We start from the raw sequence: 288,358 nt of genomic DNA, 5'->3' as shown, positions 1-288,358 counted from the left end.
TTTGGTAAATAAAGTACTTTATGTCAACAAAATATTTTACAACGCTGGTCAACGTTCTCCTTCCTGTTTGATGGACAGTACTCCTTTCTAACTACAGCACCCCTTCTAAATACAGTGCCAAAGTAAAGTTGTAAATAGTCATTTATTGGTGGTCAGGACAAGCAGATACAATGAAATGCAAGTGCCAGAGGCATATCTAGGGTATGACACTTATGGCTCCTGCCATAGGCGCCATTTGGAGGGGGCACCAGTGAGCGGCTTTCAAACGCCGTCTTTTTTTTTTTTTTTTTTGATGCGGAGGAGAGGGGGCCTCCACGAGGCCTCTACCTCCATCCCGGTGCCGGTAATATGATGTCATATTTCAGCGCTCAGCAGTGAATCAGCGGGCACCAGTGAGCGGCTTTTAAACGCTGTCTTTTTTTTTTTGAGGAGGAGGAGAGAAAAAAAAAAAAGTTTTAAAAGCCGCCCGCTGCTTCACTGCTGAGCACTGAAATACAATGTCATATTACGGCGCTCAGCCGCAGTGAAGCAGCGGGCAGTGCAGGAAGACAGAAGCCTCGTGCTCCTGTCGCTGGACCTCAAGGTGAGAGAACTACAAAGGGGGAGAGGGGTTAGACAGTGACAAGGGAGGGAGAGGGGTTAGAAAGTGATAAGGGAAGGAGAGGGGGTATATATAAGTAAAAAGTGTGAAATAATGTGTGGATGAGGGAGAGCATTAGTTAATATGTGGATGAGTTATCTGAATGAGGGAGAGCATGAGTTGTCTGAATGAGGGAGAGCATGAGTTAATGTGTGGATGAGTTGTGTGAATTGGTGAGTGACTGTAAAAGTGTTTGTGTATCCTGCACTAGCAGGAGGTTTGAGCCTCGGGGACCAAGATGGCACGGGCAGGGTGTATATGGGACAAGGATGGCACAGGCCGGACTGTTTGGGGACAAAGTTGACTTGTGCTGGGCTATTTGGGGACAAAGATTGCAAATCTTATGTGTGTTATCTGGGTGCTGGTCAGGTTCTATGTGGGCAATGTGGATGCCAGGGCTGACTTTGGGGTGTGCAACCTGTGATCTATGCCTGTAATTTAGGGGCTTTTAAATATACCTTTAATGCCGTGTTTTTATGTGAATTCCAATTGATCTTTACCTGCAAAGCTGGGTTTTTGTGTTATTCTGTAGATCCATATGTGCTATGCTATGTTTCCATACATGCAAATACAGGGTTAATATGTCTTATTCAGTTGATTAATACCTGCAATGCTGTTTCCATGTATGTATTTGATCTATTATATTATTATATACCTGCAAATACAGGATTTGTATGTCTGATTGTGTTTATTTGATATATACCTTCAGTGCCGAGATAACAAGTCAATTTCAGTTGTATCTGGGTTTGTATGTTCTATACCTGCTATCGGCAGCAGTGACTAATATTTATATATATATGGGCAGCAGGGGCTAGTAAATGATTTAGATATTTGGACAAGGGCGCAATTTCAGTGCTTGCCATAGGCGCTATTTTCAGTAGATACGCCTCTCGCGAGTGCTGGAACTATTCTGTTGTGGGCTATTGCAGGTGTCCTGGAGGGTGATAGAGTTCGATGCCCTTGGCATGGTGCCTGCTTCAATATCAAGACAGGAGACATTGAAGAATATCCCGGACTTGATAGTCTACCCTGTTTCAAGGTAACAGTCTATTTCTTGGCCAAAGCCAACCCATGCCACATAATATATAATAATGAAATACTCGTTAATTATGCGAGGCAGTATTGTGTTCTGCATGAAGAACGATGCACGTATCATTTCTTTTAATTATGGCGTATTCTACTAATGAGCTCAAGATAGAATCGTTTTACGTATGAGTCTGCACCTGAAGCACAGCCCAAGGGAGATTTATGCTAAAGACAGATGAGGATTACAGTTAATACGCTTAGTTTAGCATCTTGTCTCCCATAATTGGCTGCTTGAAATTGTTTCCAATAAATAAATATACAAAATAGAGGAGCGCACAACCCAAAACATATAACAGGCATACGCATTCAGATCCATGGGTTGCTGCTAGACTAGTAATGAGCAAGTACACAAAACAAGAATTCACTGGGTATGCACTGAACACCATTCTAAAAACACATATCTAAGGCATAAATGGGATGGGAAGCCCTGTACCCCGACTGGCTACTCCCGCCAAACGTTGCTTCCTCCTGCCGGGGCACCAAGAATTAACCCCTTCAGCGCCAGACAGAACCAGCGTTTTAGAGAGAAGGGGCGACGTCGCTGCACCGGAGCCGCGCTGGCACTTTGGGAAGCGTAAGGTTAGCTACACAGCGTGGTTATTGTCCTGAAAAGGGAAATAAAGAATCATAGCAGCCCACCCCAAGCATCAGACATCACTCATCTTAAGGTGAAAACACAGGGGTATTTAAACAGTACAAGGGGGGTAATTTACATACAATAGACACAGCAAGCCACACAAAGTTCTCCATCAGGTCCTCCTATGCACACGGGTCAGTATTTGCACTCAGCCCACCTCAGCCCAGTAGGGGGTCGCTATTGTAGTCTGGGGAGGATGGTAAACACGAGAGGTTCCCTGTCTTCTGGCTGAAACCTGCTGGATATCAGATCCAGGTACATATACTGGCCATGGAGGTCTCTGTCCTGTAAGTCCTGACCCGATGGAGAGTACCACCACCCATAAAACCCTTCCCAAAATGCGGGTGCCACAAATCTGTGTCCAAGCTCCAGTCTTTAGAGTCTCTTGTACTTGGGAAAACCTGGCACTCTACACCAGGGCCCATAGTCTGTAGGAATGAGGCTGGCACTCAGTCCCCTCGAGGAGCCCATGGCACAGAGGCTTCTGTGACCATAAATATTGGAGATTCCGTCACACACATATGGCCATATATTGCCCAGCCCGTCGCTATGGCAAAGTACTTTCACATAGTGGCAGGCTGAGCGACATATGGCCATATAGTGTGACACAGTGTTCACCGAGCCAGCGGCAGAGCTGACTGATGGTAATTGTATTGCGAGATATGTTTAGCTGAACACATACCCTACATAGAACATAGCTGAGAGGCAGGGGAAGAATAGCCCCATGCATTTGCTAAAAGAACACCACGGAAAGGGACCTTCTCAGTTACTATATACATCGAGGTGCATATAAAAGCTGGAGTGTCCCTTTAAAACTGGCAGAAATAGATCATTATGTTTTATTTGGGGGAAATTTCACTGGAATATCATTACATTACATTACATTTATAAAGCGCCGACAGATTCCACAGCCCTGTTACAGTCAGTAGAACAATTTAGAATCACACACACAATAACAAACTGGTGCAAAGGAGAAGAGGGATCTGCTCTTGCGAGCTTACAATCTAGTCGGAGGTTGAGGGGGAAGTGAGACAATATGGGAGGACTGCTTGGATATCCACCTTGTTTATGATTTGAAGCAGACATGGTATGTAAAGATGGCAGACAGAGGATGCATAGATCAAAGTAATAATAGCAAACATTTACAAAAGCATTTTGAATCATCTCAAACACTATAACATAATCCCAGTCATTGCACGCTTTGAAATCGGCAGTGTGCAAACTGTGTAAGGTGTTGGAAATTAAGAAATGGGAAGTTTCTTAACCTTGCCATTAAAAAAATGTGATGTACATACAGACAAAACTAAGCATTCATTAAGTCACCATTGGGAACTCCCCACCGCAGTCTGTTCAGATTTTGATGTTGTTTTTTGATACTTAACTATTATAAAAAAAACGGCAATGCACCCTAAACTGAAAAAAATGAAGATTTTATCATATGATGAAGAGAAGTGCGCACTTAAATAACCATATATACGTTTTCTTGTCATCTAGCTGTTTAGCACACAATATTATTGGGCTACCAGGCTTGAGTTCCCATTTGGGCTAGAAGTTACCTACCCTTCTCCTATAAGTACATGAATAGGGTCACAAGTACATGTGATTTTAGTGCACTGGGCCACAGGAAACGTGTTTAAGGCATACTACGTTATATCATTATAATGTTTTAACAAACTGGCTTTTATCTCTCTCTCCACAGGTGACGGTGGAGAAAGGCGCAGTGTGCATTGTCACTAGCGAGCAGGTAAAGCCTGCAGCCTATTACTGTTCTGGAGGTGTCAGTGAATCGTAGTATTGCATTATATTTATTTATTATAGCGCCAGCGGATTCTGTATCATTGTTACTTCAGAGAAAAGAGTTGGTGAAATAATTTTAAGAGGGGCCCTGCTCTTGTGAGCTTACAGTCTAGTCGATGGCTGAGGGGGATGAGTCGATTGAGTCAGGATGGTCTGCAGAGGTTGTTGGTTGTGATGGTTTGATGCGGATGCCGGCTGAGTATTTATTAGGAAGAAAGGTTGTATGCTTCTCGAGGGGGGGGGGGCCTTTCAAAGAGCTTTTGAAATTTGCATACGAGGAAGAACATCTGACGGAACAGGGAAGGAAGTTCAAGAAAAGGGGTACAGCACTAGTGAAATCCTGAATACGGGAGTGAGAAGAGGTAACGAGAGAAATGAAGAGGGCGGTTAGGGGTGTATTTGGATAAGAAGGTAGAACTGTAGAGTGTGATCCACGTCTAGTTTTCTTTTGTCACATCAAAGCATTTGCCTCAAGGCTTCCATATAAATAAATTAGAATCCTCTGTCATTGGAGCTCCGTGTTCCCTGTTTAGAGCTTGGTTTGTGTCTTGCAATTCCAGGCACTGCAGACCGTGAAAAGGGTGAAAAGCATGAGCAGGCTCTCCGCTGGGGATAGAAGCACTGCCGCTCTTATTGGAACAGGTAAAAAATAAGTTACAAGGGATAAACATAAGGCCAAATGCTGCAGCTGAGCTGGGTTAAATGTTTCCATAGTGAATCCACAGCATTTAGATTTCGAATACTTGTTCTTCTAGTTCTGTTGCTGTGAATTCAGGGAATGTGGATTGTGCCAATTCTTTTTACTCATGGCTGTTATGTATCTGCAGGCCCCGCTGCGCTGGTGTGTGCTGAAACTCTCCGGCAGGAAGGGTACACGGGCAGGATTGTAATGGTGACAAGAGAGAACCACGTCCCCTATGACAGGACAAAGCTCAGCAAGGTCTGCGTTCGAGGAAATGACCAAGATGGCTTCAATGGGGCTTCACCATCTAATATATATATATATATATATATATATATATATATATATATATATATATATATATATATATATATATATATTAGTAAAATAATGGGAGCTATTCACAAAAAGGGGGGTTGTCAGCAGAGTTGAAGATTTCCCAGTGTCGTATCTATTGCCTTCCATGCCACCATTCCATCCATTCTGCATCTTGAGGATGAGCTCTGCCAGATGCAAACTATCTATTGAGGCAGTGTTGATCTCCCCTTTAACCACCCCATAGAGCAGTGGCCCTCCAGCCTGATCTCCAGGTGGCCCATTGGCTCCTTGTGAGGCTGAGGGGCCCCTGGACATGGCTCCCTAGGCCTAGTTGACCTAGTGTAGAATACACCACTATCATGCATCACAAGAAAGGCTGAGCGGGCTCAGGGGAAGGTATTTGTATTTACATAAAAAAATATTTTACACAACCTTCTAGTGCACTCACACTGGAGTAGCGCGGGGCTCCAACCTCGCTTGCCAGTGCATGTACAGGAAAAGAAATCCGGAGCACAAACGTTCTCTCCCTCGCCAGCATGTCCACCAAATGATTTGCATTGTTTAATCTCAAGACATCACAAAAAGGGGGTAAACAGAAAACATATTTTGTTTGGCAGAATGTGATGGGAGTAGTAGTCTCTCAGTAGTTGCATTGCTATCCTCCACTGCATCTTATTACAGGAATATACTGATTATTTTTAGCAACCGTGGAAAGAGAGTTTAATAGGATTACTTTTAATTAGCCACGCTATGAAATCGCCTAGAAACAGATGCATGAATACGTTACATTGAATGCATGTTTTGCCTTCTTGTCTTAGAACGAATTATATATAAATGAGCTTTAAATTTCAGAATTATTTCCAGCAGCGCCATCTGATGGAGATTCAAGGAACTTCTCTGTATTTTAACAAACCTTAAGCCAAAAATCATGAGCACAATGTTTTTATTTATTTTCAAATCTGGTGCCTTGCTATTACGTAGTTAATTATTATTGACATATAGCGCCATCATAAAAAAAAAAAAAAGCATACAGAGAATCACAGAACCCTGCAAAAAGCATAGGTCTATTCTTGTTTAGATGACCAGGAGATGCTCAACCCGGAAAACTGATTGGACATGTGAGATGTCTAGATCATTAATATAATTAACATACATCCAGTCCTTCTTAACGTGGGAAGGGACATACAGCACCTTTGCACAAACACCATATACTTGTATGCATTATAGTGCTACATGTATAAAGAATTCCTCTTTGAAAATTAGGTCTTAAACAATTAGGAGTTCATACTTTTGTACTTTGTATTACTTGCAGGTAATGAATGCAAAAGCCACAGATCTTTACCTTCGGCCACCAGAATTTTTTCGGGAGCATGGCATCGAAGTCTGGACAGAGAAAGAGGTATTTTTTTTTTTGTTTAATACTCAGGAACGCGGAGAACATTTACTTGTCAAACAAGTAAAAAAACATATGTAAGGAACAAAAGGTTATTTATTTATTTTTTGTTGACATCTAAACACAGTGTCGCCTTCCATTTTGGGTTATGAAGGTGACTTGTTGGTAAACTCAGCAAAATAAGGCCATAAGATCAGACAGCTTGGGTTTTATAACTGGTCAGTATAGATCTGTTGTACCCCTGCGTCCCTGGTATTCTATTCGGTTTAACATTGAGGATCCCACAAAAAAAACTTTTGTTTCTAACTTGAAATATCTCTGAATTTACTTTTTATCCGTGAAAAGAAAAAAAAAAACTTTCTTCTACCACAGTCTTAATCAAAGGCTAAAGTGTATTCTTGATGCCCTCAATATCTTTGTTGTGTTAAATATACACACATACTTAGTTTTACTCACCGTGATTGAGAGTTGCAATTTCAACTGAGCGGTGTCATCATGCATTATGAAAGGCCATCCAGAAGGCCTGAGCTGGCCCTGCATAATGCATAATGAAGTCAGCGAGGTGACTCCAGTGATTTACATATGTGAACAGGGCCAAGCAAGCTCTTGCAGCAGAAGCTCACAGGGTTGACCCTCCATAATGCATAGTGAAATTGGTGAGTCTTAACTGCAACTCCCTTTATAGTAAAACGCCCCGTTTAGTGAACTCTAACTATTAAGTGTTTTCAGTTCTACAATCATTTTCTTTTTCCAAGGCTGAGAAGCAGTTGCTGTATACAATCTTTGCTTTTATTACTGATTACTTATTTATTCATTACTTTGCAGGTGGTTTCTATCAATACAGATGAAGCTAAGATCAAGTTTAGAGATGGGTCTTTTCTTCTGTACAGTCAGCTTCTGATAGCTACTGGAAGCAGGTAACCTATCCAACCTGCCATAATTATCCAGAGGTGGTGGGTTTCTAGGTATACAATATTCTAAACCATAAACTGTACAGGTCAAATTTCTAGTGAATGACTGAAATCACTGAAATTTCCTGATGAGCCACCCACAGTGGTCCTTGAATGCACACGACAAATTTGTTTGGAATTGTTTGTGTGTTGTTGGGTGCCCCGATTACAGAGCCATTCAGTTGTTAGAAATTGTATTGCTGGGAGGTTAATTTAAGGTAACAAGACACCGAAGCAGTATTGAATGCAAAAAGTACTCATTAAATTAGCAAAATGAACTTCAAATGCAATACATTTTTTGCAATATTTGTTTGCCGAGAAAGAAAATCCTCATTAAAAATGCAGTGTTTGTTGTTTTTGTTTCCTATTGAAGCCCAAGCTGCTTTTGATGTGAATAGGTAGGGGGTGATCCAAAAGGGCTTATTAAGAGCCACACTGGAAAACAGGCCCCCTAAATCTTCTGAGGAGGCACTCCTCAAAGGGATTTGCCTCTCCTTCCTTGCCTCCTTCCAAAGAAACAAAGAAAAAACTCAAAAGTATTTAAGGTGGCGTAATTACATTTCTTCTTCATCGCCATCCAACCACCAAAGTTTCCATTATCACCCCATATTGCTTTGCAATCATCTCCCTCCATCTTAATGCCCCCTAACATAACTTCCCATCATCTTTATACAGCTCCCTTACCACAATCCCCTTCATATTCTTAAAAACATATTGTTCCCCATTCTTGGCAGTCTGTGGTGCGGCGTTCCTCTGCATGTCACACCGGATATGATGATAGAAACCTTTTTGTGCACACCTAAATTTTACTCTGCCATCTACTTACTTTTCTGTTGATTTAGACCAAGGGGACTGTGTTGCCCTGGCTCCAATTTAAAAAATGTTTTCCTGCTGCGTACCACAGAAGATGCCAACGCAATCAGTGAAACGGCCATGAATCGAAATGTGGTGATCATGGGCTCCTCATTTATTGGTGAGTAATGAGAAATGTATAGTCTGACAAGCTAATTTTATAACAGAAGATTACAAGGGAATTACAAGATAATGCCTGATTATTTATGGATTGCTAAAACCATGAGTGGATCTGTCACCAATCCCAAATAAAAGCTCAATACACTAAATAATATTCCAATGCGATATTCTGTAGTTTGGGGTAGCCGTATTAGTCCAGTGTATAAGAATGCAAAAAAACAGAATGTTGCAGAATCTTGTAATACCTTTTTTATTGGACTAACAGTATTTAAAATAATAGACGAGCTTTCGGGAGTCCTCCCTTTATCAAGTCAAAAGCATTTCTGACCAAGCAAGTGAAAAACACAGTTTAAAACTGACCAGTACATGTTCTGATACAGGGTTAAAACAGGGGTTAAAACAACACGGTAGAGAATTTGCAGACAAAAAACTAAGAGGGTCGTAAATAGTAAATAGTGGCATATACTGCACAGATAAGGCTAGAGGGGGAGCAGGGGTAAGTGTGTAGGAGAGAGAGAAGAAGAGAAAGAAAAAAAAAAAAAGCACAGGTTATAGGAAGTTTTGATAGTGTGCTAAGAAGCTCAAATCCACATTAAGTCCTCTGTTTTTACAATCATAAAAATGTATCATTTTGGCTTCAAATGTCTTTCTTTCTTGGGTGTTTTTGAAATGACCTCTCAGTGTTTTGATTTTAAGGTCATGTATGGAGTGACCGGTTTGGGTGAAGTGGTGCCCAACTGGAGTGCAAAGGTTTTCTTCATCATGATGATTGATGGAGTATCTGTGCAGATTCATCCTTTTATTGAGTTGCTGGCAGGTTTCACCGATGTAACACCCTATAGTACATTTGGTGCATTGAATCATGTATACAACATTTTGTGAAGTGCATGAGTATGATCCTTTAATAGTGTATGTCTTGTTGTTGTGGGTGGCTGTGTTGCTGGTACAGATGTGTTGGCAAAGTTTGCATCTGGCTTTGTCGCATGGTTTGCTTCCATTATCTGTGTGTGTAGTTTCAGTATGTAGTTTGCTACTCACCAGCTTTTGTTTGAGATTAGCTGGTTGTCTGAAGGCCAAGATGGGGGGTTCAGGGAAAATTTCTTTTAACACCACATCCTCTGCTAGCATTGGCTGCAGATCCTTGATGATTTTTCGTATTTCTTCTAGGGCAGGATTGTATGTGGCTACTAGAGGTATGCGTGAAGGATGTTTGTTTGTCTGTGTATTGCAACAGGTGTTCACGTGGTGTTTGTAGAGCAGAGTAAATTTTCTTATTGATGATCCTAGGTTTGTATCCCTTTTGTTTGAGTGTCTCAGACAGTGTTTTTAGATGCATGTCTCTGTCATCAGTGTTGGAGCAGATGCGGTGGTACCTGGTGGCTTGGCTATGGATGATGCCTTGCTTTGTGTGGGATGGATGGAAGCTGGATTTGTGCAGGTAGTTGGATCGGTCTGTAGGTTTTCTGTATAGGGATGTATGTAGTGTGTCCTTGTTTGTTGTGACAGTTGAAATCTATTAAATGCGTTATGGAACTCTCTGAGGTTTTCTTTTCCGTCCGTCCAGACAATGAAAATATCATCAATGTAGCGATAATATTTGTAGGGTTTGTGAAGTTGTGTTTCCAAGAATCGTTGTTCCAGGTCAGCCATAAATAGATTGGCATATTGTGGTGCCATTCTCGTCCCCATGGCAGTGCCCATGGTTTGCAGATATATATTGTTGTTGAAACTGAAGTAGTTGTGTGTGTGAGGATGAATTCTATGAGTTTAGTAATGGTTTGAGGACTGTATTTCTGGTTATGAGTATGTTCTGAGAGGAACAGAGAGCAGGCCTCAATTCCATCTACGTGTGGGATGTTGGTGTATAGAGATTCCACATCCATGGTTACAAGTATAGAATTGTCAGGCAAGTTTATAATTTGACTGAGTTTGTTAAGGAAGTCAGTGGTGTCTTGTATGAAGCTCCTAGTGTTTTTAACAAAGGGTTTTAAAATATTTTCCACTAAGCCTGAAATTGGTTCGGTTAGTGTGTGTGTTCTTTCACAATAAAGAGAAAACAACCACAACGCCGGATTACAATATCAAGAAAAAGAACTCTCAATTCACTCCAGCACCAGGACGCAACAGCAAATTGGACAGTTACATTGAAAGTTTCCGGCTAAGAACTGCATCCTTAGTCACAAAGCAGCACCATAATAAAATCAGAGCTAATCTTTCACCAATAGAAAGAGATGCAATCAAGGATTTAAGGAATAATCAAACCATCACAATCAAACCAGCGGACAAGGGAGGAGCAGTCATTATTATGAACACCCAAGATTATATAGAAGAGGGAAACAGACAATTATCAGACAGCACATACTATAAGAAACTGATTAAAGACCCCACCAAGGAATACACTGCCAAACTGAGGAAGCTGATCAGATCTGTCCCAGAGGAACAGCAAAAAGGATTGGAAACGTTCATACCCACCAATCCCAACATAGGGACATTCTACATGCTTCCGAAAATCCACAAACCAGGGAACCCAGGCAGACCTATAATAACAGGTATGGACACACTAACCGAACCAATTTCAGGCTTAGTGGAAAATATTTTAAAACCCTTTGTTAAAAACACTAGGAGCTTTATACAAGACACCACTGACTTCCTTAACAAACTCAGTCAAATTACAAACTTGCCTGCCAATTCTATACTTGTAACCATGGATGTGGATACAACTGTCACAATAAACAAGGACACACTACATACATCCCTATACAGAAAACCTACAGACCGATCCAACTACCTGCACAAATCCAGCTTCCATCCATCCCACACAAAGCAAGGCATCATCCATAGCCAAGCCACCAGGTACCACCGCATCTGCTCCAACACTGATGACAGAGACATGCATCTAAAAACACTGTCTGAGACACTCAAACAAAGGGGATACAAACCTAGGATCATCAATAAGAAAATTTACTCTGCTCTACAAACACCACGTGAACACCTGTTGCAATACACAGACAAACAAACATCCTTCACGCATACCTCTAGTAGCCACATACAATCCTGCCCTAGAAGAAATACGAAAACCTTTGCACTCCAGTTGGGCACCACTTCACCCAAACCGGTCACTCCATACATGACCTTAAAATCAAAACACTGAGAGGTCATTTCAAAAACACCCAAGAAAGAAAGACATTTGAAGCCAAAATGATAAATTTTTATGATTGTAAAAACAGAGGACTTAATGTGGATTTGAGCTTCTTAGCACACTATCAAAACTTCCTATAACCTGTGCTTTTTTTTTTTCTTTCTCTTCTTCTCTCTCTCCTACACGCTCACCCCTGCTCCCCCTCTAGCCTTATCTGTGCAGTATATGCCACTATTTACTATTTACGACCCTCTTAGTTTTTTGTCTGCAGATTCTCTACCGTGTTGTTTTAACCCCTGTTTTAACCCTGTATCAGAACATGTACTGGTCAGTTTTAAACTGTGTTTTTCACTTGCTTGGTCAGAAATGCTTTTGACTTGATAAAGGGAGGACTCCCGAAAGCTCGTCTATTATTTTAAATACTGTTAGTCCAATAAAAAAGGTATTACAAGATTCTGCAACATTCTGTATTTTTGCAATGCGATATTCCAATTTGAGCACATGACATACCAATTAAAATTTAATTAAATGACTGATTGTAGTACTGGTGTTGTGCTACCCTGCTCTAAATGAACCTATGTAACTATATATATATATATATATATATATATATATATATATATATATATATATATATATATATATATAATTATATTCAAAAATTCACGTAATGTGTATACCATGAAAGCCTCCATCTCAACTTCCTGTTCGAAATCTTCAAAACTCCCCATTAAGTTATTGCTTCACTTCTGTCGATTGGTTAAGGCAGCCGTTGCAAGGATGGAGTGAGGTGCAGAGTGAAAACTGTATGACCGGAAGCTAATCAATATGCTATTTGTTTCACCTTCTGGTAAAGATATCAGCTTGTCCCATATAAAAATGTCACTTACTTTTATACTAAAACCTCAAAACAGTTTATGGTGACAAAATTCCCCTTTTTGGAGCTGATCCTAATGTAGAATTCTAGTAAAGTTAGACTTGTGTTATACTGTCTGTTTCACATAACAGTTTCTGGTCACTTTCTTTCCTGTTAAATAAAGATTAATACAATGTGCTGTTACTGGCATTCTCTGTAAAATGGTACATTGCCTTTGAACTGTTAACTGGATTTTATCTGCGGAGTACCGTTTCCTTTTGGAGCACCTTGAAAGCTTTCTGTATGGGGTGTCAATACAGCCAAGAAAACAACAGAAATAGAACAGTTGTTTTGTACACACATCAATACCACCTACTCGGACTCTGCCTAAAGGTGTCGCTCTTAAAAACTTACTGTTCCGTTTTGTCTGCCAGCATAAATTTAAAGTTACTTGCAGGTTTCTTCTTTAGAAAACAAAACAGAGCACACCTTTTTGTTTTCAAAAATATGGAACGCTTCACGAATTTGCGTGTCATCCTTGCGCAGGGGCCATGCTAATCTTCTCTGTATCGTTCCAATTTTAGTATATGTGCTGCCGAAGCAAGCACAAAGCAACTGTGTGTTCACCGAGTATATATATCCCGCTAGGACCCAGGCTTTTCAAGTTAAGGAGAGAAAGATAGAAGTCCAAAATGCTTCTCTGAAGGAACCTTCATGGCAAAAATCATGAATATGCCACCTGTTGCTTTTTCACATAAAATTCTATACAAGAACCAAAAATATTTGGAAATGGTCACCGCTTTGCATCGAGAAGAGAGCAATAGGTCTGATTTGCATATGCAAATCTACTCATGGTGTAGAAGTGCTCTGTGGAGTATAGAGGGCGCTCTCTATGAAACGTTCCTTTTCCTAGAACAAAATTAGAACATTTACACACGGCTAATGTACCGCACCTGGACATTACTTGAAAATGGTTCTTTCTTTAGATACCATTATTTTTATCATATCATCTAATTTACTACAAAAAAAAAAAAAATATATGGTGATTTTTTGTAAAAAAATTACTTTTTCTCCCTTTTTAAACAAAAAACTTTTACTCATCTGCAAAAATTAATGAAAAAACCTGCTAAATAGATTTTACTATTTGTCCTAATGTTAGAATATTCTTTGTCTTGAATATCTAAGCTTCTCCAGTGATCAAACAGCAATCAAGACCACAGCTTCTATGTCTTATTAATAAGGTTTATTCGATAACAAATTATCAATTCATACAATACCAATGCTGGAACAAATGTTGATAAAAGGCACTGTAGGCTAAGTATCTTGGTGAGATGAAGATGAGAGCGTGGAAAGAGCGTGGAAAGAGACCTTGTCTTTGTAGTCATGCCAATTTATACCCCTTTACATTTGGTTAGGGTATACGTAAAGGAATCCTATTGGAACAGTAATAGGATACACCGGCATTCCACAGAAGACCCTCTAAACTACGTCACTTAATTGATACCATATGTTCCTAGCACTCAAGTTGCATTCAGGCCTAGAATGTGCAGAACAAAATAAAAGTATAAAAATGATTTCTTACACCTAAGTTTAGAAATATTTATTTAGAAATGTTTTTTTGCTTTTTTCTGCATGTTATGCGGCAATAAATACAGCGGCCGGTAGCGTTTTGCTATTTCAAAACAATTTTTTTTCCCCAAAGCTGGTCATTCTGCCCCATGTGCTATTTCGGGTATCTTTGAAGCCGCCCAATGCAATTTACCCCATCAAACCTTATATTTTTATATACTAGACACCCCAAGCATGGGTTTGTTAGGTTCGGGGACTAAAAGGCCATTTTTGAGAGGTGTGCATTTTTCAAATTGGAATTTCGACATGTCAAAAAGTCTGCCCACATATCTTATTTCGGGTATCTTTGAAGCCGGCCAATACAATTTACCCCATCAAACCAAATATTTTTCACAACTAGACATCCCAAGGTATTTGAAATGCTGGTATTCCCTTTCCATGCACTAATTTTACCACCAGCCTTTGTCAAACTTTATGGTAGTACATTTTTTTTTGTGTTTTTTTTCACACGTTGTATAAATTTACCGCTCCTGGTATATTTCCGTGTCAAACAACACCCCAATATGTGTTCAGCGGGAATTTTTGTGAAGATAAAAGATAAAAAATTGTAGGAATTGCTCATTAAAAACGTATTTTTATTTTTTGTGACAGTGGGGATTTTTACGTTACCATATTTTTTAACATTTTTTTTTAACATATTTATTTTTGTTTTTACTAATCACACTGATTAGTGAGCTGGGCTCCATTGACCTTGCATGGTTGGATGCAGTAGCTGCATTCAACCTGCAGGAGGATCGCGAGAGTTCTCACGAACGTTGCCGTCATTCACAAGATGGCATCAACAATAGATATGAGTTCACAGACGGTCTGTCCAGACCCTCTGTGAACTCATATCTATTGTTGATGCCATCTTGTGAATGACGGCAACATCGTTTACAGGATGGCACCTGTGGTTGCTCTTCGGAGCAATCAGTAGGCTATTGGGGTAGGGGGGATGTGTTGCTACATGCCTCGATATCGAGGCATGTCAGCAACACAGTTTACGCTTAGGAAGCGATTCCGATTGCTTCCTAAACTGTTTTAGCCCGCCGCGATCTTTGATGATCGGTGCGGCGTCAGCCATTTTTCTTCTGGGGAGGGCTTTCCTCCCCGGATCCACGGTCAGCCTCACTTGCGAGGCTTCAGTGGATGCTGCAAAGCCGCCGATCGCGGTGATGCAGCTATTTAACGGCAGCCCGTACATGTACAGGCATTGTCGTTAAAGGGTTTATTAACACTAATGTTTTGTATTGGATAGCCCATACTCGACGCTAAGCAACATCTCTTTGCTCTGTCGTGAAAAAGACTTTAATTAGCCTAAGATGTCAGCTTTTGTTTTCCCCAGGAAAATATGGAACACTTCACGAATTTGCGTGTCATCCTTGCGCAGGGGCCATGCTAATCTTCTCTGTATCTTTCCAATTTTAGTATATGTGCTGCCGAAGCAAGCACAAAGCAACTGTGTTTTCACCAGGTGTATATATCCTGCTAGGACCCAGGCTTTTCAAGTTAAGGAAAGAAAGATAGAAGTCCAAAATGCTTCTCTGAAGGAACCTTCATGGCAAAAATCACAAACAGGAATATGCCACCTGTTGCTTTTTCACATAAAATTCTATACAAGAACCAAAAATATTTGGAAATGGTCACCGCTTCGCATCAAGAAGAGAGCAATAGGTCTGATTTACATATGCAAATCTACTCATGGTATAGAAATGCTCTGTGGAGTATAGAGGTCGCTCTCTATGAAACATTCCTTTTACTAGAACAAAATTAGAACATTTACACACGGCTAATGTTCCCACCCTGGACATTACTCGAAAATAGAAGTACAAAATGCTTCTTTGAAGGAACTTTCATGGCAAACTTCACAGAAAATAGTATGCTACCTGTTGCTTTGTCACATAAAAAGCTATGCAATAAACAAAAAAGAGCAACACGTCCGATTTCCATATGCAAATCTACTCATGGTGTAGTAGTGCTCTTTGGAGTATAGAGGGCACACTCTGAAACAATACTTTTCCTAGAAGAAAAGCAACAATGCAGAGTGAGTGTTTTATTGGAGAAAGTGGAAAACAGCTTTTTTTTTTTTTGCTGGAGTTTGCTAAGGTCAGACAGTCAACGTTTTCCACGTTACAGGTTTTGATTAACACTAATGTTTGCGTTGGATAGCCCATACTCGACGCTAAGGAACATCTCTTTGCTCTGTCGTGAAAAAGACTTTAATTAGCCTAAGACAGGCATGTCCAAAGTCCGGCCCGAGTGCCAATTGCGGCCCGTGTTCCGGACTGATAAGGCCCCACAGATAAGTTGCCCAAATATAGATCAGTTTTTTTCATATTAAATGCAGAGTGATTTAACACCTGTTTAGATTTGTCATCCAAGTCACAAAATGAAAAGTATGCCGTTTATTGAAAACTTTGCATGAATTAGTTAATTTGCATTTGATTTTAATGGTTCAAAGAATGTCAGGCAAAAAGGTCGGCCCTCGCACATGTTCATCAAATCTAGCACTCTTCGAAAAAAGTTTGGACATGCCTGGCCTAAGATGTCAGCTTTTGTTTTCACCAGGAAAATATGGAACGCTTCACGAATTTGCGTGTCATCCTTGCGCAGGGGCCATGCTAATCTTCTCTGTATCGTTCCAATTTTAGTATATGTGCTGCCGAAGCAAGCACAAAGCTACCCTGTTTTCAGCAGGTATATATATCCCACTAGGACCCAGGCTTTTCAAGTTAAGGAGAGAAAGTTAGAGGGCTAAAATGCTTCTCTGAAGGAACCTTCATGGCAAAAAGCACAAACAGGAATATGCCTGTTGCTTTTTCACATAAAATTCTATACAAGAACAAAAAATATTTGGAAATGGTCACCGCTTTGCATCAAGAAGAGAGTAAAATGGGTCTGATTTGCATGTGCAAATTTACTCATGGTGTAGAAGTGCTTTGTGGAGTATAGAGGGCGCTATCTATGAAACATTCCTTTTCCTAGAACAAAATTATAACATTTACACACGGCTAATGTTCCACACCTGGACATTACTCGAAAATAGAAGTCCAAAATGCTTCTTTAAAGGAACTTTCATGGCAAACTTCACAGAAAATAGTATGCCACCTGTTGCTTTTTGACATAAAATTCTATACAAAAACTCTGATTGACCTGAGATGTTGGCTTTTGTTTTCCCAAGAAAACTATGGAACGATTCACGAATTTGCGTGTCATCCTTGCACTGGGGCCATGCTAATCTTCTCTGTATCGTTCCAATTTTAGTATATGTGCTGCCGAAGCTAGTACACACCAACTGTTTTTTCGCCAGTTATATATATATATATATATATATCATCCTGATAGGAGCCATGCTTTTCAACTTATGGAGGGATAGATAGAAGTCCATTCTTTTTAAGGAACCTTCATGGCAAACTTCATCTATTGCTTTTCCATGTAAAAATTCTGTGTGTTCTTGAGAATTAGTCATATCTTATACTCTGCTTGTTTACTTTGGAAAGGAGAATAAGGTTTTTTTTCAGTAGTCGATGGGGTTTATAGTAAAGGTGTGTAGGTACATGTCCTATTTGCTTCAAGTAAGAACAGTGTGGCTAATGTTTTTTTTTGTTTGTTTTTTTTTTTTATTTTTTTTTAGGGATGGAGGTGGCAGCATTCCTTTCTGACAAAGCTATCTCTGTGTCTATAATTGGCAAGTCTGCTTTCCCGTTCCAGGCAGTTTTGGGACCTCAAGTAGGAGAGGTGGCCATGAAGGTAAGAAAATCATAATGTACATTTTCTCACTTCTTGTATACTGTTCAGTTTGTAGATAAAAAGTGCGTATTTCGACATTTTAGTCTATTAAATATGATATAGTCCAATAATAATTGTTTAACCCCTTAATGACCAGTGACTTGCCAGGCTTGTCATGCAGAAACCATCAGTTAAGGACCAATGGTGTGCCTGGCATGCCATGGCATTAAAGAAGCTTAGAAAGCGATCTAAGATCGCCTTTTTCACTTAAACAGTGTTGCTGTAATGCCTCAATGTCAAGACATATAGCAACACCAATATCGGCGGTAATCATAGTAATACTATGAAATCATTGGTGGGGGGCCCTAAAACAATGTTTAATGTTTTAAATTTTAATCCCCATGTGTTTGAATGCTTACCTTCTTATCCATTTTAGTTGCTGCAGGAACGAGGTGTAAAATTTTATATGAGTACAGAGGCCAAAGAGATCAGGGGAGACGATACACAGGTACATTTCTCTCTTATGCCTTTCATATAATTTTCAATGAACCTTTCGACTCCACCTTGTGATTAATTTTAATATATTTACCTTTAGACGCACCCTATGCACAGGCACTCTCATTACATAGTAAATCAAGCATGTTCTATGAAATTTCTAATTATTCTAATGATACAACAGTCTAATTTGAATCAAACAAGGCTTCTCATTAAAAAAGGACACTCCAGCCATCATATCCGCTTTAATGCATATGACAGCTGCATGGTCCCTTTTAAGTTTTTGTGTTATTTAAATCACAAATGAATAATTACTGCATTATTTAAAAAAAAATAAATATATATATATATATATATCTTAATCACCTAAACTTAAATATTTATCTTTTAAATAAATTAAATATTTTTGAGAATCAGCTGTAAAAAAATCTATGTTTGACTTTATCCTTTTTTCAGGATTTAATAGAATCTTTATAGACTAAAACGGTATCCTGTAATACAGAAAATAAATATATTTTAATGTTAAAGGCTTGCTAAACATCATGTTCAGTGTTTTATTCTAATTCTCCTACGTTTTGGTTTTCCAGGTGAAAGAGGTGATTTTGAAGAATGGATCCAAGATTCCTGCCGATGTCGTCGTTGCTGGAATAGGTATGTACAGAAGAGCTTGCCATCGTTGGTAGGAGAGAGCAAAGTATTACACGTCGCCATACTGTGGGCCGCGCACTGTAAACTGGTAAAGAGGAACAAGCAGAAGAGAGGGACTTAAAAGTAATCAGGCAATACAACAAAGCACTACAAAAAACAAGCAGGTTGCTGGGTTGTGTAGCTACTTTGCAGATCTCTGGTCAGATATCACCAGAAGTGGTAGACATGCAAGGGAAAGACATAAAGCTATCCTGAATCTGAGATAAAACCAAGGACTGATTAAGGTCTGAGTCTCTACATCAAGAAAAACAGGCAGACTACACGGTCCGAATGGTTCTTATGTGTCTAGCTAATCATGCGGGGGTAAGACTAGCCTCACACTTAGTGGGACGAGAATAGGACATGAAGTGATTGTGACCAAACACAGTCTTAGTGGGACGAGAATAGGACATGAAGTGATTGTGACCAAACACAGCTCCCCCTACTGGAGGAAGAGGAGAGTGACTGAGAAACTAGAGACCCCAGGTCAAACCCAGCTATGGAGATAATCACACATTGCTTGGCTATATGTTATGCCTCATACTTATTATCATCAACCCGCCCAACATTCTTTTGTGGCAGAATCATCTTTAGGAATCATTAGTCAGTCTTTATCCATAAGTTTCTGTTACATATATATCAACACAGGGGTGTACTTGTATTCCATATTTAAGTAGAAGTTTTAATTAATGACGTACTAGAAAGAAAAAACTTTTTTTTCATGAGATTAACCCTTTTTGCAGTCCAGTAACATGTTTTATCGCCTGCTTGCAGGTGTCACTCCTGTATCTAATTTCCTGAAAGGCAGTAGAGTTGCTATGGATACTAGAGGAGCCATCTACGTAGATCAGGTACTGTATGTGTACCCAACAAATAACATGAGAACTGCATATTATGTTCCCAAAATGTATGGGGATTTTTTTACAAAGTGAGATGGGTGGAGCACAATAAAATAATGTCTACAAAGTATAAACTGAAAAGCATAAAAAGTAAGTATGCTTGTAAAAACAGTAGTGTTTGCCAAGCAAAATACAGCATTGTCTCCCTGAGGTCACACAGGGGCGGAATTACTAAATAATGAAGCTCCAGTCCTATTATCTGTGCAGCTCTATTGAGAATGTATTTTTATTTTGCAGTATATGCAGACCAGTGTCCCCAATGTCTTTGCAGCCGGGGATGTTGTATCATTTCCGCTGCCCATGCTAGGAGGACACAGAGCCAACATTGGTCACTGGCAGATGGCGCACTCTCATGGTATGAACTAAAAAACGCTGGCCATAACTACTTTGAAGACCGTATTCATCGTTATGTATTTTATATACGAGTTATGTGTCACAATATGTAAAAAATATTGCCATCTGCACATCTTCCGTTTATTGGTGACGGATTCCCTTTAAATGAAACTGATAAGAAGGCTTCCTGGTTTTCCCAGTTGAGGTGTGCTTATGGTCAGCAGTGTGTTAATATTTTGCACGAGCCTAGGCCTGACACGGTTCACCCAACCGTCTTCTCTGAAGCAGCCTTCCCACTGAACATCATGAAATGATGCCGCTACAGCGCAGGCAGCGCCGGGTACAACGTGATGTGGAGGCTGCGCATGCGAGACACAGATCTTCATAGTGCACATAAGAGATCCTCATTGTGCAGAGCTGCACAAAGTAGCCTGATCATCCTCTGGTGTAATTTGCCCCTGGATTTGCAGCAAACCCCCCTCTCCCCCAGCCGTACAGCACTGCATATGGTGTGTGTTGACCCAACATTATGCTTGGATTGCGTTTTTATTATGGCTGTGGAGTTACCAGCTGGTTTAGCCCTTCTGCTGTGACTCTTAAGCGTTTGTCCTCTTTCTAAGTAGCAGCCTACATATGATAAGTGCATTTGCGGTATACCATTTCCCAGTGTGGAGTCAGTCATATTGAACTTGTATTGTAGTTTAACCCTTGAGAAGCTCACAAGTAATGGAAATTCATTAGTCAGGCGTCATAACTTTTCACAAGGTGAGAAAGCTCCAATTAAAATCATTATTCTCTTACTCCCTTACTCATCCCCCTTAATATGAATTTATTAATATTTAGGTAATATTTTATTTAGGAAGGAATTCTCTTTACAGTATAACTGTTGTTAGTGCATAAGCAGTACTCATACATGGCATATCATGGGTTATTAACAGGGAAAAAAATGCCTTTATGTTGGTGATTAGTTGTGTTTGTCAAAGACAGGGTCAAAATATAGTATGAGATAACGGCAGGGGAGATATAAACACCTTATTTCAAAGTCAGGCACTCCTGAGACCCGTGACGTGACAGGAAGACGATAGGGGGGTGATCTCTGGAAACTTTGCCACTAGGTGGCGGTACAGAAGCCCACGTAGCTGTTCCTCCCCTCAATTACCACCAAAGCATACAGTATTGAGTGTGTATGGTACATTGTGTGTGCAAAAAAGTATCAATAATATTATATTGGCGGACTTCCTACATATAAATAATATGACATCACACATGACCAAAACATCTGATTTCTTTATGAAAATAGGAAATTTACTAACTTTTTTATATTTAATTGCATTTATATCTAATCTGTACATTGTGTTGAATCAACAACAATGCAGCTTTTTTACAAATCAGTGATAAAATGTGAGCATTAAAAGAGCACATTAATCTGTTCCCAAAATTAGGCTTCACATTTTAGCTTCCCTGCCTTTGATGTACAAACTGATGATCTGACATTGTGAGCCTCTCCTCCTCCAGGTTGTGCCAAGCTGAACCTGCATAATGTATAGTAAGATCATTGATATGACTGTAAAGAAAGCACTTCTTACAGGAGACGCTTACTGAGGTTGGCCCTTCATAAATCATAGTGAAATCATTGAGTTAAGTGTTCAACTCGGTCTAAACTAAAGGTTTAGTGGCTTCATCCCAGAGTGAAGACTTAACCCTAATTCTCATGGCCCCCTTTCAACCCCCCCGTTTGTACCGAAATCCACACAGCGATGATGCCAAGGTATAGAAAAACTAATACAATACAAACTTGTAAGGATCATAAACTACATGAATGGTACGTGACCTAACATCACCTACTTGAGGGATGTCCCCATGTAGACAACCTACCCCATACCTGCTTCACGGAGTGTCAGAATGCTAATTTCCTGCAGGCTATATGAAAATAAATTATCCATATAATCTGATAATGTCATAATGTGATATAGTCACTGTCACGGTCAGGACTACTTGCCAAGCCGTGACTGTGTGGAGGGCGTGGGCATGAAGGGGTTAATAGCACCAGGCCTCTGGATTTACTAACTTGACCCCTTAACAAGGCATAAGCTATACCAAATTAACCCCCAAATCCTGCCTGTATCCCCCCAGGTAGTCTGCCACCACTCACGATTTTGATACCGGATTCGTGAGAAATCCGAATTAGAACCTTTATCTCTATATATATATATCAACCCACCCCGGGCAACTAACATATATATATATATATATATATCCTGTAAAACTTAATAACAATATGGTAACGTGTTATCCTCTCTTAGGGTTTGTGGATATCGATACTAGAGCCCAAAGACAGACTTGGATTATGAATATTTTAATAACAAAAAGACAAAGATTACACAGTGCCAGAATTACAAAAAACAAGACATACAAAATAAAAGTAAAACAGCAAACGTTCTTAAAAACAATAGGACTTAAACACAGGACCCTCACTCACGAGTTTCTCCAATAAGTAGGCCTGTGGGAACTCCTTAAGTCCAGATGGATTCTTACGATGTTGTTCAGATCAGAGTATATCATGGAGTTCTGCTTTGAGGTCGCTGCTTTGTCCCTAAATCAGACTTTTGCAAGCAAACGCCCCTCTGACCACATGACTGATTATATGACACCATCCCCAAGAATCGGGTCCCATCTTTGATGTGCCAATAAGTTATGGTGGGGTAAAGGTGATGGAAACCCCCCACTTAAGATAGGAATGGAATTCCTATAACTCAGGGTCCTTATCTGTTAGGCCATGAATCACCACAGGGGTCCTTTGGGAAGATGACACCTCTAGCCAGAACAGATACAGAGGGCATTCACAAAGAAACACATTAAATCAACCTCAGATTAACTCATTGAATGCTTAAACAAAGAAACTAACCACCTCTGCTGGGTTACCCTTCCATGCATCCACTACGTTATATGAGTTCATCATGACACCTCCCCCTTTAAGATGGTGGACAGAGGAGGTCAGCACACGCTGATCTACTATGTCTGCCTAAATCCTAGTCTCCCCCTGACAAGACAAACTGTCAGAACGCTGATCTACTATGTCTGCCTAAATCCTAGTCTCCCCCTGACAAGACAAACTGTCAGAACGGGACTCCATCTGAGCAACTTGCTAAACTTCCCATCTACTCTATCTGCCTGAAGAGAAGGGTTGTGATAGATTATAACAGTGAAGTCACAACCATACAAGCATGGCTGTAACTCCTGCAAAGCACACACCATAGCTAAGCACTCTTTGCCAACCCTTGAATAATCCTCTTCTTTTGGCGATAACTTACTCGGATGTTTTAAGGCCTCATCCATTTGTTTCTCTGCCCTGCTTAGGATAGCTAAACGCTGCCCATTCCCAAGCAAGACAGCAAACGGGTGTCCATTGTCCTGGGCTTCCTGTGTGGATCCCAGGCTCTGCGCTTCACCTACACTCACAGGGCTAAGGGTTTCTTGCTGACTGGTCAATGTAGCTGTCTTTTCATCAACCTTTACTATATTATCCTCTGTAGCTGTTGCCCCAGCATCTTGCTGGTATGCCACTACAGCTACAGGGGAAATATTCTGCCCCTCACACTGCCCACTCAGTGAACACACAAAAGGCATATCAAGATGTGAATTTTCCTCCCCCTCCTCCTTATCTCCAGACTGTACAGCTTTAGGGGTCTTAGGCACCGTGGAGAAACTACCCCCTTCCTGCTTCTTAACCTCCAGCACTTTAAGAGTTAAATGAAGCATTTCCTCTGGAGCATGAAAGCAGGGTTTTGGCTGTTGACACACAGATACATCACATTCCATATATCTCTTGTTTTCCCTTTGAGGAAAGTCAGTAACATGAATATCCGCAGACACCCCTATATCATGTATACTTTCTCCTGCACCCAAACCTAAATACTCAGGTGCTGTAGGCACGGTTGGCCACACATACCCAGTCCCCTTTAGTTTTTCAGGGATAATACCTTCTGGGCATACAACTTCTGAAGACACTTTGGCCGAAGTATCCCCAGCATGCCCGAATCCCTTGGCTACCTGATCACCCATAGTAACACTATGCTTTTCCGTATCAGGGGGCATTGAACCAGAAGAGCCACTACAGACTCCCTGTTCCTGAAACTCTGCCCCTCCAAAGGTCAAACCACACTTTTCCCCTAGAGCTTGCTCGCTAGGTGTGGTCCCTTGGTGCACATCCCCCTTCATCCCTTCAGGAGACAGGATCCTGGGTGCTGGTTCAGACAGGCATACCTCTACCTTCTGGGCTCCCTCCCAGCTACCCACTACTCCCAAAGTTTCAGACAGTACCTTAGGTTGGACAGGGCTCTCTACCAGCCCTCCAGGTTTGCAGGTTTCCTCAACTGGTGCATACTGGCAAACAAGTCGACCCAGATCCTTGCCCAGCAAAACATTAACAGGAATATCCTCGGATATCCCCACCTCCCGCAAACCCTTGCCCACACCCCAATCAAGGTACACACGTGCCACTGGCACTGCAGGGCGCACCCCGCCAATTCCATGGATGGACATGGTCTTCCCAGGGATATGATCCTCCAATTTTACCATCTCAGGCCGCACCAGAGTGCAAGCAGCCCCCGTATCCCTGAGTCCCATAGTCACACAGTCACCTACAGTCACTCTTTGTAGGTTCTCATCTTCATTCCCCTGAAACCTGGAAACAAACAAGACAGCTGGGTGTTCCCCAACTGTTACACACTGCAAATTGTCTCCTTGTGCCTCCCTTGGTCTAGCCACAAATAAAACAGGTGCAGCTCCCCCAGCTGTACCTCCATTTCCATTTGTCCATGGAGATGGTCTCTTAGAAGGGCAGGTGGCACTCAAGTGCCCAATCTGGTTACACCGATAACACCGGCGGGTATCCCCCTGGCCCGATGTGGCCCCTGCTCTGTTGGCTAGAAAAGGCGTGGGTGATGGTCTCCCTGCTGGCTTAGGAGTTGGTGGCTGGTAGGCTGCTCCTTTCCAGGTAGATGGTCCTTGTGATGCTTGTACCCGCTTGGTTGTTGGAGTACGGTTGTTGGCATAATCGTTAGCCAGATCTGCCGCCTCTGCCGTGGTCTTAGGTTTTCTGTCCAGAATCCACTCTCGGGCCTCCGGACTTCGTGTCCTCAGGAACTGCTCCAAAATCATCAGATCCTCCAGGGCCTCATATGTAGTAACTTGTAGGCCTCCAGTCCATTGCCGGAAAATAGTCCGAAGCTGTCCCGCATATTCGGTGCAACTGTCCGATGTAGCTTGCTGCATCTCTCGAAACTTTTTTCTGTAGAATTCAGGGGTGAGGTTAAAACTTTTTAACAAGGCAGATTTTATGGCCTCATAGTCCTGATCAACTTCCATTGGTAAGGAAGCAAACACATCCAGGGCTTTCCCCTTCAGACGTGGGGTTAAATACTTTCCCCACTCTTCCTTGGGCAGCTGGTACTGCCGGCACACTTTCTCAAATCCTCTCAAAAACACATCCAAGTCAGTGTCCTTTTCCAGCATTGGAAAGTGTTCCAGGCGAGGTCGGTTAGCATATCCATCTCCGTTAACTATGCTTTGGGGAGACGGACTATATTGCTTTAACCGTAGAAGTTCCAGCTGGTACCTCCGCTCAGCTTCTCGTTCAGCAGCTGCCCGCTCCGCAGCTCTCTCAGCAGCCTCCCTCTCTCTCTCTCTTTCCGCAGCCTCCCTCTCTCTCTCTCTTTCCGCAGCCTCCCTCTCTCTCTCTCTTTCCGCAGCCTCCCTCTCTCTCTCCTTGTACTGCAGAATCAGGTTGAACTTTAGCTGAGGATCCACGCTCCCCAGATCTTTTAGTGCCACTTGTAACTCAGAGTCCATTACACTCAAGGCGTTAACTTTATCAGGAAAACATCCTTGATCCACAGGCTCTTCCAAAATCACATCTGCTCCAATGGCCTGCTCTGCACAGAGTTTATCATATTCCAGGAGATCCAAAATCAGCTGCTCTTTGCTTTTGCCAAAAATTTGTATATTCCTTTCTTGACAAACCAGCTCCAAAGATTCTTTTGGCTGTCGTCGATATGCCTCCATAATGCAGTATGGTAGAGAAAAATAAAAGGGAGAGGAACGAACTGTTTTGCACTGTATGTCTGTAATTAGGCACTGAGTAATGTCTTTGGGAAATTACACAAAACCCATGTAATTTCTTCTAGTACTAAAATCACCAAACCGGGCAATATAAATAGCACTAAAAAACTCTAGATATCCCACCTAGCTGCCGCCAAGTTTGTCACGGTCAGGACTACTTGCCAAGCCGTGACTGTGTGGAGGGCGTGGGCATGAAGGGGTTAATAGCACCAGGCCTCTGGATTTACTAACTTGACCCCTTAACAAGGCATAAGCTATACCAAATTAACCCCCAAATCCTGCCTGTATCCCCCCAGGTAGTCTGCCACCACTCACGATTTTGATACCGGATTCGTGAGAAATCCGAATTAGAACCTTTATCTCTATATATATATCAACCCACCCCGGGCAACTAACATATATATATATATATATCCTGTAAAACTTAATAACAATATGGTAACGTGTTATCCTCTCTTAGGGTTTGTGGATATCGATACTAGAGCCCAAAGACAGACTTGGATTATGAATATTTTAATAACAAAAAGACAAAGATTACACAGTGCCAGAATTACAAAAAACAAGACATACAAAATAAAAGTAAAACAGCAAACGTTCTTAAAAACAATAGGACTTAAACACAGGACCCTCACTCACGAGTTTCTCCAATAAGTAGGCCTGTGGGAACTCCTTAAGTCCAGATGGATTCTTACGATGTTGTTCAGATCAGAGTATATCATGGAGTTCTGCTTTGAGGTCGCTGCTTTGTCCCTAAATCAGACTTTTGCAAGCAAACGCCCCTCTGACCACATGACTGATTATATGACACCATCCCCAAGAATCGGGTCCCATCTTTGATGTGCCAATAAGTTATGGTGGGGTAAAGGTGATGGAAACCCCCCACTTAAGATAGGAATGGAATTCCTATAACTCAGGGTCCTTATCTGTTAGGCCATGAATCACCACAGGGGTCCTTTGGGAAGATGACACCTCTAGCCAGAACAGATACAGAGGGCATTCACAAAGAAACACATTAAATCAACCTCAGATTAACTCATTGAATGCTTAAACAAAGAAACTAACCACCTCTGCTGGGTTACCCTTCCATGCATCCACTACGTTATATGAGTTAATCATGACAGTCACCACTGCCCTATACGTCTACACACATGCTTCTTTGATGGCAGCCTGGGACAAACCTTACAGTACCTGCATTCTTTTGATACTTCCTCAAGCATGGGTACATGGGAAATTTAACGAGACATGCCTTCAAGGCATCCTGGCAGATCATCTTGGAAGTGTTTTACCTCGGTGTTGCTGTACCACCAGTTTCGAGAAAACCTTTACTATTTGTCATTTCTACAGCCTAGCAACTACCAGCCCTTCTCACAAATCTATGTTTCTAAAAAACGATTATATGTGTAATTTGGATAAAATGTCAGCACAGGCTATTTCTATTATGATTTATACAAGGATGTGTAAATAATAATTTGGGCCATATTGGCAACCAGCGTTCAGGTGGAACATTGTATTAGTTGCTATGGCTATTGTACTATAACTTCTCTTTATAAAAAAAGTACAAATATTATTTAAGATCTAATGAGTGCAGAAAGGCCCCCTGGCCTTACTTGCTAAATAGATGAAATAGTAGCAAGGATATTCTGAAGACAGGAAAACACTAGAAGACACTATCCCAACTGACCAGTGACTTCTCTTCACTGGTAGTAGCTCCTCTGGAGTGTTCGGCTCATTAATGCTTGCCGAAAAAAAATCTGTTTTTGCCCCTTTAAGAAAATTTTATATGAGAAACTATTCATGGAGAACACAGAACAAAGTTTATGAACTGGGCCACTGGGCCAAATCTCTGTGGTTACTAGGTTTGGAATCCCTTGGCAGGAGGTGAAGTTCTACTCGATAGAAACCCTCTTTTAGGGTTCAGACAGATAGCAGCATGAGTTTGGGAAAGCAGTCAGTGTGACAGTAAACCAAATAATAAGCTAAGACCAATGAGGAGTGAATTAACGTCCACTCTAGTGCGCCAGACAGCCTATTGCACATTAAAGCACTTTTTTGGCAGGTTTGGCAAATTACAACTACTTGCCTTAAGGAGAAGCTGCAGCTCCAGGGCCGTAGATGAGCACCATCTCAGCATTTCTCAGTTAATGCTCAGTGGAAGCACTTTCTGCACATGTGTTTATGGGGGATCTAGTTTAGACCTCCCCTGGAGCACAGTTCGAGCCAGTGATGGAGGTACCAGCTGTAAGTGTATTATGTTGCAGGTGATGTGCTTGACCGGACACATTTCCAGCATGCTAAATTGCTGGTGGGAGTGACAGGAAAATTCATATGGGTGATTCTGCAGAATCCAGCCATGCTTTTGCGATGGGGACCACATGAAAATGTAAAGGTACCACTCGGCTGTCATATGCATTAAAGTGCTTAGGATGGCTGGTGGGACTCTTTATTTCAAAGGACAATGTCTTTCTTAATAGGCATAGGAAGCTAACCTACACATTTACATTACTCATTGTGCTTCTGTACAATGGCAACATTTACTGTCCAAAGTCTACAATTAGTTATTAAACACTCATGTATTAAGTGCTAGGCTACTTTGTTCCCAAAGATATTCAAATGTCTTCCTGAAAAAGATATCAAGGGCTGATGAGGGCTTAGGGGAATGCAGAGGGGCTCTGATTTTAAGATTTTGTCCCCAGCTGTTTTACTTGCTATTCCACATATTGCCATGGGGTGGGGGCATAGAGTCATAAATTGGCCTGACTTTAGCCAATGTTTCCACCTCAGTTGGTTCCTTTCTTTTGGGCTCTCTCCACAGCCCCCTTTGGTGAGGTTGCCTTGGAATATCAGTCTGTGAGCCAAAATCGATTTTTGGGTTGTCTTTGTACAGGCTGTCTGGCTAGGCGTACTCGCTAAATTTGGAAAGTAAACAAATATTACTCTTAATTTTATTACTTTTGTACCAAGTCTGTACCTGTTAGTCATGTGGTTTTCTTTTTAGTAAATCAACTTAATTGCTTAGTCTTAATTGCCTGTGTTAATAAAATGAAGTAAGATGAACCAAACGAGTTACATTTAGGCAAACAATTAACATTTTTACATTTTAAGTTGGAAGGTATTTAGGAATTATTTACCATGGGTTATCTATACCCCACTATGCTTATAAAAGCACATCCTAAAAAATATATTATGTAAAACTGTTTGGCATTAAAGTGATTTAGAAAATAAGCTAGACCAGCTGTATGATTCTGCTTTCTCTAACGATTAATGACTTATGCAAGAACGAGTTCCAAGAATGTCATTGTTGAATTATGCCAAAGGTACAGAATGTAACACAGCAAGTATAATAATAATAATGACAAAATTAAAAAAGTTTTGTTATAGCTGTAGAGTAGCCAGCATCTTAGGGAAGCACTGCACAGTGCACACAGGGTTGACCTTGCCTATTAATATGGTATCTGACAGGGATCAATGGTGGGGTAGGATGGGGTTATTGAATTTTTTATTGTCTGCATGTATTGGACAGACTGAATATTGTATGGTTACAGGGGTTGTCGCGGAGTTTTGTAGGAATATATTTGCAGTGAGTGATACTATGAACTGATGTCATATTCATGACACTGGGAAATTTTTCATGCACAGAGAATCACCACCATGAAATGTGAGCTGCATATTAGTCATGTATGCGTGTTCTAGTTCTATTATCCAAGCCCAGTCTACTAGGCAAACACCCTGACTCCTTATCGCACTTCCTTGTGGTAAACAATAAAAGTCTTAATCACCCTGACACTGGGACTAATGAAAGTGTGGAGGAAAGGATTTTATTTTACAAGTAAGCTTGGGAGCAGGGCCCTCTCCACCTAATGTATCGGTTTGTCTTAGTCTGCCAATTCTAGTCTTGTCATACCCCTTGAATATATGTATTATATTAAGTGTGTAAATTGTTGGAACTATATAAATAAAAGATAATAATGCTTCATTTGTATTGCCATGAAGAATCAGTTTAGTGTGGTGCTTGAGAGAAAGTCACCCAAAATACACTATATGACCAAATGTATGTAGACCATCACACCTTTTATAAGCTTGTTGGACTTCCCATTCCAAAAACATTAATATAGAGATTCCTAGCCCTCTTTTGTGGGAGTGTGTCTGTGGGAACTTGTGCCCATTCAGCCAAAAGAGCAGTTGTGAAGTCAGGCACTGATGTTGGACAAGAGGGCCTGGCTTGCTCTCGAGTTTCTCCACACCAAACTTGCCAAACCATGATTTTATGGATCTCACAGGGGCACAGTCATACTAGAACAGGAAACAGTCTTCCCCAAACTGGTGCCAAAAAGTTGGAAGCATATAATTGTCTAAAATATCTTTTGTATTCTGTAGCATTAAAATTAGCCTTCACTGGAACTAAGGAGCCCTAGCCCCGAAAAACAGCCCCAGACATTCTCTCCTCCACTAAACTTCACATTAGGCACTATGTATTCCGGTAGGTAGCGTTCTCCTCGCATCTGTCCAACCCAGACCATCCGGCTTCCAGATAGTGAAGCTTGATTCATCACTCCAGAGAACACGTTTCCACTGCTCCAGAGTCCAGTACTCGATGTGCTTTACACCACTGCAGCAGACGCTGGACATTGTACATGGTGATCTTCGGTTTTGTGTAGCTGCTCGGCCATGGAAACCCATTTCATGAAGCACACTGTGCTTGTGTTGATGGAACTGCCTCTGGAAGCATGTAGTGAATTAGCAACGTACAAGAGGAAAAGTAAATATTCAAAGGGGAGAAATATTCAGACAAGAGGTCATAGTCTAAAACTAGAGGGTCAGAAGCTTAGATGCCGCATACGGGAACTTTTGCTTCACTGACAGGGTGGTAGATAGAGAAAGGAGGGGTGCAGTCATTCACTAATTGTTTTACTTGATGTATTTTGCAGGTATATAGACAGTTCTAAGGTTTTTTATTGTGTTAATTAAACAAGCTGCTAAATAAAAGGCCCGACCTAGTTCAATCATTGACATTGCAAATAGTTTGTAGTTTAGATTTTTGTTGTAATGTTTCTTCTGCAGGTGTCGCTTGACTTCTCTGCACCACTGAGTTTTTCTTTCTTCCGTTTCTTAAATAATATACATATTTATATTGCTCATCAAGCAGGAACTCCTCAGGTAGCAGGTTTCCTTTGGACGCAATCATTTCTTGTGAATTATTTATAGGCTGTATCACGAACATCACATTACTGCTATCGCTAGACATTATGGGAGGAAATGGATGAAATAAACAGGCACTTTGTATTGTTTACAGGCCGGATAGCTGCTCTCAACATGCTGAATAAACAGACCCCTGTGAATTCTGTTCCCTTTTTTTGGACATCTCTGCTGGGCAAGAGCATCCGATATGCAGGTGTGTTCATCATCCATCACCTTTCTTCATATGTTCCTAAAGAAATGGGCAGAATGCCTGCCATCAAATTCTATGTGGCGATATCAAGTTGAAAATTACAATTGCCAGGCGGTCAGGACCAGCCATATTGCATCCATGGCAAATGACTAGTAGGCCACTAGGACTTGGCCTACAGTTAAACCTCCGAGAACACATAACCGCACGGCAGGGCCTATGTTTGGTGCTAGTCCAACTCCACTCCCAAGAATTTCCACAAGCTAAAACAGATCTACGACTGTTGTAGCCCTTAATGACCAAATTCTGTCACCATTTAGTATTTGCTTCTCTGCAACTGTTTTCACAATGTCGGTAATGGAGCTATAATGAGGAGATGGATTGTGTTTTTAAAGATGAACAATTAAACTGGAAGGTGATTGTTGTTAATATATATATATATATATATATTATTAGCACAAAACTGGCCAGCCGGATCTGAATTGTATATGTGATGTGATGTAAAATATTCACAAGATCCTACCCAAGCATAAAATACCACGTTAGGTAAGAGTACTATTGATACTAAACCTTTTTTTTTTTTTAAATAGTAAATACCTTTCTGTTAAAATTAGGAAAACGTATTAATATATTTTTTGTGTTCCTATAAAGGTTTTGGGGAAGGATACACTGAAATTATAATGAAGGGAAAACCACAAGATTTGAAATTTTTGGCCTTTTATATCAAGTGAGTATATTGTTGTATACTTCTGGTAGCTGGGTCATCACAAGCATTATTAGCTATTAATTTATTCTTCTTTCAGGAATGATCTCGTTGTTGCTGTGTCAAGTATGAACTTTGACCCAAAGGTTTCACGTGTGGCAGAAGACCTTCTTTCTGGTAGGCAGATCACTAAGGAGGAGGCGCAGTAAGTATCTTTATGACAATGAAGAATGTATAATACAACTAACTTCTATCATGAAAGTTTTTGTTCTTTGCCATAAGTTCTGATTGTAGGATGACATGATATTATACATAAAACAAACCTTTACAAATTAAAAGACAAATTACCTGAGCTCCTTGAAGAGCATATACAGTGGATATAAAAACAAGCGGAAATCTTTGAGGGGGGGTCTACAAGTTTTTTCGTCTACTAATCTCTCCGGTCCCTTCCCCATCTAGCCTACCTTATCTCCACAGCATGGCAGGGGTTGATGGAAGCAGAAATCCGTAGGTTCAGCGTCAGGGGTTAAGGGGCCGTGCAAACCACTCTATTGGTCGCCTGCAGGGTCCTCCCCTGGCATCAACCATTTGGTTGATGCCAGAGGAGGACCCTGCAGGCGACCAATAGGCTCATTCGCATGGCCTTTTTAACGCCTGACGGGGAACCTATGGATTTCTCCTCCCGGTTAGCCCCTGCGAGGCTGTGGAGATAACGGGAGGGGAAATCCGCAGGTTCACCGCCAGGGGTTAACTTGGCCGACAGCGACCACTGGTCTCCCTGCTATATCAGTTAAAGGTCTGTACAAGCAACTTTAGTGGCCGTTGGTACGGAGTTTTAACTGTTGCAGCAGGGAGACCAGTGGTCTCTTCGGGGCAAGTTGCTGGGAAAGGATTTTAAAAGTCTTTACGAGCGACCCTATTGGTCGCCAGCAGGGGCTTGTCTGCCATCAACCAATGAAGTACAGGTGTTCTTCATTGGATGATGGCAGAGGAGGCCCCTGCAGGTGACCAATAGAGTTGTTGTGAATTCCCAAGTTTATCAGGATAATGTCAGGGTGGCCGTACGCCAGCTGAAACTCAGTAGAAGTTGTGTAATGCAGCGGGACAATGACCCTAAACATCAAAGTAAATCTACTACAGAATGTTGTCTAAAAAAAGAAAATCGGCCTTTTGGAGTGGCCCAGTCAGAGCATAGACCTGAACCCATTAGAGATTCTATGGAATGACCTCAAGAGAGCCGTTCACACCAGACCTCCTAGGAATAGGGCTGAGTTTAAGCATTTGAAGTTATTGCTGCCAAATGAGGTGTGACTGGTTGTTAAATCCAGGGGTTCACTTATTGTTTTCCACAAGCACTGTGTTTAATGTGTGCGCTTAATAAACACATGAAAGATTATCATAGTTTGCGTTATTAGCTTAAGCATATTGTGTTTGTTTATACTTGTGACTTTGTAGATCAGATCACATTTTATGAACAATCAATGCAGGAAACCAGGTAATTCCAAAAAGTTCACATACTCTTTGTTGCCACAGTATATACTCATACTCGCCAAACATTCAGAACTTTTTAGGTCCTGAAGAGAGACTGCCGTTTGTAAAGTGGGACTGTTGGGAGGTATGTCATACAGATCCTAGTGCATATATTATATCTTCAACAATTTATGTAGCACATATTGCTTATTTTGATAAGGAAACATCATGTATGTTCATTTAGGGTATGGGACTATAAAATGTGGCAATTGTATTTGTTTAAAGCTCTTGACATATCTATTCTATGATTAAAACATTAATCCCTAATGACCATAAGGACAACCTAGAACATACACCTCTAAATATTGCAGTGCTGAATGAACCTAGTGCAGGTCACAAACATGACAGACCTTTGAAAAGCCAACAGGAACATCGGTGACGTGATGTTGTTATTGAGAATAACAGCACTCACTCCGTTCTGCTAAAGAGTCAATGTGGAAAGGTTGACTATGTTCAGCTCTGCCTTACTCTGATTGAGAAGCAGAGAGATCAAGTTGTCAGACACATTGTAGCACATCTAAAGAAATCAAAGGCATTTAATCATTTCACCTTTGATATAATCCCTGTGATCCATTAGACCACTGCAGTTGCTGTACCAACCAAATGTATGCGGACACTCATCTTAACTATTGAGTTTACGTGTTTCTGCCACATTCATTTCTAACAGTTGTATAAAATCAAGAACATAAGCAGCAGTCTCTATAGACCAACATTGGCAGTAGAATGGGTCGTACTGAAGAGCTCAGTGACTTTAAACATGGTGCTGTCATAGGATGGCAACTTCACAAGCCATTTTATGAAGTTTCTGCCCTGCTAAATTTGCCCCGGTCCCGTGTTATTATTGTGAAGTATAAGCATCTAGGAGTAACAGCAGCTTAGCCAGAAAGCGGTCGCTCTTGTCCACTCAGAGCAGGGCGCTGCAGTGCATAGTACGTAAAAGTCACCTGTCCTCTAGGATTACTCAGCACAGAGTTGCAAACTACTTCTGGAAATATCAGCACACGGGAGCTTCACAAAATTGATTTCCATAGTTGAGCCGCTTCACACAAGCCAAAGGTCACTATGAGCAATACTACGACTTGTCATACTGTGACTGGACATGATGATGAATCACGCTTCACTATCTGGAAATCTGATGTACAAATCTGGGTTTGGTGGGTGCCAGGAGAACACTACCCACCGGAACGTATAATACATTCTATATAGTTTGATGGAGGAGGAATAGTAGTCTGGGGCTGTTTGCTGTTGGACCCCTTCTTTCCGGTAAAGGGGAATATTAATGCTACAGCATAGACATTTAAGACATTGGTATACTTCCAATTTTGTGGCACAATATGACTGTACCACCGTACACAAAGCAAGGTCCGTAAAAACACGGTTTGACAAGATTGATACAGAAGAACCTTAACCTCACCAACCACCTTTTGGTTGAATTGGAATGTCAAGTGCGAGCCAGACCTTCTCACCCCACATCAGAAAGAGAATCTTATGGTACATAACTTGCCTAAATTTCTTCTATTGCATAGTGAAGCAGGCCCAAGGTCTTTTTGTAGGAACCACCTGCTTGTCCATGATCCTGTGGTACCGTTTCCTTACCTAGTCACAGTAGCTAGAATAGTTGATGGCAAAACGGAATATGGGGGAGTGAATACTCACTTTTAATGATTGACTCCTGCCCTCAATAGCTAACAGAATTCAGAATATCCAGCTCTCTGAAGCTTCTAACATAATCAAAGCCTTTGTACTGTAATCCAACTTCCACCAAAGCTTTACTGGGCCTCAGTGGTGGTCAAGAGGAATTAAAACAATGTGGGGATTTGTACCAGTCAACAGCTTCATATTTTTTAACCCCTTCAGGCACAACCAAATCAAATATCAGGTGGTATTTAATTTATTAGTAAGCTAATTGATATAGAATTTAAAATACCGAGTGACATTGCAGAAAAATATTTAAAAATATTGTTCATTGATCCGTTATCAAAAACCTAAAGAGATTTGATTTTTGTGAGTTACCCTGCCATGTAAATATTAAAGTTTAACTTCTCTATTCATGTAGACATAGCCAATGTATTGGAGGATGATTAATATCTAGACAAGATCCATACTGTACATGTAGTGACAACAGGGAAACATCCTACCAATTGTGTCCTTGTTGAATCACCCTTAATGTCCTTATACATTTACATTCTAGAATAACTAGAAGCAGGTGGCTTTAATATATATTAAAAGTTCGCCTTCAACACTACACTAGCTATTTTCCATACATAGAAACAAGCAATTCTGGTACAAAGTGTCTCTATAGTAACTGGTTAATAGTTGCACTCATGACAATTTCTCATTGGCGTTTTTATATATGGTGTAAAATCTAAGTGGGGTTATTTTAGCGACCAATGAAATGGTCAAGTTCATTGAGCCTTTCCATTGTTTGCATTTAGTGGATAAACCTTTTCCTTACTGCGTACAAACACCCATGCAGTACAAGCAATTTTTTGAGCACTCGTATTTTTCTTTGCAGCTCAGAGAACTTCATGAACTTAGGACCCTCTGCATAGATGGTTGCGAACAACAAGAAAGTGCCTCTTAAGTCGTGTTATTGGATAACCAAATGTGTTTATTAGGGGCAACTGCCAGATAGCCCTTTATGTGGAATTACAACTCTGATAATGCTGTGCAATAGAGAAGGAGTTTGTTGCTGGCTGCGCGTCATGGAAGTCTTCGTCCTGCAGCAGCTAGATATCGCCCTGCTGGCTATCATTGACACCCCCAAGCAGTCGTAATGATGTACACAATACTTCAGTGAGTAAACCTGCAACAAACATATGTAAAGCCCCATTTCTGTAAACCAAGTTTGGGACCAGCAATCAATTTGGTGAGAGATCCTGTTTCATCAGTTCTATAAATACTGTATTTAATAAAGAGACATACATCATATTCAAATATAGACTATTTAATTACACATACAGTATTGTATCAAATTATAAAAAGCCTAGTTACAGATTGCAAAAAGTTCGATAACACGGGTCAGCAATTCTTATAGTCAAATCATTAGAGAAATTCTGTGGAGAATGTTTAGATGTACAGCCGAACACCTATGGACAATTTTATTATTAAAGTGTTTATTCGCCAACACAGATTTGCAGAAGAGATGATGTTCCAAGTCGCTGACCTCATTACGAACTGCCAAAACCTGCCGACCTCATTCTCCCGCAATGAAGCCCTGTGTAATGTACTGTTAAATCAGTGAGGCAACAAGAAGTTATATTATACATGGCCAACCAAGCTCCAAACTCCAAACACATTCAATGGACTGTAGCTGAAACTTCCTTGGCGGAAGAGTTCATCAGCAAGGGATACTAAGCTTACAGAGAGCTGAACACGCATAAGCTTAATCTAAAAAATGGATTATAATAATTAAAAAAACTAAAAACTCACAAGACAGTATGGTGTCAGACATACAAAGCATATGTGTTCCCCACATATTGCTTCCAATGAGAAATGACTGGGTATTATGCACCCCACCTCCCCAAAAAAAGTTTGTGAATAACTTGATTATGAGTATGGTAAGGCCAGGGTATGCAGGTGGTATTAAAAATATATATTGTACATGTTTAGCACAGATGTGTGAAGAATCAATATTACACATACTGCTTTGGCAAATTTCAATTTCATATTAACGCTCTTATTTTGGTCCCTAAACAAGCTTTAGGATGAAAGTGAGGGGGAGAAGTTATTTTTTATGCAGGTTTTATTATATTACATTGACATGGTAGCATCAGGCAATTGTACTATATTTGCAATATAAAAAACAAAAACTACTAACATTAAGTTTAGAGGGTCCAGACATTGCAAACAATGTAAGCCAGGCCCCTCCTTTCCTTGGTTTGGAACAATAGGCTTAATGTTCCCACAAGTAGACAGGAAAGCTTGAAATAAATAGAGATTCAGCACAAACGTCTACTATGGGATCAATGATGCCAATACTCACCAGAAATGCAGCTTCTGCCACGATGCACTGTTCCTCAAGACATGCTGATCAATAGCCAACTTCAACAGTTCTTCAACTGGCAGCTTTAGCATATTGCATGACCATAAAGCTTGCCACTGAAGAACTGCTGCTGGTGAGCCACAAGAGATGCGACCAGGATCAGCTGCAATGGAAGAAATGAAAAGGTCATGGTGGGCATTTGGATGAATAGTAAGATAGTCTACATAGTTAAGTTGTGAAATGGTAAGAAAAGCTTTAACTAGAGCTCTTCAGAGGATGAAGCAGCGAGATTGCATCAAAGCCCTAGAGAACCAACAGCAGCTCACTGGGCCCTCTTCGGTCAACTCCATACTAATATCATTAACGCATCTAATGGATATGAGTAAGAACTTCTGCCCAATGGCTACCTCTATATTATAAATACCACCTAGAACATTTGGAAAGATTTATCACAGCATATTGTCCCTCCTTGCTTTTAGTTCTTGTGTGCTATTTTAGCTTAGTGCCATGTTAACCTTAAGTAAAGAGGTACTTCGTATTGCTATTGTAATATGGCGTACTGATTAGATTAGGGGGATTCATTGAGAGATACAGAAGACCTGGGTGGACAAACTCAACTTTCCTTGATAAGCACTATTGTGGTACACAAGTGTCTTGACTTCTTGTCAAGCTAGCCACTACTACAAGGCCATTTGGTGGATATTTAGACTATAGGACAAAAGGTTAGACAGATCTATTGCATTTATAGGAAAATGCTTAAGCAGACATGTTAGCAGCCTCTGTCAACACTCTTCACATAGAGAAGATGCGCCCTAATTTAAGGAATATTGAGAAATTTGAAAGCAATGACTCAACCCCCGTGCAACCTTAAAAAAAAAATTGGTATTTCCAGTGCCTTTGGGTATTTTAGTGGGGTGGACAGATAATGTTGCTGGGAAGATTACCTTCAGGAGCTTGGAAGAACAAATATCACACAAATTTCTTCCATTCAGTGGAAGTTGATTAAACACGGCATCTACTTGTGGGTGTGATCTGCTCTAAACGTTAACTATGTATAGAACGCACAACTACAAATGATTGGCAATGACATGTTTTATACACCCCTATACGTTCTAACCGATTCCAACTAAGAAAAACAATTGAGGCCCATACAAGGATATTAAATGCTTAATACATGGCTCCTCCGTTACCGTGTGAAGTTAGACGCAAAAAAATTATACGCTTTAACTTAAAGGATTCCGCTGTGACTCTGCACGAGTTAAGATCTTACTGTGTGAGTCACAGCAAAAAAATCTAGAAGCAAATATTTAAGTTAACCCAGTACAGGCCATTCAGTGACAGTCTAAAATAAACTGTAGATATTAAAAGCGAGGCACCACATTACCAAGCTGTGATTAAACCCAACACACTACCTATAGGCAAAAAGGCCTGTGTTGCCATATATCAAATACATCTAAAAAGCACAAAGATGTTGTAATGATGCATTAACCCTTTCACCTGGAACTCAAGCAATTATATGGCTCGTTCTAGCCGGGTCCTGCTGCAAATAGTGTGTTTGACACCTCTTACCTTGCTAAGAGAAGCATCTGCTAAAATGCTGATCAGAAAGCCAGACCACATTCCCAGTTACGTGCGCTGCTCAGACAGGGACTGGAATGCCAAACATTCCACACATGCCTAGTACATATGATATAAATTCCAGCCTGGCCAACGGCCCCTTGGTGTCGTATATACTTTGTTCTAAGCTAACAGCTCCACCTCTGTAATCTTTTCCATGGCTGAATCCCCCACCAGCTCCCCAAACCCATTTTCTGCTGAACTGGCCAGCTCTGTGCAATGGAGAAAAGCCATTCATATATGCCATTTGGTCCTAGAAAAGATCTGGATCAACAGAAGCTTAAAGGGCCAGTCAGATACTGCAAGGAAGGAGACTTCGTGATTCGGGGAGCACTTTCCATTTCTCTTCCATTTTAAAGCTTTGTCTGGCTCTAAAGTTATAGACTTTTAGAAACATTGACAGTGGACATTTACCTGCAGTACAGAAATTGCTTCCCCTCTGACTTAATCATCCTGTTACAACTTCTTACAGTCCTGTTTTAATTTCTGCATAAAAGTGTAGAATGTAACAGGTTACTTTGGTAGACAAAACAATCCAGTGTATTCACACCATTAGATAAGAGGCAACTGTCAATTCCCCCTCTGACTCAATTTAACCATGCAAGCCATTATGAGTTAGTCCAAGAATTATATGGAGAACATTGACCACAACCCACATTTCGCCTAGAAAACCCAAGCAAGCCATGCACAGGGAATGTCTTGGAGACAATCTAGCAAGCAGTTATGAGACTTCAGCCAAAAACACTACCTTATATGAAGCCTAGCTTAATGAGCATCTATAAGGACATGGTTATGTTTTTGGCTTGTTAGAGCATTTCCAGGACAAGTAAACAGCAAAACCAAGTTTGCCACCTTCAATAAAACCTCCAAAATGTGCACCTTTTCTATTTTAATTCTATGCTTGAAAGAAACCATATACCTGGAGCTGATGTCTATGCTCACTTTATGAAATTGTTCTTTTATGCACATTGTATTCAAGGAGCTCAGCACGTCCCTAAGGAGACCTCTGGGTTCCTGTCCTCTTTTGTAAGAGCTCAAAAGGTCAATTTAAAAAAAAAAAAACATTAGAAAAAACCTACCCATGATAGGGGACCATCGATGTTTACCCAACATACTTTAGAATGGCTGTAAACATGAATTTCAAAATTTTAAGGAAGTGCTAAAGAGCATGCGCAGCTATGTGTACTTAAGTATGCTTCCTGTAGACACTTCCTGGTTTCAATTGAGGCAACCAGCTGAATGTGGAAAACCAGACAAATTTCCCCAATTCTAATAACTACAGCATACACCAGTACCTGCTTACAGTAAAAGGCATTGGATTTCAGGTAAAAGACTCAAATATACATTAAAATACAATTTTGGAGACTAAACCTCTAGGAATACTTCACATGTAGCCAATAGAATGTAAGACATCCAACTCTAAATACAGAATGTGTAAATACTTTGACTAGAATAAAACATTGTTGCCGTTCCAAACGTGGTGTGTTAATTTATACAATGTATCTGCCCAAACCTGTGAGATTACTCAAATCTCATTATTGCTATTCTAAAGCCCCCTTCCCCCCCTTATTTTTATTATGTCCATTTCCAATCAAATCCAATTGCTGCCATGTTCAGGGATAGATACAGGGTTCGGGAGTCAGACCAATTCAAATATACCAATTTAATTATACACAAAATTTGGAATCACGTGCCATACATACATTATATCAGAAGCTACTTTATCACTGGGGCTTTAAGCAGCTGCACAAGCGGAATAATCAATAGAGTAACCTCAGAGTATGTTTTACTAATCCAGAACCTGACACAGGCTACCGGACCGAGCCAGAACTGGTAGAGTATGGCCAGTATATTCATGACAGAGTACACCGGGGCACACATTATATGTTAAAGTGGATCCATTAGCGCAAGAAAAAGGGAGGGACCTGCAGACTCATTAAAAAGTATGAAGAAAAGTACTTTATTATTAGATAGAGGACTTTGTTAGCATTGCCACACGATTCAGCTCAGTATGGTGTTTGGGCAGAGAAAGTCACCTAAATTATTATACGACAGTGACAAAAAGGTCTGCAGGCCATTTATAGGACTGAAAGGGGGAGAAAAAATAAAATGCTCAACTACACTACAGTACTCTGCTCTGATTTTGATATTTATCCGTGGGACCGTCTTTAATCACTGCAGCATAAAACCTGGATCAAACACTGGACAGTTAGTGATCCATATTCAAGTCTTGCTTCATCTCATCTTCCGTAGGACACGCAGGGCAGAGTACATTGCACAGTCAGCTAGAACAATGTATTTCAACACCTGAAAACCGTACAAGGAGCTTACATACCAACCAGAAAACCTCCCAATAGGGTCTGCCAATGGCCGGCTTGTTCTAAAATGTCAAAATTATCAACCTTTAACCCGTTTGCATCACATAAAGTTTGCTAAAAATCCGACAATATAAGACAATTTACACCTAAATAGGCACAATACTATGACTTGATAGCAATCAAATAGTGAAAATTATGTTTAACCCCTTAATGACAAAGCCCATACATGTACGGGCACAAAATGCATTGTTTTCAATGGGTTTTGGGACCACCCATTGCCCTTAAGGGGTTAAAAAGTCAAACCAAGGTTAAAAACATAGACTAAGTTTTTAGATCATTCTTCTTTAGAAAAGGCGCTGTTGGCAGGTATGCAACACAGATTAGAGTAGGACCAACGTTTTAGTAAATCTAGCTTAAATTAAGGTTTCCTCATCTCTAAAACCTTAGTACAAGCTACTAGTGAAAAGGCAGAGCAAACAATGGAGGACAGCTGGCCTTTATGCAGCGTTAACATACCCCACTCCAGTAACACCAAACGGTGCTGATCATTACTGCAAATGCCGCAGTCTATGAGCTCATCGCGTATGATCCAGACACATTCCTGGTCTCACATCTCCCTAATGATGGCACTCTACATAGGTGTGTGGGATAAAAAAAAAAAAAAAAAAAAAAGTCCAGGGCACTGCCAATCGATCTAAAATTAAGTACGAGAGTAGAATAAACACTTTGGGTCTAGTCATGGCTTTACCTGAAATTTACTTTTGTAGACTGTAGAATGTTGGGGGGGGGGGACCATCTGTTGATGTCAACAGGCAAAGCAAGCCTGAATTTTTTCCCTTTGGGAATTATAGACTTCTGAACAAGATGTCCATGCACGCCACCCTTAATAAACCCTACATTCCCTATAAAATTATTTCAGAAATAACCGGTTAATGCATTGCACCAATCGGATTACCGAATTTTAAGATGCTCATGATACCACGTAGGTCAAGATCTGCTATACCAACAATAAAAGCTCACCATATCCATTCGTATTTTTGGTTCTTGTACAACAGCTTTAAGAATCTTAACCCCTTCGTGACAAAGGCTGATTTTACTATTGTACCCTTCGTAACAATGGGCGTTTTAACATTTCTGCGCTACTCATGTTTAGCTGTAATTTTCTTCTTTCCCCTTTACTGAACCCACACACATTAGATATTGTTTTTTTTCCAGGACAAGGGCTTTCTTTAGATGACATTGTTTTGATTGTATCATATTATTTACTATTAAAAAAGTATGAAATATGGTGAAAAATGTTGAGTTGAAAAATATTTTACTCATCTATAAAAAGGTAATGAAAAAACCTGCTAAGTAGATTCCACTATTTGTCCTGAATTTAGAAATACCCAATGTTTTTATGTTTTTTTCTACACATTATGGGGCAATAAGTACAGGTAGCGTTTTGCTATTTCAAAGCCATTTTTTCCCAAATCTGGTAATTCTTCCCCCCATGTGCCATTTCGGGTATCTTTGAAGCCGGCCAATGCAATTTACCCCATCAAGTCATATTTTTGAAAACTAGACAGCCCAGGGTATTCCAAATGCTAGTATTTTAACCCTTTCCAAGCACAAACTTTATGGTAGTAATTTTTTTTGCATTTGTTTTGTCACACACATTTTACTTCAAGTATGAATTAAAAGGTTCCTGTATATGTCACTATCACAAAACACTCCAATATGTGTTTAGCAACATCTGAGTACAGCGATACCTCACATGAATGATTTTGCCTGGCTGTTTGGGGGCAAAAGGGCCACATTTGGGGCATGCGCATTTTCAATGTTGAACTTTGGCTTTTGGCGATCAACTGCCCATGCCCTATTTGGTACATCTTTGAGCCGGGCCATTTCAGTATGCCCAATAAAGCCATATATTTTTGAGGACTAGACACCCCAGGGTATTTCAAATGGAAATTAACTCTTTCCATGCACCATATCTACCACCAGTCTGTCAAACTTTGTGGTAGTAATTTTTTTTGCATTTGTTTTGTCACACACACACATTTTACTTCAGGTATGAATTAAAAGGTTCTGGTATATGTCACTATCACAAAACACCCCAATATGTGTTCAGCAACATCTCCTGAGTACAGCAATACCTCACATGAATGACATTGCCTGGCTGTTTGGGGGCAAAAGGGCCACATTTGGGGCATGCGCATTTTTCAATGTTGAACTTAGGGCATGGGCAGTGGATCCCCAAATGCCAATTTGGTACATCTTTGAGGTGGGCCATTTCAGTGTGCCCAACAAAACCATATATTTTTGAAAACTAGACACCCCAGGGTATTTTAACTCTTTGCATGCCCACATTTTACCACCAGAATTTTTTCAAAGTCTGCAGTAGTATTCTTTTGTGTGTATTTTTCCCCCCACACACCTATGTTATGTATGAATTTACAGCTCCTGGTATATGTCGCTGTCACACAACACCCCAATATGTGTTCAGCAACATCTCCTGATTACAGTGATACTCCACATGCATGGGTTTGTCATTTTTTGGGGGGAACTAAAAGGCCACATTTGGTACGTGTGCATTTTTCTAATTGGAAATTAGATGTGTGTCCCGTGTTAATTGGGACATTGTTGAACCTGGCCAATTCAATTTACCCCATCAAATCATGCATTTTTTAAAAGTAGACACCCATGGGCATTTAATATGCCAGTATTTTAACTTTCCATGCGAGAATTGTTTTAAGCTAATATGCTAATTTTAGGACTTGCTCACAAAAATATATTTTTTATATATATGTATGTTATTTTTTTTGCCTTTTTAAAAATTTTTAAAAAAATTCTCAACATGAAGGTTCCCCTGATAGTGACATCACTGGGAAATTATTTTTACATTTTACTGTTTTTTTACTATTTTTTTCTAATTATTATTAATTTTTTTTAATTTATTTTTACTAATCACACTGATTAGAAAGCTGGGCTTCATTGACTTGCATGGTTGAATGCAGTACCTGTATTCAACCTGCAAGTGGAGCCAGAGTTCTCTAGAGGGTCTGGCGACCCTCTAGCGAACTTTTTCATCTTTATTGTTTTTTTTCCCAGGAGCGGTCACAGTCCATCCCGAGGTAAGTGTTTGGTGTCGCTGGATGCCTCCTGATCGAGGCATTCCAGCGACACAAAGTTTAGGAGGAGATCGTTGATCGCCTCCTAAACGCTTTTAAAACAGGCGTCCGCCGCCATACAATGTATGGCGGATGTTGACGCCCCGGGGAGGGGCGATCGTGGCGTTGCTGAATGCCTCGAGGTCGAGGCATTACAGCAACGGCATTTGGGTGCAGAAAGCGAAAGTAGATCGCTTTCTGCACCCGTTTAAAGGCATGCCGGTCCTGGCACGTCAATTGTAAACGACATGTTTTTCCGTGACGTGCCCGCACCGGCAATTGTCATCAAGGGGGTTAACAAAACGTTATTAAAAGAACTAAATACGGGCGTAAGGGGCTTCCAAACCCAATGACATGGGGTCAGACGGGACTTTACTGCAGACTTCAGGTCTAGGGATTGATGCTGGGACACTGACAATTCTCTCATGTCTTTGGTGACGCTAAGGCTATGACAAGTAGTTCCATCTCATGTAAGGTACACATCCGCCCGTGTGATAAAGAGCAGGGAATGTTACGGTAGGAAAACAGTACCCAAACATGAGAAAAAGTGTAATGAAACCATGGGTAACGCACCACGATACCATATTAACAGCCGACAAGTTGTACGCTTGTTACACAAACTAGGCAGTAACACTAAATGATAACCAGACTACTCAGCAAACCAGAGCATGATATGCGCAGGAACAGTCGGCTACCTTAACATTAGTATCAAAGATTTACGTAGTCTAGATAATATCACGGCTTGGTCCAGAAGTCACCCTGCCAGTGACTGACCCACTAGTGACTAATCCGTTTCAGCAGAGACTATATGCAGTTAGGACTGTTCCACTGGGACAAGGAGTTAGACGTACAGGAGACTGCTGTTCCTAGGATACTCCGTTCCGTCTTCCATTGAAGAGTGCCGCTGAATAGGACGGCGCTGTAAATTGTTCATATAGTATATTTGTGACACAAAGCGGAAGCCATATCTGAGATTACCCCAAAAAGCTGCTAGGGCGCCAGTACCAGAAGGCCATCCGTCTATAAACTAGATCCTCGGTACCGTTGCTCAGCCTTCAACCGAGGACTATATCAATTTATTCTAGTATACGTACTAGGAACTATTCACTAAACTAAGCGATATATCAGACCGAAATCTCACCGCAGTCATTTTACATTAGGAACAGGGATTAATTCCTGTAAAGTGAGCTGAGGTGGCCACTCATTTTCTTCATCCGCCGCGCTTTACACGGGGTACAATAAATAGACGCAAATGCCGCAATCTAATAATAAGCATTGTCAAGGTCTCCGAGCGGGACTGGAGTATAGAAAACATGCCGCTGGAGCTTGGGAAAGCAAATACTGGAAGATATCTGCTCCGCAGCTCGCTCCAGGGCATGACCCAGAGAGCACTCACTGCGTTTCTATCACCCCCAGTGTTTATGCGTGCAACAGCAGGTTGCATAAGCGTGAATCAGAGCTTCTGAAAGCAGGGGAAGCAAACAGGATCTAATGCCCAGGGAGGGGAGGCAGCATATGGAAGCAAAGAGTCAGGATGTGCCACAGTCAGGTGTGGGCATGAACAGGACCACCAGAAAAGAGCATGAATGAGGGGGGGGGGGGGGCGCAAGGGTCTTGTGAATGAGAACCAGGCTGCAAAGGGGAGACACTGAACACAATAGAATATATGTGAAAAGACAAGGATAAATCCTGTAACTCCACCCCTGTGATCAACAACTCCCATCACGCCCAGCAAGCAGAGGACCATATTGATAAATAAGTCTATATAAGAAGAGGAAAATACACTGGATGAAAGCAAGGGGCGGGGATGGGCTTTACAAGACGTGATGAGGAAGGAAAGCGGACAGTCACAGATAAAGGGCAGCACATCCTTACCGTTAACAGGGGCGAAGCTGATCACATCCAGGGTCCGCTGAAAAACGGGGAGTTGGGCGTGGCCCTTGTACCCTCACTAACTATAAAGGCTGGGTGTACTCACACCATAACCGGATCCGGAGAGGCATTCCCGGTCTACCAAAGTCCTGGGGCTACCAGCTGTCTGACTGTACACCGACACCACACCCACTTACATACACCGCTCTCCCCCAATAGTCACAAATTCCATGTCAGATCACCCAGTCCTACAATCCGCGCACCACACCCACCAGCATCCAAAGCCAGCAGCCACCCTGCCCCACCAGCCACCGATCACACATACACCGCTGCCCCGACTCCGGGATAGAACGCTGAACCACACCCAATGGTATGTTATAACCCAGCCAATGCATCAGCCCATTCAGCACCATATAGCGCACTAGAATAGTAGCTTATATACCACACCCTTCTGTACCCAAGATGCCGCCATGTCAACCATACACACACAATCCGAACCAGGCTAACGGCGACCCCAACACCGCAAGGCTAGCCACCCCAATTGGCCCGATCTATAGGACTCTCCTGCCCCACCCCCTATACACATTAGCACGTATGCCTGTTTGACTAATAACTTTCACTCTCGTCATAGCACTGCCCGCTAGTTTAAATAGCCCGAGCTCGCTCACATGCACTTACCTAATCCAGTCACTGAAGTCTGGGTGCCCACCGTCCTAAACATCATGCCCTTTCCAATACGAGCTTCCATGTAAGACAGTCTATGTACCCGACACCCACTCTGAGGAAGCAGCCCCCAGCGCACCCCACCCTACACACAGCACCCGATCACGTACACCCAGGACCGCTCACGGTACCCACTCACTGCCAGGCTTTAACTTGTCCACGCCAGAGGATCACCGCTCACGCCAGACCTGCACCCTATTTCAACTTCAGCAGCGCAGCGTCCAGAGCTTCTGAAGGGGACCGCTCCCTCCCGCTGACCTGTCCTATATCCCCGCAACTCCCAGCAAGCCGGCTCCAAACTCCGATCAGCTGGCAGCGTGATGACGCACACGGACTCCTGCCAGCCGCACCCAATCAGCAGCAGCGCGAGCCGCCCTCGTGAATAATTAATACCTCAGGGACCATGATTGGCCACACCTCCAGGAGCCTAACTCTCCTCTTATCGCATCGACACACGCCCCTTAACAGGTGATTGACGTTGGATCCTGTACTCTGACGTGTCAAGGTTCTTGGAAGTCTCCGCCCACCAATTCGCCACGCCTCCCTTGATTTGCTGGAAACGACATCTGGTACGTCAGCCAATTCTTAGTCTTTCGATGACGCAGTTTTCTCCGGTTGCATGACGGGAGATGTAGTCCAGTACGTCTCCCAGGGCTCCTGTGAGTTGGCAATTTTAAAGCAGGGGATTTAATACGATGGGTGTTACCGAGCGCCGCTGACGTCACTAAAGGCGGTGTTTCATTCCTCGATCAATGAATTGTAGAGCGAATTGTAGTCTAGTTAGTCCTGTTGAGAGGATTTAATCCAGTGCTGCGCTCATTGTTATAAAGTTCGAGAAAAAAATAAATAAAGGCTCCAGGCACTCAAGGGTTCCAGCTCAGGCAGATTTATTAAAGGAAGACAGCGACAATGTTTCGACCTCACAATGAGCTTTTTATCAAAGTTTGAGAAAGTCATAGAAAGTAAAGATGTTTCTAGAATACAATTAATTCTTATTTGCAAAAAGCATATAGTTAGTGTATTGAGATGGAATGTAAAGAGCCGCTAAACATCTGTCCTCTGATGGAAACCGACATCGTGGATGTTTGACAGCAGGCTTGATGATGTCAGAATGCAGTTTAGCCAATCAGCTGTGACTAAATCCTAACACAATCATCTCTTGCTGCTCATGCAGTGGGGGCTGTGGGGATTACACACTCCACCCCAGCTCTAATTTCACATTATGGACATATCAGTGCATACCCCCAACAGTCCTGTTTTCAAGGGACAGTCCCAAATGTTGTCCACTGTCCGGGATAGTCCGACTGGTCCAAGGATTTCACTTAAAAGATGGCTATTCAGGAAAGGTGGGTGGGTAGCCATTTCTCCTGTCCCGCCTACTACTGGGGCAGTCCTGCTAAACTCTGGGGCCACCCCACCCCTCCTGTGTCACACACCCCAACACTGGGGTCCCATTTTGCATGTGAAATGTTGGGTGGTATGCAATCCATGTTACCACATGTGAATTAGTGTATTTAGAGAGTTACTGAGCATGTGTAAGTATGCTAACATTTCCTGGTTGCTGTAAAGGCAGCTGGGGGAGGAGTTAAAAGAGGCTGAAGTCTTATTTACTAACTTACGAATGCCGGCACCAACTTACCGGTAGTTTAAAGGTGCACATTCCTGATTTTCAACCATAATGCTTTTGACTGATTATACAGCGTTGCTCTTGCTTTTTAGCTTTTTTTTTGCTAAGATCAAATGAGTACCTTTGAGAGAGGGAAAGTCTTAAGTCTGAGTTGGGTGCTGACAGAGCCCCCGGAATTGGTCCACCAGGGTGCTAGAGCATGTGAGGTGTAAGTCTCACTCTCCCAGCACCCAGACGCTTCAATTGCTCTTTTTTTTATTATCACTCCTCTCTTAAATTGCCCCAGCTTTTGGCTGGTGTGTGGAGCAGAATTTCTATGACACCAGCCATGGGCTGGGCCCAAAGACAGCACCTCACTTTTTCTTGTGCACGTGTGATTTTTGGTCGCTGAAAAACGTGGGGGGAGGGGGCTGTACATTCTGGTCATCCTTTCATGACTTCAGTCATGGTCTCTCCCCTAGATGTATCCATCCCTTGGTTTTGGCCGTGGAGGGAAGGAAGGGGCTACATATTTGCTTACGGGAAGTGTTGCCGCAGATGGAGAAGATTTGGGGCCTGATACCCACTACGGCCATACACTTTGGAGCACCTAGTTCACTAATTTGTATCGACGACCTGAAAGCACGAGGCACTTCAGGCTTACGGAAAAAAAATAAAAATTTATAGTGTTGTTCTTAATTTAACACAAAGGAAAAATCCCTGCTCATATGCAAATGAGAAGGTTAAGCCCAGCATACCTGACAGGGAAAAAGAAAACACTTTTTTTTTTTAGCTTACATGTATTCTGCATGAGTGAAGTATACACAATTTATTTCTTCCTGTTTTCATTAAAGTTTCTCTACCTGCTATCCTGAAACACTGTTTTGAAACTTATCGTTTTATATTTAGTTGCCCCCCCATGTCCGACAACCTGCACATTTCGGCTTGCACTGTACCAGCCAGATGGCCGTTCAGGGCCGACCGTAATACCAATTGTGCCTTAGCACTAGTATTCTTTAGTTCTCTGGGGCATCAACCAATCTAAGAATTTCCTTTTCTTTTATATATTTATATATATTTTTTTTCTACTAATGAAGAACTATTTTGACCGTCTGCTATGTCCTGTTGTACCTCCACATACCCTTTAAACCTAACTGTAATATTCCTTTTGTATTTCTCCTTCAACTGCATAAAGATTGTTACCCCTTTCAACTCATCATTTCCTACCATATAGCCTTTCTTGTTTAATTGTATGCATATTCATGTCATTTGAGGGAGTAGCTTATTAAGGCAGCAGAAACCCCGAATAACCGCCATCTTGGTTGGCCGAGAGTGACCCTATGTTATGTGACACACCACAGGAGATGAAAAAGTATATAGCGCCCAACAGTTACACACTTTCATGGACAGGCTCGACAACTGAGCCCAACAAGTGTTCTAAGTAGTAGGACTGCCAATACATGTGCATTACCTGGAAATGTGGGTGAAACATGATGTCATGATGGTGCCTGGGCAGATCTGCAAATGAGATCACTCATGTTTACAAAAACTGGGAACTTGATGCTCAAAAGTCAGTATTAAAGCCACTACACAGGGCATAGATATGTGTATTGTAAAGGCGGTTAAAGGTCTATGGAAACCCTAGATTGTGCGTAAGCCTTCCAATTACCCAAAGGCTTCCATAAAGTCTGTGTCATCCTGATTGCAATCACGTGCACATAACTTGCTGCTTTGCAGTTCATTTGCACATGAGGTGTGTTTGTGATGTCCTGGAGTGATAACATATTGCATAACTTTTATATACATTAGTGATATATAAAAATAACTATTTTCTTTTGTCTCTGTACTCTTTAACATTTTTAAAGTAGTTTTAAAGAGAAACAATTGCATTTGTAAAAATATAATGATAAAATAAAACTTGCCATTGTCAGAAAGAACATTTTTCCATTTGTCTCTGGCACCAGGCGAGTGGATAAAAATGCTCAGTACCAGGGGTGTACTTAGAGTATTTGGCACCTGGGGCAGATCCTATGTTTGACGAAAACCCCCTCTACCATTTAATGTAAAAACACCCATCAAAATGTGCTCTGCAGCATCAGCACAGGGTGGTCACAGACAGAGCTTAGCACTCTGCAGCAGATGCACACAGACCTGCGAGTCTGTGACGCAGCACCGGGACTGGCTGTCACTGTCCTGAGGCTGAAGGTCTGTGTGGCATACTCTCTTGATGAGTGGCACCCCTTGTCCCCCTCCCAAGTACGCCACTGTTAGTTGGAATGAGAAGCTACTGAAAATCAGTTTTTTGATGTGCCTATTGCCAGGGATCTTTGTGTTCCTCTTGATGTCATTTCACATACTTCAACAGTTTCAAACCTGAGTTCACGTAAGCCCATTCGCCAATTTGGAAAAAAAAATTGTAAAGAGCTTGAAAAACAAGTTGACTGCATTAACGCCAGAAAAAAGGAACGGTACAGCAGATCCTTCACAGGCTGCGTAACAAGGAGACTCAAACAATAACTACTGCCGTAATAGGGTTCTAGACTTATTCCACAACTATTCTATGAATCAGACGTCACAGTTCATTCAGATTAAACATAAATCCTGCCCAGTGTCTCCGAAAGCAAATAAAGATATACTGGCAAAATCACAGGTAAGTTTATGTCTGGCTACAAACTACTTAAGACCGTTAACCATTTTAATACCAGACCTGATCAGATCTATTACAACACATGCATTAAGAGCAAATGAGGGCTCTTGTGCAACGCATGCATATTCGCACCTCAAATAAGTGGGATGACAATGTAGAAAGATACATAAAGTCATGTAAGCTCTCAGTAACTCTTACATTGCCTCTGGGAAAGAGACCTCAGAGTTACTGAAAGCTTATGTTACTTTCTGATCCAATCACCTCTTGGGCCAATACAGCTTCACATAAAATATTAAAATAGAACTGACATTGTTCTACATTTGGTTTTACACTGATTCTTAGGGATTTGCCTTAAATGGGAACTCCTACCATTTTTTCACCCCTGGATGTGGCATATTCATATTGTCAGTGGGGTACCACCAAGTGGCTTTCAAGTAAGAAGAACTAGCTTTACAAATAGCAGAGGATCATGGGTACTTTCGTGAAACAGAAATAAATGATAGTTACTATTTATGAGGAAAATATTATTTGTTACAAACATTGGACAAAAACTAAAAGATGTAAAAGATGTAATAGTATGTTGGGCGTTCTCTTTGATGTGGAGCCTGGTCTGGCTTCTTACTAATACAGATTCAATGATCTCTGAAAAATTGGGCATTACTGCCCTTTTAAGAGGTGGATGACGCAAGCAGGACTTCTTCGAAGGCATCGCTACATATGTGTTCAAGGACCAAAATTCTGAGATGGAGATAACCCGTAAACAGGCTCCTCTCTGGATCATACCACCCAGTGCTTCACACTTCAGTAAAGTGAGTCAAGATGGGTACAATAGTAACAAATCTTGCTTTATCTGAAACAGTAGGAAGTACATTAGATAAAGCTGATTAGATTATGTTCAATTGAGGTTTAAAGCTAGATAGTACTCTGTAAAGTAAAGTAAGTACTTGGTGGGACTTTTTGTGCAGTGGACTAGTTGAAATTCAGAATGTAGATGATTGGGAGATGTTACATGTGGACGTAGCCAGGCCCGGACTGGGACAAAAAATAGGCCCGGGCATTTAAGCCCGAGCAGCCCATTTTTATTTATTTATTGTTAAAGCCCACCCTTCATGTACCATCTTTGCATTTACTCATTCACACAAATCATTAACACATTCATTAATGCAGTCTCACAAATCATTCAAGCAATTCATCCACACATGAATTCATTAATTGTCATACGCATTCACACAATTCATCCACACATTTATTCATTCATTCTCATATGCATTCACACTGCCCCTTCTCACTATGTACCCCCTCTCACTATCTATCCCCTCTCCCATTTCTCACTATCTAACCCCCCTCTGCCCCTTCTCACTGCACCCCCCTCCCTCACCCTACTTACCTTGTTGCCGGAGCAAGCAGCAACCGCAGCAGGACCGGACTGACTGGGCCTATGCGGCCTCTACGGCAGCATTAACGCAGGGCATAAGGGGCACCTGCCCCTTAAGCCCGCCGCAACTGCGACCGGGTCCGCCACTCTAAGGGGCCGGGAAGCCCCTCTTAGGGGTCTGCGACCGCACAGGGCTTACATTAAAACATTGGTGGGTTTTTTTTTACTTTATTTAACATCCTCCATGTTAAATAAAGTTAACAAAAACTTTATTTAACATGGAGGATGTTAAATAAAGTAAAAAAAAAACAACAAAAACCCCATGTTTTAATTTAAACCCTGTGCGGCCGCACACCCGTAAGGCCGGCCCTGGTGGGGGCTTCCCAGTCCTGACTGGGCCTATTTTAAGGTAGGGGCCTGGAGCTGCAGCTCCATCAGCCCCTAAGTCAATCCGGCCCTGCTGCGGCATGGCCCACCGGTGGCCAGTCCGGGCCTGGACGTAGCGTATGTAGGAACCCTAATACTTGGCCCAGTTGAATTTGGTTTATTTATAACTGAAGACAATTGAAAACCACCACTTGTTTTTCCTGATGAGATCTTGTCACCGGCTCTGTGGTACGGTATTTGAGATGATGCAGCATACAGATATTTAAAGCAAGAGGAAGCAATTGTTTAAGTTTAGCCAGTCCAGCCTTCATTCTCAGGTTTGCCTCATATGCAAATTAATTGACATTTACTGTAGCAGTTATTTGTATACCACTGTCATAATGAAAAAAGCCAACTATTTTTAGACATTTTTAACTTCACTAGAAGGATGTATAGATTGCTTCTTAAGGTCTACATGTATATGACATAGGGTTTTTTTTTTATTCTATTGTAACTTAAGAACAATATGCTGCCTCTTTCTGATGATATCTAGATAAGTTGTAGACAGTATATGGAACAGTTCAACACAGCAGGGCCGGCCCGACAATGGAGCCGAGTGGGGCAACCGCTCCAGGCGGCACTCTTGAAGGGGCGGCACTTCGCCGCCCCAAGCCTTTTTTTTTTTTTTTTTTTAAAGCGAAAGAGAGAGAAAGGGGCGCCGGTGTCAGTACCCGCTCGGCGCCCCTCGCTCTCTCCTCTGCGGCGAGTCTCCCTGTTCGGTCTCGGTGCTGGCTTGTAATGCTGAGTGCCGGAAGATTTCCGGCGCTCAGCATTACAAGCCGGCACCGAGACCGAACAGGGAGACTCGCCGCAGGACTGCTGAAAGGTGAGTACAAGGGGGGGGGGCGGCAGGGACGGAGGGAGAGGAAGGGTAGATAAGAGGGGGGCGGCAGGGACGGAGGGAGAGGAAGGGTACATAAGGGGGGGGGCGGCATTTTAAAATTCGCCCCAGGCGGCATTTTGCCTTGGGCCGGCCCTGCAACATAGTAATGCTGTAAAATAGGGTTAACAAGACATAGCATATAGTGCATCACCTAACAATCTGGATTCACAGACAAAAAATGGTTTACCTAATGCACCAAATTTGATTCAATGCTGGAGATAAATATATAACAAAAAAGGAGATTAAAAGTGTAGGTCACTATACCTGTATATATGCAAATTAATAATATTAATTTATCAATTTGATGTACATCATAATTGGACATGTTCAAATGAGTTTTTATATGTGGGACACTGTAAAAATTATCTTTTCATATGTGGAACACTGTAGAGACCAAAGTTGGTCAATGAAATATCCATGTGTGGGTAAGAAAGGTGTTCTCTGCAGCTGCACACTATATGGCGTGTTTAGTTTGGCTTAGTGGATGGACCATCACATAAATAAAACTTGAAATGCCTATTATAACTCTCCTTAAGACTTAAAGGTACTCTATTGCATGTATATGGCTCCTGGATCTCACTGTGTTTTCAAAATTAAGTATAAAGGTGGGAAGGGTGCTGTTTAAAATGCCAAGTGTTAAATCTATGCCCAATATTTTATAGCTTGTCACTGTCTGGAGAGGATTGGTGCATGGCTCTTCTGAAAGCAGATGGATCATACCATTAGCATATTAAGTGGATGTTGATGTTATATCCTGATATTTTGTCACACGTAACCGTCAGATGACTTCTTTTGCGTTAAGAGTTCATTGTGCCTGCCTTAACTGGAATGAGCTGATTAAAATGTTCCACAAATGTCTGCGTATTTTAATGTTTCCTTGTACAACCTGTCACTGTATGACTCTGATTGAGTCACACAGAGTCTGACTCACTAGAGTAAGCTGCAGCCATAAAGCACATAAAACAAAGCACCTCTGTCTCATGATTTTTAAATAGGTTTTCTTTTGTCTATATTTGCACATTGCACCATGTTTTCCTTCTGACTGTAGTGTAAGTAGTCCACTGAAATTAAAGGGATAATTTAGCTTCTAAATACCTGGAAGCCATGTGCGAACTGTATGTTATCCTCTATCCACATAGTACTTTGATCCCTACTTTTCACTCCAGAATCCCAACAGTAAATGAAAATGAAAGGCTGTATGCTTCTCAAATATGGAGGTGCCCTGCTGGTGGGAAGGGCTTAGTTTTCTTTGCTCAGCCCCCCCAAAACAGGGAACCAATGAGTGTAAAAATGTCCAGATCCTCCTAAGACCTCTGAGCACGACCCGCAGACTCATTACAGGTACTGCAATCAGCAAAACAAAGCAACAAAGTCCCTTGTGCCCCTTCCGCTAGAAATATACATTTAAAAAAAAAAATCTTGCCCCCCAATATACATAAACAAGAATAAATAGTGTAGAAAGTAAGAGGGGCATTTTACGCCTTTATAAAACAGCAACTGCGTTACTTGTGTGTATTGCCCTATAACTTGCAAAAACACATAAAAACGGAATGGAGTATTTCTGAACTCAGGGCAAATATTAGAATCTATTTAGCAGGTTTTTTTCATTAGCTTTTGTAGATGAATTAAATATTTTTCAAATACAAATCAGAATAAGTGTTTTTTTCCCAGTTTGCACCATATTTTATTATTTTATTTTTATAATACAGTATATGATACGATCAAAATAATGGTAACTAAAGAAGGCTCCTGTCCTGGAAAATGAGTAAATGCCACAGAAATGCCAAAACATTCTCACAAAGGGTACAAAATTGTCCTGATTCTTCACAAATTAAAAAAGAATGGGGTGTCCTTGTGGTCTGGTCCAATCTTGATACGATAAAGGTTTTGATTGCCAATGTTTTATTTTGTCATAAAAATATAAATCTATGCCTCATAGACAAGGGAGGGCTGGGACCTTTAAAGATTGTGATAGTTCCAGCTAGAAGACACCATAGAAGTTGACCTAAGAACACTTTGCAAAACAGACTTTGACCGTGTCTTTGGGTCACTACGAGGAAACTCAAGATCGCTGCAGCGCATTGTGGCGTGCCTCACTTTCCCTCCAAAAATAGCGTGTGTCTCGCAACATCACCAGGACCTCCCACCAGCATTCTGCAAGGGAATCTGGAGACAGAAAGTTCCCACACAATTAAGACCCATCAAAACATTATCATTAAATTTTATTTATAGAATGCCATCAGATTCTGCAGTGCCATTACAACAAAGGGGGGGATACGAAATTGACACTAACATTAAAATAAATAAGCAAAATCAACTATAACACAGACAAACATAAGAAATAATGGTACAGGAGAGAAGATTTGAGGTCAGACACTAATTATAGGCAGATTACAATGACAAAATTATGTTATCTGTCATCAAGCATATGCACTTTATTTGTGAACGTCGTAATTTATAAACCATAAAAGGTGCCATTTTGTCTTACAACATAAATCAGTCTGGATTTTTACTAAAACTTCCTTGTGAATTCATTTCATTGGCCCTTAAGCTTATTCAGCAGTCTTTATATGTCTCTTCAAGTCATGCAAAGATGATGTTAATGAATATTTTAAGCACAAGAACAGCCTAAATTAGCTCAAACAGAATCTATTTTTGACTGCTCGCAATCAATTTTAAAAGGAAGTGTTTACTGATGACAACTTCAGCACAATTATCTTTCATTTCTTAACCAAGTAAACTCTTGAAACATTAGGCATCTCCTGTATATCCTGTGATGTCACTGGAGTCTATGTGAATTTATGGGCATATTTCGAAGAGGTTGGTCAATGAACATAAAGGAAAGTTATTTTAGACAATAAAACAAAATATTACCATATCACTAAACCTTAGGAAAATCAAAAGGGTACTACACACTCAGCTACATGTTAGAGGCATTAACGCCATATTTATGTAATGATGTTAACACTTCTATCATTTTTACAGTTGTGTAAACGGACAATTAACAAACCTAAGCTGCACAGGCATGGAGCTGCCCAAAGACTATGGAAGCAAAATGTCTTGCAGCCTCTTGAAACATTTTTGCCACACCATTAGCCTAAAATCATTCATCTAAGTTCAGTGAACAAAATATACCTCTTTATTTTCTCAGAACCTCATGAGATTAGAGGACACCCCAGTGACATCATAATAAAGGAGATCATTCTGCTCCATTGGTTGAGATTTACTTTTAAGCAAAAGCAGCTGCAGCACTGATTTCCAAGTAAACATCTACCATGTCAACTTAGTATGCACTTTTTTGGTGAGTTTGCATGAGCTTATCATTACCACTGCATAAAAGCAAAAGGTGATATCGACATAGTATAACCCTACTTAAAATTATCACTGGGCGTCTCTTTATTTTTATGCCTTTTATAGTGAAAATATTAAAAGCATATAAAGTTGAATACACAGAAGCTAAATAAACCAATACATGTATTATTAAGAATAGCAAAAACAGAAGTGGGGTCTTAGAGTATTAAGTATTTAAAACTTTCTGGTGGCATAATTGGTAACACATTTAATAAAAGACCATTTCAATTCAAGTACCGTATATTCCCTTCAAACTGCATGACATCCCTTAGACAATTGGAGGACGTTATCAGCTACATAATCCACTTATAAGGTAGCACCACTCTTTCCCATTATACTGATTATAGCACATAATATACGTCAAAGATATATTAAAAATAGACATGTCAGTTTAATTAAACTTTTCCAAAGTATCCCTAACTGCTCAAACCAGTTTACCCAGAAGAGCAGGCAGATTGGATCAACCATATAACTTGTACAAGGCTAAACTCTCATCCTGTGATGAAGGACCTACACAGAGTTCTATAATGAGTTGCTACCAACAGTGTGTGTATATCATTACAGGTTTTAACCTCCTTGCTTTTAATCTTCTACCATTTCTATAAATAAAATGCAATAATAATATTTTGGCGACCTATATTTTAGTAACCAATATTGTGCCTTGAATGTACTAGACACCAGGGAAAGGGTTGAGTGCAGGTTCGCACTGGCCATTGAGTGCACTGTGGCGTAACATGGTCAGGATGTGACATGATGCCATGTATACAGCTGAACTGCTCATAGAATCAGCAAGTTATTTCTCATATAATCTATGGTAACTGAGATTTTTCCAGTGCAATTGTTTCTGGCACTTTGGGGTTAGAATATCCCTATGGGTTAGATTGATATACAGCGTTGAGTAGGGCAAGGTTACATATGCTGAGAAAAGGGCAGGATAGTGTTAAATGATGTAATGTAATAGAACCTACGGGTTTATCACACTGGCTGTGGGCTCTAGAAAATTATTGGATGGCTGCCACTTGGACGACAACATGGTAATAGAATACTTCTCCTCAAATCTAAAGTTTGATGAATTCTATATGTGTGTACTCGCTACTCTTATAGCCCAAGCATGAAAATCCAGCATTGCTCATTTTCAGATGAGTGTCTCTTAGACTGTGAATAGCTGTCTTTAAACGGTTATCGTATAGTTTTAACAATTGCTACTGCCAGCTAGAAGATAATGTTTGATTGCCTGAACTTAATTCCATCTGTGACAAGGTCTGCTAATAGACCTTGTTACAGATGGAATTAAGTTCAGGCAATCAAACATTATCAGATATCTGGTGTCAGAGAAAAGGGAGGGATTATGGAAACTCATCTGAACCCAGTGACTTGGCAAATCCAGTTTTTTACAAGATGACTTAACACATTCTTTGGGGCAAGTGGCTGATGAGCAACTGCATACCTTTACATGCTGGCACCTGTCCAGAACTTTAATACTGTCCTTTTATTGTTTAACTTTGCATATTTGTCATCCATCTATTGGCAACAAAAATATGGAGATACAACCTGATGGTTGGACTACTGCATTGGTTGCTACTTTTCATACATAACTCCCAATGATTAAAATGGAAACCATAAAATGTCTCAACTCTCAAGTACCCCAATTTTGTAAAATCAAGCACATAGGCAGCTATCTCCACAATTGAAATTCACTGACTTTAAACGTGGCACTCTCATAGGATGTCGCCTTTGCCATAAGTCAGTTTGTGAAATTTCAGCCTTGCTACATCTGCCCTGGTCCACTGTAAATGCTATTATTGTGAAGCATTGTCACTACAGAGTTCCAAACTGCGTCTGGAAGCAACATCAGCACAAGCATTGTGCGCCAGGAGTGGAAGTCTGATAGACAAATCTGAGTTTGGCGGATGCCAGGAAAACACTACCTACTGGAATGGATAGTGCCTACTGAAAAGTTTGGTGGAAGAGGGGTAATGGCCTGGGGCTATTTGTCAGGGTTTGAACCCCTTAGTTCCAATGAAGGGTCATGTTAATGCTACAAAGATATAGTGGCCCCTGTTTGGGGGAAGACCATTTTCTGTTCTAGCATGACTGTGCCCTTGTGCAAAACACAAGGACTCAAAAGACATGACTTGACAAGTTTGGTGTGGAACTCAAGTGGCCAGCACAGAGCCCTGAGCTCAACCCCACTGAACACCTTTGGGATTAATTGAAATCCCAAAAGCCAGGCCTCAAAAATGCCTTTTTGGCTGAATGGGCACAAATTCCCACAGACACACTACAAATTCATAGGAAGTTGCCTTGCGCAATGTGGATAACGTGTGCCACAATGCCTCATCAACGGTGCAGCCGTTCCTGGGGACGGAGTTCTTCATCTCTAACTTTTTAGAGGAATGGGGTGTGTCAGAGTTAAGACGCAAGGCTAGTCATCCATCAGTTTCTTATTTCTCTGGGCAAGGGAGTAGTGTTTGGTAACACCCATTCTCTGTCCACATCAGGCTACCCCCTTCTATACAACTGCTCGCACACACCGCTGTGTGCAGTGGGCCATGCCACCATATACAACCTTCCCCTTCACAAAGCTAAGAAAAGTGGGATCTCCAGCTAGTCTACCCTGGGAAGTTGCCAGGTATGGTGGGGATGCCCTAGGTATCGAAAAACTGGGCATTAAACAAACTGACTTGCAGGCCTGTTAATCAGCTCTGGTTTCCAGAGACTACAGGTGAAATCCAGAGAGCTCCATGGTATATGCAGGTACCCCACCAAAGAGTTAATAATTACAGTATAGAACAACATTATTATTATTCTAAATATTATTATTATTAATTTAACACCATTGTATTACAACCTAAATTAATCAAAATACTCCAGAGTAATGAATAAGATTATTTCCTTTTGAAAGCTGGTGTTCTCTCATCAAGTTAATCAGTAAAGTGATCAGCTGACCTCTGATTTCAGCAGCTAGTTTTTTTCCTTTGCTGATGACATTGAAAAGGTTGATTACGGAAGCCCTTAAAGTAATCCTGTTTACTTTGGGCAGTTTTAACTTTACCAGTGGAAAAGGATCTACCAGTTTCTGTTTGTCCATCCGCCTGGCTAACTCCTGTCCGTGTCTGACAGCAAGTGCTGCTACTGTGAGGACTGGGGCTTGGGCCAGTAGTTACTCATGTACTCAGAGGATGAGGAACTGGGCCTGACAACAGTCTATTTGAAGAGCATTATTTATATATGGATCTATTTTAGCTGACCTCATAGAAAGTTTATCCCTAAGAGCCGACAACCTGAAAATAGTACACAAAACAAAGCTAGAATTCAGCGCATACCCAGTGAAAACCATTCAAGAACACCTATCTAAAGCATAAATGTTCTGTCCCACTACATGGTTATATATTGACCAGCCTGTCACTATGTGAAATTTTAACCCAAATGAGACTCTCAAACAATTTAAAGTCTTCTCAGGACACAATTATTGAGGCACCTGTATGTCAGGTGGGGCTGCTCAACCCAAAGATTTGGTCAGAACATGCAAATACACTCAGCCAAAAATATATGAAAATATATTTATTTATCTTGCCATTTAGGCTTTTTAGGCTGTGCACGCCTCTATTATTGTATATTTTCTGAACCTGAAAATAGTGTATTGGAAAATATGTTGCTACAGCTTTTGATATTTTTAGGGATTTACAGTGGAAAGCTGATATTGTTTGGTATTTTATTTAGATACATATTTTTTCAGTGTTTCTGTTTATTTGATGGAAGGGGCTAGAACTGCATACAATATTACTAAAGCAGTATCAAGAATAATCCTTTAATACTATATACAGTGTATGTATAGGAATGCATAAGTATTGTATATACAAAGAGTAGAGACACATTGTGTATAATACCTCATCAACTTCAGTACGAAAGTACTGTTATTTAACCCTTTCAGTTCCCTTAAGAGGTACTGATAAATCCTTAAAAACCTGAGCCAAGAAGCCCATTAGGACATACCGGTACGTCCTGAATTTGTCTATCGGCCAATCATGTGTAGCAGCGACCCATTATGTGTCGCACAGACATATCAGGAGGAGGAGAGGCAGAAAAAAGTACCCCCCCTCCATAAAAATGAAATAACTAAAAAACAATTTAAAAAACCCAAACATTTATTCTTGTGCTTTTTTTTTGGCGGGGGGGCATTTTTTTTATCTGGATCCGGACCTTGGATCTGCCCCTGCAGTTTTGGCAGCCTGAAGCAGCCCATCACTAGCATCTCAATAGACCCTCTTGGAAATCTCATGTGAACTAGCACTGGAGCTGGCTGGCAGTATACTGCACCTGATCACTGGTTAGGGTGACCACATCAGCCATGTTTTCCAGGACACACATAATTTTTACATATTGCTGACCAGTCCAGATAAAATGCTATCCTGCAGTATATGGGAGGTATAGATCATGGAAAGGAACCAATTAGTCCGAAGTGGGAGGATGCACAGGGGCTGGCCACGTGGAGCCAGACAGAGGTGTCCCCTGCTGGTGCGGCACCGGGCCTGGCTGCTTGGAGCAGTATGCGGTCTCCCACACCGTAGTGGTACCGGGTAGGTGACACTTGGGGTGTATTATGGGAATTTAAGGAAAGTCTGCCTAAAATATAGAATTACAGAAATATAGGATTTGATAGACGATAAGAACCAGATTCAGCCTATCTAGTCTGCCCATTATGTCCTGCTGTAAATACTGCCAAACCTACTTGGTCCTAGGTCTTTATGTCCTAGACTATATGCTTGTTTGATTTAAGCCATCCTCGCTTTTTGTTTCTGTAAGTTCAAATTGTCATGTGATACACTACCCATTGTACAGCACTGCAGAATATGACGGCACTATATAAGTCAATAAATAATAATTTACTATCCTATGTATGTTTAAATTTCTATACCAGAACTCTTACTTTTTTCTACATTTAAACGTTAGCTTACCTATCAATAAAACATAGCTACTTTAAAGCATATAAAGGAAACATAGCTACTTTAAAGCATCTAAAGCAAATAATACAATTTAACGTTAATGATAACTTATTTAAAATTCACCACTTTTATCCATGCTATCCTTGCTCCAGCAGTTACTGCTCTTGTCTGAATGTTACGCAATACTGGCTTTATGGAGCTGTGCTTGTTACACTGGGATTTTGGCTCTTGCCTGCGCCATCTTTGTTTCTGGAATGTTCCTATAAGAGACAGCAGCACAGAACTTTCCATGGTGATACAGATGTCAGCCTAAACATTGATGGTTGGATAATGCTTTAAATAATAATTTGAGATCCTTTTTCAGGAACACATTGTTAAAAACTTGCAAACAAGCATTGGGAATCTTTTTCCTGTAGTGGAGACTCATTTGAGTTACATAATTGTGGTATTAACAGTTAAGTTCATGTTAGCGTTTAAAATAAAAATAAGAAATTACTATAGTTGCTTAAGATACCTCTTCATTGTAGAAGCCAAGCCAGTTTAATGAAATCTGTAATGCACTTTAGTAGAATAAGATGAAATCACACAAGATTTCAAGATGTCATGAGATGTAATATTTCAAGATTCTTTTTGTGCATTAAGTATGAAGCGGTTGGTATAAGGTATTATAAAAGAATAAAATATTAGTGCAACTGGTACTATAAACAATCCTTTGTATATAAACTTCCCCTATACCATACCTTCTAGAGTCTTATGTTTATCATTTTAAGGAAAAGTTATAGTAAGCTGACAATTTAAATAAACCAGACTCTCCTACTTCAAGTCTAATATGACTATTATTGGTGGTATATCTGTAATATTCTACTAGTCATAACGGTACAGTGCGTAGGAGAAGTAATCGCAATTACCTACTGCTACACAGAACTACAAAACATTAAAGCTCTGTGTATTTTAGCTGGACCACCTACAACACTAATCTTATATGGGTACCACCCTGCCTCATGGTTCACATTCAGAGATGACCCCCACTGCATTTTATGTGTAACTAACGGGTCAGGCAAAGCCACATGGGCACCCCGGTGTACAGCGTTGCACAGACATTCTGAGACCCTTCCTTGAGATCTCCAGCTATCCTATGTTGGCAGCAATAACAAGAATTGCAGTGGATGTAAATCACTAGTAAAGTGGGGTCTTTTCAGGTGACCAACCTGTTTTTACATAAATCATATGACAATGTGGGGTTGATTGGCCAGTGCCTGCTTGTTAGTCTGGTTCTGGAAGTGCCACAGGATCTTAGCCCTGCTATTCTCCACAACCTTCTGTGGAATCTTGGACTTGGGAGGGTTTAGCCCACACTCTGTGCAGATGTTCCCGTACACAATGCCAACTACTTGGTTGTGCTGTTCAGTGTACGCTGTTCCTGCGAGCATCTTACACTCTTCCACTATGTATTGGACTGTCTCAGAAGCCTCTCTACATAGCCTGCACCTTGAGTCCTGTCTGGTGTGGTAGATACCTGCCTCTATGGATCTGGTGCTTATTGCCTGCTCTTTATGGTACCCTCAGTGCTGTCTTTGAGTCCAGCCCTGTCCAGCAACTGGTAGTACTCCCCAATGTCAGCCACCCTAGCTATTTGTTGATGGTACATCCCATGCAGGGTCTAGGCTTTCCTCTACTTGATCTTCCTTCCATATCTGTTGCTGGTTCAGGCATTCTCTCAGAAGCTCATCTTTGAGTGCCACCTTACTCATGTACTCCCAGATGCTCTGGGTTTCATCTGGGACGGTAGCTTTGAGACTTACTTCCATGTCCTTCTTTGATCAGCTCACTATGCCTGCAGGGTATCTGATTACTGGCAGGGCGTATGTGTTCATGGCTCGGATCTTGTTCTTCCCATTGAGCTGGCTCTTTAGGATCTGCCTTATCCTTTGGTGGTTCCTGGATGTTGCTGCATTGTAGTTCCTATGTGACTGTTGGACACCAAGGTACTCGCTGCTACACGGGAGATCAGGCTGGACTCCCCCCTGCCAGCAGAAGCCAGCATCGCCTGTAACAGCTGTCGGCGCGAACACCGGAAAACTGTTACAGGTTTAAATGCCCGATCGTGCGATCGGGCATTCCCTTCTGGGTCGCGTCACTGCTGACATCACTCGGGACGTCATCGAAAGACAGGATATCCCAAACAGGGTCTGTCTAGACACTGTGATCTCCATGCAAGTCTATGGAGATCACAGTGTGATCGGTGCAGGGGGATCGCAGGGAGGAGAGTGAGAAACCATGTTTCTCACTTTTCTCACATACTGCAACACAAATCAGCAAAAAAAAAGAAAAAAAGGTTTTTTTTTTTAATAATACAATAAATAATAATCAAAAAACAATGAAGTACGCTAAGTCATTGTGACATCACATTAATAACATGTTCAAATGGTCCCTAAGAATGCAATAAAAAAAACAAACTACAAAAAGATAATAATAAAAAAAAAAGAAAAACCCTTACATCCCATTGCCCTAACACAAAATCTAAAAGGTATAATCCTCCTGTCTGTATATAAGGGATGGATATGGCCTTCTAGAAAGAAAAAAAACTAAGGATGCGGGGCATTTCTGTAATCAGGAGATGCAGCTAAACAATTTTGGCCGGGTTTCTCTGCCGTAACACATACCCTGTGCAAAAAAAATCTAAGCAACACAGAAGTGTTGGTGGAAAAAAAGCACAGGAAATAATTTGTGCAGCCACCTTTAACAGTGATTGGAGGCCAAATAGTTGCATGAAGAGTGCCCAAATACCCCTGATACGATAGTCTAGATTGCCTGCTTTACAGAAATATATATACTTTTGTGGGTATTTTTGGTTTATTTGTTTAAACCTAATGTAAAAAATCTACGAATAATGTACACCTTAGAGTATGTTCCCTGTAAGTGCTGGGAAAGTATGGAAATCCTATATAAATTAGGTATTTCTGAAATCAGGACACCTGAATTGATAAACTTTGAGGGGATTTTCCGTCACTTTACCTAATTTTGTGAGGATTCAGAGGTGAAAATCTATAAAACATAGTTTTTTTCTAATTTTCGCTAGTTTTTACTCAATTTCTCATCCTAAATTTTCAGCTAATTATCTAACTATGGTATCAAAACAAAACAATATATAGTTTATATAGGGATTAATATACTTGGCATGTTGTATGTTAACAGAACATACAGACAATTTTTATACTCTATTAATCAATGATTTTGGATGCTTCATTCTGTTAGTAGGTGGACCACACATTTAAAAAATAGGTAATATTGTCCTTATTTTGAGGTTTTTGGATAATGGTTTAGGCACAATTGTGTACAATTATAGTGGAAAACAATATTTTAATATTGATAAACTCTCACAGTTTTGGCAAATTAATTTATGACCATTTCTATTCTGTTCTGCCTATAGAAGTCTGTATGGTATGCATATGGGCAGAACCTTCATTGTTCATTATTGTAACAAGCCAATTACTAGCGAAAACCATGAGTCAACCCTGAAACTGTTCTGCATATTAACCATTGAATGGCCCAACACAAATATTCTGTTGAAGTAGCTTTCAAGTTCCTTCAAAGTTATTAAGGAGGTTAAGATATCCTGAATTAAGTCACTGGTATTTAAGCAGGGATTTAACAGAGGCGCAAAAAGGGTATCATACTTTTGAAAAAATCTGCATGGCCTTTGATATATAAATATTAGATAAATGTATAAGGAGGGAGGGGGCTTTTCAGAATATCACATAGTTTTTGTTAGTTTCATTATTTGCTTTGGCATACTTGGGGAAATAATATCGAAAATATTTTTCCTCTTTTTTGCATTGTTTACCATTATTTTATGTGACGTGATGCATGGTTTGCCTTAAATTAGTTATCTATGGGTAGTTTATCTTGTCCTTTAAAAAATATAAGTTAAGCTATTTGTAAGGTTGTCCTAAATATAATTAGACCCCCCAAAAAATGGCCTGACCATCCAGGGTGGTGAAAGGGTTAAGGCTTGGCTTGTGTTCGATGACTCCAGCTGATGCAGACGGGATTGGGTAAGGATATCAGAAACACACTTGTCTCCATGTCCTCACCATGGAAACATTAACTGCTCTTTGTGAATGAGGCTCCTTACAGGGACATTCCTCCTGCCCTGCTTACCTTGGGTTAGCATTCCCCAACACTGTAGCTGTCTGCTTTGGAGGGATGATTGCATAATAGTGGAATGAGAAACATTTCCTCTTCCTGCTGTCAGCAAGAAAGAATTCCACCCACTTTAAAGCGCCCCAGAAGAAGTGCGGAGGGAAGGAGGGTCTGGTGGAACAGAAAGGCTAGACTTTATTAACGAAAATAAGTCTGCGTTGAAGAAATAATACCAATCCCAATAAGTTACATCTTGGAAGAAGCTCGTCATGCTTTCCATCTGTTTAGAGATGTTAGACATAAATACTTAGCAGTTGATTTTGAGAAAATGAAAGAAAATATTACCATTTTTTAACCCTTAAGGACAATGGTTTGTCCTTAAACCAAATTAAAAACAATGCATTGTGAGACAGTACATGTACGGGCTTTGTCATGAAGGGGTTAATGGACTGTAAACATATTCAATTTACAAGGGGTACCCTAATGTTACCATTTTTAGGATATAGTCCCCTAATTGAGACTTTTGTTAATGTTTGTCCTTAAAACTGTCCCCATTATAAGTCAAAAGGTAAATAATATTGAAAAAGCAACTTGATCTTTCGGTTGTTGTTTTAAACACGATTAAATTACATAAAAAAAACCACTGGCCAATATATCTTATGGAATACTAACCTTAACAATAAGATTAGTGATACCAAGTGTGATAAAAATTTCCGATAAAATATGTAAATTTTTTCAGTGCAGTTCAGTTATTATGGATATATTTCTTCTCACTCATTTGCATAAAACATATTGGTATAAGATTAAATAGACAATAAAGAACGCTCCAAGATTTCACTTTAAGAATATGGTCAGCTTAAAGCGACACTCCAGACATCATAAGTACTTTAATGCAAATGATGGGTGCATGGTCCCTTTAAACTTCAGTGGCCTTCCTCTTGAAAATACATGGGGTGGGGGGTGTCTGCAGAATCCCCCCATATGCCTTTTGCCCCTATTCTTACCCTCCAGCTATTGGAAGTACATGAGATGAGTTTGGCTGATCTCTTTTGTACCTCCAATCTGCTTTAGCGCTAGCTCATCAAACACTGCAGTTGGGGTCTCAGACCCCCATATCCATTTGCAGAATGCACTAATTTCAAGAAGCCAATCAGTGGCACAAATAATTGGTCCATAGAGGAGGGCAGATGCAGAGCTGCCACTTCTACCCCATGTTAGTGCTTTCATATATTTATTTTTCTTTTTTGAAGAATGAATATTAAAGCACTCACAATGTACTTAAATATGTATTCTTCTTTAGTGGGACGGTCTCTGTCACTTTAATACATTTCATAGCTACGTGATCCCTTTATTTTTTTATAGCCCCTTTGCAAATATATGGTGGAGTCTGCAGAGTCCCCCATTTGCCTGCTTCAAGCATCCAATCAGTGGCACAAATCTTCAGCCCATGTGAAGTAGGGAAGCTGTAGCTCTGCAGCTGCAGATTTTCTCTAAGGGTTTTTCTTTTTTTAACTTTTCAATTTTTCCTAAGACACTACTGTATAGTGTCGCTTTACTTTTGTTCTGTTGGTGAATATAACCACGAAGCATGTAAACTCTCCCCTCTCAATTTTGGATACCATGTTTCTTCTTTGCCTTCCTCTTTCAATGAAAACCCCAGTTTATATTTCCCAATTGCCAGCTCTCTGTGCTACTGTTCTGCAGGGGTTGTAGAAAGCTTCAGTCCAATATCAACTTCAGACGAATCGTCACTGAGATTTTAATTGGGTTGGTTAAAAAGTTCAAATTTAATAAATTTAGTTTTACTTGACTATAATTATGTGTTAAATGAATCATACTTGAACCCTAAAACCTTCTTGTTTGTTATTGTAAATGGGGTAATGAGTGATCCACCTTATTAGCCATGGATCTACACCATACCCCTTACCTTATATGGTCATGTTTCATACAACCGGCTATTACCCCTTATGAGGCAAATCAGGGATGAAGTTAAAATTCTCTAAAAAGTGACTCTAAACACGCAACGCTTGGTCGATTACAAGACTCTAATGACTGACGGGGGAAGCATTGATGTTCAAACCTTTTTTTGTGAGTCACCGAATTCCCTAATCAGAGGTCAACACATTTCCACAGGATTACATACAAGATGTTGCAAAATATTCACTTATACAACCTTTCATTCTACAATTCTAAAACAAACTAATCATGTCTGACCTTTACTGGCAAAATTGTGGCTGTTTTGTTACAAATTAGAAATAATTTGTTACAGTGGGTGTAAACAATTTATGTTGGGTAAAAAAAACCAAAAAAAAAACCTTCAAGTACTAAGTGCTACATTTACAAAAAAATAACCTTAGAGTCATCTGAGTATTTGCCATCCTGAGACTATGTATAATGTTGGATTATATTTAGTTAAACAGGTCACCCCCTTTGAAGTGCACAAGTGATGCAAAAATCACAGTGCATTAAAGGAACAGAGAACTTGATCTGTGCACCGTTCTGTCCAAACACAATTACAAATCCTTATACCCCATTCCTAAAATGCCCTATAGTGTAAGGTTATGGGCACAGCTCTCTGTCTTCATGTTTGTCTCAATTCTGACTCAATTGAGTTAATTCATGGTGGACATGTGCAAATGGGCAAAAAATGATTTGGACACATTTGTTAGTTCCTTTTCACGTTTGTTTCTTTTCCTGCCCATTCAGTTAGGCTGAAAAGTCGGTGACATTTTTGACTCAGGAACTAAATTTGTTCCCCAGTGCCAACATTCACTGTGACTCTCTCACACTTTCATTCTTGTTCACTCTCTTTCTCACGCTCTCTAAATGTTTCCCTACCTTCTCTGCCGACCACTGCTGCATCTTCTTCATCTAACGTAGATTGGAGGATTGGGGAGAGGACGTCACTGCAAGTGCCAACATTTTGGCAGAGGCTGCCTTCGGGTTATGTCCACAAAGATTAGGGCTAAGTTAGCAGACTGAAGAGAGAAGCTAAGGTAGAAGGGAAAAGATGAAGAAGAAGATGCGGAAGTGGTCAGTGGAAGCGGTCAGCAGAGAAGGTAGGGAAACATTTAGAGAGGGTGAGAGAGAGAGAAAGTGAATGAGTGAGAGTGTGAGAGAGTGCAGACAAATTTTTGACGAAAATTCAGAGCTCTTTGCTTAGTTTTCTTCTGACTCATGGGTAGTGTGGCCTTGTTTTCGGGGCTTTGAATGAATTGCTGAATTTATCAACTTGTTTACAAATCTGAATGCACACCTACTACATGGTAGCTCTTCATGGGGGCAGGTCTAATTGCTTCATGTGAACCAATTCTGCGATATATTTTTGAAAAGAGCTACTCACCTTGGGTTTGTAACGTATTTAAAATATTTACATGGTCTGAGAGATACATTTCATTCCACAAAGGTCTGTTATTTATTATGTATTACTAACACATTTACTAAAATATCACTTCTTTGCAGACACATACTCTAAATCAGTGCTAAACAAAATCTTATCACATCATTAACTGCATGGGAATATGGGTCATCATGTTACAGCTGTTGATAATCCTATATTGGGTTTAAAAGTAATTCAGTTAATTCTGTAAACTTGGAAGGACCCTCTTTACCTAATGTATGGGTTTGCCTTCCTCTGTCCATTCTAGATTTGTCATTCCCCTTAAATATACTGTATGTTTTGTAAGAAGAGCTGTGTAAATTGTTGTCGCTATATAAATAAAGAAAAATTATGAGTTTGCCATATCTGCAAAGTAATGATCAAAGTTGGTTAGACTTTGTATCCCGTGGGGCAGTATCAGTATTGAGACAATTGTGCTCTATCAATGCAAGACAGATGACCCTGCCAATGCTGAAAGTGTGTAACAAGAACTAATGTGAGAAGAAATTAGTTACTGAGTTAAGAAAATCGCATTACTGTCTTATGTGGACCAGGGTTAAACCTAGAGATTTTAGTACCCTCTGGTTATATATGATACGGTTAGTCTTGATCTAGACCAACAGGTCTAATTACAATGACGTCAGTATAGATATATTATTATACATGTTCCCCATCAACCCATTGTATGCAATCTATGCTTAAGATCACAGAAAATCAAATAGAGTGTAATATAAACAAAACAAAGCCTTTTTTTTTTCTTTTAGAAGTCTTGACTATACAAGGGCCACAGGGGAACCCATTGTGTTCTAATACATTAAAATCTCTTGATAATGATCTTCTCCTACGTATTCTTGATCATAATCTTCTCCTACGTATTCTTGATAATGATCTTCTCTTACGTATTCCAAGAGCATTGCGAATCCATAAGGGCCACTGGATTGCACTAATTACACCTGTCTTTTCTCTCTATCACTGGTTTACTAAAATTAGAGTCCACGCTCACACATCAGTGGCTGGAGTAGGCAGTTCACAGCATACCAGCTAAATATAAGCACAACCCGAGGACACCTGACTCTGCTGTTCCAACGTAAGTTGCAACCTTATCAAGAATTAATATTCTTGGCAGAGGTTCATTGTCCAAGAAAAGTCTTCCTACCGAGACACGCCAAAGACATCTTTGTTCCCATTATATCTGCGTGAACATGAGCATTTGTTAAGATGTAACGTACAGTAGCCTTGAGTGCTATAAGCAAAGGGTTCCATGTTAACTCTTTCCATACCAAGGTTTTTTGTACCTTACGTAACGTAGGTTTTTTGCCATTTTTCAAGATTCGTTTTTTCTGTGAAACCATAGAAACGTGCAAGAAGATAACAATTGTGCTAGTATGTAAAACAAAAACTATACTTAAATAAAAAAACGCAATTTTGTGTAGAATTTTGTCTACACAGTGGATGCCACTCATGAACAATGACCCAATGTACCGTATGTTCAGCAACATCTCCTGATTACAGACATACCCCACATATATATTTTTTATGTTCTAGAGGGCCACATCCATTCCTATAGGGTATTAATCTTAGAAACTTCTGTCTTAAGGGTTTTGGGGTTAGTGAACAGAGAGGTGGGGGGTATAGTTTTTATTTTTTTTGCATATTGTCATCAGTGCAATATGCCTAGTTGACCTTTAGGGATCTCTCACACATCATATATACTAGTGATGTCACAATGACATGTTTTTTTCTCACTCGGGTTCCCTCCGATCTCCCCAGCACTGATGACACTGTGATCAGCAAGCAGGCCTCCATAGCCTAACATTGCTTATTGCAATGTGTGAGATCAGCCAGCAGGGGGAGATATTGGATAGCCTTGGACCCCTAGGCCTAGTTGGGCACTGGATTGGGCCCATACCAAGCTTTGTTGGTACCAAGCAGGTGACAGCTATGATAATCTATGCAATGTTCTATTAGTTCTCAGCTTTTTGTACCTCTCTGAATATATGCTGTAGTAACATTGTAGAATGTCCTGCTCATGTTATGTGGAGGTGTTGTGATATCATGCGCCTCCCTTAACGCGTCAGCTCTGTCTATTTAGTGCATGTGCAGTGCCTAATATAGGTTTGCAGTTGTCCTGGAGATTGGGACACTGATTAGAAAAGCAAATGGTGAGGACCAAAATTCCGCTATCCTGACAAACTGGGGTCTTTTGTGCATTACACATCCCACATAAGCACATTGTAACTTTTTTGTCCGATTTTGTTTCCCTGAAACGAAAAACTTGATTTTAGTGCAATGCCTGTGAGTCTGACGTGATGGCTCCATCATTTCTCTGCTTCTAATTTCATTTTGTAAATATAAAATATATAAATACATTTAAGATCATGCAAAGCAAGGGATTAACTAAACACCAGGTTAGGATCATCTAACCTAGTTAATATTTTAAATTCCCTGGTATGATGATGAATATTTCTGCTGTAAAACATAGGGCATAGATTGATTAATACAAGGTGTGTCTAATGTGCTGCATAATCCCAATCATTTCACGGAACATAATCTTTCACAAAATCTTTTTTTAATGCGTATACATTTTCTTCTGGGATTCAACAGTGCTTTTGCGGCTTGTGCCATCACCCCATTTAAGGGCTGGGTGCCTCTTCAGCCTGGATTGACGGATTTTAGCTGGCAGCCTTGTGTTCACTTGACGTCACTCTGACCTCAGCCGGGTTTGCCAAGTGATTGCAGCCTTCACAGCTCAGACACCGCTTCCTGAAATAGCTACAGCCTTTCCATGTACAGAAAGCTCTGCTCCCATATTCATTTAACATTCTATATAAATAACATTTACGGCTGGAAAACCAGCGCACTTTTATATAAAGTGTCTGAAGCCATCGTCACTTATTTGTATTACACTAAAAATAAATACATATTAACCCCTGGCTAGCTACAAACCATTTCCAGGTTTGTATATTTGGAGAAAGGAGCTCTGTTTTTGCTTACCCTGTGTTACGCAGAGAGTTAATGTGCAGATTAAAACTGCATCCTGTGAAGGAAGCTTGTTAAACAACTTTTCTATACCATATTTGAGGATCCAGGATCTAGGTAGCTGTCAGTAAATAGAAGAAAGGAATTATTCATAACTCCCAGTGCCTGCTACGTAATGCAGTGAAAAAGTTTAAAGAAACAGTAAGAAAAAGCCTTTTATCCAGTCAAACAAAAAACATTTTTTTGCAAAAAATAAAATATAAATCTTTGTTAGCTTTCCAAAATATATGGTTAAGTTGTAATAAATATTCATAAGCATCAATATTTGAAAGAAAAATTGTGAGTTTGTCCATAGGTACGAGACCGTACCTGGGAACTCTCAAGGATTGACTCCCAGCTTCAGTGTGAAAGAGCAGATTCTCAGGGTCACACCGTAGGGAACTGACTCCTTCCTATTCCTGCCATGATCATATATAAGACTCCCAACTGGTGCCTTTGCTACCAGTATGCTATATTTAACACCCCTGCTTGAAAGCAGGTGCCTCAATTAAGTATATATGTAAATAATGATAAGTCAAAATTTTCATGGGGAACGGTATTAGAGACATTTGATTAACACATTTGGTGCGTCATTACATAGTATCTTCATGATGTGCTCATTTAGAAAGTTCTCAGGTATGTATGGCACTTATGTCTTATATCACAGATAGTAGGTCTGTTGAGTAACAGGTACTGTTGGGTCCTTCTGTAAACCTTGTGTCCCACTTTCTTCGTATATGTATCCTGTTTCGGGGGAAGGATGAGGTAGGGCTGAGTTGGGCAGGTGTCTTCCATTGCGTTGGGCGCAAGATGGCACATATTTAGAAAAATAACTCACTACCTGCTATGCTGAAAGGCCCGCTTGTGGACCCAGAAGCCTTGGGGAACGTTGTAAGACTCTTGCACTATTATTTGCCACAGGGGTTGCAGGGGGCCAATATTATACATGTAGTTACGGTTAGTTTTAAACATCTATACTGGAATGAAGTTCTGTCATACTCTCCTATGTGTTAGTCTTATGTGTAAAGTTTTCCCCCTTTTTTAAACTTGAAACTCAAGACCAGCACAACTTAATAGTGTGGCTTGAGGTGAAACCTGTAATGAGTAATGAATCTGCCTAGTCCCAAACCTTGTGGTTATATAATAGCATTTATGAAAAATGAAACACTTCTGTATTGAATACTATGTTCCACAGAACAGCCAAAGTAATGTATGAGATTAACCAAGGTTGTGAACAAGATATTGATTGTGTTTGCACAATAATCAAGTGTAGTATTTGTCTAGCCAAGGTGTTGTATGTAAAAGGCACTGTGATGGAGAGTAGCTCCGCCACAAAGATCTTTCTTGCCGCTGAAAGCTCAATAGCTCAAGGGATTAACCCTTTGTAATCACTCAAGCACTAAGCTAAGTTTATTGAGAACAACACAGGTATTTATACATAAACACAATGAGATAAGCATCCATATAGTTCTCGTAGCCAACAATATCCACCTGGTAAACAGTCATTATTGTTTGATACCGGGGTACCAATGACGAGCCCAGGGTCCAAGGATGTTATGTTCCATAAAGCAACTTGATCCATCGTTGGGACCCTGAGTAACAGCGCCGGGAATGTCCCTGGGAACAGTCGGTCAAGTAGCCAGGCCAGAGTTCCAGAGCTGTGGCTGGGTAAACCCTGGTTCTAAAGATGGGTAGTAAAACCAAGTTTCCCAAATGAGCTCCCTCTCAGTAAACCCTTCACGACCCACCACAAGTACAACATAACCCCAAAAGTGTGACGTGGCAGGGCAACGGATGTCAATAGTTATTCAGTTCCAAATTTCGGTGGGCATTGCCGCGGTTCCTAGCCTATGTGCTTACTTATCCACATATCTCGATAACAATATTTGTGGGCAAATTTTGTTGCCTGATCCATGTGAACATCTTTACAAAGCACAAACAAGAGAGGGCTGGCAGGAAGGTAGAGGGGAAACTGTCCCTTATCTAGTCTGAAGTTTTAGTTCAGTTGCACACAGAACCACCAGGATGTCTAGCAGAAAGAACACTTTTGGTGGCATTTCCAGGATGATAAATTCTTTATCTGCATCTCTAAGGTCTCATTGTGCTTTCTGCTGGTGTCTTGTAACTTAAAATCTTGTTTGTGTTTTAGTAGCAAAGAACTAGGATGCAGACAACATATTAAATAAATTGCTGCTAAAACAGATCATCAAAAGCGAGACATTAAGCTGGTTTATAAAGTCAAGATAGGCAGGTCGCGTAAGCACAAAAAAATGTCTTCAGTCTGGGAAATGTTTTTAGAAGCGTTAAGTAAGACATGGAGGATGTTCCTTCAAATAGCTCGTAATTGCCTGATACAGCTATCACCAGAAGGGAGTTCTGATGTCTTATAATAAGCCTGTTGATTTATCTACAAATGCAGGCCAATTAAATCACGACAAACCCATAAAAAACACCCATGTCAGAATTCAAATTGTGACAAATTCTGCAAAATAATCTTGGATATAAGAATATTGAACTTGTGACTTAGAAGATCTATCTGTAATTGTAATTGTATTACTATTGGTGATATGCTAAAAAAGGTCAGAAATAACCCATAGGAACCCATTTCTTTGATATAGGTGTATGGAATCATAAGCTACATTTAATTGTGGCTTAAAGGATCATCCCCAATACAAATTTTAGATCATAAAATTAATTTATTACATTAACGACATACCTATAGTCCACATCATTTTGTTAATCATTGTGTCTTGGAGATTTCCCCAAGCAAGGGAACGAAATCTAACTCAATTAGTAGGTTATACGCTTCCTGGTGTGCTCTACAACTCTATTGTAAAATGATCTGCATATTGCACTCCCTCCAACAGTATAGACAACAGTTGGTTTTCTTCATTTTGTTTGCTGTTTACTTACCATGAAATGTGGTCTCCTGGTGTTAGTGTTCAGCTCGTGACAAAGCAAGTAAATTGGAAGAAAACAATGTATTTCTTTAGTGACTGCTTTATTTCTTGCGCATTTTCTTGTTTATACCCCCATGGTATAGTTATGTGCTGATACTGTGTAAACCCATAGTGTAAAAATATATATTAGAAACATTATACAGTAAAGATCATGGGCTATTCAACCAAACAGAAGCCATGGGTTATTTCCTTTCCTGCTGTTCTCTGCCATTCTTCCCATCCTACCGCTTATTTATTTATTTTTTTACAAAATTTATTTGCATAATTATGATGATAGACACATAAAAACTGGCTATAATTGATCATGTCATACCAAAAAAAGTAATAACCATCTTTAAAATACATAAGATTACAAAGAGGATGAGACCCATTTCTGTGGCTGACTAGACTAATCAACTGCTAGTAAATAGGAAGTTATGAAAATTGCTTCCATATTATACAGATAAAATATAATGCATAATGTGTGTGTGTATATATATATATATATATAATCTGTAAATACCATAACATGATTATTTACTGTACTGTCAAATTTAAAATTTGAAACATTTGGCACTACCCCTCCAATGATTATCTTGGATACTCTGCTAATAACACATTCTCCATGAAACAACAGAGGTTAAGATGTGAAATGCCTAGCATAGTTTCCCAAATAATAAAAAAACATCATCCCTGATAATAGGGCTTCTTTAGTTTCTGCTGTTACAGGATTGCCGGTTTGATCACCTACAGAATAGGATCCTATTTCTTTTTTTTGCCCCCTTGCTGTCTTGCTCAAAAGTCCTCATCCAACACCTTCCACAAGTCTGTTAACTGAAGGTTATTGTCTGATTTTTTTTTTATTTCCACAATTACTATAATTCTAAAGGTTACTAATCACTGATCAGTGTTGTATCAAAAAATGATATATTTCTTAGTTAATATGGGCTTTGTGTTTTTCTTTTCTTCTACCTTCCTTTTTATATCTTACAAATATACAGTTCTAGACAGAGATCCAATGCTTCTGCCTGTTCCATGATCCAACTCGCAAATTCTCTGTCCCACTTCACTTGCTATATAAACATAACATTTTTGTTAAATGAGTTGCTTTTCTGTATCTCATTTCCTTGTGTTCTGATTTCCTGTGTTCCTCTTCCCATTGATATTTCACAGACTACTACACCTGACCGAGTTTACAGGAGCATATCTGCTGCCTTTCCTGACCATTGAGTTTTTGCGAGATACACAAGTCTCCAGATGGTCTTTCCCACACTTGAACCCTCATAGCTGATCAGTACCCCAGGATGCCTTTTTTTGGACAAAACAATATAATCTTTACATAACATGTTGTTGAAAATGTTTCCTTAACAATGTTACAATATTAATATTATAGTCATCATCTTTTATATTTGTAGCACCATCAATTTCCATAGTGTTTCTTACAGTATGTACCTTCAAAGGGTATGAAAAAACTAGAACTGATAGACTAATACATACTGATACTAAGAAGGTCCTGCCTGTAAACCTAAACTTTGGAGGGTATAGGTTTAACTTTCCTTAACATTTAAGAAATACCATTACATAAGTTATGGTGGGTAAAAGGTGATGGAAACCCTTCCACCTAAATTTAAGGGTGATAATTGTTAACCTTATTTGCATGCGCCTACCCAGAATCCCTTGTGGTTGTCGAAGCACCATGAGATTACTGAGGGAAAAACAAGCCTTCTGGCTTGTCTGGTATCTGTAGATGAGTGTTTAATAATACTTCTACTACCCCTTAACATTTAAGTAAAGAGAAAAAAAGTAAAGTAGTATTTCATTCCTGCTGCAGAGTTCATTAACTTGAGGATTCATATGCAAACAAAGGACATTAAAGGTGGTTTAAAGATAAAAGATGCTTAAAAAAACCGAGGTCAAGGTACCTGTGATACAATATGTTTGTGCTGTGCAAAGCTGGCAGCCAGCATGTCTGTGTGGCAGAGTAATCTGCGCTGAGCCAGCATTAATACTGGAGAAAGGGTCACATGTGAAAGTGACAGGTCATGTTCCTTAAACAACACTTGCAGCAGCTGATTAAAAAGAATTGGCTGATCCACAGATTTGTTTTATAAGTGTATTTTTTGTTTCCTTTTCCATGAGAATGATATTGGAGCAAGGGAATTACCAGGTATTATTTTTAAGGCAATCATTTTGTGAACTTTAGTATTGGTGAAGCAAACTCCTCCCATGCCTGATAATACTGAAGCCAACAGCATACTTAAGTATGCTACCTGCGGATGTGCGTAGTGCATGTCAGCCCATCTCAAACATAAGCATATTAAACTCTCATTGAAATTCCTGGGTGGTCATGGACTGTATGTATATTACTGAGAACTTGTACTTTTCTTAAATATCAAGTATTCTGGTATAGACATTTTCTTGACCCTCTCCATATCTGGGCCTGGGAGACAGGCAGAAGCTGTACATGGGGTGTGGCTATTCTGTTCGGGCCCAAACACCACTACCCCTGCATGGAAGTCAAAGGATTACTTTTAGTAATCGCTTTTGATACCTGGAGCCTCTGAGTCACATCCAGAGAGTTATTAGGTTTACTAATGTGACCAAGACCTAAGCCCTAAAGGGATCTAGTTGCATGATTTCCAATATTGCCCCTGGTATGTAGCTGGAGGTAACACCATGGATTCTCTTTTAGAGTTATAAGACTTATTAACCCATATTCTAAAAATGCTTTTCCTTCCACCCAGACTTTTTGCTGCAAGTAAGATTGTTTTTGTCATACCACATGATGGTTACATCTTGATGCATTTGATGTTTTAGTAAGTAAATAAAGTCGTTGAGCACTTTGCATCAGCAGCTAACAAATATCCAGTTTCTGCAGGTTGACGTCAAAGAAAATTTGACTTTTTGCTTAGTGCCAATTGCTGTTTTTCCCCATCTATAATGGTATGTAAATCAGATGGTATGTCTACTATAGACATTTCCCTGTAAAAATAATTAGAGGAAATGTTTATCTTTTCAATCACCTTGATGAATTTTACTCTCAGAAAAAAAAGGTGTCTGTATCATACACTTTTGGTTCTCCTATACGCACATGACCTTTTGCGTATTCTCTCCTTACGATTCTTATGTAATTACCTATGATGAAATGAATATTACCAAGAAAACCTCTACTATCATGTTTCATTTTGAAGCTGGGGGACTGCAGTAAAAATATCCAAACACATTTGATGAGAATATGCTTATGTTTTTACAGTCACTTGGCAGCCAGACTCCTATGTGTTTTAGCAAAGTAAAAACACAACCCCAGAAAAATAACAACCCTGCCTCCTAAGGCTGACAGAGGAAAAGGTAAGTTAAGTCTTTTCCATGTAATTATTATTTATTTAATGTTACATGACAAATGTATTCCAAAGAGAGACAGGACAATTTTAGACATTAAAAAATACTGAAAAATAACTCTAGCCATATAAAGCATATTATCTCTTTAGAATCTGCATGGAGAGAGCTTCACCCTTCCCCCGCTTATTCAATAGGACAGAAATGTGGTATCCTGTGGACTGGAACTGGGATCCATGATATAACAGGATTGCTGGATGAATTGTAGCATTTCATAAGCAATAGCATAGCTAAGTATGTCATCATAATTGGAATGCTTCACTAAGTCACATCCCAATTCACATGGAACAGAATGGACCCAGCACACTTTATCATTTTACATACCGGTATTTACAGCTTATTTTGACAACCTTAAAAAGCAATAGGTTGGGAATGTATTGGAAAGAGAGGATGTACAAGAGAAAAGAAAAATACTTAGAGGGTTAGAAAACAGCAGGAGAGAAATGATAACTCAGCCATTAATGATAACTCAACGCATACCATTTGATGTACATGCCTCACTCCAATGCAAGTAGGTGCAGACACTTACAAACACCACGTCTCCTCAAGTAAAACATCTCTAAGCCAACATTGAAGCGCTTAGCTGCCCTGGTTGATTATTGTAGACAAAGGTGATATTCTGACCACACTTGGACTGCTTATTATATTTATAACCTGGTATTATTTATGAACAGGGGCGTAACTAGAAACCACTGGGCCCTGATGCGAAAATTCCCCCTGGGCCCCCCTAAGTTCAACATCTAGTCTGTGCCTTCTTTGCCCCTAGCCCCCTCCTTCCAACATAAAACATATTTAAACACACAAATTACACACACTTACTCATACTCACTAACACACACTCCATCTCACCCCACCTACACATCCATCTGTCAAGCCATACATCACCAATATTGAGGTTAAGATTCATATCCTAATCGTCTTCCTAGAAGCCCACCTGGGCAATCTGTCCTAGGCGACCAATTTCAGACGTGCCTACTTTTCAAATGGTTTAGGTTGTTTATCACAATGCACAACATATTGGCATAATTCATCCAAAAATCAGGCTAACAACCCTTTTCAAGGGAAGATGAAGAAGCAGCCAAGGTCTCAACTACAGTGATCTGCTGCTCTGGGACATGAGTTTATTTTTTTATCAGGTGCAGACTGATTTTTGTCAGTTTTTACCAAACAATCATTTTTTTTAAAGAGCGGATAGAAACTGAAAAAAATTATGCATTTCATGTGAGAAGTAATATAAAAAGAAAATCAAATAAATGTGATATTGGTGGAGATGTAATGCAATGTGGGGTGAAGGAGTGTTGGCTGTGTAGTTATATTTATTGCAAATTATTTGCTTTACATTTCTGACCTTGTTGTGTCTTCAGTGTCCTGTACTGGCCTCTCACCCACCCTTTTTGTTAAATCAAAGTTAACATGTTAAATAACCAAGGTCCATTGCACAAGAGATGTTGCATAATGCTAAACTTGGAACTAGGAAAGACCTTGTTGCTAGTACATTGCAATGATACATGAAACATACAATAAGTAATGAATACACAATATGTTTTCTTAAATAGCATTCATATAAGGTTCTGGGACTCTATTTTAATGATGTGTGTGATAAACACTGTCCTCAAGTTCTAGAACATTGTAGATAAAGTGTCTGTTTCCCAGAAATGTTTAGGGTAAGGTAAATCAGGAAATACATATATTTTGAAATGGACTATCACACAGGGTAAAGAAACATTATTTGATAATGGATTTAACAGATGGAATTTTACCAGGCCACTATATTTGTATTTTGATTTCTGGATATGTATGCGAGGGGATTCTTAGAACTCCCTACACCCCACAAAGCTTGCCCCATGTTCCGGTCTGACTGCTCCTCTCCCAGCCCTGATATACGTTGAGCTAGGAGAAGATCTGTAGGACACCATAATGAGATACTCTCCTCAAATTAATGAAGACCATCAATGTCTCAGGGTATATTCTATGAATTAAAAATCTGGTGACAAGCCAACTGTGAAATAATATTATTATGGCATATTGTTCTACCTAGCAGGCCAGCCACAGAATGACTGGCAAAGGAAGTATGAGAGCCGGTTCCCCCGACATGTACGTGTGCTTGTGTGCTGTAGATATATTATTTTCAGTGGTATTAAACCATCTGGCAGGTCTTAAAGTTGCCATAAACCCATACAAAAACATTTTCAGTACACCTTGAAAGTATTTCTTACACTGTTACACACCTTACACATCTTTCTACCAATTATATCCCCCACTTAATGCTTTAGCCATTCATCCTTTTATTTGACACAGATTCCGAATTAAGGTCAACGTCTCTTGCACTAAATGTTTTAGCTTTAGTGAGACTCATTATTTCCTTTGGTAAATCCTTGCTGTTTTTGTTTCAACTTTTGCTGCGAAATGGTTTTAATAATAAAAACAACCCCCTAAAGCTTTCCTGCACTTTGCACACCCAAGCAGAGAACTCCCTAATGATCCAAAGAATTTTACACATGTTACTCATTGCCCAAGACTGACGTTCTTCATCCAATATGATAATATCCTGTGTCCACCCTTTGAGGAATACAGCCTGCCTCCTTTTTTTACCAGACGCCTTGCTCATACTATCTCTATCTGTTACATGTGTATTTCCTAAGAAAAAAGTCAACTACTGAGAATGACAGAAATTCTGCAAAATTGTCCTTTGTACATTTAAATGTGACTTCAAATTACTTCCCCACGCACTCAAGCAGACATGCTTCTGGGCTGTAAAACACAATACTTGGCAAACCCTACGTACCCTGACACATTAAATTTACCCGGGAATTAAAAAGATACAGTGGGGCAATCCCTTCTTAATGCTGCTTACCAACCTACCAACCCAGTCTACCCTACAATGCCTATCCTATTATTCACTGATACAAGATTTATTGAAACCTACCTAGCGAGCTATACAGTAAAGTCTGCTGCCCTAAAACTAACAACTGGCTACATATATTTTAATGACCATTGCATGCTCCATCTTGTGGCCCCTACATCAATTCTAAAATGAAGGGTTGTTCTGGACTGCTGTTAATATGCTGCTATGTCTGCTGCTGTTTTATTTAACATTATCATGAAATTTTATATATGGTTTCTGAATATACCAAACCCTTACATCAATGGGCAGCTGCTTTTATGTGCTGAAAGTGGCTGGAAGGGTGCTGAGCCTGATGTCTATATGTTTAACGTGAGCAGACAAGACAGTGAGTCAGCACACATTGCCTGGGGAATGTAGCGGGAAGAAGCATGCGCTACTCAGTCACAAATACATTTAGCTGCTTTAGCCAATTTCACTAACCCACTCACATAGTGATTCTACACACTGTATGAAAATGACCTGGACAAGAAAAAACTAGCCCAGGTATAGAATGTGTTAAGAATTCCAGTACTGCTCAGATTGTGTAGATAGAGTGCATATAGCTTCTGTTTATTCTCCTGTCTCTAGATGAAGATTCCAAGAATCCGCAACTAGATGTTAGCTGAGGATCATGTAACTGGTGGAATACACTCTATTTAACTCTGATTCAATTATTTCATTGATATAAATTTAAAATTGTAGGTTTATTTTAATCTGATACATTTGGTCTGAATAGTTCAGATGTACATTTGTGTTGTGTGCTAACACAGTATTTGCCTCATACTTGGGAACATTCTAAATGAGCAGACCTTGGCCATCTTCAAGTATCTACTGACTGTCCTTAAAATATTTACATTTTGGAGAAGTCTGGTCAGAAGTGGTCTTCATGGAATGTCAACTCTAATTTCCCAGTGAGAAGCGCACCTGCTGCGACACTGATATATCATTAAATCAGAGTAAAATATGAAGTTGTCAACTCTGTTTGCCTAGAGACCTTTGAAAATCTTGCATCTGGAAGTGTTGGTGTTAATTGTTGAGGTATTTTTCTTTCCTTTCCTGTTTATTCAATCAGTGCCTGCTTTGTTTAAATAAATGGTGATCTAATTTTTGCTCAACCAACACTTTTTTAAATGTCTGCCACTAGGAGGCGCACAAGATTCAGTTTCAACGCAGCACAAATGATGCATTGTACAGCTGATGCCTGGTACCAATTCTAAAGGTAAAGTTGAGATGCAGCACAGTTGAGCATTTATATACTAAGAACAGAGACAGATGATGCACAAGGCAACCTTGGCACCTACCTTGGGGGTAGTTGGCTGTGTGTATATATATATATATATATATATATATATATTATTTGCTCGATAAAAAGACAAGGTTTTTTCTGTTCTGAAAAATACCCCTCGTCTCATATTCAAGGCGCTGCAGGGAACTTGATGCACGTAGACAACCTCCGCTGCTGCTAGCACTTCCTCTGGGGCTGGCATCACATGACCTTAAGGTGCTCCACCATAGAACCCCTGGCGGAAGTGCCGGCAGCAGTGGAGGTTGTCTGTGCGCATCCCGCAGACGTTCACCGGCTTCCAGAGAGGAGGATCCCCTGCAGCCGATGAACGCCCCGGCGGAACTAACTGAAAACAGCAGCGGAGGTTATCTGCACACATCACACAGACGTTCACCGGCTGCCCCCCACTAGACACCAGGTAGTCTGAAGCATGGAGGACAAGTCTAGGGATGCACTGGTAAGTTGGGGGGGGTAAGAGTGACATATAGGGGGTATAAGGAATTTCTGGAGGCAGAGTGGCATATAGGGGGTTAAAAGGCATATCTGGGAGGCAGAGTGGCCTATAGGGCGTTAAAAGGCATGTCAGGGAAGGAGAGTGGCATATAGGAGTTATAAGGCATATCTCTGGGGCAGATGTGCATAACTGGGGGCAGGTTGGCAAATAAAAGGAAATAAAAACAAGAAAATCATTTTTCTCAATCAGTTTCCATTAACGATTTAATGACAAGACTGTTTCTTACTCGTAGTACATTTTGGGACAATGGCTCTTTTAACATTTTTCAGTGTTGCTGTTTAGCTGTAATTTTCTTCTTTCTCATTTTGTGCGCCCACACATATTATATATTCTTTTTAGATACAATTCCAAATTATCATCTAATGTTCTATAAAAAATGATAAAACATGGTGGTTTTTGTAAAAAAATTACTTTTTCTCACTTAAAAAAAAAAATCTTTTACTCATCTACAAAAACTAATGAAAAAACCTGCTAAATAGATTCTACTATTTGTCCTGAGTTTAGAAATACCCAATATGTTTATGTGTTTTTGCTTTTTTGGGGCAATAAGTACCAGTAGCGTTTTGCTATTTCAAAACATTGACTTTTTCTTTTTTCAAAGTTGGTTAAAAAAATTTTCTGTACTCCAGTTCCTGTGTTTTCTTGAATAGTGCAGTCATTTAGCATTTCTTCCACGTCCAAGGTATGGCTTTTTGGCCACAAGTCTTCCATGAAGACCACTTCTGACCAGAGGTCTCCAAACAGTATATGGCTGTACAGGGATCCTTCTGTTTTCTGCCAATGCTGAGCTAAGGGCACTTTTGGACATCATCCGATTTAAAGGGAAGTAAGCATGATGTTGTCTTTCATCTGCTGAATAATGGAAAAAGTGCATACAAGTGCCCAGAATTTATCATATAAAACAAATTATCATAAATCTGGACATTAATTATTAGTGTAGTGTAGTTTGTAAACCAGCAAAAAAAATGGAACAGTGGCTTCCAATTATAACTAGCTCCTAAGTTATATCTTATTATTCTTCCAAAGTTCTTATACACTGATCTAAACAGTCCATTTGGGAAACCATAAAGTAAAATCTCTTTTTGAAATCAAAAGCCTTCAAATGTTCCCTACCTGGGACCTTGATGGGACCCCAGTAAATATTTATCCTGCGATAAAGAAAATATACTGCTATATTTCCAATTGGTAGTACAGAAAATATTAGATCTACTGTTGCCTTGTGGCAATGTGACACACGCAGGATGAAATTCCACTCTCCAGCTTCTGCTCCTATCACTCTCCGCAAGCCACCCCATGTCTGACATGGGGCCTATACATTCTTTTGCCACCTTTTTCTTTTTCTTACATATGCTGGTCAAACTCTGAGTCTCAACTATGTTTCCTAAAATGGTCTGTTCAGCTTTGTGTATAAGAACGTTGGAAGCGTAATAAGATTTGTAATTTAGGAGATAGCTACAGTTGGAAATCAGAATAGAGTCTGTGAAATGTGTTAACTGGTTCACCAATAGAATGGTATCGCAAAACAGCAAGTTAATAATAATGAATGATGTCAAAGTTTACTAATATTCATAGATACTGGAACAGAAAATAATTACTGCTCCATGTCAGCTGTTTCTTGCTCAGTTCTGCAAAGTCATTCTGCAGAGTTTGTGCCAAGTCTATGCTACCCAGTGGCTCCGAGAGCTGCAAGTGTTTAGCTAACATATTTATGATTAATAATGGCTTTAGCGTTTAACTGAAAATGTAACGAATGCCTTCAAAACAAACTTGTTGATAAATTTAAACATTCTAACAGTGGGAAATATTTCTGCTTTTGTATATACTCAGGAGTGGCTGTAGGGTTTTGGTAGTGCTATGCAAAAAGTTTTTTGGGGGCTCTATCTTAGTAACAAAAAATGTAAAAAAAAAAAAAAAAAGTAATACAAAATGATTATGTCCAAGTTAAGGAAAATTTATTATCATTTACATTGTTTTAAAGAAGAATACACTACAGTGAGTGACTATGTGTCACTCTTGTACAGATGTCCCCACTTCTTCCTCTAAAGGTTCCCCTTATCCAACGGGGGCCCTAATCAGCTGTTTATATGAAAGCACCAGCCCTGCTTAATCTACCTGCAACCTTTTCAACACAGTATGAAGTGAAAATAACATGGAAACATAGAATTTGATGGACAGCCCATCTAGTCTGCCCATTACATCCCCAATGTAAAGACTGAGACTTCAAAAGTACACTCCACCCATCTTTAATATGATAGTTGTGTTGTCCCTTTACATTTTCACGTGGTCTATTTTGCAAACGCAAGCGAGGATTCATAATAATTTAATATGCATTCTATCTACAGTGAGGATGTCAGAGATAATGTACTGTCCCTTTAATCAGTCATTGGATTTGTCATAGATTCAGGATAGCTTTATACCCATCTAAACCTCTGACATCTAGTTTAAGACTATGACCTCGAGACTGAGACTTATTCTAATATGTATCCTCAGTTGAAATAAACATCCCTCTTGTGCTTTATTAAAAAGTGTTTAAAAGTTTATATCATTTCCCTTTCTCTTTTTTTCATCCAACCTACTAACCCCCATAACCAAGCCAGTAAAACCAAGAAGCAATACAAAAAGCCACAGGTTAAAGCTTGACTCTTCTGCTGTCAGAGATTAAGCAGCTGATGATTTTACCTACAGAATTAACAAAAAGACAGTTTTAGTTGTGAAATATACCATATTTGTTATTGCCAGCTGTATTCAACCATGAACTTTGAATCAATCTTAAATAAATCAAATTATATAAAATGACAGTGGTTGGCATGAAAATTCACTTTGATTTATCTTTTCATTAGAAAGGTGCACCCACACTTAGTTTTGCACATATAAATATTTTTTCTGTCGACTATTAGATTTGTCTACTGGGGAAATCAAGATCTCCACCTAGAGGTAGGCAAGCTCCATTCTTTATGAGACCGACTGAAGCTACGTTGCCCAGACATACCTCCACTTCTTGATTTCACATGAAGTAGAAACACAGACTAGATTGTATTCTCTGAACTATAGGATGAAAAAATCTCACAAAAATGCCCATGCTGAAATACTTTTGTACAAATGTAAGAAGAAAAAAATGCAATAAACAAAGGATGATTTTTTTTTTTTCATGAAAGGTGGTGGGGTGGCCCATGATGACCATTTCCAGTTCTGTGGACAATTCTGGTCTAGAGCACAGCAGCTTTGACAGTTTCATAAATGTGTCCTAAGTTCTAAAACATGCATACAATAAGGAACCTTAAAGGCACCAATTTTCAAGGCAGAGTAAGCCTGGTTAAATAAGACTTTTTTTTCTGGTGGAAATGTATCTTTTTCCATAGCTAGCTTCTATTGGTACATCATGACCTCATTTATTTGCTAAAATGTGGTGAAAACTTAATTGGTTTGCTGAGAAAAACAAAATAAAATTAAAAGTGGAACTCTGGCCTTAAATCGTCTGTCATCTGTTTATTAGATTAATATTGCCTTAATAATCCATACACGCACACACAAAAATACTGATAGAAGTACAGGATGAGAAAATCAGAAAAAAATAGCCTCTGAAATGTTAAAGCTCTTCGATTCAGCACATACAAAAAATACTCTGCAAAATAAGTTCTATTTCATTTGATGTCAATCAGATCTGCATTTAATCTGTTTAACACGCCACTGTCCTTAGTTAACATTAGTCCAAGAGGAACTGCCCTTTTAAATTGCCAGGTGGGCAATCACTCCTTAGCTTTAGTAGTGCCAAAAATGCTTATGACAAATCCCAAGGAAGGTGTTAAAAAGGGGGGTGGAGGACAGTCAACCGGTTTTTAATGTTATTGGCTTATGGGTAATGTGAGATTTATGCCTTTGGCAATTAAATGGTTATAGAACATCCAGTTGAGTTCTAAATGTGTGCTGTATGGAATGTTTATTTGCATTAATTGCACAGGATGTGCAACATGGAACATATTTTTTCCCTAAGTATAGTTAAAAATATTATGAGTCAAAAAATTGTAAAAAAAAAATAATTATTTGAGTTAACGGGAAATTTCTTAAAAAAAAATAAAATAAGAATGCTTCAATTATTCCAAACAATGCATTTGTGATTGGAGATCCATTATGAAAGTCAGAGGTGTTACTGCCTCTGGATATATGTGGGGATGTTGCTGCCAGAAAGAACAGCAGCTTGTTAACTCTCTAGAGCCTGATTTTTATTTCTTCCTTCAGGGTTGCATTTTTTACAGCCAGGAAAAAAAGATATTGTCAATAGTATCTCTCCTTTCACGAGCAGCCAGATTAAGATGCTACCAGAACAGGATAAAAAATGTGCCCTTGCTTCTCCTGAGTTCAGGAAAGGGCCTAGGCTATAGGGGGGCCACAAAGCTTTTGGGCCCTTTAATGCTGGTATTAACAACATCTGTTTGCTTATGTAATTATTCATTTATTACAAGCTATCATAATGCCTGTCATCTTCCTCCCTTTGGAGCACAACTATAGTTGCCGCATCAATGAATTAAATGTGCTGCAGGACAATACATGGGTATACACAGAACAGCCATTAGAGAGAGCAAGTAAGGAAGATCTGCTCTGGAAAAGGTACATGCATTAAATGACCCAAAGTATGTGAACACCTGACAATCACACCTGTATGAGTTTGTTGGACCATAGGCATTAATATGGAGTTGGTCACTCCACTCTTCTAAGAAGGCTTTCCACAAGGTTTACAAGTGTATCTGTAGTAATTTTGACCATTCAGCCAAAAAAAGAGTATTTGTGAAGTCAGGCACTGATGTTTGACAAGAAGCCCAGGCTCGCTATCAGTGTTCCATTTCATCCCAAAGGTGTTCAATGGGTTAAGGTCAAGGATGTGTGTAGGCCACTTAAGGTCCTCCATATCAAACTTGTCAAACCATGGACCTTGCTTTGTGCACAGGGGCACAGTCATGTTGTAACAGGAAATGGTCTTTCCTAAATTGGAAAGTACAAAGTTGGAAGTATTCAATTGTCTAAAATATATTTGTATGCTGTAGCAGTAACATTATCATTCATTGGAACTAAGGGCCATAAATCCTAAAAAACAGCCACATGCCATTATCCTTCCTCTAGGCACTATACTTTCTGGTAGGTAGTGTTCTCCTGACATCCACCAAAACCAGATTCGTCCATCAAACTTCCAGATATTGGAGCATGATTTATCACGGTTCCATTGCTCCAAAGTCCAGTAGCCGTGTGCTTTACATCACTCCATCCGACGCTTGGCATTGCACATAATCATCTTTGGCTTGTGTGCAGCTGCTTGGCCATGGAAACCCATTTCCTGAAGCTCCCAGCGCACCGTGCTTGTGCCGATGTTGCTTCCAGGACAAGTGTTTTTTTCTCACAAGATGATTTAGCACTGGTCAGCCCCACTCTGTAAGTATGCGAGGTCTACTGCTTCATGGCTTAGCTTGTTACTCCTCATTTCAACTTCACAATAATAGCCCTTACAGTGGGCAGACTCCATGGGCTGCTCCCATGGATCACAAAACAAAGAATGGATATTGTCGTGCTACAAATGGCCTGCAGAAGAAATTAAACAATCCTTTGTTGCAAAATTTATTTTTTATATTTTTATTTTGGGGCACTGTACACATATAGACAAAAGCAGTTCTAGTTTTTTTTTACGGACCCTAAAAGAAACAAGAAAAAAAAGGGTTGCTCATATGCAATACAAGTGATAAAAGCAATAGTGCTAAGCAATGTTACGCCAATTTGTTTTTGTTTATCTCACCCTCACACATGATTTGGGGAGATCATTGAACAACAGGGATCCTAATCAGATACTTTATACATTTATCAGATAGTATCGGGTAGACTATGTTAACACAAAGGAATAATTGTCCAGATCATGAGAACAGCAAGCTGAAATTGTTGCTCCCATTATATACACTTAATAAACCTCTGTAAACCATAAACATCATTACATATGTTTTGCTTCTTCATTTAGCTGTAAAATGTAGGATTTCAGAAAGTGACAAATGTCTATTTTCCTATTATCCTTAGGAACTCTAGGTTTTAACCTGAGTCTCTGGGTGAAGCTCTGCTTCTGCACCCCCCAAGGGGATATGTAGACCCCTCTTCCCCACCCAGGCATAAGCCTTGGGTAGGCAGGATTTGCTATGGCCTCCCCTAGAGGAGACCAACTGAAATCTTCACATATACAAAACAGAAGTCCTCACGGGGGAGTGGGGGCCAGAAGGGACAATCCACTCCCCCAACCAATACCAGACAGAGTCTTCGGGACTCAGTTCCACTGTGACTTGAGGCAACCCAATGCTTAACTCATTCAAAGCTAAAAATCACACATGCACTGAAACCAAAAAAACTGAAAGGTGCAGGTGCCAATATCCACAGGCCCCTATCAATGGCTGGTAGGTTAAAAAAGAAATCCCCCCTCCACCACCAGCCATAGGCCAGGGAAACTTAAGGGTGGGTATAAAAAAAAGTCTATCACGAAGGGATCCGGGTGAATATAGTGTGCTTGAGCTCTCTGACGCAAGGAACCAAGCTTTCCTTCTCTCAGAGGTACTGTGATAAATGTATGTCGACACTAAACACTTCATATACCTTTATAGCCACTGGAGATACTTTTCATTTATTGGGTACTGTGCAACTCATGCAAGCTGCCTCGGATGGTACATAAAAACTAAAATTTGTATTCATACATTGTGGTACACCATCTAATTTACATTACAACTCCCATGATGCTTAGTCACCAAAGGTGACTCTGGTTGAGATCAGTGTATTTAAATGTTTATGTGGCATTTGTAATTGACATGTTTGTATATTACTGCAGTACTCATCTCTATCAATAGATGGCAGTGGAATCACAGTCTTGTCTTACATTTCACAGTCTGACTATTTTTAGGGTAACTAAAATACCCATTTAACCAGTGCTGGATGTGGGAAGGGATACTCCAAATGTACGATTTTCCTAGGGAAACATATATGGATATTTTGTAAGTTAAGGTAATCATATATATACCTATTTTAGACAAACTGTCCACCTGATCACGACATAAAGGTAAAAATGTAATCCCCTCCCAATATTAACCTAAACATGTAGTAATTAATAATAAATATTACATTTCTTAAAAGCCTTCACCCCTTAGTAAATTAATAATTTATGTAGTGCACATATATATTGGACTGTATATATTTAACACACAGCCAGAACATAATATGTTGCACTGCAGAGGCAAAATATAGGTAGAAAATACATGTTATGACAAGTATGGCAACCTTTTATGTACCTCTAAGGCACCTGTTTTCAAGGACTACACTTCTTATAATCATTTTACTCATTTTGGCTAATGGTGTTGGGAGTTGCAGCCCACAGAACACCATCACTCCATTGCTTAATTATTATTAATTAACTTTTTATAAAACGCCAACAAATTATGCAACGCTGTACAATTTAAACGGGCCGTTAACACACAAATTAACAAATATAAATGCATACATACCGAGACATCAGGAGATGAGAACCCTGCCCATGAGCTTGCCATCTAGCCTTATGGTATTATAATACAATATTCCACTCAGGAATGGTAGGCATGTGAGAGCCCGGATCAAGACCTTACAATCTAAAGGAATCGTATATGTAATTGAAATACATTTAAATATATACAAACATTGACATCAGATAAGAACCATTTTGTTCAAAACACTTGCCTGATTTTGCCTCAGGTAGTTTCAAACTGTCGCTGATGAATGCAGAAGCTGCATTGTATGTATATTCTATACTAAAATATTTCAATATTATGATACATATTTATATGTTATGTTGGTGGAATTCTGGTGGAATGGCCACATGTCTGGGGCAGTCCCTAAATCATTGGAGCTGTCACTTATAATGAAATAAATATAGTGCAGGCTGCCCTTTGTAACCTCTGTCTGGATTCAGCACAGTACCCCATGATAGTGGGACAGGACCTTTAGGCATATTTCTCCTCTGTCCCTCTGAAATTCTCTCCTGCCCTCTAGCTGCAGGTAACTTCCTTACCAAGTGACTTCTCCTGGGAAGCTATTTCTTTGAACAGCCCTCAGTTATGGCTTCAACCATCCATAACACCACGTCCCAGGCTGGCTAGTAGTTTCATTGATGTCATATCACTCTTGACCTTATGCCATCTCTCATTCCTAGTAGCTCTGCTGAGCTGATGTGTGCTTAAGAAAATGTGTGCATTGAGCTGATCAACCCAATCTTACTATGCATACAAATTGGTTTGTTATATTGCAGTCTGTTCTGTATCCATATATAGCGATCCATTTTGTATATACACTGTAATCTTTAATCCTGGGCAAAAGAGGCACCTGCCCTTGGCCCACACATTCCTTAGGTGCCCATTGTTGCTAACCCTTGAGCACCTTAACAGTTACCATATCCTGGAGGTCTCTACAACTGCAAGCATAAACCTTTTTAAAAGCACTTCCACCCTCCTGGCCAACAAAGAAACTTTTTCCTGGCAGTTGCACAGACCTCCACCTCACTCACTTTGCCTAAGGTGCCATTAAATATAAAGGGATCCATGCATATGTATGTATGTGTGTGTATGTAGTTTTAGGGGAAAAGGATTTGACAGGTATGTACATGCACCAAACCCACACACCCTCTCCCAGAATCACACTAATTACTTCGTGAGGTGTTATAATTGTGATTCAATATAAAACATTTGCAGAGAATGGTATGTAAACAGTCAAACTAGTACCGATATCTGCCAAGAAGATAAAGCATTTGAAGTTACTTCTCTTCATTAGACTTTTAAGGGAGTTATTTATCACACATTCATTGGTTGATCCCAGTTCACAGACTCTGTTCTCTGCCTGTGTGTTAATGCATAATGTAAATGTCAGATACACGTCAGTGTGTGAATAGTGAAAATGATGAAGAAACGCTGTTAAGACCTCATTTAAGCGACTACTGTCTGGAGACTGAAAATGAAGAAAATAAACCTCCAGCACTTGAGGGGGCCAATAATCCTGAGGAACTCTATCATTTAAAACATACACAGACAATATATATATATGTGAGAGAGAGCGAGATATATATATATATATATATATATATATATATATATATATATATATATATATATATATATATAGCGGTCAGGACACCCCAAACAGCTTACGCCCTAGGCAGGCACCTAGGTTGTGTTGTGCATAGTCCGCCGACTGCTCAGGAATGTGGAATATAACAGCTTAGCCAGCTATTTTGATATATATATTTTTAGTAACAGGATGACTGAGTTAAGTTATAGGTACTACACAACAGGAAAGGGGACTGACTGTGCATGCTCATTGTTTGTGCTTCTTCAGAGAAGTACCAAATGTACCCAGACCCAGTACATATTGTAGTGTAACAATACGCATGCTGAGTGAACGCTTCAGGTGGGCACAGCCTGAGACTCACAGTGCTGGCAAACAGTACGACCTGCAGGGTTTCTGCAGTGCTTGAGGATCACTTTCAACACACTTCTCCTTGAGAAATAGAGAAATATATTCATAGAAACAATGGGGCTATGAATGTAAGGTAAATACTAAACTTGGGCGCTGGCCAACTCTTCGTGTTCGTCCTAGTGGGGGGGAAAAAAATCTTCGTACTCCACGAATAATCGCCCGTTCCAGTGTTCGATTCGGGCGAATATTCATGTACATTCTTCATGTTTATTTTCTTAGTTTTTGGTAGAAGGGGTTAATGCGGTACGCAGCAGCTTTGGCGCCAGGATTCTAAAGGTCCGTACAAGCAACTCTATTGGTTGCCAGCAGGTGCCTCCTCTGCCATCAACCAATGAAGTGCAGGTGCACTTCATTGGTTGATGGCAGATGAGCCCCCTGTTGGCGACCAATAGAGTCGCTCGTACAGACTTTTAAAATCCTGGTGCCGCAACTTGGCCGGGGTCTCCCTGCTCCAAGAGTTAAAGGTCCGTACGAATGACCGATAGAGTAAACATGCCCATCCAACGTTACTTAAAAACAACTACTTGCAATATGCAACATTGACTAAAAGTTATTATTAACCAACTCTCTGATATTAAACACTACCATGTATATAATTATCAAGGTGGATAGGTCATAACATCTGTTACGGTCAGGGCAGATCATATACTGAAAATGTTTGATCCTGTGACTTTAAGGAGGACTGCCACCTGCAACCTGAATAATTTGTTAATATAAACGATCTGTTCTCCCCACCTTCCAGATCTCCCCCTTGCTACAATCAAATCATCCTCATACAAGCAGTCCCTCTCCTGTCTCAATTTCCTAATAAATTGTAAGCTTCCAAGAGCAGGGCTCTCTTCTTCTGCATCAGTATGTCTTACCTGGTGCTAATTCTATTGTCTATTGAAATGTTACTGTTAATGTTTCCTGCATCAGCGCTACAGAATATGTTGGTATAAGCAATATAGAATGTAACAAAAATATGCATTGCAGATAACCAGTTGTTTAACAACTCATTTCAGCACAATTGTCTTCAATGTATTGTTAAAAGAATGGCATCTTTCTAAACTGGAGTGTATGAAGCATATAATGATTTGGGGGAAATTCTGTTAAATGAAATTTATAATAAAAGTGGTGTGCATTTTTTCCCCGTGGATTCTTGATCATTTGTAGATTACAATATGGCTTATAGTCTTTTGTTATTGATAACATCACAGACAGTATAGTGAGCAATTAATGCAGTTTATATATTAGCACCCCACTCGTATCTATGTCTTTACAATCTTTAATGACAACACAGTTACAAAATACACATAAAATATACACAACCCAACTATTTTAAAGTCTGGGGGAAATCACCAGCTCCGAACCACGTATTTTTTTTGGCTCTGGCAACAGTCTGCTGATTGAGAAATAAAATATTTTATTTGTCATCACAATAAATTAAGAGGCGAGTCAATTTTGTTAGCTTGCAGCAGAGATGCCATTTGACCGTCAGTGATGCTGACCAAAGGTTGATATCCTTAAAATAATCGCCATATTAGATTCATGTGTTTGGAAAGGCAGATGCCTTACCACCTTGGCATAGAGTTTGGTCACTATAGCTTCTGTCATCTTGTATAAGATCTTTGCCAGTTATAAATTTCATGAATGTTATGAGGGCAGCTTTGCTCGTTCCTACAAGTTCTGTCTGGGGCCATTCTGTTCAGAGAGATGGAGACTTTTCTTTTCCTCCTGGACAGACCTTTCAACTTTTCTTCCATCACAAAGAAATCTACAGCAGACTTAAAAAAATCTAATAAAGCACTGTGACTCCATATAGTACTGGCCATGTCCTCTTTAATAAATCCACAGTGGCCACCATGGCGAGTAAGCAGCAGAAAGAAATGGGGGTTTGTCTCAAACAGCTCAATGGGAACAGTGTTGTTTGGGTCTCCACGTATTGGGTCATCTTGGCTGCAGATACAAAGCACTGGAATAGCAACTTCATCAATGTCTCTGAGAGGATCATTTTTCTCCCAGTAGGAATCCCATGACAGATTGCCAGAAACCTTAGTTTGGCAGAACAACACCTCTTCCAGCTCCTGCAAAGTTTTGCTCCCAAAAAGTTTGTCAGTATTTATTATTTGCCCCAAGGCAGTAACATACCTAAAATAAATAAAAATCATATTAGTTCTCCTTAAAGAAAGTTTTCTAAAGAAATATGTTTAGAAACACACACAAAATTGTTGTTGTATGCTGTTATAGGTATCAGACAGTAAGAAAATTACAGAACCCCCCCCCGAAAAAAATACAAGACATTGTAGCCATGTTGGTGAGCAAAAGATGTGGGTCTGAAGGATTTACAAACTATTTTTGGCATTGGTGATTACAAGACGATGGAAGCCTACATTGGAGGATTGAGGTGAGAGGAAACTAGTGAAAAAGACAACTTCTTAAAATTATTATTATTATTTTCTTTTATTTATATTGCGCCAACAATTTATGCAGCTCCTAATACAATACATATATTCAAGAGGTATGACAAGACGAGAATTGACAGACCAAGACAAACCGATACAGGTGGAGAGAGAAATCTATGAATGGTGTAACAAAACAAATAATAAAAATATATACACAAATAAAAACTCGGCATTTTGTTAAGTCACAGCTACCAGCAAAATTACTGTGTCTTTGCTGTAACAAAATTTGAAATGACAGCTTTAACTTACAAACAGAAAACTAATGCAACTCTTTTGAGATACATCTCACACAAGTCGACATCTACTAGCAGAGCAGAAATTGCCTTTCCTTTTTCACTTTTTGAGCACTGCTGGAGGCTAAAGTTATTAGACAAACTTGACGGAGGGATGTGGCAGCCTTATTTCACTTCTATAGAAGTACAGTTCATTTAGCTAGATACACAAATAGCTTTCTGGTTTATATGCTTATGTCCCCAACATCTTAATGTCTCATTTTGCACTGGAACCCCACTTTACACGTAATCCCAACAACTTTCTGCAGATGATACAAAAGTCTGCCAGAGACTTTCCTAGTGGAACAAGCCAAATTACTTCAGTAAATTAGAAAAATGGTCCAGAGTGTGGCAGCTGCAGTTTACAGTTGATAAATGTAAAATGAGGCATATGGGACATAAAAAAAAAAAGAACAAAACAAAAAGAATATAGCACTGGGGACACTGTTAAGTGGCAACAAAAAGAAAAGAAAAAAAAGGGATTTGGGAGTAATTATTTCTGGGGTATATATATATATATGTTTTTGTTTTTTGTTAAGATAATATTGGAAAAAAGCAAGCAGGGTGCTGAATGGTTAAGGTAGAGGGAATGGTAAGAGGAAGAGCGAGGTGGTTATGCCGCTTTACGGATTTTCAGTCAGACCTCATCCAAAGACAGTGACGTATCTACTTCTAGGCCGACCAGGCTTAGGCCAACAGGTCCAGGGGGCAGCAAACCAGGTGGCAGATTGCCCTCCTGGGTGTTCAAGACCTTATATTTTCCATCTAAACAATGGGCCAAATACAACTGGGATATCAGGTGTCTTGATCGACCAACCGGCCTACCTACACTGTGGAGGCTGTGCGGGCTCAGTACAGCCTCCATAGACTGCATTAGAACAGTGGCGTAACTACAGGGGTCACAGCTGTGCCGGGGCCTGTGCCTCTAATAGTTTATAAAAGGGCCCTTCCGACCTGGACCTCATCTGTAGAAGGATATTGATGTTCTGGAGATGGTTTGCAGAATAAAAATCAAATGGGAAGACTGAAAAGGTTCTCAGTAGGGCTGCAACTAACGATTATTTTAATAATCGATTAGTTGGCCGATTATTTTTTCGATTAATCGATTAATCGGATAAAAAAAAACAATATGCAAATTTTTAGTTTATTTAAAATAATTTAATGAACTGGATGTTAAAAAAACAACTTAAAATTTACATTAACATTCTTATTTTGTTATGATGTAATAAAAAAACAATATTTTCAAAGTACAAAAACCCAAACACAATATTTATGAAACAAAATAACCCCAAACATTCTGAAAAGAGGTGGACTATTACTGTTCAAGAAACTTTGCCCCAGCCCTGGTACTTTGCACCCAGCACTTTGCACTTTGCACCCGGCACTTTGCACCCGGCCCTGGCACTTTGCACCCGGCACTCAGCACTTTGCCCCACCCCTGGCACTTTGCACCCAGCACTTTGCACCCGGCACTTTGCACCCAGCCCTGGCACTTTGCACCCAGCACTTTGCCCCAGCCCTGGCACTTTGCACCCAGCACTTTGCACTCAGCACTTTGCACCCAGCCCTGGCACTTTGCACCCAGAACTTTGCACCCAGCCCTGGCACTTTGCACCCAGCACTTTGCACTCAGCACTTTGCACCCAGCCCTGGCACTTTGCACCCAGCCCTGGCACTTTGCACCCAGCACTTTGCACTGTGCCCCTGCACCCAGTCTCCAACTCTGCCCTGCACCCAGCCCTGCCCCCACATTCTGCCCTGCCCCCACACTCACACCCTGCCCCCACACTCACACCCTGCACCCACTCTGCCCTGCACCCACACCCTGCCCTGCATCCACACCCCCACTCTGCCCTGCACCCAGTCTCCCACTCTGCCCTGCACCCCCACCCCCACTCTGCCCTGCACCCAGTCTCCTGCCCTGCCCCCACACTCACACCCTGCCCTGCATCCCCACTCTGCCCTGCACCCCCACCCCCACTCTGCCCTGCACTCAGTCTCCTACCCTGGCCTGCCCCCCCACCCCCACTCTGCCCTGCATCCCCTGAAACCCCACCCCCACCCCCGCGAATCGCTCTGTGCGAACAGAGCCACTCGCACAGAGCGAACCGCTCTGTGCGAACGGAGCCACTCGCACAGAGCGATTCGCACAGACATGAAGAATACTTACCTCCGGAACGCGTCACATCCGTCACGCAGTGCAGAGCGTGTAGCGGAAGCAGGGAACGCTCCTAAGTAAAAGGAGCCAACAACGAATCGATCACTCGATTAATCGATAACGGAAATCGTCGACAACGATTTCCGTTATCGATTATTATCGATTTTATCGATTCGTTGTTTCAGCCCTAGTTCTCAGTATGTATGTGCCACAGGAAGTTCACAAATTGGTGGACTAATTATATACAAGATATATCCCAATGTTTCCTTATGGACCCCCAGTGACGGCAGATGTCTGTGTGCACTGTAATGCAACAGTAAATACCGTCAGAATTTGGCAAGAATTGGAATACAAATTTGTGCTCCAGTCCTCCTCCTAGGATACCTTTTTTTTGCTCAAGATGGCATTCCCCAGGGCCTGGTTCTGCAAAATGTGAAGGAGAACAGCCTCCAGCAGTGACACCTCCCTTACGAAAAATTACTGCAGTTTTTTCTGAAGTAATACTGCAGTTTTTTGGACATGAAAAAACTGCAATACTGCACTTTTACTGCACTTTTTTTTTTTTATATTGCAAACCTACAGTTGTACTTCAAAGTACTGCAGCTTTATTGCATTTGTACTTCCGTACAAAAATAACTGCAGTACAACTGCAGTACAGTGAACTACAAATGCAGTAAAAGTGCAGTAAATGTGAAGTAATACTGCAGTAAAAGTGCAGTATTGCAGTTTTTTCATGTCCAAAAAACTGCAGTATTACTTCAGAAAAACTGCAGTATTTTTTTTGTAAGGGCTATACCGTCAAAATCTCCTAGAGACTATTTAGATGCTTGCAGCTATGCAGAAACCTGAAATCAATAGGGGTATATTACTTCTACGCGTACACATTTTGAAATTCTTTGGTATGTAAAAGACAACCCCTCAGATCTAATCTATGCTAGCTATTTGGCTACTGTCCTCCTTTTATACAACGATGTTCTCTTATTTTACTAGATGGGATTTAGACATTGAAGAGGTGTATTGGGGGTCAATGAGTGTTTTTTTCGAATACTACATCCGCAAAACATTGCTCACTGTTGAGTTATGGACAGAGGTAAGCAGTCACATATATATATATATATATATATATATATATATATATATATATATATATATATACACACACACACACACACACATATATATATATATATATATATATTTTCATATGTGGTGTCCTACCCACTCACTTTGTATTTTTTTAACCAGTTCCTGAGACTCCTTTCAGAAGCCACTGGACTTAGACCTGAGGACGTCTCTGTTCTCCAATCAGTTAACCTCACAAAACATGAAAATACACCCTTACCTAAAAATGGCCTGCCTGTTAAAGGAGAACTGACTCTGGATGGACCCTGCAGACTACCTGAATATGAATTAATGGATAGCGCTGTTTCAGACATCTTCATCTTTCCACAAAGTATGGACGCTATGATTTTCTAATACCAGGCTGCATGTTTATCCTTCTTTCCGCTCCACTGTTTTTTCCCCCCACTCCTCCCCTCTACCCCCCTTTTGTCTTCTTTTTGCCTTCACATGTATTCCTTTGTAAAATGAAGCCACACAGTACAAGCTAATGTTTTTCTTTTGAATAACTGCTTTACTAAATAAAACGTTTTACCAATATTTGTTGCAGAATAGTCACCCCACTGGCTAATGCGGAGTTGTACTTAGAAATATGCCCAACACAGATATTGTACAAAAATTCCAGTAATCGCCATTATCTAGGTTATTTTTATTTATACAGAAAGCAAGGCATTCATAATAAGAGATAAGGATATTAGAGAGCATAGGAAAAACATATGTAGCACATAACAAGCACTTGGTATGGAATGGTTCTGAGCAGAGACGGTAGAAAGACACAAAGCCTTACAGAAACCAGAAAGATTCAGAATTCATAAAACAAGGTTGCTGCAAGACCCATATTTTGCAAATAGGCAAAAAAAAAGTATATATTTATTTTAGACGCGCAAATCGTTCGTTTTTGTAACAAATGTAATTCAGCAGTGTACGACAGAGAAAGTAATATTTTCTGAAGATGACCCCAAAAAAGATATAAAAAAAGAAACGTTTTTTAATTAAGTATCTCCTGCTTTTTAAAGGCATCAACTGTGGTGAAAAGGTTTCGATCGGTAATAAAAAAAAAAAAAAAATTCAAATGCCATTAAACATTTTACCCCTACACATTCTTGGTAGTAAATGAAAAATGAAGCAAATGCATTACATACCATATCTATTTTGTGCCAACTAAAATCCCTTAACTCAACTTAAAAACTAGGTGACATACCGATCAAAACATTTTTAGCAGAAAACACCCACATTAGCATTTTTGGGGGTATTGGGATTGATTAAATACCTTGATTTTCACATGATTCTGTACTATATCTCAATTTTCATAGTGCCATCCTAGACGACGAGTTAAAATAGCTTGTTAGACTTACATATTACATAAATAAGTTCTTCTACCTGAATAAAGTGAACCGAGTCATTACCAGTAAGCGTACTAGAATCTTAAAATAAATAGGAACATTGTAGTTACATTTGTCACCGTAGGTGGAATCTAGTAATAAAAATGCAGATTTTTTAAGCATTTATAAATGAAATAAAGTATATCTAGAGTATTATACTTTGCTGTTTGAAAGGACCAGCAGGTTATCACAAAAGGAATAAACCAGGTTTATTTTAACTTCTAACAATAAACACACTTGTGGACATCCACAAATTATATGTGGCTCTAGAAAATCTTAACTCATAGATGGAGGACATACAACAAAGTTGTTTTAATCAAAATAAAGTATACATTTCAATTGCGATTGGTGCCTTATCAGGATCTCATAAAAGTGCCACAGGACAAAAATATAAAAAAAGCCATTTACTTGCAATTACAGAGAGGTTTATACCTCTAAAGCATGACTTTGTAGGAGAGATAAACATTTGAGTTTGCTGACCTACTCTAGATTATGAATGTAAAACCCTAACGTGATCCATGTGTACAAACCTGCCCTGCGTTATATATAGTTAAATGGATAGGATGTTTCAGAAATCTTAATGCAAAGCCAATGAGATGTTGGTCTCTGGGGTTGGTCCTCCATAGTCCATAGAAACATACACATCAATCAAAAAAAAAAATCCTTATATTCCTAATTTTATATTTTTTGAAAATATATAAACATGCACATGCAGTGGCACCAGGAGATATGGACATCCATTTCAAAGTGCTTACAACAAACTTGAATTTACCTGCTTAGTTGGATCTTTTGATACAAGAGTATTAGGTTTCTCCACAGCCAAGGACAGCCAGCTTCAAACCAGTCCTGCATGCGAAACAGTGGAGAGATGCAGCCTGCTGCTGTGATGTAACTGGATGAGCCACATTCGCCCAGGTAGGACAGAAGTAGCCCAGCACCCGTTCCTTCCCCTGCTGCAAACAGCCGAGATGAGGGCTGACAGTGACGGATATAGCGTACAGCTTCTCGTAGGTCATTAGGGTCTCCGTAGGGCTGAAGCTTGATTGTGTTTAATGGACAACCATTTTGGCACCGACGATTAAAGATAACTGCCTGATACCCTTGAGTAAGGGCCAAGTGGCACATCTGTGAACAGAAACATTTTGTATGCAATTAATATATATATATATATATATTTATTTTTTACAGCCTGGCAGCATTAGTTATTTTTTTAGTTTCTGTTACAAAATGTCACCCGAGTCAGTTTAAAACTGTACATAAAATAAAATTCATACAAACTAAGACTTTAATGCAGAACATTGGGTCAGATGGTTAGTGGCCTATCAGTTTTTTTTAATTGCTTGATTTTTATGATATCAGTGCTAAGTGAAAAGCTTCCACTAACCAACCATTGCAAACGTTTATTACCAATCACATGGAGGCTGAAATGCATGCACAGATGAAGTGTTATGAGGATATACGAGTATGTTTTCTTTTAAGATCCACCAATAATGAAGTTCATGGTTGTAAAACTATTTGCCAGTAAAATTACAAAGCCCATTTATCTATTTACCACCAGTGTTGATAAGTTGCTAAATAACAAGGGTTGTAATTGTATGATGTCTTTCCTTGTAACCCAGCTAGAGGCTGATTTGCGTTCCTCAGCATATTTAAAACCTTACGGTTCATGGGATGCCAGCATATCTAGGAACTCTCCAAGTATGATTTAATATCTCCAGATGAAGCCCTGCTTACCTGGGTCTCTGTCACTTTTCTCCGTCTCTGAGCTGGAGAGTCGTGTTTGGCCATACCCATTCCACATCTACTCACGACTGGGGCAAGACTCAACCCTATGGGAATCTATCCCTGCTCCATGGATGGCTAGCCCTCCCTCTGGAAGTTCCCAGGTATGGACATCAATAGAACTCAAGTCTACCAAACAGAGAGGGACAACCCAACTTCAAGTGTCTTCATACCTATGTGTTGTAGAACATGATTATATTGTATTTGTATATCATCAAAGTATATAATTTAATGTTTTCAACATCAACCTGAAGACATTTCCCAACAGCACACAGAGAGCAGTCCTAGACCTTTGTAGAGTTACAGGTATTAGTACTAAAAACAGGTTGATTTTAAACACTTCAAATGTATTATTAACATTATAAAAAACAACTGGTACCTAGAAAAACATATGAATTCAGTTATTGATGAAGGAAATTTTAAAGATTTCAAAGATTGCATGTGGGGTCAAGCATGAACATCCTGGAATTTTAATTATTCTTTAAGCAATGACTTGCAATTTAATATTGTAGGAAAGTCATTGCATTTAAAGTATGATGTAAGAAGCTCAAATGTATTGAATACATACATACATACATACATACATACGGTACAAACAACAAGTACAAATATGGTATCTTATTCCTACATGGTGGCACTAAACAAACGTTACTAAAAAAACCAAAAGGTCAAGTTGTTCAAAGATATAGAACAAGAACAACTAGAGTATGTAACACTTCATATAAGGAAGAAGTCTCCTGATTTAAGAAAGTACAGGAGGGAAGTTTATTTAAAAAGAGGAGAAATCTGAGAACACAAAGTCATAATCTAAAACTAAAGGGTCATAGACTTTGATGTTATGTAAGGACGTTTTTCTTTACCGAGGGGAGAAGTCCTCTCCTATTGTTTTACTTCCCCCTCAACCACTGACTAGATTGTAAGCTCACAAGAGCAGGACCCTCTTCTCCTTTTGCACCAGTTTGTTATTGTGTGTGACTTTACATTATTCCACTGATTATAACAGCGCTATGGAATCTGCTGGTGCTATATAAATAAAAAGTAATGTAATAGAGTGGTAAAGGTTAATACAGTGAGGAAATGTATACATGCCCGTGAGAGGCATAAAGCCGTCCCGAACCTAAGACTGGACTGAGGGCTGATTAATGTCTGGAAAAAGGGGAAAAAGGGGGGGCAAACTAGATGGGCCGAAGTGTTGTCATCTGCAGTTAAATGTTTCTATGTTATTGTACACATCCTAATAATAGCAAAATAATTACATTAACAGAACCAGTTTGCTGTATACAAGAGGGGGTGGGGAATAGTTAAGACTGAACACATTTTTCTAGTAGGCCTGTAAAAAAACAAACAAAAAAAAAAACACACACACAAACACAATAACAACTCCAAGAAAAAAACAACACAGAGAGTATTTTTCCAGGAAAGGCCACAACCTCTGAATGCACTTAGTAACCCTCTACAGCCGATGTGCACAATAACAGAGGTCTTGCGGACTGCGAGGGGAGTTTGAAAACAGGATGCCTGATGCATAGGTTAAGCGACAAACAAAACTCACCTATTTACATTAGTATCATTATGTAAAATCCTATCCCGCACTGTTTTGTGTATAATAATACTCCAACTCTTCTGCTTCCACCTAACCTTTTGCAACAAAGTACTACATCATTGGGGTTATATATATAAAAGCTACTCTACTGCAAACTGTTGGAAATGGCGCAGTCGCCATAGAAACTGGTGGAATGCTCTATTTTTACATCTTTAGACCAGACTTGCTCTTTAAACATTACCCCAATGTTTTACCAAACTGACCTCAATTCCCTCCATCTTGAATGGTTTTAAACATATGACTTTCTATGGATTTGAGCCAGGTTATCTTCCCCATATACAGAAAGAAATATAATATAAGGGCACCTGGGAATACAAGTAAGGGTAACATTTTCAAAAAGACAAGATTCATGGATAGACCTCAGGACAGGATTATTAACGGATTAACCCAACACCACATTATCCATATTGATGATAACTGTAGGCAAACCGTCCCAGTAATCTGGTCTATTTAACATTTTCATTAGAAACCCATTTCTCTATCAGAAATTTCACAAATAATATGGAGTTGAACAAGGAGAGTATTACACAAGTACTTTACCTGTCTGTTTCTAAAACAAAACAATTTAACAAAATACAAATAATAAAAAGTGCTAAAAACTGACTAAAATGGTTAAATTTAAGTTACGTACACTGGAATTAGTCACATTCTACCAGTTTTGATGCTAACTGGTATGTATGTGAAGGTTCCAATTTTGAACTATCATCTCTACAATTTTTTCTTATCTCTAGCATCAATTCCTTAAACAGAACTTAAATATATGGTTTACATAATGGAAATTGCTTATATTAGGTTGGGGATAGAGTTAGCTAGAGATTGGCATATGAAAAAGTAGAAATAAATTTTTTCCACCATATCCCTAAATGATAAAAGATAGATAATAGGAGAAGGGAGGTTCAGATACTGGGTAGTTGGCCAAGTATGTACAAAATGTATTTTCCATGCACTTTTTTTATTAGGCTTTTCCCAAAGACATTTATATAAAAAAAAAAAGAGATAATATAGATAAAATAATTACTAAAGATTAAAAAAAATGAAATGATAAAAGAAAATTATGGATGGCAGAAGCCATAGTAATTGTTAAACCATCTTAAAAGGGTTTAGTAGGTAAGAATCAGCATTGCAGGAAGCCTAAAATTAAAGTGAGCCTCTTTCAGCTACATCCTGTACCAACCTGCTTGAGTGAAATAAGGGTGCAGCAAAATCCTCCCAGTTTATATCATATATTAATTTACTATAAAAATAGCAACACAAACTACTATTTACCAACTAATGAGCATAATTAAGCACCAATATTATAATCCCAACACAACATACAATTACTAATTACAACATATTCTATTTCCAAAGTGACTCCACCTGTATGAAGACTAAATCCAAAACAAAACAAATTAGAATAAAGTTTCTGTGATTGATGTTTCATTTTATTTATACTATATAACAGTCTTACTTCCAAACAAAACACGAATCTGAACCCTATCAGTGATATGAGTCTAGTCCAAAAAGTGATCAGTTTAATGCTGATAGGTTACCTTACTGGTGTTCCTAGTGATCTTGCCAATTGAGTTTGGGATGACCAGTAAAATAGGTACAGATGAGTTACTGGAGGCTCTCCTTCTCTTTTGCTGATGTCCAGGCTTCACTGCCCAGTCCAGTGCCACCAGCCCATCATCACAGAGCTGAAGATGCTCTCTGACAAAATGAACCCCTTTGTCCACTGGACCCAGGACCCCCACCAAGGTCTGCAGGTTTGGAAAGGTCCTCCATAGCCAATGAACTTTCGTAAAGCCACTGAAAGTCTTGCACTGTTTCACCAGGTAGTTTGCTAGAGCTGATGGCTTGTAGATCAATTTGTGATCATCCAGTCCTTCCAGGGGCTTTGAAGAGACGACTGTCCTTAAAGTGTTAATGCACCACGTCTTATAGGATAAGAAAAGCAGGAGTAGAAGTGTTCCTAACAGGGAGGCAGCCCATTCTAGCATTGCAGAAGAAGCCACTGCAAGGATCCGATCGCAGAACTAAAGAAGGTGAAAGAGCGTGATAGCAAAAAGTAGGCAGAAAGGTGCAGGTGCTTGAATCATTGCTGCATTAAGGAGGTACGAGGAGGAAGTGTTCTGAGCAGACCACACATCCTCCTGCGAGTGAGCGTGTTCTCTGCCACAGCACACTGTTTACCACTAGTGGGAGGGGACAGGCTCTTTACACAAATGTTGCACTGACTCCTCTGGAACACGCTAAGAAATCTTATCTGTTATTATTAGCCTTATCACTGTTAGGAACTCAGCTACAGCCGAAACGGATTACCTCCAGCACTAGCTGGCTGATTCTTTTGTGATGTGGCTTGGCTGAGCTTGTTGGGAGTCATTGTCTACCAGTAGCTGATGTGGCAAGACTATTATCAGGACATTCTGGGACCTGTCAACATAAGAATTTGGCCCACAATCTATCAGCACCCTCCATGTTAAAAGTGCATTTGCACATTCTGCCAGTGGTATTGAAGTTAGGGATTGGAGCAGGAGGGGTGTTACACTAGTGTTGGACTGTGGCAGCTCCATAGTTACATCCGTTCTCAAGAAACCTGCTTTTAATTACACTCACATACCTCACAACACCCCTTCCACTAGCCTTAAAGCATCTGACTTTGCATTTTTGGTCTCAATTACACTAATCTTTTCAGGTTGTCATCCGGCTGCTCTGATCTCAGAGTCAGTGTCTTCTTTTCTAGGGACTCTTCTCCACTTCCTCGCTCAATAAGGCTCAATTCCAGAGCCTCTTCTGTTCCCCTGCCTCTCTTGGCAAACTAATTTTGTCCTTTGGCTTACAGTACCACCTGCATGCTGAGGACACTTAGATCTACATTTCTTCCCCTGATTTATCTTTTTTGCCTCTTTGATTTTGTCTCTAATTGCTTTGCATCATCTCTTACATTCTATTTCCAAAAACTGTTCCCTTTCGGAACACAAGAAGCAACTAAAGCTCCTTATAGGAGCCTCTTGTCAGCTCTGTCTTATTTGGTGTTCCTCAAGCATGTCTTGTCCCCTTATAATGACGTTTGAAGGCTGTTCCCAGGCTTAACTTCCTTACCCATGACTCTTCTAACACCTCTCTCCTTTGTCAGTCTCTTTACAGGCTTACCGTACCCTTCAGAATTTAATTTTAGGTCCTCACTCTCACCTATAAAGTCCTTCACATGTTTCCTCTACTTATACATCCTCACTTATACCCAAATACCTACTTGCCCGGTCCCTCTGCCAATCTAATAATCTTCATCGGTCCTCGGCTCTAATCTTCTATGCTGAGAGGTCTAGTATGTGGGGCATACTAGACCCGACTGTCAGGCCCCATCCGGGCTGCGGAGCTGCATGTCTTTAGTTTCCCTATTTTGCTACAGTGTCCCTAGTTCTTGCTACAGTGTCCCTAGTCCTTGCTATAGTTCTCCCTTTGCAGTAATCCATTCCTGGATTTCTGTAAGCTCTGTCCTGTACCTCTGACTCCTTAATTTCAGTCTTGCTCTTTGCTTTAGCTCTGTTTCCTTTATAAGGTGTGCCCCACCTGTGCGTTCTGTTTGTCTCAGTCTGCAGTCTAAAGGTATGTCCTTGGTTTTGTGTTTAGATTCAATGTTTGGTTTCAGCTTATTAGTGATTCAGTAAGCAGGGTTTAGCGTTAAGACCCACCGAATATTGGAGTACTTTGGCGTAGTGGTGGGCTAAGCATACTATGGCCATATGATGTGACGGAATCTCCAATTGTTATCTTATAGTCCTAGGCTAGTCCTGTGTTTGTGTTTCGGTCTTTTGAGGAGTTTGGTTCCTCTCTCCTCTCCCCATGTCCCAGTTAATATGTCCTATCCTTGCTTAAAGGAGAAGCGTCCGAGGATTCTGGCTCCTCACTCCATCCCCTGTGTTCCTTGCCTTGTTCCTTGTCCTGTGTTGTGCCCTGTATCATGCATGTCTTGTCTGGTTATGTTTCTTGCTTGGTCTCCCGGCCCCTTGCTCCTCGCTCTGCCCCCCTTGCTTGCTATGTTTCTCCTGTATTCTGCTTAGCTTCCCTACTCCCAGCCTGCAGCATCCTGCCCATTTCTATGTTCTGTTATGTCTCATACCTGCTCCAGGGTGCCGGCAGGTTATTACTTTGTTTTGTACTGGACAACATCCGCTGCTATGTCAGGGTGCTGGTATGTGGCTGCACAACCCTGGGTACTCGGCTCCCTGGAGGGTGGGGTCGCCCTGCATCAGGCCCTGACCACTCCGCTACTGCGCAATAACCCCTGCACACCATCTTTGGGACGCTCTGGGTCATGGTAGCCATCTGACCACGGACCTGGGACCTTACACCGACCTGGACATTATATTCCGGCACTGTGCCTTAAAGAAGTGCAACACCTTTTAATGAGGCCAGTGGAGGCTTTGCTAAGTCACCACAGCCTCCATAGTGTAAGTAGGCCGGTTGGCTCATTGTGTAGAGAGACGGCAGGGTGCTTCATAGTCTGAGAGTGCGATCTGCCACCCCTGTTTTGTACCAGGGTGGCTGCCGCTCCCTTGGACCTGTTCGCATTGGCCAGGATATGTCACTGACTGAAAGAGATAATCAAGGAATATCACTCATTTAGATATACATTATGATGGGCCTAGTAAAATCAGTGACTTAAAATGTTTCAGCTGAATTGAACCCCTTCATATTTTGTACCCGCAGACCCCTAAATCAGGAATTTTGCTAGGTGAATGTTCAACCACAATTGTCTTCTCCCTTATTTAGTGTACATAAATAAATAATATATTGTAGTTTAAAGGACAAATATGACAATCTCCTAAGGTCATATTCATATACATAATTCATCATTTAGTGTTTATACCCAACCAAAGCAAGTTAAGGAATTCACCCCAATATATACCGTATTGGCTCGAGTATAGGCCGCATCCGAGTATAGGCCGCACCCTAAAAGTTAGGTGCTTTTTTAAAGAAAAAATTTAGTTTAAAGTGTAATTGATATGCTGCCACTCTCCCCCCCCCGAGACATGCTGCCACTCTGTGTGTCCCAACGAGACATGCTGCCACTCTGTGTGTCCCCCCCCCCGAGATATGCTGCCACTCTGTGTGCCCCCCCCCCTGAGATATGCTGCCACTCTGTGTGGGACAGACTCTCCTAGACTTACAAGTGCAGACTCCTGGAGTCCCCGGTGTCTTGTGGGGCCCGCGGGGGACATCTACTCTACACAGAACGGTATGCAATCCCCCGTGGGAATTCCCGGCAAGGGAGATTGTTAAAGCACACCGAGCAGACGTGCCGGCAGCGGAGGTTGTTTTCGCGCATCGCCGCTGCCGGTGAACGTCTGCGCGATGCGCTTATACAGCCTCCCGTGCCGGCAGGGGAGGCTGTCTGAGCGTATCGGAGAGTAGGATGCAGGTCTCTGCACCGCTGCGGGGGATCTGTATCCTAACCCTACTGCCTGCCCGGCGCCCGGAACTGCATGTCCCGGGCGTCGGGCGCTAGACCCCGAATATAGGCCGCACCCCCACTTTAAAGACTTAAGGTGGGGGGAAAAAGTGCGGCCTATATTCGGGCAAATACGGTATATATATATATATATATATATATATATAATGTATTTGGAAAGCACGTAATTTGAATAGGATTTTAATCTTTCAGCAATACAGGGTGTCACGGAGCTGGCTTGTCCGACCGACTACCTCCGCTGTCTTGTGCTCCCTTAGCCTGGGACAACACACTTTCCCCGGTTCCCCAGTCACTAGCCGAGACTCAGTGTAGGGTAAAACCAAACGAAGACTGATTTATTTTAGACACACAGAGCTGGATATATCCAGCAAAACACACATTAACATAAAACAAGATATTGGGACACAAACCGCCCCCTTAATCTGCCTCTCAGAGACAACAGGGGCAGTAACGGGATTAACAATACAATAGGCGGAGACTGATTTATACAACATTAAACATCAAAGAATGGTGGTCACTCCATGGTGGCAGATCCTGGCTGTCTGCCGGAGATAATCCTCTCAGCCAGTGATGAGATCATACTGCTGGGGGTAGCCACAGAAGTCTTTACAAACCCAGGGCCCATAGTCAATAGGGAGGAGGCTGGCAGTCAGGCTTCTCCAGTGGCCCCAGTGATGGAGGCTTCCGTCACACAGGGCAAATCTGAGAAGACACACAATGTTTTGTAAGATGCTAATTTTTTTTATTTACCCAGCACTAAATCTACAAATGACTTCTGATTCTTCAACTACGCTAACAATGACCACCATGCAAAACCTAAAATGCTTGAAACTAGATTTTAAAAAGTTTGTATTTTCGCTCTATACTAATCTACCACAATCCCCTGCAAAAATATATTAAAAATATATTTAAAAAACTATAATTTTCACTAATATTACACCCGCCCTAAAAATGCCCAGATTAATAAAAAAAAAGAGAAAAATGATATTGCAACTGGTGGCATGTGGCTCATCCCAAGATATTGTTCTGTCTGGGTACAAGGATGAAATGCTGCCCCCCAAACCATGCCCACCAAAATCACACCCACATTTACGCAGGCCAGAGCCTAACCTCCAACTGCGGGACATTTTTATTACATGATCAGGATGTCACCCTAAGACTCAGGTTTATCAGATGACTCACTTGCTTTGTGGTCTATTGGCTTTTATAATCAGTAAATGTTCTGAAAAGAGACCATATGCCATACACGGTGGATATAAAAAGTCTACACACCCCCGGTTAAAATGCCAGATTCTTGAAAGAATGAGACAAAGATAAATCATGGCAGAACTTTTTCCACCTTTAATGTGATGTGTAACGTGAACAAACTGAAATCTTTGAGGGGGATTTTCTTTTACAAAAACCTGTTTGCATAAGTGTGCACACCCTCTTATAACTGGGGCTGTGGCTGTGTTCAGAATTAACCAATCACATTCAAACTCATGTTAAATAGAAGTCATTACACACCTGCCATCATTTAAAGTTACTCTGATTAATCACAAATAAAGTTCAGCTGTTCTAGTAGGATTTACCTGACATTTGCTTAGTTGCATCTCAGAAGCCATGCTCCGCAGAGAGCTTCCAAAGCATCAGAAGGATCTCACTGTTGAAAGATATCAGTCAGGAGAAGGGTACAAAAGAATTTCCAAAGCATTAGATATACCATGGAACACAGTGAAGACAGTCAACATCAGGACTGGTGCAAGGATTTTTGCCACCCTAGGCAAAACAAAACTTTGCCGCCCCCTAGCTCTACCCCCACAAGCCCCCCCTAACTGGCCCTGACTCGCTCCCACTCCTCCCCATAGTGACAGCGAGCCGCGGCTGCTCTTCTAATGAATGACTGCGGCCGGCGGTTCGCGGCTGCAGGCTGCGCGGCTGCCGGCGCCCTGGTCATCATCAAGTGGAGAAAATATGGTACAACAGAGACATTACAAAGAACTGGGTGTGCTGCCAAAATTGATGAAAAGACGAGAAGAAAACTGGTCAGAGGGCCTTACAAGAGGCCTACTGCAACATTAAAGGAACTGCAGGAATTTCTGGCAAGTACTGGCTGTGTGCTACATGCGACAACAATCTCCTGTATTCTTCATATGAATGGGCCATGGGGTAGGGTGGCAAGACGGAAGCCTTTTCTTACAAAGAAAATCATCCAAGCCTGACTGAAGTTTGCAAAAACAAACATCAAGTCCCCCAAAAGCACGTCGGAAAATGTATTATGGTCTGATGAAAACAAGGTTGGAACTTTTTGGCCATAATTCCAAAAGGTATGTTTGGCACAAAAACAACACTGTACGTCCACAGTGTGGTATGGTGGTGGCAGCATCATGCTTTGGGGCTGTTTTTCTTCAGCAGGAACCGGGCCCTTAGTCAGGGTGGAGGGGATTATGAACAGTTCCAGATACCAGGCAATTTGGCACAAAACTTTCAGGCATCCGTTAGGAAGCTAAAGATGAAGAGGAAGTTCACCTTTCTGCACGACAACGACCCAAAGCACACATCCAAATCCACAAAAGCTTGGCTTCACCCAAAGAAGATTAACTTTTTGGAATGGCCCAGCAAGAGCCCGGACCTGAATCCAATTGAACATCTGTGGGGTGATCCGAAGAGGGCTGTGCACAGGAGATGTCCTCGCAATCTGACAGATTTGGAGCGCTTTTGCAAAGAAGAGTGGGCCTATATTGCTGCGTCAAGATGTGCCATGCTAATAGACTCCTACCCAAAAAGACTGATTGCTGTAATAAAATCAAAAGGTGATAATCAAAAAGTATTAGTGTATTCAACCAGGTTATTGTGAGTTTGTTTTGTTTTTTTCCCCCTCAAAGATTTCAGCTTGTTTTGCAATTGAATTGTTCATGTTATAGGTCACATTATAGGTCACATGTATATCTTTGTCTCATTCTTTAAAATCACAAGAACCTGGCATTTGAACAGGGGTGTGTAGACTTTTTATATCCACTGTATAGTAGGCACTGTATGAATAAAATACATTAAAGAAAGAATTGTGGAGTATTGCACCATGCACACACTTTCCAGGTAATTGCTATGTAACATTTACATGTTTTATGTGATTTAATAAAACCAGACTAGGACATAAGAATTGCATTGTTCAGTTCCTATAGCATGCCAGGGTTACACATTTAGAGCATTTCCCAACACATTTTGTGATTATTAGTTTAATATCTGATACATTTGCTATCTGGGAGCAATATATTAAAATTATTTTTAGAAAAAGAAGATGGAAGAAGAGCTTGTTCTGTCCACTTTGACCACTTTGACCACTTTTGTTAGTTGGATTCAGGATGGGTGAATGTTATTTGTATGCCACCCAGGGAGCCATGAGGTCACCTTACGATTGTCCAGTATGACCAAACTCTTTAATCTTCGCCCATACTAGTTGCCGGATGAGAGGATTCTAGAAAATCTTGATGATATGGGCATCTGGAATCTAAATATGACCCGGGCAGGGTTCCACTTCTAAATAGTCACTGTATACAAAGATAGAATACTCCAAGGGAAAAGGTTTATTTCGGTCCCTAGAAGATGAACTTAACAGGGTAATTCTGCGCTGTGCAAACTATAGGCATTCATACCCATATATAGTATTTTCTGCCATTCCCATCTATGATGAAAGAGTCGGTCATAGATTGTTACTTACCTAAGTTTAAATAATTTCCTAGGAAGCATAATGCGTTCATGGCGTGCAATATAATTTAATGCGTTTACATAACAGGGATATTGCTTGGAGCGTGATTTAGAATGGCTCACAGACAGGGCTCTTCCCTATTCGTATGGCTGGTGGCATGTAGCTTTATTGGCAATGCTTTCCTTTTGCTAATTGCCATAGTATTCAGCAATAGGCAATTGGCCGATTTTCGTGTTTTTCGATGTTCTTGCTTCTGTGACACTTTTATAAATCACTCTCTGTACTTTCTAACAGATAATATACTGTGTGCTGCTTAGAATGCTGTTGATTTATATTCTGATGAAAACAGTAGCACCAAAAGTGTAGAGTACAATATTTAGCTAGAGGCCTCAGAAATCAGGATTTATCTGGAAGCTATGGAATGAGATTACAAGGTCAATGTGCGACGGTTGTCCTTCAACTATTACACACAAGTAGTTATACATTACACAATTTTAAGCAAATACACAATGTCCTATATTCATCCAGTTATGATGCCTTAACAGATTGGCTATAAAAAGCTTTTGGATTTATCTTATAGATTTACTTTCTAGCTAGCATAATAAAGAACCTTGTAAATGAACTTTAAATATTAGCCCTTTAATAGCCCATCACAAAGATTCTATTGTCTTTAATGGTGATAACCAACAGGGCCCTATCACAGTCTCACTTGTTTCAATTTGTTTGGCTAGACAAATAGAGTAGAATAGACTTGCATTCAGATGTGTATGAATTGTAACAAATTTGCCAAATAAGCTTATGCAATGCTCAGAAACATGCCGGGTCCCAATTACATGATACCTTTCATTTAAAAAAATTGAATATTCTTTTTAACTTGACGAAGGGAGGTTGATTCTCTCAAAATCCTAATCTACAAAAACTGGTTTCATAGAACCACTTATGCAATTTTAAACCAATAAATAAGTCTCACTATCAATAAAACATTATCTGGGCACTTATTAGTGTATGAATGAGTAACTCCATGAGTATGGTCCATATAATTATTTAGTCATTCCTATATTTGTAATATGTTTTACCATTTTCCAGGTACTTTATCTAGAAATCCACATATTTAGATGTGCCCTTTGAAGCATGAGTGCCACTCCAGTGTACGCATTGGTGAAGTGAGCACTGTATGCTCATCTCAGCAATGCATGTTTCAACGTGATATCCCTAACATCAACATTTCTGGCTCAAGTATCCCATTAAATTGTTCTTAATGCTCATTCGTCATTAGCCTAGGAGATGTAAATAAAGCTGGATGGATGACCAAGCTGATCAAAATGATTAAGAGGGCATCAAAACAGGTCAACTGCTTTAGAATCAAACATATTGCAATGTATCATCTATAAAGTGGTATATGATGTGATTTAATTAACATGCTCTTGGCAGTTATATTTTGGCTTTGCCCAACGTTTCCAAGGATTCTTCCTTACAGGGAGATGAGAAATTTCACGACTGGTATCTGAGCCAAAACTCAGTCATCACTGTCTCCCTTTTTGACAGGAGAATGGATAAGGAGCCTGAGTTATAAATAAAGTTCAAAATCTAGGACCCTGGAGAGTCCAACGAGCACATTCCAACTCTCAAAATAAATAGTCTCCAAAAAATAACACGGCTGTCAGCATTCACATCACGCACACTAGGGATTCTGTCACTTCTGTTATCCATTCTTCTTCTTCAAAGAAATGCACTGTATACAGCTATATGACAATTAACAATGGTTGATTTGCCATAATTCAGACAAGTACATATCATCTGTGTAATTCTTATATTCTGAGATCTTTAAATTATGCTTTTTAAATGACCTATTGTCTACAGATGTTCTTGGGACATGTTGCATCTTGAAAAACAGTAAGCTTTTGAAACTCAAACAAAGGGACTGATACACAATAACTAAGCTGTCGAGACAACTTCCTGTGTCAGTTTGTCTTTATCTCTTGTGAATTACCTGTAGCATGTACATTTGAATTTAAATGTATGTGTATATGTGTATATGTGTGTATATATATATATGTTGTGAAAGCACCATGAGATTTCTGAGGGAAAAGCAAGCCTTCTGGCTTGTCTGGTGTCTGTAGATGAGTGTTTAATAATACTTCTACTACCCCTTATATATATATACACATATATATACAATTTATAGGTTTGGGCAAATTAGAAGGGGTTCAGACCTAAACTCATTTTTTGCATGGTGATTTACAGACAAATTTTTTTTCTGTATTTTATGTTAGAAGTAGAGTAATATACACATATATTTTGTTTTCATTAAAAAAAGAAGCTATTCATAGATGTCAAGTTTAAGGAAATTGTGTATCGCATCACATAATATATAAAATATATTTTCCCCAAATGTGCTTCTCTTTTGGCACTTTTGGTGCACCTGCTTCTTTCAGTTATAGCTCTGATGTCCTTCATCATCATCATCGTTTAATTAAGTAGTAGTGGATTTCTGAATTTCTTTTTGTTTATGGGCAGGGGTGACACCACACTGTCTGATTCTTGGATCTTGGAAGGCATAAGACATTTCATTTTCTTAGAATGCATACCTCCTCTGGCTAGGGGTGAGATTTTCTAACACTTTTTATGTGATCTGTGAAATATTATTGGCTACACTTGTAGCTCACTATGGCGTTTAGATAAATGTAGTTAATTTGCACTATTCAATTTATGATACATTGTCTGGTGTTATATTACTGTGACTTTTAAGGCTTTAGAACACTGTGATACACATATACCTAGTAAACATTCTGAGCTCCGATAAAATGAGGACAAGGGACAGGGTGATTTGGGTTACAAAGAGAGACTATCCCTCCTAACACACACATTTGAGAAGTACGTAGGATGCAATGAGCTCACTTATAATGAGGGCAATGGAAGTAACATGGACATTTTAAACAATTTTAAGGTGTGAGGGCACCAAATAAACTGGGTTTGTAATATGCTGCCTAGCTCATTGCCATAGTTGGTCAATAGACACCATTAACCGCTGCTACAGGGTCAGGTACATTAATTTGACTTCCTTTGGCTCAGGGTGTGCTACTCCAGATAATATCTCACCTTAAGATATTGGTATCACTAAAAGGGAAGATAACTATCAAGGTTATAGCTACTTCAGAACCTTTACTTCTGTGTCCACTTAAAGCTCCTAAACAAGGCAAACAAGCAGAAAAGTAGTGCCCTCTAATGGCATACATCTTATTAAAAGTGAGACTGGGTGGTGTGGTTACATTCTAATCCACATTCTATGGGCCTGGTTCAATGCTTTTAAAAAAAGAGGATGAGAAAAAGGAACAGGTGCTAAATTGTTACTCACTGTTTAGCGATTCATCTTCCAGGGCACATAGTACCAATTAAACCTTGTACACTGAGTGGTTGTCTAAGCAGATCAAAACAAACTCTCCAGATGCCAATTCAGATCAAAGTAATTGAAGGATGAGGTTTAATAAAGCTAAACTAGTTGTTTAGCTTTGTTGTTTAGTTGGTTAGGTTGGATTTATTTCAATTTCCCAAATTAAAAAAAGGTGCCAGCATTGCTATGTTTACTTTTAACCCCCCCCTTTTATTGTCAGAATATGTTTTTCAACTTTCTACCTCCATAAGGTTAGCCCAGTCTGTCTATCCTCATTGGTGAAAGCCAGATTTTTCATGTGGTTATTTAAGTGTACTTTTGCAGCAACGTTACACATGGAAAACAAACTAAGGAGATGGGAGACAGGGCAAATGCAAATGGGGGTTCTGATTAATACTTCAATGTATTTGCAAGAGACATTCTGCAATCTAATCTATTTAAGTACAGATGATGACTGGGGTGTCTGTTTAAGAAAACCAGAGAATGATTTCGGATTTTACTAGCCTTGGTGCAGTGATAATTAGACTTGGGCGCCGGCCAACTCTTTGTGTTCGTATTTGTGGGGGAAAGCTATTCGTATTCCGCAAATATTCGCCCGTTCCTGTGTTTGGTTCGTGCAAATATTTGTGTATATTCTTCGTGTTTGTTTTTTTTTTTCTTAGTTTTTAGCATCAACCAGAGGAGGCCCCTGCAGGCAACCAATAGAGTTGTTCGCACAGCCCTTTAACCCCTGACGGCGAAACCTACGGATTTCCACTTCCGTTAACCCCTGCGATGCTGCGTAGATAAGGTATGCTAGATGGGGAAGGGACCAGGGAGATCAGTAGACGAAGATTCTTTGTGTTATGTGTCTTCGTCTTCTATATTTTGCCGCTGCCATGTTCGTATGTTCAATATTTGGGATGAACAACGAAAACGCACCCTTCGTGTTTGTTTTCATGTTCGCCTGAATACAAATGCACAAGTCTAGTGATTATCTAAATTTTATTAGATAGGAGACTAATATTTGCATTGACTTTCTTTACTGTAACCTCCAGCAGCAAAGAAACAGTTAACATACAGTAAAAGAAATAGACAATCCAGGACCAGCAGCACATATACAACCCTGCATGCATTCTTTCTTCCTCTTTCTTTGGTGAGCCAAACCAGAGCTACAACAACATCAACTAAAAACTTTAGTTTAAAGTATATAATGTGAAGAAGAACAAAGTCCAACGTAGAAAATCAAACTAGAAAATGAACAGAAACATGAATGGAAACTGTGTATGAGGTAATGATAAAAGAACAAATGATCATCAAATGAACGCCGATCATGAAATAAACCCATCTTCAGGGATGGGATAAACATTAAAGGGGGTGGGAAAATATTCGCTTCCTGTCTTTAATAAAATTTAGATTATCACTGCACTGAGGCTAGTATAATGACAAATTTTACAGCAAGACAAATATTTGCACTTTTAACACTCTGAAAGTAAGGAAAAAGCAGTGTGAGGCAGAGGCCTGAAATAGAATGTCCAAAAGGTATATTCTCGAGACCAATCAGCCCCAGCCAAGATTTTAAACAGGGAACTGCCTGATTCTAAGGCAGCTGAGGTGGCTGCATCCTGAACCGAATGGGTCCCAAAGGTCCTATTGATCTCAGCAAGTCCAAGGATTTGTTTAATCCAACGGGCGAGGAAAAACCAAAACCCTATCCGGGGAGAATGAAAAGGAGGTCAGAGCATGAATGTCTGAAGTTTTTCTGAAGGACACAAGACACAGCAACAAAGCCACTTGCCGAGAGTTGCCTTAATGAAAGGGAGCAATTATTCAGTCAGTCTTCCAAGAAACGGAGAACTGTTGACACGTCCCAGAAGGACGTATAGTGCGTGGGGGTAGGATGAACCAGAAGAATACCCTGAAGAAGACAACACAGAAATGGATCCTTGCCAATGGCGGAGCCCTTTAAAGGAACATGGGCTGCCGAGATAGCTGAATCGCAATGTTAATAGACCGGTAAATTCGGGACTGAGACTACAAGGGCCATAAAACAGTCGAGGTGTCAGTCCACACACCAGCTATGCCAAACTCTCCAAGCTTGTAGGTAGGCAGTGGCGTCGCTACAGGGGGGCAATTGCCCCCCCTAGGTTAATCCTTGCCCCCCCTGTTGCCCCCTGCCGAATTTGGAATAAAGTCGCCATGCGACTTTAAATCCCGTCTTATTTATTTATTTATTTCTTTTTAATGCGGAGGAGAGAGAGGGTGCGGCCCGCGTAAGATCGGCAGCCAGGGCAACCGATCTTACGCGGGCCGCACCTTGAGCCCTGCTACTTACCTGTGGGAGGGTCTTCTGTACTGCATAGAGGAAGCGGAACCTAGCAGAGTTTACGTGACATCACATGACTCTGCTCCAGTCCTGCTTCCTCTGTGCAATACCAGAGAACGCAGAGGGAGGCCGCGCCCTCTGCTGAAGTCTGTGAGCGGCATCGAGGAGCTGCAGTGCAGGTAAGGGGGTGGGGAGGGTGTTTGAATGAGTATGCGTGATTGAGGGAATTAATCTGTGAATGAATGAGTATATGAATGAATGAGTGTGTGTGTGATAGCATGGCTGTGTAAGTGCTGGAACCTAGGCATGATGGGACTGTGATTGCTGTTAGCAATCACACTCCTATCATGCCAAGTCAGCCAGTACATGCTGAAACCTAGCTAGCTGCCCCCCTTGTGTATTGATGCTGCCAGCAGTATGGGGTCTACACATCACTTACAGCCACCCTGTACCAGCATGTACTGGCTGACTTGGCATGATAGGAGTGTGATTGCTAACACGAATCACAGTCCCATCATGCCCAGGTTCCAGCATTTACTGGTTGGATGTGTAAGTGCTGGAACCTAGGCATGATGGGACTTTGATTGCTGTTAGCAATCACACTCCTATCATGCCAAGTCAGCCAGTACATGCTGAAACCTAGCTAGCTGCCCCCCTTGTGTATTGATGCTGCCAGCAGTATGGGGTCTACACATCACTTACAGCCACCCTGTACCAGCATGTACTGGCTGACTTGGCATGATAGGAGTGTGATTGCTAACACGAATCACAGTCCCATCATGCCCAGGTTCCAGCATTTACTGGTTGGATGTGTAAGTGCTGGAACCTAGGCATGATGGGACTTTGATTGCTGTTAGCAATCACACTCCTATCATGCCAAGTCAGCCAGTACATGCTGAAACCTAGCTAGCTGCCCTCCTTGTGTATTGATGCTGCCAGCAGTATGGGGTCTACACATCACTTACAGCCACCTTGTACCAGCATGTACTGGCTGACCTGGCATGACAGGAGTGTGATTGCTAACAGAAATCACAGCAAGCACAGTCTCATAATGCCTAGGTACCAGCATTTACTGGTTGCCTCGGTATGATAGGAATGTGATTGCTGTGTGGGCAGTGTGGACGCCAAGGCTGGCTTTGGGGTGTGCAACCTGTGATCTATGCCTGTAATTAAGGGGGTTTTAAATATACCTTTTAATGACGTGTTTTAATATGAATTCCAATTGATCTATACCTGCAAGATCTGTAGATCTCTAGATCCATATCTATATATTTCCATACATTATTTATGTATAGCTGCAAATACAGTGTTTGTACGTCTTATTCAGTTGATTAATACCTGCAATGCTGTTTCCATGTATTTATTTGCTCTATACCTGCAATGCTACGTTTCATATAATATTGTATACCTGCAAATACAGGATTTGTATGTCTGATTCTGTTTATTTGATATATACCTTCAGTGCTGAGATCACAAGTGAATTTCAGTTGATCTATACATGCAAAGCTTGGTTTGTGTGTTAATGTGTTGATCTATACCTGCTATCGGCAACTGGGGCTAATATTAATATAAATAGGCAGCAGGGGCATCAATACACAAGGGGCAAAAACCCTAAGGGGGGTATAAACGACAATGCAGTGTGAAAAATCCATCCTGATGTAGACGTCTGTGACGTAGATTGTGTCCTGCTGCTTGTGTGTTTTTGGTTATCAGTGTAGCAGAGCCTGTCCTCGGGTGTGTGTGTATAGGTGTTGGTGTGGCAGAGCCTGTCCTGGTGTGTGTTTGGGTGTTGGTGTGGCAGAGCCTGTCCTGGTGTGTGTGTTCAGTTGTCAGCAGTGTTTCCTTTAAGCTGTGCGCACGCACATAGCAAGTTTTTCCCAATAAAAAAAAAATGTAAAAAAAATATTGTTTTTTTTTATACGTTATGCGGCGCGGATATTGTGCGCACAAAATTTTGGCTCTGGGAAAATTTTTGCACAAGATACATTTTCTGCGCACGCTACCTAAGAAAAATGAGATGGAACATTGGTTGTCAGTGTGGCAGAGCCTGTCCTAGGGTGTGTGTGTATAGGTGTTGGTGTGGCAGAGCCTGTCCTAGTGTGTGTGTCTGGTCATCTGTTTCCTGGCACTTAACTTACAGTAGGAATTATTTAATTTATATTTATCCAGAGATAAAATGCCCTCCTGAATTTGTAGTGACTTCAGGGGACAAAAAACGTTCAAGGCCCAGAAATCATTTAGTGGAAAAGTTATTTATTGTGTTATAATATTTATTTCAAGGATTAGTCGCACTCAATTGTGGCTTCAGGCTTCCCATGTTGAATGATCAAGTATTATTTTAGCCCAATAACAAAAGTATAATTCCATAGCACATTACTTTTGGAAATTATGAATGCCCCCCCAGTTTGACTGTGGTATCTTGTGTGCGCCCCCCCTATATATTGTTTCTAGAGTCGCCACTGTAGGTAGGATTTCCCAGGACCTTGGGCCCAAGAATCCCGAGCCTCCTCTAACAATCTCGACATGTTCCACGATCCCAAGAAGCAGTCCAAGCCACCAGACAGTCTGTCCTGAGGGATTAAGGGGTGAGGATTCCCCTCCGGGTCTAGGAGTAGGTCCTGTGAAGTGGGAAGACCAGAGGATCGGCACAAGACATTGCTAAGAAAAAAGGGAACCATGGCTCCAAAGACCTCCAAAGGGGTGTTATCAGCAATGCCTTGATCCATTGGAGCCGCACCAGGTGAAGAGACTTGACAATGATAAAAAACAGGGGAAACAAATAAGAAGGAAAAAGTCTGGTTGAAGTCTGAAAATCGCTAAACTTCACACGAATCTTTAATAAAGAGTTCCACAAGATTTTCACATAACAAAATATTTTGCGTAAATTGCCCTCAGACTTAGAGTTCCCCGAAAATGTCTGCCTCTGCCTGGGGACAGGAGGTCCGGTGTAACTGCAGTTAACCTGGCCTTGTGACAACCAGGCAACCTTATCTCTTTCACTCTCTACTATAAAGTGTCTCCATTTGTGAGTTATCTCTGGGCTATCTACACAATAACATATGACCAAAATACAGCAATGAGTGACACTGGACCAGAATATTTTGTTCTTAAAATGTATTAGCAAAATATTTTCAGTGTATAATGAGTTGTGTGAATATGTGAACATGTGGTGGACTCATGCTGCATATGCAATACCAATCCTCTTCCAACCTCCTCTACAGATGGTCCCACTCCTCACTTGAATAACTATAAAGAATAAACATACAAAGAACACCCAAAAATAATTATTTTTTTAAAAATTATTGCTGCATTTGTCTCCAAACGCACACATAACAAACACTATTTTTGTTGCTAGGTTACCTTCTATTCATTGAGAATACAGGGCATAAAACCTAGCAATGCGTGTTAAAATCTGTAAATGCCAACCAATGAGGACACTTATAAATGTTGTAACAGTGAGCACATAAGGTACAATAACAGAACATAAAATATGTTTTAAAAACAAATTATTTTATGCTAACCAGACAAACCTTGGGACACCATATTGTTTATGCCAAGTATTGTTCAGTAGCTCCAAAAGTGGATGTGTCAACGCAAAGCCATTTGCGACGTGAAATGTTTTTTATAATCTGACTTGTGTCTTTTGTTGATTGTGTGGTTATTTTGGAGATATTTAAATATAATGATCACAAATTTATGAACAAATGAGATGACTCTGGGACACTAAATATTAACTGTTCAATAGCCAATCACAAATATCTTGTTTTGGGACTGACTAATGGTGGCAATCATAGTCCTGAAAGCCATTACCTTTCAGGCAGTAATTATATTCTGAAATAATCCACAATAAAGTAAGGATTTTAGCTGTGATACTGTCACGTACCGGGCAAGGAGATCCTCCGGTTCTCCTAGCCGGCAACCACAGCCACCGCGAGGTAGGGGGAGACCCCCCGCTTCGGATCAGCAGCAGCAGCCGTCGCGACGAAGGGGGAGACCCCCCGCCTCAGCACGGCAGCCACTGCCGCTACTGGGGAGAGGACTCCCTGCCTCCACACAGCAACCGCAACCGCTGCGAAGAAGGGGGAGACCTCCCGCCTCCACACAACAGCCGCAGCCGCCGCGGAGAAGGGGGAGACCCCCCGCCTCTGCACAGCAGAAGCAGCTGCTGCCACGGCAAGGAAGACTTACCTCCGTCACGCTGCGTTCCCAGCAGCTTCAGGACAGGTCCTGTTCTGGTGTCCGGACACGTTCTTCTTCACGCCACCTAGTGGCGCCGGCAGTTACTACATCGACCTATATGGGGAGATTACGAAATCGCCAAACACAAGATGGCTGCGCAGGAAGTGACGTAACGGCACTTTGAATATTTGGCGGGAAATCTCTAATTAGTGCCTAAACTCCTGTGCCTATTTAAGAGACTTCCTGACTCAGAGACTTTGCCTTCTGATGGTCGTGCCTATCTTGATAGTGCCTATCTCAGTACGCGTTCCTGTTGTTTCTCTGTTATTGACCCCGGCTATTCCACGACATCTCTGCTCTCTGGTATCCTCACCTCGGCTATTCCCAAGACGTTCCTGCTCTCCGGTATCCTGACCTCGGCTATTCCCACGACGTTCCTGCTCTCCGGTATCCTGACCTCGGCTCTCTGGACCATCCTTTGCCAGTCCTACCTGACTTCGGTGTCTCCTTGTATGCTGGGCCATGACAGATACATGTGATTTCCGTAATTATAGAGAAATGCAGTTTCAGCTGAAGATTAAAGTAAAAACCCACAGAATTCTCTATTACACCATTTTTCTGCAGCAGAGCTGAGTTCTGGACAGATACTGTCACTCCTTCCCCTCCCCTTCGTTCCTGTCCGTGTTCAGCAGATTTTCTAAAGATCCCAAAAGCAGCGTCATCTAAACAGGAACAATAACTTTACAATAAGGTGCTGTTCTAATCACTACTACCATTCAGTGTCTGTGTATTCAACAACATGGGGAAACACCTTTTTAAAGTACACATAGGCAAACATATTACACTCATAAATAAACAGCAGTAAAGTTGAAAGTAGAAAAATTCTGTATTTCTGCTCCCCTTTGTACTACCTCCACATCTGTTTACCATGTGTCTAGGTGGAAAGAACCCAGAACACCAGACTCATATAATGAGCATCATCAGACACAATAGGACCTATGGAAAAAATGATTCAAATGAATTTTAAAAGTGGTTTTATCACACTGGCAATCAATGGATTGTACCGGCTGATTGGGCTTTTCCATTGATGCTGAGAGCTTTGTGCAGAGAGGTTATGGGGGTCATTTGAGATTGCCCTGCAGTCTTCAGTACATAAATTAGCCAGCTGTACAGAGGAACAAAATGACTTTAGGGAGGACAGATTTGAGGAGCCTCCACATGAAGGTCAGAGGAGGCTAAGCCATACACTTTAAAGACATCAAGTCTGACAGGAGCCATATCTGGGAACTCTTCAAGTGTGGGGAGAGTAGTGCTTAGCTTCACTCACTGTGACTGGCCACTCCACGGCCTCTCCTCATCACTCCTTCATATCCTCTATAATGGAGTTAAGCCCTCCATCTCAACTCTGCTCTATCCTCCCCTCTCCCCTCAGGAGCAGTGGGATTGGTATACCAATTGCCCAACCCTGGGAAGTTTTCAGGGTATGGTGCTAACTCATGATTACCATCAACATTTGGCAGGCTTAGCCATGGGAGATGCTGACACATTCTGGCCCAGGGGCAGGTAAAGCCCTTGGCCCTAGTCCTGGTAACTAATATACACATTATCACATACACAAACACACACTCACACTAATATACACTAACAGACATACATACACGCTCACTTTACATAGTTACATAGTTATATAGGCTGAAAAAAAAAATGCGTCCATTTCTTCATAAGCCTTTCCTATATCTGTTAATTTGTTGCTGTTGATCCAAAAGAAGGCAAAAAACCCAGTTTCGCTCTTTCCAATTTTGCACTAACCAGGGAAAAAAATTCCTTCTTGACCCCAGAATGGCAGTCAGATCTCTCCTTGGATCAATAAGCTGTTTCCCCATAATTAAAGATTATATCCCTGAATATTATGTTTTTCCAGGTATCCATCCAGTTGCAGTTTAAACGTCTGTACAGACTCCGATAAAACTCTGCAGGCAGAGAATTCCACATCCTTATTGTCCTTACTGTAAAAAACCCTTAACTCTGCCTTAGACTAAATCTCCTTTCTTCCAGTCTAAACGCATGACCACGTGTCCTATGCATAGTCCTGTTTATGAACAGATTTCCTCACAATGGTTTGTATTGGCCCCGAATATATTTATATAATGTTATCATATCCCCTCTGAGGCACCGTGTTTCTAAACTAAACAGATTTAAATTAGTTAACCTTTCTTCATAACTATAGTGCTCCATTCTTTTTATTAATTTTGTAGCCCGCCTCTGCACCCTTTCTAGAGCTATAATATCCTTCTTTAGAATAGGTGCCCAGAATTGCACAGCATATTCAAGGTGCGGCCTTACCATTGATTTAAAACATCATTACTCTATTCTCACATCTCAACAGCCTTACCATATCCGGAGCCTTTCCTTATAGCTGCTCACACACTTTGCGACTTGCTAGACTGGCCTAGGGGGCAATTGCACCGCAGGCAAGCCTGCCTTTGGGCTTGGCTCTAGTTTGAGCTTTAAGTGACTTGTCTAGTACTAGTGAATTAGTAAAATTAGAACATGGTTGCTCTAACTGAAATTCTTTTAATATTTCATTATAAACACATTTACTCATGGCAAAGTAGACAAAAATGTACTTAAATAAAGTGACAAGCACTAGTGTAGCTAAAATTATTATTACCTTTTACTTATTAAGTGCCAACAAATTATGCAGGGATGTACAATTTTATTAGGGAAGTTAATATCCGGGTTGTGCATTCAGATTTATACAAATTGCAAATTTACAGAATACAAAGCTACGAAAACAAGGCCAGACGTTGGACGAAGCAAAAACCTCAGACATTTGCTGGACTTTTACTTACACTCTCTCCCACTCTCACTCTATCACATGCTTATTCTCTCGTACGTCCTCTAAATACTTCCCTACCTTCTCTGGAGACTACTTCTGCTTCCTCATCTTCTTGTTCTTGATCTACTATCTTCTCTCTTTTATCTTCTCTATTCTATCTTGAACCGCATCTCCTCAGACATAACCTGGCGCAAACCTCCTCCATCATTTCCGGTGATGTCCTATCGCCCAATCCTCAGATCAAGATTCCGGCAGAAGTCTACCTTAGGGCAAAATGGTGGCACTTTCTGTAACGTTCTCGGACCCCATTGAAGAATAATACATAAACTGGCGTGCACTGCTTCTGCTTCCCCAATCCTCATTAGAGGAGGTCGCAGAGGTTGTAGAGTGGTCTCTGTTGGCAAAGTTGCGGCACCGGGATTTTAAAAGTCTGTACGAGCGACACTATTGGTCACAAGTAGGGGGCTTGTCTGCCATCAACCAATGAAGTACAGGTGTATTTCATTGGTTGATGGCAGAGGAGGCCCCTGCAGGCGACCACTAGAGTTGCTCGTACGGACATTTAAAATCCTGGTGCAAAAGCTGCTGCGTAGTCTGTACTGCGTTAACCCTGTATTAACCCCTTCTACAAAAAACGGCAAAAACCTAAGAAAAAAAACGAACACGAAGAATGGACACGAATATTCGCCCGAACCGAACACAGGAACGGGCAAATATTCGCGAAATACAAAGATATTTTTTCCCCCTCGAAAAAAAAAAAAAAGTTGGCCGTTGCCCAAGTCTAGTAATTAAGACTAAGTGGTTTCAGGATGCAAAATAGAATGTATACATTAAATGAACAGAGGGGCAGGCCGGTGGGTTACAGAGTGCTTGGCACGTTTCAGGAAAGCTTTTTCAGGAAAGCTCTCTTAAGATGGTTTCAGATGGTGATTTGCAGAGGATTTGGGGAACAATCCTAATGACTTAACATGGAGCTACCTTCACTCATATCAGCAACATGTAAAACACAATACATATTGCTATAGCAGCATTTAAATGGAAAAATTATATATATATATATATATATATATATATATATATATACATATACACACATATAAACAATAAGCGCAACACACAAGAAAAATCTATACTAATAGACAAAAAGAAAACGGGCAGACGGGAACACTCAGTTGGCAAAAACACAGCATTTTTATGATATCAGATATCAGCAATTTTCTCTAACAAGAGTAAAAGCTTAGTACATAAGGATATGGTTTAATAGCGTCTAATTTTAATCCTTCAAAGTAGTTCATTAAGCGCTCAAGAGACATGACACATTACCTGATGTGACTGATTTAATGTGCTGAGACTTAATAGACTATTACTAACACAATCGATATTCTACACATGAAAAAAAATACAGACCAATGATGTAACTTAAAACAAGTCATACTGGGAACTGGTTTGGAATTGGTTAATTGTAAAAATGCTTGGCATGCTTAAAGCTGGAAGTTTCAATATAAAGAATTTGGGTCAACAGAAGTAGAGCTCTTTTTATTTTTTTCCCGCAGTACACATTAGTTGGGTTGCTGTCTGCAGTACATCCTCTATGGGCATCTTTTTTAAGCGTCTTTTAGTGAATTGCTGTGTGTTTGGGACAGGAATGACCAGTGTCCATGTTAGGTCTTTGGGAATCAGGTAGTTTTTTTCCAACTGTTGTACCCTTGAACCTCATAATAGTTTGGGACAGTTTCTCAACCTATTCATCAGATATGCCTGAAAACGAGACCTAAATTGTCTCAACTTATACTCTTATTCTACTATTTTAGCCAATAAAGGTATCATATACCTTTTATTACCATGACTAATACAGTACTGCTCTCTACTCATAGCTTTATGCATCCTAAGACAAACTATGTAGTTTAACTAAGTTAGTCATATCCACAACATTACAGGCATACTTGGGAACTTCCCAGGGTAGGCTCTCCAGAGCTCTCCCTCTTCTGGAGAAGTGTCTTGTGTATAGGCCAGGACTAGTCCCAAGCGGCATTTAGTTGGTGTGGAGTAGGAGGAAAGTGAGTGAGGAATAGGCATAGCCAAACCCTGTCCAGAGAAAGAAGAAACTGACCTGGCTACCCAGGGAAGCAGGGCTTCACCCGAATACTCCAGGTCAAGTATTGAGAATGTCCAGGCATGACTTCTGGTGAATAACCAGCAGCCAAGAGATATCACGCCACCATATTATATGCTAGTTTGAAATTTCTTTGCTCATATATTCTTTCATTTTCCTTGATGATTATTCATATACCTGACTGAGTCAGCCGTTCATCAATGCATCATGTTACCCGAGGAGAACAGATGGGCAAATCAAAAAACAGAAGAGTTGTGTATATTTATTAATTGTCATTTTGTTATAGTAAATATCTAGCAATCACTTATTCAGCAGGTCTAAAAATTTGCTAAGACTTTTTATTGTACTTCTACAAAGATTTAATGATTCCTACCACCATACCATTTATAAAAGAATCTTAAGGAGATGTATCAAGGGAAATGAATGCTATGTTATACATTGATGCATATGATTATCTCCTGGATCACCCCTGTATTGTTTTTCGTGCTGTCAATATATTTTCTTTGCTAATGTCAGTAACAAAGTCTTTATCACTAGTTATTTCTCTTTAATACAATTAGTAAAGGTAATTGCAAACTAAATTAGATAATGTCGGAACATTAAGCATGTCTAGAACAAATAGCAGTCTGCAGAAAAGCTATTAGTATACTGCAGGGATCTGCAAACGTAGGGACTGGCTGAAACCAGACTTCTGTCTGCTGCAATTATTTTATTACACCCCATTTATCCGATTTACATTAATTCACTGTAGGCATATGTTACTAAATGCAGGCGCAAACCAAATATGATGTCACCAAAATCAATCACCTAATAATATGTGCAATTTAATCAACTCCTTCTCAAACATTTTATTACACCCTAACAGTAAGTTCATCTCCCTGCTGCCCCTTTTGGCCAAGGGAACACTAGTGACGCAGAACATTTTAAAACATAAATCTTTGTAGGAGTGACATAGCCATGAAATGGATCAGGCATCAACGGTAATACCCTGTATTTATCTTAGCCAATAAAAAAGTTTGATTGAAAAGAACTTTCCTAACAAATATGTTTCAAGCTGATATATTTCTGGGCCATTTGGCTGGGCTAACCCCTCCCCTGGATTGAAGATTTTATATTTTTGATATTATATTTAGTAAATTTCCCAATTCCTACGCTTCCTTTACAGTTCTACCTAATGCTATCTGCATTTTAAAAGTAATAACTGTATATATGTATTAGAAGCCCAAGCTAAAGTGGACTCCCACTGTACTTTTCCAGTATGTTGCTTATTTCTATTGTCAGGAGGGTACCTAGCAATGAGCGCTTAGTAGGTTTTTGGGACTTGAAACAGAAGAGCAAGAAAAGTTACAAAAAGTATTGTATGTGTGTTCCTTAGTAGCCATATATTGCTACTTTTGAGGCAATATGTGGTTTGTGTAAGGACATTTGACACTATTTGAGCTATTCATATTTATGTGATCACATTTCGCTTATGTATGATGCAATAGGGTGCCAGAACTAGCGTTTTAAGTAGCAGAGGATCATGGGTAGGGGAGTATTCATACTGTATGAACCATACGAATACATTACTTACTATTTATGTGGCAAATTGCCACAAATATTACATATGTGTCACGACCACCCCCACACTGGCACTTACCGCGGAAGTTTTTCTACTCAAAGTGCTACTGCTGAAGGAGAAGCCCCTGGCGGCAGCACCCCAGGATTTAGAGGATCCCAACAGTAAGGAGGCCAGGTAGAGGTAGGTAATATTGGAACGGATAGAAGGATCTGGTAAAGGATCCCGCAGGGTGGAGATGATGCCAAAACGATCATCAGGAAAGCCAGGTCGGAGCACCAAAATCGGGTAGTCATACAAGCCATGGTCAAAATCCAGAGAGGGTAGTCGAACAAGCCGGGGTCAAAATCCAGAGAGGGTAGTCAGACGAGCCAAATCGGTAGCCAAATCGGAGAAGGTAGCAGTACAAAATCAGCAGGCAAGGGAGACGTCAGGCAAGCAAAGGGTCAAAATACTCAGGAGACTAAACAGCACGGTGCATACAGCAAAGACCACAACAGGGTGACTGGGAGGAGGATTTCCGGATTTTTAAATCCGGCGCCAGACCTAAGCTCCGCCCAGTGGATGACATCACCACGCCTCCAGCTATACTGTGACGACACGCCCCCGTCTTCTACACAGGAACCATGGATGTGCCGAGATCGGGTAAGTACTTGTCTCTGGGGGTCTCCACCTCGTGGTGCCCGTCGCACACGGGCATTAGCTTGCCCGTGCCGACCGGGACCCGGGACTGTGACAATATGTATTTCCTAAATTGATACAGTAACACAAAAATATGAAAGTGTTGTGGAAGGGGCCACAGCATTGCCATCTTCCTCATTAATTCATCCCTTCATTTTTAAGCTATTCCCAGCCATTGGTGGTATATGGTTCTGGCAGCCATTGCAAGGGAAGTGTGAGAAAAAACAAAGGCTTCCAGGACAAGAAACTAATTAATATGCTAGTCTCGAAACCCTTCACCACGTTGTCTAGCGTAAAATAGTCCATTACTTTTAAATCCCATATCAAAAAACACAAAAATACAGATTTCAAAATACAGTTGCCTCCCATTCACATAAGAGGGCAATATCATTGTATCATGCAAAATATGAGTACATTTCATTGGGCAGCCAAAACCACCCAATTTTTGCAACAGGGTAGACCTTCCGGGCAGAATAAGTGAAATAGCAAATAGTTTTAAGTAAATTAGAAGAATGGCCAAGAGTACGGCAGCTGCATTTTACTGCTGATAAATGTAAAATAATGTGTTTGAGATGTAAATCCCAAGGCAGAATATAGCATTGGGGACAATGTTCTGTGACAATGGAAGATAGAGACTTAGGAGTAACTATTTCTATAGTATAGTATAGAGCCATTAGTAGCAGGAAGATGGAAGTGGTTCTGCCACTTATAGTTCTTTGGTCAGCCTTCACCTAGAGTATTGCATACAGTTCTGGAGACCCCATCTTGACACATTGGAGAGAGTTCCGAGGAGAGCTACAAAAATGGTAAGTGGTTTCCAGCATGAAAATGTATCAGGAAAGACTAAGGGATCTTAATAAGAAGAGAGAGTGGAGATGCATTTAAATACTTAAAGGGATTTAATGGGTTCGAATGGAGGAGAAATATTAGAACAAGAGGCCATAGTCTAAAACTGGAAGGTCACTGGTTTAGATGTAATGTAAGAAAGTTCTTCTCTACAGAGAGAGTAGTAGATACATAGAATGGTTTTCCAAGCAGACGTGGTGGATGCTTATAAAGTGAGGGAATTTAAACATGAATGTGATAGGCATAAAGCTATCTTTACTATGGAATCAGACCAAGGACTGATTGGGGTTTGAATCCTTACATCAGGAAAAATGAGCAGAATAGATGGGCAGTATGGTTCTTATCTGCTGTCAAATCTATGTTTCTATGTTAAGTTATTGTTGCTGGGTTCTCTTGTTGCATTATTAACCTTCCAAATGTGACTAGGAGTGTATAATATAATTAGCCACTTCCTTTAAAATAGTAAAATGAATAATGATTACTGTCATTAAGTACAGCTATAATAAGATGTATAGCAGTTGTAACTGGAACACAAAAAATGATAACATCAAATTTCCATGAAGGAGGTCAGCTAAATGCAATTACACTTTATTGATGTTAACAATATTAATGGTTCCTGGTTAGTTCTGAACCAGATCTGAATGCTTGTAAATTTCAACTCCCAGAGTTTATCTAGGCTAATAAACCAAGGGTTAATATTTTAGGGAGACCCTTGATACATAAACACTTTAACTCTTCAAGTAATGTAATAATGATAATACTATTATTTGTGAATGTAAGAAAAATATTATGTATAATAAAATATTACAGCAATTGTAATTGCGAGCTGCAGCATTCTTGATGGCTTGCATGAGCCTTTCACCTGACAAATGTTAAAGCAGCCATGTTTAAAAAATCATATTTATATCTAAACAGATATGTCACAGTTCTCCATTAAAGTTACAGTATACAGCCCTAAACAATCTAAACTATGGGTGTGTGTGTGTGAGCATGGATGTGTATGCTTAAAAGTGAGAGGGAGTATGTGCGTGAGTGTGTAAATGTGTTCAAATGTGAGTGTAAAAATTGTGTACCAGTGTGCATGTCAGTTACCAGGGCTTGTGTCTGAGCATGGATGTGTGTATATGAGCATGGATGTGTATGTGTGTGAGCATGGAGGTGTATGTAGGAGCATGGATGTGTATGTGTGTGAGCATGGATGTTTATGGGTGGGTGACTGTGTGTGAATATAAATGTATATGTGTGTGTGAATGTGGATCTGAACATGGATGTGTATGTCTGTGTGAGCATGGATGTGTATGTGTGTGTTTGAACATCGATGTGTGTATGAGCATGGATGTATAAGTGTTTGTGTGTGAACATGAATGTGTGAGCATGAATGTGTGTGGCCTGAGTGCAGTGGCGTCGGCAGGGGGGGCCATGGCCCCCCCTACATCATGCTGTGCCCCCCCATGTGCCCCCCCAATTGAAAGGCTGTCTTTTTTTTTGTTGTAATAGACGCGGGGGAGAGAGAGAGAGGCGCCGAATGGTCGCTGAGGAATAAGTTTTCAGAAATCGTTCGGCGCCTCTCACTCTTCTCCGCGAGGCCTCTGCCTTGGTCGCAGTGCCGGCATTTCAAGTTGAGCGCCGGTATATGATGTCATATCCGGCGCTCAACAGTGAAGCCGCGCACACTGCGGCAGAACCAGGGAGACAGGGACTTCGCGATCGCACCGCTGGACTTCTACAAGCCCAAGGTAAGTGAACTTCGAAGGGGGTAGAGGGTAGAAAGTTAGGAGGGGGTTAGAGAGTGAGAAGAGGTAGATTGGGAGGGAGAGGGGATAGATAGGATAGATTGGGAGGGAGAGGGGAGAGATATGATAGATTGGGAGGGAGGGAGGGAGGGAGAGAGGGGTAGGGAGGGAGGGAGGGAGAGGGGTTAGATAGGGTAGGGACGGAGAGGGGTTAGATAGGGTAGGGACGGAGAGGGGTTAGATAGGGTAGATAAGGAGGGAGAGGCGGTAGGGAGGGAGGGAGAGGTGGTAGGAAGGGAGAGGGGTTAGATAGGGTAGATAGCGAGGGAGAGGGGGTAGATAGGGAGAAAGGAGGGTGGCAAGAATATTGAAATAAAGAGTCAGAATGAGAGAGAGAATGAATGGATTAATGTGTGAATGCATTAATGAATATGTGTAAATAATTTGTGTGAAAGAATAAATGATTGTGTGAATTAGTGAGTGACTGTAAAAGTGTTTGTGAATCATAGGTGTATTATTGATTTGTCAAAAAAGAAAAGATTGTATAAGCAGGGTGTTTAGGCAATGGGGACAAAGATGGCACAGATAGTGTGTTTATGGGACAAACATGGCGTACGTTCAGCTGTTTGGGGACAATGTTGACTCATGCTGGGCTGTTTGGCGACAAAGATGGCATGTCCTATGTACGTGTAATTTGGGTAATTTGGGTGCTGGTCAGGTGCGCCCCGCTCAACGCTTCCTTGCATGCAGTCACTCCCTCCGCTACCATACCAAAAAAAATATATTTGCCACACTGACTGCAGATCAGAGGAAGACCGTGAGAGTCAGTCCTGCACCATGACATTGAGAGGTCCTCTCCCCTGTAATCATCCCCAGAGTCCCTTTGTCCCCTCATTCACTAAACCATACCGCTCTTTTACTTACACCCTGTAGTTCAGGTATAGATCAAATAAACAACACATTGGACCCTACCCAAGCATTTCCTTGGGCCCCCCAAGGAAATGCTTGGGTAGGGTCCAATTTTTTCACTATAAAATATATTGGCAGCAGGTTCTAATTTTTATATATATATATTGGCAGCAGGGGCAAATATTTATATATGTTTTGGCAGCAGGGGCTAATATTTATTTATATATTGGCAGCAGGGTCTAATATATTTTTTTTTTTCGTTATATTGGATAATCCTTTACTATCTACTTTTTTAGATAGTAGAGAAAGGGTTAGTCGGGTTTTTTCCCTTGCCAGATGAACTTTGAGAAAAAAGACCATGCTAGATTTAGCTAGGGTTCTGGCACTCTCATCAGAATACGTTAGAACATGTATTTTGGGAATATGTATGATTTGATCACATTGATTCTTCCCACCATGAAATCTCTGTGTTTTTCAGGCCTTTCAACTTTGTTTTCTTGTTCTAGCAACAGAAAAAAAGTTAGTTTCAATTATTTTAGTAGGGTCTGATGTAATTTTAATGCCCAGATAATCAATATAATTTTGGGTCCAGTTAAATCAGTATTGCTTTTTTTAAGTATTCAAGATCTTCTATATTGAAGGATATTGGTAATGTAGATTTGCCAACATTTAATATAGAATTTCATAATCTTCCATAGTTAAGTAAAACTTTTATCAATGAAGTTGATTTTTTCAGATTGTTTATAGTTATAAGGATGGCGTCTGCATACATAAAGAGTTTTAATTCTAAATCCCCGTGTTTAAACCCCTCTGTCTCATGCCTTTCCCTTATTTATCTGGCCAGTGGTTCAATCATTAGTATGTATAATAATGGGCATTATTGTCAGCCCAGTTTTGTCCTATTAGAAAATTTAACCACTCTGAGAGGATTCTAGGGCCAATTTTTTTTGTTTTTTTTGGTGTGCCGTCCAGAATGCTTATTACGGTAATTTTCTTAAGTTATTTGTGGACGATGGTCTGGGGGATAAATCCAGTTTGATCCTGGTGTATGATCCTGTAGATTATTATTTTTAGTCTGTCTGCTAGGAGGTAAGTATATCATTTTATATCAACATTAAGTCGAGATATCAGCCTGCAATTTACTAAATCTTCTTGATTTTTCCCTGCTTTCATAGAGGGTATTATATTTGCTCTCAGGAGTTCTTCTGGGATTTTATTTGAATCTACAAAGTTATTAAAAGTTCGTGTAAGAGCTAAATCCACTAAAAGTTTGTAGAAATAATTATTATAGCCATCTGGTCCTGCTGTTTTATTTGATTTTAATTTGTTTATCGCTTTAATAACTTCATTTTCTGTTATGGGGCCATTTATGCTCAATAATTGTTGTTTGAAAATATTAGGTAGATTTAGCTCTGACAGAAATTGCTTCTTTAGTGATATTATATAGTTTACCGTAGAAATTATTGAAGGGTTAGTCATGTTTTCCCCAGTGTTAAGTATATATCTTGTCTCTATTTTATCTTAGCGATTCACTTTTTTGTTTTTATTGATAAGTAAGCTTATTTTTTTTATATATCATCTAGTTTATTAGAATTTTTTAGGAGAGGGGGATGTCTTGTTAATTCTGGATAGATAATAATATTCCATATATAAATCGGCTAAATGTTTTCCTTTTTATGTAAAGTGCCTAACGTCATCAGATTTAATTATATATCAGATTCTAATTGCAGCCTTATAGGCACACCATACATTAGCATCTGTGACTAAGCCCTTATAATTAAAGAGATTTTTCATATCTGAAATATATATTTAATGTTTTTGTTATTTTTCAATAAATAATTATTTAATCTCCAAGGGCATCTTGGGAATTTTTTGTGTCTATTTTCTAATTTAAGTTATATCTTTAACATATTTACTACATTAATATCATGCCTATCCTAGAAATATATGATCTCGAATAACTAATCTAATCCCTCTCCCGTGGGTGATATAATCTCCATAAATCCATAAACTCTGTTTTCTGGAGAAAATGTTGAAAGAAATTAGATTTATGTTTTTTAGTGTTCATCTCCCTTTTAACAGGGTTTCTGTCTAGTGCAGTATCTGCTACACAATTATAATCCCCTGTAATTACTATCATACCCTGTTGGATCTTCCCTTTTTTAATTGCAAGTTTGCTAAGGAAGCTGGAGAATTGTTTGGGGCATATATATTAACTAAGGTAAAAGATGTGCCGTTCGCTCCGCATACCAGGCGGATATATCTTGCACAGGCCCGGACTGGGACAAAAAATAGGCCCGGGCATTTAAGGCCGAGCAGCCTATTTTTATTTATTTATTTATTGTTAAAGCCCTTCATGTACCATCTTTGCATTTCCCCAAATCACTTAAACATTCATGATGGACAGAAACACTTACTCACTCATTCACACAAATCATTAGCACATATTCATTAATGCAGTCTCACAAATCATTCGAGCAATTCATGCGCACAATTAATTCATTAATTCTCAAACGCATTCACACAATTCATCCACACATTTATTCATTCATTCTCGTACGCCTTCACACTACCCCCTCTCCCCTCCCCTTCTTATCTGCCCCTTCTAACTATGTACCCCCTTCTCAATATGTACCCCCTCTCACTATCTATCCCCTCTCCCCCCTCTGCCCCTTCTGACTGCACCCCCCTCCCTCACCCTACTTACCTTGTTGCCGGAGTAAGCAGCAACTGCGACTGGACCCCAGGGGGCCGGGCAGCCCCCACCAGGGCCGGCCTTAGGGGTGCGCGGCCGCACAGGGCTTTAATTAAAACATCGGGTTTTTTTTGTTTTCTTTTAACTTTATTTAACATCCTCCATGTTATATAAAGTTAAACAAACTTTATTTAACATGGAGGATGTTAAATAAAGTAAACAAAACCCCCCCCGATGTTTTAATTTAAGCCCTGTGCGGCCGCACACCCCTAAGGCCGGCCCTGGTTGGGGCTGCCCGGCCCCCTAGAGTTGCGGACCCGGTCGCAGTTGCTGCGGGCTTAAGGGGCAGGTGCCCCTTATGCCCTGCGTTAATGCGGCCGTAGAGGCCGCATAGGCCCAGTCAGTCCGGTCCTGACTGGGCCTATTTTAAGGTAGGGGCCTGGAGCTGCAGCTCCATCAGCCCCTAGGTCAATCCGGCCCTGAGCCGCCCGGCCCACCGGCAGGGGAGGGCTGGCAGCCTAAGGCCTGGGGGGCAAGTCAAGTTAAGTGGCTCCGCCCCCTCGCACTCACCTTTCACCCCTCACGCTGCTCCCATCAGTATGCGGCCATCAGACTGCTGGAAAACTTATCTAAACGGCCGCTGGGTGCTGATGCCACCGGCCGGAGCTACTTTAATCCTTTTTTTTTTTATTTATTTAATATGCCGGATCGGCTTGCCATATTATAAATAAATAAAGTATTAAAGTAGCTCCGGCCGGCAGCATCAGCACGCAGCGGCCGTTTAGATTCGATTTCCAACAATCTGATGGCCGCATAGTGATGGGAGCAGCGTGAGGGGTGAAAGGTGAGTGCGAGGGGGCGGAGCTTTCAACCCTCACGCTGCTCCCATCATTTGGCGGCCATCGCATACGGCCGCTGGGTGCTGATGCCGCCGGCCGGCGCTGCTTTAATACTATTTTTTTTTTTTTTCTTAAGAGCCGATCCGGCTTGCCATATTACATTTTTTTTAAAAAGTATTAAAGTAGCGCCGGCCGGCTGGCGGCATCCGCACCCAGCGGCCGTTTAGATTATATTTCGGGCGGCCTGGGGGGCAATTGCCCCCCGGCCCAGCCCGCCCCTGCCCACCGGGCAAATGCCCGGTGTGCCCGATGGCCAGTCCGGGCCTGATCTTGCATTATAGTCTACGTCTTCATATTAAATATTAACATCTGTATTTCTGTCTATTAATATATATATATATATATATATATATATATATATATATTTATTTAACCCCCCCCCTTGTATTGCCTTCTTTCAAAAAGGCACAGATTACTACTGGGAAATTATCTGATTTAACAAGTATGTTTTCACCGATTCTCCAGTGCGCTTCTCGAAGGAACACAGCATTTATTTGTTCTTCTTTTAGTGTGTGCATTAAGATAGATCTTTTCAATTAAAAATTTAAACCTTGAACATTTAAAGTTAACATTCTAATCATTTATTTCATTGTTTAGTTTTAAAATATACTCTCTTCTCCAGTGCCATTTAACAAAAAAACAAAACCAATATAAAATGACATTACATAAATTCACACAAACAAATGTCTTATAGTGAGACCAAGAAAAACGCAGATTCTTCTTCAAAGAGGATTCATTCTCTGTTTTATGTGGGTTTTAAATTAATTTCTCATTATCTCCCCTATAATGTACCGCGGGGTGAAGCAGCAGGGAGGATGCGAAAAGGAGGCAGGGAAAGAAAGTACTGACTACAGGGTATGTCGTGAGGATTCAAAATCTGCAAAAAATCTGATTTTGGATCAATTCAGATAAGGGAATTTTGGATACTCAACCTGTATTTGTGACCTCACAATCAGGATCATAGATAAGATGCAACTATCATTTTTTTGGAATGACACAGGCATTTTAAAAGAAATCTGTGGCTACCTCATGCGACATCCACTGAGGGGCCCTGTTAGACCAACGGGGGCCCTAAGCAGCTGCTTAATTTGCTTATATGGCTGCATCACCATTGTCCAGACAGCAATGGAATCCAGTATAAACTTTGCTATTGAATCTGATCACACTAGTGAATGGGTCATTTTGGAAAATTTTAGTCACCAAAGCAGGAATCCTTTTAAAAGACATATAGCAAAAAGACTTACAAGTCTATTGTAAATCTATGCAAGAAATATACCAGGCTCTGGGGAAAAATTATGTAATTGTGCTGATGGCAATGTGTGACATAACATACAACAGTACAGTATGTTTAATGGGACATTCAAATTACGTCTCCTAGAACAGGTCTTTTCAATTTAAAAATGTTCCAGTCTATGTGACATCAGCATAGAACACATTTCATGTAACAGACAAGTCTCACGTGTCAGTGCTTAAGCGACAATACAAGTTTGTTGTTCCAGCATGCAGCAGGTCTGCAGAGCAATGTATGCCTGTGGTGCTTTTATTTGAGATTATCTGAAGCATATGTTTGCTAAATTAAGTAAACAGCAAGCTGAGTATATACGAATTAGACACTGAGTCACACAGACAGATATAACATTAAAATTAAATTACAAAAAATAACATTATAACAGTATTTTTTAGTCCTATAGTATAACACACCAGAAATAGTGGCGGGGCCTTGGACACAAACATGCACCTAGTAGACAAGGCCAAATAGAAGATAAGAAATAGACTTGAAGCAACCTCCCTGCTTGCTTAGCTGATTGTGTGTGTATATGTGGAGGGGATCTGTACCTCATTAGGGTCTTTTAACTAATGACACAATCATACGTGAACCCGTGTAGCTAGCACCACTGACTTGCTACGAAGTATCTCTTAATTTCTATATCTATCTATCTATCTATCTATCTATCTATCTATCTATCTATGTATTATTATTTCTTGTTTTATATGGCACCATCATATTCTGTAGCGCTGTACAATGGTCCATCCACCCGACCCTATTTCATATTTGCTAAAACCATTTGTTTTTCTTTTGTAGGAGCTCAGAATGTTAGGTAGATTGAAATGTTTCACGGTGTTCTGAAGCCCTAGAACTCACATTTAGTGTTAGGTCAAGTGCTTGGTATTGATATGAAAACAGGATGGAGTATGAAGAAACCCCGTATGCTGTATTAATGAATATAGACACTAGGAATGGTAATTCAGAAATATTCAGAAATAATCCAGGTAGTCACTAGTCAAATACAAGATAAGCAATGAATACAAAATTGAAAATGTGAGATCTCACCAAAAATAAAGTAATATATTTTGTACATTTTAAATTATTATTGATCAACAAATATGACAAGAAATCTGTAAGATATTAGAAAGCCATTCTTTAAACAAGAGGTTAAAGTCACTTCAATAAGCAAGGTCAAAATCCAAAATCAGAGGTGATGGTTTTCCGAGATCAGCATCGTCCCGATCCAAAACTCAGGGTTCGGCCAAATGGTCAAATCTAAAAAGCAGTAGATAAGTAGTTCACAGGTTAAGGAAATAGTATTTAGTTGTGAACAAGACAAGAAGCATCTAGGAAATGAACAAACTTAGTATGTGTAGATCCCTGAAACACGAAAACAGCAGAAATAATTCAATAGATAATTAGTGGTTACTCACATACAGTAATATACAAGCGTAGAATTCAAGCTTTCCACGTAGGTATAAATCATACGTGCGCACAACTCTGCAATTTCCAGTGAAAGGAGAGCAGAGTAATTATGTAAATAAAATATATATATTTCTTCTAAATGTCTAAAATTATAGGTCAAAAAGTCTTTGGTCAGAGGTTGAAAGGTATGCTCTTTGCCTCCATTGTTGACTGACCTGGGCTTACCTGAAATCACCTGTTCTTTTAACAGACTAGCTCTGTTCACGCAGTATTATGACATTATGATTGTGACATGTCAGCAACAGTACGGCCCACTGCCTTTCCAAACAACTCTGAGTAATGGGCAGAATGGAAAATTTCATGCTGTATTAAGCAATGATCCATACTACTTTCATTGCTGTCATTAGTGCCATTCAACAAGCACGTTCAGAAACCTTTGTGCGAATGCGTACTGACATTTGTATGTAGAAACAATTTTTACCTGATGACAAAACCCTCAAACATTACTTGGTTTATGGTCTTGTCTTATATTCGGTATGGCCATATGCCAATGCCATGCATATTTAAATTCCCATACTATATTAACATAGTTTCCATTATCTAGCACCCACATATTTGTAAATATGTCACTGTACTGATATCTGTATGGGTGCTATAGGCTTGTATGAATGATTGTATTCTTCTTACATTTAAATTTACTTATTATAGTTCTAACCTTGTTATAATCAACAGATTATTTAACAATCGGGCATTATATTCTTAAATGTAATAACAGAGCTAGTAATCAAGTTTCCTCCTAAAGAACTCATCTAAATAATGACACTTTTGCTGGTTCACTTGTCTTGTGTTATCTATACATATGAATAAGCATTGCACTATTTTTTTGTATTGCAATATTTTTGTATACAGTGATGTTATACTAAATGACATATAACATTATTGTGGCACAGTGGCTATTGGACAGGAGACACAGTAGAATATCTATTTTCTGTATTAACAGGGAGGGTATTTATCTAGCATGGAAAGTAACTCCTTAATTGTCTCTGTGCATTCAAGTTTTTCTCATTTATACCACTGCTTAGAAAGGTTATTATTATTTTGTCAAGTAATATGATGTATGCACATACAAATTTCTAGGTGATTTCACCTCCCTAGGTTGTCTAAGATAAATTGAAGCTGTGATCTTTCAAAATGGTCAGTCAGAGATACAGAAAGTTTCTTCCCTTCGAGATGTGGTAATTCTCATGGCTGAGTATCTCATACACCTTGTTTTAGTTATGCTTTCTGGAATACACTTTGGGAGTCATTTAGAGTGAAAGATAATCTGGATTAGGAACCCATGGTAACTGTGTAGAGAGACATCAGCCTTCCTCAATAAACAAACACTGGATCTACTTCATCTGCTCTTTTTTTTCATAGCTACAATAACTAGTGTATAAGAAGGCACATGGCCTTACATACAATGGATTGTTAGGAAGTGGTCTAGTAGATTGTGAGCTCACAAGAGCATGGCCCTTTTCTCCTTTGGGAACCAGTTTTAACATGGGTTAATCTTACTCAATTTTCATGTTTCAGTTTCCCCCTATTGTAATAGTTCTACAGAACCTTCTGACACTCTGTAAATACATGTAATGTGATAATGGGTTTTTATGGCAATTACCACTCCATTGGGGGCTGTTGAATGGCTTATTATTATTAATATGTAAAATAAGTGAAAATTCAGATGGAAAGCAGGAAACTACACAAACCACACTTATAAACACTTGATTGCCTGCTTCTCAGTTTGGCTGCCATGACTCATTTTTTGCATGGCCTGATATTATCTTTTATTTTCCTGATTGGTTATTCATGTAAAAATATTTGAAGAATTAATCTTGCTACAGTGCTGTAAAAAAAGTATTTGCCCCATTCCCAGTCAATGTGCCAGAGGTTGCCCTGGTGTGTGTATTTGGGTGTTGGTGTGACAGAGCCTGTCCTGGTGTGTGTTTAGGTGTGTGTTTGGGTGTCAGTGTGGCAGAGTGTGTCCTATGTGTGTGTTTGAGTGTCGGCGTGGCAGAGCCTGTACTGGTGTGTGTTTGGGTGTCGCTGTCACAGAGCCTGTCCTGGTGTGGGTTTATGTGTCGGTGTAGCAGAGCCTGTCCTGGTGTGTGTGATTGGGTGTCAGTATAGCAGAGCCTGTCCTGGTGTGTCTTTGTGTCGGTGTGGAAGAGCCGGTCCTGGCGTGTGTGTTTAGGTATCTGTGTGGCAGAGCCTGTCCTTGTGTGTGTGTTTGGGTGCTGGTGTGGCAGAGCCTGTCCTGGTGTGTGTGTGTTTGGGTGCCGGTGTGCAATTGCCTTCTGGATCCTCCAATGGTTGGAGGTGTGGTATGTCCTGTGTGTAGATGCCCGAAAATGAAGTGCAGAGTGACATGCAGGGAGCAGTGGACTGAAGAAGCTATACAGAGTAGGGACAGAGAAATTATTTCCAATGCAGGGATAGCTTCATCAGGTATCAGCTACTGCATCTATGTGAAAGAATAGGGGGCCCAACAGAACATATTCTTGCCACTTGGGTTCCATGACCGGTCCAGCACCAACAAAGAAGAAGTGTTTAGCTTATAAAAAGTAAGCTTTGCTGTTGAAAGGGGTAAGTCTACTTAGTATTTTATATTGTAGTATTTTATCTAAAAATAAAAAAAATAATGGTTTGACTATTCCCGACTTTTTGAGAACAAAATACTAAGTTTCAGTATACTATATACAACTCCAGCTTTCACCAAAGTACTTTTATCTATGGACCAACACCTGATTGAGTTTGTCATTATCTGCATGTCCCATCAAAGATTGCTAGTTCCCACAAACCTCTGTTACCATCAACTTTCTCCGTCTGCCTTTTTTTCCCCCTTTCTTGCTGTTTTTAGTATTTGATAAGATTTCCCAGCCAAGCGGCATAAAAATGACTCCCATGTGTATAAGCTTGTGTTTACGTAAGCCTGTGAGGTGTTTGGCTTTTCTATTTTTGCATGCATTGACGTCATTAACGTAATGATGTTGGATTCAGATCAGATGTGTCTGTGCCAGGTTGTAATTCTACTTCAGACCTTACTAAGGAGATCCTTTAACCTTTTAAGCCTCATGGGGTGAACAGAGGATTACATTGCATGGAAAAAAATTGCAAGGACCTCTACTATTCAAAAGATTAATGGTGGCATATTTCAAATGGTTAAAGCGGGGTACTCTCATTTTAGGGTAGATGATTAGAGGCAGTGCAGACTTTTTGCATAATTTAGAAACGCAGAAGCAGAATTTGGTGGCAGATACAAACCATTCGGCCCATCTTGTCTGCCCATGTTTTCAGATGTAAAAACTCAAACCTTAATCAGTCCTTGGCCTCATGTTAGATGCATGCCTATGTTGTGTATGTGTGTATGTTAATAAACTATATTAATCACCCCTACTTCTGCGGGGAGGCTGTTCCACTTATCTTAGTCTCGAGAACTTTACAAAACATTCTAGGAAAGGTCTCACCAGTGATCAGTTAGAAGAATAAAAATCTATTGCTTCTCAGCCTTTTGGCTAAGATAAAGTACTGTGATAGAAGGACCAGTCCTCTGGTCTTAAGGTCAAGCAGGTTTCAGAAAGCTTGATGTACGCTTTGGAGTCCCCTGCTTTGTAGTTTGACACTGTGGTTGTGCAGGGGCACATTCTCACTGCACTGTCTGCACCAGAGCACCTTTTACCCTTCCACCTACACCTGCCACGGGCTGGGGCCAGATATGGCACTTTTCTTGTTCACACATCATATTACACACTTTTTGTTTTGTGCATGTGTGACATGGTCACTTGCAGGGCCAGAGGCAGCACTGGCACTTTAAGGCCGGTTTTCTAGCCTATCTTAAGTCCTCGGTAGCATAGCAGGGGTTAATATAGGCGTCCATAAGAGAGAAAAAATAATAATGTGAGAAAAATATATCCCTAGCACTCTAACCTGTAAAATAAATCACCTATGAATGAAACAAATGTGTAACATTCATTTCACACTAAAGAATGAATGGGAAAGGGCAGCTGCTCAGACTCATCATTGGTTGATGCTAGACGAGCCCCCTGCCGGTGACCAGTAGAGTCCCTCTTACAGACCTTTAATGATGAGAGTAGGTTGTGCTTTTGCCCGCCACACTTCCTTGAAGACTTTAGTGGGTAATCTCTTTGGCCAGATCCTAGAAGATCTGACCCTCCTTAGGCTTTGGCTTGGTAGAGAAGGAAGGTGCCTGCATATCCCCCGTGGGGAGTGTGGCCCCAAAATAAGAAGACTGAGGACATGATTTCCATTGTGGCCTTACTACTTTTGGAGCACCTATCCACAATTTTTCACATGCCGGATGGAAAAGCACAAGTACCTCAGGCTTCAAAAAAGAAAAAAAATCTCCCTCTTCCTGCTACAAACTTTTATAAACAAGTGTCTGCTGTTTCTAGACACATTGTGATATTTAAGGCTGTACAATATCCAGCAAACATTCTAAACTCCAGACAGACAGAGGGAGTTGGATAACAATGAATAAGGTTATAATGTCTCACTCTAACAAAAGAATTGTGGGATATTCTGGGAAAATAACAAAACAGTCTCTTGGTTTAATAAAATACATTTATACAGATGGTGCATTAAGCATTAGAACATTTATAAATCTAAATGGAATATGTTAATATAGTTTACTCTTACAAGTTTTAATTATCCATGGAAAATCTGTGATTTCTTTACCCAATTATCCGTGGTTTCTTAACAGTAAATTATTTACTATAGACTATTAAAGGCAAACTTGTGGATTTTAACTTACTTAACTAGGTCTTGAACTTCAGAGGGTAGAGCCATCTTAACATTTCATTGGGCCCTAGACGCTGTATCAGACTAGGACCAATATCTAGGCTATACCTAATTCAAATATTATGAGTGCCAGTGGTTATACACTAGGTAACTTAGAGAATAATCAATCTCTTCTAGATGGTGGAGAGCAGGGGACATTTCCATGGTAGTTTAACTTGTATGTGCCATTGAAGCACACATTGAAGTTAAGGACAGCTGTTTGCGTAGAAAGAGAATCTGCAGGCGTTCCCTTCCTTACACAACTAGAACTTCACCAACTACAGACATTGCATTTAATATGCAACTTGTTGGGCCCATTATTATATATTTTAACACAATCTGTACACAAAACATTATTTTTCTACATCTGTCAGGAACCACTTTTTCGCTGCCTGAACCATGGCTTTTTTATACCTGTGGCGTTTAAATCTGCTACCACTAGTGGCCACCCTCCGCCCTCTGGAGCACTCAAAACTCAGGTGTGCCTTGTTACCTGGGTTGAGCCCTAGTCCATACATCCAGCTGGGCCTTGTTATCTGGATTACCCTGCCTTTATGAACCTGCCCTGCCCTTTGCTCAGGGCCTTTGTATTGAAGTCTATGGACCTTCCTGCTGTGGCTCTGCACCTGCACCTGTACTGTTCCTGGTTCCCTGCTTTGTGTCCTTCCAAGCGGGCTGTGTGCCTTTCGTACCCTTCCAAGCGGGCTGTGTGCCTTTCGTACCCTTCCAAGCGGGCTCCCTGCCAAAAGACTTATTACCAGTATTTTATTTTGCCATACGTCCGGTTTCGTGCTTTGACTGTATTACCCTTATTTGCTGGTCCTGTTATACATAAAATACACTGCATTACCTGGATTTCTGCTTGTGGTGTCTTTGTTTGCGTAATCATGCACCGTGGGTTACAGACTGAACCCCAAGTATCCCCTGCGCATGAGCTCCTACCCGACCTGATCACCCGAGTCCTGACAACATCACTAATCTTCACTGAGAGCTCTCCCTATAAGGTATACCAAACATAAAATTCCATTACCCAGAGGAACGGTGTCAATACTGTGGTCTCACCTCCAACACCGTTTTAGGTGTGTTAATCAGAAAAGAGTTCTAGGACTGAACATGGAAGCGACCCAGACATTAGCATCAGATCCAACCAGTATCCTCATGTGAAAATGTGTTTGGTTTTTTTTTTTTTTTGCAAGGAGAGTCCGTGGTTTGTTCTCTACACAGTTAGGGCGGTTAGATGATGCAGGGCGTACATTTCAAGTGAACACTCATTTGCCATTTGCTTTTCATTTCTTTATTTTTTAGTTGTCCTCTTCCCCACCACTTTGAAGGTGGCAGAAGTATGGACTTCCAGTGCTTGTGCAAAAATCAGAAGCATGTTGCGCATGTGCAGATACTTGTCGGCAAAGATCCTGACAATCTGCCACAAAAACAACGTGTGAGGAACTGAGCAATATTTCTCGGTGAAACACTTACAGAGAGACAGAGGCAATAAAACTCACTTAGTGAAGGCAAAATATATTGTTTTACAAATCCCTGAAAAATGAGTATTACTGTACCTTTAAGGATCATTGCATGAGAAACTCCTTACTGGAAACAATAAGCCTTTAATAGCAATTTAATAGTTCTCCTACATTTCAGTTTATTCAAATAGTTTACTTCATTAGCTAGACCACAGAATGGTTTTAGCAGCTTCAGCTTTGCAGGGTCAGTCACTGATTTATGTATTAATGTACAGCTGGAGCTCAAGGGCAAATGTAGCACAAAGAATGCATTCTAGTAACACCATAGTTAGTCAAGAGAATGTAGCAAATAGGTGGATGAAGTTGTATAAAGTCAATTATTATCACAGTCTACTTTGCACAGCGAAGCTAACAAGTTCAATTTGTGGTGCACGGTTTCAAGTTTAACACCACATGCATGGTTACAATTTGGAAATGCTTCTGCGGGATAAAGTTTCACAATATCAACAAAGAAGCTCACAAGGGGTAAGGAGCTGTTTGTAGATGATCAGTCTCAGGTAGTCCTGTGTGCATATCAGGAAACCAGCATCTCTGGGCATGGAATGTTGCCCCATCTCTCTGGTCTGGTTCCTGACACACCTGGGGCTAATCTATTCATCAAGGCCGTGATCTGTGTGCTCCTGAACCTTGTTTTATGTTTCTGCTTGTCCCTCTGATACTTGGCTTCAGCCTCATCGTTTATTTGACCCGACTTAGACTTTAATGCTGATCCTGATTTATCTGTTAATATTCAGCACTGTGCTGTGGTTTCTTCTGGGTATGACTTTGGCCAGTTTGACCTAGCTTGTGCCTCTGCCATGTGTTCATGCAGCAAACATCAGTCTGTCTACCGCTGCAGCCAGCCAAGCTCTGCCACAGGCACTTGTCTGTCTGTCTTGCTTCCTAACCTTTATGGTAATTGGCTCCAAAGGGGAGACTGAAGGCAGCCACAAACAGCCGTCTCCTACAGGACACTCTGGACCTTTCTTCAAATAAGTTGTTTGCGAATTGTCCCGTTATTCCAAATGTTGTCTTTCTTATGTGTTAATGGGAGAATATAAATCACATATTACAATTCTGTAAAAACTAATCCAACACCTTGGGTAGTGGGTTTTGATGATAGGGGACGGTTATATCACTGCATGCTTTTTCCAAGATTACATATAAGAAGGAAGGGCTGGCAACATTTAGCAATTCCAGCCTGGTTGTCAAATAATAAAGCAGCCCAAAGCATATTTGGAAGACATACACACCCAATGTGTACTTTCCATTCTCAATCAAACACATTATCAGAAATTAAAAGACTAAAATCACAAGAAGATTCAGTCAATAAGTAAAGTCTTCCTTTAGGTATCTCCGTTCCTATATGTTGAGTTACAAAGACACTTCAGGCAGAGTCCCAAAATCTTTGAATCACAGCAGCCCTTCCCCCTTTTTCAGAATTATTTTAAGCTTAAACTGCAAGAATAAAATCATTCAAAGCTCAGGTTTAAAGCTATTGTAGGAAAAAGTCAAAATATATGTCACCAAATTCTATGAGGTATTAGTAGTATATGGAACTGAACAATTACATAATAAAATAATCTGGCACACTGGGCAAATGCCTGGTGGGTGAGCGGTCAAGAGCAACACACACTTACCCGATATGTTGTTCCAGTGGCTGGCAGGGCTGGCCCAAGGCATAATGCCGCCTGGGGCGAAGTTTTCTACCCCATTATCTACCCTTCCTCTCCCGCTCCCCCCCCCCTTTGTACTAACCTTTCAGCAGTCCTGCGGCAAGTCTCCCTGCTCAGTCTCGGTGCCGGCTTGTAATGCTTGTAAAATGACGTCATCTTCCGGCGCTCAGCATTACAAGCCTGCGCCGAGACCGAGCTAGAGGGCTCGCAGAGGAGAGAGAGGGGGGCACCGAGCGGGTACTGACAACTTGGTAAGCGAAAACCACTCGGCGCCCCTCTCTCTCCTCTGCTTTAAAAAAAAAAAAGGGCTTGAGGCAGCATAGTGCCGCCCCTTCAAAAGTGCCGCCTGGAGCAATTGCTCCACTCTGCTCCATGGTAGGGCCGGCCCTGGTGGCTGGATATACCCAGCCTCACGCTGCATGAGCTTAAAGTGCCAGAGCAGCCTCAACATTGCCAGTCGGACCCTGAATTAAGTAACCACTCAAAACTCTATTAATTTGGTGACTGTGGAAAGGCAACTATACATACAATGTATTTTTACTATGGACTGAAAATCAATCACAGTGATCACATGTATTAAATGACAATTCAGTGTCCTGTGCACAATGAGTTGTTAAAATCATTCCTTTCTGTCTTACTGACACACTTTGATCTTGTGTCAGAGAGAGAGGAGAGAGAGATATTGTGTACTTGTAAAGAAAGTAATAAAAGCAATACAAATTTTTTTTTCACAATGTTTATTGTATTTGAAACAGTAAGCAAATGGTTGTCTCTAAACTCTAAAAAAATAGTCTCAAAAGAAAGCCTTATGTGTCCTTAAAAAAACAACACTTTATTACTACCACTCCTGCACATCTTTTACTTACATAATGTGTGTATAAGTGAATGGCAGAGTGTAAGTATACATGCAGTATGAGTGCGTGGCAAAAACAGTGGTTTTCATTTTTTTTAATTGAGTCGTCATATATTCAGACCTATTCTTTATATTTCTTTCATTAAGCCATTAGTTTGGATGGTCATGAAATCAGGGACATCTTCTATTCGAGCAAATACAATATATTTTATTTAATTGTACACAATCTCTAAAGACTTGTGTATCAAAAAGGGTGAGCGGAAAGGAGAGGAATGTAGTGCATCCCTCAGTCCCCTATATATATATATATATATATATATATATATATATTTATAATGTATATATTGATGTGAGGGGCATACACCACGTTATGTGATGACTTTGGGAGGACACCTTGGGTTTTCTTGCGGTCCATATGCTCACTTTTCCTTTCTTTTTTCTTCTTTTTTTTAAAGCCATGCCTAAATGATGCCATTGTTGCATGTTAATGATGTGATTGATGAACAGGACTGGAAAAGCCCTTTGAAGGATTTTACTCGTATCAGGGAATAACCTTGTTCTTGGTTGCCAGGCTTATGTCAAGCACAATATCGACCTCTCAACAAACTGCAGTCTGGCACTGTTGTGTAAAATAAACATTTTTACACCCTTTTACATATCACATAACCGTGAAAAATTCCTTAATTTATTATATTCTCAAGCGTATGTTTTTGTCTGTGGTTATGCAAAATGGACTGTTGAATATATAGGCTTTTAGTTTTTGTTACTGTGACAACTGGCATTCACACAGGCTCTCATTTGGTATTAAGCCAAGTTCTTCAACTGATACAAACATCTACATTTTTCCTATTTAAAAGAGGTTATTGTCATTCTAAGACCCTAAGAAACAAGCAGTACTGACAGGTCATGGGGTTCCTTGACCACTTTGCCTAGCAGACACTGTAAACACACACTAAACAAAATGCTGAATGTTTTGGTGTTCTTTGTGCAATGAAGTATGGGTACGCTTAATAACCCACTAATGAGGCCATATACACAGGATCCACGGCTGACTGAGAGCAGACTAGCTGTGTCAATGACCACAACAGCAGATGGTGCTTGGTGGAACGGAGCTTTTATCAGTCAGATGATCTCCTGATGAGCACTCTGTGGATTAAGTCACAGGTATCATCCTAGTAATAAGTCTGTATACTATTTCAATCATTCATACCCTTTTTCTAAGTATTAGCAGTAATTCATGGTTGATTAGCTCTTGAATGCTCATCCTGAAAACGAAATGTTAGCCTGATACAAACGACTAAGAACTACTACCGCCATAATATGATCCAGACCCCAACGTGCCACCTCCCATATCACACCAGAGACAGGGGGTGACTGACACTTCACCAGAGGTTTCTAATGATCAATTGTACTGGAACAAACACATAGAAAATAACATAACTGTTTTATTGCCTACGTGCATGCGATAAAGTCCAAGACAAAGCCTTGACACAATGTGGGGATCCAGGTATTTTTTGGCTCCAGATTGTACACCAGAGGTGTACAAAAAGTTGAAAAATTGAGGTATTATGATTTGTTTTATTATACGCTATTGACTCGGATCACTGTACTGTTAGACATTCCAGGGGACAATCATACCAGCTACCACGGTTGGTCTCTGAAGGATGAAGAAAATAGCAGGCAGAGGGCCCAATCTGGATGACGGACTAGATAATCTGTGAAATCCGCTCATCTAAAAAAATGTGGAACGCTGGTATTCAGTATGTAAGTCCTCAATAAAAATGTTTTTAAACAAATGTTAGGCCAATAAAAAAGGCATTAGCGCAAACCATTTCTAAATGTTTTTACACTATTAACATAGGGCTTTATGCTCTTGGTTATATGTAGGCCACACAATGTCTTTATTTTCCATTTTAGAACCGTAAGGATGTTTTTTTAAAAGTTGAAGGAGACAGACCGTTCTGTCCTTGAGATGCTTATGGCACAGTGACGCCTTTAAATTGTACTTTGGAAATCTCTTTTACCAAGGATGCCATTTAAGGCCAGTGGATGATAAATCACATGCATGCTGACACATACCACACTTTTGTGGCCCCGTGCAAACATTATGTGAAAGGCTCTGCTGGGCACAAAATCACGGTTCATTTGTCACAGGGGAGGATGGATATTTGCCATTTGGCCTATTTAAGAAAAAAAAATGAAAAACAGCCAGTGGGTGTTGGATAAAAAAAATTCATGGGTGAAGTGACATTTCCTTCATAGCAACCAAAAGAACTATTGCACCTTACTGTACCAATCCATTGATTACTACGATGATAAGATACATTTTCAAACTAGAATTGTCGTACATAAGCTATATATATTTAGTCAACACTTGTCCTCCGGACAAAATCCATGAATGATCTGGGCACATTCCTTCTCACATTTCTTCTCAACTTTGCGGATGAATGTGGCTATGGAAGAGTAGTCAAGTTGCTTTCATTATGTCTGTAGCAAAGTGTCTACTTTTTAATAAATTCCAATGGCTAGGGCGCATAAAAAGAAGTAATGGTCAGTGTTATCTACTGATTACCTTTGATAGTTTTAAGGTTTTAATTGATTTAAGGCAACATTTCATACCACTGCACTAGATTGGGTTTCAGATCATAATAACCTTTGTAAAGGTTCAGAAAAGATGTTTTAGGTAATAACTTGTAGGTTATCAAGATAAAGATGAGATCAAGTTTCAAAGAGTTTGTAATGGTTTGATGAAAACCTATCCAAAACAAGTTGTTTTTATTACCTAAGGTGTGATGACATGTTTGACTTTGTCTTCTTTGATTTCCACATTTCAAATTGTTTTAGGTTTAGACAGCTTGGATGATTGAAGGAACTTAATTCCTAGGTGTGGAATTTGAATAGCTGCTTCGTAAAGGGCTTTAAGCTTCGGGTTTTAGTGTTTGTTAACAGCTTATGATAGATCTGGATGACAATGCCTAGGAGAATTTAAGGTTTGGTGTTACAGGTAATGTAGTTTTTTTGTGTCTAGTGCTTTTCTTTCTTAAGAACTAGGAAATTAGGTGGTCACCATATCACGTTTTATCCACTGTTATTCAAGAGAAGCTGGGCCGTGGTGGACCAAATGATACCTCAGACAAGTATATTGTATGGCACTCCTAGGTAGCATTATGGTTTTCATAATTATTGTGTGTTTACACAGTTTTACATCATAAACATATGTCCTGCTGTATCTAAACATTAGATTAGGCTGTAGATACATCGATGCCAGCAAACATTCTGTCTGGTAATCTTAGTGATAAGCATACGCCTAAAAAGAAGTTAGGAATACCCTGATCAGAGACATGCAGTTTAACTTAATTGATATTCAGCGCAATATGTATGTTTGATATTTTGTTTCAACTAAAAACTATATTCTGTAAACCCCATAACCATAATTTTCTGAAAATGTAAGGTAAAATGTTATACAACTTCACTATGCATTAAGAAAAGTCAACCCAAATGTTATACCGCAACAAGATCTCAACTGCCCCTGCAAGATCATTAATGTGTACATAGTTCAGTGAGTGAGTTGACATTTAAGAAATATCACTGACTAAACTTTGCATTACACATTACCAGCTCAGCCCATGTTGTGTGATAGCCCTGCCTGGATTAGTTCTTCATCAGGTAACTTTCCTACAAATACGCCAATCACAGACTTTAGGCAATAAACCGTATTGTGGGAGCAGGGGCTATGAGCTTCCTCTGCCATGGCATTTCGATAAAAATATTGTTCAGGTTGGTTTGCAATTAATGTGGGTCTCTTATAGTTCTCCAAAGTTCATTTTTGGCACACACAGCAGAAGATTCTCCGGTCCTCTTAACCACTCTACTGCCGCCTTGTGGGCTCACACAGGACAACCGAGCAGCAAAATATGTTAATTCTTTCGGCAAGGTACGTAGTATGAAAGAAAAGAAAATATTGAAAAATCTATATGTCCAAATGTAAGCGTGACAGTGCTCTTTCATAGCAGGTATTTTGAAAACACTTATGCAAAATAAATTAAACATTCAGCAAAACTTTTCAAAACTAACATTGTAGTCTATTGCCACAGCATATAGAGAACATGTTTAAACAAATCTGTTAGATAGTACAATTAGGGGTTTGCCTAAGTGGGACTGCACCTTTAAATCTTGATACATCTTAAATGATGGTAGAAGTATTAGTCAAAATTTCAGGTTAAAGGAATGCAATGTTGGACTGATTTGTCCATTACAGGCTTTATGAATGTAAAAATAGATGAATACACAGGTTCGTAGACATGTCATAACAAAGAAACTTGCAGACTGACTAAACCAAGGTCAGGCGTTTCTGTAGACAAGGGAGCTCACGGAGTCTGGCTGCTACATCAATGTCTGAGAAAACAGAAGAATTTCACAATTATAGAAATAGACCAAGGCCACACAGGTATGGCAAGAAAGTGACTCACAGATTCACTGGATAAAAACCAGACGAGTCAAGGGGAAATGCTTTGGTGAATGAAAACAAAGGCACTCATAGACAGCGAGAATGAGGTTTCATATTAAACCTATGTGTCTATGGTGAGGTAAACTGAATTGTAGTCTGGCTAACAGCAACCACAACAATTCTCCTGGGATTAAACACATATTTGTGCCTAGGTCATGAAATAGAAATCCATGTATGAATGAATGTGTTACCGTCATAACCGGTACAATGACCCAAAACCCACTCCAAACTCCAGGCCCCAACCCCACCAAGAACTGGACACGAGACTTAATTGTTTGGTATACCCCCCCCCTGCTGTGACAGAAGATAAAAAGTTAGACATACACATACTAACACATAATTAAAACTGCTTCTGTGTGGGTCAAGTAAGGAAATGGTTGCCTATGGAAGGGGCTCTATGCCCAAGTAACCTAGCTCCTAAAGACTCTCTCCCTACAGCTACCAACCACCCCCACATGCCCCACATTCATACATGGCCCTTTCCGCCTTTTGTGGGGCATGTCTACCAGGGGGCTGCTCTTTTTATAGGTAGACCGTACCTCAAGTGTACCAGACTTACCAGGACAGTCAAGATTTTTGAGCGCTGTCCTGTGTTGCGGTCATGGGTTGGTTGGGGAGATCCTCTGATCTTCCCCAAACAGCCAAGGGAGCTGCAAAATCAATGAAGGTTTATGTCATTGCTGCAGAGCCTACCACTGCAGCTCACACATGGCCCCCTCGCGATGCTCTTAAGCCACAAGGCAGCTCTTTGAGTATGTTGGGTGGGTGGTCTAAGCCCCTTCTGTAACAAGTCACACTCTCAGCTCCCAGCTTCAGTCTTGCCTGTTCCGCCACTACCCACATCCACCAATGGTGTCTTAATCTAAACACCTGAAAAGAAAAGCTGAGGGTATGAACAGACTAAGCAGGCGCTTGCAGGCAACCAATGCAAGCAGGACAAGCTCACCGGGGTGGCCATTTAATGTATAGCTGGCGAGTTTGGATTTTCAAGTCACTGTTACTTCAGTGAATACAAAATAAAATACATAAATGCAAACTCAAGTTTAATGCAAAAAATGTTTAGTTCTTGTATGATCTTAAGGTGAACAGACTATGGATAACTGTCTGAGAAGCACATGTTTAATCAGATGCTATGTGTGGAATTTGACCTGAGGCAGTCCTAGTGGCTCGATAAGTTATTAGTAGTGCATGCACCATACAGTCCATTATATATTATTCTCTGTCAATGGCCTTTAAAACTTTTAACACACTTTAAACTTGTGGATACCAACCTACGCCTAGAAAAACTCGTCTAACATGAGACACAATTTTAACCCTTTCAGTGGTCCCTGCCTAACATGGGAGGGCAGGTAAAGGCTTTTATTAATGTAAAGAGGAGCTCATTTTTTTAGTCCTGTGTACGGCATATTTATATAACAATAATAACAATATAAAAAAATAACAAGGAGAAGAGAGTCCTGCTTTTGCGGCGGGAGGTTACATAAAGCAGCAGCGCGTACAGGAAATACATGATGTGGCGAGACTATTTTACACAGATTGGGCATGAAATGCTTGTAAACCACATCCTGTGTCATTCTTTGAAATAGCAAACGTTACATTTGTTTCGCACTGTCCAGAAATATGTTGGTCATACATATGAACCTACTATATAGTATATAATTGTACGAGAAAATCAACGGGTAAAACACATAAAATGTCACTTTTTTGTACTTAATATTAAGAAAGTTGGACAAGTTTAGACAACGACGACTAGTGAAATGATTTAGAAGTATTTAGGAAAACATAAACTTGTCCTGACATGTAAACTGCTCGTAGGAATTTGGCAAAACCAAAAGACGAGCCAGTACCGATTGGGTTAAACAAACAGATTACAGAACTAAAAGGGTCATTAGTGTTGCAGCAAAACAATGGCGGACCACCCAACATTTTTAATGTCCGAATCGGGACATCTGTGTTGAGGGGTCGGAAGAGGCTAGGATGGAGAGGGTAAAGGTGGGAGTGGGCAGGGTCAGAGAGAGTGTGCAAAGTGGGTGGGGCTAGAGGCTGGAACACCCGCCCACTTTACCTGAAAAGCCACCTTGCGTAGAGCGTTGCGAGGTGGCAACATGGTGGCTGCATGGACGCGTCAGTACATGATGTATGCAGCGATGTTACAGCTAAAGCGACTTATTGAATGCTTTCTCGCAGGAAACTGAAAATGTATTGTTTTGATGAATTTCAAAATCAAAAAATACAAACATCTGTGTTGCAAAAGACCTAAAGGGACACAACATTTTCCAAAGATTCTTTTAGAAACTGGAACAACTAAAAACTTCAGGGACTGGCAGTTGCTATGACAACAGAATGGAGGAAAATGGAGACGTGAGATCCATCACATGAAAAATTAACAAAAGACTGACATTCAATGTGATGCTGGCTGGTTGTCATGACAACAAGACGTCATTTCAAATCCCTGTTATTCTCGCAAACAATTACCTGACGCACGATGACCCTTAGCCAGCTTGTCCCAGCACTCTCAGGACACACAGGCATAATGCCAAAATGTATCATCAGTTTAAAAAATAACACAAAGACAATCAGGTGCACTGGAGAAAAAAATGGGGAAACTGTAAAAACTGTATTAATTGGTTATTTGAACATTAATTTACTTTACTAAGAGAGTGGCAGATTAATTAAACAGCCTCCCATCAGAAGTGGTAGAGGTTAATACAGCGATGGAATGTAAAGATATAGGCACTGCTCCTTACTGGTATCCCTTTTGTGGGATAGAGTCCCGACATAATGGGTAACTGATTTCAAATGTGTAGGAAAGAGGAGATACAGCCCCATTAACCCTAAATAGATTCTTTAGTTTATACCTTTTATTGGCCAACACAGAAAATTTTGTAAAGTTGCAAAAGCTTTCAGGACCTCAGAAGTCTCCTCTTCATTGCATCTGTGCGCTACATGTATTTCAATGACCCAAACAAAAGTATCAATTTTTATCTAAACACTACAACTCTGTACAGCAAATTGGGAATAACTGCAGAGATAATGTGTCCTTTTTTTTTATCATTTTTTTTTTTATCCACACTCTGACCCAACTTAATGATGCATTATATATATGGATATATGGATATATATATGGATATATATATATATGCACGTTGGTCATAGTTGCAATACAAGTAAGCTGTCAGTTACAATATTAGCAGCTGGCTCAACTCCCGCGATCCCCTCATCGCTCTCCCGATCTCCGGAGCTCTCTACCAACCACGTGACTGTCAGCCTCCAGCTGTCGCTGCCCCGGTCACATGATCTGTGTCAGCTGATCCAACATGGCTGAGCCCAGTGTAGTTCGATCACGATTAGCTTCTTCTTTGCACGCAAGCTGAAGCTGCGGTTGAGGATAGGATCGTGGGGTAAGACTCCATGCTGCAATAATCCGGACAGGTGGCTTGTTTAGTACGGGGAGCTGTCAGTTGTTGCTCTTATCCGGTGCAGTTGTGTATTCTCCCACCGTGTTTATCTGTGATCTGTCAGTGAGGCTGATCCATCCAGCCTGAATAATGCAAAGTATGTATGTGAGCAATCATCCTTTTGTAGAAAAGTTTAAATGAACAGGTTAACAGGGTATATGAGTGAATGGGCAGATTCTCAGTTCACACACTGTGGAGCTGACTTCATCATATTCTACCCTGCTGTGATGATATATAAGACTCCCAAATGGTGCCTTTGCTACCAGTGTGTTATGGTTGATACCCCTGCATGAATGCAGGTGACTCAATTAAATGTATCTTTAAATAATGACGAGTGAAGGTTTTAATGAGGACAGGTATTCGGACCATTACATAGAATTATCACGACTGGCTGTTAAAGGGTTAATATTTTAAGCGTCTCATTTATAAAGGTCATTTATAAAGTTCCCAGACGTGCTGATTACACTTCTGTATGAGGCTGTGTGCGATATCCAAAGCGTTGGACTACTAAACGTTTAATCCACTGGACAATGACTTGTATTGGTTTTACATTTAAGGGATATTTATTTTTAACGTTTTGCTTATTTCGATGGGTTTTATGTATCCTGATGCCTTAGAAAAGAGAATACTAACGTCAAAATGATCTGGCACTCCCATTCTATGCTATTTAATGCCCATTAAGTAAAATGCTGCATTATGCTACAGAGTACAGAGCGTCTTTTATGGTTCAAATATTAACAGCATATAGACCTTATTTAGTTTGTGGCGAGTTGTTTATTTTTTTGTATTATATTATTACTTAATTGCTGATGATTAAAAAAAAAAATAGGATAGAAAGCTATTTATCAAAAAAAAAATAAACATCAGATTAGATAAATCCTTTAAGCAGTGGTCTAACTTATTTAATTTTAATATTGTTATTAAAGATATTTATCATGAGATCAGAAATACTTTTAACATTTAATTATATTTTTGATATACCGTACATATTACATTTTTTTTAATCATATCTGAAAATGCCTTTAAGCTGTGGCCCTTAATATATTGGTTTTTTTTTTTCTTTCTTCAGTGTGGGCCAAACATGAAAATGTTACACAAAAATAAAGTTGGACGCTAACTGCTATTCTTGACCAAAATGGAGCTGGTGCTGGCCATTAAAAGAGACTTGAACATTGACCAAAAACAGCTTATAGCTGCTGAAGATGGTAGCCATGTGATTGCATTTGTATCTCAGAAATGGTTAGTTGCTCTGAGGGAACGGAAAACGGTGCCTGTGCAATGCCCAAGAGCGGACGGCCTCAGCAATGTGGAAATACAGACTTATTTGCAACGATCTGTACAAAAGTTACCAACTGGTTGGACCAGAATAGAGATTCATGGCCTTAGAAAAGATAGCTTAGACTACCCGGTGGCTTTAAGCAATGACTTTTCACAAGGCGAGAATGGAGACTCTGAATCGGTGTTTAAATTCATGCAGAATGTTGCGCAGCAAAATTATAAAAATTTGTGGAACAGGGCAAGAAGGACTTATGTGGAGCAGTATGAGACCACAAACAAAATGCCAAGTATCCAGGCCTTGGATGCACTTAAGCTGTCTCTGCAGAAGGTTTATGGCTGTTCCTTTATTTTGATTAATAAGGTTTCAGCAAGTTTGTCTCCTGCCAAAGACTGCAGTGGTTGTGCTGTTGGTCCCCCGTGCTCTCCTAATGTTGTCCCAGCTGAAGCTCTTCTAGAATCTGTTGATATGTTGTATGTAATCCTCCCGTACATGCAGTATTCTTTGTATGACGTTGTCACTTTTAGCCCGGCTAAACTTGCAAACAGTCATGCCAAAGTCCTCTTTATTCTTTACAATGTACTGCAGGCACTGAAGGCTTGCCACAAAGCAGGCCTGTCCTGTGGTGCAATCTCTCTAAGCAATGTTGCTGTCGATGAGAAACTCTGCAGTCGGCTGAGACCTAACTTTATCGATTATGAAAGGCAGTTTGATAGCACATTAAACAAACGAGAAGCATCGGCAGCCAGCCAAGAGCAAGTGAGCGCTGTTGGTCTTTGTACTACCTGCAACAATGAGCTGAAAGAGATGGTGATAGCCTGGATTCAAGGAAGACTTGATAACTTTGATTACCTTATGTATCTGAATAAGCTGGCTGGTAGAAGGGAGGGCGATCCAAATTACCACCCAGTTTTGCCCTGGGTTGTTGATTTCACTACCAAGAATGGAAAGTTTAGAGACCTTAAGAAATCAAAATTCCGCCTAAACAAAGGGGACAAACAACTTGAGTTCACATATGAAATGACAAAGCAAGCATTCGTAGCTGGGGGAGGAAGCACAGATCAGTTCCATGTCCCTCACCACATTTCTGATGTACTGTCTGACATCACGTACTATGTATACAAAGCTAGGAGGACCCCAAAGCCTGTGCTGTGCAATCACGTACGGTCCCAATGGGAGCCAAATGAATACCCAGCAAGTATGGAGAGAATGCAGGGCTGGACCCCTGATGAGTGCATACCAGAGTTTTATACAGATCCCACCATATTTAAATCCATTCACCCTGACATGCCAGACCTTGATATTCCATCTTGGTGCAGCTCATATGAGGACTTCATCAATGTTCATCGTGCTCTTTTAGAAAGTAGGGAAGTGTCTCAGGATCTTCACCACTGGATAGATCTCACATTTGGATACAAGTTAACAGGAAAGAATGCAGTGAAGGAAAAGAATGTTTGCCTGCACCTGGTGGATAATCATACTAACCTGACTTGTTATGGGGTTGTACAGTTATTGGATCAACCACATCCAAAACGTGTTTTTGGCTCAGGGTACACTTTATTTGAAGCTCCTACGATATTTCCATCCAGTAAACATAACAATAAAGTTATTGTATGTGACGATAAACAGATTGTCAATGGACATGTGATAGAGGCTACTGTTTGTGAGACCCTTTGGACTGGTGACAAAGTATCCGCTGGTGATGAAGAATTAGAACAAGGTATGGAGGCTCTAGATTCCATTGGTGGAACAGTAAAAGGTAGTGACCAGAGTTCTATGCCTTCTCTACAAATTACTAGCCCAACTACCTTCAGTGGGGAAAGCAGAATTCAGGCAAGTCGATTAAACAAGCAAAGCAGACCAGTAACATGTAATGAAGAGAGTGATGGAAAGTGCGCCCTTCCTGAGGGATTTAACCCTTTACAGATCCTGGAAGAATTAGAAAAGCTGGACAACTTTTTAGTTCGTGGCTTGCACAGCACCATCCTGCCGGTGAACAAATGTCAAGATAAAATTCCACTGAGTCTTTTAGATTTTTTTCAGAGAGATATCCAAGCTTTGGGCATTATGATTGCTGAGATAATGTTTTCACCAAGGATCCGTGCCAGAACACCCAAACCTTCTTTGTGGGAACGCTATCTCCTAGTACGGAATCTTTGTAGGCACCATCACAAAGATATTCCAACTCCGCTATTGCAAATGCTAGAGTGTTTGCTGCAGTTACACACACCAAAATATATGCTACTGAAGGATATGAAAGATGGGGCACGTGTTCACCTTTTTGAGTTCCCACATATTTCTAACGGCCTTCCTCCACCTTGTCCTTCACAGCTCCTTAGCCCTTTTTGTTCAATCATCCCTTTCCCTACATACTTCCCAAACCTGCACAGATTTATTTTAACGTATCAGTCAAGAAGAACAGAGGATGAGAGCCAAGGCCGTGAACTGGTTTTTCAGCTATGGCAACAAATGGATGGTATTCTTTGTGACATCACGCCTGAAGGATTAGAAATTCTTCTTCCATTTGTTTTGTCTTTAATGACTGAAGAAACCACAGCGGTCTATGCTGCTTGGTATCTTTTTGAGCCAGTGGCCAAAGCTTTGGGTCCTAAAAATTCAAACAAATATCTTCTAAAGCCACTTATTGGTGCTTATGAAAGCCCATCGTACCTTCATGGAAGATTTTATCTTTATACCGACTGCTTTGTAGCCCAACTAATAGTGCGTTTAGGTTTGCAAGCATTCCTTACAAATTTACTTACCCACGTACTGCAGGTTCTTGTTGGGGTGGAGAGCTCAAGTGATGAAGGCAAACTTTTGTCAGGAGCAGCAGAAGATGAAGAAAGCGGAGGTGACAGTCCAGTGACATGTGATTTTGAAGGAAGGCAGAACAGTGTAGATCACAGTACTTCTTCTCATGAGCTTCTGGACTACACTTCTGGGGTCAGCTTCCATGATCAGGTTTACCTTACAGAAAATGAAGATTTCCAGAGTGGACTGTACGTCAGCGAGCCACTACAACCTCAAGAGCCAGAGTCTCTGAGTTTAGGGAGGTTGAGCGACAAAAGCAGTGCCAGTGAGGTTTCCCTTGGTGATGAAAAAGTCACAGACTGTGATTCCCTTCGTGATAAGGCAAGTCTGAAGTCAGGAGACAGCAGCCAGGATTTGAAGCATAGCGAAGAATCTGAAGAAGAGGAGGAACAAGAAACTTCTCCAGGTCCATCAGAGTTGACGTTGTCTGTCATCACTGATGCATCTGTTGACACAATTCAAGCCAATGATAACCAAGACCTCAATGAGGAAGAGCCTGACATAAGTAACCATACTGAGGAAAAGGAGAAAAAGATATTAATTGGTAAGAAATGTTGTACTGTCTCTTCTGTGTGTCTATGTTCTATGTTTAGTCTTTTTCCTCAGCGCTAGGCTTTTGCCTTTTAGATTATTGCCACCATAAACTTTCTGTTGCCAAATATTCCTGCATCGGAATGGTTCTTATCTGCCCTCCAATTCTATGTTTCTGAACCCATCTGTATGAACCCAACTGTCACAACTGACAATAATGGCAACCTCTAGGTCTGCAGATTAAGGAAGTTTATTAACACAAAAGGATAAAAACCAGTTTTTCTGGTATGCAACTGCATTTGAAGCCAAAGGGGTAACATGTTTTTCCGTTGGACTTCCCCTTAACGTTATACATTCGAAAGACTGAATCAAATCTTACTTGTTTTACTTCTAACATATTTATAGAGTTATCATAAACTTGGTCCGTATTGTCTTGGTAAATTGAGTAACGTTAGTGAAGTCTAATAAAAGATGTCTTCCGAAGCAGGGGTTGGTGGCCATGCCTTCACCTGCCTCCGGCAGCACTTCCCTGGTTTATACCACGTAAAGCAGGTAGCTGTTTAGCAACCGCAGATGGCTGAAGTCTCTTGCAATCCTTTATTGGTACCCAGAGAGAGAGATTTTGGCTGTCCTTTGGCTTATTCCAGGCCCTAGGTAAAGGTATTTATAAAACAAATGTTAGAAAAATGAACATACACTATAAACCATAATAAAACATCATACTGTATTTATTTTATAGCTGGACTAGTTTAGGACTTTTATTTGCATTTAAGTTAAAATACCATACTGTATAATATACCAGTTCTGTCCTTGTTAGAGGAGAACCTTGTCTAGTCTCATGCATCCTCATATTCTGGGGTGTTTCTTGTCTGATAAGGGCCATGTTAGCTTTGCATACTATATGAATAACACAATAAGACTTTTTTGTTTAGCAATAAGATGTACTTCTTGTAACGTCTGCTCTTGGTGTAGTAGAGATCCTTCACACCCCATTTCTGTATCTCACTTCTACACACCTGCGGTTAGAGGGCTGTTTTTCTCTGAACCCTGGTGCTTCATGATCGGGAGAACTTCTGTTTTTTAAAGATAGTTCTGTGTTTGTGTGTTGACATTTGGAAGGGTAGTAAAATCATAACTTCGTCTATCTTTTTGTGAGCAGAAAAACTGTTCAAGAAAACGCACTGATAATACATTTCTCGAAAATAAGACTGAAATCAGGGTGTTAACTGCAACAAGCTCATGGGAATCATTAGGCTTAGTCTGGATGTTGTGATAAAACGTTACACATCTACTCATTCAAGATTTTTAGAAGAACATATACGATTATGTACTTGGAACCACATTATACGATAGATATTTTGGATAACTTTGTAAGCCTTGTTGCATATTCCTGTTTTATGATTTGGCTATAGATCATCTCATCAAGGTTTATATTCTTTTGTTTTTTTCTTCGTAGAATTAAAGTATTAAGAACAGAATTGTAATAGAAACCCATAGTGTTGCGAGGCATAAACTTCCTAAACCAAAAAACAATCCCTTTTTTATGGCACTTAATAGGTTACTTAATATATTCCAGGTTCCGTAGAGCTAAATATTTTCCAATGGTCTGGGAACCACACGATTCGACCTTAACGTGTGATATCTGTTATGTAGATCTGGTTATTCTAGGGACAGTGTTTCCGGAGTTCTTCCTTTCATCAATCACTCCTACTTAACCGCGTTTCAGCATTGCTTTAACCCTTGTCATGTCACAATGGTGTACAATGTACATTTTGTCTGTGTTAGAAAACGTACAGAATGTAGTGTATTGAGTAAGAACGTTGGTTTGTATGGCAATTGTACCATATTCAGAACTTTTGCCCAAAACTTGCTCTTAATGTAGTCGTTTTTCTCTCTGTAACTGTACTTTAGTTACTGAAACCCATTGCTGAAACCCATTGTGAGTATATTACTGATGATGTGTGTATAATCAAACCGTATTATCAATACTGTGTTTCTATCAAATTGTTTATTTTTGTTACAGATACTGCCTGTAAGATGGTCCGATGGCTCTCGGCCAAACTTGGTCCAACTGTGACCTCCCGGTCTATTGCCAGGAATCTGCTGAGGTTGCTCACGTCCTGTTATGTTGGTAATTCATTGTTGCTGATTTCCCATGGGGACCCATCATTACGATCATTTATCTAGTTTATTCCATAATGATATGCTAAAGTTAGACAGACGGAATTGTCTGTCAATTGCCTTTCTTTGTAGAAGTCCTTTGGGCTGTAAGAAGTTTTATTTTCTAGCTTTATACATTAGTGGGCGTTTGTTTCAATAAATGTAATAATAAATGACAGGGTTTTGGGGCTCGTTTCTGATGCTTTCACCTTGCTTTGCTGCTGTTTTAACCCTTTCCTATAGTACAACCTTAGTTTTAACTCTCAACTACTGGTTGCTAGTACCATTGATTTGTAGCTCCGATTTTTCTCACTTTTCAGAATTTATATAAATTGATAAATGTTGTAAAGCAAAATTTTTTTGCAGCGTTTTATTATGGGAAGGGATACAGGTATGACTATTTCCTTTGTCCTAACCAGGTCCCATGTCTGTCCTCCCAATGCAGTTTGTTTGGGGGGAGAAGGATCCTTGTTCCTCTTATATTCTTCCCTGGTCCCCCAGACCTCTTTGTGGTTATTAGAGCTGTGTTTTGACCAATGGGACTACCGTGGGCTCTGTAGATGTGGATTTCACTATACAAGTTAAGGGCTCTATTCACTAAAAATGCTTGCAGGATAGTGCCTTTAACTAATTGACTTCACTATGCATTGTGAAGGTCCAAACTTCTGCTGCAGGAACAGCTTGGCCCCGTTTAATGCGGAGTTATATAATAGTAATTTCTTCACCATAGATGCAATATATATGACCGTGGTTGTCATAGATAATGCATTGATCAGTTGGTGAGGGAATTAATCTGCCCTTCTTGCAGCAGAAACTTGTCAGTGTTGCCCCTTCATAATAAATAGTAAAGTGATTGAGCTGAATCCACAGCTTTTTGCTTGTGCAGGTGCTTCACCAGCCGCATACAGGAATGTGAAACGCCATTTCCAATAGCCCACTGGGCTCGTTGCCCACAAGAGTTCAACTAACTTTTAATATTACTTGGTGACTGTTGTTTGGATACATATACATTTTCTTTCAATCAGGTCATCAGAGACAGCAGTTCCTGCCTAATATAGAGGAGAATAGTCCATTAAATGTTAAGAGGCCAATATGTGGCGACCAGGTATCGAAGCCTGTGCTTGACTGTCTCATGTATATGGCCCACCTTTACGGAGAACCATTTTTAACCTATCAATTCTTGCCGTATATCAGCTACCTGGTGAGTAATATTGTTTGATACAACAGGTTGTAAAACCTCACCAATCGAGTGCATTTTATTTTTTTGCACTTCCATGTTATCACTTCCTCTTTCCTAAACTTATTTTTGTGTACTTGTTTTTTTAGACAGAAGTGCCTTTCGTACAGTTTGTTCTTGCGTAGTGTGGGGATATCCTCTAATTTGTCTTTTACTGTACCGTTCCTATTAATATATCTTTCTTATCTCAGTGGAGCCGCTTGGAGTGCAAGTCTAGCTGGGAGACAGGAAACAGAAAATTCCTGACTCCAAGTTTGCGGTCGTTTCACAAGTTATAGCAGAGTGCTGTATACAATTAAAATCTTATTTTTTTTATCACTTAATTGCAGCCTCCTCATTCCCATATTACAATTCTTCCATAGAACCATAGAATTATTTGGGTATAATGTTAAATTTGTGGTTCAAATCCAAAAAATCAATACCCTTAGGCTGTCCATCTGTGGTTGTTTTGGGCTGCCAAGTACCGTAACCTCTTTCTGTCCTGGCATTATGGGAGTATCCAGCTCACACACTTTGTTCATTCTATTATGTAAATAGAGGGTAATACCCCAGTGAGGGATTTTAAACATGTGTAAGATAGGTATATAGCTATCGTGAATCTGAAGACAACACCCAACACAACACAGCAGGAAAAATGCCATCAAGTTGCGTGCTTCCATGTTTAAATATAATGGAAACAATATGTTAATAGAAATATTCATTCAGTTCATGTTTTTCATTTGTGACATGTATGAAGACATGGTTCCATTCTGTACATGCAGGTGGCTCCCAATAGCTTGTGCAGACTAAACAGCCGAAAAGAAGCTGGGCTGTTGGCAGCAGTGACTCTGACCCAGAAGATTATAGTCTACTTATCAGACACCACCCTGATGGACATTCTACCTAAAATTAACCAAGATGTGTTGCTGCCCGTTTTGGGTTTCCTGACGTCCACCACTGTTGGGTAATGTACATAATGTTTAGGTGCTGGGTGAAGATTGCAGTCTTTATGTAATACCTTATCTTGGTTCTCCAAGCAAATCCACCATATTTAATATTTTAAATATTATATTTAATATATATTATACTTTTTATGTTCGGATGTGTATTCCAATAGCAAAATGATTTTCCAGCAGATGTTTTACCACATCTCCTGCCATCCTCAACCATTCATGGTATTTCAGATGATTCCTTATCGTTATCTGTGAATTAAACAAAATATTTATATTGGGCATTAGGCTAGTGTATGTGCCAGCATGAGACATGGAGTTGTAGTTAATGCAACTGCACTGCAGCATTGTAGGTACTCCACTAGGATGTTTTGTTATTATATTTGCAGCCAATGAGATTGTGGCATTATAGTGCAGGGGAAAATGACAACCGATATTCTAGAAATGGGGACTTTGGCAAAAAAATGAACATACCCTTGGTTGTGTTGATAGGTGTAATATATTTTGTCTGTCAGAAATTGACAGAAGTGGTCTTCTACTACTACACTAAACCAGAAAGAAGCCTTATCTCTCTACTGGCCGACAGGGCTGCGTGGAGTTAGCAGGAGACTTGTGTTTTTTAATTTCCCTCGCTTTATAAAGAGCCATCCCTGGCAAATTTCTCTGCAAGAAGGGCTGCGTAGTGCAATTGGTGAGGTGACTTTCAGGGGATTTTACTGATTTCATTCTGCTTTATACTGGGCCTTCCAAGCTGTTCTTGGACCATAAGCTCACTTGGTTTGGCTCTTCATGTAAAGTGAAATCAGGCAGATGAATCTTCAGCTCTCCTGCCAACACCATCTTTAGGGAATAAATCACTCAATAGAGCACTTCCAGAAATAAGGTTCTGTGTCTGCTGCTTTCCAGAAGTGCCTGCCATTTGAACAACTGTAAGGAAGCCACTACGGAAGCCTTACGGCGATCAACGTTCTACAAAGCCTTGTGGTTTTATGAAAAAAAAAGATGGCCTTGTAAATTAAATACTTTATTATTTTTGAAGCCCCCCTGAATCAGTACTTGATATTTGGCATAGCACACTTTGTGTTTTTGTCGGTAGGATGGTGGCTGTTACTACCATTTATATTCCAATGTATCCTGAGTGCTTTATTTCTTATATGATTAAGCACGTTCCTCCATGGATGGGAAGCTTCTGATCTGGCTGGTGCTCAGGAGTTGCTCTGTCCAGAAGATTTAATTGCATATAATGTTAAATGCAGGCTTCTATGTCGGTGTTCACCATTTAATATGATGATGCTTATCAGGGACATAGTGCATTCCCATTAAAATGAAAAGTAAGGTAATTTCCTCGGCACGGAGAAGCATCCACATTGCATAATGATTAGACCGTGCAGCACCACTTAATTTAACCTAATGTAACGCGTGAAATTTATAGCACACATTAGGAAGCCTATGTTCTCATCCAGGCAAATGTACTCTGTTGACACTAATAAACTGAGTATTGTGGCTAAGGTCATGGCGGTAACATGTTTGATCTCTGCCGTGATTTTCTTCCTTTGAAAAAGATGTCATAAGCGTGCAAAAATATTTTCACAAAAATAATGCTTTAAGATTCTTTTTAAGGTATTTCATTTCCTTTATCCCCATTTTATGGGGAGAGATACACATCTTGCTTCATTCTGCATCATAATTTATTTGCAGTGCCAATACTAGTTTTGTTCCCAGATTTGTACAATTTCAAGCCTACATTTTAGAAATATTCCTGCTTTAACTCAGGTTCTCAATTGGGTTTATAGCCCTTTTAAAGCCTTATATTTTCCATGTCTGCCTTTTAAATACATTTAAATGATGGCTTGTTTACAGGTTCCCCAATGGTGCCCAGGCCCGAATAGCCCTGTGTGTAAAATGCAGCAGTCTCATCTCCCTAATCTGCCTTCGCATAGGACGAGAGATGGTTCAGCAGCATCTTGGTGATGCCCTTCGGATCTTCTTTAGTAACTTCACCTTACTTCAGGAACTCCGTGAACAGGTATGAGTGCTCCTTCTACCAAAAGGATATAGCTGTATTAGCCCAAAAGAATATGGAGTGTTTAGGTTGGTTTCCTTAATTGGGCCACTGTTTTTGGGACTCAATCTACTTCTACCAATAACGCATTGCTCCGTATCGTTCTTGAAACCATTGCGTATCAGTTTCAGCCCACGCTGTTCTCCAGTATTCACATTGACCTAAATGAATGTCATTAGTTGAGGTCTATTTGGCAGAAAGGATTGTCTGTTGCATTGATCCTAGCCTGTGGGAGCTTCCAGATGGGTAGTACCTGCTAAATCTCTGCTGTTAAAAGCTTTGTCACAAGTTTTACACTTTATTTCGCTGACGGGAATTATACACTGTCTTTTAAATAGAATATATCATGGTGAGGGTGCTTTGAGCCCTGTTGGCTCATTGAAGGCTTTCGCAACATTTCATCATTTCTTAGATATACCATGAGAGGTCTGATCAAAAGTCAGAATGCCAGCTGTTTTTGAGCCAACCTCGGGTATCATTAAAGAGAACACCGCATTCCTCCTTGGAACGCTTCCAGTTTTGCTTGGCTTGGGACAGAACAAATAATCTATTACAGTGGATACTTCTGTGTGTGCAGAACTCTTGTCTTGTCGAACATGCCCCAATGCCCATAGTGTATCTACTATATATATATATATATATATATATATATATATATATATATATATATATATATATATATATATATATATACTATATGAATGCAAGCAATATAAGAACAGACCTTAGGAGCATCTGTACTGTGTGTGCCAATGGATAATGTAAAATAGTGTCATTTCTATCTGCTTATCAGGCATTGTCTTCTTCAGGGCTTTTTTTCAGAGACTCATAATAGCTCAGAGGCATCTGTACAAAGTGTGCACGGCAAAGATGGGACCATTTGCTTGGTTGATCTTGCTTTGCTAGAGGAGCTAGAAAAAGTCTACAATGCAGAAATGGCCTATGCCACCTTCGTCCCATTCTCTTGTCTTATTGGTAAGTATCTTATTCTGACGCACTGAAATCATCTTTCAAATAGGTAGCTCCTCGATAGAGGGGTACGTTAAGTGGACCCTGGTTACATCAAACATGGAAACAAGATTACACCTATATATATGTGTGTGTATATAATTGAATTCAAAACATACAAAGATGTTTGTGTATTACAGACTCTTTACATTGTCTGGGTTTCTCTCCATCCAGAGCCCTCTGGATGCCAGTGTCTCCCCCACACAAGTCTGTTCAAAATAAAACCAATACCAACATTTGTTTTATTTTTACCTCGGTGAAAAATAAGTTTACTTTTCTGTAAATGGCAACAAATCCGTTACATATTTCAAATTTCTTCTATATTATGAAATAATCCACAGGGACTAGTGACGTTGAACATATTGCATATGTTAAATTTGTTCCACCTAAAACAAAACCTCATCCATATCAAAAGTAACAACATTAGACGCATTGTGATTTCAAATTGGCAAAGTGATTGGTCCGATAATTTTCTTCTAAATGTACTGTATGCACTGACCCCATCAGACGCCTCGTTCGAGGTCTGACGTGCTGGTAATGCGAAAGCTTGACCTCACTCTAGCTTCCTGACTATATTCCAAAGCAAAACCCCACATCGCACACTTTATTATCTGTTATGTACCAGAGACAGACTGCAGGACGGATATTACATTTTATTCCTATGCACCAACAATTTATGCAGCGCTTCTTACAGTACATACGTTCAAGGGGTCTGACAAGACTAAAACTTACTGACAAAGAAGGGCCGGTGCACTAGGTAAAGAAGGTCCCGCTTACAACCTAGAGGAAGTTTTTAAAAGGCTGCAAATGACCTATAGTACCTGGTGATACCTTGATATTAACAGATGGAGATGAAATTATTTTCTTTCCCTAGATTAAGGCAGGTGTGAATTAACCATTGGAATCAGAGTTTCTATACACAATATAAAGAGTTGTATTTTTGTATTGCAAGAATAGTCTACTGTAGGTAGTGTGAAATGGGTAAAACTAGTCTGATAGACTAACTAATCATTACCCGATACATAAGTGTATTGGCAATATCATGTTTATAAAAGGAAACAATGTAATGGGTACACTAAAAATGCATTTAGACAAACCCTACCATTGAATGATTAAAAGATTGTATGGCAAGGAGTTTCAGAAATACCAAGGCATAAGGTTTTTGATATTCCTGAAGTAGCTCTGTTGTGAATTAAGATAGTCTTCTGTGCTGTAATGCACTTGAAATATTATGAAATTCCAGCAGGGCTTTTGAATCTTGGTATAGTATTTTCTCATCTTGTCAGGCTTAATGTATGCAAGTGATGACTCCCTGCTCTGTAAACTCAATGCAAAGAAGTTCACAGAAAAAAGAGACGTAGATGTAAGATACCAGAAGGAAACAGAGGGTGTAATATCTACGTTGGGCACTAGGGGTGCTCTTGTATTTGGTTTTGTTGATACATGCTGCAAGGAAAACTCTGCATACACATTTTATTTTATATTTTGAAGACCTGTTTTAGCACAAAAGACAGTTTGGTAAATGTGAATTTTTTTTAAATGTGTTATTTGGCAACAAAAATACATGGCCACATTCAAATTTAACTCCTAGACCTTATGCTCAATTGTTTTGTTTTCCTTAGGTAGGAATCCTGCTTTAAGGAATCAATTCTAAGGGCATGTATAAGATAATTGTATTATTTTTGGTATAGTAGTATGATTAATAATAAAAAATAAAAAATAGGGACCATGATGAATGATAATTAGGCAGGGGTAAATTAACTGGCAAACTGAGTTTCTATAAACAATCTAAAAAGTAATACTGTGATTCCTTTAGCCTTTTGAGAGTTGTGTATCTGTATTGCAGGAATAGTCTGTTGTACGTAGTTTCTTTAGTATACAGAATAATCATGTGAAATGGAGAAAACTAGCCCGACTTCATTTGTCTAATAGAATCCTTTTATTTTGAGCTGTTAGTCATGATTTCCTAACATGGGCAATGTTTAATCAGATCAGAATCCTACAAGCTCTAAAATTACCTTTGAACACCTTTATTCTTGTACCATTAGTGAGGCCAGATGAGACATACTCAGAACCAATGACTGAGTAGAAAACAAATACAATTTAGAGTGAAATCGTAGAAGAAAGGCAAGTCAAATATGTCTGTGGTGATGCATGTTTATTTAGACTAGTCTGTTTCTTTTAAAGGTGATGTCATTGGTCAATTGGTTCCTAACCATGCTCTGATTTGGAATCTGACAATGGCCTATCAGGAAGCTGTGGTTCCAAAGGAGATGGACAGCCATGTGCAACCCCTGGAAACCAGCACCAGGATCCCACTGCACAGAACTGAGGAAGACACTCAGTCAGGGACTTTCGGCAGTGTCATGGTTGGTAACCGAATTCAAGTACCAAAAGATATCCACTACCCGGTATCCAAATCATCGTGCTGCAGTCCAGTAATGGAGAATTTTCAATGTGATGAAAACTCTTTTAAGCAGGACCTTGAAAAGAGTACACATGGACTATGTGGAAACTGGTTGGCCTACTGGCAGTATGAGATTGGTGTCAGCCAACATGAGCCTCATTTTTACTTTCATCAGATTAAGCTCCAGAGCTTTGTAGGCCATTTTGGGGCCATCAAATGTATCCATCCTCTAAGTGGAGAAGACTTCTTCTTGAGTGGAAGCAAAGACAAAACTGTCCGCTTGTGGCCTCTGTACAACTATGGCGATGGTACAAGAGAGATTGAACCACGCTTCAGTTACTCCGAACACAAGAAGTCCGTATTCTATGTGGGGCAGCTGGAGTCTGTGCAGCAAATAGTGAGCTGTGATGGGGGAGTCTGCATATGGGACCAATTTACAGGTAGGCATACATGTTGGTGAGGCAATTATAAAGGTAAATATGTGTATGTGCTAACAAAACAGTTTTACCTTCTTAGTATTCAATACTGCCATGAACAAACCTGTAGCTTTGGTCATTTTTAAAACCATATTTGTTTGTTACTTTCTTGATGAAGTCTACCATACTGGTGTCAGAAGGGTCCTGACTTTTTGTGATACCTTTTACTTGGGACAATAAAACCACAAGCACACTACGTCATGTTGTTGCCATCAACTACATGCAAGAAATGTGAACTAATAGATAATGTGAACATGGCTGGCGATCCTGTGACGTGGGGAAGACCTTTCTCCTGCATCCTTGCTTGCACAGTCAGGGTCGGATGTACTGACCTCTGCACCAACAGAGGAACACATGTTGTGGAGCATATCTTTGGAGGATTTATGGGTGTCAGTGATGTAACAAATCAGATTGCTGTCCTTGGCCTGATGCAGGGGAGAGCCACCCCGCACTCTGCAGAGCACAGCCATGTGATGTCATATCCTGGCAGTCTACATCTTAGGGACAAACAGAACAGAAGTAGATCTGTGCTAGCTACCTGCGGCCCTAGGCCTAGACCAATTAATCCAAGGCCAGAATACGCAGCTGTAGGGGGTTGGTTTAAAAGACTAATGAACTTCACCCTCATTATTTCTGTCGGCTACTGTATGTGTATGCAATATTCCACGGATAAATTAGTCGAGCAACAGAAAACTGGTCCATTATTGACCATACAATGTGCACATGATTGGCCATGCCTGTCCGGGGCTTTAAAATGTAGGGTTAAAATGTTATGGTTCTCCAGCAACTATTTAACCATCTTGCATCTTTCTTGTGGGGTCAACCTGCCAAGATATCAGCATGTGAACACGTGTATAGTCTCTACTCTGCGTGATCCTTTGAAATTTGATCATGGTTCTTCTGAACTACTGTTTTAGGAATGTGGGAAAATAATATACCTAGCCAGCTCAGATTTTCTTTTTGTTGAGAATAATAGGCTAGGGCTGATCCAGCCTTAGACCAGTGCCAGGGGAAAACTGGCAAGGCTACACCATTGTACATGTTTCCTTTCTCAGTGCCTGAAGTCCAGAGGCACTGTAGTGTTAAAGCTACTTGAGTTGATTATATGGTAGAATGAATCTAATTCATCATTTTAGCACACAATGTAAAGCATTTGCATGTTTGGGTTCAAAGAAATTTACAGTTTTGTCTGCTGGAAAAAAGTTAGTTGCAGACTTGCTGGCTTGATATTTGTAGACTTAATTAACCATTGCAAATTCATTGATGGTATTTACATCGGTGAAAATGTGTTGAAATGTGCTGATTTCCATAGTTTGTGTCCCTTTCCCCCTCCACCAAGGATTCTGCATCTTAAAATCAATGGGTCAAGAAATGTTTTATCAGCAGCAATTTGGATTTTTACACACAATTTATTTGTGGCGTTTTGCTGTTTTTTTTAACATGTTCATAAATTGTTAATTTACTCCTAATCTACAACAATGCCCATTATTATAAGTATTATTAGTTTTACATTAGTTTTTAAACTAAACTTGCTGTCAGCAGGCAAGCAGTGTTTTAGCTATGCACAGAAATATGGCAGTCCACCCTGACATGAGTCGGGCAACGCTGTTGCGTGTGTAAAAGCATTGGTTCTGCTCAGTCAGTGGCATACATCTTGGGGTTCATCTTTGATGCCACTCATTAGGGGGTGCCACACTGGCACACAAAGGTCCCAAGTCTCCAGGAAATTCCCACCTGCGGGAGAGGCGACAAGAAAGTGGTTGGCGGAGAACATAGGGAGACATTGAGTGAGTGAGCGTGAGTAAGAGTGTGTGAGAGAGTGTGGCTGTTTATACATTTTTAAAGTGTGAGGGTGCAGGGTTGGCTAAATATAGGATTCGTCCCGGGCGCCAAATACTCTAGGTACTCTCCTGCTCCCAATTAACTTGTCTTACTAGCCTGGTAGACATGTTGGAGTGCCAGTGAGCACAATGGATGGTAGCTGTCCAGCTTTTTCAAAACACTTTTGCAGCACTATTATAAGTATTTCTTTGTTCATGGCTTGTACCGGTATTATGCTATTCTGAAGCTGTTCTGCCATCTAGTGGGACAGGGTGTGTTGCCAGACAAACATTCCAAATTAACCCATTCTTATCTCTTACATATACATGCAACATAGTAATCATGTTTGTTTTTTCCTTTCTCTTAAGTACTAAAATACAAATTACCTATGTTTTCTGTTTTGTATGTATAGGCTGCACTATGTGTTAGATTGCTCCCTCACCCTAAGATATGTGTGATCATAATAAGAGGAGTTACGTGGCTATAAGCGGTCTCTAGCGTTGCAGGCTGATGCAGTCTGCTTAAACAATGTCAACAAAAACAGGTGCAAGTTTTCCCTTAGGACGTATATTTACGTCCAGCCATTTTTGCAGCGGGGTGAAAATGGCAAAATCCTGAATGTTAAAGAACCAGTACCATACACCCCAACTTTTTAGGTTTTCATGCTGGCACACCCATGTGTGTGGTGGTGGGGGGTTGGCTAGAGGCAGGACCGCCACCGGTAATGGGTTGAGGTCAGGGTTGGAGTGGTCTAGATGTAGGCATGGCTACTCTGCCCACCCAGAAAGTTTGCAGCGCTAGGCTTCAGAGCAGTGCGTGGAGGTCTGTGCTACAACAGAACAGACCTCAATTGATTTTTCAGTTCCATGGATTGGTCAGTGGAGATCTCCACAACCGATTCATAATCCCCATTGCCCACAAAAGTGGGACAGTGCCCAAAAATCTTGTCTCACAAAAACCAGGACACTTGGTATGTAAGCAGTATGTTTCCTACGGATATGCAGTAAAAGTGATCGTTGGTGTTTTAACTGTGAGTAAATGTCTGCTTCTTGATGCTTCTTGGTAACTTGCGTTGTTGCCGAGATTTTGTACCCTGTGGTTTTGGCCTAATTGTTAAAATATTATGCAAACAGCGCATATTTCCTCCCATTTTATTATTTATTTATTTTTTTCTCCATATTGGGGAAAAATATATATGGGAAAAATTCAGTTAATTTTTGTGTTGCTTTGTGGCAGAGATCTCATAGATCACTAGAGCACTGCGTTGTTTCCAACACCATTACATTGCATATATAATGTCTTTGAAAATCTTCTTGCTCTTTATCACAAATAGGTAAAACTATTCGTACGTATGAGGCAGGGGATACCAAAGTGCCGGTCACTGCTGTTGCCACAATGCCGCCTCCTTATTGCAGCGTGACCATAGGAAGCTCCGACTCTGTCCTTCGTTTCATCGACGTCAGGAAACCAGGTCTTCAGGTAACTGAGCGTTCCCTGTACGGGTGACTTAAAGTGAAGATGAGGGATGAGTAAGCAGCGAGGGACATGGAAGGCCATCTACCTGTTCATATTAAGATTCTAAGTAGCTGCAAGCAGAAATAAATCTCAAACTGTTGTGAAGACACTCTCGTTACGAAGTTCCATCATGTTCCATAGCTCTCTACAGTAGGCACATGACTAACGAGGAGAACGTTGTTCTAACATGCTTACCCTAAGGTGTAGCTCAGTGATGGCGAATGTTTTGGGGTCAGACCCCAATTTTCCGCATGAAACCAAGTTGCCGACCTCAAAGGAGGTTAAGGAAGAAAAGGGCAGTGGCACCGGCACATGGGTTACATGTATCTTACATATATGTGCAAACACCTTGCATGTATCCTGTTTATCTACATGTATATAAATATACAATAAACAGGATGGGTGCAAGGTGTTTGCACATATGCGTAATATACATGGAACTCGTGCTGCTGCCACTGCCCTTTACTTCCATAAGAGAAAAGAAATGTTGAACATAATGACCTCCTTGATAAATCTCCCCTTTCTTCCCGTCTCTCTTCTTATCCCCCTTTCTATCTATCTCTACCCTGTATCATGTCTTAATTCCTGAGGTTGTAGATCTGTTCCTGCAGTTCCAAGTGCTCCCTGATGCCTGTGTTTTTTTTGTTTGTTTGTTTTTTAACATGATTATAGAATTATTTGGGCTTTATTAAGGGTTTCAGACATTCAACTGTAGCAGGCATGTTTAGTTTAGGTAAAAGTAACAGAAGAAAGAGTCAAAGTCACAAAACCAGTACCAAAGAATAAACCTAGCTTCCATATAATTGAATTGCTTTAATGAATATGTTATAAGAAGGGGCTGTTAACATAAAAGATGATGTCATTGCCACATCTACTCCATAAAAGGCTTCTGAAGACTAACTATAAATCCTTGCAATTATTGCTTGCAGTGTAATTGCTGGCATTTAAGGTCTCTAAAGTTAGCTTGTAATAAGTCCTGAACCCTTAAAGGATTCCGAGACATTTAGAGGGAGAATAGCTGGGATCAAGAAGAGAGAATGTGGAAGGTGAGAGAACGCAGGCAAGATACAATATTGTAAAAGTAAACGAAAGCATTTTCTATTATATTTCTCTTTCTTGGAATCTCTGGTCGTGTGAAATACCAGGAATTGTTAAATCATGTGCAGGCAAAGCTTCAGAACCAATGGAATATTGTATGGAACTTTCTGTGCAAAGGGGGTTTGTAAGATAACAGTCCAGAAAAGTAACAGCAAAAATAAACTTTTTGTAAATGTTTTATTTATTGAAAAATAAACCATATCGATGCTTAAGGAAAGCACGTTTTCTACACCAGAAGCTTGCTTTCAAATGCATTTGATTTTATTTCTCTTCCCTATGTCACTTGACATATTCCAAAAAGTTCATGGTAATGACGCTCTCTCTCACTTACTCACCGTAGGTCCCTTTACACTTGGCTCTTTCTGAAATAAAAATATACGTATGTATATGTATGCATACTATATATTGGTATACTAACACTTATTTTTAGGACTAGCTTAGTAAAACGTGTTCTAGAAACTAAATATTAATACAAAGGCAATTATATTACTACAACCCATACCTTCTAAGTGCCCTTCTTTCGTCACACAAAGTCCCTACTTTTTAGGAGCTTGTAATGTGTATATAAACAGCAGTAAACATCTTGAAACATGTATTTTGTTTCCACAATGAATTTATAATCTTCTAACTATCGTGCTCGGTTAAAAGGATTAGTAATAGAACCCACATCCCCTAACACAATAACGCCTCTTTGGCCTTTTCAAATACAATTTGAAGTATACTGCATGTATACCATGGGAAAAAATGCTATCTTCAAAAAGTGTGTGTTTTGGTGTTTAGCATATTTGCGTGTGTGCGTGATACATATATGTAAGCTTGTTTGAGCAGGGCCCTCCTCACCTGTTGTCTCTGTTAGTCAATTTGTTATGTTATATACTACTTGTTATGTCCTGTCCACCCATTGTACAGCGCTACGGAATTTGATGGTGCTATATAAAACAATAAATAATAATAATTATTATACATATATCTGTGTATTCTCCACAAGGTATCCCTGCACCTTTGTTTCTTGAGTTTTGCTAAAGTGTTCTTTAAGAAATGTGGCAACGTCTGCTTTTGGCAGCTTCTATGTATTCTAAGGAGTGGAGAGCCTCCTTTTTGCCTTCTACCCACATCTGGATTCTTGATGTGTGCATATTCTGAAAATCACACTTTTTATATTTACAGAGAAGTCCCCCCCCCCCCCTTTGGCTGTAGAAGAAGAAAAAAAAGCATTCCAAATTTCTGGTTTCTGTTTTGTGAAACACCTAAGTAAATAGAGGTCTAGTTTTAATAGTTTAGTTGTTTATAGTGAGTATCTGTTTTTTATATTAATTTGACATAAAGCCACATGTAGCAAGAACTGATTATATTTAAATGTGTTTTTATGTTTCCAAGATTCCAATGTCCTATGCCAGATTTTTTTTAAGGGGAAAGCATACATTCCTTGGACATTGCAGTGAAACCATGTGCTTTTTCTGTTTAGTTCTAAATATGTCCTATAAATATGTTGATAATATGACTGCAAAAGCCAGGGACTAGAGTTTTTTAAAAAAAAAGTCATATATACTATATATATATATATATATATATATATATATATATATATATATATATATATATATATATATATATATATATATATATATAAAATATATAGCGTAACAAATAGTTTTTTGGTTTTTTTTAGTCTCTTCTGTTCCAGTAGCGAACCCTCTATCTAGCTGTGAGCATTACTACACTAACTATGGTGAATACGGTCACAAAATAATTATGAAATATCTCCTCTGGGGATACTTTGTAAGAGGTGAGATAGACTTCGGAAAAATAGCTAAATAACTTTTTGCCATCTTATATTGCTGTCTGTGGGTATGCCTCCCTAGCTCGTAAACATCTAACGGCTTCCTAAATTATCCTCAATATGGTTAACCTTTAGCGCATGAGTCCTCCAGCTGTCATGGAATTACAATCTCCATAAAATCCATCTGCAGAATGGCATAATACTGGTAGAGCAGTTTCAGGACAGATGAACGGCTACATGGTGGCTCTGTCTGTTCTGAAAGTATACTCGATAGGGTCTTGGCGCTCTTCAGCTGTCATAACGTTTGTTTCTTATGTTGGGCTAACATGTCCCTGTCTGTCTTTCTTCCCCTCTTGTATCCTCCAGCATGAATTTAAGTTGGCAAGCAATGTCAACGCAGGGCTTATACGATACCTGGCAGTTAGCCCCAATGGACGTAGTGTTGTGGCAGGGTTTTCTTCTGGGTTTATCGTGCTGTTGGACACCAGGACTGGCCTAGTCCTGAAAGGGTGGCCTGCCCATGAAGGAGACATACTGCAGATGAAGGTAACCTATATTTAGGTATAGTTGTGTGACATTTTATTTGCAGCAGAAGGGACCTTCCCTTCCTGCAAAGGTTTTCATGGAGCCACACAATACTTATTTCATGAGCATTCTTTAATTGGGTAAACTTTGGTTGTGCCATGTTATAGAATGTTTAACTAGCTTGTGTGGCCCTGCAATATTAGCCCCTGGAGTCATTTAAAGGACTTTTACGTCTGTTGTGTGCTGGATGTCAAAGGCCAAAATGCGTGGGCAGCTAAATCAATATGCAAACATTTTTCAAAAGTTGGTTTGAACATCACCTCTGACTACACTGTGTTTTGTGTTAGTGTGATATTTTTGTTAAGTAAATCACATTGGCCAAATTGAAACCAATAATTTCCTAAACTAATTTGAACTCTACCATAAAAATGTAAGGATATCAGGGGTTGGCTAACACTGGTGTAAAAAAGGGTCCATATTCTCATATCATAGCTTTATTGTTGGGCATCGTGGCGGCACTTCATGGTCAGGCTAAACTAGCCAGATATGCCTTTAAACATGCTTATGACAAGAAATATTTACTTTCTGGAGGCAATTGTTTTAAATCAGCCCCTCTGTAGGTGTTCCCGGTTACACGAGACGGCCATAAAGCTACCAATCACCCAAAATGTTTCAATAAAACATTTTATTGTACCAAGCCTTGTTAATATTTACAAATATTGTTGCTACCCCATCCTAACATGTTCTTAATGTGTAAGTAGTCTTCATCTTTACATTATTAAAAAAATAAAAAAAAGACATCCAAACTTTCTTAAAACAAAAACAAAAAGCGCTTTGGTGTATTTTACCGAGTTGTACTAATGAGTAACCCTTCTTTATATTTGCTTGCCCTAGTGTTCGCTGTAACAGTTTGCTTAACCTGAGTCAAGGTGAAATAGGATTTATACCATGAATGCTTGTTGTTGCAGTAAAGAGATTATTATTCTGTTTTAACCTAAAGAAGATACCGTTCAAAATGGCTATTTATCCGTTTATGCTGTTTTTATGAAAACGTATGCAACTAAATTTTATGATCGTCAACTAAGTTGATAGCGTATACAGTTTTTCCTCTGCTTTAAAATTGTGATAGAATAGGTTTGTGTATTATAAATAGTTACACTTTTGACCTGATCATAATAGCCCATCACATAGTGAAGATATGTGTTTGCCTATCTAATCACTTTAACTTGCTTCTGAGTTTTGCCCTGGGTTTTTCTTCATTGTTCCTGTTTTTTCTTCTCTGGGTTAGCTTTTCATGTGAACGTTGGATACCCACTGACTATGCGTATTGTTCTGCAGGCAGCTGATGGAAACATTGTGGTGAGTTCTTCCTCTGACCACTCGCTGACTGTCTGGAAGGAGCTAGAACAAAAACCGTTGCATCACTTCAAATCCAACTCTGACCCCATTCATGCATTCGATCTATACGGCAGCGAGATTGTAACTGGCACTGTAGCCAACAAAATCGGGATCTATTCCCTTCTAGATTCGTCATCTCTACCAAACAGCACCACCAAACTTAGCTCTGAGAACTTCAAGGGGACGCTAACACATTTAGCAGTTCTTCCCACAAAACGACTGCTTCTTCTTGGCTCAGACAATGGAGTTGTCCGCCTTCTGGCTTAGAGGATTATTGGTTTCATTCTAGTAAACCATGTCAACTCAACCGTGATCTCGAGCTGTTAAAATTGCATTCATGAAAGCCATAGACTTGTAACAACCAAGTATTAATACTGTTTATGTCTAGAGTGACCAACATTTTGTGTGCATTTTTGTGAGCAGGACATGGATAGATGGGGTATTTTTATTCATAAAGCATTATAAAGAGGTTCTGGCTGTGACGGTGCTAGCCTTTGTCCTGTTTTATTGTAGATTGTTCTAAATCTCTTACTCGCAGGAATTCTGTGTATGTACCTTACAATACTGAGTATAACATCAGGCTCAAAACTTCTTGTGAACTATGTTCTGTGCATTGTTTAGGATACACATAGTATTATATCAACAGTGGTTTTTATCCTTCTTCCTTGAACAAAGCTGCTGCCACTAGAGTTGAAATCTAAAATATGAGTTGTAGATTATGCAGATGATAGAAGTGCCTAAAGTAATAATAAAAAAATATAAACTAATATAATTTTATCATAATTATGTGGGTTTTTTAGCATTAGTTTTTTTTGGTAATACATTCAATTTATTTCCAATGGATTTGATTAAAACACAAAGAATTTATAAAAATTGGAGAATCTCAGAAAATGTACAATTCTCAGGTGTTATTCATATTTGTCTGAATATGACTCATTATCCCAGGCCCAATCCAACCATCTTGACTGCTCTCTGGCATCTAGATAAGGTGCACCTAACTGTTAACAGGTTTTAATTTCTAGAAATTACTGAGAAGGAATCATGGAAGGTGTTGCTGTAGGTCCAATTAAATACAGCATAAAATAAAATATGCCAAATATCGAATATACAAATTATACAATTTTGTCTTAGATATGGGAAAAGTATTAACCTATTGTAGAACTGAATACATGATGTACGAACACACTGGAGCAATTCTAATACATATTTTCATTATAGTTTGGCATACATAATAGCTAGAGAAGTGATGCCCAACTTTTATTCATGCACTCAATATTTTTATTTTAGGCAACTCGCATACCCTTGAACCTTTTTATAAAGAGTGCAGTGTACATAATTTTTTTTTTTTTTTTTTACGAGTTTGTGATTTGTCCTATATTAGATATGGAAAAATTGTTTGTTGCATTAACCTCAAAGCACATTAATCCAAATTCCAGACAAGCAACATAGTTAAGTATCTTCTTAATTGAATTACGTAATCTCAATCCTAGAGGTTTAGTTTACATTAAAAAAAATAAAATAAAAAAAATCAGTATTTTCTATAACTCATTAATTATAGGGATGTTAGTTTTAATGAATGCACGAGTGAAATGCTCTATATAATTAACCTAATAATCAAATAATGTAATTATTTTTCTCCTTTTTGGTGTATTTTTATGATTTACATTGAATTACAATCAGCCAAATTGTTAGTAAATGTACCGTATTTGCTCGATTATAAGACGAGGTTTTTTTCAGAGCAAATGCTCTGAAAAATACCCCTCGTCTTCTAATCGGGGTCGTCTTCTAATCAGACCTCAAATAGAGTCTGATTAGGAGACTAAGATCCAGATCCCCCGCACCGCTGCAGGGGACCTGGATCCTCCTGTCTCATCCCCCCCCCCCCCCACCATCATACACACACTTACCGGTGCTTCCTGCTGTATTGCCGGGGCAGCGGGTTGACGTCTACGCGATCCGCGTAGACAACGTCCGCTGCAGCCGGAAGGAGGTGTGGCTAGCAGCGGGGGTTGTCTGCGTCCGTCGCGCAAACCTTCCCCGACTGTCAGAGATCAGAGTTCCCCGCACCGGTGCGGGGAACTCTGATCTCTGACAGCCGGGGAAAGTATACGCGACGGACGCAGACAAACCCCCGCTGCCAACTCCACCTCCTTCCGGCTGCAGCAGAAGGCGACGTCAACCCGCTGCCCCGGCTGGAAGCACCGGTAAGAGAGGGCTGAGAGGGGAGGGGAGGGGAGAGTGTGTGTGTGTGTGTGTGTGTGTGTGTGTGTTAGTTAAATGGGGGTATAGGGTGTGTGTGTGTGTGTGTGTGTGTGTGTTAAATGGGGGCATAGGGCATTTCTGGAGTGGCGTTAAGGGGGCATTTAATAGAGCACTCTGCCTCCTGAAATGCCTTATACACCTATATGCCACTCTGCCCCATAATATGCATTTTAACCCCCTAAATGCCAGAGTGGCATATAGGGGTATAAGGCATTTCTGGAGGCAGAGTGCTCTATACAATGCCTTTTAACTCCCTTAATGCCACTCTGCCTCCTGAAATGCCTTATACCTCCCTATATGCCACTCTGCCCCATAATATGCATTTTAACCCCCTAAATGCCAGAATGGGATATAGGGGTATAAGGCATTTCTGGAGGCAGAGTGGCATATAGGGGTATAAGGCATTTCTGGAGGCAGAGTGGCACATAGGGGGTCAAAAGGCATACCATGGGGCACAGTGGCATATAGAGGGTTAAAAGGCATATCATGGGCCACAGTGCCATATTGGAGTGGCAAGCCTGGGGGCAGATGTGCGTAACTGGGGGACAGGTTGGAAAATACAAGAAATAAAAACAAAAAAAATATTTTTCTCAATCATAGCTTTTATTAAAAAAAATAGTTTACATGAATTAACATTTACTGGTAAAACTTTTTTCCTTTAGGGTCGTCTTATATTCAGGCTTTTTCTTTTTTTCCTAAGTTAATATTCAGATTTTGGGGGGTCGTCTTATAATCAGGGTCGTCTTATAATCGAGCAAATACGGTATTGGTATTAATATACCTGGGAGACCCCCTCCCCAATACAGCGCACGCCCTCCCTAATACAGCGCACCTCCTCCCTAATACAGCGCACCTCCTTCCCCAATACAGCGCACCTCCTCCCCAATACAGCGCACCTCCTCATGACTCACTTCAGGACCACGAAAGCAACATGGGACCAGATCGAGGAATTAACCAGACTTATCTATTGTATTGTAAGATAATAGTTGATCCATTACGGGAATACAGTAGGAAAATAAACCTGTCTTTCAACATCATATGCACTGCAATACCTTTTTATTAATATGATTGCTAGCAGATGGGCTAGCACAATATACTGACCTTTCTCAAAGTACAAACAAGTCTGTTGTGAAACTCTGAAGGGGCACTATCATGACATATGTGTGAATGCTGTGTAGTAGAGAGAGCCGTGTTACTTAACCTTTATTAGATCTAAGGGCCACAAGTAACCATTAAGTCAAGCTTCACAATATTAACTTTCAGTGCTATAAGTACCCTTAATTCAACTCTTTCCCAACAGCCTTTAATTACCTAAAACAAAGTGGGCATTGAAGTACCCCTTCTGATACCATTTTAATTGTTAATTTGTGTGTGGAAAGACTTATAAATACCAGCAAGTTGTAAAGTCAACTTTCAAAGCATTATTCTATTATGACATTTAACATAGATATTATTAAAGTGACTGTGGTTGCAAGGTATACTTTAATTTTAAATAACATAATTCTGTGTCTTTATTGGAATGTTTCCTATAGTAAATACACATCCAGCAGATATATGCTGGTTGTTTAAACTATTAAAAACATTTGGGTAGGTTATTCAAGTGAAAGCGTGAATGATTATCTTCTGAAAGGTATTTGAAACATCAAATCAATGGAGGATTTAATCGATTTTAGACATGCTTTATGTAGAACAACTTTGCGTTATCTAAAAGTAATGCCGCAAATATATAAACTTTACAAATATCATATCAACAAATTTAATTTCTTGGTGAGTTAAAACATAAAAGAAACAAAAACAAAACAAAAAAATTGCATATATACACTACTTGAATAATACAGGAAATGCTGTACGTCATTCTTTATATAGAGCAAATGGCCGTCTATACAAAGCTATGTCCGTTCACGTTTTGTATTTTCATAATCCCTGAAAGTGTTATTCACAGGTTATTCCTTCTTAAACGGAATTTAGACTAGAGATGCTAGAGCTGCCTAGGGTTCTATCAAAAGCTTATGTTATACTATGGTTGCACATAAGGCTTTCACCCATGTTGAAATGTTCAATGGATAAGAATATATTTTTATGTCTTTGTTTTGCGTACATTAACATAAAGGACGTAAACACACTTTTTCGACATGCTATCCGATTCTGCTGCCTCCTAGAATATGTAATTTGCTGTAACATAGAAGCTTTTTCTTATATACAAACTTATATTTTTATCTATTGAAATCCCAAGAATATGTTGTGTATGTTTTTGCTTATTTGTCTCAAAATCAAGGTTAGTTTGACATATTCTTTTTCTGAAAGCCAATTAGGATTATGCAGTTTTCTTTGTTAATAATTGCATTGATTTATGTAATTAGTTGCCATTTGTGTGCCAAGAATCAAGTGTCTGATTGCATTTCACCTCTTGAATGCAGGAGGGGTAGGTAGGCCTAAGGATAAGGGTGAAAATATCCAAATTGCATGTGATGATCAAATAAATAATATATTTATAAAGTTCAAAGATTAAATACTTTTTTGTATCATCTATTATGCTCTCCTTTGTGATTGAGTAATAAACAATGCATTTGATTGTACAAAATCATTATCGAGCAGTACTTAATCGAACATTTAGTGCCGATTTTTTTTGTCTGTGATCTTCTCAGATTATAGAAACGTTTGATTTTTAAGATCCTAGTTTAAACAACACTTGCAAAAAGCTTCATAAAGAGAAAAAAAAAAAAGGAATCGGAAAGAATCTAATCTCTAAATGACTAAAGATTACGTATAGAGGTAAGCATGCTGTGAAACACATTGGAATCCATGAAACATGTGGTCCAATATGCATTAAGAATAAAAATAGGGGAACTGACATATTAAGTTATCTGTGTAATATTGATCCTAAACACATCTTCTTATCCATATTATAGGTATGCATCAAAGGAACAGAATTATATACATTATATGCACAAGTTAAAATAAAAATCGAAATGCTGAATTGCAATAAGTAAACTGATTATCACATGATATTATAATCATAAATGTTCTATATTTACACTAACATTCAGAAGTTTGGGGTCAATTAGCCATTTTAATGGAAACCAAGGACATTTCCAGCTGTGCTAATATAATTGAAAAGGGGTTTTTTAATGAACACAACAGTGATGATTGCTGATAAAGGTCCTCTGTACGCCTACGAAGATATTCCATTCAAAATTAGCCGTTTCCAGCTATAATAGTCATTTGCAACATTAACAACGTCTACACTGTATGTCTGATCCATTTCAGGTTGTTTTAATGGACAATTTTTTTTTTTAAAAAATAAGGACATTTCTTATGACATTTAGTGTAGAGTTTTGTCAATTTACTCTCCAGACCTGAGGTTTAGAATGCATGGTTTGGCTCAAGTCTAAATATTCTACATCTTGTGAGAAGACCCCCCCAGTTCCACTTAGAAGTATTTGTTCAGCTTGTATTCAGGTATTTGCAGGGTTGGCTTTTATTTTGAGAACATTCAAGATATTTACCATACTTGGGTTTGTAGGTGAATTGTGATGATGTGATAGTATCAAGTACCAACCCCAACAAGAGTGTCATCTCAACACTTCTCTCTACCGTTAACTCCATCTAACATCCCCACTCCTTTGAAGAGCCTTTAGGAACTGATTGCAGTGATTTCAAATTTCAAGTATTATTTCACATTTCAAAGGTTTATATAAAACAGTTTCCCACCATGAAAACAAAAATGCAAATAACTATAATTTCATAGAAAGACTGTCAATGCCACAGAAATATGTCACCATCTTACAAAAGATTTCATATAAACTTCAATTACAATGTCATCTAATGGACTATCTCTGGTATATCCCTGCAAATAGCTCCTTTGTATGCATAATTACAGCTTCCTGTTCTAACACATTACATTAAATTGCTCAGATTTAAATTTATATTTAAGAACTCGGTAATTGAAAAAGAGCTATTAAGTTTATTTACCAAAAGAGACTTTTTTTCAGGTTACATTTGTATATCATACCGCCTAGAAATTTAAGTGGCCAAATGTGACATTTCTTGGTATGTAGCTGGAGGCATGGCTAAGGACAGTGCTTTAATAAGGCTTATGCTGTGATATTATCTGGAGCTTTAACATAAATATCTACCTACCCAGTATCCTCTGGCGCTCTCCATCCTCTTACTCTAAGACCTGGAAGTCTCATGGGGCTCAGAACATTGCATTGTCAATGCGGGCAAACTAGAGTGCCAAGCGCATATATACAGAGGCCATGTATCGGAGAAAAGGCCTTATATTTTGGCAATTTGTGACATCGTGCAAGGGCTGTCCGGCACCCCATACAAAAAGGGCCTTTAATATCTTCAGAGGATGTCATGTCCCTGTTTGGTATGTGGTCCAGCTAGAAGAGGTGACACGGGGGTGCTGTGAAGACTGAAGAAATGGCAGCGTGGGCAGATTGAAGGAACAAGGATGCAAGGGCAGTCATTGAAAACCCGGTAAGCTTTCTAACAAACTGCTTCACCTAACGATAGTTAAGAACCCACCACTAGGTATCCTGCTTACTACACAGCTATACCGCCAAAAAATAACTCTACTAGAGGTCTCTAATGGAAATATTAATATTGGAAAATGTTTAAAAATAAATGTGACTTTTAGGACTGTAGAACACCTAGCAAACTACCCTGAACTATTTTCTTCCTAGAGAAGAGCCAGTTGGCTGGCATGTTTGGCCCAGAAGACCAAAGTGGCCTTAGTTAAAAATAAAACAGGTGAGAGCAAATGAAATGAGAATGAAATGAAATGAGAGGGACAAAATTTCAAGGACAAATTTCACATTCCAAGCAGTCCTCTCCTACTGTTTCACCTCCTCTCAACCACCGACTAGATTGTAAGCTCGGAAGAGCAGGACCCTCTTCTCCTTTTGTACCAGTGTGCTATTGTTTGTAATTTTAATTTATTTTACTGATTTTATGTAACAGCGCTATGTAATCTGCTGGCGCTATATAAATAAATGTAATTCCAGGAACATTTGCCACAAGGACCAATGGTGTCCTGTAACACAATGTGGTTTCCCTGTTGGTTTCGTGATTAAACCTTTAGCGAAAAATACCATAATAAAATAAAAAATCTGCAGAGCATTATTTGCTTAACTTCCTAGAGAGTGCAATTATTGTAAGTGAAACAGGTTAATTAAATATGAAAAAATACTAAAATGTATTACAAAAAATAAAAAAATAAAAAAGAGGATGCGAAGAAAGCTCAACCACCTCTTGCCAGCCACATATTACTAGAATAAATTATGAAAAGACGAAAGGATTTGGTTTCTAGGTAGGCTGACACAATTTTTACAGTTCCATATGTAGTCGGAGGCTTTTCTTGACCTCAATTGTCTAGGGCTAGGACACACGATACATGGCTTAGATTGTTATATTGGGTGATCCGGCTCTCCAAGAGGCCACTGCTTTATAGACTGGTCGGAGACATCTCTTGTTACCCTATGGAGTTCTGTTCGAGTAACATTTATGAAGTTTTTACCATGAATCAATGCATGTAGACATTTAAAATATATTTATAAATGAGTGCTCTATAATTTCAGATACAAGAGGGAAAAAACCTACCTGTTATGCACGTTGAAAAACACTCAATGTATAGGAACTGAACAATGCAATTTATCTCATTACACTGTAAGCCAGCACCTACATTTCAAAGCTATAAATTAACTTCCTTTCCTTAAAGTTCTTAGCAAATTTTCAACTGAAGCAAATAATATAGTTAAATTATTAGGTACGTTAGTTTTGCAAGCTATGTTATTCTGATGACATTCCACACATTTTAAGTATTCCTCCTTGTTTTTATGTCTGGATGAATAGCTAACTGATTAGGTGCAATTATTTAATCATATTTAAAAATCAGAAAGAACAGCCGACTGCATAGACCACCACCAACCCCCTAATTGAAGCCTCACTCAGTTCTCTGACCTTGCACCATTTCCAATAGGCAAACAAGAATAGTTTGGTTTCAGGAGGACCCACTGAAGGCAGGATTTACTGACAGTTTTTAAGTGGCTTTGGGGATGAGCCCCTGTTGCAGAAAGAGAGTAACTGGCCCTGTATGATCCATGTTAAACCAATGAGATATCTTCAAACCCTTCTTATCTGTTGGATTATGTAGTATACGTGACCAGTTCAACCCTTCTTGCTGGAGATACCTGACAGTGTTTGTCCTTCATAATGAATAGAATTTTGGCAGATTACTCCCTCCCCTTGACAGCCATCGTTTGGGAAGACAATTTTTATAAAAGTGAATAGGAGAATGTGTGTGACTGTTGTGTGTAAATGTTTGTGCATATCAAGGTGACCACGTGAGTGGGATCATTCAACAAAGATATATACAAATCAAGGCAGCAACTCAGTCCCCACAATCGCAAAAACGTACATTACCGATAAAGTGTTTAATACCACGTTCTATTATAAAGAGGAGGGTACATGATTTAAATCCTATGTGGATCCTGGAATGTTTAAATTATAATCGGATGTAGCACTTTGACATATCTGCTTATCACATTGTACTGAATGCATATCTGATAACTTGCCGGGTATCACAGAATCTCCGGGTAAATCACTGGTTTCCCAGGGCACTGGATTACTATTTTCAATATGCAGGCTGTGGAGTGGCATTTGGCTACACCCACTCCTGATCTTAATTTCACAAAGTTACAACCTACTCCTGATCTTAATTTCACACATTACAACCCACCCCTGACTATTCTCTGTCCACTTGCTGCCTTTAGAAGTTTAACTGGGCTAGTCCTGTCCCACACTTGGCTAGCTCTGCTCCCTAATCATTGCCACATCCACCGAAAAGGGGATGATCCTGGGACGTTCCAAAGTATTGCCAAATCCAATGGAAAATGCAATGAATTTAGGGAGTCCAAACCTTTACTCAGCACAAGCTTACGTGTTAGTAATCAGTATGTCCTCTACCAGCCTCCCTTACAACCCTTAGTATGTTGGTGTAATACATGAGCAGATGAAAGTCAACGTGAGCTGGCGAGCGAATAGGTTCCCATTGGCAGGAGACAAACTACACGAAAAATCCAGACGAGGTACAAAGGGAGAATCCAAGAGCAAGGTCGGGTCACGAGGCAAAGGGCAGGCTGCAAGTAACACTGGTCAAAGTCACAAAATAAGGCCTGGTACACGAAGGAAGTAGAGGAAAGCTTGGATATAGGAAGAAACTTCAACTGATACCTGAGCAAAAGTTTCTGGGAGTGCAGGGCTTTTATTTATTTTAATTTGGCTCCAAAATTAACGGCGGAAGAGACGCGTCTCCTGTCCTGCTGGCGTCTGTTGGCAGTGGAGAGGAGACGCGTCTCCGTGGTAACCTGTGGGCACATCCTCCTCTCCACTGGCCTCCGTCGGCAGCGTTGGGGGCACGTTGCTATATAGAGGAAAAGAGGCGTCTGCCCGCCGTGGAAGCATGAGAGCAGGTGAGTATGCGGTTCATGACAGTTGGATAGGCTATATACCCCTAGTATAATAATAATAATAATAATAGTAAATGGTTATTTTCCACTCTGTAATGTGCTACTGTGGCCACCAGAACATGTCTGTAACCACACTGGTGGCCACCACTGCTCAAGAGAAAGGGAGACACCAATAAGGCTAGACCAATTAGACTATGAGGCAGACAAATGGATCCATTAAGTAGTTTTCTGTGACTAAGATTTCATCAAAAAGAGTGTAAGCATGCACACTTTATATAAACAAAATATTTGAAATAAAGGCCAAATAGTCTTTATCAGTCTTGAATAACATTTAACTTTAGATTCACAGTAAACATAATGTCTGTATTGCATGTCTGTTGCAAAGTTGGGGTGCCTGCATTTTAGAGGGGGTTTTATGTGTGGTATGTTACTCTCCATGGAGAGTATTTGCACCAAGATCTGATATCCAACCAGTTTCATCCAGAAGTCGGGGAACCTCCCGTGTTTACCATCCTCCCCACAGACTACAATAGCGACCCCCTACGGGGCTGAGGTGGGCCCAGTGCAAATACTGGGCAGTGTGCAAAAGAGGACTTGATGGAGAACTGTGTGTGTTTTGCTGTTACTATGTTAAATACCTGTGTGTTTCCCATTAAAACAGAGTTCATGATTTTACCCTCAAACATCTAGCCTTGGCTGATGTTTCTTGAGAGGAAGACGGTAGCGTGGCGTAGCGGAGGAAGCTGACTTTAGCTGGTATACCTATTCAGGGTACAATATCCCTAACATTTCAGCGTCCAAATCAATCTCCTTATGCTCCAATGCTCTCTTGCGCCCCAAAAACCAGGACTGTTGGGAGGTTGCTCTTGATTCCCAGATGTTAGATTTCTCATTGTGTTGACTGTCAGACAGTAACATGTTTATACACGCACACAGTAACAGTCTAGCATACTAACATGCACATAGTCACATACATACATACATACATACATACATACATACATACATACACACATTAACATACTGTCACGCTCTACTCAGGCTGCAGAGCTGCATATCTCGGTCTTGCTTCAGTTTCTTTGTTTTGCTACAATCCATTCCTGGATTTCCTTATGCTCTGTTTTGATCTTCCATTCCTTGCTTCCAGTTCTGCTCTTTGCTTCAGCTCTGTTCCTTTTATAAGGTGTGCCCCACCTGTTATGTTTGTCTCAGTCTACAGTCTAGTCTCTCTGGCATGTGGTTTGGACCTCTGTAGGCGAGGTTTTGCGTTAGGACCCACACTGTATATTGGAGCACTTTGGCGTACTGGTGGGCTAAGCATGCTATGGCCATAAGATGTGAAGTCAGAATTTTTGCTACTATGTTTCTGCCACAGAAACTCCTCTCCTCCCACGTGCATCTGAGCTGCAGGATAGCGAAGGTTTAATACAAGGGAAGGAAGAGGTGAAGAAAGTGTCCTAATACACATACTTGTCAACTGCTGAATTGATAAGTTTAGATATGGCTAACACCATTGATGGTACAGGAAAAGCAGCAATAGGAACCCTCTTGACAATGGAGCAGTTGCGTTCTTAAGAGCTGGCCATACTGTTTAGCCAGCGGGACCTGACTTCTGACCTGCTCCTATTTCCCATAAAGACAAACCTCATAAAGATCACATCACAGTACTTACATGGTTTATTTGACCATGAATGGTTTCTACTGATGATGCTCTCCATTACATTACATTCTAGTATCTTTTGACTATTATATTGCTGAAAAAATGACATTTGAAATGTTGGGAGGTATGGCTCAGCCATGATCTTGCTGCCATGATTTTACTGGGGAAAAAAATATTTTTTCGTGTTACCTTTCCAAAGCCTTCCTCTATGCATCTTTATACTTCCTTGCCAGGGTTTGAAACAGTTTAAGAAATTTAAAAAAAAAAGGAGCTGTCACTTTGCGTAATCAGAAATACATCATATGGGCACCATCACACCGCTGATATGTGTTAAAAATGTTAGCAAGACAGAGGGTACGTCTTCTAGTGGTCTATTGATTAACAGGGATGATTCAAAGACTTTTAGGGCCCTAGGCTAACCATGTGGGGAACATTGATTAATCTTTTTTTTTTGGTGGGAGTTGATGCTAAGAGTTGTGTAAGAAATGACCTTTCTTTTCACTATATATATATATATATATATTAGTGTGTAAGTTAGGCAACTGCTGCAGTGTATAGATCAATATATATAGTGAAAGTGACAATACCGGTAGTACAAATACTTCATTGATCCACACAGATTATCAGTAAGGGTAGACTTCTAGGTCTGGGAATTTTCTAACACAGGTTGAGCATGGATGCCATTCCTCTAGGCTACTCTGATCTTAAGGTTTCGGGACACTAACTGAAGCTTATTAGGGCTTAGAATTACTGTAGGCAACATGACTGAATCCTTATGGTCATTTTAATAACACATTCGGGTAACTGTGTTTTACAGTGTAAATACTGCCCATTAGGGGTTAAAAACTTGTTTTTGGATCCTTTCTTAGTAGCCCACTTGTTGTCAACCCTCCCCTGCTTCCTTGGAACTTTTTCTTGAACTGTTCTTCCCCCTCGAGTCTCTCTCCTGTGATTCTTCATGTTTAAATTTGTCTTCTACTCGCACATTTTTCCTTACTTTGTTAGGCATGGGACCAGAATCCTCTTCTGAAGGAAAAGGCGTACCTAGTATTTGCCACCTCCAACTTTAGAATGTAAAAACACTCACTCTCTCACACTCACTCTCACTTTTACTCACACTCACTCATGCTCTCACACTCACTCATGCATTCTGTCCCTGCTTTCTCCTTTGACTGTTTCTGTGCCCCTGTCCACAGCTCCGCTTCTTGTCTTTGGGCTTGTTGTTCTTCGGTGTTCTTTTCTTGTTTGCTTCTTCCTCGTATCCCCGGTTGACCAGGCCTTCCAGAGCGCTTCCTCAAAGTGAGAGCCTCTGTGCACACTCCAATCGGAGGAGAGGCTGTCCACATGGTGCCGCAGCGTTGTCCTTTTTCAGAAGTACTCTGGGAGGCCCGATTAACAGAGCTGATATTGGGGAGTAGTGCACAAAAACAAGACAGAAGAGGCAATTGAAGAAGCAGAACTGTGAGAAGTGACAGCCACACAGAAGTGGTTGGCGGAGAATGGCAGGAGATGCTGAGAGATAGAGAGGTAATTTCTGGGAGACTTGGGCCTTCTGTGTACCTGTGGCCCCCCACCAAAGTACACCACTGCCTGTAGGATAAGGGGATACAAGGAAACCTGTCAGAATCACTTGTTTCCTATATCCAAATAACAGATTAGACAATTTACAAATCTGAGATTATGCCCATGCATAACTAATTACGGCAGCCTATCTTTGATGGAGGCTTTTATCACAATCTCCTTTGTTGTATAGTTCTTGACACCATGATATAAAGACTCAGTGTTGTGAAAGCAGATGGAAGACATGAATTTGTAGACACATGAACCTTATGATATGATATATAATTATGTAAGAATACCTTTAATGCAATGTAACATAAAAAAAATGGCTATCACAGCTACTAAGAGTACTTATTAGAGTTATAAGGACCAGCTCTCCTGACCAGCAACCAAGGCCAGACATGCCTTTTTTTTTTTTTTTTTAATTTTTTTTATTAAGTAAATCATTTATTGGAGATCCTAACTTTACGTTTTGCCATATTATGATCAGAATTTTATTCTGTTTTAATTGTCCTCTTCCTCAAACACAAGACTAAACGTGTAATACGCAAAACAAACCAAATCCTTAACTTTTAATAAAAAAAAATTAAAAAAAAGGACTAGGAATAAAAGATATTACTGACCTGGTTTAAGTTAAGTCACGATTTCACCTCCCTTTTAAACAGCAATATCTTGATAAAAAATCCTTATATAAAGAAAGGCAAGAGGGGGCTATATTCCACTCACCCAGGGAAGAACATGCCCAAGAGATTGCTACTTCTGGGCCCTTTCTTAGAAATAAATCCTACATGAATAACAAAATATCTAACATTTCTGAACGGGTGGAAACATTGTGTAGTAAAACATGACCACAAAGGGTTCTAAAATAGAACAGATTTAAAAACCTAGAATTGGAGGCCATTAGCGGATGGGGGAGAAGTCTAAGTGTGACACAGGTTTATCCTATTATATCATCCAAAAGCAATCTAATACATGGCCCAAAGGTGTGTTTTTCAATTCCAAATAACAAAGGTATATGAAAATTCCTGGCTGAAAATTCCTGGCCTAATACTTTTTAGCCATAGATAATTAAACTCTAGATTAGTTGCTGAAATTAAAAGTATCTTTAGGTCCACTTGTGCAGTTGTGTATTCCAAAACAGTCTCTCCATATACAAAGGAATTTCAGAACACAATAGGCAAGTTTCATCCCTCTTCAGGAGCGATCAGTCCCATCGTTGTGTACATGGGGCCAAAGTGTACTTGTTTCTCAGCATTCAAATGGATTTTTCAGGTCAATATTTGTTAAAAGAAGTCAAACTGTGAAACAAACAGGAAGTTTCAGAGAGGGTGTCATCATAATTGGGAGGTGACATAGAGTAACTGGAATTTGCCCCTTTCTGGTTAGATGTCCCAACAGGCAGGCCAGAGCATCTTACTAACAGGTAAGTAATGGATTGCCTCTATTAATTCTGGTGCAGTTCCAATGAAATTGAATGGCATGATGCCTAATTGCTTATCATATTGGCAACAAGTCCCCCCCCGCCCCCATCTTTGCCATTTCATCAGCAAAAGCACTTAAACGTAATTAGGTTTTAAACCTGTGTTTTTTAAAAGAACTCTAAAGCCCATGTGCAATTCAATGTTTGCTTGGATGTTGCATTTCAATGTGACGATTGATTAGGTTCCATTTGGTGGCATGGTTACTGTATTTTACTTGGCATAGGGAGCGGTTTCTTAATGTTAATCCATAATAGATTGTGCAAGCCAAATGACTCTCTCTGCCTGGTTCGCAGTTACCCAACAAAGTTACTTTGTACTGTGTTTCAAGCAATCCTCTTCTCTTCCAGGATCATGGAAAAGACGTTGATCTTTCTTCTGATAATACCTGGGATATTCTCTTCAGCTGTAAGTTTCCTGTTTTTACAAATCTATTTGCATTTTGGGAAGAAAACAGAATTAGATTTTATGGAAATCTAGGTGCCTGATCGGCATACATATGGCTACGTGTGATCACACTTAATGCTGTTAACGTCTTTTTTTTATAATAATGGTACATATGATCGCAACTTTGTCATTAAATGTATTACTTTGATAGGTGATAGTTCTGTATAAATTATTTCACATGACCAGGTAAAAAATATATAACAAATGTTGGGACGTAGAATTTACTACAGAGAACAATCTTTCTGCCAATCTAGTCTGACTGTTTTTTTTGGGTTTTTTTGCTTTAAACACTCAAACCTTAAGTCCTTGGTCTTATTGTAGCTTTAGTATAGTGTGATAGTCATGTGCCTAACTACCTATCCCTCACTGTATTCTCCTCTACCACTTCTGCTGGAAGGCTGTTCCACCTATCCGACTCCCTCTCAGAGAAGTGTTTGTCAAAATGTAGATGTTCTTAGTATGGCAGATTTCACAAATGGGATTAGATTTTGTTCTGGATATTGTATACGCACTTAAATCCTGCATATCGTGTCCCTTTAGAGGGACTGTAGCACATCAAGACAGAATATTCTTGCATCCATGCATGAGGCCTCTCACTCTTTGATAACTGGATCTTCTTGGTATTGGTAACTTATTAGTATTAGTAATTGAACTGCATCTGGTGGTCTTAGTTGAAACTGAAAATTCTGAACATGCTAAACATGTCCCAAGTGGACAAGTGAGTTTTAATAATTTGCGAGAGATAATTCTGGAATTGTACAGTGTAATTCTATAAATGCATACGCAAACCGTGTGCTTTTATTGATTGTACTACAAGATGGTGATTGGGGAAGCTGGGTGAAATTTGACTCCGCTACTTGGGACATACAACCCCAAAGCATATCTAGCCAAAACCAGAACACAGTCTTTAGATGGCGCAAAAGAAAAATGTAAACCTTATCTAGAATGTTTATTATTATGCAATCACATTCCTCAGGGCTGGGTATACAGGAGATAACCGTGCATAACAATTTGGATGTAAGGAAATGAAAGGTTTGGAGCGCCTTATTCAAAGAGCTTACAATCTTCAAATCACATTTTAGCTGAAAACTTGTTTATGTCAATATGTGTATTGTGAGAAAGGCATGTGTTTTGTGAAGGGTTAAGGTGGCTACCTGGGCAGATCTGCCACTTGCCCCCTCTACTGGCAGAACAGTGTTGTATGGGAGGCGCTATGTGTGCTTTTCAGACCTTTTGTATATTGATTGCTTAATAGACTGCGGAAGCCCTTGCAACATTCTAAATACAAACAAACACAATAGATTGGATATTAAACAAAGACCATAGGTTGTGCAACCATTTAAGCAGATTAAGCAACTGCTTAGAGCCTCTCTAGTGATCTAACTGGCCCCTTTAAAGAGCAAGGAGAACCTATGACCACCTATGCAAATATATCTCACATACCTCTTAAAGTGTTTTATTTGGAAAAACTTAAATTCTGTGTTCGTTAGTTCATGCTGAATAAGTCTTTTAATACATTGTGATAAAGATACAGCCAAGTTAAATCTTTTTCTTAGGGCCTCTAAAAATTTAGAGCTGGCCCTGGCTAAAACGAGCTTGGGTTCCCTTTCCTCTCCACGACAATGCAGACTGTCTATAGATCCACACAAATAATGTATGTGGCAAATCCCACCACGTCGTCATTCAAGGACGTCATACTATAGTTTTTTTCACTTTTATATTTAGCAGTCTTTGCACCTTTTTGGGGTTTTTATTTTATTTTTTTGACTCCACGGTACTTCTGCTACCCTAACAACCCCCACCATTTGCATGCTTTGGCTAAACAAATCAAAGAAAAAAACATACATTTTCCATCTTGTTGCATCAAAGGATCCTTTATGCATGTGGTGCAGATGGTAGCCGCTTGTAATTTCTTTTTTTATATTCCCTCCTTCAAACAAAATGTAGTATAGGGGTGGGAATATACCCCTGCCTTACGTGAAAGTGTATTTTCTGTTCCACACACAGATGTTGCCACATTAATCTCTAACTTTCTGGGGCTTCTGTGATGTCGAAATGGATGAATACCATGCAATGTTTCCCAACAGAGCAATATGTGCATGTGTGTAGCCAGCTCAGCCTAGGCAGTTCCTGTAACACTAAATATCTTCTATTTTATGATCACTGTGATGATGGTGTCGGAAATGGGATATATTTGGGGAAAAGGGGGATTCCAGGTGCCGACACACCTTTGTCTAGGGGTTAATAGCTTAAATCCAGGTCGCTCGAATAATCGCAAGAAAATACTTCTTTGATAGGAAAATGGAGGGTTTAATGCTGTGATGAAGACTAACACACACACAGGGTTACATTGGGAATGAAGTTGTGACTGCAACAATGATGGAAAGATTGTGTCAAAACTAAGGACATACAGGGAGTTCTTATAGGGTGGGATCAAAGGTAAATTTCATTAACATTCCTATTGGTTAACAATATCAAAAGACAATACTAACACTATCACAAAACATACAATTTACAATTCTATGGATAAACTAATCAAAAGACAATACTAACACTATCACACATTTGCAAACAGACCGTACAGACAATGTAATACATGAATTACAGCTGCTCTTTGATGTGGGCTTCGGGGGGCTACATTTGCACTTAAATAAGTCTCCTCCTGTCCTTTCTGTGAGCATGTGAATTCAACTGGCCAAAGGTTGTTTAGTTATGTCAGATCGCTTTAACTCCTTTTACACCCATAATGACTGGAATTTATATTTTTAATATAATTGTTATAATGCTCCTATGGCAGGGGTGTCCAAGTTTTTTCTGCAGTGGGCCACTTCATCAGAATTGTATGTGCGAGGGCCGCACTCATTTTTCACTGTGAGAAAATATGGGCTTTAATAAGATATGCAGATTAAAATAAAGTAACTGACACAAAACCTTTACTTTTCCTCTCACTAATTTCTGGGCCTAGAAAGTTTTGTGACTACAAATTCAGGATTCTGGATAAGTAAAAATGAAAAAGTTCTATTTATTTTAGGGATGCACTAAAATGAAAATTCTGGACCAAAACCGAAAATTCATGGTTCACTTAGCCGAAACCGAAAATGACCCCCCCCCTCACCTTTAAAAATAATAAAAAAAAATCCCACACTTTTAATAAAAGTAAGTTACACACCAAAATTGTACAAAAAAATTATATATTATGATTAACAGCAATCTCAGGCATACCCAGATTCCAGCATGTACTGGTTGGCTGGGCATGATAGGAGTGTGATTGCTGTCAACAATCATATATAAATTAATAGTTATTGTATTTTTTGTCCAATTTTAGTGCGTTAACACATCACAATTGGACAAAAAAAATCAACAATATGACTTGGCATGATAGGAGTGTGATTGCTAACAGTAAACACACTCTTTTTATACCCAGACAACCAGTAACTGCTGGAACCTAGGCATGATGGGACTGTGATTGCTGTTAGCAATCACTCCTATCATCCCAAGTCAGCCAGTACATGCTGGTACAGGGTGGCTGTAGGTGCAGACCCCATACTGCTGGCAGCATCAATACACAAGGGGGCAGCTAGCCAGGTTTCAGCATGTACTGGCTGACTTGGCATGATAGGAGTGTGATTGCTAACAGCAATCACAGTCCCATCATGCCTAGGTTCCAGCACTTACACATCCATGCTATCACACACGCACACACTCATTCATTCACAGATTCATTCCCTCAATCATGCATACTCATTCAAACACCCTCCCCCACCTGCACTACAGCTCTCGATGCCCCTTACAGACTTCAGCAGGGGGCGTGGCCTCCCGCTTCCTCTGTGCAGTACAATAGACCCTCCCACAAGTTAGCAGCAGGGCTCTTGTGATCCTGGCTGCCGATCTCACGCGGACCGCACCTCGAGGTCCCGCGGGCCGCATTTGGCCCGCGGGCCGCATGTTGGACGCCCCTGTCCTATGGTGTCTGACATAGTCTGCATGCTACCTCCACAGATGGTACCAACTTTTTAAGCAATATGCTATAGTCTAGATAACCCTGCACATGACTAGACAACCGAGAACTTGAGGGTTTGGTGGTAGGTTAAATGGATACACATTCTGCATGAAGCAACCCTACTGATTCATGGCCAGATCTGGTGCTTGTTGATATGTAATGCCTGTTTATTTATTGGGCTGTAAGTGATCTAAGACAGGTTTATCATATCAGATATGATGCAGCTGCATTGATAATATAAGACCTTTGTTGTCCTGAGACTACAGGGGACATTATCTCATCCTAGGTAGTCTTTCTGGCTCTATGGCTTCTACGACTTCTTAAGTCTTTGTCCTTTCATCAGGACACATTCCCAAAATGTCTGGGCTCAGCTTCTTGATTGTATAGATTTGTACTCTTATATCGTGAAGAAATAGTGCTATGCTCAACAAATTTAGTTCTTGTGTGTTAGTTGGACATTTTTACTTTTTTTTTTTACAAGGACTATGCATCGCATATTTTCAGCCAGGTCACAGCTTAATTCCTTTTAGCAAAAACCTGGCAAAGGCTGGAGTTGAAGAACATCAGTATTTTAACCTGCAACTCTCTTTGCGATCCATGTGTGTTCATCAGCATACATCAGCCCTTTGTGCCCATGGAACATCAGTGACCAGGCACAGAAAACTATCAGGGCTGTCATTAGGCGTTATGGCGGACCAACACCAATGGAATCTTCTCTATGAATTGCTGATTTTGCTCTACAAAAAGAATGTGTAGAAATAGTTCTGACTTTTATGCATATTTAATGACTATATTTGCAATGTACCATCTTCACATTTAACCTTATATAGCCAGATTCTTATCTTAATAAATCCGTAATCCATAGTAGTGTGGTAATCCTTTTTTACTAAAGATTTGAAATAGAGCGGAAAGCAAGAGAATTTTCTTTCCCAAAATCCCTAAAACTATACTTTTTTTTTTATTTTTATTTTTTTTTCTCTTTAAATCATAAGGAATTAACTTCAGGAGATGCACTTGACACAGAAATTTCAAGAACAACAACTGTTTGTACAACATGTAATACAGAAATTCCGAGCTCTGGTGTAGCAGATTCTACTTCTGACAGCTGGTCAGATATTAATCCATGGGCAACCACAGAGTATCCCACCACGGCAACCACCACTGAAGAGACAACCACCACTGAACCATCAGAGCATTTAGAGAATGAACCAAATAAAGAAACATCAAGTGAAGTTGATGACCAAGATGACTCTAAGGACCATGATGATCAATGTGATGAAAATGCCCAACCAGAAGAAGTAAAAAAGTTTGCAGAAGCCATGATGGATTTCAGTATTGACTTATTAAAGCATGCAGACCCAGATTTAAAGCCAAATGTGGTCATATCTCCTTTCAGCGTTGCCCTGGGACTATTACAACTTTCACTTGGTAAGATCAATATTTGGGAATTTATTTTTTGTATGCTGTGATGCACAAATATATTAGACTCCCGTTTAATTACAAAATTTTGTGTAGTACCACCAAAACTATTTGCACATAGGACCACTGAAGCAATTTTTGTCTGAATGTAAGGATAAAATGACTGACTAAATGTTCCCAGGATTAAACTGTACAGGGTCAGTCCTCACCTATTCCCCTGCCAACAGCAAATACACTGACAGCTATCCAGAATATCTCAATTTAAGTCACCCGCGGTCAGCTCCAGATGCTAGGGCATATTTTCTAAAGTGAGACTTTGCAGGAGAGTAGACTATGTAATAAGAATAGTGAACCCCAGTCTATGACAAGGCCTGAGCTACCCTCATATTGCATGGTTAATGGGAGATGATTAATTGAATACAGTTTTACTGACTGAACTATGCATTATATAGGGTTAGCTTAGCCCCTATTGTATGAAAAAAAGATGGCCCATCATAATGCATAGAAAAAGCACACTTCTGCTGTAGTGATTAACCCCTTCTGTTTCTGTAAGTTTCTCTCAATCTAAAATCTTGAGCAAAGTACCCCTTATAGTAAAAATAATCAAAATTGGTCTGTGAATGAGTTCAACACAACTTCTTAGGGATTGTACCCTTAAACTACTGTTAACTACAAACTTTTAAGAAGGTTATTAGTTGAATAAAATGTGAGGTTTTAGAGAAGCTTTGTTTTATTTTTCATTACAAGGGGGGTATCCATATTGGGTAAACCTTATGTATTTTCTTCTTGACTTTGCCAGTCATAATGCCATGCCTTGCCTTTTTATGTAAGGCATGCAGTTCTTTTGGTATGATCTGGAACACCTGGCAAGGTGTAATGATTAATTTATGGCTGGTGACCAAGTGGGATTCAGAGATGGGAAGGAGTGAGAGTAAGATTCTCGGTTTGAACCATGAGTGAATGCCACAGCACCCAACAATTAGTACTGTGACATCTTTCTGGACCTTCCAAGATCCAGTGAGGCTCCAGCTTATATTATGGTCCATCTGGCTCAACCACATCTACGTTGACTAACATTTGATACTCTGCATTTTTAGGAGCTGGTAAGGACACTGAGAAGAAGTTACTGGAAACACTCCATGTGCAGTCACTGAAATGTCTTCACAACACGCTGAACAATGTTAGACAAGAGTTGAAGAAGACTATGAAAATGGCAAGTCGCATATACCTAAAGAAAGGTCTGTAGAAGAGGAAATAATGGCCCCACTATGACCAGTTGTTGAACTAAAGTTGCTGTTCCACTTAGACAAAATATAATTGAGCTATATAGTGTGTTAAGCAAACAAACCCTCGCAGATCTGTCATTTAATTAATCTCTCTCTGCCTATTTAATCACAAATTGTTGTATGGCGAGAATCCGTTCTTGCGTTTCTGTCATTACTTGGAAAATATCAACAAGGGAAAGTTTTACATGATTAAAGAATTATTTACAGAAGTAGGGATGGTGTCTCTAGTTCTGCTTTGAGTTTTAGAATTGTTAGCTTAAGCAGAACATGTGGAACCGCACACTTAAGCCCCTTCCTTTTTCCTCATTGCATCCCCCAGAACCTTGTAGAACCCTGACATCGTATTATGCTGCTAACCTGCAAATATACTTCACAGTGACTCCCATAACTGAGCATTTTATTTATTTTTAGGCTTTATGATTAAGAAAGGTTTCCTGAAAAGGTCTGAAGAATGGTATGGATCAAAAACCCTAAATTTAGCCAAGAACAAAGACGATAATCTGGAATCCATAAATAAATGGGTCCATGAAGTAACAGAAGGAATGATCCCAAAATTTCTTTCAGACATGCCTTCAGATGTTGTGCTAATGCTGCTTAATGCCATGCATTTTAAAGGTAAAGTGTACTGTACGTATTTCAAATGGGCCACAATGTTTTTATTTAAAAAGAGAGCACAGTAGGTTGTGGAAAAAGTAGATGATACATCACTTTATAAACATTTTATGGATTCTAAAGGCTCAAATCTTACAAAAGGATACAAAGTTTACATACTGCAAAAACGTAATCGCCACTTGAGATACCCCCAACATTTGAGTAGTGATCCATCCCTCGATAAACATTGGGGAATCTGGAGCAGTGCCTGCCTTCTGTGCCGCTTTACTTAGTGTTTTGTTGCAGTATGTAAGCTGTTAGTTGTACCTTGCACCTCATTATTTATATTTGCCTCTCTGCAATATATATATATTTATTTCTGAAAGCCCAGACTGAGTGCCCTCTGTATTTTATTTTGATTATACATAGCCCTATACCACCTGTTGTGTTCTGTGATCATACCTGGAAACTTCCCCGGTATGTTAGCCAGGAATTCTCCCTATCCATTTGGGAGCTTGGCCAGGGTGCAGTTGTGCTATCCATGCAGGTGAGTGGCTTAGCCATGAGTGGGCCAGAGGTATTCCCCAAACCTGCAAGGGGACTGGCAGAGATGGGTGTGCTGAGCTTCCCTATGCTAGGCTCAGTGAACCATGCGCAAGCTGAGTCTGATGATCTTTCAATTAAAGCACAGTCCCCACAACTGTTCGTACAGAAAATAAAATTGGCGAAAGGAGGATCCCAAACCATCTCAATTCTGGTTCATACGCCTCCTATATTTACATGCCAGAGCCGAACCATAAATCCAGGATGCCCAGCCATAGGGTCCACAAAAGCAACACCACTAACCTACTCATAGATCAGAAGGCTGCCTCTGGAGCACAATACTGTCACTGATATCAACCTTGTACTCGGCTATGAGTGCATTACATGATGACCATGATTTAAAATCTTGATATCTAGTGACTGTTTTCCTTTTCAGCCATGCAAGTTAACACCGTTATGATTGTGATCAATACTGCAAACAAGATTATTTAAATATCTGCTCATTTATATCTTTAAAGCAGAAGTCTCATTAACTGTACTTTAACCCTCAATATGTTCTCTGGCTATTTTAATTGATCATAACACCGCCAAGAGCAAAAAATAAATAAATCTCATTTACTTTTGTATATGTAGGTGTTTGGAAGAATAAATTCGACCCCAACATGACTGTCCAGGATGTATTTTATGTCAGTGATGACCTTACTGTACCAGTGGATATGATGACTGCCCAAAAATATCCGCTCCGTTGGTTTCTACATGAGAATCTAGACAGTCAGGTAAAAAACCCCCAATATATATATTATTCAAATGTTTTTAGCTGAAGTTTTTCCTCTAAGTGACCCCAAATCTCACCTTCAGATATACAGTATATTCAGAAAGGCCAAATATCAACTTAGGATATTCCTTGAAACTTTCAAAAAATTCAGTGGGTTTCCTAGCTGTCTTGAATTCTCCCAGGTTTAATTGCAATTAGAATTGGAAATGTTTCTGTTGATATTGTACTATTTATTAAGGTGCAAACAACTGAAAATAACAAGCAGTCCATCACATAACAATCTGGCCTGGTGACGAAAGACTGCTCAAAAGATCTAGAAGCAAACAAGCTTACAATATGTATTCTGGAGGAAATTTGTCACCAACATTAAAGAATATTTCTAACTAAAACAAAGGAGGAATAATAATGCAAATTGTGAAAAAAGTTAAGAATGCGTCCCCCATAGTTTACTTTACACATAAGACGGGCTATTAAAATCCATTACACATTTAAAGTTGTAAACACTATTATATGGCTTTATTTAGTGTACTGAGCGGAATATAGGATTTGGGAAAATGCTTTAAATTGTATTTGTTTCTGTCTTTTCCTTTTTAGGTGGCAAAGCTATCTTTCAAAGGAAACATGAGTTTCGTTGTTGTAATGCCACTCCATTATCAGTGGAATCTCTCCAAGATTCTTGACAACTTTAATCGGACGGAACTCTATAGCAGATTTCCGAAGGAGAAGCAGACCTTCTTAAGAATGCCTAAACTACAACTCGACTTTAAACTGGAGCTCAACAAAGCCTTGAGTACCCTTGGTAAATACAACTGACCTTATTACCGAAGACATTCTTTTGTTGTCGTTTTTACAATATGTTTGAAACCACGATTCCTGTTTTCCATATTTGATGAACCTGCACAAATTATACTTGTTCAGAAGTAGTCTTCTCTTAAAATCAGAGGTACATAATTTTAGTGATAATGAATAAAAAAAACTATACTAAAATAGAAAAAACCTTTTGCAATTTTACTTAAAATGTCTTGACCCAATATATGTTCAGCAGCATATCCTTAGTCATACCCCACGTATATATTTTTTTTTATGTTCAAGAGGGCTACATCCATGCTTTACATATTGCACTATATAACATATTTTTATCCTGTTGGCTTAAGGGGTTTGGGGGTAGAGAATTAAAAAAAAACAACAAAAAAAACAAAACAGAAAATGTAGTTATAGTGGTAGCGCTAAGGGGCAAAACATTAGTATTTTTTAATTTAATGTTTTCATTTCGCAATGCAGTATGGCTCAAAATCCCTATGGGGACCCCCCATAGTGACATCACTAGGCTTCCAATTTTATTTTTATTTATATCTAAATTTCCCTATTTTTTTTTTTTTTTTCCCCCTTCATTTTTTGAAACATCTTTCTCCCTTTCTTCCTCATGATCTATCTGTGCTGATTACACTGTGATCAGCAAGCAAGGCTCTATAGCCTTGAATTGTTGATTGCAATATGCACGATCAGCCAGCAGAAGGAGTGCACAGCAGAGGCTCTCCTGTCCTCGCGTGAACTTCCAGGGGAAGTCAGCACTGACACCTCCTGGACGATCCTGCGTGATCAAACAACCAACATCGGTGCTCATGGTGACTGCAATTACACATAATCAGGAAGCCAGCAATGCTGACTGGAGTCCAAGCTGTCAATAGACTGCCTGATCTCCTATGTAGTAACAAGGAGATGTCCTTGCCTCTACAAGAAGTAGTCAATAACAAAACTACCTGCAATTTCTGGTGATATGAATGTAAAAGTTTTACTGTTTAAAAGTGTACCAATAGCAGTAGTGCATAATGAACCACTATTTTCAAAACAAAACTGTAGTTTGGCATTTACCTGTTTTGTTTGTGTCAGCATCATAACTTCTCTTCTTAAAAATTATTTTTTATCATATTTTTTTTGGTTAGGAAAATCAACATAGCTTTGTTGGTCCAAGAGAAAATACAGTCTTTAGTTAAGGGTGATTCTATTTATTGTGTCAACACAGAAAAATGTATAGGTCCCAAAAGATGGTAATTATTTTCAATATTGGCCAAATAAAAGGGTAATACCATAACTGGGAGCTCTCCCGGCTTGCTTTGCTTATCTGGTTCTCCGGGTCAACACCAGAATCCTCGGTTGCCGGAGTGGGGGTCTTGACAGGCCCCCTCCCATCCATTTTCCCTTTTTAAATGGGGTATTTCCCGCAATGTCAGCAGGGACGCCCACTAACGTTGGCGGGAACACCCTATGTAAGCAGGCCTGCCTACCAATGTCGGCAGTATCGGCCACTGTCCTGGCCGTGTCCCACAAGTTAAGCTCCGGATAGCCGGAGCCCAGAAGTTCCCAGGTAAGGGTATCCCCTTTAACTAGATAAGCCATCTAGTTGGAAAGAACCTATTTTTGAATATAATTTAACATTATTATTTTATTATTATTTACAGTATTTAAATTCATGTAATTTACCCGATTTATATTGTAGGCCTTGGAGAATTGTTTCACCATCCAGATTTAAGTGGGATCTCAGATGAGGCCTTGTTTGTATCCAGTGTCCAACACCAATCCAGTCTGGAGGTGAATGAAGAAGGCGCCGAAGCTGCAGCAGTCACAGCAGTTATAACATCTCGTTCACTTGCCTCTTATAGCATCAACCGCCCGTTTCTTTTTTTCCTGTTTGATGACGCAATGGGTCTGCCTATGTTTCTGGGTTATGTCCGTAACCCTAGTCCTGGCTCATATTATAAGAAAAGAGAGTTCCGTTTCCAAGACAAAAATGGAAAGGGTTCCATACCAAAGTAGGGCTCATGTAAAAACGGGAGGCTGAGCATTTCTTTTTGGATTATCATCTCCATAGACTGTATCAATTTTAGGACAGGTAACCACCTAACGGTTTTGGAAATATCAAATTTTTTTCTATTCAGTTCCATTTATTTTAAGTCTGTAAATGGTGGGAGTGAGGGTAGATTTTTTTAATAACCATCATGTCATATTACATTGTCACTGTTTGTCTGCTCGATAGATGTTACAGTTCATCAATCCTATTGCCCGTCTCTGCCTGGAAAGTTTTAAAAAATCTCTGAAGGTACAGGACGGTTTTAGGTAGACAAACTAGTACTGCTTTATTTCATTCTCTTGTTCAGCGTTTTATATTTAGTTTAGCCTTCCCTATCCCAACTGGAAGCCCTTTGGGGATATTTCATATTTATGATTTTATGTATGATCGACCTGTGGGCTGGTTGAATTTGTTTTTGACTGTTTTAATAAAATACTTGATGCAAGGTGTATTTTATATATTTGCAGCCACTAGCATGACTCTAGCTAATCAGTATTCTATGATGCTATGTTGGCATCCACATATTATGAAGCAGGATTCGTACATTTCATTGAATGCAACAGACACATGTACATGAAACATTAATGTAGTTATCAGTTGATTGGTGCAATTTTGGAACATCCTCCTAGATATCAGCGTCAACCCTTTGAACTACAGACCGAAAGGTAGGTCTCCAGCTGCCAATGAACTGCTCCTCGAATTATACATTACATTCCACTGGTCAACAACATGGGAGTATGTTTGCCCAGTAGGTACATTCTTCCATTGTTTCCATGCTTAGTATAGTTCTGTTATAAAGCATCACCTTGATTCATTAACACAACAAATAACTTTTGTAATAGTAACAAAATTGGACCATCTAGCATCAAAAATCATTTGAGGTCTGTAGATGGAACACTAGAAGGTGTGTGTGTGTGTGTGTGTGTGTGTGTGTATTGCATGGGCAAATTAAAAAGGGGCAACATGACTATTGTATCCCCTGCAACCAAAGGAGAATTATGTACTGTCAAAAGTGCCTCGCTCCTTTTAAGCAAACCCTATTTTGTAGAGGTCTTGTGTTACCTGGCAAATTGCTGAATCGGGAAAAAGATGGCCACCACTGACAGTATTGGTCTGTATTTGTATACGTTTTCTGCACTCCCATTAGGAATTCAAATTAATTAGATTTAATTAAGATCAGATTGAATGTGAAAATCAATAAATTGTAAAATCTGTATGCAGATCTGAGCATAACAAAAGAGAATAAAAGGGCTGTTCTCAAAATATGTACTAATAAAATAAAAATGACTTTATAATGGCACCCGAAAGAAAAATATTAATCTCTAAATTAAATTTTATGTAGAGAATGCTGCCAGGGAGTGAAGTGGTAAACTATACTACTTAGTTCATAATTTATTATGGAAAACAGTAAATATACAAACAGTCATTAACATCCAAAAACCTATAGGGGTAATTCTGGATGGAAAAATTAATGTTCCTAATCAAATAACTTTTTATAAGCCATGAGAAAGCAATGCTCATTTCTGCAATAAAACATTCATACACAGATTGTCTTCCAGCAAGGCAGCGCTTACTTTGAATTAGCATTGAGCTATTTGTGCAGGCTGGAAAAATATCTGGTGGGCCAATGGAGTTGCACACTTGGGTTATTGCTACTCCAGTGGCAGGGCTGGGCCGTCAGTAGGTATTCGGACCCAACCAGCACACCGCAAGTATAACTTGAAGTGTCAGGGCTGACATCTTCAGTCATGTCTTGTATTTCTGTATATACCTATCCAGAGATTTAGGGTTTATTTAAGTGGTAAGAGAGTTGTGGTTTCAGCCTCATTACGGACCATCTTTGGCCAATTTCTCTGGAGCAATGGCTGAGCCAGCTCTGCAAAATGCATGGTGAGGTGAGAAATCTCACCAATTTAAATATCATTCATACAAGCTATTCATGGAATAGAAGCTCACTGGGTTTGGCATATCATAATGTAAATTAAATATGAAACTGCAACTCTTCTGCAAACTCCCTCTTCAGTGAAAATTCTATTGAGTGTGGCAAACTGTGGAGTGCTCATGGGGAAGGATAAGGCTGGTATTGGGGGCAGGAGCCCCCTTGGTCTGTCTATCCTAAAGATTTTGGGTCATGACCTTTTCTGTGTATTTTACTTGCAATACCACTCACCCAGTATCTTGATAATCACTATAGAGCACACTGAGTGTGCTGTCTTTCATATATTTTGGGTTGCTTCATTACTGGGTCGCTATGCAGGGCTAGCCTCCTCAACTGAATGTTACCAGCCTGCTCATCAGTTGCTCAATTACAATTGCCATCTATAGCAGACCTGGAATAGCAAGGATATCAAGCCATCCCCTCCTAGATCTAATTTTAAATCTTGTATTCATTTGTGCAAATGTTTAAAATTCACATTGAAATCATATTATGGACATCAAATCTCCATAAGCAACAACCTAATAGCCTAGTGTCTACCTACACATATTCAACTTCAGGTTCTGCATGAAAGTCCTCTTCTAGCAAGTATCAATTGACTCTAGCTTGTTCTCCATACACGTTACTTCTGATAAAGAAGCACGTTAGGTCTTCTATATACTCTACAATCAGAACAAGCCTTTTATTGTATACACATTCAATTATTTTTATATTTCATCTGAAGAGTCCTACAGTTTTCAGTACCAATATTTGTTTTTATTGTTGTGAAAGTAGATGCAGCTGATGTGTAGTATGTGAATAGTGAAAGTTTGATCTTGGGAATTTGTTTTCTATTTAGCTCTCTGTATGTAAGTTGACACAGGGTTTTCATTAGTGCTTGAGCTGGGAACCTGATTCCAAATTAATTTCAGTATCCATACAACCCTGCCAGCTCTCATCTCTGTGGCATACTTCTCTGCCAACTTTTCTGGACAATGTTTGCGTAAACTGTGACTTTACTGGAAGGTTACATATCATTTGGTTCACTGACAATAGCGCTAACCCCAGGGCCAAAGATTACATTAAACTCAATATATTACTATTTTAGTGTGGATACCATTACTTTAGAATAGGGACATAAAGAGATGCCACTGTTTATGTTACCATGATAACAATTTGTAAAACTTCTCATGGTAACGCAAACATTGGCAGAAGGAGTGGGGAAACTTTGAATATAATCTTATTGATGGCGCAGTACATGCAAATGCTTTATTGACTTCCTCAACAATTGTGTTCATTGTGAGATAAACATCATATAACATAATGTAAACATTATGATCAGGGCCGGCCCAAGGAAATCTTCCGGCACTCAGCATTACAAGCCGGCACCGAGACCGAACAGGGAGACTCACCGCAGAGGAGAGAGAGAGGGGCGCCAAGCGGGCTAAGCGAAAACCACTGGGCGCCCCTTTCTCTCTTTCGCTTTTTAAAAAAAAAAAAAAGGGCTTGGGGCGGCAAAGTGCCGCCCCTTCAAAAGTGCCGCCTGGAGCGGTTGCCCCACTTGGCTCCATTGTCGGGCCGGCCCTGATTATGATGCACTTAATGAAACAAGGCAAAAACATTCACTTTCTGCCATAGTTTCTGCAGGTTTAATCCTGCCTAGAGGTACCAGTGCTAAACAACATCTAAGATGGCAAAAACAGTAATAATAATTTCCTAACTCGACCAAAAAATACAAATGGACCATTGATACATTTGCACAGATAACTAAACAGTCATTTGTATTTATAAGGAGCTGAAAATGTAATTTGCTGTTTTTATGGAGGCCATAAAGCAGATCTATCAACCTATTACAAGATGGTTATTGGACCCAACAGAACCTGCAGCACCAGGTTTGCAGCGTATATCACTAAGCCCTTCGTTGATTAACGGCATGTTCATTCAAATGTGCTTTGATTGTTCCGAAAGCCCTGCCAAAAAGCATTTGACAGGTCATCTTCTCGATTATTTATCAGTCAGACATTTCCAGTCCAGATGACAGTTATATATATTCTCTCTGTCCTCTTGGTGGTCAGTATATGCTACAGTAGATGCAATATCGACAATCCAAATGTTTATTTTTCATGTTTCCGTGTTTATTTTTCTTCTCTGGTTACTTAGATGTGTTGGACATGGGAAGATTCATCATTTTCTTGTCTCATAACCTAAAAAATATAGCATCCAAGCAGTGGAACGTTAATCGTTTTATAATGAGTTTGTATTTTATGGATCCCCTATAGTTGTGCTGTAGGCTGTGTGTAAAGGTAAATATATGTAATAACACCATAAAATGAAAAGGGATTACTGTAGAATATCACATGCAATAATCCCACTTTGCATCATGTATCATGGATATTACGCATTGATTGCATACAATAACTAAGATTTCCAGATTTTCCATATATTAGATAGGGCACTAATCTCAGTATTCTGTAAGGGTGCAGTGGGAGGTTAGTGGACATAGGTTTAAGCAAAACCGAAACCTTTTTGCATAATGAAATAATCAAACAAATCTATAGCTTGTGTTTTTTTTGTTTGTTTTTAGGTTAGATATTTGGATTAACAGTAAGATATCTTGACCTAGAAATAGAAATCTAGTAGAAAACCTGAACGGAATCCTAAACTAGACTTGTGCATTGGTCTATGGGCGAACATGAAAACGAACACAAAGAGTGCGTTTTCGTGTTCTTTCCAAAGACATGAAGAACAGAAGACAACGGTGTAAAACGTAGACAAAAACACACAACACGAAGAATCTTCGTGATCGTCTTCGTCTACTAATCTCCCCGGTCCCTTCCCCATCTAGCCTACCTTATCTTCGCGGCATCGCGGGAGTTGACGGAAGCGGAAATCCGTAGGTCGCCGTCAGGGGTTACAGGGCAGTGCGAGTGAGCCTATTGGTCGCCTAGAGGGACCTCCTCTGGCATTAACCAATTGGGTTGATAACGGGAGCGGAAATCCTTAGGTTAAAGGGCCGTGCAAGCAACCAATAGGCTCACTCGCACGGCCCCTTAACCCCTTAAGGTGCAACAAGTTACGGCACCAGGATTTTAAAAGTCTGTACGAGCGACCACTAGAGTCGCTCGTACAGACTTTTAAAATCATAATGCAGCAGCTTGTCCGGCAGATCCCACTGGTCTCCCTGTTCTATCAGTTAAATGTCCGTACAAGCGACTTTATTGGTCATTGGACATTTAACTGATAGAGCAAGGAGACCAGTGGGATCTGCCGGGTAAGTTACTGCACCAGGAGTTTAAAAGTCTGTACGAGTGACTCTATTGATCGCCAGCAGGGGGCTCGTCTGCCATCAACCATTGGTATATGGCAGACGAGCCCCCTGCTGGCGACCAATAGAGTTGCTCATACGGACATTTAAACTCCTGGCACCAGAGCTGCTGCGCTATGCGTTAACCCTGTATTAACCCCTCATAAAAAACAAAGAAAAAACGAATACGAAGAATGTCCACGAATATTCGCCCAAAGAGAATACAGGTATTTGCCGAAGATGAGCACAAAGACGAACACGAAAGAGCCCCCTGGTGCCCAAGTCTAATTATTACATGGCTTAACGAACTGTAGAATTTGGGGGAAAAAAACTGTTATGGTCTGGCTGATTTTCAGCTGACTGCCAGAGTTGGGAAGTGGAGTGAGCCGTACATTAAATACCCTTTTAAATGACACAACAAACTCATGGTAATTGTGTACTATACCGAAGGGGGTTAGCCCATGCCAAGGCCTTGTCTGAGAGTAAGGAAATCCATCTTCAGATAGATAACGACCTGGTTAAGTTAACCTCTGCACTGATTAGGGTCTCCCCCATAATGCCGGAGAAACGGGACGGGCCCAGTCATGCCTCTAGCAACATTAGAGTCACCAGTGGAGGACAGAACGGAAGTGGCAGCAGCTATAGGGGCAGCCTGCACAAAGCCAAATTGTCATCCGGGAAAAGTCGTGGGTCAGGAGTACGGAGATCAGCAATGTCAGGAACAAGCCAGGAGTCATGAGCCAGGAGGGGCGTCCGAGAAATCAGGAGAATGCACTCTACCCCATTCAGTGGCAACCATGAGGAGTTTGAGTTTCACTCCATAGTCACCTCTGGTTGGTTCAATGGGAAGCTTAAATATTTGGTCCATTGGAAAGGGTACAGTTCAGAGGAGAGATCTTGGGTACCAGCCCTAGATGTCCATGCTCCTACCCTCCTCTGTGTCTTTCACTCACACATTTTTCCCTTCTTGAGGGGGTACTGTTATGGCCTGTCTAGGTTACTCACCTATCTAGTAACTTTTTCCTCCTTAGTTACATGGCTACTCTCCTTTGAACCAGCCCACAGTCAGCCCCTTCAGGCTCACGTCTTCCTTGCTGTTGTGTTGTTCTGGCTGCAAGTACATTCTCATGTATTCCTGATTACCTGTGCATGACCTGACATCACTCCTGGCTCCTGATTCCTGGCTTGTTTATGACACCACTGATTTATACATCCCTGACCCCAGCTTTTCGGAGTACCTGTCTTGGTTCCTGACCCCAGGTTGTCTTTTGGTATAAACTCCTGGATTAGGATTTGGCTTTGTTTGCTTGGTTATTACAATAAAGGTGTTTTGTACTTTACGTTTTGTGTCTGTCTAGTTCCCAGGCCCTAACAAAAATTTATAGATTGTATTCTCCTGCCACCATATAAATAAATGTAATGTATTGTAGTATACTCTACATGCAGTTCATACATTTTGTAAAGCATTACTATTTATTTCATAACCATGCATTGTATTTTGTATTTTTCAAAAAAAGTCCTGGCAAACTATATTTGCTAATTATTCCATATTCCCAGCCAATAGTTGTAAAACTTGCCCATAAGGAAGCCCCAAACTTTCTAAAAAATATATGGATTTTTCATTGCCACCATCGCTACTCTCTAACAAAGTCCCCATAGCTACAGCCTGGAACCTATGACCCTTGGTTTTTCTCTCATTCTCAAACTCATCTGCTATATGGTCTTTCTGGGCCACTGGGTATAAGGCAAGGTATTTGGATAGTCGATATTGTACTTAATATAAGGCAAGTCAAAGCAAGTCAAAGGGACAAAGGTACGAAGGTGCAATCCCAGTTGCAAAGTCCAAACACCTCTGTACCCCTACAACACATGCTTAGTGACTCCACTGCCCCACATCTGCCTTAAACTGGAAACCACCAACAGCCTGTGGTTTCCAGAACATAAGATTAAGTCCAGGATTTGGGACTAAAGTCTTTATTCCTGAATTGTCCAGGTTAAACCCAACTGTTTGACCATCCTATTTTTGTTACTTTTGTTACTTCCAAAAACCTGCTGTTAGTGGAGAGTACACTGGGAGCATTTTCTATAATTGTGCAATATGGCTTACAATTATTATTTTGATTTGTGTAGAAAAATACAGTAAATTATACCCTTAACTTGTAAACCTGAAATTTATATTTTGAAACATGTAATTTTTAAGAAAGCCACACTTTTTCTTTTGAACACATTTTTTTCTTGCAGTATAAAAGTATGTGTGTTTCATTTGTTTGTGATTTCTTGTAGTGGGGTCTGCAATGTACTTACTGGCTTCTTTTGTAACATTATACATACAGATTTAGTGAAATCTGTCACAGTCACAACTATTAATATAAATTTCATTTTTAAAGCTACATAGATAAGTTTATCTTAACAGTGTAATTTTAAAGGAGGATGAACCCATCACTCTCCCAAGACACATACTATATTAACTAGACTTGGTCGCCGGCCAACTTTTCGTGTTCGTCTTCGTAGGGAAAAAAATCATCGTATTCCACGAATATTCGCCCGTTCCTGTGTTCGGCTCGGGCGAATATTCGTGTCCATTCTTCGTGTTAGTTTTTTTCTTCTTCGTTTTTTGCTGTTCTTATATAGAAGGGGCTAATAAGGGGTTAAGGTGGTATGCACTACGCAGCAGCTTTGGCGTCAGGATTTTAAAGGTCCGTACAAGCAACTCCATTGGTAACCGGCAGGGGCCTCCTCTGCCATCAACCATTGAAGTGCACCTGAAATTCATTGCTTGATGGCAGACGAGCCCCCTGCTGGTGGCCAATAGAGTCGCTTGTACAGACTTTTAAAATCCTTTTGCCAAAACTAAGCCTGGGGAGACCGCTGGTCTCCCTGCTCCAGAAGTTAAAGGTCCATACGAGTGACAATTAGAGTCGCTTGTACAGACCTTTAACTCTTGGAGCGGGGAGACCATGGTCTCCCCAGGCCAAGTTCCACCATCAGATGTTAAAGGTCCGTGTGAGCGACCCTATTGGGCCCCTGCCAGCGACCAATAGAGTCGCTCTTATGGACCTTAACTCCTGACGGTGAACCTATGGATTTCCGCTCCCCTTAATCCCTGCGATGCTGGGGAAGGGACCAGGGAGATTAGTAAACGAACGCAAAGATTCTTCATGTTGTGTGTCTTCGTCTTCGTATACGTTTTGCCACCGCCACGTTCGTTTCTTTGGTATTGGGGCTGAACAAAAAAAATGCACCCTTCGTGTTCGTTTTCATGTTCGCCCGAATACGAATGCACAAGTCTAATACTTACATATTGCTGACCAGCAGAAGTAAAGCTTGCTCTGCAAAAATATAAACTAATGTATGGGAAGCAAGTGCTAATTTGTATATCTCATATACTGCAGAGGGCAGCACTTAATGGTCAACTGTGCCAGTCAACAATATGTGAAAATTATTTGTGTTCTCGACATGATTGTCAGTGTGAATGGATGAGTATTTGTGAATGAGTATGTGTGAATGAGTGAATGGATGTGCACACATGCTGACCTACACAATTAGACATACACACTCATGGTAACACACACACATTTACACATACTAATGCTAACACACACTCATGGTAAGGCATACTTACACATACACAATTATGGTCACACTCCCTCTAACACCCACATACACACGCATGCTAACACATGCACATTCATGTATACATACATACATACTCACTTCCTCGCTAACTCCATTATCATTTCTCTCCCTCCTCCCCTGCCTGCCTCACTCCCTCCACTCAACCTCTTACCTTCCCACTTTCACTGGGGGGGGGGTCACGTAACTCTGCCACATTCCCGCTTCCATGAGTGGATTAGTCCGGGCGTTTTTTTTGAGAGTTTTGGAGAAGCCCAAGGGGCTTGATTTTTAGATACTGTCTAACTAAATTCAAACCAACAGTCATCTTTTGCACTAAAAGAGTCTGCCACTATTTTTAACATGTGATCACTTACTGTGCCAGGTATTATTTTAGATACAGACACAATTCTTACGAGTTTGAAGAAAATTGAAAAAAATGCTTCAAACACATCTGGAATGTCATGAGCTGCCAGAAACAGAAAAAGGTTTCATTTACTCTACATATGAAAATTATAATCCTGGAATTTAAAGCTGCTCACCAAAAACTGGCCAATACACAACCGGTCATTACTGGCCAATACACAATTATAGTAATATTCTAAGAATGGAGTGTGGTTTCATGCTCTTTAAGCTTTGTATAAAAAAACCAGGGGGTTTATATAAATCTTACAATATATTTTAGCTTCTGATACATTAACAAATTGCATCTCCAATAATTGTAACTACATAAAAAATACAAAAAAATGCTGTATGACTAAAATATTACTACATATTGTTCACACATTATGTATATTTTCACTAGAGTTGGTGCTGGTTGATGGTGAGGATGAGTGCATACTAGGGGGGTGGGGAAGAGACAAAATGCACTGGCGATCTGGCAAATAAGGCAAATGCCAGATGGGCTGGTGGCTCCACAAACTTACCTTTAGGCTAGGTTTCCACTTGGGTTTTTGTCCTGCGTTTTTTTTCTTGATGAAAAACGCCAAGAAAACTGCCACTGCATTTTTCTGCGTTTTGGCGTTTTTTTCTGGAGTTTTTTCTGGCGTTTTAGCCTTTCTGTGGAAATTGCTTTTTTTGACCTTAGGCAGTTTTTCCAGCCTTTACAAGTTAGAAGTTTCACCCAGCTAAAAGGGATTAGGATAAATGGCAAGTATCTGCCCCCTGATGTCATTTACTTGGTAGAGTTCTACTTAAACGCCCCGGCGGACCCTTTTGTCACTTTTCTGTGGTTTGTAAGGCCTGCTTTATTCCGAATGTCTGCTCCTCTAGGAAGATTGGCCCCAAATGATGGTGCAAATTGTTTGCTGTTGCTTTTGGCACGCAGGATCCAGTTGATGTGTCGCGTATGTTTGTTTGTAATGGCATGTTTGTTCCAAATGGTGTAGAATTCAATATGAACTTTGTTTTGTGTGAAACTGTTTGTTTCCAGCCTATTTCTCGTAGGACACACAGATACTGGGTCCATCCTCTGCATTGTAACTGTGGAAAAAACGCCATAAAAAACGCCAAGGCAATAAACCCACATGGCTTTTTCATGGCGTTTTTTCTCTCCCATAGACTTCTATTGGAGAAAAACGCCAAGATTTCCTTGCAAAAAACACCAGAGTGTCAACATGCTGCGATTTTGAAAAACTGCCACAGAGCCCAAAAAAGCAGAAAAACGCCAAAGAGGACTGAAAAAACGCCAAACAAAAAAAAACGCCAAGTGGATATGGCATTCTGCGATTTCCTATTGAAGAACAGCTAACATCTGGCTGCTGCGTTTTTTCACTAAAAAAACGCCAGGTGGCGCTATGGGCGTTTTTAGCTAAAAAAAAACAAGTGGAAACCTAGCCTTACTGCAGCTCAAACATTAGACCCAAATCCTCATGTAAGTCATTTATTTGTTGCTGGCCTTAAAGCGCCAGGACTGATTTTAATCCTCATTCTAGCCCTGGTTATTAGATTGCTGCCTTTAGCCACAAGACGTTTGTGGTGTATGTTGCAGACCTGGCATCACTGGCATTTATAAAAAGCAGAGGGGGTGCAATAAATATACAATAAATACACATGTATTATTTAATAAATAACTAATCTAATAATAAAACATAAAATAAATAAGCCAATTATGAGTGCACTATTCAAATGCTATTTATTTATTTATTGATTTATTTATTTATTGAAGAGTGCACTCATGTTTGATTTATTTTATTGTTTACTTATTTAATATATGTGTATTTATTGTATATTACTTGTTGGTTTTTATAATTGTTGATTTAAGGATCTTTCTTAAAAAGTGTCAGCAGAAGATATAAGTATTATTTTTTAGTTTCCTTTATTGGTGATATAAATTTGAGGAGGTTCTTATTTAGTTTGTTATGTATTAGTTATCCTAGTTATTAATTATTTTTGAATTTTTATTTTATATAAGTTTTAATAAGAGCTGGTTTTGTAATTTTTACCTCCTAATTATTGGCCTACCTTGTTTACTTATCACTGGCATTTACACTGTTTAACCTGAGGACCTTTGATGCATTATTCGGAAGCAAGTTGCTATGTTGCATCAAAGTATTCAAGGTTTTTGATAATAATGAAGGCTACACTTTTTATCTAAAAAAGGTGACAAGATGGCTCCAATAATTCGAGATACTTGAGTTGCAAGCATAGTGTGCACTTTCTATTTTGTGTCCTACAGGGAAATCTGACACATCTGGACATAAAAGAACGCAAACTGATTTTGTCAGCAAAATGTTTTAGGCACCTGACAAAATCTATTTACAACGATGGAAAAGTAAGTTTGTGCCTTGCATTCAGGAGCCTTTGGAAGCAAGTGAATTCTTTGTGGAAATGTTTGGTAGCGGTAATTTTATTTCTTCCAAGAGGGTATTACATCTAAAATAGTATTCTCAAAATAGCCTTACTGCGTCCAGATGGCCTTTATAGGGTACTCTTTATTTGTAGAAATAACACAATTACACCCCAAATTAATTCATAGTTTAAGCTATTATTTTCAACCAAAATTTTTTCAATCGCACATATAACTGTAATTACTTTCATAATATTACCCAAGGCTAATTCAATAAAACAGCTGTATTACAATGGTTTTTAAACGTATTAATGGTTTAGGATAAGACAGTGAATAATATGTTACATTATAATGTATGTAAAATGTATAAAATAATTAAACATAATTTAAGCAATACAATTAAAATATTGTATTAGATTGAAGATGATGGTGCCTCCGGAATAAGGTTGGATACACGCACATATTTTTAACTTAAAAATGCCAATTCCTAACGAAACAGACAAACCAGAAAAAAACTTATAGAGTTGTACCATGTAAGCTGTGGAAAGAAAAAAGAGCAAATTTGGCAAAGATGATAGCTCTATTGGTTCCAAAGGTTCCAAGCTTTTGAGACTGTCTAGGTATTTCCTATATAAACCATAAAACTGGAGTAACAAGGTTTGTAGATTTTTGTAATAGTATTATTGCATTGTAGCCATGTATAATGCTGGATCAGTAATATACACAACATTGTTTCACTTCTCCCCTGGTGCCCATTGTCTGGTGAACATACACAGTCTCTCTTTTTCAAATAGCTCTGTTAACTGGTTCATGCAACTTGATCCATGTAGCAGAGTGAGCTTCTCCCAGCAGATGGAGGTCTGGGGAGCACACATCTGTGAGCTTGCTTTGTGTTGTTACCCTGTGAGAATTCCCTGGAATGCCACATAAGATCAGTTACATGAATCATTCCCTCCCATGCCCTGGGGATTCACTCCAGCTGTGCTGTCTTCCAGGGCTCCACCTCACTGCACACAGCAAAGCCCAGATAAAGAGCCTGCAAGGGGGCTTCCCAGCTTCAGATCCTGGGAGCCAGGAGCAGGCATCCTGTCCCAAGAGACAGAACCAGTGGTTAAAAGGAATCATCCTTATTAAGGTATGGCTGTGTTATTTTATTGTCCAGTAAAGACCAAGTTCTGGCCATCATCTGCATACAGAACTTCAGAAATTAATAACAGATAAGAGTTTAGGCACAAGGGAATTGCCAGGGACAATGATGCCAAATGAAGGATTTGGGATTTTTAAGGAAGAATAGGATTTGATTATTGAAAATAATCAGTTGACTTATGTAGTCAGCCCAAAAACCCAGATTTTTTAATTTATTTGTGGCTCAAGATACATTCCCAAATGTTCCTATATGTTCCTCCCACCTCTGCTGGTGGTTATTCTGTGTATCTACCAACATTTTTTTAGACGTTGAAGTGGTTAAAGCATGTAATAGCTTCAGAACATCTTGCCACTACTCATCACACATAATAACAGCACAAACATTTGCATGCTTTGCTTTCAAAGAGGTTCCGCAGCATCTGCAGACACTCTTCTTTAACTTATCAGAGTAAATCTACAAGATGACGATTGAATAAGAAACAACTGCAGTTTTTTTGGAGATATTTGAAATCATAATAATCCTTAAACATCTGAAGTTCTGTTTTGTGATGGAAACATTTTAAAACACACTACTTGTACGGTGGTGATAGTTTATTATTTATTATTTAGGATTTATATTATTTAAGTATATAATTTATACTTTTCATTAATTGTATTACTTAAGTTTCAGTCAACTGCAAAACAAAAAAATGATATGGTACACAACTTGTACATTTGGCTTGGATAATGAGAGTTGTTGAAATATTCTATAAACAATCAGTAGTTTATTGGGCTGCTATGTGAGGATTTGAAAATGTAATGAAAAATCAAATTTTCCATATTTTCATTGTACACAATCTATAAAAGCAAATGATTTCCTCTTTTTTTTTTTTACCCTATATATTTATTTGCAGATAATGTTCTTTTACTGTGCATTTTGTATTTTATTTTTTTGGAAACAGTCATTTATCAAATAATGTGTTCTTTTCAACTCCTGTTTTTTTGTTTTTTTTTTTCTCTTTTTTGCATTGAGACTTTGTAACTGTATGAAATACATTAATGTTGCACCTTTCTAACTACGATTTATAGTAAAAAATACTGGTTTGTGTAAACGCTGCGATGTTGCAGAAAATTATATTTACTGCTGAAGCAAAAGTGGAACTTTTTGAGTTTCTTGAGTTTTGCTATTTCTGTAATAATGTGTGCATTGTGTTGTTAATGATAAATGTTACCAAGACGTATTAGAAAACAAGATAAATCATAATAGGTTTTTAACTTTGAAAGTAATTTATTGTTGTAGGAGCAGCCAAAAAGGAAGTGTGAATTGTATTGATCTGCAATTTCTAATCTTGCTAGAAGTCAGGCATGATTCTGCTGGTCCACCATAAGGGGGCTACAACTTGTACAGCTGTATGAAGCCCATGACAGTAAGGGTACTGCTACACTAGTTCACTCTCCCCACACCCCTACCTCAAATAATGGGACTTGGTAGGGACTTTTGTTTAGTCAGGGTGAGCTGTACTTGTTTAACATGGAAGTTAAAGTGAAAGGCACCTAGGGGATGGGCTGTGTTGGCATGGGTGGCAATAACCTAAGGAGATACTGGACTGTAAATGATGGGGACAATATACCTCTGTAGTTAAATAAAAGTCCCTGACCACTTTTGTGGCTGCAAGTGTGCAAAGGGTATTGATAATATCCCACTATCCCTATTAGGGATTTGAGTAAAGGTTTATTCTAGATTTGGACCCCATATTTTTTCACTGCTGGTTTTGCAGACAGTCTGATATATTGGACGCTCTACCTGAGGGCACAGAGTACCCAGTAATCCTTCGTTAGTGGACATGTTGAAGCTATCACTAAGCAAATACTTTCATGTTTACTCTTAAGCACTTCAAATTGTAATTATTAGTTTGGACATTCAACCAAACGCCATCATCAAGGAGTCCCCCACTGTGAAACCAATTTCTATCTTTCCACCTAGTAATTCTGAACCATTATTTGTACTATATTTATAATACATAAATAATGTTGGGTGACAGTTAGATGCTTTCTGGCGTTCAACGAGCTTTGAAGGCTATCTAAGCACAACTGTATTTGCCTTGGGCACTACTCAAGGCTTGCCCCGGGGCAGTGTCCCAAGCTGCCCCCTCCATGGCAACCATCCTAACCGCACAGCGTAGGAATATGAAGTTAAGTGAACTCAGATCTCCCATTGTAACAGCCATATTACGCAGCAACACACCAGGGGCCTTGATCACCCCAGTGGAACTGACACACTAGGCCAGAATAATTTGCTGTATCTAGGTAATACAACTGATGCGGAAACAAAGAAAGTCTAACAAAAAACTAATCATCTTTACTAAATTTGCTCTTTAAAGCAGATGATTTTAGTATGTTATACTTCTGGATTTTTGTCTTATTTATTACTGAATAAATCCTCTTAGTCAGCTAGATAACACATTGAGGCCTTGTCTAACTACAAAACGCACATATTTCCATTCTTGAGAATGATGCTTTATAACTTAAAGTCCACAGGTAAAAGCAAAAAAAAAAAAAAAAAAATTAAAAAAAATAGCTCCTTGTTGATTTAAAGGGTACCTCCAGATTAACCCCCTAATGACATAATGTTTTCATAATTTTTTTTAATACTATATTATACTGTGCTATCAAAATAATATTTTCTAAAGAAAACCCTTGTTTTCCTGAAAAAAATATAATGCGTGTGGGTACACAAAATGATAAGAAGAAAACAACTAAACACAAATACCGCAGAAATGTTAAAACACCATTGTCATGAAGGGTACAAAATTTGAAAAAAAGTCTGGTCACCAAGGGGTTAATCTTCTTACATCTTACAGAGCATCACAATTGCTGAGTATTATGCGCACGTCCATGTGATCTCGAGAAAAATTAACGGTACAGAAAGCAGGGGTACGTACTACTTCTGCTGTTTAACTATTTTATCTCCACACTTCTAACGCACTGCTCCAACTGTAAGGGTTAAAATTGCGAGGACCAATCCTGACTGTGCTACACTTTCTAAGCAGCTATGAGAATTGACTATGGTTAAGTAAAAAAAACAAAAAACCCTTTGGAGATAAAATGCCAGACTACTTTGAGAGTGCCTTTTTATTGATACATCACTTTAGAACTGTGTGAGATTGAAGATAATTATAGTAACATATTGCAATCCCATCACTACTAATTACAAATGAGTTAATCTCAGTAGGATCTTTTGAACTCCTCCACCTCTATTATAACCTACTGTTTAATGAACAGTAAGGGCTTAAACAAAGAAATCTATTTATTAGACTCTACTGTCTATAAAATGAAACTAATTCTTAATAACCCCAAAGCAGCAGCACTAAATCACGGGGAAAGATTGGTTTTATAAATCCACTGCTATTTTCTCTACAAGATTTTCTGTCATGTAGAGCCTTAAACCGGTTTGTATGGAGGTAGACACGATAAATTATTTTTAAGAGTATATGATCTCATTAAGGGCTTTGGGGCAAACCACTGGGGTGATTTTTCATTTTAATTAAGAAAAAAAACATTGTTCTCATTATAGAGACTTTTAATATGGAAAAGGTGACACTTAACAACGAGTTTATGATGGATGTTAATGAATGTTCTATACATATGGAACACATAGATACACACGATAACATTGTAAAAGTAATGCATTCATTTATTAGACTATTTCTGCTCTCGGAAGTGCTTAATTTTACAAAAGAGTGTTATTTCGTAATGTTTCCAATGGAAAGATAGCTAGATAATAACATTTATGATACTGTAATGGTTCTAGTGAAAGCTTTTCTGAGCTCCCACACTGGACCACTTCACAAATAATAGTCTATATTATGATGTATTAAAGTTCTGATATCTTTAGGGGTTAAGTATAAAAAGTGATTCTCGTGCTTTCCAACATGATTTCGCAACATTATCATACCCCATAGCAACCAACTGAGTAGTCCAATCGTTCCTTCGATTGCCATAGTAATAAGGTCACTTTTCAATTTTGACAGAATAATCATTGCCTCCCCCAGTTGTCGCTGTTTGACAACATTCAAGTTTGTGAAATTCCAGATCTGGTAACTATAGCAATGATATCATTTGTTCACCCCAAGGATGAAAACCAAAGCAATGAAGAATCTGATGGTTTTTATCTTGCGCCATCCTCTGCACAGCTTTTTGATGGTGTAAGTAAGCTGTGCCGAGGGCTGGGCAAGACAAGATCTTGGTAAGATTGAGACATACTAACTCACTGAAGTTAAAACAATCAGAACCTAACATATGAGGGAAGGGGTTGTAGATGAAGTCAGGGCCGGCCCTACAATGGAGCCGACCCAAGCGGTTTTTTTGGGGGTTTTTTGAAGCGGAGGAGAGAGAGAGGGGCACCGAGTAGTTTTCGCTTACCCGCTCGGCGCCCCTCTCTCTCTCCTCTGCGGCGAGTTTCCCTGTTCGGTCTCTGTGCCGGCTTGTAATGCAGAGCGCCGGAAGTGACGTGAATTTCCGGCGCTCAGCATTACAAGCCGGCACCGTGGCAGCACAGGGAGACTCGCCGCAGGACTGTTTAAGGGTAAGTACCGGTGGGGGGCGGGTAGATAATGCCGCCCCCCCTCGGCGGGGGGCGGCATTTTAAACTTCGCCCCAGGCGGCGTTAAGTCTTCGGCCGGCCCTGGATGAAGTACAATACTGGAACAAATTAGTGCAATTACCACAGCAACCAGTTGAATGTTCCTGCTGATTGTTCAACATTTATGACGTTTATTTTTTGTGCAGCCTTAGCGTTTACGAGGCATGAGGAGTGCAGTTATCTCTGCATCCATTGTGCGTTGCCCCTAATGTCTCATGTAGTACGTGGTAACCAAAGTCATTTTTGGTACAGCATAAAATATATTCACTAAGGTGGACCTTTTACTCTTGAGCATGAAAAGCAAGGAGGTTTGCGGCTCATAGAATGTTACTGTTGGTCTCTAACATTTCTGACCTTTTAAATTATGTCAGACTCTACCCTGTCTTGTATCAAACTCAGACTGGCTCTTTAATAGGCTTGGTTGACTCCTAAGTTGTCATTACATTTATAGAGCTTTGTAGTAGAAGATAAAACGTGGTATAATTCAGCTATTTGGACCACGCAGGCTTTCTATTCACATACCACATTTAGTCCCTGTTTTACCATAATACCAACATAATACCAACATTAGCTGCCAGCAGCACAACTCAGCAACAACTTGGCAGCTCACACAGATCCCAGTAAGTTGCATTGACCTAGCATTGCACTCGACAGGGCGTAATCAGATCTGAGATAAGTTTACACATCAAGTTCAATTATGGAGAGCACCAGAGAGGCTTTAAGTAAGGATTGTAGCTTGGGTCTAGTGCCCACGTGGCATGTACTAAACAGACCTTTATGTATATAGATATTTAAGAGAACATGTGCTATACAGTTCCTGATCAGGCATCCTGTGAAGAGTTACAGTAGTTTAGGGGATTTTGTAACTGACCTTTTTGATATATTGCTTTTGAAGTGGCGTTTTAGAGAATGGCAAATCAGCATGTTTTTGTTTCTCTTGACCTTGTGTTAATCACTTTATCTACTTTATCATCACATAGCCCCAGGTAATACAAAACATGTCAGAGATTGATTAAAAATACGTTGTTCCAACATGTCCTAATTCACTCATTAAACCATCTGATGACAGATCATCTTTCCTGAATAAACCAAATATGATTCTAGAATATTCCTATCCTATTCAATTTATTCAATTTTCCATTTATCAGTCCTTTACTTTTTAAATGCTCATTTTGGCTTTTGTTTCTACTTTGCTATTATTTCATATATGGTATTTTCACTTAATTAGAAGGTTTTTGGATTATTATTGCCAAGGACTACATCCAGTGATCTAGAATTAGGATTATGTGATAGTTTTCTTGGAATATGTGCATTTTTACAACTAATAAAGTGGGTTAGAGGCTGACGAGTGGGGTGCATGTGTATTATTAAAGTATCTATGTACTCTACTTTCTCAACCAAGCGGCACTCTAATAAAACAATAAAAAAACTATAAAGATTCCACATGTGGTGGACGTGTCCCCTGGTTGTGGATGTGTGGACATGGATCTTCGATCTTCTTAGTGAGATCATTGGTACTCGGGTGGATCTGTGCCCTTTGACGGCCCTGCTTAATAAGCATCACCCTAATCCTCAATTCCTCTCGCATACTCACCGGCTTATTCATAGAATCTGTGCTGCGGCGCGACTCTCCCTTGCTAAAAACTGGAATACATGCATCCCATCCCACTCACAGCTTCTGGCCAAAATTTGGCATATTATGCACATGGAAAAACTCACCGCATACATACATGACACTTCTGAGCGTTTTTTGATGGTGTGGACCCCCTGGATGTCTTCTGCGTACGCCGATGGCTCTACGGGTAGGATGGCCGCTTTGTGATCTACCTCCGCGGCTCTTCGGACCCATTTATATGTATCTATAACTTTACCCTTTTGTTTTTTTTTTGTTTTTGTTTTTTTTTTTTGTTTTGTTTTTTTTTTTCTCTTTTTCTTTCCTCTGTCTCTCTCTCTCTCTCATGTCATCTCTCATGTCTCTCCTGTTCTGAGGGTGGAAGGTTCATATTATAAGGTCATTCTGCCCCCGCCCCCGCTGTGTGCTTCCCAGACAACTGCGGCACCCCTATTATACTGCTCGCCTCTGGGCGGCTTTACCTACTGTTACATGGGATCTCTGCCCATGGGTCTCCTTTTTCCTTATTGAGGTCTCAGTTTCTTTGGTGGTTTCTGCCCGTACCGCCTCGTTTTTTGTTTTTTTTCTAAAAAAACAAAAAAATTTCTGTATGTTCCGCTTTGTATTTCCAGAATTGCTAGTAGGTCAACTATGTTCGCCCGTCGGGGCATATGCTCTCCACCTATACTCTCTTGACCATTCTGGGGCGCAAGGCCCCTTTGGACCTCTGATTCTGGTCTTGTTTCTGTCGCATTTTGTTTTCACATGTTTCATGCTGCATTTATATCTCCATTGAAAACAAAAAAACGAAAAAGACGCCGGGATGCAGTCCTTGTTTCACTATGCTTTATTTCTATTTGTTCTGTCACATGATGGGCCTGGCTGTCAATAAAAAATTTTGAATCGAAAAAAAAAAACTATAAAGAGGCGCAGAAAAGGATTGAACCCATCTATATGGAGAATCACTATAAAGCATTCAGATATGCTTCATGTAGTGACCCAATAACCTAGACCAGGGGTAGGCAATCTTCGGCTCTCCAGATGTTGTGAACTACATTTCCCTTGATGCTTTGCCAGCATTATGACTATAAGAGCATTATGGGAGATGTAGTCCACAGCATCAGGAGAGCCGAAGATTGCCTACCCCTGACCTAGCCAAACCCTTGCAAGCCCTACTTTGTGCTCAGATACCCAGATCACCTATTTTCAATTAAGATATTATAATGAGTTAAGAGCTGGTAGGAAAAAATATTGGCTTGTGCTTTAATAAACACATTTTAATGGTGCATGGCAATGTAGTGTAGGACTATAGCACATTTTGTTTCACTTATATTCTTCTAGTTAGAAAGGATAATTAATTAAATCATCATTGCGCCTCTTTAATAGAAAACTGTGATTAGAATGCAAGTTTCATAACAGTTCACAAAACACTTCAAAATAATTAATAATTATACAGCAATTCACAACAATGCAACAACTATAACATATCAAGTATAATAATAATAATTTTTCTTTTAGGACACTTATAAAGTACATCCGTCATGTACAAAAAAGTAGGATACTGTGTAAAGTTTTCCTGCAATGGTAGTCCTAAATTACATAGGAATATATAAAGATTGATGTGTACTCAATATTTTATGGTAAATGCTTAAGTATTTTGAGTGTAATATATCCTAAACATTAAGCTGGTGGGGGAAGCAGATATTCTTTGCACACTAGATGTGTATCCATGTAGAACTTCCTGCTCAGTAACTTCCAATGGAACTTCCTTCCACTGCTTGTAGGGAAAAGACATAACACGTATTTTTTCTTTTCACCATATTTTTCTCTTTTCCTACACAAAAGTGTGCATTTTATCTGTATTTTTACTTTTTAACTTAGGACAGATGACAGACACTTCACATATGGCCCTTTTGCACTCGATGGGTCCCTGGTCTGGAACACTTTGATGTCTACAAATTGAACTGGGGTGAACCAGAGGTTCCAGATTAGACTAGTTTTCTCAGACACGAAAAAAAGATTTGTCTTGTGGCAAATTATGTTCTGGCAGCAGCAGAGAAATATGTGATTAAATGTAATACTATCTCCCCACTAGCATTGCAGATCTGTGCCTGACAAGTCTTTCATTATCACAGAAATAGTTTCAACTCTCTGACATGTTTTTTGTGGAATCAGCAAAATGATTTCCCTTAACTTGCACTTCTGTAGTGGAAAAGACTTGAAACGATGTCATATTCCAAAGAAACTGTGGACTGCCTTTCCTGTGCGGTTTGGCCATCTCTCTGATACCATATTCGATGCACAGAAAGGAAACATACGTAATCCAGAGATTTCAAGATTTCTGTTCTATATTAAAGTGTTGTGCCATTAAAGTGGACCTGAATTTAAAAAAAATATATATATTTTAGTTTTCATGTTTTTTGGGTCATAAAGCCAATCAGATCGACATATAAAAGTGAGTGTTTCCTGTCCACCTTACTAAGGCAGCCTGAACCAATCAACAACAATCAGCAAATTAATAACTGGACAGAGATAACATAATGGTGAGGAATAATCATCCAGATCCTTATACTATGTAGCTTCTCTCATATAACCTCATAATATGAAGCTACTTTAGCTTCTCTCATATCATGAGATAAGATAGAGTAGCTTCTCTCATGATTTACACATAATGCATCTTTTTAACATTGATCTATTGCTTATTTTATTCCGTAAACAATATTACTCAAATGTATTCAATGTATAGAACTGTAGAATGTAGGATTTGGGAAAAGTGACATAATACTGGGCTACACTTGCCAAAGACTGGTGAGCGGCATATAGAATTCATAATCCATTTTAAATAGCCAAATGCTAGTGTTATACTTGTAGTTTGGTATACTTGCGGTCAATTTCATTACTAATTGTTCTTGTCTAGCTTTTGTCAATCTAAAATATCAAAAAAATCAATTAGATAAAGTGTCAGAATAGAGTGACTCACCCAGAGGGAGATACATTACTCACAACTATATAGTGATTATTTGGCAAATAAAAACATAAAATGTGGATTAAAGAAAAGAATCCATGTGTTTTTCATTTAAGGCATTTGATGGTAAAAGTAACCTCATCCTTCTAAAGTTCTTCTCTTTTATTTTAATCCTAAACAAACAAAAAGTTTCCGAGCTCATCTGTGTTGGATTTGCGCAACGAGTTTAAGCAAATCCAAATTGACCACAGCTCTGAAAATGAAATGATAAATGTCCAAGAACGATTCTCCTAAGAATAAGATCATAAAATAGCTTTCTATCCGAAGGCGGCCCCATGTCCTCTCTCAAGCAGATTATTTTATGGACACAAGAAAAGGTCAGAGGAAGCAGGGGAGACATTTTAATGCATGAGCGAGATTAAAACAAAATAACAGCTGGAGGCATGAGAAGGAGACTTTTTGGACAAGAAGATGAAATCATCTTTCATTCAAACCCCAGTCCCAAACACAGAGATGTATTGAGGTTGTGAAAGTTGAAGCCACACACACACCATCTGTGCGTTTATTAGGATTTTCCTCCCGGTTTAGTTTTCAAATGCATTTGAATTTTGCTCAGTGACCCGTAATGGAAAGCCAATACAAGTCAGGAACATTACAAAAGCAGCCGGAAGACTTATTTCTACCATGGATAATCCAAAGCAGGTATTTCCCGAGAGGGTTAATGACCTGTACATTCATTGTAAAGAATGGTGGAATTTATTGCCCCAGCAATGAACAGACACCACAATAGTTAACTAGAATGTGAGGAACTTTAATGGTAGTGTGTGCTCCACAGGGGAAAAGTAAATTGCAAAACAGCACTCAGGGTGGATTTATAAATCACCTATGAAAGCATCGCAGTTTTTAATGAGCCCCACTGATAAAAAGGAAATTTGCATAGGTCTAGAATATACGATTATAAGGTATGTGAGCTGCATGTAAACATGATGAATTATAAGAACACAAGGTGTCTGGCAATTGATGTCGGGATCCCAGCATGGAGGATGGGCATGTCAAGCATGCGCAACCGTATTCTGAAACCTCTATGCGAGTAGCACAATCTCACGCTAAGCTGCACAGAACTGAATGGATTCTTATGCATATATCAGTGCCATTATCTATAGGGAAACATTAGCTTTAATATCATCTTAGCAAAGTATTTTGTAATTTAAAGGGTTAATCACACATAAAATCTACATATCACAATTTTTTTTGATTGCTATGACAAGCATAATGTAATTTATGGGACTTTCATGTGTCTTGACATAACTGGGGTGTAGTTAGAAGTGTGGCTCGGAGAGATTTTTACCAAGACTTTTTATGAAAATTTTAGACCTATATCAGAAGAGTCGCTACCATATACACAGATTGTTTATAATAAGCTTGTCAAGGCCCCTTGAAGAATGAAACCAATGAAAGTGAGACAAATTTAAATCTCTGTAATGTCATTTTGTTCCAAATAAATAAGTGGATTCTTTCTATTACTTATGTTAAAGATGGAGATCCATTAAATGTTTCCCCAAAACATATCCTCATATCCGACTACTAAACACCTGGATATAACATCCATGGTGTAAATGGACCGGTTGAGGAGATCAGTCATCTGCCTTGTAACTGGCCCACACTGGAGGGTCAAATCTCCCAAGAAGCGCTCTGCCCCCTAGTGTTATGATGGAGAGCTTTTGTTGACCTGCTGCTTTAGGTCTAGTCTGCATAGTCCAGAATAAGTTACTGTTACAGTGGTCAGGATCCAACTGGGTCAGTTAGTTGATTTCTTGTTTTGGATCATCTTTAACCCAGCTACAAATTGTAAAGGTTAGAACGTATATAATAGAATTAATTGTTCCTGTTGTACAGTGAGGGTCTCTGAAGGTCAGTATTCTACAGCCAAACATTACTTTACTCAGAAGTGTTGGTTCTACGTTCTCCTTACCTGGCACTCTAACTAGGTATGATTGCTACACAGAACGCTTACCCACGGGTGTTACAGCCATAGGGTTACTGAATATATAAAATTGTTATTGTCTTCCCAGAAACGCACGATTAAAATCCTTTGCAAGTCCTTATGTCTATTAAAAATGACCGCAGTAAAGCAGTTATCATGGTAAAGTTGATTAATTATTGTGATATTCAAAGACTTGATCCAATGAAATATGTATACGCTCCTAAAGCTTTCTAGGTATAGTTGTATTTGGAGTTTCCTGTCCTACAATATAGTCTTCTATAGTCGCTATGCGTATAATTAGTGCCAGAAGGCTCGCTCTTTATTGCTATGGCTAGTCAGCTTATTCTGGCTGCTCTCCATGGTTCTGAAAAGGGTAATGGGACATGGAAGCCTGATAGCCACACATTTTCACTCCTGTATGCAACCCCTTTTCCATCATCCTTATAAAAAGCCTCTCTGTTTTGTTTTTAATTCTTATTACACTTACATTCTTACTACACTAATTATGGACTACAGCTATTCCACTGTAAAAACAGACCGGCTCCATTAAGCCTTTAAATGGTTAGATGCTTGGGAAGCCATTATTCAATGAACCACCGCCAGTTGCTCTTGATATGGAGTTCAATCTAAAATGAAAAATACTGAATGATATTTTAAAACTCTACTCAACGTTAGGCCACAGATAACAATACTAAGGTTTAGTAGGATTTTTTTTATGGTGGCTCCCAAAGGTCAACCAGCCTCTCAAGATGAGTCAACCTCCCAAAAAACCATTACACAACCCAAATAAAACAAAAAGCATGTTAAATGCCTTTGCCATGTAGCACCTTGCGACTACTTCATACCATTGATAGCATAACTAACCTTGAATAACTAACCTTAAATTAGGAAGCTCAAGATGGCTCAATTATAATACCATAGAAATTATTAATGATACTGTATTTAACAGCCTTATAATCCACAGTGCTGTATCATAATTTATTGGACAAGGAAGTATGAATTTGCTATTGGGTGGCTAAAGAGATGAATATCTAGAATATGTCAGGTTGACAAAGATTTCAATGTGTTTATGGGGTAAATAAATAGTGTGGATAAAGTATTTTGTGGCTTACATATTATTTGTTGGAAGTAAATATGAAGTCCATGCATTTCTATGGTAGAGCTTTTACAGTCTTGTTGAAACTTAGCATGGGCTCAGCCTTCAGTATTAGTGTAGGAAAGCCCCTGGGATGGGCACAGCTCATATATATCCATATATGTGTGTTCCATAGTGGATTGTTAGCAGTATTTGTGTATTACGGTACATATACGCCATACGGTGTCTGCCATAAAACATATTGTAAAAGAAAAGCTTCTGGGACCCGGTTGCATTTTTTTCTTTGGCTTTGTTCTTGGCAAACTTGGCAGAGCAATCAATCCATTATGTCGTGCGAAATTATAGCGGACAGCAGCATGCAATTAATAGATCTGATGTTATTTGATGTCAGGCACATGATAAACATAAATAAGTTGATTTCACAGGGAGGAAACAGACCATGAAGGATGAATATGGGTCACTGGCATTTTCATTTCCCCAGAAACAATAAATGTCCGTGTCATTAGTACATAATGCAGCTCATCAGCATTATGTGTATATTAATTCTACGAAAGTTCAGAGCTGTGCGACTCCAGTTCTAAAGGGCCACAAATGGGCCGTCATTTTTGGACATCTCAGCTTGAGCACATGCATCTCTGTTAACCCCCCCCACCAAAAAAACAAACAAACCATGAAGTAACTTGTTGGTAGGGAAGAATATATAGACTACCCGGCCTATTTGTGGGCCGTGAGGACTGTAGTTTTATGGTGCTGAGCTAAATCCAGTTCTGGTCCTCGTGTTACTTATGGTTTGTAATCAGACTATCGTACAAAGCGTACTGCTTGGAGATACTGTAGATATCGTTGTGGCCATTTTTTAAGGAATAAAGCTATTTTAACAATATGATTGGACAGTCAGTGATTCTGCCCGTTTATTTTAGTAAAATAAACATTGTTGATTTAAAAGCACCGTTCATTTACTTCCCCAGTGGCTGCACCCTTATTACCACTGGGCATCGGTGCGCATGCTGATATCTTTTGGAAGCAGACACTCACCATCTCACATTGCACTCAGTTGTGCTTAGAATGCACTCAACTGGCATTCTAACCTTTTAGATGGACGAGTCTATTAGCAATGAAAAGAGTGACGTCAGATAATTGCAGTGCTTCTCATACAACAGAGAGCAACACTTCACCATCGTTCCTCATTTCCAAAAACAAAGAAAATGGAATAGACTGCAGAGAGATGGTTGATTGGTTAAATTGTTAGTCACCTTTAAATCTAAATGTGCTCATTCTCTAGATGCAAAGCTCATGGAGGCAGATTATATGGTATTCAACCTAACAGGGGTGTAACTAGAAACGTTGTACAGCGCTACGGAATTTGATGGTGATATATAAAACAATAAATAATAAATAAAAAATAATAAATAATAATAATATAATAATAATAATAATAATAAATAATAATAATAATAAATTGTCCTGGGGCCCCCAACTTTAACAGCTGGTCTGTGCCAGCATTGCCCCAAAACAACTTGGCTGTGCCTTCTTTGTCCCCGCCCCTCCTTCTAACATACACTCATGTAATCAAGCTTACACAAATGACATTCATTCATACTCACTAACACACACTCCATCTCACCCCACTTACACATACATACATGCTTACACACACAATTACACGCGAGTGCGGTCCAGGTCAGAAGGGCCCTTTCTAAAGAATTTTGAACCGGTACGAGGAGACAGGAACAAGAGGTCACAGGAGTCGCACCGCCCCCCCCCCCCTTATAGTTACTTGCAGCTCATCAATGCATGGGCCCAAAGAGCAGGATATGTTGTAAAGTGATCCTTAGCCTTTGATATAGTTTTAATAGTTTTGAATGTGTCTCATTTTTTTTTTACAGCACATACAATGCAGATATTCTTGGTATTCCTCCTCGTTGGAACAATCTTCTCCTTTACCAGTTCTCAAGATGCTGCAGAGGAGGTGAGAAACTCACTATAAATATTTTGCTTCTCCGCATTGTAAACAATCACAGATATCATTAAGTGAATAGCAAAAATTCGCACATGCAATAAAATGTGATAATTTTGATAAGTTGATAAGTTTTGTGGGTTAATTAGCATTTTATTAACTTGACCCAGAAGCCAGAGGAATAGGACATAATAATTGTGTTAATTACATGAATTACATTGAATGGACTCCAACTCTTCTTCATGATGGTGTTCTTTATAGGAAACAATAAAATAAATGGAATAATATGGATTATTTGGGGAAAAAATCATCAAAGGTGATTTGATGAAAATATGTAAGCAAATCTAAAGCAACTTGCTGTGTACAATTTAGGAACAAATAGTGAAAGCATCATGATCCTCCTAGGTAATTCCATCATCTAAGTGCACGCTACAAATTTATTTTCATGAGAGAGTCTCGCATGGGAGCGCTAATGTGAGACATGATGAGTGAATTTACAAAAGGTCATTGTGAAGAGCTTAAGCTGTATTGAAGACCCGCAGCTTTGGTACTAATAATAAATTCACAGAATTGTATAATGTTATGACAACACTGCCTCTAGACAGTATTATAACCGATACTAAAGAAATATCTTGGGTGAAGGCTTGTTGCCAAAGACAGGAACCACACGCTGTAAGAGTTAGATAATATCAAAGATTTAAAGTAGGCCAGTAAACGTAAGTACCAGGGCACAGACAGAGGCAAAAGTGAGCAATGGTACTGAAAATTAAGGTAGAGATGAGGAACGAGGAACGTGCAAGACCCAAGGAGGTTCATAACACTATGGGACACTAAATCACATTTTCATCACAAATCCTTTTCCTGTCTAATTGCAGAAGCGCTTATTGGAACAAGTGAAAAAAATCAGATTAATGACCTAATAGGAGGTTAGGATAGAACAGCCAGGAAAATTTACCCCTCCATTCTATCCCATGGCAGTATTCCACAGAGAGACCAAAAGACATGAACATAGATCTAGACCTAACATTAGAAAAGGTGTAATAGGGAAATGGACTATGTTTATAGCTCAATTAAAAAGCTTAATGATATAACTTCTTATGAAAACCCTATCCTTCTGTCTGAAAGTTTCTTTTGGCTGTAAATTAACATACCAGATTGAAGAATAAATATGTTTTGCTGTAGGGTTCATGGGATTTTAATAACCATCAATCTAAAATGTAACAGGTTCCCACTACCCCAGTAGAGGAAGAAGAAGATCCCTTTTACAAGAGCCCTGTTAACAGGCTTGCTTCATCAGCATCAAATTTCGGATATGACCTTTATCGTGCACAAGTGAACAAGTTTCCGACTAGCAACATTTTCATGTCACCACTAACTATTGCCAGTGCTCTGTCCGGTATTTCTCTGGGTGAGTTTTATAAATATAGGAGTAACGCAAAAACACGTCTACGTGATCCTAGAAATGCAGCTGTCTACATATTAAATAGATTTCATTGTGTAACCTAAGTGAAACCCTTACATATAATGTAAAACCATAAACCAATCCATCACTAAAAAACATTCATCACTTGTGTTGTTATTATTATTATTATTATAACTTTGTTATTTAGGTTTACAATTTCCAGTAGTCATAGTGATAAGCTCACTTTTTAAACTTTGCACCAGAACACCTTATAATAAATAACCTAGAGGGCCTAAAATTATACCGTTGGATGTTGACCCCTTTTTTTTCCTATATAAAGGCAATGTTATGATATTGTGTTTCATTCGGTATTCACAGGAGGTGGGCAGAGGACAGAGTCATTGATTCATCGTACCCTCTATTATGACCTTCTCAGTGACCCTGAATTACATGCCACATACAAGGAGCTACTGGCAAGCTTCCACTCCGCTGACAAAGGATTTAAAAGCACATTCCGAGTTGTGCTAGAAAGAAGTAAGATATTCTCTAACAGTGCAGGAGTTTGAATGCAGTAATTATTACATAATTACATGTTATTGCAGTATTAGCGCCGGACTGGTGATGCCTTGGCACTTTAAGGCCGGCAGCCACCTGATGATGGCCGACGGCTCGATATGCAGGGCTGCATGTCACGTCTATATGCTTTCATAGCGTGTGGCTGGGCATATCCATTTCGTGTCTGATATAAACTGCTGCCCCAAGGTATTGATGAACTAAAACGCCCATAACCCTTTTTTCAGCTAGTAGATTCATTGAGTTAAAGGTGCTGTTCCACCTTCCCTGCTGAATTTAACAATTTTTAGAAACCGTGTACTGCAAGGGAGACCAACTTGTCATGCGACGCAAAGGCAGGCACTGAAAGGGGTTGCAGTACAAATAATAAAGCTTCCTAAACTGTATTTTTATATTACTAAACATTCAGACAATAGGATAAAATTAACCATCTCCTAAGTTTATTTCCTGATCATGCTAGAGTATGCAATTAATGTTTTGCCTCAGTGGAACAGCAGCTTTCTCTTAACCATGCCCCACCAAAATATATACATGCAGAGCCGGCCTTAGGCGTTGTGGCGCCCTGTGCGGACTACTCCTCCGGCGCCCCCCCTTCACTACCCCCCCTCTGCCCCTTCAAACTAACCCCCCTCAAACTACCCCCCCCTGCCCCTTCAAACTACCCCCCTCAAACTACCCCTCCCCTCTGCCCCTTCAAACTACCCCCCCTCTGCCCCTTCAAACTACCTACCCCCCCTCTGCCCCTTCAAACTGCCCCCCCCCTGCCCCTTCAAACTACACCCCCCCTCTGCCCCTTCAAACTACACTTACCTTGTTGCCGGAGTCCTGCGGTGAGAGCGGGAGGCATCCGTCTTCTCGCTCTGCCGCAGTGCCGGCATTTCATGTTGTGCGCCGGAATAGTCCGGCGCTCAACATGAGATGCCGACACCGCGACGGAGTCACGGAGAGTGAGGGGCGTCGAGCGGTTGCTGAGAACTTAACGAGCAACCGCTCGGCGCCCCTGCCCGGGACATAGATAAAAGCATTGTTTGTTTGTTTTTTTTAACTTTATTTAACATGAATAATGTTAAATAAAGTTTAAAAAAAAACAACAACAAAAAAACGATGTTTTAATTGAAGTCCCGGGCAGGCGCCCCTGCTACCATAGCGCCCTGTCGCACAGGTCGCACACCCCTAAGGCCGGCCCTGTACACATGATATCATAAGACTGGCGGAACAGTTCAATTAAGCTGTTCTTAAACCCATTAAAGACAATGCTTTGTGAGCCTGTACATGTACAAGCTTTGTCGTGAAGGGGTTAATGTGCTGGATATGATCTGTGCCAATTTTACTATATATACAGTACATTGACAACACATTTCTGATTCTGTAATTAGGGCTCAGGATGCAGATGAGTTTTGTAACTCAGATGGAAAAGTTCTACGGTAACAAGCCAAAAGTTTTGACAGGAAGCACTCGATTAGATGTCCAGGAAGCCAACGATTTTGTACAAAAGCAGACTGATAGAAAAGTAGTGAAATTTTTTAAGGAGATTCCTTCTGGTGTTAGTATCCTCCTACTTGGAGCTTCATACTTCAAAGGTAAGTCTAATGGACATTAATTAGTTTACTAATAACTATTTATATGCTCTTACAGTGTCTACTTGACGTCCATAAAGAAATAAAAGTATTGTGTGTTTGGGACAGTTATTAAAAAGTCAGGGATTTCACAGCTACCAGAGAACTTTGTAGTATAATTCTAAAAATAAAGGAACCATGCAAAAAAACAAAACCAATGAAAAATTAAGAAATATATATATATATATATATATATATATATATATATATATACACACAAACAGCAAGCAAGTGTATTGATTTCAGTGGGAGTGCTGCAGGGGCTTTGAGTAGAGACGGGCTTGGGGAGGTGGAACTGTTTTACAGCATTGGACCCCATGCAAAGTAGACCCCAATGTCCATTTTAAATATGAGTCCTTCTTCTTTCTTTGGTATACAGGGGACTGGATATCTGCAACGCAGGAGGCATATATATATATATATATATATATATATATTATATATAACATCTCATCTCTGAATTTAAACAGGTCAGTGGGCATACAAATTCAATCCTCGGGAAACCGTCCAGCGTGATTTCCACATAGATGAGCAGAACTCCGTCTCCATTCCAATGATGACGGCCAAGAACCTCCCTGTGAGATACGGCCTGGACTCGGATTTCAACTGTAGGGTGAGACATTTCCATTCTCAATTTCAGTATTACGTATTATGTCCGGGCTGGCCACCTAACCGGCTAATCTTCAAATTATAAAATATAAAGCTTTGGATAAACAGTTGCAAGCAAAGTATATTAAGGACCTCTTTAAATCTTCCATTTTCTCATACACAAAGACAACTAGGGCCCAACACATTTTTAAAAACATATAAATAAGCTTTAAAATATCTAACGCTGCTTTGTAAGCAGAAAATGCCAGGACATTAGCACAAAAAGTATGGGACGTATTTAAAAATGGGTAACGAGAACTATAGTTTAAAGCTGGTCTGCCTTGCTTTGGTGCTGGTGGGGTCTTTAGCAACCTCTACTACATACAGAATTTTTATACCTATATACAATGCGGAACCTGGAGACCTGCATGTTGGCGATTCCAGGCACAAACTACTAATAGCACATAGGGCCTGTTGCTTCATTTTATAATCCATTTCGCCTTCCGACCCCGAACCTCGGTTTTTACTCGAGGCATTTTCTTCATATTCATGCCCAGCCATTTACTACACCGCTGCTTATATTTGTTAAGCTTTATCAAGGCCGCAAATTGCTAGCTTTTTATTATTTTTAAAGCGTAGTATGCTGTGTGCTTTCATGCACTCTCTGCAAATAAAATTGTCACATTTCATTTTTTTTGCCTTTAGACTTTATGGTCGGAACAGTGCTTTTTTGAATTGAATAAAAGTACTTGGATTCCCAGTGTCACTTTATTGCTCATGGAATGTGTCACTTGATATTTTTTTTTTGCCAGGGTTGCATTAACTGATTAACATGGCAGTACATTGTGAACTGACAACATCCACATCAGCAATTCCCTACTAGTTCCTTTGTGAATACTACCACACAGCTTTGAGGAAAGAAAATGCTGTCTTATTCACATTTAATGTACAATATGTACTTGCTTATTATAGGCCATTACCAAAATATGTACTCGGTAGCGATGCTTGTAGAAAGCCGATTTTATTCTGTATATAGCTCTGAAAAAATAACCAATATGGATTACTCCAGCTATTTTAAATTGCCAGAATATGTGAAAAATATTTACCAGACAATATAGTCCTAAGTCTGAGAAAGAAACAGCATTAACCAACATAAAATAGAATTCTACTAATTAATGTACACCATATATTATATAAATAATACAAAAAATACAAGCAAATATATTGTTGATTTTTATTTTATTAACATTGGATTCTACCTCATTCTAATAGCCTTATAGAATCTGCTGGGACTCTATAAAAAAAATAATTATAATACTAATACAGTATGGGAAAGATGTACCAAGTAGTGAAAAAATATAGAATATTGTAGAATATTTGCATTACGAAAAACCTATAAGGAGCTGTGGGGTCAACTTAAAAATGTATTTATAAGGCAGAGTTTCAAGTAATTGTCATGGACAAAGATAACATGCATTTCATTTAGAACAAGATACCTGTACTTACATTTTTTAATTGATATTTATCTATATAAAGTGATGATTGATGAATTGGTTCTTTTTGTGAAATAAATGAGTGAAAGTATTAAGAGATCTGCGACTTTCCATAAACATTGCACAATGTCACAAACTTTTTTCCTAAGTAACAGAAGTCCACACATATATATATATATATATATATATATATATATATATATATATATACTTTAGTTTTGCTACCATTTTAACTTACATTTAATTAAGAAAAAATATTAATGCTATTAGGATACATTCATTTCCATGTGCACATCTCTCTCACTGCAGATTGTCCAGCTGCCACTTACTGGTGGGGTCAGCATCATGTTTTTCCTGCCCCTCACGGTCACCCAGAACCTCACCTTGATTGAAGAGGGTCTTACGTCTGAGTTTGTTCATGATATTGATCGGGCACTACAACCTGTCGTCGTAACCCTCAGTATTCCAAAACTGAAGATGAATTATGAGGCAGAGCTTGGAAATACAATGCAGGAAATGAGTAAGTCTTTGCACGAGTTTTTTCCCCCTATATAAGCCATGTCCCATTCTTCAAAGTAACTCAATAACAATAATGAACCCAGTAAAACAGAGCAGAACATTGCTTTTTCACTTTCTCAATTGGATTTGTGCAAATGGACCAAAACCGAACAATTTTTGTTTGCTGCCCTTTTCAGTTTGGATGAAAATCAGACGGCTAATTTGTTTCATGCTTAATGTTTGTTTCAGAACTTCAGCCCCTCTTTGCATCCCCTGACTTCAGCAAGATCTCCTCCAAGGCAATAAAGCTAACCCATGTGGTGCACAAGGCTGCCATGGAGCTGGGTGAAGATGGCGCAGACAGTGCACCAAATGTAGACCCCAGATCTCGTCCTCACACAACTCTGGAATATCATTTGGACCACCCCTTCCTGTTTGTTCTCCGGTCTGATGATAATGGTGCTCTTCTCTTCATTGGAAAAGTTTTGGACCCAAAAGGACTTGCTCGTAAATAACGGCCTAGTGCAGTCCTCAATTAATGTTTGACTCTTGCCGGACTGTAACATATTGCTTTGCAATGTATTTCAGTTCTCTCAACAGTCAGGTTTTGAAATATTCCGCTAAAGTTTTCACACCAAGACTTCTGAAACATCTAGTCTTCCCTCCAACACATCAAGATAACCATGCCAGGCCCCTCTGCCTTCTAAATTTCAAGGTGTATTATAAAGTAAACAAACCACAAATGAAGTAGTCACTTTAATTGGCTTTAAAGCAAATGGGCCACTTTAACTTTCTGTATACGATGCATGCATAAGACCTGCAGCATCTCATTAAGAAAGGAGACAAAAAGCCCATATCCAGTTGAGAAAACTATGCCAAAGTTGCCGGGTTGTGTATGCTGCAGAAAGTCTTTTCAATCCCAAAACCTTAAATGGTGCATAAAACAGTGTGACCGGATATTAGCAAAGAGTCCTACGCTTACGAAATGGTGCTAGAGCTTTCACCAATGTGATATTCTTCTCTACCCTGTGCTGAAAATAGGTCTCATCTTCTCCAAATGCTTTACCTTTACTCTTTGTCATTGGTACTGATGCCAAATTGAATAAAATAAAGTCACTGTCTGCATGTGACTTTTCCCTTAGTGTCCCGCTGGTTTGTTTTACTGGTATTTGTTCGAAGGGATGAGGCATCAAGCTGTGATATTTCTCCACTATCAGCCAAAACAATTCAATCTAATAAAAGCTGTTTTATGTGCTGCTCAGGAATGATTTGTCCCCAGCTTTCGCCTCTATCAGGAAAATAACTCAACTCCACAGATGTGATGTTTATTAAGATATCCAGCATCCTGGACAATCTAATTAGGTACAGACAAAGCTTTGTTATTTACACAAAGACACGTTAACTTCATTTGTACTGGAAACTCAGTAGACATCTCGGTCCTTGTTCCACCTTTATATACGGTCACATCCCCTATGAATCGCTGAAAGCAGGAAGCTGTAATAGACATGTTCTCATTTGTTGCAGCTCCTGCACCAGAGAGTGATCAGATCCATAGTTTGTGGACAGAATTTGCTGAGCTTTCAGAATAGTTGTCATAGCATCAGCAACTTCACATCTACATAAGGAGGAAAAAAGAACCAAATGAAACTGAATTCTATTACTTATGCCAAATGTTGTTTAGCCTTTAGCTTATTAATTCCCAAGCAGAGTAGGGTTGATGATTGATGAACAGTGGAATAAACATCATACAAACCATTTTCTGCAGTCGTTTACAATTGAATATATCATACTATAGGTTTGGCTACTCTTACCCATTGAATAGGATCTGTGCCAGCTTGAAGAGCTCGTGTCCAACCTCCAGGCTGGAGGAGCCGTAATGATTTTCGACAAGTTTAATACTTTTTTGAAGGTGCAGTGCTGCCGATTTCCAGTTACCTGCAGGACAAAAACACACAAGATGGGGATTCACAATTTTTTGGCTCCGTCAGCTGCACAGCAACGGTTACCGGAAACAACGCGTACCTTTTGTAGCTTCACATTGAGCAAGCTGATCAAAAATCTCTCCAAGAAGCATATGAGATGGGGAAAGAAAACTTGTTGCTTCAGACAAACATGACTTTAGTATCTTTATGGCCACATCTGCAGATAAAATAGTGAAATCTTAAGCAACATCTGGTTGTGTTAACTGCCTTTTTCATTTAATGCAATTGTTCAAGAGCCAACCTCTAAAAGGTGGTGGGATAATAATCAAACACTAATCATGGGAATTTTGATGAAACGGCTAGGGAGAATATGGGTTGGGCACCCATATTACAAAGCAGCAGCTACAAGGTAGAGTGAACAAAGCAGTATTCCAGTGTAACCGGGAGAATGAAGCAAGGTTATTTAGCTTTTACTATTCCCTAGAAGAAAAAAAGAGGACCCTATAAAGATTTAGAGTTTCAGTGTCACTCAGATGAGAACATTATTTTTCACGTTATAGGGAAATTCATAGCATCACAAATCTCCTGTATTAACAGCAAACAAAAGTGCTAATACCCTCACGATCACTACCTGTGCTTTGTTACCTATATGGTTATTATGCAGCTGTTCTCTTGCCATATGAACGGTATGCTCCAGCTGCTGCAGCCTGACCAATAAGTGATCCCTCTTGATCTGATGAGATATGGATCCATTGGTGCAGGTTGCATTAGGACATTGTAGCCCCTCTTGTCCCTGAAGAAAAAGGAAGCTGGTTACGTTCACACATCACTACAACTTTGTTGCAAAGTGAAAAAAAAAACTAACCTTCAATAGGGATTGGCAAATCGCACAGCAAAAATCGGATTTTTTTTCTATGGAACAGAGCTCCCGTATACAAGCTTCACATTGGCAGGTGAAGAAATACTGAGCTTTCAGTAACTTCTGACGTTCTCCTACATCTAGACGCAAACTGTGAGGTCCTGATAGGCAAAAGAAAAGCAGAAAAACAGGCATAACCAAATTTAACATGGTATAAATGCTATATTCTATTTTTGATTTCAAGATTAATTTCCTTTGAGTGAGAAACTCTCCCACCAACCCACACACATAAAAACAAGGCTTGTTTCTCACCGTAGCAGTGAGTCACTTCCTCGCCTCTCCGGATTGGCCGGCTAGCTCGAACTACAGCGCACCTGCCTCGGAAGGACACATTGGTGTTTGGGTCGCAGGAATGATTAAGCAGGCTCAGAACCGGATACAGTGCCGTGGCAAGCCGTGAGCTCCTTGTTCTTTCCACAGGGGAGGAATCCAGTGCTAGGTGAAAAACAGGGCAAAGACTTACAGGAGTTACTAAGGCTTAATAATAAAAGAAATCACTATAGAAATAAGAATGGGTACTTAAGCTTGTTTCCAAACACTGTAAAAATCTACTTTTTTTATAAGAATGACCAGATTTGTGTTCAAGTCATGCAAAGCATCCACACTGCCAATTTAAAAAAAATAAATACAATACATTAGATAGAAATCAAGACTGACACGTTTAAATTACACAGGTCAACAAAACAAGAAAAAAAAATATTGATATATAGCCTTAAAGCATTACCCTCATATTCCTCATGTAGAACAGTCACAGCCTGTGCATTGCACTGAAGTTGAAAAATATGTCGAAAGATAGCAGGTCCGAGAACCTTCAGCTCTGGGTACAAGTCATTCTTGGCACCTACTCCCGTTGTGACTGGTTTTCCATATAAAAGCAGTTCTGGAGATTCTCTCAGTTTGTCAACACATAGCTTCTTGCATAAGGCTGCCGCTGTGAATCCACATAGAAGTCTAACCTCCTCTTTGTGCTGTTCTACATGCGGCAGAAGATGAACTACAGCTTCATAGTTGCTACAGTACTTTCCATCAGTTGTACCCTTGACCGTTTGGTCTTGAGTTCCACAACCTGCAGATTTAATGTCTTGTATGTGCTTAGAAACTTGTCTGATACCAGCCACCAGGACCGCTCTTAGCGCTGTTTGGCAGAAGACACCCAGTGCAAGGAGGACTCCTCCCAAGGAGCACTCGGCATAGTGGTAATTTTTCCAGGCATTGTCCAAGCATTTATGACTGCAATATTTAGCAAAACTACAATGCTGACAAGGAACGGAGGCTACGAGTCTTTGCAAGCAGTGGTGACAGAACAGATCACAATTCGTGATGGTGATATCCCACTTAGAATTCTTATTCAATGCATCCCTGTCTGGAATAATCACACTTACATAGGCATCTTCCCAGATCATGGTCTCTCCCTGCTGAATGTCTTGAGAAGCCACTAAATGCCGTCCTTTAGAAGTGCTGAACTGAAGCGTTAGGGAACTGGAAGAATTTGTTAACTGTGGATTGCTGTTAAGCTGCAGCTCGTCCAGTTTATCAACCAGGTCATCTGTACAGAGTCCTCTATTGGGCTGATCACACTTGGTGGAGGACGATTGCCTCAGCCTTTCTAAACATTCAGCCTGCCGATGAATAATTTTGTTCCTTATTCGCTCAGGAATTCCATGCTCTTTTGCACGTTCAATGTCCTCCAAACATGCCTACATGACAGAGGGAAACAAAAGCATTGCAGATAAGCCTAATTGTTTGCATTAAAAACTAAACTGCAGTTTACCATCTACCCTCGCCCATGGTGGGAAGGGACCAATTACTCTTACATACAATAGCCTGTTAGCTCTGTAGTTATTTATTTAAGGACAATTACTGGCATTAATGATCTTAAATGTCACTTGGTTGCTCCAATAAACAAGAATAGTTTTAATTCTTAATGGAATTAATTCATACTTATCACAACAAATGTTAAACTGATAACAAAGAATCACACTCTGTTGGCTGTTCAGGCCTAGAAAATCACCATTGCATCTCTACCTAATCACCAGGATTGTATGTACAAAAAAAGGACTAAGACAAGGGTTGTATGCCCTACAGTGAGCTGAGGCTGGTATACCTCTATGCATTGAAAGCAACATTGTCCACATGTGGACTCGCCTTTTACTTTTTGGGACAGCCTATGGCAATATAGCAAAAAAACTTGCAAAAGGAACAAAATTATTTCAGGGTATAGCTACAGTTAGATCAGAAGCTAAACAGGCATGTTAGATGAGAAATGTTGGGATTAGAGGTCAAAGTATAAAACCGAAGGATTAGAGGCATTGATGTAATGTAAAATATGGTTTACTTCACATAGAAGGTGGTGGGTACATAGGACAGCCTTTCAGGAGATGTTAAGTCCTCCTAACTATACCTCATTCATCAAGTTGCAGTTCCACAACAACCTCAGAGCTATCCGTTAGCAACCCTATTATTCTTCTTAAAAGAATGGTAAGAGTAAAAGTATCAAGAATCCACAACCATTACCATACATACCAATAATAAAGATTTGATTTACAAATTTGGTCATGTGAATCAACAGCCTGCTTCTTCCAAGATTCAGCCTGAGGAGAAAAGTGACCAAACTCCGATAGGTGGTTCCTTGTGAGCTGCAACATAACCTCTTAAATTGTTTGAATAATCCAATGAGATTAACAACCCTGGAAACCATATCTAGATCCTGAAAAGGTCAGCCTGTAAACTTGTACATTTTTCTAGTCCCCCAAACATACTAGGTACATATCTAGGCATCTTTTCAAATCCAAAGCACTTCGCTTGCTCATTAAAACGAGTGCAGATTGCAGTTAATGTTTACAGAATCTGTGAAAAGTCCAAAAACACAACGGGAAGGCAAAATTTAGAAGCCTAGTGAGAGCTGCTTTGTCCTGGTGGAAACAAACAATGCTTGGAGATCGTTATTACTGAAGCTTTATTCGACTTTTTCTGGTCAACTCTGGAAACCCAAATGAAAAGGAGGGAGCACCAAGCCAGATAAAAGTTCCAAGTCTGGTCAGTTGTCTATGGCTTGACCCTTGAATAAAGGGAAAAGAAGCTTAACTAATCTCAGTTGTAGCTATTACATGAGTTCCCCATTTAAAGCAGAGAAGTTGGAGATGTACTTCAGCCCAGGAGAAGGTCTTCTGAGAGGTATCCTCCAGATACTTGCTTCTTGTTCCTTCTAACGGTTGAGATGATGTCTGCTACCACAGTACTTTTGTTGAATTAAAGGCGAAGTACAGTTTATGGCCCCAGTGCTCACCAAACCACCAGTAACTCTGGAATAGGCAGGCAGAATGGATTCTTCCGGACTCCATGTCTCCATCTAGGCCCATTTGGCATTGTAGAGCCACAAAATCAGAAGAAACAAAAAATACTCACAGAATAAAGAGAAAGGTGAAGAAGAACTGCTGATCGATTGGCATAGCATACTGCCATGTCTTCAGTGCCAGGGTTGGCATGTGAGATAGCCTGCAAAAAAAGAAAAAAACTTAAATGCCTAAGAACATATTATATAAGCAGGTCATGTGCCAGGATAAAATGTAGTATCATTTATAAAGCCATTACTATATAAATAATTGAAGGGCCCCTACATGGTAATTCTAGTGAACTCCAGCCAGTGATTAAACTGAACTATAAAGCAACGATTTCATTCATGTTTTTAAGTCAGTAACATTCTCATAATGTAGAGGAAAGTAGAAAAAGACATTGTATGATGGTCCTACATCAATGACATTGGGGAAAAGGCATTCCAACATGATGCTATAAGAAGCTTTAGTCCAAGGGGCTCCCTCGGCCGCCTTTGGCTATCTGAGCGTGATTGGTTTTGAATTCCAGCTGGTGCAGAACTAGAGGTCGTGTATATTTCATATAAAGATGGGAAATAATTCAGGTACTTCTATATTATCCAGGCGCCACCTATGCACAAAAACCTTTAAGGTACTCACTAGGTGGAGTCTGGATAATACACAGGTATAAATGGCGCATGGATAATACCCATAATTCGGTTTTGAAAACCTACGCAGCCCTTGTAATCCAGACCGATGGCGTTTATGAAGCATGTTGTGTCATTGGGATTCAATGCATTTCCCAGGAACGTACCTTTGAATACAGAACCGCTGCTGCCGTGTACTGCTTTTTTCCAAACCTCTTATTTCCCTCCTGCTTATAGAAAAGTACAGCACAAGGGTCTTTCCTCACACTTAGATCACAGGACAGCCTGTCTAAAATGCCCTCTTCTGCTTGCCTGTGAAGAGAAAATAAAAAGTAGGTGTTGTACCACGTACGCTCACAACTTTTTATTAAACGGACTCCAGCTCCACACTTTAACACTTTAGTTTGGCATTCCCTTTCTGTTGGTCTCTCTATACCTAAAGAGGCATTTCCCCATTTGTAAACCCATTCTTACCAGCTGCGGATTGAATGTTAAACGTAACAACTCTAGAGTTTGATGGATCCAATTTCAATATCTGAGGACATCATCCTCTTCTAGATTTCCTTCAATATGATCCATACAAGTGAATGCTATTATTTACTGGCTTGCACAACCTTTACAAGAGATTTATGTTGCTTAAGGGGTGGAAACTGAATACACGGAACACCATCGCGGCCAAGTTGAAACACAAACATTGTAGCTGCTGTACAGTAAAAAGTGACTTACTGGATCTGTGACCAACAAGCCATGAAATACTCCTCGAGGTCCAAAACTGAAGAAAACTTCCCTTTCTCGTAGGAGTCAAGTTGTGACCACTTCTGATGGACCCAGTCTTGCCACTCTTGAACGGGATGCTCCATTGCGGACAGAAGATCGGGTGACGCACTTAAGTAAAGTTAGAGATTCAGAATGATCTAATTAGGCAGAAATAAAATAAACTACTGGGGGTTTCTACACATCCAAGAATCCAGACGTTTCCTTAGAGCCTATTCCGTCTGACAGTCAGCGGCATCTGTGTATCCTTTTGTAGAAGTCAATATTCAGAAATATGTGACGTTTGTTTTTTATGAAACCATAGACTTTGGGACAGCCAGAAAACCAGCTGCAATAAGGATTTTAGCAGAATTTATATGAATATACTTAAAAAGCATTCCCAATGCAGGGTGACAAGAGTGCAGGACAGCTTAACAGAAGCTCAGGCAAACGCACTACCATCTAAGACAGTTATAGAAGTCACAGGTTAGAATATGATGGCATCCATAGGCGTCTCTGAATACATCATACATATCAATCAATGAAATGCTTCCGCTAATTGGACCATTCCATCGGTTGCTATGGCGATAAGAACACTGTTCAATACTTGGATCACATAGACCTTTACACATAACTCCCGAATAACACACTTCGGAGGGAAATCGGGTACGCCATATAAAAACACCAGACACGCTACTGTAATGCGTTAAAGGAATTAATATTCCAACAACCACAAAACCGCGAATAAGCCAACTGCAATTCTTTTTTTGTGCGAAACTGATCGCTATCCGACGAAACGGCGACCCCGTAGGGTCTGCGATACTCACATTATGCCCAACTTCGTGTTGTTGAAATCACGTGGCTACTTTGGCGACAGAGTGACGTTTGTAACACACCAACAGAGCAACCGCCATCATTGATGCTGGCACTTAAAGGACCATTACAAACATATAGTAAAACGAAACGATTGATAGTCCTTAGCAAACAATAACGTATATATAAAAAATTAATTGCTGAACTTGTTCTTACAGCATTAACACTTCTGCCAGGGTCTAAGAAGGACGCCTCGGCTTCATTCTAGCGGGTCGTATTATGTTGACGTCGAGTCCTGCGACGCTCGGCGTGGAATTTGGCGCCAGGCAGTGGAGGGTGAAAGTAAGCGCGCGGGAGAGTTGGACAGCTGTCTGTAGGTATCATTGTCAGTGCACCGGCGTGAATACCAAGCAGGTCCGCAGATCGGAACGGAATGGCGATGCCACAGCTAAGCGAAGGCGCTATTGGGGTGAGTAGTTCGTGAATACGGTGTCTGTATTTATGACGCACTTATGTTCAAGTTTAGCGGGATGACGGAGCACTTTAGGGGCACCCGCCGCAGAGAGCGCGTTTAACTTCAAAATCCGCGCGGTTCAGGTTGCGTGTTAAAGGGCCAATGCTCCAGTCAGGGCCGTATTTGTTTTATGTCGCACTTTCTTCCCGCTCTGAGTGCGAACTACTTACTAAAGAAATTTGACAGAGCTTGCAGGAGAAATAGCTTCATTGTATTCTTTATACTTCAATATCGTTATGAAGAACCGGCCCCAGTGAGCTTTTCCTGGGTAATGTGTCGTCAAATCAGGGAAGGTTCCTGAAAGTTTCCTCACTCATTTAACTATACATTATGCAGGGCCAGCTCAACTCTTTTTGCTGGGGAAAGTTGTGAGCCAGAGTTCACATGAAGACTCTCCCTTTAGTGGATATACCCCTGTGTGTATATATATAAATCTGAATTTATATATGATGCGATGCAGCGAGAACCCCACATGCAAATTTGGGCTGGTTGTGGAGCGCACTGTTTGCATAGACATGTAGCAATAATACACATTACATAACATGCTATGTTTATGCTTATTTCAGGGTATCCTGCAAGGAGATTCTGTCTCGAAACCAATCCTGCAAGTCATAGTAAGTATTACATTGATGTAAATCGGTGCATTTGCAGATTTTCTTTCCTGGTTAATACCCTGGGAATGTTTTAATTGCTGTTGCCTCTCGTGGCATCGTTCTCTTCGTAGGTCAATTTAAAGGGGTATTACTTTTAGCGCTGGCTGCTGTGTAAACGTTTCATCTGTTCTTTTGTTATTGCATAGTAACGGGTTTTCTTTTTTTTTTTCCCTCTTAGAATATTCGTCCTATTAATACGGCAACCGGCCCCCCTCGTTACCGTCTGCTGATGAGCGATGGCGTAAATACACTTTCCTGTGGGTATTGGTTATTGTTTACTAAATGATACGTGTGATAGTAGTAAACATTAAACGCAATTTGAGGCAGCAAAAAGAGGACATTCTGAGCATTTTGGATTCTCACTTTTTACCTTTTTGGATAAATATGTTGCACAAATGAATCCAACATAATTTACTAAATAACTTGCTGTAGTTTGTGGCTTTTCAGATGATAAATTACATATTTTGAGGGGGGGGGGACTAAATAGGTATTATTGCATCCTGGATAAAACCATGTGTGTTTGTGTATAAGTGTGGGGTGCTAGTGTGTATGGCATTAGCATGAATATGTGTCAGCATATAGCATTAATGTGTTAGTGTGTGCACACGAGCATAGAATATTAGTGTGTTAGTGTAAATTGTTAGTGTTTGGAGCATAATATGTTAGCGTGCGTCTGTTACTGTATGCTGTTAGAGGGTCTAAATGTATGTTAGTGAATGGCAAGGCTCGACAAACCACCTCCGTGTAGCATATTCATTATTTTAAGCCTCCTGGCTAAGTGATACAACTAAAATGCCTGGATGTGATGCTAGATGGCACTACAGCGTAAATAAAAGATGCATAATGTCTTGGTAAATGGCCGTGGTGCAGTATATAAAACACCAGAGACAGGACTTATTTTACCCGTACCTCACTTCTGTGTACATTCTGTTTTGCTATTCATACCAGGAAAGAGTGAAGAGCACCAATTAAACTCATATATTTGTGACCCATCGTTAAACTTTAGTTATAGCATAAATTAGAAATGAACAATTCTAGTAGGAATCGTGTTAAAATTGTTTTGGTAGTGATTTCACAGCTGTTTGCACTTTACAGTGCATCATATTACAACACGATTAGCTAACATTTGTATGGGCAATAAACATTTTTAGGATACAAATGGAATCAAAGAATTTGAGCTGGCAATATACAAAATTATCAATAACTTGGACAAATGGAAATGCTGGTCCAGTTTTTAATTGACACAATGGTTACCTATAAACCTTCAAATGTTTAATACATATGCACTCACTTGTCAAAAGGGCTGTGGGGGGAAAAAAGTATTATCCTTCTACATATGCTGATGCGATACCAACTCATCAACTTGCTACGCAGGCTGCTGTCTAAGCCAGCAGCGTCACCCACAGCTCCACAGCACCCGGGTCCTCCGCCTCCCCTTCCCGTTTGAGGCTGCTGTTTCATCTCAGAAATGTTATCTATTTTTAATTCCTGCCATAATAGTATACATATTTTTCTTATGTGTATATCTCTTCAGACCCGTCTTAGTGTTTTATAATAACAGTATTTATATATTTTGTCTTGTGTATGTGTATTTACGTTTCACTGATACTTTAACCCTTGTGTAAGCTGCGGAGAGACAAATATGACTATTGGGAGTCCAGTGTATCTTTTTTTTTTTTTTATAGCTAGTCTGGTAAAAGTCATTATATACCAAGCAGACTGTGTTCTCGCAAGGCACAGCTGTCTAAAATACAGGGGAGGGGAAATAAGGGTCAGAATACTTTTTCTGCGTGTGAAATTATTAAAAAAAAAAAAAGTATCCAATGTTTTTTAACTTTTTTATGTAATGTAAACCTCATGTGTTTCTGCTTTTCCTCACAGCCTTCATGTTGGCAACCCAGCTGAATTCTCTGGTGGACAGTAATCTCCTCGCTACCAACTGTGTCTGCCAGGTCTCCCGGTACATTGTAAACAACCTGAAAGATGGAAGGTATTTTTCCTTTAGCAGTGGTCACGCCATTGCTATGCTTCATATACTTGGCTCTGCCTCTTTTCACCTACTTTGTATGTGTACAATTTCATGTACAGGTGTATTGTTCTCTGAGGTATGTGCTGAAGCGTATCGATTCTTCTAGTTATTAATATTGAATGCTTAGCGGGATGCCTCGTGCTGCATGTCAATGGTGTATGTGCTACTCTGTAATTAAATTAATTGAACACAGTTCTTTATTCCTTTTGGGGTTTTATACTTGCTTATGTGGGCCCATAAGCAGCCTTTTGACTAGTGATGTTTTGCATGCCATCCTCTTTTGAGAGGGGATAAAAAGAAGTAAATTTAGAAGATGGATTTAATAGTTTCAGGGCAGTGGGCTTGGGAAGTAATTAAATATAGCTTTGAAATTGAAAAAGCACATTTTCTTTTGAGGCGAGTAGTGATTTTTTTTATTTTATTTTTTTATGGCACAGTGGGACAGGATCAGTATAATGCAATTATTGGTTGCCTGTGTAATATTTACTTGCTACCAGTGGGGCCCAATCAGCAGCATTGTGTGTTGAATAATAATCTGACCATCTGGCTTCCTTCATTAAAGAGTTCCATGCTAAACCTAAGTCACTAAAATTTTGGGGGCTTGCATTCAGCAGTGTGTGCTGTCTGGGGTACTTGGAATTCTTGACACCTTTCCTCTTTTATGGATTGCAACTCTTATGGCTTCTGTCTTCTTCTTTTCTGTTTGTTTGTTTATTTATTTATAATCTTTATTACATTTTTAATATAAATATCCAACAATGTTGTGATGCTTACAAAACATCAACATTCACCTAAGATCCATTCGAACATGTTTAAGGCTATCTTTTTAGGAAAGTATCTACATTTAGCTTGTCAGTTTATATAGGGAACCTTCCTAGTATCTAAAGCACAGGCAAGTTATTAGTGTGGCAAGGGCTTGGTTTTCATATAGCAACCATTAACTTGGCTTCTGTTTTGTGCAGAAGGGATATGATGCAACTTCTAAATGGTCTCAAATTACTTAATCCTAACAGTGACCCCCAATGTATAAGCTTAATGGCTAACATTTACCTCAATTTGGATAATGTACTGCTTTCTAAAATACTGGCTATCACAGAGAACATTTTTCTACTTGATATTAGTGCTTTTTTATATCCTTATTTTTTAATTGGATACCTTGAGATCCTCAATTGAATTGAGTTGACAATGGAAGTATTTGTCAGTCAGTCTGATATTACTAGTGTTTGCACTTTGTAGTTACGTGAATATTGCTGTCTATTATTTCTCTTTTGATTGTCACCACCAGACGAGTGATCATAGTGATGGAGATGGAAGTGCTGAAGTCTGCTGATGAGGTTATGGGGAAGATTGGTAATCCTCAACCATACAATGACGGTACAGTAAAAACTGCCTACATTTGGGGGGGTAGTCTTATAATCGAGCAAATACGCTATTACACACACACGCCACTCTATTAGGTACACCTGTTAAATTGCTTGTTAACACATGGCAGCAACTCAATGCGTGTAGACGTGCTCAAGGCAACTTGCTGGAGCATCAGAATGGGAAAGAAAAGGGTATTTAAGTGTCTTGGCACTTTTTGGGGCCCTTAGTACCAATTGATTATCGTTTGAATACGACAGCTTACCTGAGTATTGTTGCTGACCATGTCCATCCCTTTGTGACCGCAGTGTACCTATCTTCTGATGGCTACTTCCAGCAGGATAATGCACCGTGTCACAAAGCTCACATCATCCCAAACTGGTTTCATGAACATGACAATGAGTTCACTGAACTCCAATGGCCTCCACAGTCACCAGATCTCAATTAAATAGAGCATCTTCGGGATGTGGTGGAACGGGAGATTGGCTATAATGGATGTACAGCCGACAAACCCACAGTAACTGTGTGATGCCATCATGTCCATATGGACCAAAGTCTCTGAGGAACGTTTCCAGCACCTTGTAGAAAGTATGCCACAAAGAATGAAGGCAAAATGGGGTCCAACCCAGTACTAGCAAGGTGTACCGAATAAAGTGGCCAGTGAGTGTATGTACCCACATATAATGTGTGTTTTCTCAGAATAAAAACTTGCTTGTGATATTTGCTACCTGTTCAGAAAAATGATTAGGCCCATTAACCTCATTTACAAGTTTGATGGAATTGTCATCTTCATGCGGTGAGTTTTGTTTACCCGTTAGTGTTCCTGCTACTGTTCCTGGCAGGTTAACGGATGTGATTATGTATCGATTCTGAACCCCACGATAACTCATCTGCGATTATGCCGTCTACGTATTGCTGCATCTGTTGCTCAAAGCCATCTGCTCCCTTGAAAAATGTTACAGAAATGTATCATTTCATATGTCAGTCCCATTGAAATAGATTGTGACGCAGCAACTGTATGTGGTATAGTTTTGCACCATACGTTTTTATGAGGGAGGAACAAGGCCTGCTTCCAAGGTGTGATGTGCTTGTTTTTAGCACCTGAAAGTCCTATACTAGAAATGTCAACTTATTTATACTGTTTTAATCTTCGTAATATATGAACCTTATGATTCATATGCAAAGTGTTCAGAAATAAGCGTTTTATGTTTAACCGCTTGCTTAATCTGTTCATCTGTAATTGTAAAGTAGTTTCTTTGTAAGATATTGGATGCAAAGAAATGCTGGTGTAGACTTAGGATTTTTTTGTCTTTTCATGCTACAAGTAGAGCAGATGGTTTTGGGGAAATTGTTAAATCTATTGATTTGTTCTATATTGTAGTAGGTTTCAAGTCTTTATATTTGTATGCTATGGCACTAGGCCTTATGACATTGTGTTATGTCCTTTATCTTTTTTTTGATTTACAAAGTCCCCCCCCCCCCCCAGCACATTAATACATTATTTGAGTTCAGCTGCACGGGTAATCTCTGGAGGAATTAAACATATAAAAAGAACATGTGAAAGCATCTGACAAATATATAATGGCTATATTATGTTTGTTTGTTTTTTTTTTTTGTTTGTTTGTTTTTTTAGGGCAAGCTCAGCCCCAGCCAGCAGCCCCGGTCCATACCCCCGCTCCTGCCCCACCGGCTAGCAAGCCAGTGACAAACTCCGGTGAGTGTCTGCAACTGTTATTGAAGTGGGCTGTGTCTTTGCACCCAATCTTTAAACGAACTGATCAGCAGGGAATGTCTAATGCTTACAATTGCAAGTAGGCATCTGCACAGTGTAATAGGCATTATGATCCTATTATGTATGGGATTCACCAGAATGAGGAATCTGCACACACACCAAAGGAACTCTGGTGCCTATGATCCTATTATGTATATGGGATGTCAATTATTATATAGGTGGCTTCAACCAACACATTCTCAGATATCCCTTCATTAGCTTTGGTGATTTTTGATGTTAGTAAATTGAACCCCCTGTTTTGCCCTGCAGAACTGTTATGTCCTTTCTCTTTTTTTTTTAAGATCCAGCAGGTTGCCAAATCTACTTGTGGTTGGATTTAATCCTGAACCTAGATCCCATGGAACAATGACTTCCAAATCCTATTCAGATTTCTCTGAAATTAGGGGATCAGTGATGGAAACCTGGCCTGGGAGGAAGGCTTCACTGTTCATTTAAATACTTCTAAAATCACCCTCCTGGTTAGAGCATGGTGCATATTTACGCCTTAAAAAGAAAAGTTCTGTGAAAATAAGGCAAAGTTGGATTCTTATGAATTTTGCTGTGTTTTAAGGGGTGGGGAGTTCATTTAATGGTGCCTGGGTGTCCTATCCAAAAAAACAGGAGTATAAAAATGTTATTTTTCTTAAAGCATAAGATAAGGAGTAATAGTCACAAGCACATGAATAACTCAGATATGCCAACTGCCTCACGCGTTTCATGAGGCACTTAATATAATAGGCATTAATGTGCATATGATGACCGAGGTGTCTCGAGAAAAATAAATGTGTATCAGTTAAGTGACAAGGAGAAGACAAGATTGCTATAGGGCACTACAGGTTCTGGTGCTGCCCCTTCTCATACATAATTTCATTTCATAATTTTAAAGACTTTTTGATATTTTTGGATGTTTTCCTTTTGGTAAGTGCATTGCAGTTTGTGTCAAAACGTGTGTGCTTGGCGGGGGAGGGAGGGTGTTGTAAGCTTTTCAGCAGTGCAGACCCTTGAAAGCTCTTCATTTTATCTGCATGTTTCCTCTTGGGTCGTGTGGATTCCAGTTATTTTTAATTCAATGTATTATTGAGGCTTAAAAGCATATGTGGTTTCTGACTTCACAAGGAGGTTGAGCGCTACACTTAAGTTGGCCTATATGTCTAATAATTCTGCATCCATGAAGTGTATGTTCTTTATTTCATTACCTATAAAGAGTTTTCTATAGAATTTTAGTTTATAACTTTTTTTTTTTTCCTCCTCGCACAGCCCCTCTGGCTGCTATGAACCGCGGATTTTCAAAACCATTTGGAGGTGGGGGTTTAGTGAATACACCTGGCGGATCTCAGGGGAAGGTGGTACCGATTGCCAGTCTCAATCCATACCAGTCAAAGTAAGTGCCGAATCACTTCCAAAATAACTGCCATAAAGAATATATGCTAAAGAATATGCTGAATACATTATTTTTATATTTTTGCTATAATTACTTCTGGACTGGATGATTATTGCAGCTGGCACACTTTGTCTGTCCTACCCTCTGGTCTTCGCTGGAATGTATAGAACAAGAATGCAGCCCCGAATCAAATGTTTCTTATGTCGATGAGCTAACAAATTGAATGGTTGTGTCACTGACAATGTTCCTTTTCACGCTTTTATGGTTTCTCAAACATGTTATTTCATTGTAATGTTCTCGGTATTACCCCTCATTGAAGCAGTCCCGATATATATCTCTATATCACTGCATGTGCCCCTTGACACTTTGCTCATTTAGGTAACAAGCTGACAGTTTATTGTGGCTAAAGGCTGCAGGTTTGTCCATGTTACAGTATAAACCAGAGTTGCCAACAGATGTTGAGCCTATTTAATTTTCTTCAACATGGATATCGCTGGAGTTGAACTCTAGGGTGCTACTTTTTGGTGTCCCTTGTATCAACAGGTTTTTGTCACTTTGTCTGCTGTTTGCACTCTGGAGCTGAAGCCTTCAAAGAAAAATGTGGCAATAAATCTATTTTCATGAAATGCACTCCTGCTCTGAAATTAATATAAACTATCTTATGTTCAGATCTGCTCCTGTTAGAAGGTAAACAAAGTAAAGAATAAATAAGTCATATGGGGAAAAAAATAACCCAAAACTTATTTTAATTAGTTCTAGTATGCACCCAGGTCTACAACTCATCCAAAATCTTGCTCCATGAGGGTGCGGGGAGACTTCTGCAGCCCCGTCTTTCTACATTGATCTATACAAGCCACTTCTTTACAGACCTTTCAGTTTGTGAAGATCCTGCAAGTGTTGCTACAAAATTGGAAGCATAAAATCATCTAGAATGTTATTTTAGGCTGTAGAGTTAAGATGTCCCTTTGCTGGAGCTAAAGGAAAAACAGCGGCATACAATTACTTCATGCATTTGCACTTCTCAGAGAGGCAGGTGGTATTTTCATGGCGTTTGGTGGAGCTTACTGTGTGTTCCAGCTATTCAGTGGGCTTTTGTGCCAAGTTGTTTCCACTTTGGAACAGCACTTGACAGTAGACTGAGCAGAAATGGACTGACATGATGTAACGGTGACGTTCTGTGATGGTGCCACGCAGGCAGTTTTGAGGTACAGTCATGTATACTGCCAGTGTTTGCCTGTGGCCATTGTCTGTGTGTTTGCTTTTGTATAGCTGTCAACGATGGGAGTGACATTTTTTTGAATCCGCTAATTAGAAGGGCATTCCTCATAATTTCTGCCATATGGTTTATGTACAACTTAATGCACAATGTGTTGATTAGTTGTCCCTCTGTAAATAGTCCTTTATTCCCAAGCTCATTTGACCGACGTACTTACATGGGTTAAAGCAGGGCTCGACAAATCCCGGGCGCCAGGTCGCCATGGCGACTCAGAATTTTGTCCTGGCGCCTAGGTGTTTGTCAGCCTGTGATCGCGGGGGGCGCTGCTGCCTGCCCAGGAGTCTGGGCAGACAGCCCAGCCACTCCGAGTCCGCCCCCGAGCCTGAGGTCACTCTCACGGAGTGATCCTGTAGGCTGAAACCGCGATTGCAGGAAAACCTGAAATCGTGTTTTCAGCTGCCACAGGCAGCTTCAGGAAAGGGGGTTGAGTGTTGATTGGGTCCCCACACAAGTGTGGGGACCTGACCCAACACCCCCCTGCTGCCTGATCGTTCCATGAGAGTGACAGTGCAGCGTTAACCCCTTCAATGCCGCGATCACGGCATTTAGGGGTTAATTCCCGTTTTGTAAGGGGCTCTGCTGCTGGTGGTCTGCCTGGAAGCCCAAGCAGACCAGCAACAGCAAAAACGAGCCCCCCACAAGCCCTTTGATTCCTGTAGGCATGGAAGCCTACAGCAGTCATCAGAGACTCCCCCCTGCAATGGCTGGTCTATAGACCAGCAGTTGCATCCCAGCTGCCAGAGGCAGCTTCAGGGATAGGGGAGAGGGTTCTTTGGTCTCCACATGAGTGGAGAGCAGCCCCAACACCGCCCCTGCTGCCTGAGAGCGACAGTGCAGGGTTAACCCCTTCAATGCCACAGTTGTGTATAACACATTTGTGGCATTGCAGGGGTTAACCTTTGTCCCCACAAGCTTGTGGGGACTAAATATCAGTCAATGCTGTGCTCCAATGGAACATCAGCATTGAAAGAGTTAAAAAAAAAACAAAAAAAAAAAAAAAAAAAAAAAACCAGCACTGACCTTAAAGTCCAGGGTGCTTCCAGGTCAAATGCTGTGAGTTTAGTAAGTGGGCTGATAATGATCCGATCACTCCTAACCAACTGTTAGTTTAAGAAAAAATCCTGGCTCCTAACTTTTTTAGCTGGTGCCTAGATTCACAACAAATTTGTCAAGCCCTGCGTTAAATTGTCCATATCCTTGGCTCAGTTTGATGCCTCCATTCATTTGCAGTTTGAACACATATTTCCTTTACTGCTTGGCTCTTTATCATCATTCTTTTGTTATTTTTCCAACAACATAAATAACCAGAGGTCTTTTATGCAATGCTTTCCCAGCATAGACATTAATGTAGTACATATTACGTGGACATTATCTAATTATTACTTGGACTATTATATCCACTGCAGTAGTTTGAGTGTAAACCTTGTGCAGAATATTGGATTTTCTTCCAGAAATCAGTGACGTTGTGTAATGCTTGGGAGAAAAGGTGTTTACAAGCTGCTAGCAATTGATTTTGTAGGTTGTGCTAAAACCTGTAAAAGCTTCCTGCGGTACCTTACTATTTTTCCACGACTGTGTGCTGGAAATCTTACAATAACTAGCCAGGCCTTTTTGGTTTAAAGGAGTCGAAACGCCTCTGGTGCAAATCGTAATAGTATTAAAATTTGTACACGTTTACATCCAAGAAATACTTCGGATGCCTGTGGTGTCTGAGACGGTGATGCAGTAAAGAACACACATAATTGCAAGCTTTGCTAAACTCCAGTTTCTATACCTCTTACACTGTATATAATGGGCATGACCTGTATGCGAATAGGCAAGCCTTGTTTTTATGCGTTAAATGGGAGAAACGAGTACAACTTTGCCAATACAGAACATTGCGGTGTGCGTTACCATAGTTTAGAGGACACACGCGGCAGGGTGGGCATAGCGCTAGAAGACTGATGTGGTGCCGTAGTAATTTGTGACCTGCCCACATCATGCTGCTTTTTTTTCCCTTAAGGCGTGGGTTATGACAATGTTAAACCGACTAAAGTAAAGGATCTAACATGACCGTTTTGGATGTGATGTCCTTTCTTATAGTGGTCCGTGTTCTGGGAGTAATAAACCATATGTATTTGTTCCGTGAGCTCTTTACCCGTCTGTATTTTAGGGAGCAGCAGCAGTAGGGGCTTCTGAGGGTCTTCACTTTCCTAGCTTGCTGAATCCCTCCTCTTCACATGTTTCTTCTTATGAGCGAACAGATACCCTGTTATGCTCTTGCATTGCATCAAGATATTTGATAAATTCAGCAGTTAGAGCAGCTGGTTCCTTGTGACTTTACCCTATTTATCAGTTTGCAGCTGACCTCTTTTATTTGTTTCTTTGTTTTTCTTTTTCCTGACTGTTTGCTCATTAGTAGCTTGATTTATAATGGGTACAGAAATATTTTCATGTGTGTCCTAAGTGCCCCCGTAGGTAATATATTAGTACATTGAAACACAAAATGTTTTTATACTCTGCTAATGTAAACTGTCATGTCTGAGCTATACGTCAGGTGAATGCCAATATTCTTTTTTTTTTTTTTCTTTTCAGGTGGACAATTCGTGCAAGAGTAACAAATAAAAGTCAGATCCGTACGTGGAGCAACTCCCGCGGGGAAGGGAAGCTGTTTTCTATTGAGATGGTGGATGAGAGTGTAAGCGGACGGTGCTCAATTATTTCTTTAACACGTGTGACAGGCATTTCTAAATGTTATCTAGCCACTGCCAGATAATTATTGCCATTTGGGAAGGAGCCTTGGGATTACATCATCTACAGCCTTTACTCTCCCACTTGGCAACATCGATTAAAGTTCCAAACAAGTATAAACGCACTCATCTGTAAAGCCATCTTTGCCCTTTTCAGTGTTTGTAGGATTTGTTAAGCGGCTTTGTAAATTTAGACCTTTAGTTACAGGGCTGCTGTTGTAAGTTTAAAGTGATAATGCTTCACACCAAGCTCTATTATGAGTTATAATTGTGTGCTGACGTGTTCTGTGTCTAGGTGTTTTCTATTGTTTGGACAGTATACATCTAGTTTCAACGGGCAGAATCCAAAACTCATACAGCCAAAGCATTGCCTACTGAAAAAAGGCCAGTGTTACAACCCGTAGAACCGATCTGTAAATGAACTGGAAAATGTGTTACGCGTAATGTCTTTTCAGAGACCTGTCAATCAACCCTTTGAGCAGCATGTCATGTATGTAAAATATATCTAGCCTAGTCTGAGGGAAAAAAAAACATACATCCAGCCTTTTTTTGCAATTGTGTGTGCCAGCTGTGTAGCCATTTATAAATCTTATGACAATTATCAGTTCCAGGAGGCATAAAACGATCTATAAAATGTTAATTTGTTAATACATCTAGGGAATCCTGTCGCACAAGCCTCTGCATTGCACACACCTGTTTATATTTACGATCTTGCCATTTGGCTGGGAAACCTAGAATTTTCTCAAATATATTCAGATAATTAATCTTTTCTATAGACAGTGAGAATGTAATGTGTGTATGGCCAAAGTTTCACATATATACATAAAACACAGGAATTCTGTTGGCGTATACCAACTCCCCAGTCCTGTTACACTACAGGAATGTATTCTCCAGAATATGTTTCACTGATCACCAAAGAAGAAAAATCAGTATTGCCCCATTAATGGCAAATCTCTTAGATGCTGAAGAACTAAATCAGTGCAAACCAAGTTGCCTCGAATCCAGGCAGTGACTGAACTCCACCGAGCAGCTTGGTGCATTAAAACCAGCCAGAAGGGCCAAGTTCACCTCATTTTAGCAAATATTAATTCAGGGCTTTTCTGACTCAACCTGACCTTTTGGTTAGTTTTAATGAAGAATGTGTCAACATTGACATGAACTCTATAAACAGCTCTTCTTGTAAACCAGTGCATGTTTCTACCTGTGATAGTCCTCTCTAATATTATGAATAAATGTGCAGTGTGGGGTTCTAGTAAAGATCTTGGCTGCATGTCGGTAGTTAAAGGTTTGTTTGAAGTCATACTTTTTGTATAATTGTAATTTTTTTTATTTTTTTTTTGTGATAACCTTTCATTCCTCCCATAATTCTGTTAGAAGTGCTTAATATCACTGGCATTAATATGCCAAGCTGCTACGAAACACACAGAGAGAAATGTGTACAAGGTACAGCCGCTTACCCAATGCTGCCTAAATCTGCTCCCCGCTACAGAGGCGGACAGCTTGCTTTTGTGGCTGGCCTTCTAACCCCCTTAATCATTTGAGTAGTACAGGACTCGTCATGCTTTTTCTATTCTTGGTCACTTGCAGAAGAACGCAGTGACTAAAATGTTTTTCTGTGCAGATGTTGTTTCTCTGATGCAAGAATAAAAATCTGTTATCAAATAATTAGCTCTCCTTGCCCTGGGTAAAGAGGGGGTGGATGATTCACGCCTGAGCCTGGGCAGCGATTGCAAATGGTGACATCTTTATCATCAATTAGGTACAGAAGTACTTTGTAGCCCACACATCACGTGCGGTCTTACGCTAATTAGTTAATCGTATTCATTGTCGATAGAAAGGAGTATTGTCTGAATACATAGTATGCATGTGGCTGGGGAACCTATCGTGCTCGGATAGTAAATACTAATAGGTGTGTGCTATGTAGATACTAAATAACGGGTGCTAGGATTCCCAAGATGCGTTAAACATTAAAATCTTTAGATCGAACATTTCATGCCTACTGGCGCTAATAATTATCAGATTGTCTGTATATATTTGTTTAAAAAGGCTTTCAAATTGTGGTTTAGACTTGTGCACAGGGCATTCAAAGTTTGGATAAGGCCATCCCTGTTCTACAGTCCCAAGAATATAAGATTCATTAGTAGCAGAAATATTCTTCTTGCTTTTATTTCAAACTGGCATTTGTACAACTTGAAAGTATGTTTTACAATATTGCCCCAGATGAAGGGCTACAAGAGAAATATTAACTCATAAAAATTTCCACAAATTATCTCTAGCAAAGATGTATTTAATGTAACATCATGCTTTCAACAGTGATCTTTAGCAAGGCTGGAGGACATAAATACTACTGAATGAAATATACACTTAAAAGCTGGAAATTGAGATTGACTCCCACAGTGTTTTGTGGCAGCATATCACAACCAATCGATCCGTTCTGAAGCTTACCACTTGTTCATCATGTTATCTTTGGCATCGTTGAATTATTTTACTGTGACCGTGCCATGCACAAGCCCCTTAGAGAAAAATATCTCCAGTGTTCAGGGATGGTATACTGCAAACAGCAACATAACGCATTTTCTCTTGTTTTCCTCCATTATAGGGAGAAATCCGTGCTACTGCATTCAACGAGCAAGTTGACAAGTTTTTCTCCCTCATCGAAGTGAACAAGGTAGCTGCTTTTATTGTTCTACTCCCGCTGTCTGTGTCTGTGATAAGATTTTGAGGCACCTTCGGCTTCGAGCTCTCAGGTCTTGCCTTGAGTGATTTTCTAATGACAGTGACATCTCTTGTCTTCCTAGGTATATTACTTCTCAAAAGGCACTCTAAAGATTGCCAACAAGCAGTACACAGCTGTAAAAAATGACTACGAGATGACATTTAACAGCGAGACCAGCGTTATCCCCTGTGATGACGCCTCTGATGTCCCTATGGTGCAGTTTGAGTTTGTTCCTATTGCAGATCTAGAGAGCAAGAATAAGGACACTCTGCTAGGTTGGTACATTCAGAACTTTAGTATAATTAGTTGTTTGGAAGAAACTTGCCGGTGTTGGGCCTTCATTGGTCAATTTATCTTTCCTGTAGATGTCATTGGAATTTGTAAGAGCTATGATGATGTCACCAAGGTGACTATAAAATCAAACAACAGAGAAGTATCAAAAAGAACCATTCATCTCATGGACTCCTCTGGTAAACTGGTTTCAACCACCCTGTGGGGAGAAGATGTAAGTGGATTTTAATTTGTACCCCCCTCCATTTTATCAAAGAATGATCCAAGAGGCATGGACCTTCTGGGCCACAGTATAGATTAATGTCTTATGGTGTCGGCAAGCTTTCTGTGCTGTGAAAACACTGGGCCATGAGTGCCTAAATGACATGTGCGCATGCAAATGCTATTGGCATCCTCCAAGTTAGCGCTCTGTGGTGGTTGGAACATCATTCAGATGGCGGTGGGAGGCACGTGGCAGGCATTTGTGCAATAAGTCATCCTGCAATCTGTAAATTAAGGTTTCTGTTGCTTATTCACTATAGCATATTGTATGTTATATAAAAACAAGGCTCCCCTCCTCACCACTTCTGTGCACTTTTCCAAGTATAGATGTTTATAATACGATATCTTTAGGCCTAATTTTGATTAACAATTTGTAATCGTTCTATCTGTTAGGACTCTACTGACTTAATCTACAGCTTATTAAATGTGATTTTTTTATTTATTGTCCTCTTTTCGACAGGCAGATAAATTTGATGGTTCCAGGCAGCCTGTTGTGGCTATCAAAGGAGCTCGGCTCTCAGACTTCGGAGGACGATCCTTGTCTGTTTTATCATCAAGCACTGTAATGCTAAATCCAGATATACCTGAAGCATTCAAACTCAGAGGATGGTAAGAGATGAACGGTCACATTTCTTTTAACGAGTAAGAAGCCATTTCAGTGTCGTACATCTAAAGCGTGTCTTCTGAATTTACACACTAGTGGGCAGTGTGTCAATGCTAAATGTTTAACTTTGCTTTCCACCTTTAACCAGTGTGTTGCCGCATAGCCTTCAGTCTGTCATGATTTCCCATAGCAAAAACATCAAAACCCAGCTGAAGGTAAAAATTGCAAGCCTTGCACTTAAGGAACTCTGAGCAAAAGCATACGTTACTGTTTCTAGGAGTCCCTTGACTGGTGCTGTTCTAGTCCTTGCCATATTTACTAATGCCTCTGTGTAGTGCAATGGGATATTTGGAGAGACACTTCAGTTGTTCGAGTTTGTTTTTTTTAATATATATTTATTTATATAAATACTACAATAAAGGCATTCATTCTGCAACCTGCGAGACTGGGAGCTAAATCGTCCTATACAAACTAGAAAGTTAAGGTTTTTCACTGTTTAGGTAAAGGTGCTTGGCAATTAAAAAATGGCACATAGATGTATAAAAGAAAAGCAGATTTACAGGATGTTATGTTACAAAACAGTAACATTAAAGGTAACTGACACTAGCACTCTTGTTCTGTAGTAATGTTCAGCCCTGCAATAAAATGAGTGCTTTTAAAATAAGTCCTGTTGAAGTCATAGCCAATTGTGTGTCCTCAATGCAGCATCATTTCACACAATTATTTTCAGAAGTACACCCCATTAACAGTAAATGCATTAACTAAATGTTTTCGTATATTTAACATTTCAGGCATATCTCCCTTCTAAGGTGGTGCTCCGCCATTGTATGTCCTTCAATATAAAATGTATGAATCGTAATTAGTATCTCATTCTAAAGATGGAGATCTCACAAAATATATGTAATAGAAAAATTATCAATGCATAAAATATTTGGTAAATATATATTTTAATAATTGATAAATTATTGAAGACATTAATTCATTTAATAAGCTGATAAATGTATACATTTAATTAGCAAGTCAAGTTAATTGAAGAATCTTAAATTGCTAAATAAATTGACATGCTTACACTATAGCGTCACACACTAATGCACATCTACTAAAATTATATGCACACATACAAACACCATACGCTCATGCGCGCGCATGCCAAAACCATACACTACTAGACGCATTTTATGCTGACATACACTCTCGCTAATGCCATACACTAGCACGCACACACCATGCGTGGATATCGCTATGGTGACCCGGTTACTGGAGTTTATCAAGCCGTGTATTAATGTGAATCCGTCTGTTTCGCACTCAACTCCTAAAGTGTAGTGAAAAATACAGGTGTATATTGCCTCCGCTCTGCAGGATGGCAATAATATAAGTCATTTCTCCAGCTTTCTATAATATACCTATACATCCATTCATCTTTTTTTTATTTTTTTATGTACCCTTCTCTGGCTGTATTGTTGGTTTGATATGGTCACTTTCCATTGTACGCCCCTGTGGATGTTCTGAGTTTTATTAACAGAATTCTATATGTGCCAGGGACATTGTGCAGCACTGGTACTGATAGAAATCCTCTTCTCTTCAAGGTTCGACTCTGAGGGTCAGGGTTTAGAAGGCACATCTATTTCTGAGTCAAGAGGTGGAGGAGCAGTCGGTGGAAACACCAACTGGAAATCTTTGCTGGAAGTGAAAAATGAGAGCCTGGGCCACGGGGAAAAAGTAAGGTTACTAAGCCTCAAAACACGTTCTGTGTATAAATCCATTTAGGATAATGCAACAAACAAGCTGCTTTTTTTTTTTTTGGCTTTTGTTTCTTGTTTTTTTTCCCAGTGACATTTTAGTTTGCCTTCTAAGCTGTGATCTTTTATGTCCTGCCCTTACGTTTGCAGATTGGTTAAAATGAATAAAATAGCTTTGAAACAATACTTCCTCAGGTAAAAAAAATGTATTTTAGTAATTGAGTGCAAAAGCATGAAGTATTCTCCTCTAGAGTAGCAGGAAGGGGAACCAAGTCCGTTCAGCTTTGGCTCGCAGACACTTTTCACCCTGAGAAAATGATGGAATTAGATTGTGAGAAATGGTCTGCTCTGGTAGTTCATTTGAGTTAATGGAGCCCAGGAGCAGCGTCTGGAGTGGATACATGGGGCTGGGAAATAAACAGGTTTATGAACAGCACATTGCATCTGACCTTTCATGTGTATTTTGCTTGCACAGCCGTGCATCTATAACTTAAGTTTGCTCCCATGAACTCTTCACTGTTTTTCTTGGGACCGACGGCCTTGCAGCACCTGCTTCAGCTCTCCTGTTTCGATATTTCAGGCCGATTATTTTACCAGCGTGGCTACAATCGTGTATCTCCGCAAGGAGAATTGCCTGTATCAGGCGTGCCCTTCGCAAGACTGCAATAAAAAGGTGATAGACCAGCAGAACGGGCTGTTCCGTTGTGAGAAATGTGACAAAGAGTTTCCAAACTTTAAATATCGCCTAATCCTTTCAGTGAGTATAATTGGTTGTTTATGCCTTTTTTTTTTTTTTGTGTAGGTAAATACTGAAAAATACTTAATGTGAAACATTCCAGATTATTCCTGATCCTAATGCTTATATACAAAACCTTTTTTTTTTCCTCACTTAAGTATTCATAAGCACCTCTTGTCTTTTTTATGCTATATGTGTGTGCGGCTATGTTCTAAGTTGCTGCGTTAAGCGAAGATTTGTGTGATAATCACTCTACAGGGGAACTACACGCTGAATTATATAGGTGGTGTACAGGACTTTACAACGTCCTACATGGGCTGATGGATTCTATTGCAGTCTCTACAGCAGGTTCACGGAATGAAGGGAAATTTGCATGAAATAAGATCTTCCCATTTGAAACTAAAGGGAAAGGTCCTCTTGTATTTAGAATTCCAGTGGTCCTAAATCAAACTACAAGTAGCCATAATCGCTTGAAGACCATGTACATGAAAGCAAAGCTAATTTTGGGTCTGTATGTTTTTAAATTTCCAATAGCGTGTCGCTTTTTTCTAGGTAAGTAACACTAATACAACGTTCGACGCAGATATGACAGAGGCGTTGCAATATGTAGAATATATGAGCAACTTCATGACCGGATCATACGGCTCGATCCCCACATGAACTTTCACAAGAAGCTTGTGGGACAGCTCAATATGATAACATTAACCTTTCTGCTGCCAGCGTTCAGCTTAAATATATTGTGTACTTTTTTATGGTTATTTTGAAGTCAACTGTAATTAAACATAATGACGGGACTTCAAAGTCAGGAAAAAACCCTCTTTATTCACAAATTACATTGGTGTTTTGGGCTCTAACCAAGGCAGTTTATAAAGATCTAGGTGTGTATATGTAGGATGTGTGTATTGTATTATATATTTAATTTAGTTGGAAACTCATTACCACCCCCAGCACATGGTAACTGCTGCATGATGTTGCTTAAATACGCCTCACTCATGCTGTCATTGATCCAAACTGCAAGATATATAACGCTCAAATCTCCTGCCAAGTTCTTCCTCTGAGAAGTCTTTGTAGTTGTGTGAAGACCACAAAAAGGATTCTGTGCAATATTAGTACAGATGTCCATGCTGTGTCTTTGTGCAGCTAAATTATCAAACAACTTGTTCTAGACACTATAACGTCTAACTTATTTTTTTCTGTTGCCAAACTACATTGTTTTTGCCGATTGTTGCAGGGTTAGAAGAGGCAACTTATCAATTCCCGTTTCCAGGTTGGCATTCGCTACACGGAAAGCAGAGATAAACTGAGCGTTATGAAGATAAATTAACGTTAAATGTTTGCGGAGAGCTGAAAATCGCTCTTACAGCCGGGATCCTATATTTAGCTTTTTTCTCAGGAGCCATGCCCCGTTCCTGCTGCATTAGTGGCGACGGCTTCAAAAGCAAAGCTTATTTCTGCCGGCGTCTGTGAGATGAATTTTATATGTGCGAGCGCAAAGATAATTCTAGCTCCTGCGAAAGGCTGCCAGTTCGCCACATGCGGCCTCACCACTTTCATGCAAGTGCTCGTTGGCCCTGACCCGACGGGTGGAGAGTGGCTTTCTCTCTCTCCCCGGCTCATTATATTCATCAGCCCTCGGCAGCTGTGACGCCGTACAATCAAGCTGTTTAATGCCTGTCGAAATCCCTAATGATCTTCGATGGCAGTAGGATGTTGTGGAAAGCATAAAGGGCTGTTGGTGAAATTTTAATGTGAATGCTTGTTTTATATCGTGACTCGCTCACTCTCCTTGCCCGGCACACAGACATTCCATTAGAGGAGAGAGGTTCAAGTACCCTTTTCTGTTAACCTGCTTAGGACAGTGGTACACCACAAGCTTTCTATGTGCAGCTCTCTTAATGGACACTGATGTCAGCTGCTATATTTATCATCCAGTCTTATGAAAAGTGCTTTCTCACTGGGTTTTTAATTGATCTCTTCCCATCTCCATTGTATCATTGCTTGGTTACATGCCAATCATTTATGGGAGTATGTTGTCTAAAATGTATGGTTTACAAAGCTTTTCACATCTTCCTTTTATCCCCCTTTAATGTCATTGGTGTACTGAAAGAAACATTATATATATATATATATATATATATATATATATATATATATATATATCGTGTGTGTGTATGTATCTGTATATTATAATCCAATATATAGTTTGTGAGTGATCTCATGATCATATTTTCCAGGCAAATATTGCAGACTTTGGGGAGAATCAGTGGATTACCTGTTTCCAAGAGTCTGCAGAATCTATTCTGGGCCAGAATGCTGCATACCTTGGAGAACTTAAAGAGAAGGTAGGCTTGTTTAAATGTGTGAACTTGTAACTGTTTAATGTAAATCTGAACGGGTGTATAAGCCACAAGCAGGATGCACAGATCCCCATCATCTGAATACTATTCACTATCGCCACTATTACACTTGATGAACTGTCCAGTACGTACATTCCCTAAAACCCATTCAAACTAAGTTTTCTCTACTCCTCTATTCAAATTAAATGTGCTGGATGTTCAAAAAAGTTGTCTGACTCTAAATTAAATTGAGTTCGCACCACCTCAGCCCTTTTTTCATGCGCAATACATATAGTTAACTTTGCATGGATGCTATACATTTTACCATATGCAAATCTGTACAGAGCATCTACAAGTATATTTCCTCCTCCCAATAAGTAATGTCATAGTATGAAGATTGAAACATGTTTCAGGATACTCTTAAATCCTTGGAAATGAATATGTTCATTGCCCGTCCACTCACTAATGCCTTTGCAGTGGGTGAACAATATTTACTTGGTAACTGTGGAGAGAGAATACTTTTTATTTTTTAATTTTTTTTTTTTAAAGTAGTTTTTCTTTGTATCATGGATTTTGATACATGCATTCTACACCACAGTGTAGGAGTTTCTTGATGAAACAGTCAAATGCTATTGAGTGTAAATGATTCTTGCAAGCATTTTGCTCATCTTGACGTTTTTTTGTCTCTATCAGAATGCTAACTGCTTTTCACCATCTCTAGGAAAAAAAAGTGCTCTCTGCTGCTTTTCATTTAAAAGTAGTCTGTGGGTGTCCACACTTACAGCAAGCACATTCTTTGTTGAATGAATTCCCTCTGGGATGATAGAAAAGGACTTTTTTATGGTGACTGCTGAGCTATTTTGACAAGTTTAAAGGTGCAATTAGTTCCCGGACAGAGGCAGCCCTCTTCTGACAGCTACTTTCTCATCGTTCTCTACATTGCTGTTCTCTTCTTGCAGAATGAACAGGCTTACGAGGAAGTTTTTCAAAATGCAAACTTTCGTTCATATACCTTCAGGGTTCGGGTCAAGTTGGAGACTTACAATGTAAGTACATACTGAAAGTTTAGGGTGTTTGCTGGCTAACACCTCTGTTTGAGCGCCCCTCCATATTGCTAATGTTATGACCCATTTGTTAAGTACCAATGTTTACTGGAGGTTTGTGCCGCTATTCTTACAGATTGGAGACCCATGCAAATCTGAATTCCGCAGTGTTATATGAATGACCTCAATATTAAAACTTTATAACTGTTACCCATCATCTCAGCTGTTCACTCATCCCACCAAGCATAATGAAGGTTGAAACCCTTCTACACATGTTTTCAAAGAGTGGGGCTTTTGCATGTCTCATCATTTGTGGTTATGATCCCTGTACACATTTTTAATGAAAGCAGCTACTTAATGAAAAACAATTGTTTCCAGCGCAGGAATCGACCCAACACCCAAGGCAGCTCCCTCATCGCGCTCTGTTGCCATTTTGTGTCTACAACTCCCATCTCACCCAAACCAAATTGATGAGAATAGATGGGAGTTGTAGTACATAAAACCAGGTGCTATAGTTTTGAGTTGGCAATGGATTTCATGAAGATTGTAACAAGGCTGTGACAGATGCTTTAAGTTCTGATAGTTTATCTGTATAACACATGTGTATCACCAAGATTTCCATATTTCCTCCCTTCCAAGCACCTTTATGGCTCTATGCCACAATAATTTGCAGCGGAATGTGCTGGAAACTCTTTGCGGCTCCCGTTTGCTCTCCCCAAAAGACATGCCTGCTAGTTTGGTGAATACCCACTGCTCTCTTGAGTCTTTGGGAAAACAAAGTGGGTTTAACTGCACATTAAGTGTAAATAGCTTTTTGATTATTTTCAGATGATATGTAATTTTGCTTGATTTTATATTTTTATTTTTTTTAATATCCTGGTGTACTAAATTATTGAATATTTATAAAAAAAAATCCACACTGCCTTGTCGTTGACCCCTATCTTTTTGTGTTTTTGCCCCCTTGTGTATTGCCCCCAGCCTGTCCCTCATTAAAGATGGCCACAGCTAGCTGCCCCCCTTGTGTATTGATGCTGCCAGCACAGATAAAATGCTGCCCTGCAGGACGGGGTCTGCACATCACTTAAGCCTCCCTGTGACACCCCCCCTTCTTACACATACATGCTATCACACGCATATTCATTAATTCACTCGTTCACAAACATTCATTCACAGTGTACAGTGTGTGCGAGCAACACACAGGTTAGCAGCAGGGCCCCCGCGGACACGGTTGCTGTGGGCTTTTGCCCTTGTGGCTGATTATTTTCGGCGTTTTTTTTATTTCGGTATTTTGCCAATTATGTCATTTTCAGCCACTGATATTCTGGTGCATCCCTTGTAATAGTTGAAAGTGTCATCTGAGGAGAATATTTAGTCATTGAAGTGACTAACAATTTAAACATTTCAAATATAAACATGCACCTCATGGTAATATAATATAAATATGATAGTGTGTGTGTATATATACACATATACTCCTATATACACACATAAATACTCTAAACTCTGTACCTTTTTAATGTCTGTGTACCACTCAGGGTTGATGTGTATTAGTATTTTTGAGGTGTGTATTCCATTTAAAGATTTATAGTCATAAAATATTTAAGGAAATATATATTTTTTTAGTTCACTTTTTTATTGCTAAGTTTTATTGCAATATAACATGGAATACATTGTAAAAATAAATGAGAATACCTTCTAGTACGTGATGCTTAATCTTATTACAAAGAAAAAATGTTCCTAAGATGATATTTACTATTTATCTTTGCTCGACTTTTCACAAAAGGATGAATCTCGCATCAAGGCCACTGCTATGGATGTGAAGCCCATAGACCATAAAGAATACTCCAGACGGCTGATCATGAACATAAGGAAGCTAGCGGCCCAGGGAGTCTGATTTGCAGTCTTCGACTACAGGATAAGACGTTACTGCGACAAAAGCCTCCGTGGAAGTGCATTACTGCAAATCTAAAGCACTCCGGATTCTATTTAGACTTATCACATTAAGAACGTGTTTGTTTGGATCCACCTTTAAACTACACAGAACATTACAATTTGACTTGGGTAAAAACAATTGTTTGTCCCGTGTAATGCAAAGTCAAATAAAAATGCAGAAAAGCACGGTGACAAATGCAGACAATTGTCTATCAGTATGGTTTAGGTAGATGGGGGTTGCAAACGAGGTCTGCTTGTTATGACACCCGCACCCTTACCCATGTGTAAATATGCTCTTCTAATTATAACTTTAATCTTGACCTACTATGCTTCTTCCAGTTGATAATTCACATAAAGGTTTAATTACATTCAAGCAGGACTTAATTGGCATCCAGAGAAGTAATTGGTTGCTGCTGAGCAAACTGATGCCCACCCACAACCTGTCTTAGCGCACCGAAAGGCTCCTTAAGCTCTTGGCAAATTCAGGACACTTTCCTCCCATGAAAACCCGCTAGTGCGTATCTCTGCTGTGAGCCTCTGCTTGAAATGGGTAGATATGCCATACTGTTTGCAAACGCTTAGAATGACAATATGGAAGAATTATTAATCAAAGACCTATCTTTTCTATCTGAAGACTTTCCTTCGGGGTTTAATAGACTGAGTCAGATGGTCTTGATATTAATCAAAATTGTCTCTTCTGAGGAGCTCTGATAAGCATTGACTCTCTGGCCCCTGGGGAAATCTGGCCAACTACAAAGCTTTGCTTTATTTTTCATTTAAATTAATATTGTGCTTTCTCACTCCTCTTTTTTTGACAGTGTGTAATTGCCAAAGTTTGCATTCCATACATTTACAGATTTCTCAGTGTTCTAGCTGCTTTACATGTGTGCTTTTTGATTTGTAGTGTACCTTTTCTTTCTTTCTCCCATTTTTGTAATGGAATAAAGTAAATGTAGATAATGTTATAGAGGGCCTTTCGTTATTACATCACGTTTTGTATTGCATTTGTTTCCTTTTAAATAACAATTCTAGTACTCGGCATTCTTCCATTTTCTCTTAAAGGTAGTAGTGAAATGAGGCCAGAATAACTGGCATTTTCCAGGCTTATTACCATTTGCTTTACTAAGATAGGATTCTCAGCTGCTCCTACCTTTAAAGAGCTGATGCAGCACCTTTTTTATGCTTTTATTGACATGTGCACAACCCTCTGAAACCAAGCAGGATTTAGAATTTGCCTAGAATACTGTAATTCTGCTCGTGGGATGCTTCAGTAGCGGTTAGAAGCCCCTGTGAGGGCTTCATTATAGTCACTGCGTGTCTCTCGCCACTGCAGACCTACTTGCCCTTAGAAGTCTGTGTACCAGAGATCCAGGGCTGCACTAATTCAGATCTCTGCCATATTATTTCCCTAAAGTCCACATAGAGGTCTAAACATCACATGTTTGGGGCTATCATTGCGGTTATTAAAAAGGCATGCTGTGCAGGCGTGCCCTGGGCTTACTATAAGGCAAGGTAAACAGACACAGCACTATTTTGGTTGCATATAGAGTTTCGAGTACATTTTGTACTAGTATTATTAACATGGTAGATTTTTTTATTATATATATATATCTCCTACAATACTTTTATATAATTCGGTAGAATGTGCTTAAATCTCATGAATAGAATGAACCCCAAGAAAGTTCTTAAGAAAATATGCAAGTATGCAAAGTTTGTGCCCATTGGATGTGAAATTGTAGGGAGTTAGGTGGCAAGCAAAGGTACAGATAGATCTTTAATGTTTGAGTAAATTTCCCCTATTAACCATTGTCCTTCAATGTGGTTTTAAACATTTAAACAATATACCTTACAGAAAAGGGGACATGTAAATGTCTTGTGAATAACCTGTGCCAAACCTTGTTTCATGGAATGGTGCCCCCCCCCCCCTCAACTCTTCCTAATTGCTGATGGAAAGTGTGTACTTAACGATGCACAGTCCAGGTTCTGCTTTTCAACACATTTTTTTCTATATAAATTAACATGTATGTATCTGAAAATGGCAGTTATCTCCAGTTGTGGTTAAATTTGTGTAAAATTAAATTAGTTACTATAGTGCTCCATTTCCAAGCAGACAGGTCAATTAATCGCTTTCTAAAAGATTCACCCGCGCTAATTAACAAGTGGTCTTATGTATGTGGATAACCCGCATACCTGCTCTGTTGAGGTTCTTTGAAGACTGACGCTTCTTGGTTTCCCTGATTTCAAGCATATACCAGTATTCTTAACATTGACCATCTGCAGTTTGTATAATTATGCATATGGATAATCATCATTGCCTATGAGAAGATTTTGGACTCCTTTTGCTCATTCTTCTAGTATTAGGAGTTAGCATGGGATTACCATGAATATCTGTCAACCGAGGGAAAATTGAGTGAAAACTTTATAATTCTGGACTGTACAGACAAATAACATGGTGAATGTGGATACACAGGTCATTGGGTTCATTAAATTCAAATATTCATAGAATAAGGACCAGTTTCCTGTACTGTTCAAATGGATGATGCGCATTAAAGTACTTGAACCTACAGCTTAGCTGTGTTCTATTTGTGTCACTCAATAGAACCCCCTTTTGTACATGCCTGTAACTATATATATATATATATATATATATATATATATATATATATATATATATATATACTTACATAGTAACTGCTGCATCCCCCACTTCCCTTCTGTATGTTCCTTGTGCCCTGTGTCTCCCTTGTTGTCCTGCGCAGTGTCGGGGGGATGTTTGCTGTTCGTTGTAGGAGCCGATCAGCTCGCCCCTTCGTGGGACGTATTAGGGGTATGGACCTGTCAAAACGCCGGTGCCCTGGAACGATTGATGTGCATTAATCCGGCCCTGCTGTCAGGAGATGCTTGGCTAAACACTTCTGCACGACAAATAGTTTGGGAGAGGGCAAAGGGACAAATGCATACAATATAAATTTTTGCTAAATGGATAATACGAACAATGCCTGGGCAAAACATGAACCCTTGTACAAGAGAAAAAGTGATGGTTTGTGTACGTTTTACACAATGTATCAGGCAATTGGTTTTGTTATTAAATATATATGATGTGAAAATACCTGTATAATGGCATGGGGTATATTACAAGCCTAAGTGCTTTCACTTAATTCCATTTCCAGTATACGTTTCCGATGTGACAGGCCTTTGAAGCCTTTGATGGGGGAAATATAATCTTTGTCTATCTGATTGAAATGAGCTTTGAACAGTGTGTTCTAGGGGAGCGCATGTCTGATGTTCACAGAAGAAATTCTGCTTTCTTCTTTTTCTGCAGTTCACACAACGGCATCTGAGGCCGAATCTGCACTTTAGCAAACTTCCCGCATCCCTCTTAGCTTCATTTGCTCTTGAAACACCATCTCTCTGCATCCATTTTTATTTACTACCTTTTTTTTTTTTGGTAAGATACTGAGAATTGCAGACTGCTTAATACCCCTCCTCTTCCCTAAATCCACCCCCCAGCCGGAGTCTTGCTGAGAACTCGGCTGTTCTGACCTCGCTTAGAAGCGCATACTGTACTATGATCCTCGGCACTCCGAGATTGACAAATTACAGGTTGAAAAGCAGCGATCAGTCTTTCTATTGTAGAAACCTACCTTTTTATTTCTAAACCTTCCAACCTCCAATTTCAAGCAGAAGCGGCTGAAAATCAGGTATAGCTGTGACAGTTTTCTGCCCTGACTATCGTAGTCCTGTCCCAGAAGATAGCATGTATTATCTGTACAAACACCCTTCATATCTGACACGCAATATGGCATAATGCTTGTATAAAGTAGGAACTTGCTGTCCCTGCTTCTTTCAAAGTGGCAACAAATGTTACACCTTCATCATCAATGACATAAGTCCTATAAAGAATTAGTTTTAAAGCATATTTCTTGTATTGGTTTTTATGGTCGCATTTTGTCATGATTTGTAATCCTCGCTTTAACATTGGGGGGGGGGGTCATGCTGCTTCCTTAGGAGATAGCATTGTAAAGTATTATGCCCCAGGCTACTGCTTCTTATACGCACAAAGGTCACATGAAGGTGACTGGTTATTAGACCAGTCTCTAGCGGCAGTGGCTGTGATATTATGCTATGAAATTACATCAATGATAAAAAATATCCCTCTCTCAAAATAAGATGAATCACTATCATTTTAGAGAAGAATAGGTAAAAATCACTCTATCATTTTTGACTACCTTTGTGATATCTCTATAGTGAGCATTACCATTCTTTTGTGTTTTGGCCCTTCACAAGCCACTCTGTCTTCTTTCAGATTAGAAAAAGCATCACCACGATGATTCGTATTAAGCCATTTCTGCCGTGAGTTTCGAGAAATGAAAGAAAAAGGGTTGCCACAATGCCAAGACAAATCTTTGCTTTTCAGCTTTCGCAACAGGCATTAGTCCTGTTAGACTACAATAATCTCGGCAAATGCCCTTTACAGTATTGTTTCAGCAGATAACACTGGTATACATTAACTCCTGTTGTCTGTGTGTGCTCCTCTCTATTCTGAGACAGGGAAGCTCTTTGTAGCTGGCAACTCTTCTCAATCTCTCTGCTCTGTTTACAACATTCTTTTATGCCTGTTTGCTTTATCAGCCTCACCTCAGCTTTTACGTTATTTGAGCGGCTGAGTTTACAAAGCAGTTTTCAACACGATTAGCTCCGTATGAGAAAATAATATGGCAATTAAAAATAAAACGTGATCACTGTGCCTTTTATGTTGAGTGTCGATCTCCCTCCTGTCTCTTATTGGCAGATGATAGAGGAGAAAATACGTAATCTGCTATCTGTCCGTGTTGGGAATGGTTTATGCTTTCCATTAGAACTCAGCTGGTCCCCTGTGCACTGCACTCACTTCTTGAACTGTCGGGGCAGAAAATGCTTTTCTTTCCACTGCAGAAGTCTGTCGTTGCAAAGTATAAATATTATTGATTCTGGTATTTAATACACTAATGAAAGTCACTATTATTGACTTTGTAATTAATATGCTGTCTCGGAGTAAAGTTCGACTGGGGCAATATGTTACAACACAGCTCAGATGTTCTACACTGTAGGTTTTCCTACACAAAATAAAGCGATTGCCTGTGTAATTCTAAAGTGGTATTCTCTTCGCCTGCGTTCCCTGGAGAAAGCCACTTTGGCTCTTAGCAGACGGATTGAAGGATACGTGCTCTCTCACATAGACAGACTTGGCTTGAGCCGTGGCTCCTTGCGGTGTCTTCTCTAAAAAAAGAAAATCTTTACAAAATAAGATGGGAGTGTGATTATATTATGGATAAATTCATTTTTTTTGTGATCTGTTGCTAATGATTTTAAATGATTTGCAGGTAAAAAAGATGATTATCCTTGCTGAATTGTAAAGGTCATGTCCCCGTGTCTTCCACCCGCAATGGGTTCGACACAGGTACAGTTTGTTCATTCAGGTCTTGGCTGGACCTTGGACTAATCAGTGCAAGAACAATGTCCTAGCATGTGAGGGTCACCAACTAAAAAAGAATGTTCCATATTTGATATAATGGGTTAGGTTTCCTAAAAGTCTCAAAATATTTACAGTAGATTTTACAGTGTTTAAGCTACATCTAATTGCTAAGTCGGTGTTTTCAAAGTAATATCTATTGCTCCAGAGCTGTCTGACTGAGGATTGCAATTGTGCCGGAGCATTAGAATTGCACTTACAGATTTAAAAAAAAAAAAAAAAAGGTGTGTATATATATATATATATATATATATATATATATATATATATATATATATATAACCCTCTTTGTGTGTCATCTTTTTGGGGGAATCTGATTATTTAGCCTGATTAAGCTATCTCTCCCATATCTTTAGGTTGTCAATTACATCAGACCGATTTTAATAATTGTGAGGTGATTAGAAGGGGGAAAACTTCAGGGCATGTTCTGATATCCGTTTTCATTATAGTTGTGTGAAAAAGAAAGCACACCCTCTTTGAATTCTGTGGTTTTACATATCAGGGCATAATAACAACCATCTGTTCCTTAACAGGTCGAAAAATAAGGTAAATACAACCTCAGAAGAACAACTCCACATGATTTGTCATGATTTATTAAACAAAAATAAAGCCAAAATGGAGAAGCCATGTGTGAAAAACTAAGTACACCTTATGATTCAATAGCTTGTAGAACCACCGTTAGCAGCAATAACTTGAAGTAATTGTTTTCTGTATCAGTCTCTCAGATTGCTGCGGAGGAATTTCGGCCTGCTCTTCTTTACAACGTTGCTTCAGTTCATTGAGGTTTGCAGGGCATTTGTTTACACACAGCTCTGTTAAGGTCCCGCCACAGCATTTTAATCTGGTAGAGGTCTGGACTTTGACTGGGCCATTGAAACACATTGATTATTTTCTTTTTCAGCCATTCTCTTGTAGATTTGCTAGTGTGCCTGGGATCATTGTCCTTTTGTATCAAAATGTTTGCCAAGCTTTAGCTGTCATTTGACTCTAGAACACTTTGCTATACAGATGGGTTCATGGTCCTGTGGCTGAAAAACAAACCCAAATCATCACCCCTCCATCAGCATGCTTGACAGCATATCAGCAAAATATACAGTGTTTGGTTTTCGCCAAACGTGGAGCTGTGCATTCAAACATTTCCACTTTGGTCTTGTCTGTCCAAGGGACATTGTTCCAGAAAATTTGTGGTTTTCTCAAATGCAATGTTGCAAGCCTAAGCCGTGCTGCCATGTCCTTTTTTGAGAAAAGAGGCTTTCTCCTGGAAACTGTTCCAAACAAACCATACTTGTTCAGCCTTTTTCTTGAATGTCTTGAATGTTTTCTACTTTTGAATTGTTTTCACTGTAGAATGATGGACTTTAAGTTGTTTGGAAATGGCCTCATAACCCTTCCCAGATTGATGGGCAGCAACAATTGCTTCTCTAAGATCATTGATGATGTCTTTCCTCTTTGGCATTGTATTAACACACACCTGAATGCTCCAGACCATCAAACTGCTAAAAGATCAGCTTTTATAATGGTGGTCACAATTGCTGATGGTCACTTAATCAAGGGCATTTGATTAGCAGCACCTGTCTGCTACTTAGCATCTTAATTCCTATGGAAGCAGTAAGGGTATATTTAGTTTTCACACATGGTTTCTCCATTTTGGCTTTATTTTTAAAGATGTTTGTTCTTTTTCAGACAACTGTAGGTGAACTTGTAACTGTATTATTTCCAATTATCTACCCTGATCAACAAACAGGAAGCCACGTATCTGGGTTTTTAATAAAATCATTTAGTTATGCTGAAAGCAATTGACAGCCTGTAATGCTTAACAGGGATTATCATTGAAACATGTTACGTTTATGGAATTTGAGGACTAGAATTAGCTGAAAACAAAGTTACAACATACTGATATCGTTCATTTCCTAGAATTCTGCCATTTTTAGCAGGTGTACATTGCATAAGTAATCCGTTTATTTTATTTTTTTGGTTTGTGGCTTTTTAAATCAAAATGTAGAATACTGCAGATTCATTGTGCTGATACCCTGGAGAGCCAGCTGGCTTTGTAGGCCTGCTGAATTATCAGCCCAACTATATGTGCTCCTTCCAAGTTACACCCACATCCGTGGATGCTTCGCAAAATATTTGGCTGGCTATTATGACAAAACGTGGTAACACATTTTGTAATGCTAGATCACTATGCGAAGAGCATTGTTTCATGGTGGATAGGCACAGAGTTTGGTACTGCATTTGCATCACTATTGACACAAGTCTTGTAACTTTTTATCAACACCCTGTGTGTTTTAGTAAACATAATATGAACCGGCATATACTATTCTCCTAAACATAAGCAAGACTGCTTTATTGGGCTGGAGTTATAGCTGCTTACCCACTTCTCAACCAGTTTTGTATTAAAAAAAAAAAAAAAGCCAGATTGCTTCTGATGGGAGTAGGCACTTAGGGGTTTTCTAAAAGAATAAGTATCATCGGTATACTATCGATTGCATCATGTATGAGAAACTCTGAACTGCAACTTATATTGTCTTTGTGAATGGCTTTGTAGGACTCACGTGAATCTCAAAGTTTAAGATGGTGCATCAGTCCCTCTTAATGATACATGTGGAGGCAGAAACTTTATATAAGGCAATATTTTATATATTTATATATTCTCTGAAGAGAAATAAATTATATTTATCTACTTATGGTGATGTTGACAATATTGAACTTAAACTAAAAATAGTAGTCACAGGCGCACAGCATGTGGCAATTAAACATATGGCACTTCAATAAACAAGAAGTTTAACTGATGATCTTGGTTTTCTCAGTATTTCATAATATTCACTTTCATAAATTACCCTGCATGAAAGGCTCATTTTTAAAGCATATGATGAAGATGGAGAATTGCTCCAAAGAAATGAAATTTTATTGAATCGACAAGCATAAGTTACTTTTTATGTGGAAGTGGTTAAAATCAAGTAGAATGGGTCATACTGAAGAGCTCAGTGACTTGAAATGTGACTTGAAATGTGGCACGGAAATCAACGTGTCAGCGGGGTTGGTGTAAAGCGGATCGTCACGGGACTCTGGAGCAGTGGAAACATGTTCTGTGGTGTTATGGGTCACGCTTCACTATCTGGAAGACTGATGAATGAATCTGGGTTTGGCTAATGCCAGGAGAACACTACCTACTGGTAAATATATCTACTTGGTGTAGGAGGGATAATGGCCGGGGGCTGTTTTTCAGGGTTAGGGCTCCTTAGTTCCAGTGAAGGTAATGTAAATGCTAAAGCATACAGACATGTTAGACAATTGTAGTCTTCCAACTTTGTTGGGGGAGAAGGCTCTTTCCTGTTCCAGCATGACTATGCCCCTGTGCACAAAGAAAACTTAATAAAAACAAGGTCCATGGTTTGACAAGGTTGATTTTGAGGAACTTGACTGGCCACCACAGCCTCGACCTTAACCACATTGCAAGCCAGGCCTTCTTGTCCAATATCAGTGCCTGACCTCACAAATGCTCTTTTGCCTGAATGGGCAGAAATTCCCACATACCTTTGGTGATATGGTGTATTTGTTTTTTAATTACGTAATGCAAGATGTAATTGTACAGTTAGAGGTTAAAAGGAAAATTACATTGTACGATTGCTGAGGTGCAGCAATCAAATAGTCTGTTTAAACTGGATACTACTGCAGACTTGGGCACAATGTCCAAAATAATTGGGGATACATTTTCTCTTTCTTTTTTTTCATAGACCGGTTGAAAACTGGGTACACAGTATATACTTGCTTCATAGAAGAGATTTTACCTAAAATAAAAGGAAAAGTAAAAAAAAAAACTGCTCTCTGGATTAAGCTTAAGGCTCAAATCGAACACCAACTACATAAGGAGAAAGGTCTCCTCACAGGAAAATATTTGAGCTAATAAAGCCTTAAATGTACGGGAATCTCACTTAGAAATCCTTATGTGTCATCCTATAATTTTTACCTTTCATTTTGCTTCACCCCTCCAAGCTAATCCATATTTTTAGCCATTTAATTCTGTGCAAGAGAATCTTTTGCGACAACACTAGATTAATAGTATTTGCTGTTTGTTTCTCTGTATGTACATTTATTAATAATTAGCTATCGGAACCCCTATTATTTTTTGTCATGTCTTTTCTTATTATGAAAATAAAAAAATTTAGATTTTACCCATCTGTTAACAGCTGTTGTGAAACTACAAAGCATGACAGGTTAGCCGTAAGCAATGCAAGCAATAGTTTTCCATTACCTGTAAGCTACCTGTTTCCCGCCTGTACAGTATATAGGCATTTGACTAAAGCTAAATATTACCAAGATAAATGATACATTTAAAAAACGCCTTGTCCTTGAATAACAGGTTACAATGGATGACTTAGAGATGTCACCTGAACTTCTTTATTGCAGATCCTCACAATTCCAGTCCAGATAAGTCTGAGACAACCATTCATAATATTTGATGGACTTTCTCATTGACCCCAAGTCAGTTCATTTTATTGACAACCCCTCAAAGAAAGAGAAAACACTCTGGCCAGTACAGTTGTTTTGTAGGTCTCTCCAGGGTGCATTTTCTCTACAATAGAGATTATTGTCAAAGGTGCTTGACAAGAATGTAGGGAAACTATTCTTTATTGACGAGATATTATTACTTATAAAGATAAATCTGTCCCAAAAACAAAAACTGACACATGCTTGCCATAAATCCTTTCAGTAGAGATGTACCCAGTGACAAAAAAAATCTATGCTGATATCAAAAGTTGGGACAAACCTGCCATATGTCTGTCCAGTGGACATAAGCTTAGGATGGTTGGCGAAGATCCCAGTCATTTGAGAACATTTAGAAGAGGGCAGGTTTTCTAAATGATTGATTTATAAATACCACAATACTGTGAATTATTCTTCGTCATACCCATGCTAGAAAATGTGCACTAAACTATTCACACTCTGTTTTAAACCACATAGTCGAGTATACATTACTTTCTAACTTGAATAACCATGTTATATTCCAACTCTTAACCATGTTGTAACTGTTACATCCTAGACTGACTTCTATGCAATAAGCTGCCAATGACTGGTGTGTGGGGGGATAGGGAATGGTAACATATAGCCATAGACGGCTATAAACATGGCTCCCAGGCCTGGGGAAGTGCATTTAAAGGTAAAAATCAGCAGAGGCTTACCTATATTAGGTAAATTAAAAATATTTAATAAATTAAGTTTAAATAAATAACATTTACTGGACCAATAATAATGCTTTCTATAATAACAAAAGCCCCAAAAACAGTCCGTTTCTGCAAATTGGTCAATTATTTAATCAAAACTATATTCATGTTCACTATACAGAGCCAGATATTGACATTGGTACAGCATAATTCCCATCGCTATATACTGACCCAGACATTGATGGTGGTACAGCATGAATCTTATCACTATATCACTATACACCGAGCCAGACACATGCAGTAGTACAGGTAACTCCCTTCACTATACAGCTGAAACAGACAGCAGTACAGCTCTTATCACTATATACTGAGCCAGACACAGATGTGGGTACAGCATAACTCCCACCACTATATAATGAACCAGGCAATGACAGTGGTACATCATAACTCCTATCACTATATACTGAGCCAGACAGAGCTGGGGTATGACATCATATACTAGCACTCAGCATCAGTAGCTGGCATGCATCGCAAGGGAACAGAATATGGAGGTCTGTATGAATAGACATCATACACTGCCGCACTGCATCAATAGCCGTCGCGTATTGCAAGGGAGCAGGATATTGAGGTCTTGATTTTTGGCTGGTTAGAGGGAGATCCATGATCTCCCCCAACTAGCCCTGCTACTCCAGTTTTCTTGTACGGGAGGACATGAAGTCTTCAGTGGCTCTCCTCTCAGGGAGATCCTAGAAGATCCGGTCCAGGAAGGGGATGCATATCCTTTCGAGGAATGCATGCCCCAGAAGATGAAGGTTGGGGACTCGGCTCCACTGTGGCTCCCACAGTTTGGAATCACCTTCTTCATGACGCACGGTAGTAGAGATGAAAGAACACGACCTCGGGCTCTCAAAAAAACAAAACAAAAAAAAAGTTGGGTCAGTAAAACTGTATGCTTGAATCTTGTATGCAAAATCTACTACTTCTATTTAATATTGAACAAATTTCATTATCAGTTTCTTTCAGTTAAATTTTAAATTAACCTACCCTAGACTGAAATAACTAGGGTAAAACTACTGATTTCTTAAATGGACTCGTGTGATATTGCATGCCCGCGTGTGTAAATGGAAGGAGCCCCCTGAATGCTGGTAAGTATGGTTTTACAAATGAGTTGCTGCCTAAGTCTATTGCTTATAGCACTTGTGTGTATGAGCTATCATGGTTCCATGAGTGTTTTGGTGTTTTTGTCTGTCCTTTTTTCCTGTAGTCATTGCTGAGCTATGTTAATGTTAAATTTCATGTGAATAAATATAACGGTGAATTCTGAATGTTTTATCTGTTTTGTTTTACAATGTCAAAAATTATTACATAACGAGTTATTTACATCCTAGATTCTGATGCTAAGAATATCCATTTTTGAGGCATTTTATTATAATTCTTCAACTCCCCAGTGTATGGCATAATAATTGGAGATGCTTCTGTTACCATTAAAATGACAGCTTTCACAAATAACATTACTGGCGCTCAGATGAGTTAGTTATAATGTCTAAAAATTAACTGCTAGTGCATTTCTTACATTTCTTTTTGTATTTCTAAATATCTTCATCTTCCTCGCTCGGAAGAAAAAAGTAGCATATAGCAATAATATTTTTCCTCCCTCCATTGCATTGCAGAGACAATGCAGTAGTTTATAAAGAATTTGTCAAGAACAAGTCCTTGTACTGTGAAGCTTGCAATATCTTTTTAATGTCCGGAGAGATAAAACTTGTTGTCCAAGGTCACAAGCAAATTCTAATGACTCTACAAATGTAACCTGTTCACCTGTAGGCTGATGTAGGGATATTTTACACCAGAATTATGTCAATCCTAAACAAAAAGCCTGATCCATTCTTACAGGACCTTAGACTAACCTCTTCAGGGGACCACATACAGTAGATTACAAGCTCTTATAGGCTAATCAAGAACAGTGATAAATTCAAAGCTGTGTTTTAGTCACTAAAGTATATATTTATCATTTTCACTGGGAGTTTAAAACACCTAATGTTTTCTCAACAGGGAAAAAAGCTATTGACTCCTGAAAGCGGTATGTCAAGGGCAGCTACCCCTATTTTGCTATTTGGAAAAGGTATCCCTTTAGTGCTGTCCTATTCTTTTTAAATGCATTGTATTTTTATTATATATTGACAAAGGAAAAAGAATACTCGGGGGACACTTCTAGAAGGTCTAATCAACCCCACCTACTCCTCGGTCTCCATCCATACCGTAGAGTGACAGGAAATTATGCCATTTTATGACTAGGCGCAGTCCTCCATAATGTACGTGTCGCAGTTGGATCCTTACAACCTGTTCCTGTTAATATTGCAACTATTTGGTGAAAAAAGGCTGCTTTTGCTCCCCCATTTTTTAACACATTCCAGATCATACTCAATCCCACAAGGCCCTCAGCCAATCATGAGCGTAAACTTCCTCCAACTTCATGGTCATCTCTAACACTAGAAGCTTATCCTAAAACAATGTACACATTGTACCCATTTGTTATCCAAAAGCTTTTTACTTTATGGACTAATTCCAAAGAAATTCTCACTAGGGGATAATAAGGAAAGAAGGAAACATTCCTTTCTGCCGAGGTAGATATGATATAGTCACAAATTGGAATAACTTATAAATATTAACAAAGAAGTATAAGTGATAGGTGGTTCTCTGTGCTGCATTATTTTATTTTAGAGGCAGCAGTTCCCCTTAATACAACACGAATACATGGTTATGTAAGGACAAGGTATCCATATAACTATCCATCTTTTATCCCCCCCTTGTATACTTTCTGTGTGGTCATGATATAATCTCCATTTTTTAGTTAAGTCGCATTTTGAACTCCTGCCATGTGTCTATACAAAGAAAACAACTCTCTTTGTATTAGCAAAGTATTGGCTGGTTGTTTATCGCTCAGCTTAAAGTATAATTCTGTTTCTCATCACCGCAAGCAACACAAGGCATTCACAACATGATGTTCAAATGAGCCCTCAAGGGCCGTAATTCTACCAGAGTTTTTAAAATTCTCTTAATTAACACACAATTAAGTCTGTGTATCACCAAACAATCTGCTCTTACAATGGAAACACTCCTTGTCTATCACCTTAGAGGGCCTGGAATTGCACTGCCCTCCTCAACACTATAAACTAATTAGTGTGTTACGCTAGCCACCGGTTGTCAAGCTCTTATATTGATGTGTGTTGAGCATGGCTCGGGAAACAAGCATTGCAAACTCAGCCATAATAATAGGTTGACTCCAATAATACTCGCATAGAAGTGTATGCAAATACTTGGCACTTGCTCTGTTTTGCCCCACCACTCAAGTCTGCGTGAAATTAAAGATAATTCTTCAAATTGACGATTATCGGATGGCATTGATCATATATCCTATCTTGTAGGTGCCAAATGCACTCAGATAATGTATGAAAATATTGTAATATTAAAGGAAAAAGTAAGTGTTCATCATTGGTCTCTGCATTCTCTTTAGGTGACTGAACAATAACGAGGCACAATGGGTCAGATACAAGGTTCTCAGAGAGTAAATGCCTTACAGTTTAAGGCTGCATTTTCAAGAACAACTAGAAATTTCCCCTAACCAGCTTAAGCAGAGGCCAGACATTGATAAGAGATAAGAAGTAATTAGCACATGTTCCCCTATTCCACATCTAATTTGCTAATGTCCTATACAAGATCCAAGGTCCATTCATCCTTGGATGCCCTTATTGTGTTTGTCCCTTGCCACTTTAAATGTAAGCTGACTCAACCCTTCTTCAACTTCATAATTCCAAAAAGTTAGATTAGTCTATACCCTAATCAGCAACTTTTTAAATTCAAAGACATACCCATCAATATCTAAAAAATATCTAGTCCACTCCTAAATGATGCCACACTACTTGCCTTCATAGTCTCAGAACATAAACACGGCCCTCGGAATGAATTTAACTCTGTCAGTACACATTTTTGAGCCAGTTTTGCTACAGTTATATCTAGATGTCACCTTATAAAAGTTAACCCCTTAGACAGGGAAACCTTATTATTTTAAATTTAATCTAAGTTAGGAAATTCAGTTTAAAGCAAACCATGTGTTATATTCCATGCTATAATTGTGCTCCCAACTTATGTGTATTTGCAGTGACATATTCTGGGTAAGGTGGACTGGGCCTAGAGCAGCAGGTCCAGGGGGGCAATGGTTCCCTCTGCTTCCAAACCAGGGGCAGATCACCCTCTTGGGCCACCACACTCCCCAGTATCCCACTGCTCGATGGGGAGATCAGAAGAGGGCTATACCTATAGCTGGTGTGACATTGGGTTTAGTCTGTCTCTGGCACCAAATACCAAGGTCAGTCACAATTGAATGTATTATTGCATAAAATCCTTGACTGTCTAATGTTGTTACTCAAACTCACATAACTCAAAAATCATTTTTTTTTTTATAATGTCACTTCCTGAATTCAAGATGCATATTTACTTTGACAAATAAAGAATCACTTCAGAAAGAGCATGCACTGAAATACTATTCAAATAGTATCATCTGACAAACACCTTTATGGTTTAGCATTTAAATCATTAACAAAAGACGAGAGAGAAAGAGAGAGAAGCATTTTAGAAAAAAGCATAACTGCTGACTATTTCTAACCACATTTCACACATTATGAAATTATGTAGTGCATTATGAAAAAAAGGATGAGTAGTTCTGTGAATGTTGAATTTAGTCCTGAGGTCACCAGTGTAACTTGGGTAATAGGCTAACTGTAAAAAAGTAAACAGTAAAAGCTATATACACAGATCAGCTGCACATTCTGACCACCTGCCTAATATTGTGTCAGTCCCCCTTTTGCCGCCAAAACAGCCCTGGCTCATCCAGGCATGGAGTCCACTAGACCTCTGATAGTGTGCTGTGGTATCTGGCAACTAGACGTTATTAGCAGATCCTTTATGTCCTGTAAGTTGCGAGGTGCGGCCTCCATGGATGCATCCTGGTGCCATGTGTTCTCCAGGTAAGCAACCCACATGCACCCAGCCATCCATGTGCTGTATAAGAAAACTTGATTCCTCAGATCAGGCCACCTTCTTCCATTTCTCCCTGGTTCAGTTCTTATGCTCACATGCTCATTGTAGGCGCTTTTGAGAGAGGACAGTGGTCATCCTTGACCACTGACCGGTCTGCAGCTACGCAGCCCCATACACAACAGGCTGCAATGCACTGTGTGTTCTGGCACCTTTCTATCAGAACCAGCATTAACTTTTTCAGCAATTTAAGCTACAGTAGCACGTCTGTTGGATTTGACCACACTGGCCAGCCTTCACCCCCACTTGCATCATTGAGTCTTGACTGCCCATGACCCTGTTGCCGGTTAACTGCTTTTCCTTGCTTGAGCCACTTTTAATACCCACTAACCACTGGAGATCGGGAACATCGCAATTTGGCCTCTGTCAAAGTTGCTCAGATCCTTATGCTTGCCCATTTTTTCTGCTTCTAACAAATTAACTTTGAGGACGAAATGTTCATTTGCTGCCCAATATATCCCAACAACTGACAGGTTCCATGTTAACAACATTATCAGTGTTATTCCCTTCACCTTCAGTGGTCATAATAGTATGGCTGATCAGTTAAGGAATTGGCCCACCAGGTAAAATTATTCATTGGGTCAAAGGTTACGAAAAGTGGATTAAAGAACAATGCTGGCTAAACTCTAAAAGAGGTTACTGGCCAAGGACAGGACATAACCAGAGAAACTCAGAATGGTCATTGTATGTCTTTGTCCATCATGTATCAGGACTTGCCTGATCTATGTCTAACTGGTATAAATGTGTGCACAGATATCCATCCATGTTTAAAAGTACCATTGGCTGAAAAAGTATGACAAAAT

General features: G+C 39.7%; 7 protein-coding genes and 4 non-coding genes across 13 annotated transcripts in view; 5 read left to right on the top strand and 6 right to left on the bottom strand.

The window, feature by feature from the left end:
- LOC149286140 (apoptosis-inducing factor 3-like) overlaps positions 1-36,734 on the top strand; it is a 40,455-nt gene extending 3,721 nt beyond the window's left edge. The window contains exons 4-19 of the mRNA XM_089494448.1: positions 1,570-1,679; positions 4,063-4,107; positions 4,721-4,802; positions 4,988-5,100; positions 6,473-6,559; positions 7,379-7,470; positions 8,346-8,476; positions 17,713-17,828; positions 18,244-18,315; positions 18,890-18,953; positions 19,764-19,840; positions 20,126-20,243; positions 31,632-31,730; positions 32,376-32,451; positions 32,528-32,632; positions 36,635-36,734. Coding sequence (XP_089350574.1) covers positions 1,570-1,679; positions 4,063-4,107; positions 4,721-4,802; positions 4,988-5,100; positions 6,473-6,559; positions 7,379-7,470; positions 8,346-8,476; positions 17,713-17,828; positions 18,244-18,315; positions 18,890-18,953; positions 19,764-19,840; positions 20,126-20,243; positions 31,632-31,730; positions 32,376-32,451; positions 32,528-32,632; positions 36,635-36,734 — 1,487 coding nt within the window. The remainder of the gene's footprint in view (positions 1-1,569; positions 1,680-4,062; positions 4,108-4,720; positions 4,803-4,987; positions 5,101-6,472; positions 6,560-7,378; positions 7,471-8,345; positions 8,477-17,712; positions 17,829-18,243; positions 18,316-18,889; positions 18,954-19,763; positions 19,841-20,125; positions 20,244-31,631; positions 31,731-32,375; positions 32,452-32,527; positions 32,633-36,634) is intronic.
- LOC149286144 (U6 spliceosomal RNA) lies at positions 12,972-13,078 on the bottom strand. The gene has a single exon (XR_016277648.1). It is a non-coding gene; the product is annotated as a U6 spliceosomal RNA (small nuclear RNA).
- On the bottom strand, positions 15,424-15,530 carry LOC149286143 (U6 spliceosomal RNA). Its single transcript, XR_016277652.1, has one exon. It is a non-coding gene; the product is annotated as a U6 spliceosomal RNA (small nuclear RNA).
- LOC149286142 (U6 spliceosomal RNA) lies at positions 16,647-16,753 on the bottom strand. The gene has a single exon (XR_016277737.1). It is a non-coding gene; the product is annotated as a U6 spliceosomal RNA (small nuclear RNA).
- LOC149286141 (U6 spliceosomal RNA) lies at positions 17,260-17,366 on the bottom strand. The gene has a single exon (XR_016277691.1). It is a non-coding gene; the product is annotated as a U6 spliceosomal RNA (small nuclear RNA).
- Positions 36,735-95,518: 58,784 nt separating the features above from the next.
- On the bottom strand, positions 95,519-156,147 carry LOC149286139 (protein ABHD15-like). The gene is made up of 4 exons (XM_089494447.1): positions 156,106-156,147; positions 106,219-106,704; positions 102,074-102,426; positions 95,519-96,056 (listed from the first exon to the last, which is right to left on the bottom strand). Exons 1-4 carry the CDS (start codon positions 156,145-156,147, stop codon positions 95,519-95,521), a joined length of 1,419 nt encoding a protein of 472 aa, XP_089350573.1.
- A 2,486-nt stretch (positions 156,148-158,633) lies between these two features.
- LOC149286138 (WD repeat-containing protein 81-like) lies at positions 158,634-180,799 on the top strand. 2 transcript variants are annotated; one of them, XM_089494466.1, is made up of 10 exons: positions 158,634-162,129; positions 164,140-164,247; positions 165,302-165,477; positions 166,275-166,456; positions 168,303-168,460; positions 169,375-169,479; positions 171,700-172,359; positions 175,550-175,695; positions 178,976-179,155; positions 180,473-180,799. In XM_089494466.1, exons 1-10 carry the CDS (start codon positions 158,634-158,636, stop codon positions 180,797-180,799), a joined length of 5,538 nt encoding a protein of 1,845 aa, XP_089350592.1. The 2 variants fall into 2 exon arrangements, with proteins under 2 accessions (XP_089350592.1, XP_089350593.1); XM_089494467.1 differs by having other exon boundaries at positions 164,140-164,257; positions 165,312-165,477.
- Positions 180,800-194,875: 14,076 nt separating this feature from the next.
- On the top strand, positions 194,876-206,842 carry LOC149286137 (alpha-2-antiplasmin-like). The gene is made up of 8 exons (XM_089494446.1): positions 194,876-194,912; positions 196,053-196,132; positions 200,407-200,842; positions 201,931-202,071; positions 202,531-202,734; positions 203,887-204,029; positions 204,623-204,827; positions 206,526-206,842. Exons 1-8 carry the CDS (start codon positions 194,876-194,878, stop codon positions 206,840-206,842), a joined length of 1,563 nt encoding a protein of 520 aa, XP_089350572.1.
- A 26,971-nt stretch (positions 206,843-233,813) lies between these two features.
- Positions 233,814-240,561, top strand: LOC149286136 (pigment epithelium-derived factor-like). Its single transcript, XM_089494444.1, has 7 exons — positions 233,814-233,888; positions 235,101-235,284; positions 235,657-235,812; positions 237,228-237,431; positions 237,938-238,080; positions 239,858-240,068; positions 240,296-240,561. Exons 1-7 carry the CDS (start codon positions 233,814-233,816, stop codon positions 240,559-240,561), a joined length of 1,239 nt encoding a protein of 412 aa, XP_089350570.1.
- Positions 240,562-241,516: 955 nt separating this feature from the next.
- On the bottom strand, positions 241,517-247,705 carry LOC149286135 (protein-lysine N-methyltransferase SMYD4-like). The gene is made up of 9 exons (XM_089494443.1): positions 247,572-247,705; positions 247,013-247,157; positions 246,293-246,382; positions 243,612-244,584; positions 243,104-243,322; positions 242,905-242,988; positions 242,069-242,185; positions 241,858-241,981; positions 241,517-241,661 (listed from the first exon to the last, which is right to left on the bottom strand). The coding sequence occupies exons 1-9, from the start codon at positions 247,703-247,705 to the stop codon at positions 241,517-241,519; spliced, it is 2,031 nt and encodes a 676-aa protein (XP_089350569.1).
- Positions 247,706-248,844: 1,139 nt separating this feature from the next.
- Positions 248,845-271,746, top strand: RPA1 (replication protein A1). Of its 2 annotated transcripts, none has more exons than XM_089494473.1 (17): positions 248,845-248,880; positions 249,492-249,539; positions 249,757-249,835; positions 251,460-251,568; positions 252,893-252,981; positions 254,609-254,683; positions 255,998-256,121; positions 259,972-260,074; positions 262,726-262,794; positions 262,925-263,117; positions 263,208-263,347; positions 263,855-264,003; positions 265,585-265,717; positions 266,318-266,494; positions 268,708-268,815; positions 269,769-269,855; positions 271,636-271,746. In XM_089494473.1, the coding sequence occupies exons 1-17, from the start codon at positions 248,845-248,847 to the stop codon at positions 271,744-271,746; spliced, it is 1,830 nt and encodes a 609-aa protein (XP_089350599.1). The 2 variants fall into 2 exon arrangements, with proteins under 2 accessions (XP_089350599.1, XP_089350598.1); XM_089494472.1 differs by having other exon boundaries at positions 254,603-254,683.
- Positions 271,747-288,358: the final 16,612 nt, after the last annotated feature.

This window comes from Sceloporus occidentalis, unplaced genomic scaffold, assembly GCF_023333645.1.
Source record: "Sceloporus occidentalis isolate IW3139 unplaced genomic scaffold, rSceOcc1.0.p SCAF_72, whole genome shotgun sequence".
Lineage (NCBI taxonomy): Eukaryota > Metazoa > Chordata > Lepidosauria > Squamata > Phrynosomatidae > Sceloporus > Sceloporus occidentalis.
Note: the sequence above shows the minus strand (reverse complement) of the source record. Positions and strands in the feature narration are given on the sequence as shown.

Bases quoted from the DNA above. Each gene is read 5' to 3' on its own strand.
- LOC149286139 (XM_089494447.1), bottom strand. From the start codon at position 156,147: ATGTTGCCACCTCGCAACGCTCTACGCAAGGTGGCTTTTCAG. The intron at 102,427-106,218 runs GTAACCTATCAG...TTCTGTTCACAG, and splicing joins TCACTAGGAACACCAGTAAG to ATGTGCCACTTGGCCCTTAC. The intron at 96,057-102,073 runs GTAAATTCAAGT...TATTTATTTTAG, and splicing joins CAAAAGATCCAACTAAGCAG to GTATGTTACTGCCTTGGGGC.
- LOC149286138 (XM_089494466.1), top strand. From the start codon at position 158,634: ATGGAGCTGGTGCTGGCCATTAAAAGAGACTTGAACATTGACCAAAAA. The intron at 166,457-168,302 runs GTAATGTACATA...GCTTGTTTACAG, and splicing joins CTGACGTCCACCACTGTTGG to GTTCCCCAATGGTGCCCAGG. The intron at 172,360-175,549 runs GTAGGCATACAT...TATCACAAATAG, and splicing joins CATATGGGACCAATTTACAG to GTAAAACTATTCGTACGTAT.
- LOC149286137 (XM_089494446.1), top strand. From the start codon at position 194,876: ATGTCCCAACAGGCAGGCCAGAGCATCTTACTAACAG. The intron at 194,913-196,052 runs GTAAGTAATGGA...GTAACTTATTAG, and splicing joins CCAGAGCATCTTACTAACAG to TATTAGTAATTGAACTGCAT. The intron at 202,735-203,886 runs GTAAAGTGTACT...TTGTATATGTAG, and splicing joins TAATGCCATGCATTTTAAAG to GTGTTTGGAAGAATAAATTC.
- LOC149286136 (XM_089494444.1), top strand. From the start codon at position 233,814: ATGCAGATATTCTTGGTATTCCTCCTCGTTGGAACAATCTTCTCCTTT. The intron at 235,285-235,656 runs GTGAGTTTTATA...CGGTATTCACAG, and splicing joins TCTGTCCGGTATTTCTCTGG to GAGGTGGGCAGAGGACAGAG. The intron at 235,813-237,227 runs GTAAGATATTCT...TTCTGTAATTAG, and splicing joins CCGAGTTGTGCTAGAAAGAA to GGCTCAGGATGCAGATGAGT.
- LOC149286135 (XM_089494443.1), bottom strand. From the start codon at position 247,705: ATGGAGCATCCCGTTCAAGAGTGGCAAGACTGGGTCCATCAGAAGTGG. The intron at 247,158-247,571 runs GTAAGTCACTTT...TTCTCTTCACAG, and splicing joins GCTTGTTGGTCACAGATCCA to GCAAGCAGAAGAGGGCATTT. The intron at 241,982-242,068 runs GTACGCGTTGTT...TTTGTCCTGCAG, and splicing joins TCAATGTGAAGCTACAAAAG to GTAACTGGAAATCGGCAGCA.
- RPA1 (XM_089494472.1), top strand. From the start codon at position 248,845: ATGGCGATGCCACAGCTAAGCGAAGGCGCTATTGGG. The intron at 263,118-263,207 runs GTTGGTACATTC...TCTTTCCTGTAG, and splicing joins GAATAAGGACACTCTGCTAG to ATGTCATTGGAATTTGTAAG. The intron at 268,816-269,768 runs GTAGGCTTGTTT...CTCTTCTTGCAG, and splicing joins TTGGAGAACTTAAAGAGAAG to AATGAACAGGCTTACGAGGA.